The 284,230-nt window shown below is 42.2% G+C and overlaps 8 protein-coding genes, 2 long non-coding RNA genes and 1 pseudogene across 18 annotated transcripts in view; 3 read left to right on the top strand and 8 right to left on the bottom strand.

Moving 5' to 3' along the window:
• Positions 1-3,004: 3,004 nt before the first annotated feature.
• LOC124008751 (TBC1 domain family member 8B-like) lies at positions 3,005-23,429 on the bottom strand. Of its 3 annotated transcripts, none has more exons than XM_046320282.1 (21): positions 22,463-22,738; positions 19,112-19,222; positions 18,291-18,409; positions 17,658-17,883; positions 17,264-17,504; positions 16,907-17,114; positions 16,640-16,807; positions 16,354-16,515; positions 15,079-15,229; positions 14,706-14,920; positions 14,499-14,616; positions 14,072-14,357; positions 13,761-13,893; positions 13,575-13,673; positions 13,413-13,481; positions 13,003-13,243; positions 12,769-12,834; positions 10,797-10,889; positions 6,031-6,078; positions 5,829-5,926; positions 3,005-5,672 (listed from the first exon to the last, which is right to left on the bottom strand). In XM_046320282.1, the coding sequence occupies exons 1-21, from the start codon at positions 22,587-22,589 to the stop codon at positions 5,238-5,240; spliced, it is 3,414 nt and encodes a 1,137-aa protein (XP_046176238.1). In that variant the 5' UTR covers positions 22,590-22,738; the 3' UTR covers positions 3,005-5,237. The 3 variants fall into 3 exon arrangements, with proteins under 3 accessions (XP_046176238.1, XP_046176246.1, XP_046176253.1); XM_046320290.1 differs by lacking the exon at positions 22,463-22,738 and adding an exon at positions 23,263-23,429 and having other exon boundaries at positions 3,006-5,672; positions 19,112-19,225; XM_046320297.1 differs by lacking the exon at positions 10,797-10,889 and having other exon boundaries at positions 3,006-5,672.
• A 19,252-nt stretch (positions 23,430-42,681) lies between these two features.
• Positions 42,682-58,210, bottom strand: LOC124008743 (E3 ubiquitin-protein ligase RNF128-like). The gene is made up of 7 exons (XM_046320270.1): positions 57,634-58,210; positions 55,259-55,506; positions 49,870-49,941; positions 44,507-44,589; positions 44,265-44,361; positions 43,828-44,002; positions 42,682-43,297 (listed from the first exon to the last, which is right to left on the bottom strand). The coding sequence occupies exons 1-7, from the start codon at positions 58,064-58,066 to the stop codon at positions 43,185-43,187; spliced, it is 1,221 nt and encodes a 406-aa protein (XP_046176226.1). The 5' UTR covers positions 58,067-58,210; the 3' UTR covers positions 42,682-43,184.
• A 4,762-nt stretch (positions 58,211-62,972) lies between these two features.
• radx (RPA1 related single stranded DNA binding protein) lies at positions 62,973-72,695 on the bottom strand. 2 transcript variants are annotated; one of them, XM_046320245.1, is made up of 15 exons: positions 71,562-72,695; positions 71,333-71,475; positions 70,981-71,173; positions 70,712-70,820; positions 70,474-70,574; positions 70,250-70,369; positions 70,041-70,136; positions 69,095-69,262; positions 67,340-67,482; positions 67,001-67,143; positions 66,698-66,745; positions 66,461-66,588; positions 65,974-66,255; positions 64,120-64,302; positions 62,973-63,291 (listed from the first exon to the last, which is right to left on the bottom strand). In XM_046320245.1, exons 1-15 carry the CDS (start codon positions 72,178-72,180, stop codon positions 63,155-63,157), a joined length of 2,613 nt encoding a protein of 870 aa, XP_046176201.1. In that variant the 5' UTR covers positions 72,181-72,695; the 3' UTR covers positions 62,973-63,154. The 2 variants fall into 2 exon arrangements, with proteins under 2 accessions (XP_046176201.1, XP_046176209.1); XM_046320253.1 differs by having other exon boundaries at positions 67,001-67,140.
• LOC124008737 lies at positions 72,020-75,035 on the top strand. The gene is made up of 3 exons (XR_006834150.1): positions 72,020-72,208; positions 73,200-73,275; positions 74,171-75,035. It is a non-coding gene; the product is annotated as an uncharacterized LOC124008737 (long non-coding RNA).
• A 6,704-nt stretch (positions 75,036-81,739) lies between these two features.
• On the bottom strand, positions 81,740-160,572 carry LOC124008702 (neuronal PAS domain-containing protein 2-like). Of its 4 annotated transcripts, none has more exons than XM_046320219.1 (21): positions 160,456-160,572; positions 115,253-115,438; positions 110,788-110,844; positions 109,856-110,010; positions 109,275-109,366; positions 109,017-109,106; positions 105,821-105,941; positions 98,761-98,874; positions 97,673-97,791; positions 96,522-96,604; positions 95,017-95,123; positions 94,550-94,697; positions 94,203-94,287; positions 93,760-93,889; positions 93,431-93,540; positions 91,147-91,344; positions 90,785-91,003; positions 90,431-90,624; positions 89,825-89,917; positions 85,569-85,779; positions 81,740-85,448 (listed from the first exon to the last, which is right to left on the bottom strand). In XM_046320219.1, exons 2-21 carry the CDS (start codon positions 115,306-115,308, stop codon positions 85,230-85,232), a joined length of 2,601 nt encoding a protein of 866 aa, XP_046176175.1. In that variant the 5' UTR covers positions 115,309-115,438; positions 160,456-160,572; the 3' UTR covers positions 81,740-85,229. The 4 variants fall into 4 exon arrangements, with proteins under 4 accessions (XP_046176175.1, XP_046176168.1, XP_046176190.1 ...); XM_046320212.1 differs by lacking the exon at positions 160,456-160,572 and adding an exon at positions 159,904-160,153; XM_046320234.1 differs by lacking the exon at positions 160,456-160,572 and adding an exon at positions 159,904-160,153 and having other exon boundaries at positions 93,431-93,537.
• A 41,701-nt stretch (positions 160,573-202,273) lies between these two features.
• On the bottom strand, positions 202,274-208,277 carry LOC123990619 (annotated as a pseudogene).
• Positions 208,278-216,370: 8,093 nt separating this feature from the next.
• LOC123994160 (non-POU domain-containing octamer-binding protein-like) lies at positions 216,371-220,664 on the top strand. 2 transcript variants are annotated; one of them, XM_046296691.1, is made up of 10 exons: positions 216,371-216,521; positions 217,200-217,326; positions 217,418-217,611; positions 217,913-218,214; positions 218,323-218,418; positions 218,579-218,775; positions 219,016-219,203; positions 219,574-219,604; positions 219,969-220,069; positions 220,272-220,664. In XM_046296691.1, the coding sequence occupies exons 2-10, from the start codon at positions 217,200-217,202 to the stop codon at positions 220,374-220,376; spliced, it is 1,341 nt and encodes a 446-aa protein (XP_046152647.1). In that variant the 5' UTR covers positions 216,371-216,521; the 3' UTR covers positions 220,377-220,664. The 2 variants fall into 2 exon arrangements, with proteins under 2 accessions (XP_046152647.1, XP_046152640.1); XM_046296684.1 differs by having other exon boundaries at positions 220,269-220,664.
• Positions 220,665-229,480: 8,816 nt separating this feature from the next.
• Positions 229,481-256,000, top strand: LOC124008686 (glycine receptor subunit alpha-4-like). The gene is made up of 10 exons (XM_046320190.1): positions 229,481-229,738; positions 230,657-230,784; positions 231,685-231,752; positions 231,846-232,069; positions 232,282-232,364; positions 232,564-232,701; positions 233,186-233,400; positions 234,114-234,272; positions 251,208-251,318; positions 252,713-256,000. The coding sequence occupies exons 1-10, from the start codon at positions 229,680-229,682 to the stop codon at positions 252,980-252,982; spliced, it is 1,455 nt and encodes a 484-aa protein (XP_046176146.1). The 5' UTR covers positions 229,481-229,679; the 3' UTR covers positions 252,983-256,000.
• LOC124008693 (60S ribosomal protein L36a) lies at positions 254,546-256,279 on the bottom strand. The gene is made up of 5 exons (XM_046320201.1): positions 256,155-256,279; positions 255,706-255,811; positions 255,124-255,191; positions 254,821-254,943; positions 254,546-254,615 (listed from the first exon to the last, which is right to left on the bottom strand). The coding sequence occupies exons 1-5, from the start codon at positions 256,155-256,157 to the stop codon at positions 254,595-254,597; spliced, it is 321 nt and encodes a 106-aa protein (XP_046176157.1). The 5' UTR covers positions 256,158-256,279; the 3' UTR covers positions 254,546-254,594.
• Positions 256,280-263,990: 7,711 nt separating this feature from the next.
• On the bottom strand, positions 263,991-266,644 carry LOC123994150 (dystrophin-related protein 2-like). The gene is made up of 2 exons (XM_046296672.1): positions 266,245-266,644; positions 263,991-264,905 (listed from the first exon to the last, which is right to left on the bottom strand). The coding sequence occupies exons 1-2, from the start codon at positions 266,560-266,562 to the stop codon at positions 264,789-264,791; spliced, it is 435 nt and encodes a 144-aa protein (XP_046152628.1). The 5' UTR covers positions 266,563-266,644; the 3' UTR covers positions 263,991-264,788.
• A 4,501-nt stretch (positions 266,645-271,145) lies between these two features.
• The window catches only part of LOC124008679, a 15,635-nt gene continuing 2,550 nt past the window's right edge, over positions 271,146-284,230 (bottom strand). For both annotated transcript variants that reach the window (XR_006834130.1, XR_006834131.1), the window contains exons 3-4: positions 282,896-283,063; positions 271,146-272,725 (exon numbers count right to left, since the gene is read on the bottom strand). This is a non-coding gene — a long non-coding RNA (uncharacterized LOC124008679). The remainder of the gene's footprint in view (positions 272,726-282,895; positions 283,064-284,230) is intronic.

The raw sequence follows: 284,230 nt of genomic DNA, 5'->3' as shown, positions 1-284,230 counted from the left end.
AATAAGTTACATGTAAACTTGATCCAGACATTTCCAACAACTTTCCTATTCCAACTTTAGGTATTTTTAAACGTAAATAATCAATCAAATTTAAGAGGGATAAAAATCAAACTGGAGCGAGCTTTCAGGTCACGCGCCCCAACCACAACAGTACACTTCACTCTACCCTTGTTCTGAACAGCCCTACTTCTTCATTTCTCAAAGGAAAAACATCAACCAATTTCTAAAGACTGTTGACATCCAGTGGAAACGATAGGAACTGCAAGCAAGTGCCTTAGAAATCTAGATTCCCATAGAAATCCCATTGAAAAGAGAGTGACCTCAAAAAACATTCCTGGATGGTTTGTCCTCGGGGTTTTGCCTGCCAAATAAGTTCTGTTATACTCACAGACATAATTTTAACCGTTTTAGAAACTTTACCAATTATATGCATATCCTAGCTTCTGGGCCTGAGTAGCAGGCAGTTTACTTTGGGAACACTTTTCATCCTGATGTGAAAATAGTGCCCCCTAGCCTTAAGAAGTTTTAAACAGGCAGTCCAATTCTGATATTTTTTAGCACTGATAAAGATCTGACGTGATCGGTCAAAACACAAATTAGTGGGGGAAAAATCTGAATTGGGCTGCCTGTGTAGATGCAGGCTACCCAATGAAGCAAAACATATAAATGAGGTCTATACCTCATTTAAAGGCCCAGTGCAGTCAAAATGTTGTTTTTCTTGTTTTTGTGTGTCATATTGTACAACAGCTGATGAAACGAATGCTGTAAAAGTGATTGAAAACAATTTACGCTTCACATAGGTGGAGTTTCAGCTTGCTTGGTGACATCACCAGGAGGTAAATAAGTTAATAGACCAATAACAAAGGAAGTTCCAAACCTCACTGGCAATTAAAGCTAGTTTCCCTACTCAGACCACTCCCAGACAGTCCTAGCATAATTCTTGCTTTTGTTTCTTTTGTTTCTTTTAGACCATTTTATTGGAAAACTATTACAGTAAGGTACTTAATTGTTACCCAGAAATTACTTGACATTGCTATAAAACAGCTGCATTTGGGCCTTTAAAGCCCTTTTGGCTACTTGGTCTACAATTTAATTCCCTCCCACACCTGAATGGGCTGGGACCCAACGGAAGTCATAGAGATGGAAAGAGGTCTAATCTTTGTATCCTTGCAATTATGGCATCTGCGATTGCATGGGCAGGACATTTGACGATATCTTCATAGTAGTCCTTTCTTCTTTTGTGTTTGAAAAGTGTAAGGCTTATATAGAGTACCACAGTCATAATAACTATAAAACCTAGAGGTCAAACAAAGGAGATTTTAGAAACACTTAAAATAATGATTTATTTATCAATAGATTTGCCTGCATTTACCCCCAAAGTTAAATACATGCTAATTAGCTGCTAATGTGGCAATCACAAAAAACTGCAAATACAATTATCTGGACAAGACTGACGAATCGAGGCAAAGATAAGAATCTCTGGATTAACTATCTAATGTTAGCTAAATGTAATAATGAATAAATAGGCTACATTTCTTTAAATGGACAATTCTGTGAACTGTCTGTGCAAGTTTTAAATTGACACAATACCTGTTTAGCAAAAGTGTCAGCTAGAGATGACGTGGAGGAGCTTGTAGGGATTTGTAGTTTTGCATGATGTCTACGTTGATGCTAATTAGCATTTTCAAATCTGAGAGTAAATAGAGCCAAATATTAGTCACCTTGTCCAAGAGAGATTTACATGGTTAACAAAATGTCAGCCTACACGAAACACAGCCCTTATTTTAAGTGTTTCTAAAATCCCCTATGGGAAAAATGAATGGTGGAATAACAACTGGAACCATATCCCTGTTTTGAGTCCTGAACCAAATCTTGTCATTTATATATTGTGGACACTAGATGGCGATAAAGCCATTTACAAACCATAGATCCCAATTTGAAGAAGACAACACTGCTCTCTGATCATTGGTTGTTGCTCCCAACCAATAGGAATCCCCACCCAGTTGACTACTTTAAAATGGGGGAAGCCCTCAATGGCAACTGCTAAAACAGATTATATCCTATTTGATTATACATATCTACAGCAGAAATGCACTGCCACACCCAGTCTTGCAATTCTCCATAATAGACCTGATGCCTCCAATAGTAGATCACTACTATTAGTTACCAGAGGATAAACTACACAGTACAGACAAAGAATCTGAGCATAATACAATTCTAATAGGTTAAGCTTCCACCACCCACTGAAGAGCAATTTCCATTGCCAACAGTTCAAATGAGTATGCAGACAGGCCATCTGTTAAGTCTTCTACAGTATTTCTGCACATCAAGTTCAGGAACATAATCTCCTGCTCCCGTGTGTCCACTATCAGGATCCTTGGAACCATCTGTAAAACCCAGTTCAACCAGTTCACCTATATCACTGATTTCTGACCAAACATTTTCCAATCAGGTTAAATCAACAACAGGGGTGGCGAGTAACCCCAGAGGGACATCCCCAAGCTACAGCTTTCTCAGAAAATGTGCACCCAAGGGGGGCACCAAGACCGAGTTTGGGAAACTCTGCTCGATAGGGATACATGTTAGGACAAGGGTGTCAGACTCATTCCACAGAGGCCCTAGTGTCTGCAGGTTTTCACTCCTCCCTTATTAAAAAAACTTAAACCTGCAGACAGGAGGCCCTTCATGGAATGAGTTTGACACCTCATGCTATATGTAAGCATAGCCTACTACAGGGGTAGGCATTTTATGTTTTTTATTTAACTAACCTGGGAGACCAGTTGTTGAATTTATTGAACTGATCAATTAGCTCAGTTGGTCAAGTGTAGTGCCTAGTTGGAACAAAATCCTATGGAACTCCAGGGTTCAAATCCATCCTGGTTGTTCTGTTCATTCACTTGGCCTATTTGCAAAACAACTCATTCATTCAAAGAAACATATTTGATGTCTAAGACAGACAAACTGAGATTTTTTTATTATAACTTTATTTCATTTCAAGACGTTTGACATTCACATAGTGTCACTTGTGGTAGGCACAGGCAGATCATAAACGACAACATTTCAACAGATAAATCTTCCTCCAGAACCCCCCCCCCACAAAAACAGGCAGTACACAGACTGTAGACAGTCACCATATAAATGTGTTTAAATGAGAGTACTGTAATTAAGACCATTAATTGGAAACAATGCCATTACATTTACAAGTTATCTTAAGTCGGCCTAAATACATTTGTGCTACGAGTCATCTTAAAGCGTAAACAGCTTAAAGGTGAAATAAAAGGTCACATATAGATTCACTGGTAATAAGTACACCATTATCCTATGTATTGCATTAAGTAGATAAAAATCTGACTACAGATGTCTACTGCATAACTGATAAAGCCCATAGACAATGTCTCTTTATTTCTAAATGAGAGTGTAGTCTACAACAATCTATCATGAGAACTGTGACATTTCAAATGGCAATTTCCCTGCAAATATTTAAGACTTTCATTTAGTTGACTTGTTCACAGGTGAATTTAACTTCCCACTCAAGAGTCACTACTAAAGCAATGTAGAGTAAACTGCTCATTTTAAACAGTAACACTTGCTCTCCCATGAACATGCTCATTACTAGATTGATATTTTTTAACTGCAAAGTAGCTACATATCGACCATATTTTATGATATTGTGCTGTCAAGTAATGCTTTAAAGTGACAAATATTTATATTAACTTTAGCATCTATTATAACAAGGAATATCATTTTAGAGGACTATAATATAACTGCAAGGTTTGATTTTACACACAGATGGCACTGAGGAAAAACGCTCAAATACAGAAAATACAAACCATGTAAAAGTTGCTCAGCTGTCCTTTACCTGACTCATTTTGAAAATAAATATGTTTATCTGCTCATGTAAAATAGAAATTGAAGCAGGTTTTTTCCCAATCAATATCTGACTAAAATCCTGCATTTTACAGTCCACCACATCAAACCTAGAAATAAAGTAACACATTCAGAGCCAACTGTGTTGCATTTGGAATAATTAGTTATTGTCATAATTTATCCATGCCCATGCATCCTTTCATGCTTAACAGCATTTCAAAAAAGTCTAACAATTTATAAAGGATTGTGTAACAGGATATACACTACCAGTTACGCACGTGAAAATGTTTTCTGCAGTCTCACAAATATAATCAAACATAATAATTTCCTGTTACAAAACATTATAAATATAACATTTACTCTGACAAATATTTAGTAATCCCTTTGCAACTCAATTAAATTGACAATATCAAACAAGATAATATAAATCATAAGACAGTTATGTATATTCTTCTGTATATCAAATTATATATACATGAACTTAATTTCCTTTAAAGACTCAGACATTAGTTAGAAACTAAATATTGCACAATGTCCTCATTTGTGGTTGCCTCAACAACAACTATACAATTAGTTTTTAGTTTGTGTCCTGAAAGTGATTTGACTTGGCAATGACAGCATGCTCTTGTTCCCTCATTCATGATATTTCAGCAAAACAAATGGATATTTGAAGGCAAAAAAGTAAGATGTCATAAAAAAAACTGAAATGTAGAATTCCAACTATTCAGCACTCTCTTGGGCCTTTAGTAAGTAGTGGTCCCATTGTTTTCAAAAGCCCCCCCTTCCATAAAATGACCAGAAATAAATTGGCCACATCCCTTCATTACAAAGTAAACCTAGAGATACAATAACAGTGGTGCCTCTTTCATCTCTCCATTCTAGGTTCCATTCATTGCATAATTATGGATGAGCAAAGTTAGGGTCTCATATACAATTATTCATCCCATCTACATGCACCGGTATCAAGCAATGATTGACTTCCATTGTTGGCTTCAAGTGACTACCCTGGAGGGTGCTCCCTATATATTCCACACAGGTCAGCTGATCACTCTCACCCCAATTTGAAAGGCTGGTGTTTCTGAAAATTAGCTGAGAGATTTATGGCTGCATGAGAAAAACCACTCTGGCACTTAGAGGCAAGATGCTTGAGCAGGTTCGCTGGTGTGCAGATGACAGGACAAACTATGAATCTACAAGATACAACTGGAATTTATACAAGTATATTTCTACGTTTGGTTACAGTGAACAGGGTTGGCTTAGGATCCTTTCCTGTTACCTGACCAGGTGGATAAATAACAGTAGAAAATAGAGAGGATAGTGAACAGAGACTTAATGGCTTTGATAAGAGGGTTAAACCCACAGTGGATCCTTCACTTGTTTGTCTTGGCTTTCAACTGAGCACACTTGGCATGGTCCAGCCGGGCTTGAATGTCTACAGGCCTCTCAAAGAAGCGCACAAGGACAGGCTCGTTGAGCAGGGATGCCAGGATCTGCTCAAAAGCGAATGACCACTCAACCTCCTGTGGGATGGAGCCTGCCTCCTGAGTGATGGGAGTGCTAGGGGTGTCAGAGCTGCTCTCAGGAGTGCTGGAAGCCTCCCAGTCAGGTAGAGCCCCCTCTAGGGCAGCCAGGATGGGGCTAGTGCTGGACTTCTGGGGACTGGTGGGCTCCTGGAGCCTGCGCCCTACTTCTTCCATTCTCAGCAGAAGACTGGTGACTCGAGCCACAGCACGGTACAGAGACTCTTCCTCTGGGTCACTATGGAACAGGTTGTAGAGTGTTTTGGAAAACTGGATAAACTGAGCCTGACAAACAAAAAATTAAAGAGATTGATTAAATGAAGACTTTTGCATAAAGGAATGGCATGTGTATTCAATTGTTCAAAGTTGACCTGTTCAAAAGATAACTATATCATAGTCACCAGATTGACTTCATGTTAACCTAGATAGTGGTGTATTCACCTGGTTTATTCTGGGTAAATCCTTAATGCTCTCCTCTTTCTTTAGTATCTCATCTTGCCATTGTTTCAGGTAGGCCTGCAGATCAACTTTCCCTCTGCCTGTGGGAGTGAACAGAAAGCGCAATGTGTTTTCTGACAATCTGTTCAAATGAGCAACATTGTGAAGCTTGGTAAAATAGAAAGAGACATGCCAATTAAAATACCTCTTTCAGGGCTTTTTCTGATCACGCCATCTTCTGGAAGGTCAGACACTACATAGTAAGAATGGAATACATTCACATCAAAGGAAGTCATACAGTAACTGTACATTTTGCCATTCTAAACCATAACCAGTGAGCAAAATACCATATATACAGTTGAAGTCGGAAGTTTACAGACACCTTAGCCGAATACATTTAAACTCAGTTTTTCACAATTCCTGACATTTCATCCTAGTAAAAATTCCCTGTCTTAGGTCAGTTAGGATCACCACTTTATTTTAAGAATGTGAAATGTCAGAACAATAATAGAGATTTATTTCAGCTTCAATTTCTTTCAGGGTCAGAAGTTTACATGCACTCAATTAGTATTTGGTAGCATTGCCTTTAAATGGTTTAACTTGGGGGCCTGCCGGGTGGCGCAGTGGTCTAGGGCACTGCATCGTAGTGCTAGCTGTGCCACCAGAGACTCTGGGATCGCGCAGCCGGCCGTGACCAGGAGGTCTGTGGGGCAACGCACAATTGGCTTAGCGTCGTCCAGGTTTGGCTGGTAGGGATATCCTTGTCTCATCGCGCATTATCGACTCCTGTGGCGGGCCGGGCGCAGTGCATGCTAACCAGGTCGCCAGGTGCACGGTGTTTCCTCCGACACATTGGTGCGGCTGGCTTCCGGGTTGGATGCGCGCTGTGTTTAGAAGCAATGCGGCCTGGTTGGGTTCTGTATCGGAGGACAAATGACTTTCAACCGTAGTCTCTCCCGAGCCCATACGGGAGTTGTAGCGATGAGACAAGATAGTAGCTACTAACAATTGGATACCATGAAATTTTTAAAAAAAAGAAAAAAAGAAAAACACTTAGATTGGAGTCATTAAAACTTGTTTATGTAAACTTCCGACTTCAACTGTAAACCTTTGGTACGTTTTGCTGCCGACTAACCAACCTCATTAACCAGTCAACAAACGGTAAAGTGTTTTCGAAACGTGACCAACAGAAAATAATATGCATACATACAAGGAATGGTCATTTTTCATTAAGAGCTTAATGAAAACATGCAGCAATAGCAAGCCTATGTCTTACAGTCAAAAGGATATAGGCTATTATTAAACGTGCAACTGGTGTAATGAATAAGCTAATAAAACATGCAAAACGCAATTAGCGACAAAACACTGTTCTAAACAGCGCACTTAATCCATATGTCACAGAGATGGAAATCTCAGTTAAACGTAGAAATGGGGGAATCTAATAACTACGATGGGTTGCTAATATGACTAGGATTGTGACTTTGGCTTCTGGACAACAAAATATGAATACTAATAGAACAAATGCTGGTTAATGGCATTAGGAAGTATTTCTTAAAGAATTGCCTCCACATTTCTATGGTTGGATTTTGGATAAGGCTGCTGTGAAGCAAGGTAAGACATTCCTCATTATTTTTATTAAAGTAAAACTTTAATGTTTCAAACAATTATAATGCCCCAAGCTCACATTGTAAAGTTCAGGGTGACACGTTGCTAGCCTGCCTACCGTTGACTATAGCCTATGCACTCGAATGGCGAATAGGAGGCACGCTTTAATTAGGAGTTGAGATTGAGAAATAAAAATTGTAGCTTTTTAATTGTGGCTTTTTTTTAACACCCCTATTTATGCCCAATTTCGTCATATCCAATTACGATCTTGTCTCATCGCTGCAACTCCCCAACGGGCTCAGGAGAGGAAAAGGTCAAATCATGTGTCCTCTGAAACATGACCCGCCAAACCACACTCCTTAACACCCGCAACAATGTGTCGGAGGAAACACCTTTCAACTGTGGCGCCCAACCCACCCCAAGTGTTCCCAATGAGCCGTGTAAAGCCCCCCCGGCCAAACCATCCACTAAACCCGGACGACGCTGGGCCAATTGTGCACCGCCCTATGGGATGTAGTTTTAAAAATGTTATTTCACCTTTATTTAACTAGGTAGGCCAGTTGAGAACAAGTTCTCATTTACAACTGTGACCTGGCCAAGATAAAGCAAAGCATTTTGAAGAAAACAACAGAGTTACACATGGGATAAACAAATTTACAGTCAATAAATAACAATAGAAAAATCTGTATACAGTGTGTGCAAAATGTTATAAGGAGGCAAGGCAATAAATAGGCCAAAAATGGCAAAGTAATTACAATTGAGCAATTTACACTGGAGTGATGGATAGTGCAGATGAGGATGTGCAAGTAGAAATACTGATGTGCAAAAGAGCAGAAAAACTAAAAATATGGCAATGAGGTAGGTAGTTGGTTGGATGGGTTATTTACAGAAGGGCTGTGTACAGCTGCAGCGATTGTCAGGCTGCTCTGACACCTGATGCTTAAAGTTATTGAGGGAGATATAAGTCTCCAACTGATTTTTGCAATTTGTTCCAGTCATTGGCCGCAGAGAACTGGAAGGCTTTGGGGATGACCAGTGAAATATGCATGCTACGGGTGAGTGTTGCTATGGTGACCAGTGAGCTGAGATAAGGTGGAGCTTTATCTAGCAAAGACTTCATCCTTGAGAGCATTTTCCAAACGCCTGAAGGTACCACGTTCATCTGTATAAACAATAGTACGCAAGTATAAAGAACGTGAGACCACGTATCCCTCATACTGCCCATGAAGGAGACCCGTTTTGTCTCATAGAGAAGAAAGTACTTTGGTGCGAAAAGTGCAAATCAATCCCAGAACAACAGCAAAGGACCTTGTGAAGATGCTGGAGGAAACATGTACTAAAGTATCTATATCCACAGTAAATCCACATATCCACAGAGTCCTATATCGACATAACTTGAATGGCTGCTCAGCAAGGAAGAAGCCACTGCTCCAAAACCTCCATAAAAAAGCCAGACTACGATTTGCAACTGCAAATATCGTACTTTTTGGAGAAATGTCCTCTGGTCTGATGAAAGAAAAATAGAACTGCTTGGCCATAATGAACATCGTTATGTTTGGAGGAAAAAGAGGGAAGCTTGCAAGGCGAACAACACCTTCCCAACCGTGAAGCACGGGGGTGGCAGCATCATGTTGTGGGGGTGCTTTGCTGCTGGAAGGACTGCTGCACTTCACAAAATAAATGGCATCATGAGAAGGAAAGTTATGTGGATATATTGAAGCAACATCAAGACATCAGTCAGGAAGTTAAAGCTTGGTCGCAAATGTGTCTTCGAAATGGACAATGACCCCAAGCATACTTCCAAAGTTGTGGCAAAATGACTTAAGGACAACAAAGTCAAGGTATTGGAGTGGACATCACAAAGCTCTGACTTCAATCCTATTGAAAATTCGTGGGCAGTACTGAAAAAGCGTGAGCAAGCAAGGAGGCCTACAAACCTGACTCAGTTACACCATATCAGTCAGCAGGAATGGGCCAAAATTCACCAACTTATTGTGGGAAGCTTGTGGAAGGCTGCCTGAAATGTTTGACCCAAAAATTTAAAGGCAATGCTACCAAATACTAATTGAGTGTATGTAAACTTCTGACCCACTGGGAATGTGATGAAAGAAATAAAAGCTGAAATAAATCTCTACTATTATTCTGACATTTTACATTCTTAAAATAAAGTGGTGATCCTAACTGACCTAAAACAGGGAATTTGTACTAGGATTAAATGTCAGGAATTCTGAAAAACTGAGTTTAAATGTATTTGGCTAAGGTGTATGTAAACTTCCGACTTCAACTGTAGGTCTGTAACAGTTTGGGTCTAGAGTGTCTCTCCCTTTGAAGAGGGGGATGACTGCGGCCGCTCTCCAATCCTTAGGAATCTCAGACGATACGAAAGAGGTTGAACAGACGAGTAATAGGGGTTGCAAAAATGGCGGCGGATCATTTTAGGAAGAGAGGGTCCAGATTGTCTAGCCTAGCTGATTTGTAGGGATCCAGATTTTGCAGCTCTTTCAGAACATCAGCTGTCTGGAATTGGGTGAAGGAGAATGAGGGGAGGGCTTGGCCCAGTTGCTGCGGGGGGTGCAAAGCTGTTGGTTGGGGTAGCCAGGTGGAATGCATGGCCAGCCGTAGAGAAATGCCTATTGAAATGGTCGATTATCGTGGATTTATCAGTGGTGACAGTGTTTCCTAGTCTCAGTGCAGTGGGCAGCGGTACTCTTATTCTCCATTAACTTTTGGAATAAGTGCCACAGGATGCAAATTTCTGTTTGAAAGATCTAGCCTTTGCTTTCCTAACTGACTGTGTACTTGTTCCTGACTACCATGGAAAGTTGCATATCGATGCTAGTGATCCATATAGCACATTGGGGAGCTATGAAACAACAGAAGACCATTCATTTTCAATGAAGGAAGCAAAGTGGGCAATGTGAGCATAGAGTGTGAACAGGTCAGGACCAAAGTTGGGAAATGGTCACTATAGTTTCCAGCCCCTACTGGATTGGCTATTGAAACCAAGCACTAGCTCACCTGCTTGTTAGCACCAACATGAGTGCGAAGCAAGCTTGGCTATCCGAATTTCGCATTAAAAAGGATCTTGGCCGTAAGATAAATTGGTGTTAGCCGTCATGTAATTCCACTAAATTATGCAAATAAACCTGTAGACCGATAAGCATCACCGGTCAAATGTATTTTCGGCAGCTAACCAATTTAGTTAACATCCCTAGATGGTAGTAAAACAAATTGTACACAACAAAAGACCCACATTTAAGACATTGTTAAAAGACAGACAGATGAGCATCTACCAAAGAGAAAAGCACAGAGAGGACTAGAGTGAAATGGTTATAGCATAGAAAGAAAAGAGCAAAGCAAGCTGACCAGTCAATCGACTCAAGTGGGATATGTCGTCAGTCATTGGAATAAAGTGAGGCAGTCTTTGGGCCTTTGAGTGGAAAGGACTCCCTGTGAAAGCTGGAAGAAGACATTGTCTGTGAGAGCATGTAACATTACTGTAGGGACAGATGTAAGGAACAGTTAACAAAGAGATTAGTTGGTGAGTAGAAGAGTGGCACAAAACATACAGTACAGTTGAAATTAGAAAGGCACAGTCTGCAAGAAAATTGCATTGGGATTTGTTTCTTATTATACAGTGCTTTCAGAAATATTCACACCCCTTGACATTTTCCAAAATGTATTGTGTTACAGTCTGAATTTAAAATGGATTAAATTTAGATTTTTGGTCACTGGCCTACCCCATAATGTCAGTGGAATTATGTTTTTAGAAATGTTTACAAATTAATAAAAAAATGAAAAGCTGAAATGTCTTGAGTAAGTATTCAACCCCTTTGATGCTGCAAGCCTAAATAAGTTCAGGAGTAAAAATGTGCTCTGTGTGAAACAAGTGTTTAACATGATTTGAATGTTTACTTCATCTCTGTACACCACACAAAAAAATGTGTAAGGTCCCTCTGTCGAGCAGTGAATTTCAACCACAAAAACCAGGGAGGTTTTCCAATGCGTTGCAAAGAAGGGCACCTATTGGTAGACGGGTGAGAATTAATCAGAGATGCAGGGGGTTGCATCTCTCTGATTCTGCATCTCTCGACATCATCGGCCCCCGGGGAGCAGTTGTTGTTGGGGGTTAACTGCCTTGCTCAAGGGCGGAACGACAGATTTTTCCACCTTGCTGGCTCTGGGTTTCGAACCAGTAACCATTTTTTAATTACTTTCCGAAACACTCTTAACCGCTAGACCACCAGGCTACCTACAAATATACAGGCGTCCTTCTTCCTAGCTCGGTTGCCAGAGAGGAAGGAAACCGCTCAGGGATTTCACCATGAGGCCAATGGTGACTTTAAAACAGTTTAATGGCTGTAATAGGAGAAAACTGAGGATGGATCAACAACATTGTAGTTACTCCAGAATACTACCCTAATTGACAGAGTGAAAAGGAGGAAGACTGTACAGAATATAAATATTTCAAAACATGCATTCTGTTTGCAATTAGGGATTAAAGTAAAACTGCAAAAAATGTGGAATAGCAATTAACTTTTTGTTCTGAATAGTGTTGTTTGGGGCAATACAATACTTTACTGAGTACCATATTTTCAAGCATAGTGGTGGCTGCATCATGTTATGGGAATGCTTGTAATTGTTAAGGACTGGGGAGTTTATCAGGATAAAAAAGGAATGGAATGGAGCTACGCACAGGCAAAATCCTAGAGGAAAAGCTGGTTCAGTCTGTTTTCCACCAGACACTGGGAGATGAATTTACCTTTCAGCAGAACAATAATCTAAAACACAAGGCCAAATCTACACTGCAGTTGCTTACCAAGAAGACATTGAATGTTCCTGAGTAATTTTTTTTTTAATCTACTTGAAAATCTATGACAAGACCTGAAAATTGTCTAGCAATGATCAACAACCAATTTGACAGAGCTTGACATTTTCAAAATAATAAATGGACAATTGTTGCAGAATCCAGGTGTGGAAAGCACTTAGAGACTTACCCAGAAAGACTAACAGCTGTAATCGCTGCAAAAGGTGCTTCTATTGACTCAGGGGTGTGAATAATTATGAAAATGAGTTTGTCATTTATTTTCAATAAATGCGCAAAAAAGTTCTCAAAACATGTTTTCACCGTCATTATGAGTTGTATGTCGATGGGTGAGAAAAAACATATACGGAATACATTTTGAATTCAGGCTGTACCGATAAAATGTGGAATAAGTAACAGGGTATGAATACTTTGTGAAGGCACTTAAGAAGGAATACAGAACAAAAGTATCAGACAGAATGACAAGTGGTTAATAGAGAAGGTGCTGATGAAGTTATAGGTGATCTTACTTACCTGGTGGCTGATGAAGCTTGAACAGGAATGTCAGTTTGTTGGTGAAAGTGCCGCTGTACAAAATATCTGTAGTAAGAACAAAATAGGGAAGGGGTAAATTAGCATGAAAGGTTTCATGAGGTTGACGCTGGATTAGATGTGACATACAGTTCCCTCAGATAATGTTAGAAGCAGAGGGTAGGAACAGCGTTCATAGACTTGTAGCTATGCATCAGCGGGCTGGTGTAACCTTACCCAAGGCACTGCAGAACTCTTTGAAGTTGACGAGGCCATCCTGGTTCTCATCCAGCAGGCGGAAGGCCCAGAGGAAGAGGGTGTCCTTGCCGCTGCAGAGGGACCAGGGCTCCAGGAGGGAGAAGAGCAGGCTGAACTGATGGAAGCCCAGCTGGTATTGATCCAGATAGGCCAGGCTGGGGTCGTGGTGCAGCAGCACTGGGCTGTTCATTGTCCAATAGCAGCTGAGGAAATGTTGCCTCTGGAAACACATTGAATATTTCAATCTCCAGCGGTTAACTTTGTCTATTTTCAACATATTTACATTTTTCATGTCAACTCTGTGTCTATGAGAAGGAATATTAATGCATGTAGGTATGCAGTAGTATATTATTACTATTTGAAAAGAGTGATTGAGATATTGCACCCACCTTGAACAATACATAAAGTTCATCAAGCTGGGAAGCACTGAACTTTACTTCTTGTGACACTACCCGCAGCTGGGGAAAAAGTACATCTCAAATAATCCTACATCAAATTGTAGTAAACAATGCCAAAAAGATGCTATGGAAGTTTGTGGATGAGCAACTCACCACATTTTGCTTGGTTGTATCCTCTAACGTTTGGATAACATATAGTTTGTTTCTTTTCCGCATGCTCTCTACTTCCTCTGATTTCATGTCTCCATATTTCTGTCAGCAAATTTAAAAAGTCTAATCAATTACAAGCCTGACATTGAGACATGGAGTGAGTCCTAGCAACTCTAACTGTTACAGTACCTCATAGGCTTCTTTGATGAGATCACTGACATCCACCTTGGAGATGGATGATGCTTTGTCATTGTTCCCTACAGAGTTTTGCTGCACTGTTTGTGGAAGAGGACTGTCCTTATTGGTCACATTATCAAAAAACCTGCCAGGGCAAACAGAGCAGCAGTTAAGTAACATGAATTAAATGGACATTCCTATAGAATTACCTCCTTGTTTTGGAATTTATGTTACTTCACAACCCAACCATAACCTAATACGGTACTTTGAAATAACCAATTCAGTTGACCTTCAGACTCCGCCCTCTCTGTGTTGACACTCACTTGTTGAGGATGGTGACCGCCTCAGCGTCGTCATGGGAGCTGATCAGGCCCTCCATGTTGTAGTCGAGCACAGCCAGGCCCAGCTGCAGGATGGCTTTGATGCCGTCGTAGAAGAAGCAGTCGACCACGTTGACCGCGCTCTCTATTGGCAGGACGCTGATAAACAGGGTGAGGAACCAGGACAGGGACACAGAGGAGAAGAAGGTCAGGTCTGTCATGTGCTCCGTCAGCTGGGTGAGGTGCATTCGGATCAGTTCCTCAAACACCGCCTGGTCCACCAGTGCACCTGAGGAAACACAAGTTTGTAAACAGGATTTTTAGCAGTTAAGGGGGAAAGTATAATTCAGTATCAAACACACATACAGTACAAATATCTAATGTCATGCTACAACTGAAAATGATATTGTTGTTCAGCTGCGTCACTCACCGATGATCCTGCGGTTAAAGTAGTCAGGCAGCATCCTCTCACAGACGGCCACCAGCAGCCAGAAAGCCTCCTCCTCTTTTGCATAGAGCAAAAGGACTGACGTCAGGATGTTCATGGCCTTCACAAGAGAAAAAGCACGAGCAATATCAAGGTGCCCATTAGCTTTTTAAAATAAAAAATGTGTTATAGGGGTTTCTAGCTTGGTACCTGGCAATAGCCGATTTTGGGGTTCCTGTAGGCGTAAGCGGTGAGGACTCTGCGCAGGGCAGAGATGCCTGTGTCGCTCTGGAAGGCAGGGTGCTCTGGTAGGGAGCGGTGCAGGTCTCTCTCTATCTCGTCAGTGGCCAGGGTGCTGGTCCCCAGAGACTGATCCACCAGCTCAGTGTAGTACCCCGGGTTAGTGGCCATGTCGTTGACTGCACCTATAGTACAAAAGCAAAACACCCCAGTCCATATTTAACTAAACACATCCAGCGTCCTACAGCCATCTACGGCATTGAAAAGAGACACCACAATTTAACATGCCAGTAAAGGAAACATACATGCCATTTAACAGTTAATGAGCCATATCAAACAGAACCTGAGAAAAGCATCCAGAGCTCTCCCCTTAAGGCCTCAGGGATGCCACGCACAATCAGGTCTCGTGTCTTCTTGGTACAGAACATACTGGTGCCACGGCCATATTCTGAGAAGTGGATGTTCCATGACTGCTCCTTCATCTTCTCCTTCAGCTGTCAGGCACAGAGATGAAACAGGAGAATAAGAAATGAGCCGTCAAGGCTGGGACACCTCTACAGTACAGGGCGAGCACCTTTCAAAAAAACCTCCACCCTATTATCATTCTCACACTGGAAAAAAAACTGTTCTCCTAGAGAAACTATCGTGAACAAAAATATAAAAACGCAAGATGCAACATTTTCAAAGATTTCACTGAGTTAGTTTATATAAGGAAATCAGTAAATTGAAATACATTCAATAGGCCCTAATCTATGGATTTGACATGATGGGGAATACAGATATGCATCTGTTGGTGACAGATGCCTTAAAAAAAAGGAAGGCGTGGATCAGAAAACCAGTCACTATCTGGTGTGACCACCATTTGCATCATGCAGCGCGACACATCTCTTCAATGGCTGTGTGAAGACAATGGGCCTCAGGATCTCGTCACGGTATCTCTGTGCATACAAATTGCCATTGATAAAATGCAAGTGTGTTAATTGTCCGTAGTTTATGCCTGCCCATACCATAACCCCAATGCCATGATGGGGCAATCTATTCACAATTATGCCATCAGCAAAACACTCCCCCACACGACGCCATACACGTGGTCTGTGGTCGTGAGGCCAGTTGGATAGTGACAAATTCTCTAAAACGACGTTGGAGGCGGCTTATGGTAGAGAAATTAACATTCAATTTTCTGGCAACAGCTCTGGTGGACATTCCTGCAATCAGCATGCCAATTGCAAGCTCCCTTAAAACACGAAACATCTGTGGCATTGTGTTGTGTGACACAAATGTACACTTTAGAGTGACTTTTTATTGTTCCCAGCACAAGGTACATCTGTGTAATGATCATGCTGTTTAATCAGCTTCTTGATATGCCACACCTGTCAGGTGGATGGATTATTTTGTCAAAGGAGAAATGCTCACTAACAGGGATGTAAACAAATGTGTGCACATTTGAGAGAAATACGTTTTTTGTGTGTATGGAAAATGTAGGGGACCTTTTATTTCAGCTCATGAAATACAGGAGCAACACTTTACATGTTGCGCTTTTTATTTTAGTGAAATGTTTATATTTCTTCACACTATGAGCAAAATTAATATTTTAGAGAAAAAGACCACTTATATCCACCATTTTGGGGTCCAGATTTTCGGTGTCCTGGGGATGGAACACGGTCATGAGGGCCTCAGTGCTGACAGCCTTGCTGCTATCCTTCTGTCCAACCATCAAAGCCACCTCCTCTGGGTTGTCCTCAAAGTGATTGATGAGGTTTTGGCACTCCCCTCTGATGACCTGCAAGGCACAGTGAACACACAATTCTGTTTGTTTTCAACAGCAGCAATTATAGCCTGGCAGATAAGGAGGTGAATTAGAGACAGTTGGAAGGTGGATGGCAAAGGTCAAAACAGTAAGTTACCTCAGTTGATGCAGAGTGCTGAGGACTGGCCGTCATCCCACACCTCCTGCGGATTGCATTGGCGAGGCGCTCAAAGTCTCGGACCTCAGAGAACCGTAGAGCCCTCTTACCCCGCACACACACACTCAAAGCCCTGCTGCTACGGTCCGGCTTCTCCACACCAATCACCTGTAAGGATAGGAGTTGGTTTCAACAACACTGGACAAACCACTGAGCAACAGAACAACTGTGATCAGTAATTAGTTATGTTTCATGGAAGCGTCTTGCCTCTCTCATGGGGATGATGACGTGGCACTGGCTGCCATCCTGGCTGGCGAAACACAGGTAGCTCTCGGAAAGACAGATCTTCCCCAGCGTGTTGAAGTGGCTGAAGGGCACCCACAGGAAGCTCTCATACACCTCCAGCAGGTTCTCCTCTTTAGGCAGCCTGAAGAAGGCCCGGAACTGCTCGTTCCTAGCATGCGTTTCTAAGCCTCTGGAAGAGAGGAAAGTGACTGAGAAGAGCATGGAAGAACTAAACAGAATTATGACTATTGTCTCAGTTCACCATGGTGCCCTGATGTAACTGTCAAATAGGAGTTATGTGGAAGAGCGCAGGGACAGTACATCAGTACAGTACAGTACCTCTTGGTGATCTGCAGAGGGTCTGAGAGGGAGGGCTCTTCCTGGAAAGTCTCCTTATCAAACAGGCGTTTGATGGAGTAGTCAGCCAACTGCTCCATGATCAGAAACGTCTCATTGAGATGAAGGAACATGGAGAAGAAGTGGTCCTCCCCATTGGCCAACACATGGATGCTCTCCGTCAGGATGACATTGGACGTTTTCTCCAGCCTCCAGATCTCATTCCAGGAGATAACCAGCTTCACTGAAAAGGAAACAGATTATTTTCAATGAGTAACTCACTGCCATTCTGTCATGACATGGAATGATAATAATATTGTATCCAAATACAATGGATAAGTGACAATTTAGTGACAGTTAGCCAACAGTGAGGGGTTGCTCAGGTCTTTGGTCTCACCCTCAGAGCCCAGCAGGTAGGAGTAGAAGGACAGGAAGTTGGTGCTGAGGTAGAGCCAGCCCTGGCAGGGCACGCGACCCCTCCAGTAGCTGCAGGAGTAGTAGGTGACCAGCTTCTCCTTCTGAGGGAGGTCAAACCATTTCTCAAACCTTAGCAGAGCCTCACGGAACTTCTCAGGGTCATCCTCCTGCACGCATGACACCTTTCCTTCCTCAGCAATCAGACCCTTTATAGAAAGAAGAGGTCAACATCCCTCTAATGGCCACTGAGATAGCTAATATAATTGAGCAGTCTAAACAAGTCCATCTCCATTCTGTAATATGTATCAAGACATATAGATTAGCATAATATGGTTTGTTAAATAATATTGTTATTAAACCTACTATCCTTTGCTTAGCTTTCAACAAACAGTCAAATGTTTCCATATCATAAAGCAGTAGTGAAATAACAATCACCACCAACTATTTTCAAAGAGTAAGCACTTGCCACTTATCATCAGTAGGCTTCACTACATGAATAAATCATTAAGTCTGGAGGAGGCCTCCATCTCCTGTGAGAGTGGCAGAGATCAACAATAGTATTGTTGATGTCTGTGTCTAACCACATGTTTAATAAGCTTTCGTGATTACTTACTCTGATCTTGCCCTGCACAAAGCTGGTGATGTCATCGCTGGAGTCAAACACAGACAGGGTTCTCATGATGTTCTTCTCCAGCCACTCCCAGTGTTGGCTGATCTCCTCCTTGGTGCCACCTAACCACAGGGAAAACAGTCACAAATGAAAGGAAACTGTTGACACTATCCATGACTAAGCCATCAATTTAGTTACAAAATGGGAAATGTGTCTAGACTAAAATATAATCCTAAAGGTTATTACATGATTGTAGCCTGTTATTACAAAACTAAAGCCTATATATTTCATTGGTCGCGTACACATATTTTGCAGATATTATCGCGGGTGTAGCGAAATGCTTATCTTCCTAACTCCAACAGTGCAGTAATACCTAGCCATACAAAACATGCAAATCCCAAAAGGAAAAAGAAAGGAATTAAGAGATACAGACATAATAGAACGAGCAATGTCAGAGTCTGGAATATAAATATGTTTATGACGGTGTGTATAGATATTATGGACAGTATATGAACAAAAATGGTGTGTACAGCAGTAGTTCTATAGGATGAGCCTAGACTAGAATACAGTACATACATATGAAGTGGGTAAAACACTTCATGTGTGTTGTCAACTCTGACTGAAGAGTATAGTTGAGAAAGTAATATAATAAAATAATATATGCCATTTAGCAGACGCTTTTATCCAAAGCGACTTACAGTCATGTGTGCATAGATTCTACGTATGGGTGGTCCCGGGAATCGAACCCACTACCCTGGCGTTACAAGCGCCATGCTCTACCAACTGAGCTACAGAAGGACCACAAAGTGTAGAGAGACTCTCACCACACGCTATTGACCAGTAGACCTGGGAGTCCGGTGTCTGGTGTAGAATGCGAAACGGTGCAACTTTAGACGTAGAGTCCAGCATCGTATCCAGAGTTCCAACCAGGAGACCTGTCCCAAAAATATGTAGCAATCATTTCCATTAACAGTCAGACATTTTAACAGGCATTATAAGACATTTCAAAATCATGAGGTAATTTCATGTCTATTGATTTACAGTATCTAGCAAACAAAACAGCCCATTCACCTGGGTTGGATCAGCATGACATTATAATGTAACATGGAACAGTCAAAACTCAATGGATATTGTGCTGCTTATCATCACATTCAAGTGTCCTGCCTGTCGGTGGCTCAAACCAACAGTGTTGGTTCATAAATTATGGCCTTCATAAATTATTAACAAGGTCAGAGCTATACTGCTATCCCAGACTGCATCAGCAGCATCTATGGCTGCTGTGCTTGGGGATCATGACACAGCTGTAAAGTGGTCTTAACCTCAAACCCAGGCTAATTGCTAACAAGAGCCGGCTGGTGGATGAGACTACAGTGGCCTACACTACAGTTGTGAACTGATTACAGACTTTGTTTTGCCCCATACTGTAAATCATCCATCATAAAAGTTTAGCAGACACTTTTTTTTTAACCTTTATTTAACTAGGCAAGTCAGTTAAGAACAAATTCTTATTTTCAATGACGGCCTAGGAACAGTGGGTTAACTGCCTGTTCAGGGGCAGAACGACAGATTTGTACCTTGTCAGCTCGGGGGTTTGAACTTGCAACCTTCCGGTTACTAGTCCAACGCTCTCACCACTAGGCTACACTGCCGCCCCTCTGACAGAACTTGTGCATCTGCAGTCTGCAAGGGCCTAATTAGGAGCAGGCATCACTGGATAATAGCCTGCCCTCTGCCCTGAGGCCATTTAAGATTTAAATCTGGATACTTCAGGATAAAAAGTTAAAGTTGCAGGGGGCTTCCGAGAAGGCGTTGAACAGGAGGAGAGCAGCCATTGGTGGACCTCCATCCATTATTAGCCCAGTCAGAGAATATATCTATTGTGCCCCAAAAATTGTGTTCTCAGTGTCCATCGAATTGACAAATACATGTACCATGACAATAAGTAGGCTATAACCACTGGAACACCATTGGCTTCAACAGAATAGAAGGCCACCATTGCTATTTTTAGCATTAGAGATGAGAGAAAATGTCAAAGTTAGCTATGCTGTTTCAGTCAAGTGGATAACTGTGATCAACAGCTGAGAATTGGCTTATTGGAGCCTGTGAGTGACCATGTGCAAGACAACCTACTATTATTGGGAAACTGACAGCTGACATTCATTCATTGACTGCAATTGAGCAAACAAGGTACCCTACTCACTCTTGGTGTAATGTATACAATGAATGACTCCTGACTTGCACGGTGAAGGAGGATCAATTTGTAATCAAATAGGGCAGTATTGAACTCAAAGATCAACAAACATTATTTTTTATAATGTAGAATATGATCATTCCACTTCAAATGCAGGGAATTAGTAGACCAGACTGACACTATAGAAAGGATGAGCATTGACCTGGCTCTACTCATGCTTGAGTAGATACAGTACATTCTCATACAGACGTGCACATCAGTATAGCCCATTGCTCCACTCATAAACTAAAGCAAATGTCAGCAACCCAATATTTGACACACTACCATGTCATAGCGTGTGTTCAAACAACATTGGGGTAATCATCAGTCCAAACCATTGCAACAAAAAGGAGAGTTTCTATTGGACAAATTCAGGTAAGTCCCTTCCTGTTTCGTTACGTTTAAGAAACTTTTGCAACAGATTTGGCGTAATGAATCATTTGTTGAAGCTCAGTCAGTGTTAACAAAATAACCAATCTGCATCGTAGGTAAGCTACTGTAAACTGTTACATTGTAGATACACTACAAGACCAAAGGTATATGGACATCTGCTCTCCAAAATCATGGACATTAATAATGGAGTTCGCCACCCCCCCCCTTGCTGCTATAACAGCCTCCACTCTTCTGGGAAGGTTTTCAACAAGATGTTGGAACATTGCTGCGGGGACTTAATTCCATTCAGCCACAAGAGCATTTAGTGAGGTCGGGCACTGATGTTGGGTGATTAGGCCTGGCTCGCAGTCAGCATTCCAATTCATCCCAAAGGTGTTCAATGGGGTTGAGGTCAGGGCTCTGTGCAGGTCAGTCAAGTTCTTTCACACCGATCTCGACAAACCATTTCTGTATGGACCTCGCTTTATGCACGAGGGCATTGTCATGCTGAAACAGGAAAGGGCTTTCCCCAAACTGTCACAAAGTTGGAAACACAGTATCGTCTAGAATGTCATTGTATGCTGTAGCATTAAGATCGATTCACTGAAACTAAGGGGCCTAGCCCAAAACATGAAAAACAGCCCCAGACCATTATTCCTCCTCCACCAAACTTTACAGTTGGCACGATGCATTCGGGCAGGTAGGGTTCTCCAGGCATCCGCCAAACCCAGATTTGTCCGCCGGACTGCCAGATGGTGAAGTGTGATTCATCACTCCAGAGAACATGTTTCCACTGCTTCAGAGTCCAATGATGGCAAGCTTTACACCACTCCAGCCACACTTGGCATTGTGCATGGTGATCTTAGGCTTCTGTGCGGCTGCTCTTCCATGGAAACCCATTTCATGAAGCACCCAACGAACAGTTATTGTGTTGACGTTGCTTCCAGAGGCAGTTTGGAATTCAGTAGTGAATGTTGCAATCAAGGACAGTTGATTTTTACATGCGATGCGAGTCAGCAGTCCCATTCTGTAGCCTGTAACACTTCACAGCTGAGCAGTTGCAGCTCCTAGATGTTTCCACTTCACAAGAACAGCCCTTAAAGTTGACCGGGGCAGCTCTTAGCAGGGGTGAAATTTGGCACATTGACTTGCTGGAAAGATGGCATCCTATGACAGTGCTACATTGAAAGTCACTGAGTTATTCAGCAAAGGCCATTCCACTGCAAATGTTTGTCTATTGAGAATACATGGCTGTGTGTTCGACTTTATACACCTGTCAGCAATGGGTGTGCCTGAAATAGCCGAATCCACTAATTTGAAGGGTTGTCCACATACTTTATATTGTGTACCTGTTGCAATCAAAGCTAACATGTGAAGTTCAGGCTCAGGCTGTCAATTTGTCACGCGCATCTAGAGAACTGTCTGCCTCCCTCCCCTATACATGTCATAATCTGGAGGACATTAGAAAATATAACGGAAATATGAGCTCTCGTTTGATGGCGTGAGCACTTCGCTAGACGGTCATAGCGGTACCACTGGGTTTTACCAGAACAGCAAAGAACAGAACGCATACCTGTCAAACCGCCTCCTCCTTCTCCATATCCTCGCCTCCTTTGTAATACGAAATAATCGTTGCCTTTTTCCGTCACCCATAACTTGAATGCATTTTTCAGCAATATCTCTTCAGGTTTAAGCCACATATTTCAATTCACATATGTTTATTGCTTCCAGAGGCAGTTTCAATTACCATATATTTATTGAATCCAATGTGCATGTCAAGATGTTCATTTCTATTGCAACCGACATCCATGGACATTTATCTGTTTGTGTCAGCACTGAGCAGACCCTTTCCCACGTCGACAAAAACCTTGCTTAAGTCAACAATACAAGGGCTTTTGGGGATTGTAGTTTATTGACATGAGTGGCTGCATGCTGCAGAACGAGCTAGCTTGATACTGTAGACTTGCTTTCCCATAGTCCTTCTCGGTCGAAAAGTATCAAAGCAGTGTTAAAAATACTGTAACATAACTTGAGCGTCAAGCGCAATGACGTATCCTTTAATATGTATTCTGTCTATAGTCAAGTGCCGCTGATATAATTGACTGACACATTTGCTCAGTATACAGTCTGTACAATGAATAATATGACTTCTAATAATAATGTCCCTCATTGGGGAGGGGACTGTGGATCTGTCTACGTCCGTCCGTACGTCACACGCGATATCAGACAGCACTGGACCGATTTTGACGAAACTTGGGTGAATGAAGCGTCTTGCGGTCATTTACAAAATAACAGTGACTGACCAGATGGTGGCGCTATAACAAGATATTGAACATGCAAACGTTGAAAGGTCACGCCCCTTACCCACCTGAAAAGTCATGAAATTCGGTAGCCAACATAAGTCCCTCTCCTCAGTCCTCACAAGGAATACATTTGGCTCAGGGACCGACAAAGGTCCGCCATTATGAGTTTTTCGCCATTTTGAATTCATGAAACAGTTCAAACGAAACTAAAGATATGTATAACTAACCCAAGATAGACCAGAGCCTGTCGTTTCCAACGTAGTCAAATAATCATAGTGGGCAGAACAAGCAAGGAGGTGGGCAGAGCCAAGCAGGAGCTACTGAGATCCTATTGGCGCGTTCTAACATTTATTTGCATATTTTCGTTAGGGAACGCCTACTCTGAGAAGTGCGCGTGTGCAATAACTAAATTCAACCGTGCGCTCCTAAATAACACAATAAAAAATAATAATAAACATTGGCAAAGGGTAAAGTCCGCTATGTTTGTTACAGATTCTAGTTTGGGAAACAGAAAACTTTGTTCTGACAAAATGTTTAATCGATGAGAAAATATGCAGAATTTCGGCAAAAATCAATCTCGCTCCATTTTCTCCCACTTGCCAGGCACTGGGCTTGCTCTCATCACCATATTTGGTAGTGAGTGGAAACGCCAACCTTCACATTTTATACATCTGGTGAAATATCCGATTCATTGTTCGATCTGTGACGCTCTTCTTCTGTCACCGAATAGAGAGAAATAGTAATAGCGTATTTTGGAGGCACTAACTCCGCCATGGTTCGTTCGTTGGACAAAGCCTATGAGGAGATTTAATGGTGTTTTTGTAAGGTTTTAGTATAAACGCCGAAAATAAGGTCTGTGGTAATCACATGGTTTAAAAGAATCTTCATCAACTGTCACTTTTTGTGAAATAATTTATTATTTTATTTTTATTTTTTATTTAACCTTTATATAACTAGGCAAGTCAGTTATGAACAAATTCTTATTGACAATGACGGCCTACCAAAAGGCAAAAAGCCCTGCGGGGACAGAGGCTGGGATTAAAAATACATTAAATACAAATATAGGACAAAACCCACATCATGACAAGCTCGTCATCAAGCTCGAGACCCTGGGTCTCGACCCCGCCCTGTGCAACTGGGTACTGGACTTCCTGACGGGCCGCCCCCAGGTGGTGAGGGTAGGCAACAACATCTCCTCCCCGCTGATCCTCAACACGGGGGCCCCGCAAGGGTGCATTCTGAGCCCTCTCCTGTACTCCCTGTTCACCCACGACTGCGTGGCCACGCACGCCTCCAACTCAATCATCAAGTTTGCGGACGACACAACAGTGGTAGGCTTGATTACCAACAACGACGAGACTGCCTACAGGGAGGAGGTGAGGGCCCTCGGAGTGTGGTGTCAGGAAAATAACCTCACACTCGACGTCAACAAAACTAAGGAGATGATTGTGTACTTCAGGAAACAGCAGAGGGAACACCCCCCATCCACATCGATGGAACAGTAGTGGAGAGGGTAGCAAGTTTTAAGTTCCTCGGCATACACATCACAGACAAACTGAATTGGTCCACTCACACTGACAGCGTCGTGAAGAAGGTGCAGCAGCGCCTCTTCAACCTCAGGAGGCTGAAGAAATTCGGCTTGTCACCAAAATCACTCACAAACTTCTACAGATGCACAATCGAGAGCATCCTGGCGGGCTGTATCACCGCCTGGTACGGCAACTGCTCCGCCCTCAACCATAAGGCTCTCCAGAGGGTAGTGAGGTCTGCACAACGCATCACCGGGGGCAAACTACCTGCCCTCCAGGACACCTACACCACCCGTTGTTACAGGAAGGCCATAAAGATCATCAAGGACATCAACCACCCGAACCACTGCCTGTTCACCCCGCTATCATCCAGAAGGCGAGGTCAGTACAGGTGCATCAAAGCTGGGACCGAGAGACTGAAAAACAGCTTCTATCTCAAGGCCATCAGACTGTTAAACAGCCACCACTAACATTGAGTGGCTGCTGCCAACACACTGTCATTGACACTGACCCAACTCCAGCCACTTTAATAATGGGAATTGATGGGAAATGATGTAAATATATCACTAGCCACTTTAAACAATGATACCTTATATAATGTTACTTACCCTACATTATTCATCTCATATGCATACGTATATACTGTACTCTACATCATCGACTCCATCCTTATGTAATACATGTATCACTAGCCACTTTAACTATGCCACTTTGTTTACTTTGTCTACATACTCATCTCATATGTATATACTGTACTTGATACCATCTACTGTATGCTGCTCTGTACCATCACTCATTCATATATCCTTATGTACACATTCTTTATCCCCTTGCACTGTGTATAAGACAGTAGTTTTGGAATTGTTAGTTAGATTACTTGTTGGTTATCACTGCATTGTCGGAACTAGAAGCACAAGCATTTCGCAACACTCACATTAACATCTGCTAACCATGTGTATGTGACAAATACAATTTGATTTGATTTGATTTGATTTGAGAGAAAGGTCATGTTCACTGGCTGCTATATTATCTCACAGAACTAAACGTATAAAATCACCTACGCCTGGGTCAGAACTTATTTTCAGTGTTTATTCCAAAACCTTATTCTTTCCCCATAGGGATGGCTGAAAGAACCAAATCGAGTGAATTTATTTCCAGGTTCTCAGACTACAATCTGGCAAGCTCTATATAGAGATCAATAGTAATGTTGTCTTTTTGTAGGTGTACAGGACGTCACCTGCTTGCTTAGCAAGTACCACTTGTTTTTTATAATCACCTTTATTTAACCAGGTAGGCAAATTGAGAACAAGTTCTCATTTACAATTGCGACCTGGCCAAGATAAAGCAAAGCAGTTCGACACATACAACAACAGAGTTAGACATGGAGTAAAACAAACATACAGTCAATAATACAGTAGAAGCAAGTCTATATTCAATGTGAGCAAATGAGGTGAGATAAGGGAGGTAAAAGCAAAAAAGAAAGCCATGGTGGCAAAGTAAATACAATATAGCAAGTAAAACACTCGAAAGGTAGATTTGCAGTGGAAGAATGTGCAAAGTAGAAATAAAAATAATGGGGTGCAAAGGAGCTAAATAAATAAATAAAATAAATACAGTAGGGAAGGAGGTAGTTGATTGGGCTAAATTATAGGTGGGCTATGTACAGGTGCAGTAATCTGTGAGCTGCTCTGACAGCTGGTGCTTAAAGCTAGTGAAGGAGATAAGTGTTTCCAGTTTCAGAGATTTTTGTAGTTCGTTCCAGTCATTGGCAGCAGAGAACTGGAAGGAGAAGAATAAATAATTTGTTTTGGGGGTGACCAGAAAGATATACCTGCTGGAGCGCGTGCTACAGGTGGGTGATGCTATGGTGACCAGCGAGCTGAGATAAGGCGGGACTTTACCAAGCAGGGTCTTGTAGATGACATGGAGCCAGTGGGTTTGGCGACGAGTATGAAGCGAGGGCCAGCCAACGATAGCGTACAGGTCGCAATGGTGGGTAGTATGTGGGGCTTTGGTGACAAAACGGATGGCACTGTGATAGACTGCATCCAATTTGTTGAGTAGGGTATTGGAGGCTATTTTGTAAATGACATCACCGAAGTCGAGGATTGGTAGGATGGTCAGTTCTACAAGGGTATGTTTGGCAGCATGAGTGAAGGATGCTTTGTTGCGAAATAGGAAGCCAATTCTAGATTTAACTTTGGATTGGAGATGTTTGATGTGGGTCTGGAAGGAGAGTTTACAGTCTAACCAGACATCTAGGTATTTGTAGTTGCCCACGTATTCTAAGTCAGAGCCGTCCAGAGTAGTGATGTTGGACAGGCGGGCAGGTGCAGGCAGCGATCGGTTCAAGAGCATGCTTTTAGTTTTACTTGTATTTAAGAGCAATTGGAGGCCACGGAAGGAGAGTTGTATGGCATTGAAGCTTGCCTGGAGGGTTGTTAACACAGTGTCCAAATATGCGCCAGAAGTATACAGAATGGTGTCGTCTGCGTAGGTGGATCAGAGACTCACCAGCAGCAAGAACGACATCATTGATGTATACAGAGAAGAGAGTCGGTCCAAGAATTGAACCCTGTTGCACCCCCATAGAGACTGCCATAGGTCCGGACAGTAGACCCTGGGATTTGACACATTGAATTCTATCAGAGAAGTAGTTGGTGAACCAGGCGAGGCAATCATTTGAGAAACCAAGGCTGTCGAGTCTGCCAATGAGGATGTGGTGATTGAGTCGAAAGCCTTGGCCAGATCAATGAATATGTAATGTTTCTTATCGATGGCGGTTAAGATATCGTTTAGGACCTTGAGCGTTCCTGAGGTGCACCCATGACCAGCTCTGAAACCAGATTGCATAGCAGAGAGGGTATGGTGGTATTCGAAATGGTCGGTAATCTGTTTGTTGACTTGGCTTTCGAAGACCTTAGAAAGGCAGGGTAGGATATATATACGTCTGTAGCAGTTTGGGTCAAGAGTGTCCCCCCTTTGAAGAGGGGGATGACTGCAGCTGCTTTCCAATCTTTGGTTGGTTAGAGCCTGTAAGTAAGCATTTCACTATAAGGTCTACACCAGTTGCATTCGGTGCACGTGACAAATTTCTCCAATTCGTCCCATACCTGGCGCGAACTCTGGACCTCTGCCGCACAAACACACAATACCGCCCTCCTAAATCGTTTAGCCGTTTGAGCCACGTCAAAATCTAGCTAATGAAGCGAAGCAAGTGGGACACTTCAGGCTGAGGAGTAAGTGTCATACAACCCATGTGCTATATTCACCCCTCATATTTACTCAACATCAACCCCAGCGTTGAGCTCTACACAACTGTAGATCTGGGTCACGGCACCACAATAAAGGACATCACGTTGCTTGCTTAGCGAGTACCATGTCTTCCCAATTTGGACCATAGCTGGTGCGAACTCAGGACCATGTGACCGCCCTCCTCAAGCGTATTAGCTGATGCACCACTTTAAAAGCTTGCTAGTGAGGTTTTTTGTGAATTTTGAAGCATTTATGTAAAAAAACAAATCACAAAGCACATACCTCTTTTGGCTACAATATCTCTTTTGCCAATTGGCCTGGACCCTTTACTGCTAACACGGAGCCCCACCAATCCATCACGACTGGTCTGCCGACGTAACCGTCCAAGGTGGTTTCAACAGGCTCTTTCATTGCGACGTCACCAGATGCCCATCTGTTTAGCCCTGGCACGCTAGCTGTCTTAATCGGCGTGTCTCCAGCTCTCCTAGCGTAGCAGCGACTATTGCATTGGCTCCCTGACTCATCTAGTGCTACTCATTGGACCCTATGATCACTCGGCTACATATGCCTCTCCCTAATGTCAATATGCCTTGTCTATTGCTGTTTTGGTTTAGGTATTGTCTTATTTCACTGTACAGCCCATAGCCCTGCCAAATATGCCTTAGATAGCCCTTTTGTTCCACCCCCCACACGTGGTGACGTCACCTGGCTTAACTGGTGCCTCGAGAGACGAAACCTCTCTCATCGTCACTCAATGCCGAAGTTTACCTCCACTGTACTCAAATCCTACCATATGCTTGTCTGTACGTTATACCTTGAATCTATTCTTCCGCGCCCAGAAATCTGCTCCTTTTACTCTCTGTTCCAAATGCACTACACAACCAGTTCTTATAGCCTTTAGCCATACCCTTATCCTACTCCTCCTCTGGTGATGTAGAGGTTAACACAGGCCCTGCAGCCCCCAGCATCACTCCCATTCCCCAGAATCTCATTTGTTGACTTCTGTAACCGGAAAGACTTGGTTTCATGCATGTTAACATTAGAAGCCTTCTCAAAGTTTCATTCACTGCTTTAGCACACTCCACCAACCCTGATGTCCAAGCCATGTCTGAATCCTGGCTTAGGAAGGCCACCAAAAATCCTGAAATCTCCATCCCTAACTGTAACATCGTTCCGACAAGATATAACTGCCAAAGGGGGCGTAGTTGCAATCTACTGCAGAGATAGCCTGCAGAGTTCAGGTCATACTATCCAGGTCTGCACCCAAACAATTCAAGCTTCTACTTTTAAAAATCCACCTTTCCAGAAACAAGTCTCTCATCGTTGCCACTTGTTATAGACCCCCTTCAGCCCCCAGCTGTGCCATGGATGCTATATGTGAATTGATTGACCCCATCTATATTCAGACTTCGTACTGTTAGGTGACCTAAACTGGGATATGCTTAACACCGCGGCCGTCCTACGATCTAAGCTAGATGCCCTCAATCTCACACGAATGATTAAAGGAACCTACCAGGTACAACCCTAAATCTTTAACCATGGGCACCCTCTTAGATATCATCCTGACCAACTTGCCCTCTAAATACACCTCTGCTGTCGTCAACCAGGATCTCAGTGATCACTGCATTATTGCCTGCGTGTGTGATGGGTCCGCTGTCAAACGACCACCCCTCATCACTGTCAAACGTTCCCTAAAACACTTCAGCGAGCAGGCCTTTCTAATCAACCTGGCCCAGGTATCCAGGGAGGATATTGACTTGATCCCATCACTAGAGGATGCCTGGTTGCTCTTTAAAAGTGCTTTCCTCACCATCTTATATAAGCATGCCCCTTTCAAAAAATGCAGATCTAGAACAGATATACAGTGAGGGGAAAAAGTATTTGATCCCCTGCTGATTTTATACGTTTGCCCACTGACAAAGAAATTAGCAGTCTATAATTTTAATGGTAAGTTTATTTGAACAGTGAAAGACAGAATAAACAAAGAAAATCCAGAAAAACATGTCAAAAATGTTAGAAATTGATTTGTATTTTAATGAGGAAATAAGTATTTGACCCCCATCAATCAGAAAGATTTCTGGCTCCCAGATGCCTTTTATACAGGTAACGAGCTGAGATTAGGGGCACACTCTTAAAGGGAGTGCTCCTAATCTCAGTTTGTTACCTGTGTCATGATGTTGCCCTCTTTGGGTATAGCAAGCCCCGTCCCCCTCTCCCTGTCTCCCTGTTACGGATACAGTTATCCTGTGTGTGTGTGTATCCTGTGTGTGTGTTTCTTTTCTCTCCTTCTCCCCTCACAGGTGATAATCATCACTCCCCAATCAGTCAACAATCAATCATCAATCAGAAGACACACCTCCTCCTATTTCCTGACCTATCACAGTTCCTTCCCCATGGTTTAAAAACCCCATCATTTGTTTGTTCTAGAGCTCAGCTCAATCTCTCTGTAAATGCCATGTCTGTAGGTCTCTGTGTTTCACTCTCGCTTTGTGTCTTAACCTCTCTTTTGTTTAAAGCACCTCCATAGCACTTTGTCATCACCTGTGAGTATTGTTTTTGGTTATGGTGTTTGTTTGTTTGCTGGTGGGAAAAGGGGAAACCAAGACAAGTCGCCCATGGGCATACACTACCCGTAGGTGAACTTTGTTAAATACACTAGGTAGAACTGGGCGGACCACCCACTGTATTTTTGGTTAGTTAGTTAGCTGTTAAAGTAGGCTAGTCTAGCTTAGGGGTGTGTTTTTGTATATTTATTGTTTCTTTCCTTGGGTCCAGCTCAGCCCCTTTTCCTGCTCCCCCCATTACCGTGTGTTTATAAATAAACCTAGAGTTTGACGGTAGATTTCTGTTGTTGTGGTTATTTCGTGCACACTTTTACTTTGTCACAATAAGAATTTGCATGAGTTATGTTACGGGTCTCATTACCACCCCCCCTAGACTGTCGGGCCAAAGGGGATTCGTAACATAAGTGGGGGCTCGTCCGGGATGCTGTCATAACTGACACCCATGCCGCTCATGTAGATTGTTGTAGTGGTATAGTTCAGTGTTGAGCGTCATAGCTGAAGTAGCATTAGTGTTTGCTATTTTCTTTGGCACTTGTGAAGTAGTGTAAAATGACTACTTTTGATTTGAAATCCTTTTTGGATAACCCTTCGTGGGAGGTTTTTGACAAATGTCGTAGAGTTGATTTAATGACCTTGGCTGACCATTATTCAGTATTGATTCCGCAGAGTTTAGTTAAGGCGGAGGTTAAACAGCTAGTGTTAAATATATTGTTGGAAGAGCAGGTGCTTGTGTTACCCCTGCCTGAGTCTACTACCCCTGTAGGGGATGTTGCTGCTCCTGTAAGCCCATTGGTGTCTGATAATGAGGGCGAGGCTAAAACACCAGCCACATTGTCCCGTTTTGATCCACTCTCCCCACTGTCAAATGGTGATGCCAGGAGGGATGTCCGTTTAGCACAGTTCCAACTGGAGGTGGAAGAGAGAGCCCAAATTAGGCAAGAGACTCTCCAGTTGGAGATGTGTAAAATAGAGGCAGAAAAAGAACGAGAACAACGGCATTTGGAGATGTGTAAAATTGAGGCAGACAGAGAACAAAGGCAGTTGGAGTTCAAAATGCGCCAGATGGAACTGGAGGCAGAGACAGCGAGGCTAGCCTCCGGTCCTACTGTGCCTGTTTGTGAGCCGTCCTCACCTGCTGTGTCAAACACGTTTGACATTAGTAGGCAGATTGCCTTAGTACCTTTGTTCAGAGAGTCAGAGGTTGACTCCTATTTTTGTGTATTTGAGCGTATAGCCGTAGCATTGAAATGGCCTGAAGAGGTATGGTGCCTATTACTTCAGTGTAAATTAACTGGTAAAGCCCAAGAGGTTTTGTCAGCGCTACCTCTGGAGGACAGTTTGAATTATGAAGTGGTCAAAGCTACTGTTCTTCGTGCCTATGAGCTTGTGCCTGAGGCATACCGACAGAGATTTAGGTCTCATAGAAAGTCTTCTAGTAAGACTTATGTGGAATTTGCTAGAGACAAGGGAAATCTGTTTGATAAATGGCATGCTGCTAGTAAGGTAACTGATTTCAACTCTCTCCGGGAGTTAATCTTGTTGGAAAGGTTTAAAAATTGCTTACCCGAAAGCATTGTAGTTTACCTAAATGAACAGAAAGTATCCTGTCTGGCAGAAGCGTCTGTGTTGGCAGACGAGTTTGTGTTGACGCACAAGAGTGTGTTTTCGGCTCAAACCGAGAGTAGAGCCACTGAGTTTCCTACCTTTAGCCCTAGTCGGCCAGCAGTAGTATATCAAGCACGCCAGAAGAATGAGCATCCCTGTTTCTATTGTCATAAAGTAGGACATATGATTAATGATTGCTTCCTGCTTAAACGTAAACAAGGGATGCCTCTTCGTGCCAAGCCACCAACAGGTGTTGCTCTAATTCGTACGGTTAAGAGGTCGGCAACAAAACAGGTGCCTCAGGGTAACTGTAGTTTGAAAGTCTCAGTCCCCGACCGCCGTTATGAACCATTCATTTTCGAGGGGTTTGTGTCCCTAACGAATGACGAAGCGTCTCAACGACCGGTTAAAATCCTTAGAGATACTGGTGCGGCGCAGTCGTTTATATTGTCGGATGTGTTGCTCTTATCTGACGATACATACTGTGGTTCCAGTGTGTTAGTGCAGGGTATTGAAATGGGTTTTGTCCCAGTGCCATTGCACTTTGTGAAAGTACGCTCTGAGTTAATCAGTGGAATATTCAGAGTGGGGGTACGCCCTATGTTGCCAGTGAAAGGTGTGACCTTTATAATGGGTAACGATATTGCCGGAGGAAAGGTAGTACCCGTATTGGATAAAAGTGACCACTCTCTCTCGAATGAGCTGGCACAGAGTTATCCACATGTGTTCCCCGCTTGTGCTGTCACTCGTGCACAGGCACTACAAGAGGGTGACGTGATAGATTTGTCGAACACTGTTCTGTTCAAAGAGGTTGATCAAGAGGATGGATTGTGTGATACCTCTGAGAAGCTGATCACCTCTGACAAACAGCCCAGGAAAGAATCAAAGAACGTTGAACTTATTGCTGATGCAATACAGTTACCAGTCACTCGTGAGCAGCTGATTGCTAACCAAAAGCTTGACAACAAGCTTGCTAAATGTTTTTCTAGTGTTGTCTCATTGGAAGATGTGAAAAAGAAGAACGTGGCTTACTTCATTGATGGTAATCTCCTCATGTGTAAATGGAAATCCCATGTTGACGCGGATGGAGATTGGAATGCTGTTTACCAAATAGTGATTCCTACAGCCTTTCGACAAAATGTGTTATCCCTTGCTCATGATCACCAGTGGTCTGGTCATTTAGGAATCACAAAAACTTATGATCGGATCCTTCGACATTTCTTTTGGCCGGGTTTAAAACAAGATGTGGCTCAGTTCTGTCGGACATGCCACACCTGTCAGATAACAGGAAAACCAAATCAGGTTATTCCTCCCGCTCCTCTTTGTCCCATACCTGTCATAGGTGAACCATTCGAGCATGTGGTGGTTGATTGTGTCGGACCGTTACCGAAGACAAAATCGGGTAACCAGTTTTTGTTAACGATAATGTGTATGGCTACAAGATACCCCGAGGCCATTCCTCTGAGAAGGATTACAGCCCCGGTAGTGAGTAAAGCCTTAATAAAATTCTTCACGACATTCGGGTTACCTAGGGTGGTACAAAGCGATCAAGGAACCAATTTCCTATCCAAGCTCTTCAGGCAGGTGTTAAAATCCTTGTCAATTACGCACCGTGTGTCAAGCGCCTATCACCCAGAGTCTCAGGGTGCACTTGAAAGATGGCATCAGACACTGAAGTCTATGCTACGTAAATATTGTTTGGAATCTGAGAAAGATTGGGATGAGGGAGTTCCTCTAGTTTTGTTTGCTGCTCGTGAAACTGTGCAGGAGTCCCTAGGTTTCAGCCCGGCTGAACTGGTGTTTGGTCACACAGTGAGAGGACCAATGAAAGTCCTTAAAGAACAGTTCTTGTCCCAAGAGTTGTGTACCAGAGATGAGAATGTGTTGGACTACGTTAGTCACTTTCGTGAGCGCCTACACCAAGCTTGTGCTCTCGCAAAGGAAGCTCTGTCTTCCTCACAGAGGAGCATGAAAAGACACTATGATAAAGAGGCTGTTTCTCGTCCACTACAGCCAGGTGACCAAGTACTGGTGTTATTACCTGTTCCAGGATCTTCACTGTCAGCTCGTTTCTCGGGTCCTTATTTAATTGAAACGAAAATAAGTGAAACTGACTATGTGCTTCAAACTCCTGATAGACAACGCCAATCTCGTGTGTGTCACATTAACATGTTGAAAGCTTACCACACCCGACCCAGCACACAGTTAGAGAGTTCAAAAACAGAGGAAGGTACTGCTGTCTCCTCTGCTACTACTGCTATGATAGTGGACTGTCATATTGATGATGTTGATGGCTTGGAGTTGCGCAATACTCAGCAGCAGTGTGTTAGATTGCCCAACTCAGAAATGCTGCTGTCTATCCAATCCAGTCTGGTTCATTTAACGGATGGACAGGCCAATGATATTGTGAGGCTACTACACAGTTTTCCATGTCTCTTTAATGACGTTCCTACTCGCACAAATGTGTTGGAACATGACATTAATGTTGGAAATGCTACACCTATCAAGCAACACCCATATCGTATCAACGCTTCCAAGAGGAAGATAATGAGGGATGAGGTGAGATATTTGTTGGAGAATGACCTGGCTAAGCCAAGTTCAAGCCCTTGGAGTTCTCCTTGCATTTTGGTTTCTAAACCTGATGGTACGTCCAGGTTATGTACGGATTATCGAAAGGTAAATTCTGTCACAATGCCAGATTCGTTCCCGTTACCCCGACTGGACGACTGTATCGACACTATTGGTGCTGCTAAGTATGTAACCAAGTTAGACCTTTTAAAAGGTTACTGGCAGGTTCCGTTAACTTCACGTGCTTCTGAGATTTCTGCCTTTGTGAGCCCAGACAACTTCCTACAGTACTCAGTCATGGCCTTTGGGATGCGAAATGCACCAGCCACTTTCCAACGACTGGTTAACTCCGTATTAGCTGGCGTTCCTAATTGTAGTGCATACCTTGATGATCTAGTGATTTATTCGTCTGAGTGGTCAGATCATGTTGACTCGCTAAGGGTAGTATGTGAACGGTTGGCAGCTGCTTCTCTAACCCTGAACTTGGCAAAGTGCGAGTTTGGGAAGGCTACTGTTACCTATCTCGGTAAAGAGGTTGGCCATGGACAGGTGCGCCCTGTTGGTGCCAAGGTCTTGGCTATAACTGCATTCCCTGCACCTACCACCAGGCGAGAGCTACGCCGCTTTCTAGGGATGGTTGGCTACTACCGTAGCTTCTGTAAAAATTTATCTGCGGTAGTTGCTCCATTGACCGATTTGCTTAGTCCGGCTAGATCATTTGTGTGGTCCGCTGATTGTAAGAGAGCTTTTGAATCAGCGAAAGCACTCTTATGTAGTACACCTGTACTTGCTGCTCCAGATTTTGAACAACCGTTCAAACTCGAGGTAGATGCTAGTACCAGAAGTGCTGGTGCTGTTCTACTGCAGCAGGACAAGAGTGGAGTGGATCATCCCGTTTGTTATTTTTCACGTAAATTTAATAAATGTCAAACAAACTATGCGACAATAGAACAAGAAGCTCTTGCTTTGTTGTTGGCTCTGCAATACTTTTACATTTTACATTTAAGTCATTTTTTGAAGTATATATTGGTTCCAGTGCCCTACCCGTGATTGTATATACTGACCGTAACCCCTTAGTTTTTCTCCACCGAATGTACAACCAGAACCAGCGCCTTATGCGTTGGGCGCTGATTGTACAAAATTATAATTTGGAGATCCGCCACAAAAAGGGTTCTGATAATGTGTTGGCAGATGCTTTGTCTCGTGTGTGAAAATGATTTCTGTATGTTTTGCAAGGTTGTTGCTTTGTTGTGAGTATTCACTGAAATACTGTAGTCGCAACCCCTAGGGTTGCTCTTTTAAGGGTGGGAGTGTTACGGATACAGTTATCCTGTGTGTATCCTGTGTGTGTGTTTCTTTTCTCTCCTTCTCCCCTCACAGGTGATAATCATCACTCCCCAATCAGTCAACAATCAATCAGAAGACACACCTCCTCCTATTTCCTGACCTATCACAGTTCCTTCCCCATGGTTTAAAAACCCCATCATTTGTTTGTTCTAGAGCTCAGCTCAGCTCAATCTCTCTGTAAATGCCATGTCTGTAGGTCTGTGTTTCACTCTCGCTTTGTGTCTTAACCTCTCTTTTGTTTAAAGCACCTCCATAGCACTTTGTCATCACCTGTGAGTATTGTTTTTGGTTATGGTGTTTGTTTGTTTGCTGGTGGGAAAAGGGGAAACCAAGACAAGTCGCCCATGGGCATACACTACCCGTAGGTGAACTTTGTTAAATACACTAGGTAGAACTGGGCGGACCATCCACTGTATTTTTGGTTAGTTAGTTAGCTGTTAAAGTAGGCTAGTCTAGCTTAGGGGTGTGTTTTTGTATATTTATTGTTTCTTTCCTTGGGTCCAGCTCAGCCCCTTTTCCTGCTCCCCCCATTACCGTGTGTTTATAAATAAACCTAGAGTTTGACGGTAGATTTGTTGTTGTGGTTATTTCGTGCACACTTTTACTTTGTCACAATAAGAATTTGCATGAGTTATGTTACGGGTCTCATTACCATCCCCCCTAGACTGTCGGGCCAAAAGGGATTCGTAACACTCCCCCTTTCCTCCTTCAACTAGGCTGCTGTGGTCAGAGAGACGTCGTAAATTCCTGAGGATCTCCTCATGGACACACAGTATAGAGTAAATTTTCGTAGAGAACAAAGGAATTTCTTCCACCTCACAGAACTTGAGGTACGAACAAATTTCATGTTCCCGGAGAAAGTATAAAAGATTGAAGAATCCAGCTACGAACTGGTCCATTTGTTACAACTTGGGGAAGCTCATGGGAGACGGTGTGGCCACATGATCATAACGCTGTTTATATAATAGCCTCAGATATGAGGTTTACATCTAATTGTTGTATAAGATGAATGAGTGAATATGATACTGTTTGTAAAATTGTGTAATATGATTTTGGACTGTTTAATGAAGGAAAATACAATTCCCTTTTGATTTGAACTAAAATCAGAGGACCGCCCCTGAGCCCAGTTAGGGTCAGGCATCCAGGGACAGCCCCTTTTCTGCAATTCCAAATAAAACCCAACTTTGAGAAATTATCACCAGACCATGTTTTTCTCCATTAGGAGAGGACGAAGGTTGTAGACCATTGCTGAATCTTTTAACCATAACACATGGTTAAACTCTTAGACTATCAATACCGACAGAATAAGAACAAGTCTTTGATATGAATTACTAGTCTGCAGCTAGGAATTCGGTATCATTGAACGCGAAGAACGACAACCGCCGAAACATCCATTCTACAACATGAATGAATGTCGCTCTGAACTATCCCCTCTAACTAAGAGAGAGAGAGCGAACAACTTTCCAGCAGAAACAAACTTTTCAACAAAGATCCCGACACCACACTGAGCTTAAATATATATATTGATTGTTATTGTTCCCGAATGAGTGAGCGCTCATGTGCAAAGGATTAGCATTTCAATTGTTATAATTATTAACTTTGGTGTCTCATCTCAGTTGACCCCCACTTCCCCTTTTGTATAACAAGCCGCAATCCCGATTTCCTAGTTAATTACAGTCACATGATTAATCAGTTGATCGTGTAATACTAATTACAGAGAATCTTTGATAAAAACTATAAGTCTTCAACTAAATGACAGTAAAGACACGACACCTGTATAAAAGACACCTGTCCACAGAAGCAATTAATCAATCAGATTACAAACTCTCCACCATGGGCAAGACCAAAAGCTCTCCAAGGATGTCAGGGACAAGATTGTAGACCTACACAAGGCTAGAATGGGCTACAAGGCCCAAACATATTTGTGAGAAGGTGACAACAGTTGGTGCGATTATTCGCAAATGGAAGAAACACAAAAGAACTGTTTCTCCCTCGGCCTGGGGCTCCATGCAAGATCTCACCTCGTGGAGTTGTCATGATCATGAGACCAGTGAGGAATCAGCCCAGAACTAGACTGGAGGATCTTGTCAATGATCAAGGCAGCTGGGACCATAGTCACCAAGAAAACAATTGGTAACACACTACGCCGTGAAGGACTGATATCCTGCAACACCTGCAAGGTCCCCCTGCTCAAGGAAGCACATATACATGCCCTTCTGAAGTTTGCCAATGAACATCTGAATGATTCAGAGGACAACTGGGTGAAAGTGTTGTGGTCAGATGAGACCAAAATGGAGCTCTTTGGCATCAACTCAACGTGCCATGTTTGGAGGAGGAGGAATGCTGCCTATGACCCCAAGAACACCATCAAACATGGAGGTGGAAACATTAGGCTTTGGGGGTGTTTTTCTGCTAAGTGGACAGGACAACTTCATGCAACAAAGGGACGATGGACGGGGCCACGTACCGTCAAATCTTGGGTGAGAACCTCCTTCACTCAGCCAGGGCATTGAAAATGGGTCGTGGATGGGTATTCCAGCATGACAATGATCCAAAACACACAGCCAAGGCAACAAAGGAGTGGCTCAAGAAGAAGCACATTAACGGTCTATTTGCAATATTTCTCACCAACTGAGATGAGCATGGCCTCATGATTGAAACTCAGAAAATGCTTTTAATCCATATACACACACAAAATGAACAAATGATCAAAAAGCAATATTTTAATATGAAAATATATTTGCAATATTCTAAAAGTATTTTATGAATATATATAGCAGTTATCAAATTTCCCACATGCAGTGCCTTCAGAAAGTATTCACACCCATTTACTTTTTCCACTTTTGTTAAAGCCTAAATTAAATTCAAATTATGTCACTGGCAGCAACACAATACCCCATAATGTCAAATTAGAAATATGTATAATTATTATTATTATTTTTTAAATACTGCCTCCCGGGTGGCGCAGTGGTTACTGCAGCGCCAGCTGTGCCATCAGAGTCCCTGGGTTCGCGCCCAGGCTCTGTCGTAACCGGCCGCGACCAGGAGGTCCGACGCACAATTGGCCTAGCGTCGTCCGGGTTAGGGAGGGCTTGGTCGGTAGGGATTCCTTGTCTCATCGCGCACCAGCGTCTCCTGTGGCGGGCCGGGCGCAGTGCGTGCTAGCCAAGGTTGACACAGTGTTTCCTCCGACACATTGGTGTGGCTGGCTTCCGGGTTGGATACTCGCTGTGTTAAGAAGCAGTGCGGCTTGGTTGGGTTGTGTATCGGCGGACGCATGACTTTCAACCTTTGTCTCTCCCGAGCCGTACGGGAGTTGTAGCGATGAGACAAGATAGTAGCTACTACAACAATTGGATACCATGAAATTGGGGAGAAAAAGGGGTAAAAATTCAACAACAAAAAATAAAATACAACTAAATATGAAAAGCTGAAATGTTAGCTGAAGTTAATGAGTAAACATGTGCTTAAGGCACATAATAAGTTGCATGTACCATGCGCAATAAGTGTTTAGGTATTAATAAAAAATAATAATGTTAATCTCTACCTGTACACCACACATACAATTAAAGATAGTGCTCAACATTTTAAAGAATGTGGAAATATTGTACAATCCAGGTGTGCAACACAGACTTATCCAGAAAGACTCACAGCTGTAATCACTGCCAAAGTTGATTGTACTGACTCAGGGGTGTTTCTGTTTCTGATATTTCTGTTTCATTTTCAATAAATGTGCAAACATTTCTAAAAACATGATTTCACTTTGTCATCATGGGGTATTGTGTGTAGATCGATGAGAAAAAAATCTAATGTCAAATCTAATAGAATTTAGGCTGTAACAAAAAACATGTGGAATGAGTCAAGGAGTATGAAGGCACCGTAACTAAGTAAAATAAAATATAATATAGAATACCCTTTTTGTCCTTTATATAAAAAAAAAAAACCATAATATACATTTACTCTGGAAAGGCTGAACAAGGTTAAGACGAGTGAACAAAAAAAACAGATACACATATTGAAAGTGTAATGAATTCATTAATGTAAAGTGCATGCACAATCTACTTAAAAATACAGTGAAATCATAGCATTTCCCTATCAAAGTAGGATGGCATGGAATTATATCTTGCACCGGTGAATCATTTTAAAGCACACACCCACAAAGCACAGGTAGTTACTCAAACACATTTGAAAAGATTTACATGAAGCCTGGGGGTTCAAAGAGATGCTCTTACTGCCATACTGTGAAGGACTATTTCCAAGTTTAAAAATACCATTCCTAACATATGCGCACTAGGCCCGAGCTTGTTTTGAAACAGTCAGAGATCACCAAGCGCAACATAGCTTCAGCGTGTAAATTAGCTAGAAAAATGTGTCGGCATCGAGTAATTGTCTCTGGCCCCCTCCCAGTTAGGGGGAGTGATGAGCTCTACAGCAGTCTCACAACTCAATCGCTGGTTGAAAACTGTTTTCTGCCCCTCCCAAAAGATAGAATTTGTAGATATTTGGCCCTCTTTCTGGGACTCACCCACAAACAGCACCAAGCCTGACCTACTGTGGAGTGACGGACTCCATCCTAGCTGGAGGGGTGCTCTCATCTTATCAACCAACATAGACAGGGCTCTAACTCCTCTAGCTCCACAATGAAATAGGGTGCACGCCAGGCAGCAGGCGGTTAGCCAGCCTGCCAGCATAGTAGAGTCTGCCACTAGCACAGTCAGTGTAGCCAGCTCAGCTATACCCATTGAGACCGTGTCTGTGCCACCGCCACTAAACATGGCGGTGTTCGCCTTAGCAATCTCACTAGGATAAAGACCTCCATTCCTGTCATTATTGAAAGAGATCATGATACCTCACATCTTAAAACAGGGCTACTTAAATGTTAGATCCCTTACTTCAAAGGCAATTATAGTCAATGTACTAATCATAATCTTGATGTGATTGGACTGACTGAAACATGGCTTAAGCCTGATGAATTTACTGTGTTAAATGAGGCCTCACCTCCTGGCTACACTAGTGACCATATCCCATGTGCATCCCGCAAAGGCGGAGGTGTTGCTAACATTTACGATAGCAAATTTCAAATTACAACAACAAAAAAATTACATTTTCATCTTTTTAGCTTCTAGTCATGAAATCTATGCAGCCTAATCAATCACTTTTTATAGCTACTGTTTACAGGCCTCATGGGCCATATACAGCATTCCTCACTGAGTTCCCTGAATTCCTATCGGACCTTGTAGTCATAGCAGATAATATTCTAATCTTTGGTGACTTTAATATTCACATGGAAAAGTCCACAGATCCACTCCAAAAGGCTTTCGGAGCCATCATCGACTCATTGGGTTTTGTCCAACATGTCTCTGGACCTACTCACTGTCACAGTCATACTCTGGACCTAGTTTTGTCCCATGGAATAAATGTTGTGGATCTTAATGTTTTTCCTCATAATCCTGGACTATCGGACCACCATTTTATTACATTTGCAACAAATAATCTGCTCAGACCCCAACCAAGGAACATCAAAAGTCATGCTATAAATTCACAGACAACACAAAGATTCGTTGATGTCCTTCCAGACTCCCCCTGTCTACCCAAGGACGCCAGAGGACAAAAATCAGTTAACCACCGAACTGAGGAACTCAATTTAACCTTGCGCAATACCCTAGACGCAGTTGCACCCCTAAAAACTAAAATCATTTCTCATAAGAAACTAGCTCCTTGGTACACAGAAAATACCCGAGCTCTGAAGCAAGCTTCCAGAAAATTGGAACGGAAATGGCTCCACACCAAACTGGAAGTCTTCCGACTAGCTTGGAAAGACAGTACCGTGCAGTATCAAAGAGCCCTTACTATTTTTCCAACTTAATTGAGGAAAATAAGAACAATCCGAAATTCCTTTTTGATACTGTCGCAAAGCTATCTAAAAAGCAGCATTCCCCAAGAGAGGATGGCTTTCACTTCAGCAGTAATAAATTCATGAAATTCTTTGAGGAAAAGTTCATGATTATTAGAAAGCAAATGACGGACTCCTCTTTAAATCTGCGTATTCCTTCAAAAGCTCAGTTGTCCTAAGTCTGAACAACTCTGCCAGGACCTAGGATCAAGAGAGACACTCAAGTGTTTTAGTACTATATCTCTTAACACAATGATGAAAATAATCATGGCCTCTAAACCTTCAAGCTGCATACTGGACCCTATTCCAACTAAACTACTGAAAGAGCTGCTCGCTGTGCTTGGCCCTCCTATGTTGAACATAATAAACAGCTCTCTATCCACCGGATGTGTACCAAACTCACTAAAAGTGGCAGTAATAAAGCCTCTCTTGAAAAAGCCAAACCTTGACCCAGAAAATCTGAAAAACTATCAGCCTATATCGAAACTTCCATTCCTCTCAGAAATTTTAGAAAAGGCTGTTGCGCAGCAACTCACTGCCTTCCTGAAGACAAACAATGTATACGAAATGCTTCAGGCTGGTGTTAGACCCCATCGTAGCACTGAGACTGCACTTGTGAAGGTGGTAAATGACCTTTTAATGGCATCAGACCGAGGCTTTGCATCTGTCCTTAGTGCTGCTTTTGATACCATCGATCACCACATTCTTTTGGAGATTGGAAACCCAAATTGGTCTACATGGACAAGTTCTGGCCTGGTTTAGATCTTATCTGTCAGAAAGACATCAGTTTGTCTCTGTGAATGGTTTGTCCTCTGCCAAATCAACTGTAAATTTTGGTGTTCCTCAAGGTTCCGTATTGAGTATGTTAAAAAGCTGTGGGTGTTAAATTCTTGAAACCATTTAAAATCATTAACTGATGAAGTGATACATTGACTGATGTAATTAAGCCTCAAAAAAACAATCAAATCATATTATAAAAAATACAATTAAATCAGAATGAAACTGGACAGTACCATTTCCAAACTCAGACAAGTGCATCGAAGGATTGCCTCACCAATTTCATGTAAATTGATATGCATATATCGGTCAAGCCCTCTTTCCCTATGAATAATATCAGACCCACATTCCTGGTTTCCCCTTGCTTCATGACCACAGGAAACATCTTCGAATGTAATTGATTGTGGCCCAAGTCCCATTAGCCAAGGTCTAGTGCTTAGAGTGAGCATCCCATTCATGTCAGGGGTTCCCGTTGGTTTCGTGAGTTGCCCTCAAAGGCGAGGTTGTCATAATGGGGCTGGAAGATGTCCACCTGGATTGATCCTGGGCCAGGATGTTGCCCCAATGCTGAAACACGAACATGATTACCAGTCAGTCAAGCCCCACATGTGCTGCTAGAAAACTGTACAAAAAAAAATTGGTCAATAATTACTTTGGCACAATCACTCATACAGATGTCAATGGATAGACAAGCTAAAGAGAGATGGAAAGGAAGCCCTTTAATCCCAGACAGTAAGAACAATGCTGATTGTTTGATCAGGAAGACTTTGTAGTGGAGTTGTTTATATCTACTTGAAGCAATCAAACTAAGTAAACAAAAATACAATCAGAAAAGTTAAACTGGAATATCTAACCACTATAATTCAAATATGGGTGGCAAAGTTCACATGATGTCTTGAGCAAGGGCTTCAGCACATATTATCAAGCTAACGTGAAAGCCAGCATCTCCCAAAGAACCCACAGATGTACCACTACCAACGGAACTAAAATACTCCCCCTTATCTCTATAGACATTTCTAATGATGTGAAAAAGCTATCAAAAACAATTATTGTGAAGTTAAAAGACTAAAAGACTCAAAGTAAAGGGTGTGTCTTACTCTCATACACGTGGGTCTCATCTGCTGGGCTGCTGTGCTCCTCTGTGCATTGTACAGAAGCATAGCCTGCAGAGGCTGTCTCACTGCGGGTGTCCTCTGGGACTAGAACCCTGGGGTAGGACGTCATGTCTGGATGCATGGTCAACTGATGACTGGGCTGGTCCTCTTCCGGCTGCTGCTCAGGGTGATTAAGTTGGATTGATGAATATCATCACTTTCATTAAAAAAAAGCAATTTCAGGTCTCACTACGGGTGTTTCAACTTGCAACCCTTGAAAACAGAAATCTAGCATGTGTGCCTATTCTTCTTAAACAATAATCACTAGCAGTGCAAATAGTATTTTCAATCTAAAACAGTCTTTAATCAAGAATTTCAGTGAATGACAGGCAAAGGTTATTTCAAAGTACTAGGTCATGATGCAAGGTATAGTTGCCTACCTCTACTCCCAAGGCCTTGAGTATGTCACATTTACACATGGGGCAGGTCCTGTGCTCCATTAGCCAGGGCTCAATGCAGGTCTTGTGGAAGAAATGACTGGAAAGTTAAACCAAAATAAACACATAAGAACAATGATGACAATCACAAAATGAAGGTAATTGGAATAGCAGACCGGGTAGGGCTACTCTACTCCATTTGTCAATATTAAACCAGGTAAAAGCCACTGCAGTTCAGTACATACTTGCAGGTGAGAATGGTCAGCACGTCGCCAGACTTGTAAGCGTCAATGCATACTGCACAGGTGTCAGCGTCAGGCCCAGTCTCCTGAAAGACAGGTTTAAAAATAGATTGTAGTGGCACTGAGCATACATTGGGGGTGTGAACGTTTAAAAGTAGCGTTGCACGGTATACCAGTACCATAGTACCAAAACGTCATGATACCAACATTTTAGAATACCATAGTACAGTTTCATATGACTCTACCGACATTTTCATCTCTACCGATCTAAAGAACCTGCTGGTACCTGTTATAAAATGTTTAGTCAGTTTTGTTTATAAATTCATTTGAATTGAAGCAACAGCTACTAGTCTCTTGTATGCACAGGTACAATATCCACTTAACTTTCATGTGCATATCACTTGTGGCAGTTGTAATCAGCGCTGCATGGTCAATCTGCATCTGCATTGGCAGTGCAGCATTTACAGTGATACGACCTCTGCAGAAGTCAGGGAATTCATACTTTTTGCGCTTCACGGAGCAGTGTGGAGCTGTTGTGAAGAAGTAGTCAAGGAAGTGAGTTTCTGTTTATACTTGACCGCCCGCCCCCACCTACCAATCACGTCAATGCGAGTCCTCTACATTTTTACAAAAGCTGGGCGGGGCACGGCGATGTGGTACGGACCTCAATTTGGCCTCTGTATGCCTCCGGAGGCTTCGTATTTGCGTCACACCGTCCATACAGCGCCTCGACCACATTTTCGGATTAAGCATATATTTACTTTCATTCACCTGTTTCTCTCTGTCCCCTCTTCACGAGCATCTATCTACACACACTTTTTTCAGGACGCTATCTTTCAAAGAATTTGTTAAATCCTAATAACTAAACAGATCTTCATTGTAAAGGGTTTAAACACTGTTTCTCATTCTTGTTCAATGAACCATGGGTAGCCTAGTGGTTAGAGTGTTGGACTAGTTACCGGAAGGTTGCAAGTTCAAACCCCCGAGCTGATGTGGGAGCGAGATGTACATATAGGGAGAAACATAATACTGTACCACAAGAGAAAGATACACTTAGAGTGCATTTGCCATTCTGATAAAATGCCTTGTCTATTATATAGGACAGGAAGCCAAATTAAGGCCATAAGAGCATAGGACAGCTGGACATACCAAGGTCAGAGGGACATACAAAGGAGGGGGTCAGCCAAATGACCAACTGATAGACTATAGACATAGGGCATATATTTTTAGGACATGAAGAGAAGAGACAGTCTACTAGCCCTAATAAGGACAGACATACCAACGACCACACCAAGCTGAACATAAGGGGCCCATAGGATAAGATGGGCATGTATGATTTTTGGGACATGAAGAGGTCCTGTCACCATTATAAATTGACTGAAAACCATTATAACTTGACTGAAAGCAGATATGGGCGTTATTGGGCGTGAACACGCAGGAAGCACAGATTGGGATATAATGGTGGCAGATGGACTGAGGGAGGTAACTTCATTTGCATGTGGAATGGACTCATATGTTGTATGTGTATAAATCAGAGCCAGTGCTCTGGAAAAGTGTGTTCCGCGGACCATCTAGGCTTCTGATACGTTTGTATTAAAAGCCTATATTGAATTCACAAGTTCTTGTGTTATATTTTGTAATGTCATAAGGTGAATGCACCAATTTGTAAGTCGCTCTGGATAAGAGCGTCTGCTAAATGACTTAAATGTAAAGATCCTCCACGACACTGACCAGGTACAAGTCGTTCTGCCCCTGAACAGGCAGTTAACCCACAGTTCCTAGGACGTCATTGAAAAGAAGAATGACTTAAAAAACAATTACTGAACATGCACCTGTGGAACGGTCGTTAAGACACTAACAACTTACAGACGGTAGGCGATAAACGTCACCGTTTTGAAAACTTAATAGAAAGGCCTCTAGTGTCCTGACTCTGAAAAACACCAAAAGAAAGATGCCTAGGGTCCCAGCTCTTCTGTGTGAACATGCCTTTGATGAGGCATGAGGACTGCAGATGTGGCCAGGGCAATAAATTGCAATGTCCGTACTGTGAGACGCCTAAGACAGCGCTACAGGGATACGAGATGGACTGCTGATTGTCCTCGCAGTGGCAGACCACGTATAACACCACCTGCACAGAATCGGTACATCTGAACATCACACCTGCGGGACAGTTATAGGATGGCAACAACAACTGCCCAAGTCAAACCAGGAAAGCACAATCCCTCCATCAGCGCTCAGACTGTCCGCAATAGGCTGAGAGAGTCTGGACTGAGGGCTTGTAGGCCTGTTGTAAGGCAGGTCCTCAACAGACATCACCGGCAACAACGTCGCCTATGGGCACAAACCCACAGTCGCTGGACCAGACAGGATTGGCAAAAAGTGCTCTTCACTAATGAGTCGCAGTTTTTTGTCTCACTAGGGGTGATGGTCGGATTCGTGTTTATCGTCAGAGGAATGAGCGTTACACCGAGGTCTGTACTCTGGAGAGGGACCGATTTGGAGGCAGAGGGTCCGTCATGGTCTGGGGCGGTATGTCACGGCATCATCGGACTGAGCTTGTTGTCATTGCAGGCAATCACAACGCTTTGCGTTACAGGGAAGATATCCTTCTCCCTCATGTGGTAACCTTCCTGCAGGCTCATCCTGACATGACCCTCCAGCATGACAATGCCACCAGCCATACTGCTTGTTATGTGCATGATTTCCTGCAAGACCAGAATGTCTGTGTTCTGCCATAGCCAGCGAAGAGCCCGGATCTCAATCCCACAGCAAGGACTGGCAAAACTGGTGCAGTCCATGAGGAGGAGATGCACTGCAGTACTTAATGCAGCAGGTGACCACACCAGATACTGACTTACTTTTAACCGCCCCTCTTTGTTCAGGGACACATTATTCCATTTCTGTTAGTCACATGTCTGTGGAACTTTTTCAGTTTGTGTCTCAGTTGTTGAATCTTTTTATGGTCATACAAATATTTATAATAAATAAATAAACTTACGTTAAGTTTGCTGAAAATAAACACAGTTGACAGTGAGGATGTTTATTTTTGTGCTGAGTTTATAAACTCAATGTAAACTGATGTATATTCCTTCCTCCCATTCATCCAGCCAAATCACAGGTAGGCTTTGCAAATATGAGCAAAATCAGCCATTATATGCAGTATTCTATTATACAGTGAACAGTATGAAGTTTAATTCAATGTGTTGTATTATGTAGAAGTGTAAATTTCAGAGACAAGTCTTTGGAGAATGCATAGAAAACGTGAACAATTGTCTGGGGGAGGGGCCAACAGGATGCTAGGCCACAAATGTTTCCACACTGTGGTATCACGATACTACTCGGTATCATGATATCATTTGGCCTGGTATCATATAATTTGTAAAATGTTGACAAACCTAGTTTAAACAAAATTGGGATGTTAACGTTAAGAAAAAACATTTTTCCACTGTCTATCAGAGTACGCATCTGTTTGCCCAGTTCCCTCCCGTATTACATAGAGAGTGAGTCATGCACAAAACCAGTCATGGTAGACAAATTTGGAATATTCCCACATGCCGGGTTGTGACAAAAACTCACTCATTCTTATGTTTAATAAATGTATTGTATAGTGTGTGTGTGTGTGTGTGTGTGGCAGGCTTACAACAAGGGCAAAAAACAACATTTGAGAGTGCGCTGACACTGATGCTAGCTGGTATGCAGCTGGAAGTTGAATGTTTGAAGGGGTACAGGACTATAAAATCACTGGTTTAGACTATACAATTACTTCATTTTACTATACTCATTATGTAGTATGGGTATTCGAACACCGCTTTGGTCTTCCTTTTCTGCACTTGACCATATTACCGGACTGTAATCAAGAAGGGACTAGATCAGAGCCTGTACAACTTGTAAAATTCGTGTTAAACTTATTTTTTTATGAAAAACAGACATATCCCTCCCCATCTTCACAACAACCTTGTCAATATACAGTTGAAGTCGGAAGTTTACATACACCTGAGCTAAATATATTTAAACGCCGTTTTTCACAATTCCTGACATTTAGTTCTAGTAAAAATTCCCTGCTTTAGGTCAGTTAGGATCACCACTTTATTTTAAGAATGTGAAATGGCAGAATAATAGGAGAGAGAATTACTTATTTCAGCTTTTATTTATTTCATGACATTCCCAGTGGCTCAGAAGTTCACACACTCAATTAGTACTTGGTAGCATTGCTTTTAAATTGTTTAACTTGGGTCAAACGTTTTAGGTAGCCTTCCACAAGCTTCCCACAATAAGTTGGGTGAATTTTGGCCCATTCCTCCTGACAGAGCTGGTGTAACTGAGTCAGGTTTGTAGGCCTCCTTGCTCACTCACGCTTTTTCAGTTCTGCCAACAAATTTTCAATAGGATTGAGGTCAGGGCTTTGTGATGTCCACTCCAATACCTTGACTTTGTTGTCCTTAAGCCATTTTGCCACAACTTTGGAAGTATGCTTGGGGTCATTGTCCATTTGGCAAACCCATTTATGACCAAGCTTTAACCTCCTGACTGAGGTCTTGAGATGTTGCTTCAATATAGCCACAATTTCCCTGCCTCATGATGCCATTTATTTTGTGAAGTGCACCAGTCCTTCCAGCAGCAAAGCACCCCCACAACATGATGCTGCCACACCCGTGCTTCACGGTTGGGACAGTGTTGTTTGGCTTGCAAGCTTCCCCCTTTTTCCTCCTAACATAACGATGGTCATTATGGCCAAACAGTTCTATTTTAGTTTCATCAGACCAGAGGATATTTCTCCAAAAAGTAAAATTTTTGTCCCCATATGCAGTTGCAAACCGTAGTCTGGCTTTTTTTAAATGGTGGTTTTGGAGCAGTGGCTTTTTCCTTGCTGGGCAGCCTTTCCGGTTATGTCAATTAAGGACTCGTTTTACTGTGGATATAGATACTTTGTACCCGTTTCTTCCATCTTCACAAGGTCCTTTGCTGTTGTTCTGGGATTGATTTGCACTTTAAGCACCTTCCCACCCTCAACACAGGGGGGGTGGGAAGGAGTGGAAAATATGGTTTCTAGGTGGCAGGGTCAGATGGAAAAATGTTGGATGGGTGGGGTTGGGGGAGTAGGCTCACATTTTTATTATTTTCTTTGACATACTAAATGTTCTGTAATCAATACTTTGTTTATTTATATACCTTTAAAATGTTTCTTTTGGAGAGGCAGCCCAGAGGTTAATACTACTTAAATATGAAATTATAGTCAAAGAATCATAAATCACAGTAAAACTTGTATATGCCATGTGTTCCCAGTTTGAAACATCCATATTTGCATATGATCCTGAAAGTCATGCATAATAACCATAAACACATCTGGACTTTACTTGAACGGTTACCTTATCTCCCCGTTTCACGGTCCGGACTTGCAGCTGACCAATGGCTTTCTTGGCCTCTGCCTTCAGCCGTTTCTGTTGGAGTAGAGAGAAGAACGTGTTCAGTGTTTAAATTACATTAGGTGTCTTCAACCTACCTTCGGTTTCCCCTGAAAACCGGATGTGGGGACCCTGCTCAGCAGTTTATTTTATGCCTGCTACATTAGGTTAAGCAACAGACGAATAATATATATTTTTTTAAATCACAATTTAAAATGTCTACAATGCAACACCAATACAGCCAACATTTTGCGCCAACAATTAATTGTTAATTTCCTGTAATGTGACCATACATGAGTGAGGAGTGAGCAGGAGAACGGTAAGCGATGGTCACGTTAGAGACCTTTTATTCCGTTTGAACATGGGTGATCTGTGAGAGCGTTTATTATAGCAGTCCTACTGTGTGTCATTAAGACTCTTCTCTAAAACCATGTATGATGTAACATTACATCAGCTTGTATATAGGACAGAAACACATCAGATTTACATACATCAGGGGCTTATAAGTATTAGGCATAATCCTGAGGGACAGAGAGACCAGCTCAATTCTATATAATTTGGGATATACCACATACACAACAAGACAAAATGGCAACAAGACAAAATAATGTGCACAAAGGCACATAGGAAGAATCAACGTTATGAAAGCGATTTAGGATACATAGTATGAGGGATCACAGGGACACATTAGCATTGGGGATTCTCTGGAAAATATCAGAGATATTTTCTGTGATATATACACTGAACGTCAGTGGCGAAAGGGCCAATGGTACACTGGAGAAGTGTGCTCTTCACGGATGAATCCCGATTTCAACTGTACCGGGCAGATGTCAGACAGTGTGGGTGAGCAGGTTGCTGATGTCAACGTTGTGAACAGAGTGCCCCATTGTGGTGGTGGGGTTATGGTATAGGCATGCATAAGCTATGGACAACGAACACAATTGCATCTTATCAATAGCAATTTGAATGCACATAGATACCGTGATGAGATCCTGAATGCCCATTGTCGTCCACTCATCCACTGCCATCACCTCATGTTTCAGCATGCTAATTTTTATTTTATTTTTTATATATTTTTTTTACCTTTATTTTACTAGGCAAGTCAGTTAAGAACAAATTATCATTTTCAATGACTGCCTAGGAACAGTGGGTTAACTGCCTGTTCAGGGGCAGAACGACAGATTTTGTACCTCGTCAGCTCTGAGATTTGAACTTGCAACCTTTCGGTTACTAGTCCAATGCTCTAACCACTAGGCTACCCTGCCATGTCTCAGACACAATTCCTGGAACCTGAAAATGTCCCAGTTCTTTAAGGCCTGCATAATTACCAGACATGTCACGTTTTGAGTATGTTTGGGATGCTCTGGGTTGACGTGTACGACAGCGTAATCCAGTTCCCACCAATTCCACAGCTATTGGAGAGTGGGATAACATTCCACAGGCCACAATCAACAGCCTGATCAACTCTATGTGAAAGAGATTTGTCACGCTGCATACGGGTCACACCAGATACTGACTGGTTTTCTAATCCACACGCCTAGTTTAAAAAAACAAACATTTTTAAAAGGTATCTGTGACCAACAGATGCATATCTGTATTGCCAGTCATGTGAAATCAAAAGATTTAATTTATTTAACTAGGCAAGTGAGTTAAGAACAAATTCCTATTTAGAAAAAAAAAGGCAAAAGGCCTCCTGCAGGGATGGGGGCTGGGTTAAAAAAACAAATAGAAAAATAGGACAACACTACATAGAGACCTAAGACAACAATTAGGGCATAACAAAATTTAAAATGTTCTTCATAATCCTGAAAAGAGTAGATACAGTGAATACTGTTACATGTTCACTTGTAGATTTGAGAGGCATGTTGCTGTCATTCTAGCTCACAGGGCGAGCATGGAGCTTGTGTTTTGCATATGATTACAGCCTGAACAATGGTGCCCTCTGAGCGTAAGATCCGAGCTCAGTGGGTGAAGTCAGATCTGCTCTAACTTCTCAGCTACCCACTTCTCTGTATCAGACTACTTACCCAGTCTCCCTGCAGAAAGCCTCAGAGAATCAGCCACATTTGAACAGAGGCTGCCTTAGACCACCGGGTGTTTTTGGAGGAAAAAGTGGGTTACTGTTAATAAAGTTAGAGTATGCAAGACCATTTGAAATCAGTCAGTCTTCAAGGTCACCCCCTATATGCAGGAGTAAAAAACAGTGAGAGCATTACTGTAAACTTGCAAATCATGGGCCTGTCCATGTGAATGGTTTTAACTGGCATAACAGAACAAATCCAATCAATCAGATGAAATCCTGTTTGCGCAGCAGAAGTTTTTACAGAAACTCTCCAGAGTGGAGCTAAGCATTCTGCCTATAGTAAACACTTCACCATATAGGCCTGACAGTTCAGGGCAATTCCAAGGTAACAGCATTACACCTTTCAAACTGTATGCTAAACAAAAACCAGCCAAGCTTCCCCCAAAAATGTACCAAGAAACATAAAATAATGTATCTTACGTCTCTGAGGAATATTACAGCGTTTTCCTTCATTTTGCAGAAGGCCGAATGCATCTCACCAGTGAAAGCATCCGAGCAAGCGAAACAGAGCACCTCTTTCTCAGTGTCTACCTGATGCTGTCTGGACAAAAAGAATGACCTTGTTGCCAACCATAGCATTCAATGCAAGGGAAATCAGCAATCATTTTGCCTCCATTGATAACATATAAAAAATAAAGTCAATCAGCGTTGCGCTACATTGAGTGAACTGTGAATGGACGGGCCCCAGTGTTGAGATGTTTCCTACCCTCACCACCTGGGGGGAGGCCCGTCAGAAACCAGGACCCAGTTGCACAGGGCGGGGTCGAGAACTAGGGTCTCGAGCTTAATGACGAGTTGGGGGTACTATGGTGTTAAATGCTGAGCGGTAATCGATGAACAGCATTCTTACATAGGTATTCCTCTAGTCCAGATGGGTTAGAGCAGCGTGCATTGTGGTTGCGATTGCTTCGTCTGTGGACCTATTGGGGCGGTAAGCAAATTGGAGTGGGTCTAAGGTGTCAGGTAGGGGGGAGGTGATAAGATCCTTAACTAGTCTCTCAAAGCACTTCATGAGGACGGAAGTGAGTGCTGCGGGGCGATACTCGTTTAGCTCGGTTAGCTTCTTGGGAACAGGAACAAGGGCGGCCCTCTTGAAGCATGTGGGAACAGCAGACTGGGATAGGGATTGATTAAATAGGTCTGTAAACACACACATCTACGGAGCCTGACCAGAAGACCGCTCCGTCTGCGACTCTTTGTTTTGGGTCGCCTACTGAGATCCGATACATTGTCCTGGGTGGTGGTCCAAACAGAGGATGCGCTTCGAGAAACTCGTAATGTTGGTAAGTTGACGTTGCTCTTATATCCAATAGTTCCTCCCGGCTGTATGTGATGAGACTTAAGATTTCCTGGGGTAACAGTGTAAGAAATAATACATAAATAACACTTGTACTCAAGACAAACTTAATTTCTTTGCCACATCTTTCAGTTTTACTTTAGTGGGTGCGTGCTACACCACTGCTTATAACTAAGAAATTTTAAGATGTGTCAAATATATCCAGCTTAGGTCTCTTTTTTTTAAAAATGGTATTGAAAATTCTGCCCTCATGTTGTGCTGCTGCCATGTTGCTACCATGCTATGTTGTCATGTGTTGCTGCCATGTTGCTACCATGCTATGTTGTCATGTGTTGCTGCCATGCCATCATCTTTGGTCTCACTTTATGTAGTGTTGTGTTTTCTTGTCGTGATGTGTTTTGTCCTATATTTTTATTTAATGTATTCATATTTTTAATCCCGGCAGGAGGACTTTTGGTAGGCCATCATTGTAAATAAGAATTTGTTCTTAACTGACATACCTAGTTAAATAAAGGTTCAATTTAAAAAATATAAAATAATAACCCGGTACACCCCCCAAGCATCATGAAACCTGGTGTCGGTCACCAAATTAAAATTCTGGTATTGACACAACATAATATTACAGTGAGGTCCAAAAGCATTGGGACAGTTACACATTTTTTGTTGTCGTTTTCGCTCCAGCACTTATTATATACGTTTATTATATAATGACTGAAGTTAAAGTACAGACTGTCAGCTTTAATTTGAGTGTATTTTCAACACAGTTTAGAAATTACAGCACATTTTTGACATAGTCCCATTTTAGGGGACCAAAAGTATTGGGAGAAATTAACTTGTGTATTAAAGTAGTAAAAAGTTAAGTATTTGGTCCCATATTCCTAGCAGGCAATTACTACATTAAGCATGTGACTGTACAAACTTGAATGCATTTGCTGTTTGTTTTGGTTGCGTTTCAGATTTTGTGCCCAATAGAAATGAATGGTAAGTAACGTAGTGTCATTTTGGAGTCACTTGTAATTGTAAATAAGAATATAATGTTTCAGACTCGTACATTAATGTGGATGATACCATGATTACGGATAGTCCTGAAATAATTGTGAATAATGATAAGGGAGAAAGTTAGCCACACAAATATCCTACCCCCAAGACATGCTACCCTCTCACCATTACAATAACGGGAGAGGTTAGCAGTTTTTTTTTTTTTTGGGGGGGGGGGGGGGTATGGTATTCATGCCTCTAACGCATTTAAAATCCAAAGTGCTGAAGTAAAGAGCCAAAACAACAAAAAATGTGTCACTGAGCCAACTCTGAGTTCACTGAGTATGTTTAGAGTAGAAAAGAAAAACACTTCCAGTGGAATTTCCCCAGTCATATTGTTCTACTGATCAAAGGAGATATAGGTGCAGCATTCTATTTCAGCATAAACCACTGATTGGTGTCACTGTCAAACAAGTAATTCTGTATTTACTAGCAGTCTTAGGACAAGTCTGTTGAATCTGACTGTTCAGGTTTAGACATTAAAACATACGGTAACCTCATGGTCAGTCGACTTCCCTGTTTAACCATCACAAAACCAACTATGTTTCCCTGTCTCCTAGAGGCAATTCAATAGAGATGAACATGACTGGTGAAAACAATCATGGGAATGCAGTAGTTTACTTGGGTAGGAGCTCAACGGCGCTGAAACCAGGAACCTCAAATTGTCTACTGCTCGTGTTCCTGCACTTATTACAGAATAGAAGTCGCTCTGGATAAGAGCGTCTGCTAAATGACTTAAATGTAATGTAAATGTATAGGCTTAAAACTACTGCAGTTCCTGCACCTAAATATAAACAGTACCTGCACACAAAATGAGTACCACACCTATTTCAGTACAAGTCAAGCATTGTGGGAATGTGTAAAACTGGTTTGTCCAGTTCTGGTTTACAGAGGGTAAATAATTGTCATCATTGTTTCACATACTGGAGTCTGACCTGTTGAAGGTTTTGTAGACGAACGACGTTGAGGCGGCGGGCCGAGTAGAAGATGAAGTAGCAAACAGTTACTGCTGTTATCATGAAGAAGGAGATGGAGACGAAGAAGACCGAGTAGTGGCTCATCCAGACACCATGCTGCTTGACCACCTCAATGGTCATCGAGACTGGAATCCCTTGCCTGATCAGCTCAACAATTTCCATGCCCCGTCTGTGACTAATCATGATGGCAACCATATCTCCTGTTCCTGTAACCAGATGGGAAACAAAGTATGAGGAAACATAAATACAGGCTGGGCCTTAAATATGCTATCAGTTGCTCAAAGAAATTCCAGTATCAAGGCCTAATGTGTCAGTCTATTACAAATATTTAACAAACAATGTAAGAACATGGTGTTCTTTAATGTGAAAACATACCTACTGCAAAGTAGAACAATAGAAGGATCCATTACATGGTAGTGACGGGGGATAATATAAATATAGTTACATATCAGGACATTTTTTTTTTTACGATATATCGCAGCATTTCAACAATGTTGCAATATTATTTGTGCCAGTTGGCTGTACCGGCACCAAAACTCAGGAATTTTTCCATCACAGATGGTTCTGCATCATTTTAAATAGGGAGCCAATTTGTTTTCAGCACTTTTATTTCCATGATGGATCAAAACTAGTTCTCTCATGCTCCCCCTGCAGCAAACATATGGTGGGCAATATGTTTGGAACGTTGAATCGCAATACATATCAGCACTTAATATTGTGATATTGTATCGGGAGGTCCCCGATACTTCAAATCAGAAATCAAATCAAATGTTATTAGTTGCATACACGTTTAGCAGATGTAGCTGAAAACCTGTGTTCCTAGCTCTAACAGTGCAATAAAATATAAAAGAATGGCATTAAGAAATATATAAATATTCCCAGCCCTATTACATGGACTCATATCTCCCTCACTAACTTTAAGCATCCGCTGTCAGAGCAGCTTACCGATTATTGCACCTGTACACAGCCATAGCCCACCCAACTACCTCATCCCCATGTTATTTATTTTGGTCCTTTGCACCCCAGTATCTCTACTTGCACATCTATCACTCCAGTGTTAATGCTAAATTATAATTATTTCACCACTATGGCCTATTTATTGCCTTACGTCCCTACATTTGCACACACTCTATACATATTTTTCTATTGTGTTATTGACTGTACATTTGCTTATACCATGTGTAACTCAGTTTTTTTTGTCACAGTGCTTTATCTTGGCCAGGTCGCAGTTGTAAATGAGAACTTGTTCTCAACTGGCTTACCTGGTCAAATAAAGGTGAAATATATATATTTTTAAAAACATGAGACTCATGTCAACACAAATATTTCCTAAATTAGCTAATGGAGTCAGGGCATAGCTCAATGACTTAATATTACAAGGCTTATCTTTTCATTTTAAACTAGCTTCATTATGCCTTCACATGGAATGGACAATCTGAGGCAATTACTATAGTTTTTCAGCAAGTCAATGTCACTTAAGTGTCTAAACTCCATAAAGAATGGAAGAACAGGCAGAATGGAAGGCTATGCCACACAAGACATGTGTACGTAGGCCTACAGTGGGGTTTTACAGAATTAGAGCTGAGCAGAGGGAACAGGTTTTGCAAATACTTCCCAGATGTTGGCCTACATTATGTATACTCAACAATTCAGAGAACATTAGAATTGAACAATTATAGACGATGGTTTTCAAATTAACTTATCTTGACCATTCGGCTATGAGAGCTTTTTCATACAATAATATAGTAGGCTACTGGGGTGATTTAAGTGCACAGGGTAGCATAAATGAAAGAGAAGGGTGCAATTGCGGCACAAAATTCTGGGCGTTCCACTTAGGACAGGTCGGAGGCGGGGGTTACAGTTGGCAGTGTTATTAATGCACAATAACATTGGATGCCAGCTGCGGATAAACACCACAAAAGGGGCGGGGCGATAACAGTAGCTAGCTAGCCGTACACAGTAGACAGTGACCTTCACCAGTGTGTGTTCGCTTAGCCAGCTAGTTTAAGGAGGACTCCGCTACACAGCAAGCGGGGGCGACGCAGTGATCAAGCAAGCCAACTAGCAAGCTAGCACACGGTGTCGTTAACTATCAAGCTAGCTAGTACACGTTAGATCCTAACATCCTCTCTGCTGTGCTAGCGTAAGGTGGGGACGATCGCCCCACCTGTTTAGGACAGTGACATAATACTTTTATTTCACTTTAGCCCATCATTCAAAAAGGCGGGGTGTTCTCACAGGAACGCCCCGAATTGCGGGCTGCAGTTACACACTATTGAAATTGAGAATAACTGCGCACATCTTGCTGTAAATTGCAAACTACATAACGTTACCTGGGTGCGACATTTGGATGACTGTATTGTTTGTACCAAGACCATTGAAAATTACAGCAGCAACAGCTCCTTTACTGGCTGCAACATTGATCTTCTGTGTAAAAGTACATTCGTAGCCGCGTTGAATTATGGCGATCCACCCCTTTGACCCACTAGGCACATCATAAAAAGTATCACTTTCGCAACTGTAAATCGGATCAGGTAAATAAACGTCCCCCATCACCGTAACTTTAGGAGAATCTTGTCCATATAGCGTTGGTCCGCTTTCCCCTTGTCGCGATATGGTTTCGTTGTTTGCAGGATCAATAAACGACACGTTCAGGTAGGCTGTGTAGTAAGTCGCTACTGCAAAATGTAAACTCGACACCTGAAGACTTAAAGCCACAAACAGCCATGAAAATAGATACCGTTTAGCTAAAGGTTCCATAATCATTTTTTTACGGCGTGGGTTACTAGTGCCGTTCCGCGTTGAACAGTCGATAAAAGGTATGGGACTAAAAACAAAACGAAGAAAAGTTTCAGCTCGTCAAACGTCATTAGGATATTAAGCGGCGGGCTGACAGGTGAACTAGTTCTAGATTCCTCCCTTCGTGACGTCAATGAGGTCAAATTGAAAGTAGTACGCTCCCATTTCATTCTTAAAGGAGAAGCACACGTTTAACCAAACCTCAAGGATTCGTTTTTTTTTTACATGGCGACATAATACAAACAAATTAAACAGAGCCACATCACAATAACGTTTACAATGCAATGCTTGCTGTTGGGTTACAAACCTATGTTCCTGAAAGGACTAATTGATTGTCATGTGCCTACAATAAACAGTGCAACAATGTTGCTAAGGCCCAATCAATCATTCAAATTGTATTTGTCACATGCTTCATCAACAACAGGTGTAGACTAACGAAATAATAGAAAAATAATAACATGAGGAATAAAGACACAATGAGTAACAATATACACTGGGTACCAGATGTGCAGGGGGTAATTGAGGTAGAGAAGGCCTGAACTCTGGGGTAGACAAACGTAAATCCAGAACACTCAAACTAGTATGGTATGTATTCATTTGTGGATGTCCATTATCCATTTTGTATAATATTTTACACATTTTTGCTCAATGTATATGTTAGGAATTCCAATTTGTTGTGGCTAACATTAGCTGGGGTTAATGTTAGGAGTTGGTAAATAGTTAAGGTTAGCTAAAATGGTAAGTTGTTGCTAAGTAGATAAAAGTATTTAGTCGTTTCTAATTAGATAATATGCTAAAGTTGTCAAACACGCAGCCTTTATTAAGTTGCTAGACGTTCGTCCTAGATGTATAGAAGCCCACGTACTGAACGATGAAATGCAACCATAACTCATCCCCAGGCTTGTCTTCTGATTTAGAAAAAAAAGTGAACACTTGGTCAATTGATGTACAAATTAATTTTCATTCATCTTGCTCTCATGTACAGTATGTCATTCCTTAATCAATATAGACATACTGTATCATAAAATCAAGTGCCAGAAAACCCCATTGCCTATTTCAGATACAAATGTGGCCAACATACAGTATAACTTACTAAAGTTAGCAGAATCATACCTAGCACAGGAGGCTGCTGAGGGGAGAACGGCTCATAATAATGGCTCGAATGGAATGATATTAAACACATGGAAACCATGTTTGTTTAATACCATTTCATGAATTCCGTTCCAACCATTATGAAGCGTCCGTCCTCCCCACTTAAGATACCACCGGCCACCTGTATTACCTAGCCTACACACACAGTATTAAAGACCCAGTACAGTCACACTGAACAAACACAGAAATGCAACATGTAAAGTGTTGTTCTCGTGTTTCATGAGATGAAGTAAAAGTTCCCAGGAATTTACCATGAGCAGAAAAAAAATTCTCTAAAATCAAATCAGGTCAAATTTGATTGTTCACATACACATGTTTAGCAGCTATTATTGAAGGTGTAGCGAAATACTTGTTTCTCGCTCCAACAGTAATATCTAACAAGTTCACAACAATACACACAAATCTAAGGAATGTAATTAAGAATATATAAATATGGGTGAGTATAGACTAACAGCAGAATAGAATACAGTATATACAAACAATGAGCAATGCAAAATATGTAAACATTAAAGTGACTAGTGTTCCAGTTATTAAAGTGGATTGAGTCATATATATATATATACACACACACACACACACACACACACACACACACACACACACACACACACACACACACACACACACACACACACACACACACCAGCAGCCTCTGATGGCAGTTTAACAGTCTGATGGTCTTGAGATTGAAAAACAGCTGTCTCAGCTTTGATGCCCCAATACTGACCTTGTCTTCTGGATGATAGCGGGGTGAACAGGGAGTGGCTTGGGTGGTTGTTGTCCTTGATCTTTTTGGCCTTCCTGGTACATCGTGTGCTGTAGGTGTCCTGGAGGGCAGGTCGTGATGGGTATGCCAAGGAACATGAAGCTTTCCAACTTCTCCACTGCAGTCCTTTCGATGTGGATAGGGGGGTGCTACCTCTGCTGTTTCCTAAAGTCCACAATCTCCTCCTTCGTTATGTTGACATTGAGTGAGAGGTTATTTTCTAGGTACCACACTCCCAGAGCTCTCACCCTTGTGTTGAGGATCAGCGAAGCGGAGGTGTTGTTTTCAACCTTCACCACCTGGGGGGCGGCTCGTCAGGAAGTCCAGAAACCAGTTGCACATGCATGTGTCAGTGTTACTTGCCTCGAAGTGAGCATAGAAGTAATTTAGCTCGTCTGGTAGGTTCGTGTCACTGGGCAGTTTGTGGCTGTGCCCTTTTGTAGTCTACTAGTTTGCAAGCCCTGCCACATAATAATAATAATATCTGATTAGCAACAGAGCCGGTGTAGTACGATTCAATCTCAGTCCTGTATTGACGCTTTGCCTGTTTGATGGTTTGTCGCAGGGCATAGCAAGATTTCTTATAGGCTTCCAGGTTAGTCCCGCATCTTGAAAGGGGCAGCTTTACCCTTTAGCTCAGTGTGGATGTTGCCTGTAATCCATTGCTTCTGGTTGGGGTATACAGTGGGGCAAAAAAGTATTTAGTCAGCCACCAATTATGCAAGTTCTCCCACTTAAAAAGACAAGGCCTGTAATTTATCATAGATACACTTCAACTATGACAGACAATATGAGAAAAAAAATCCAGAAAATCACATTGTAAGATTTAATGAATTTATTTGCAAATTATGGTGGAAAATAAGTATTTGGTCACCTACAAACAAGCAATATTTCTGGCTCTCACAGACCTGTAACTTCTTTAAGAGGCTCCTCTGTCCTCCACTCGTTACCTGTATTAATGGCACCTGTTTGAACTTATCAGTATAAAAGACACCTGTCCACAACCTTAAACAGTCACACTCCAAACTCCACTATGGCCAAGACCAAAGAGCTGTCAAAGGACACCAGAAACAAAATTGTAGACCTGCACCAGGCTGGGAAGACTCAATCTGCAATAGGTAAGCAGCTTGGTTTGAAGAAATCAACTGTGGGAGCAATTATTAGGAAATGGAAGACATACAAGACCACTGATAATCTACCTCGATCTGGGGCTCCACGCTAGAGCTCACCCCGTGGGGTCAAATTGATCACAAAACGGTGAGCAAAAATCCCAGAACCACACGGGGGGACCTAGTGAATGACCTGCAGAGAGCTGGGACCAAAGTAACAAAGCCTACCATCAGTAACACACTACGCCGCCAGGGACTCAAAATCCTGCAGTGCCAGACGTGTCCCCCTAATTTAGTACATGACCAGGCCCGTCTGAAGTTTGCTAGAGAGCATTTGGATGATCCAGAAGAATATTGGGAGAATGTCATATGGTCAGATGAAACCAAAATATAACTTTTTGGTAAAAACTCAACTCGTCGTGTTTGGAGGACAAAGAATGCTGAGTTGCATCCAAAGAACACCATACCTACTGTGAAGCATGGGGGTGGAAACATCATGCATTGGGGCTGTTTTTCTGCAAAGGGACCAGGACGACTGATCCGTATAAAGGAAAGAATGAATGGGGCAATGTATTGTGAGATTGAGTGAATACCTCCTATCAGCAAGGGCATTGAAGATTAAACGTGGCTGGGTCTTTCAGCATGACAATGATCCCAAACACACCACCCGGGCAACGAAGGAGTGGCTTCGTAAGAAGCATTTCAAGGTCCTGGAGTGGCCTAGCCAGTCTCCAGATTTCAACCCCATAGAAAATCTTTGGAGTTGAAAGTCAGTGTTGCCTAGCAACAGCCCCAAAATATCACTGCTCTAGAGGAGATCTGCATGGAAGAATGGGCCAAAATACCAGCAACAGTGTGTGAAAACCTTGTGAAGACTTACAGAAAACATTTGACCTCTCATTGCCAACAAAGTATTATTGACCAAATACTTATTTTCCACCATAATTTGCAAATAAATGCATTAAAAATCATGTGATTTTTCTGGATTTTTTTTTCTCTCAGTGTGTGTCATAGTTGAAGTGTACCTATGATAAATTACAGGCCTCATCTTTAAGTGGGAGAACTTGCACAATTGGTGGCTGACTAAATACTTTTGCCCCACTATGTACGGTCACTGTGGGGATGACATCATCGATAGTAGAGTCAAGCCCTGTCTTCCTGATCGTCGTCTGCCTGGGGCATTGTATTGTAAGCAGTAAACTGACACCTGCCTTCTATGTAACCTAAACCAAGTATACATCAGTCATCTCTCGCTTATCTTAGTGGACCTTGCTCACTAGCTTTGCATTTGTTTAGTCCAAGTTTACCTGTGAATGAGAGTCTGGAAAAATAATACAGCATATTGTTGATTTGACACATGATTTTGTTTGATATTGCAGTGTTGTAATCCAACACATCTTGATCTGTCTTCATTAGTTTCAGCCAGTGTGTAAGAGGAAATGTTCTAGCAGGATTTAAAATGAGCTGTGTCAACAAACACATGAAACGTCAACACTACTGCTGCCATAACAGTGCACAAGATAATACATCACACTAGGCTTGAAACACCAAAGTTCAAGCAAAATAATTTAGGAAATTCCTTCGTTTTCAGCATCACAAGTTGGAAAGTTCAGCCTAATGTGAAACCAGTTTAGTAACCACACTATAGCTCAAACGTTTAAACTATATCCTGTTTCAGGATGTTTAACAGAACTAAACTATTTTACCTTCTGCTTAGTTCCATGTACTTTTTTCCCCAGAGCCCATGTAGCTTGTCTTTATGCTATGGCATAAATAAACATTAAGCATGTGAATTTGGAAGACGATTTGACAAATATTGAAGTAAAAAAAAGTTCATGAATCCTCATTTAAAATGTGATTATTTTATTTGTTGTTGAAATTGTTTTTTTCAAAATACTCAAACCCCCATTTAAAAAAATATCTACAAAAATATTTCCAGTATTTAACAATAAAATGTGTCTGGCTAATCATGTTAAAAGAACACATTCATTTCAGATTTGTTAGACAACACATACTGTGGTCCAATATCTATACCAAAGCAATATCAGTCATTCTATACACCTTGGTGATGATAACCTCCACTTTCTCTCCTCCCAGATGACAGAGGTCAAGGATACACACAAGATGGGTGTCTTTCAGCTCCTCAGCAGTTGCTAAAATCTCATCTGAAAGATAAATTAAGAAAAACCAGCATACACAAATTAACTTCGGAATATTTAAAATTGTTGGAAACATTATGTATGCAAACCTCCTATAAACAGGGTCTACATTCTACACTGAGTATACAAACCATTAACTTAAAAGTTATTGATGTCACTTGTTAAATCCACTTCAAATTAGTGTCGATGAAGGGGAGACAAGTTTAAGGGATTTGGGCCTTGACAATTGAGACATGATTGTGTATGTGTGCCATTCAGAGGGTGAATCGGCAAGACAAAAGATTTAAGTGCCTTTGAACGGAGGTATGGTAGTAGCCGTCGAACTGCTGTTTGGTTTTTCATGCTCAACAGTTTCCTGTATGTATCAAGAATGGGCCACCACCCAAAGGACATCCAGCCAACTGGACACATTGGAGACAACCTAGACCAGCAACTCAATACTAGGAAGAAGTTCCTAATGTTTGAGTATACTCAGTATGTAATTAATAAATGTCTAATATTATAAATTGACAAGCTACCATATCAATTGTTTGATTTGACCCTGTACCATGTAATCAATAATCAGTCTAGCCTAAAATGGACAGCGCATTTGATTTGCCATAACTGCTTTCTTAAGTGGACTCAAGTTTTAGAGTTGAAAGCCCCATTTGGAGGTCAACATTAGGAAATATGATATTGTAAATATGCATGTGAGCAGGTCAAGAACCACAAATAGCACTCTCCTTAAATAGCCTGGAGTTTTACCTTAGCTAAACACACTGCCCCATGACTTGCTCTCAGGGGTGCGTTTAACCTTTACCCTCCCCACCTGTCCCACTCTACCTGGTGTGTTACCTGGTTCAGGGAGAGCAACCTCACTCTGGCTCAGGGGGTCTGCGAGAGGGCAGATGAAGCCTGCAGACAGGCAGGACAGAAGTGTGTTGTCATGGGGGTCTTGTGTTAGACCTACGGACCTGGGGTCCCCAGCTGACATCACGGGAACAAAGGCAGCATCGATGGCCATCTGCTGGTTTATACCTGCCAGAGAGAGAGACATGTTAGTGTGTCCCATCGCTGCAACTCCCGTACGGACTCGGGAAAGGCAAAGGTTGAGAGCCATGAGTCCTCTGAAACACTGCCAAGCCGCATTGCTTCTTGACGCACTGCTCGCTTAACCCGGAAGCCAGCCACACCAATGTGTCAGAGGAAACACCGTATATCTGGCGCCAGCAGTCAGCTTGCAGGCACCCAGCCCACAAGGAGTCGCTAGAGGGCGATGGGACAAGGAAATCCCAGCCAGCCAAACCCTCCCCTATCCTAGACGACGTTGGGCCAATTGTGCGCCGCCTCATGGGTCTCCCGGTCACGGCAGGCATTAACACAGCCTGGGATCGAACCCAGGCTGTAGAGACGCCTCAAGCACTGCGATGCAGTGCCTTAAACTGCTACGCCCCGAAATTATAGAAGTTAAATAAAACCACTAAGGATGTATAAAAATATTATTATTATTTTTTTAAATCAGGGGTGAAAGCGGAGTGATTTTAAAAAAAAAACCGGTACAGGACCTCATGTGCACAAATAGTTTTGATGAGTCTAATAGTAAAGACATGTCACCTGTTACCTTTTTAACAGTGGTGGAAAAAGTACCCCAATTGTCATACTTGAGTAAATATACCTTAATAGAAAGTGACTCAAGTCACCCAGTAAAATACTTCTTGAGTTAAAGGTCAAAGTATTTGGTTTTAAATATACTTAAATATCAAAAGTCAGAGTACAAATTATTTCAAATTCCTTAAGTAAACCAGATGGAGCCATATTATTGCTTTAAATTTTTTTTAGATAACCAGGGTCACAGCTCAACACTGACATAATTTACAAATGAAGCCTGTGTGTTTAGTGAGTCCGCCAGATCAGGGGCAGTAGGGATGTTGTCTTTAAGTGTATGACTTGGACCCTTTCATAGCCTACTAAGCATTAAATGTAACGAGTACTTTTGGGTGTCAGGGAAAATGCATGGAGTAAAAAGTTAATTGTTTTAGTTAGGAATGTAGTAAAGTAAAAGTTGTAAAACATAAATAGTAAAGTACAGATACAGCAAAAAACAACTTAAGTACTTTTACATCACTGCCTTTTAATGGGCCATGAACACAACCAGGCATGACGTTTTTATCTGATTGTCCAACAAATCACATCTACATACATTGGTCCACTAAAATAATTCCAGCATCAAACTGTACTGTGCACCTGACATTTGATGAATGGAAAGAGATGTCTATTAAAACACCCCAAAAATGACGACATTCGGCAATTGTCATTGGAGACACTTGCAGCCTGAATTGATTGAGTCTACTCACTGGTGTCCGCTTGCATCACATTCCCAGCAAATCATCTCTGCCTTGCAAAAATGTTGTTTACCTCAAACTACACCGCATTTTGGAGTTATACCACCAGGTTACGTCCATTCACTGATTTCTCATGAGGCTTACAGGCGCCAACAATAAATTATGGTACAATAGCTTAAAGTTTTCATCTTTGATTTAATTATTGTGATAGGCTCATGTTTTACCAGTACGCCATACCGGCACTATTTATTTTGCCGGTACTCTGTACCGGACTGGCTTACCTTCACCCCTGAGAACAATAAATCACAGATTAACTCCAATCAAATTAAAAATTACAAACAAATGATTTACATGAGCTCTACATTACCTAATATTGTGATTTTATAGTATCCTTTGCAGGTTACTGGTGAGAGGGTGTCTGTGGTTTGCTCTGGAGTCCACCTAGCAGCATGTAGGTTACTTTGCTGCAGCAGAAGAGTCTTGTCATCAAATCTGAATCTCTGAGAAAGGCTCTCTGAGTACACACCACCAGGATGTAAATATTCTAACACTTCTTGTCTCTGCTTTGGCCACGAGCTGCTTTCCCACGATGTCCTATCACAGTCTGCAACTGCTCTCTCTCCAGTAGCGCCTTCACTCTGTGGAATATCTTAGAAACAAAATAATATAGGCCTATCAATGTCATTAGCCTTGGAACATCCCACACAAATGATGCGATGGCAAGTAGTTTCCAACAGCATAGTTAATCTGTCTAGCCCCCACACTTCACTAGCCATGCATAACCCAGAGAGGAATACAAGTTACGCCACATAGATAAGTGGTGAGATTATGTTAATGTGGCAAAACACTCATACCTGGTGGACCTAGTTGTCCACGGGCTCTAGTTTGGTCAGTTCTTTTTTCTAGTGAACTAACTTCCTCGGTTTCAGAATCACTCTCCTCTTCACCTAGCTCCTCTTCTGTAAAGCCATGGCCAGCCTCTCTGTGAACAGACAAAGCTCTCACCATAACCTGAGCTACTGGGTGGGTCCCTGATGGGCATAGAAATTATTACAGTGACCTGGGATGGTTGACGATAGTTGATTCATTACCTTTTCTCTTGCATCCTGGCACGAGTAATGTAGCATCGCTTCATCACTCTAAAAGACAACAAAACAATTCTAAAACATTCAAGTAAGAAAATATGCTAATCTAATTTCCAATGCCATAGTAAAGGAGAGTTATAAATACAATTTTGAATGTCTAATAGCCTACCCTTGTTTAGTATGGCTACCCTAAAACAAGTGGACTGTGGTCCAGATTCGGACCCAGAACGGAGTCAACAGACCGCAGGTCCCGATGAGATTATAATAATTTAATCTGCAATGTCTCTCTGCTCCACTTGGATTACTCACCTCTTGGCTTGTTTTCTTTTCAGTCTGCTGGGTGAGCTCTGCACACTAGAGGGCGCTGCTTCCCTGTTTATCAGCGTCTGAGTCACTTCTACAGTCCTCTGATCACTGGGTGGGTCAGATTCAGCCACAGACTGAACCATCTGCTGGAGAGAACCAGGCATTACATTATAAACTTGCCTTACCAATGACAATACCTATAAAGTTCTGTACATGCAACTGATGTTTTTTTGTCTTGCAATTCATCCTGCTAATTTTTCTTGTAAAACAACAACACATTTACTTTAGAAAAAGACTTAAGTGTGTTGATCACATGAAGTCTGTTATATCTATGAAGCCTACCTGGTCTGACAGAGTCTCCTCTGGCAATGTCACATAGTACACAGCCATGATCTGTCCTTGGATTGCCAGACGCTTGTGCTCACGATAATGCAGACCCTCCATCTCACTCTTCAAGTCATTTGCAGCAACTAGAGGAACTTGAGCTGAGAAATACAGTGTATTCGGAAAGTACCCCTTCACTTTTCACATTTTGTTACGTTACAGCCTTGTTCTAAAAATGATTAAATAAGAACATTTCCTCAATCTACGCACAATACCCCATAATAAAAAAGCAAAAAACAAGTTTTGGCAAATGTATTACAAATAAAAAACAAACACCTTATTAAACATAAGTATTAAGACCCTTGGCTATAAGACTATAAATTGAGCTCAGGTGCATTGTTTCTACAACATCCTTGATGTTTCTACAACTTGATTGGAGTCCACCTCTGGTAAATTCAATTGATTGGACATGATTTGGAAAGGTACACACCCGTCTATATAAAAAGGTCCCGCAGTTGACAGTGCATGTCAGGGCAAAAACCAAGCCATGAGGTCGAAGGAATTGTCCATATAGCTTCGAGACAAGATTATGTTGAGGGACAGATCTGGGGAATGGTACCAACATAAATTCTCAGCATTGAAGGTCTCCAACAACACAGTGGCCTTCATTATTAAATGGAAGAAGTTTGGAACCACCAAGACTCTTCCTAGGAGCTGGATGCCCAGACAAACTGAGCAATCGGGGGAGAAGGGCCTTCGTCAGGGAAGTAACAAAGAACTCGATGGTCACTAACAGAGCTCCAGAGTTCCTCTGGAGATGGGGGAACATTCCAGAAGGACAACCATCTCTACAGCACTCCACCAATCAGGCCTTCATGGTAGACTGGCAAAACAGAAGCCACTCCTCAGTAAAAAGGCACATGACCGCCATCTTGGAGTTTTGCCAAAAAGCACATAAAGGACTCTGACCATAAGAAACAAGAATCTCTGTTCTGATGAAACCAAGATTTAACTCTTTGGCCTGAATGCCAAGCATCACATCTGGAGGAAACCTGGCACCATCCTTACGGTGAAGCATGGTGGTGGCAGCATCATGCTGTGGGGATGTTTTTCAGCAGCAGGGACTTGGAGACTTGTCAGGATCGAGGGAAAGATGAACGGAGCAAAGAATAGAGATCCTTGATGAAAACCTGCACCAGATCACTCAGAACCTCAGACTGGAGCGAAAGTTCACCTTCCAACAGGACAACGACCCTAAGCACACAGCTAAGACAACGCAGGAGTGGCTTTGGGAAAAGTCGAATGTCCTTGAGTGGCCCAGCTTGAGCCCGGACCCAATCAAACATCTCTGAGAGACCTGAAAAAAGCTGTACAGCAACACTCCCCATCCAACCTGACAGAACTTGAGAGGATCTGCAGAGAAGAATGGGAGAAACTCCCCAAAACAGACATGCCAAGCTTGTAGCGGCATGCCCAAGAAGACTCCAGGCTGCAATCGGTGCTTCAACAAAGTACTGAGTAAAGGGTCTGTATACTTATGTAAATATATTATAGATGTTTAATACATTTGCAAAAAAAATCTATTTTAGAATAAGTCTAACGTAACAAAAATGTCAAAATTCATGAGGCTGAACACTTCCAAATGCACTATAATTATGAAAACAATTTAAAATGGTGATGTCTGCTGTAGTTAAACAAGCATACAAACAAAACAGTGGTGCATATTACAGACGGATGTCGATCTTTCCTTCTTGAAAAAGGTTCACCTCTTACCTGAGCCATCTGCCACAGACTGTGTGAAAATAATAGGGGCGTGAGGGAAGCAGTAATGGCCACCAACAGTAGTCTTCTTCAGCATGACACTGTCCTTCAGAGTCTTGGTCCATTGGATGAAGCTCTTCACCTTGGGGTCTGACACGTAGGGCTGGCCCTTGTGATACCCTGATGGAAAACTACATCTGATCGAGTATAACAACTACATACTAGATCTTAACATAAAGTTGCAGTGAATTTCCCCATATGTTCCTTTTTAAATAGAGCGGTTTTACTGTTGATCTTTTCTGTTTCACATTTGTTTGATAAGCAGTTGTATGAAAATTGGGTACTTTTTCCACTTGAGTAAAAGATACCCCGTAAAAGAAAATTGACTCAAGCAAAAGTCACCCAGTAAAATACTACTTAAGTAAATTTGGTATTTGGTTTTAAATATACTTAAATATCAAAAGAAAGTATAAATAATTTAAAATGTCTTAAGCAAACCAGACTCATATATTTTTTTAATTTACAGATAGCCACGGTCACAGTTCAACACTCAGACATAATTTATAAACTAAGCATTTGTGTTTAATGAGTCATTAGGAATGATCCAGGATGTACTCTCGATAAGTGTGTGAATTAGACAATTTTCCTGTCCTGCTAAGCATTCAAAATGTTACAAGTACTTTTGGATGTCAAGTAGTACTTAAGTTAAAAACTTAAGTACTTTACACCACTGTATATAAGGGACAATTCTTGTGTGTTTATTATATATTGTATTACCTTGTCTGCTATTTTATTAGTATGTTTTACTTTTATCTACATGTCTTCCTCAACAGTACAGAATACATGTAGATGAATAAAAGTAAGCATTTCACTGTACTGTTGTCACATCCACTATATTTTGTGCGTGACAAACTTTAATTTGATCTTTTGTTTCTTTGCCAATGACTGCATCACTTACCTGTAGTGAATATCTGTGTCTCACAGCTGCTGGTGAGGTAAGGCAGTGAGTCTTGCCCTTGACACTTCCTCATCTGAGTGCAGACCAGGTATGTCACTGCATTGGGAAGAGGGGAGGGTGCAGAGCAGGGAGAAAAGAAGTACAATTGAGAGAATTCTGTTGCAGTTTATCTATGCAATTGTTGGTATTATACTAACTGTCATATTTACTTGGGTATAGCCCATTGAATATTTCTGGTTGTGAAGAAGCAAAAATCTCCAAAATGAAAGGAATATTGGATGTTCCATCCACTGCATGGACCCAGCGGTAAGTCCAGTATTTTTCTGGGCCTGCAAAAAAATGAATAAATTATGGGCATGTGTGTTACACTTTCACATGGAATTACCTAGGTGAGAAATAAGTGAGTAGTGCAAGTGTAATGAGCAACTCTTACCTGTGTTCCCCTTACTCTTTATTCTCTCCACCCGACTCACAAAAGTTACCAAGCCAATGACATCACATGCAGAATTGCTGGCCAAGCTGTCCAGTTCTGATCTAGAAGAAAAACATTTATAAGTAGTTCAGGCAGATGATAAAGACTGCCTAGTAATCTTGGGAAATGTTACCCAGGGAAAGGCCTTTGTTTTTACATCGAATCTAATTTCAACTGCATAATGTGGTTGTGAATTTACCTAATGGCAAACTGGTAGGAAACCTCAGGCAAGCCCCATTGAGGTGGCACACTCTTGGCTGGAACCACAGTAAGGACTGCAGTGGGATTACGTGGATTCAGACAAATTTCTGCAAGGCAGGCAAAGTCAAAATTCATACTAAAATTAAGTTCCACAAAAATAAAATCAGACAGAATGTTCTCTCAAAATGACTACTCAAGAGTGCTGCCTGGCAACATACTGGTAATGTTGATTTACTAAGTTGTGAATGACTTGGTTCAGTTCAATACCTACTGAGTGAAAGCTCTTCATTCTGTGGTTGTCTATGTGAGGTCGTGACCTGTTCTGATAGCTCTGCTTGAGGGTGTAGTTTTGGAGATAGAGCACAGTTCCAACATTCAGTCTCTGGTACCATTCTGGGCACAGCTCATTCCACAGGACAAGGGACATGGTGCCACTCTGGTCTGCAACCTCAAAGTAGGCCTGGAGAATAGAGAGATAAACAAAATCCTGATGAAACGTCATTCAGAATACTGACACATTCAAAGAGACATTAATTATAGTGTCAGGGTTCAGTAGAGAAGAGATGGTGTATTGGTCAATGGTATGGCACAGATACTTGATTATATGTTTATGCCTCACCTGGTACGGGTAATAGATCTTGAGGTCAGGTTTTCCATAATACCGAAGTCTGGATTTATGAATCACCCTCACTATCAGGGGGAGAGGTCGAAACATGCATCCGAGTGACGACTCTAGATCACACAGGAGGGTCATCTTTGACACTGTTGAAGACAAAATATCTTAACACGATTTCTATTGGAGATTGTGGTTTCTCACAAAAGTCAGCAACTTAAATTCACATCTTTACCATCCAGCACCACCTCTGATGGGGGGACATCTGGAACCCATAGTCTGCCTTCAGGATCCTCGTTATTCCAAAGAGACAGGTAATGTTTGCGGCACACCTGTAGAGGTGAATCACTTTGCAATGCCACAATGTTCCCAAAGCCATCCTTTGAAATCATGGGGAGGGAATCCAAGTCCTTAATCTTGCGCAACACATTAGACTCCTTTGAACCACGTTCAATCTTCTCGATCTTCTCGATGCAAACACAACCCTGACCCAATCTTCTCTCATTGAAAACAAAGGAGCACTGGGTGATGTTGATATCAATTCCACTACGAATAATGTTTTTGTGGATCAGATGATTTAAACTACAGTCAAGAATGCACTTGGCCTGCCAGACTCCATCAGTCACTATGATGTCATAGCTGTAGCTGTCAGGAGGATGTTGTCCAACATTTTGTTGTTCTGTCAAATATCTCTGAAGTTCAATGACAGCTACAGCATCCGTTTTATCAATTTTAAGTGTACGTGTTTTTGCAGCAAAGAACTGTTCCAAAGTAGAATGTAAGAAAGAATTCAGATTATTTTCAGTCAATGGATCGGAACAAGCCGATATGTTCTGAACTTCTTCGGGCATCATTAATGCGCAACAGCACTGGGGGAAATGGGTTTGTTTACAACTACCTACCTAGTATGCCTTGGCTAACGATGTAGTTAGCTAGCTAACTTTAGCTCTATAAACAAAGATTGTTAACAGCCGTTTGCTGACTAGCTGACCACGCAAACAAGCGTTGACCATCAACCTAGTGCTTGCTCTATCGGTCTTGCCACATCCAATAATATAGCTAGCTTTTTCTTGCAAAAAAAAAAACCGCCAGTAGCTAACTTTAGATATTTAGCTAACTAACGCGTTAGCATGCTAATGACGTTGCCGATAAACAAGAATGAACAGTCTCCGTTTTATGACTAGCTAGCTAGTTTTGTACTTACAAAAGACGATAAAATCACGATACATTTTTTGGAAACATTGTAGCTAGCTAGTTACAGCATCATAGAGAGTTCCGCTTTTGCTTCGGCGGCAGTGGATTTGAATTTTGGAAGCGGTTATTTGACACATCAACGCGGTGCTGGCATGCCCCACTGACGCACACAGTACAGTGCTTTGCATATCACTTATATTATGAAGGAGAAAATCAGCTTCAATTGCAAATTAACCCATTCATCATGTCCATAACGTAAATGTATTATTTATTTTGGTACACTTGTTCTCTGAGTTTACTGATGGACAAATCTGAATACTTTTTATAAATCAGTTTGTCTACAATGTGAGTTTTTTATATTGTACAATATTGATCAAAAATAAACTCAAAATGTAACCATTTCAAAGATGTTACTGAGTTACAGTTCATGTAAGGAAATCAGTAAATTTATGTAAATTAATTTGGCCCTAATCTATAGATTTCACATGATTGGGAATATATGCATCTGCTGGTCACAGATACCTTAAAAAAAGTAGGGACCTGGATCAGAAAACCAGTCATTATCTGGTGTGATCACCACCAATTGCCTCAGGCAGCGCAATACATCTCATATGCATAGAGTTGATCTCGCTGTTGACTGTGAAATGTTGTCCCACTCCTCTTCAATGGCTGTGCGAAGTTGCTGGATATTGGCAGAAACTGGAACACATGTCGATACAGAGCACCCCAAATGTGCTCAATGGGTGACATGTCTGGTGAGTATGCAGGCCATGGAAGAACTGGGACATTTTCAGCTTCTAGGAATTGGGCACAGATCCTTGCGACATGAAGCAGTGCATTATCATGCTGAAACATGAGGTGATGGCGGCGGATGAATGGCGTGACAATAGGGCTCATGAGTTTGTTTACATGGTTTCTCTGTGGTTTCAAATTGACATCAATAAAAATCCATTATGTTCGATAGTACTGCCACATTCTCTAAAATGACGTTGGAGGCGATTTATGGTAGACAAATTAATATTAAATTATCTGGCAACAGCCCTAGTGGACATTCCTGCAGTCAGCATGCCAATTATCACATTCCTTAAAAACTTAACATCTGTGGCATTGTGTTGTGTAACTAAACTGCACATTTTAGAGTGTCTATTTATTGTCCCCCAGCACAAGGTGCACCTATGTAATGACCATGCTGTTTAATTAGTTTATTTATATGTCACACCTGTCAGGTGGATGGATTATCTTGGCAAAGGAGAAATGCTCACTAAAAGGGATGTAAACAAATTTGTGCATAACATTTGAGAGAAATAAGCTTATTGTGCGTATGGAACATTTTACATGTTGCATTTAGTGTTCAGTGTATATTTTGTATTTGGACACATGGGGTTACTGTTTTTTTTTACACATTTCATGAATCAAGTCATGTTAAGTAAATCTTAAAACTGTCAGATAATAATTTTTAGTAAACAGATTGTCCGGACCGATATACAGTACCAGTCAAAAGTGTGGACACCAACTCATTCAAGGGGCTTTCTTTATTTTTTACTATTTTCTACATTGTAGAGTAATAGTAAAGATATCAAAATTATAAATAACACATATGAAATCATGTAATAGTAAAAAATGTGTTAAACAAATCCAAATACATTTTAGATTCTTCAAAGAAGCCACGCTTTGCCTTGATGACAGCTTTACAAATGCAATGCAAGTCAATGGAGATTGGAGAGCGAGTATGGAGGTAAAATAGTGACTTAATTATACAAGCATGTAACTTCTTTTGAGAATAAATGCAACAACACTTGCAAGTGCATAACGCAATGTGTGAATAAACACAATATTTGCAAACATAAATTGATTTGTTAATAAATTCAATAAGATTTGCAAGCATGCAACTACATTTCAGAATGACACTCATTTACAAGCTAGTTAAAGTTAGCAAGCTGTGATATCTGCTCATTTTGGCTAACTAGCTAAGCCAACCAACTACACACCAAATATACACAGAGCAAATAATGATTTTATAAGCTAATGTTAGTCTCAACCAAATGACAAGTACATAGCTAGACCTATTGCTCTGATACACAATGTAAGAACCACTTACGTAAGAACCACTTAGATACAGGCTAGCCAGAAGGCTCTAATACTAGCTAGCTAACCAGTCATGTCTGACATCCTAATTGGGTTTTTTGATTGAATGTTTTGTTTGTGGGAACTGTAGAATTGTTATTTTTTTACCATTTAGATTCTATAGGTTACCCACAGGTTGTGGCGATTTAGCATGTAAATCTTGGTGGGGCAAAATAATATATACTGTATGTTTTTTGATGCATGCCAGCAAAGCTACTACACAACACAAGACTAAACAATACATTCATTGCACTATAATGATGACTAATGGTGCCAACAACTGTTAGGGCTTACATAAAGCTGTCCCAACACCAGTCCCAACACCTTACCACTGCTTACCTGGCTATCAGTGGAGCCTTGTCTGGCATCGAAACAGTTCATTCAGCCTCATTTACTGCCTTTAAAAAAACAGCTGATATGGCTGACTTGCTGAAACAAATGTGGTTTCTACTGACAATTGAGATGTACAAACTATAGCATAAGGGGACGACGAGCGGATAAGAGGCAATCCGTAATTTCGATTAAGACATTAATGACGGATGGACGGATGTAGTCAATATAACTATTTGTTCAGCACTTTTTTTTGTCTCAGCCTCCAGTATTTATGCTGCAGTAGTTTGTGTCGGGGAGCTAGGGTCAGTTTGTTATATCTGGAGTACTTCTCCTGTCCTATTCTGTGTCCTGTGTGAATCTAAGTGTGCGTTCTCTAATTCTCTCCTTTTTTCTTTCTCTCTCTCGGAGGACCTGAGCCCTAGGACCATGCCCCAGGACTACCTGACATGATGACTCCTTGCTGTCCCCAGTCCACCTGGCCATGCTGCTGCTCCAGTTTCAACTGACCTGAGCCCTAGGACCATGCCCCAGGACTACCTGACATGATGACTCCTTGCTGTCCCCAGTCCACCTGGCCATGCTGCTGCTCCAGTTTCAACTGTTCTGCCTTACTATTATTCGACCATGCTGGTCATTTGTGAACATTTGAACATCTTGGCCATGTTCCGTTATAATCTCCACCCGGCACAGCCAGAAGAGGACGGGACTCCCCACATATGCTCTCTCTAATTCTCTCTTTCTTTCTCTCTCTCGGAGGACCTGAGCCCTAGGACTGTGCCGCAGGACTACCTGACATGATGACTCCTTGCTGTCCCCGGTCCACCTGACTGTGCTGCTGCTCCAGTTTCAACTGTTCTGCCTTGTTATTATTCGACCATGCTGGTCATTTATGAACATTTGAACATCTTGGCCATGTTCTGTTATAATCTCCACCCGGCACAGCCAGAAGAGGACTGGCCACCCCACATAGCCTGGTTCCTCTCTAGGTTTCTTCCTAGGTTTTGGCCTTTCTAGGGAGTTTTTCCTAGCCAACGTGCTTCTACACCTGCATTGCTTGCTGTTTGGAGTTTTAGGCTGGGTTTCTGTGCAGCACTTTGAGATATCAGCTGATGTACAAAGGGCTAAATAAATAAATTTGATTTGATTTTGATTTGATTTTGAAATGTACATCGACAGAATTCAGAACAGTATTCTTACAGTATTCCCCTTGTACACCAAGTCATAACCGTAGGATAAATTGTGGGGGCATAAATGTAGACAATGAAAGCTCTTACAATATTACATGATTACATTTCTCTAAAACAGGGTATACGCAACATGTGCACCACCAAGTCAAAACAGTAGGCAAAATTAAGAGGGGGGTAAAGGATCAAATTATTAGCGTGAGGCACTACTAACAGCTTACTACACAGCATACACTTAATATTACTTTCTTAGCTACAGTATACATATCTCCCTGGCACATATCATTTATGCAGCAGCATACAATACATTTTTGGACTCATCTTGTTGTGCTGTGCTCACTTGAACAGGATGGTGGTGTGGCGGTCCTTCGTGGGCAAAATCTGTCTTCAACGTCTGGCATTCTCTAGATTTCTGGTGCTTTCAGGACAACTGGGAACTCTGAAAAAAACAAGGCCAAATCATGATGACGTCAGTGACCTTCAGGTCGGTGCTCTAGAAAAAGATGCCCGAGATCCCGACTTGCAATTCAGAGTTGGATGACCATTCAAAATGTATTTTCTCAGCCAGAGCTCGATTTTCAAGTTCCCAGTTGTCTTGAAGTTGCAGAAGTCAGATTTCCTAGTTCTGAGTTTCCAGTTGTTTTGAAAGCACCAGAAATCTAGAGAATGCCAGACTTTGAAGACAAATTTTGCCCACGAAGGACCGCCGCACAACCACGGCAAGGGTCATGCTGGATTGACAGCATGGCCAATGTTAAATGTTTATCCTTTTAAGCTTGAAAAATAAACCCTTAAATCCAGACTTGGTACCACACACCTACTCCACTGTATAGCAGGTTAGTGATTGCTTTGCAATGCTTTCAGATAGCCACTGTTTCCTTCCAAACCACACATTGTTGAATTTGCAATTTCCAACTTGTTGTATCATGTTTATGTCCAATGGCCGATGAGCAACGATACGTTTTTATCTCTAATTCCTCTTCATTTTCTTCTCTTCATATGTATGACAAGGATAAAAAAGCATTTGCCCGTAGATAGCTTGCTAGCTAACATTTTGAAAGTATGATGTTGACATGATCAGTCCAATCAAAGCTGTAGATATAACGTGATTTTACATAATTTTATCTGTGGCCAATTACATTGAGCCAAATTTGATGGGCACTTCTATTGTATGGGCACTATATGGCAGCACCCAATGGTGTTGAATTTTCAACCTCTACCCTTAGATTTGGCGGTAACGTAGTGTCCCCACGAGTGACAGAACACTGAGCCAATCACGGTGCAACTGGAGAACATTATCCAATCACAGCGCAACTAGAGAACATTACCAACCCCTACACTCTGTATTTTCCACGGGCTGCCCCACCACCACAGACTGCCCATCCACCACAGAAAGCATTGAGCTGGACTGAAACACCTGCATTTTGGACATGCCTTACTCAAGAAAGCAAGAAAGAGACCAAGTTTGTATGCAGCTTTATTAACTCAATGATTTTATTTATTGTTTTACATTGTTTTCAAACTGATGTGACAGGTATTAATGTCAAAATAACGTGAAAAACATGCATACCTGTTTTTAGCTAAATGACGGTTTGCCACTGCCCACAGGTTAGCTGTTTGTTCACCCACGGCAATTGCTAATAACCCATCCGGCTATATGTGGTAAAGTGAAAATCTGAGGCCAGCACCCAACCCTAACCGTAAATACAGAAAACGCGCTATAGGATACAGTCAAAGATTTTTTGATACAGGGTGTAGGATTTTTTTTTGCTGCCTGGTTTCGATACAGTGGGGCAAAAATATATTTAGTCAGCCAGCAATTGTGCAAGTTCTCCCACATAAAAAGATGAGGCCTGTAATTGTCATCATAGGTACACTTCAACTATGACAGGCAAAATGAGGGGGAAAAAATCCAGAAAATCACATTGTAGGAATTTTAATGAATTTATTTGCAAATTGTGATGGAAAATAAGTATTTGGTCAAAAACAAAAGTTTATCTCAATACTTTGTTATATACCCTTTGTTGGCAATGACAGAGGTCAAACGTTTTCTGTAAGTCCTCACAAGGTTTTCACACACTGTTGCTGGTATTCTGGCCCATTCCTCCATGCAGATCTCCTCTAGAGCAGTGAGGTTTTGGGGCTGTTGCTGGGCAACACGGACTTTCAACTCCCTCCAAAGATTTTCTATGGGGTTGAGAAATGGAGACTGGCTCGGCCACTTCAGGACCTTGAAATGCTTCTTACGAAGCCACTCCTTCGTTGCCCGGGCGGTGTGTTTGGGATCATTGTCATGCTGAAAGACCCAGCCACGTTTCATCTGCAATGCCCTTGCTGATTGAAGGAGGTTTTCACTCAAAATCTCACGATACATGGCCCCATTCCTTCTTTCCTTTACACGGATCAGTCGTCCTGGTCCTTTTGCAGAAAAACAGCACCAAAGCATGATGTTTCCACCCCCATGTTTCACAGTAGGTATGGTGTTCTTTGGATACAAGTCAGCATTCTTTGTCCTCCAAACACGACGAGTTGAGTTTTTACCACAAAGTTACATTTTGGTTTCATCTGATCATATGACATTCTCCCAATCTTCTGGATCATCCAAATGCTCGCTAGCAAACTTCAGACGGGCCTGGACATGTACTGGCTTAAGCAGGGGGACACGTCTGGCACTGCAGGATTTGAGTCCCTGGCGGTGTAGTGTGTTACTGATGGTAGGCTTTGTTACTTTGGTCCCAGCTCTCTGCAGGTCATTCACTAGGTCCCCCCCGTGTGGTTCTGGGATTTTTGCTCACTGTTCATTGTGATCATTTTGACCACACGGGGTGAGATCTTGCGTGGAGCCCCAGATCGAGGTAGATTACCAGTGGTCTTGTATGTCTTCCATTTCCTAATAATTGCTCCCACAGTTGATTTCTTCAAACCAAGCTGCTTACCTATTGCAGATTCAGTCTTCCCAGCCTGGTGCAGGTCTACAATTTTGTTTCTGGTGTCCTTTGACAGCTCTTTGGTCTTGGCCATAGTGGAGTTTGGAGTGTGACTGTTTGAGGTTGTGGACAGGTGTCTTTTATACTGATAACAAGTTCAAACAGGTGCCATTAATACAGGTAACGAGTGGAGGACAGAGGAGCCTCTTAAAGAAGTTACAGGTCTATGAGAGCCAGAAATCTTGCTTGTTTGTAGATGACCAAATACTTATTTTCCACCATAATTTGCAAATAAATTCATTAAAATTCCTACAATGTGATTTTCTGGATTTCTTTTCTCATTTTGTCTGTCATAGTTGAAGTGTACCTATGATGAAAATTACAGGCCTCTCTCGTCTTTTTAAGTGGGAGACCTTGCACAATTGGTGGCTGACTAAATCATTTTTTGCCCCACTGTGTCACACCCTGACCATAGTTTGCTTTGTATGTTTCTATGTTTTGTTTGGTCAGGGTGTGATCTGAGTGGGCATTATGGGTTTGGATGTCTAGTTTGTCTGTTTCTGTGTTTGGTCTGATATGGTTCTCAATCAGAGGCAGGTGTTAGTTATTGTCTCTGATTGGGAGCCATATTTAGGTAGCCTTGTCATTGTGGGTGATTGTCTATGTTAGTTGCTTGTGTCAGCACAGTTCTCATTATAGCGTCACGGTCGTTATTAGTTTATTGTCTTGTATAGTTTGTGTTCAGTGCTTTCTTTAATTAAAACATCATCATGAACACATACCACGCTGCGTTTTGGTCCGCTCCTTACGACGATCGTGACACTATGTTTCTGCTTATAATTTTCATTTTGGTAGGTTATTTGTTAGTCAACTTGTCTATTATTAATACATGTAGCTTGTCTTTTGGCATTTTATGAGGCCCTAGAAGATAAATAAACCCATGCTCAGCAGAATAATGTGTCCTAATAGATGGATAGAACGAATGCGAACGAATAGTTGACATCAAGTTTTCTCTCATCTTTCGCAGAGCAAAGATGTTTAGGGACTGGGGAGAAAATACAATAACAAGAAAGGTCTATATTTTCTGTGCAAAATGTCCAAATGACATCAGTTTTTACTGGTTGTAAGGAAAAGAAAGCTGTGAAAACGAGCCAACTGGTTTCTGATAAGATTTCAGTTCGGCTTCGATGCATATTTTATGTGGTTGAAATACTATCTATCAGCTGTTATGATGAAGACAGTACCTTTACAGATGGTATCTAACTGAGCATTACAATTCTCTTCTCTCAAGATGCATAAAGAAATAAGTCATATTTCTCCACTCTCCACCTGTTCCCAAGTCCAAATTTCTCCTTAATTTGGTGTATAATTTTACTTGAAAAAAATGCATAATTCTGCAGGAGTTATTATTAAGGCTATGTGAGAGGTTCTAGACCTACAGTCAGTGTCCAGATTTCACTATTCATGTAACCCATCTAAACAGTAGGCTACAGTTCCCCTGACATGCCATAGGCCTATTTGAAGTCCCTGTCGAATGTGTATAGTGCCTCACAATCATCACACATAATACAGCCTGCTAATCATCCTCTTTTACCACTTCGTCAAATCTTTTCAAAACATTACTTTTCTGGCCCTCCCTTCTCTTTTTCACCTCTCGTTTCGCAGCTTTTGTTTATTGAATTAAACTTCGACAATGTGCTTTTAGCCTTCGTGGATTGACGTTACATTTTTCTGCCCATTCCCAAAAGCATTATTTGGCGATTGACGCATACAGTTAATCCCTAAAGTTTAGGTTTATGCACTAATACCAGATAGATTGAAATTATGAAAGAAAAGCCTCAATATACTGTAGCCTGTATAAATTGCACAATAATTATAAATGTATGGATATTTAAAAATATTGTTTCTCTTTATTCAACTCGCCGGCCACCCACCCGAATTTCAGCCACATAATATTTAATGACCCTAACCCGCCTGCCCCGCAGATATAACAGCAGGGAATGCAGGTTATGAGTCAACCCGCGCATCACTAACCCGCGCACATTCGTCCACTCACAAAATAATTCCAGCATCCAAACCACAACTGTGCACTATGCACCTGCAATTTGATGAATGGCATTCTGCGATTTTCATTAGGCCTACACTTGTAGCCTGAATTGATGAGTCCACTTTTGTCCACACGCGCCTCGGGTCTCGGCCACTCATTTCCACCTTGTCCATGCGCGTCTCGGTCTCACATTTCCGCCTTGGCAAAATTGGTCTCCTCGAACCGCAAGGTAAATTGGAGCGTATGGCACCGGGTTTAAAGTCAATTCGCTAATTTTCATGTGATCGACATGCAGAAATGTTAAATAATGGTGTAATAGTCAATAGTTTTGTTTGACATTTTGTGTTAATTATGATATGCTCACGTTGGTACGGCATACCTCCACTATTTCATACTTCTAGTGTCAATCTTAAAATGTCAATGTGGCCTGTGTATTTTGATATTGACATGAATGGGTTAATGAAAACACGCAGAATAAAGTGCCCCAAATGTATTTTATATCATTATTATATATATATATTTATTTTTAAAGCATGTTATCCAGATTGATGTGGAAATATTCAATATCACTACACAAAATTAATATCCAAGCGGTTTCAGAATGTAAACTTTTTAAATTCATTTATTTTAAAACAATATTAATATGTTACAATTTTATTTTTGATGGTATATACAGAGAGAAAAACAAGCCATACAATATCAACTGTGCAACACCAACTTGCTGAATTGAAGAAAATAAAAAACTCAGCTCCCCAATAAGACACTTTAATAATGTGTTACAAAATACTTCTGTTTGTTTTACTTTAAAATCATGTAACATACATACATACATATTCAATCTATTTGACATCTTATAAAATAACTATATAATCTAAACATTTTTTTGTACATTCTATAATACAATATTTTCAATTAGTTTTCTGCAATGAAATGGCTGTTATGTACAGTACCAGGTTCTTTTTTTGTTTGTGTCTTACTTCTTCCTGGCACATTTTATACAGTATTCATTCATGGACTCTCCACCCCATATACTGCAAGGATGCGCAGTCACGTCTAAAAGGTCAGAAATGTAAAAATGAAGGTCACAAAAAGAATGACACTTGATGAAGAATCAATGAACATAAAACTACAGTCAAACGGTAAAACACAGAGTGCGTATTCTACTGCTGGGGAGACAGATTCAACAGAATCAAAGAGAGAAACAGTACCATTTGATCTAGTGTAGCAATCACAATTAACAAACAAATACCAAATAAACATGAACTTTTGTATAAACTGAAGCAATACACAGCAAATACACAATGGCTATCAGTATGACCTCTGTGGGAAATCATCTGTGGGACTGGGTTAATGGAAAAACTGCCTGTGGGTGCAAATAGGGGCAACTAAAGCAAATTCTTTACACAAGATGGAGGATAAACTACAGTTAGCTAGAGAGCACACTGGACAATTTTGAGAACATGGTTTACTATTATTCTATGAGCTTGATAATTAAACATACATTACATGTTCCTTCAACCAGCTTCAAAAGGCAGTTTACTATATGATTGGGAATTGCGCACATTGAACCAACAACTGAGTTATTTTCTGAATGATAAGGTTGAGTGGAGACCAACCTGGGGACATATTTTGCTGACTATCAACAAACAGGATTTAAAAAGAATTGGGTATGTTAACAGGACCGTTTCTAAACAAATCTGCATCTAGGTCTTGAATAGAGTCACCGTTGTGTCTTTAGAGTAATAACAAACTGACACAGTAAAACTATGTTGAAACAATGTGTTCCTCATATCGCTTAAAACAATGTTTATGTTGGGCTGACCCCAGCAAGAGGCCAACAAGTTTTTACTGAATCTAATATGGCCCCCTTTCCTGATGCCAGCATCACTCTGAGAAAAGTTGACCTGAGTCTTTAGTGTAGATTAAGCCATTCTAACAAAGTCTTCAGCAGATACAAGCTGTACCTCAGTAAAGATACTGCTGATATTCATGGTTGAAGGAATGTTAAAGATATTTCCATTGAATTCACATAGTACATTAGTTTATAGTTATCAACTATATCTCTTTTTTTTCTCTTTTTTTACATGAGTACATAGTTGCCTAGAAGCATAATTTCAACAGCATAAATAATTTATTCTAAATTAAAACGACACATACTATAAGAATTCTAGAACTTTGTTTGATCTCTTCAACCAAGATGAACAGCACCAGTCTTCGTGAGAGTGACTGGAACCGATGAAGTGATAGCGACTCAATGTCCACAGCAGAGACTGGTAGGATTGTCATAAACGTTGTACAATTTAAGATTCTTATCACTCCACAATGCATTTCAACCTTCACTTCATGTGAAATGGCACATTTAGTTTTGATTCAATATGTTGTTCCATTTTGTTATGGCTAGTGAGTGTAAAGGGAAATTGAGGCATACATTTCCCTCTTTGTTTGACAGGATATAAGTGTTTCACAGTAGGACTTTCCCATTCAAATATTACAATATCTAATGGGGGTAGGGCAACTCAAGTCAGATACCTACTGTTGTAGTTATTTGGGGAAAACGTATGGAACTTGAAGAAAAAAAAGTAAATAGGAAATACGTAGTATTATTTTAAGTGGTCAGTTTGATTGTCATTTACATTAGCAGGCCATTTGTCTCTGGTTAGTATTTTCTTCATACACAGTATTCCTAAAATCACCAGTGTATGGACATAATTACTCATTCATGGATAAATACACTTCTAGTCTCTATAGTCCAAAAATCAACAACATTCTGCTGAATTGCAAAGATGACCAAATATAGACAATTCAACTGTAACCAACAACTTATGAAAAGTACAAATTGTTAATGTAATACTGAGAATATTTGTTTCCACAAATAACCTGAGAAAAGAATTACGTTATGAAAGTATACATAATCAATGTAAGACAACTACAATATATTAGTGATGTCTTCCTAATCATTGCAGCATCTGTTACACTTGATACAAAACAATGAGTTCTTAGGTGATTTGGGCAACAAACTACTGTTACTGTGCTGTTAGTAGCTGTTAATGCATTAAGACCTTATTGACTTATCTTTCAATGCCTGATTAAAAACGCACCCAGTAGAACAGCTTAAATTTGTTTAGAAATGTATGATAAACAAACAAACATGCTATGGTAGTCTACTAATTAGGTTTGCTCTTTCCATTAAGGTGTGGATAAAGAATATGAAGCTTGATTTCTATGAATTATTGAATGCAAATGTTGCCGTAACTAATTGGTACTATTGTTCGCTTTTAGAAAAAAATCATGTCTAAATATTTGATTCTATAATGAAAATAATAGTAATTGTATGAGGACATTTGTTGCTGTGTCAGTCATGCAAAATATTTTTTCCCCAAACATGGACTAATAGTGTTGAGTGGTGAATATACTTCAGTGTTTAATAATGATATCAACTATGTCTGGGAGTGGCTGATTGAATGTTTGATGAAAAGACGACACGTCCAACATCAAAATGAACCCCTTCCTTTATGTTTCCTTGAAACTACTGTTTCGTAATAGTCTTCCTATGTCAAAACAAATATATGTATGTACAGCAAAACCATAACCTACAGACAAGTGTTTTTCATGTGAAATGAAGATGCAACTTTGAAGGAGTAAATGCTCACTGCATGTGTTTACTCTCTGGAAACAAGAGGACAGATGGTATGACCACAGTGCAGTCAGTGCACAACAAGGCTCACCTAACAACCTCTCTTTTTGTTGAAAACACATCTGCATGAAAACACACAGCAGCACGGTTTTCCTGTTGATTACTTTGATAGTTTTTTTTCCATCCAGCAGTGTCATGATGAAATATGACAAGTAAGCATGGCCTCCAGTAGCACAGTGGAGTGGGACAGAGATGTTGCTGCAGCGAATATTATCATTTTCACGTTTTGTTTTTGCTGTGTAAAAAAACCACAAAGGCTTCTTTAACAGTGAAGAACACAGCACAGCATGGGACCAAATATGCCTCGCTGTGTCTTCTATGCATCCCATAGAATTCTGCCACCAAACCTGTAACAATACGTTTCAGAAGATATCTCACCACTCTGTTTGTGTCTTCGGTGCTACTGAGTGAGCATATTTCGGAAGTCTGAAAGGCTGCCAGGCTGGTTTTGGGAATGGTGGTGTTGCCGCTGTTGCTGCTGTTGTTGCGGTTGTTGTTGCGGTTGTTGTTGTTGCTGCGGTTGTTGTTGAATATAACTGACAGTACCTTGCTGTGGGACATTAGTAGTGTGGAAAAAAGCCTGAGTGGTTCCACTGTGTAAGAGTCCTTGGGGCTGCATCTATCAACAGAAAGGGATCAGGGCATAAGTGAGGCGATACTAGTTCTACAGAGTGAGCCAAACCCCTCCAGCCCAAGGCCTGCTATCACACTACTGCAAGTAGTAGGACTACTACTGTACCTGAAAGAACTGCTGGGGCTGCTGCAGCTGCAGAGAGTGCTGGCAGGCCTGCTGCTGAGCATGGTAGGTGGGCTGGGCCTGGTGCGTGATAAAGCTGTTGTGAGGGATCATGATAGAGGACGTGAAGACGGGAGAGGGGACCAGGACAGCGTTGCAGTTCACATGCTGCATGGGAAACGACGGGGTCATCATCTGCTGCTCCAGGGTGTATCTGGGAAGGGATGGGTGCAATCAATAGGTCAAATATGTTTACTATGTTGATAGTTACAGAATGTGTGTGCCATTCAGAGGGCTCTATTTTCGGCTGGTGTTACCGGCGGTGTTAGTGTCAAACCCACGTTATTTAGAAACATAAAAAAACAATGTTTTTTTCCCATTTTGTTTTATTTGATTAAAAACCAAGCATAGCCTCCCTCCTCTTAATTAAGTATTTTTCCCCCCTGCCAATGCAGTTGCGAAAAAGTCAAGACTGTCGATAAACGGTTTGGATCCTGAGACCGCTTTGAATTACATGTTAATCACCAAAGCTTTATTTAAAAAAAAGTATGTTTGACAGTCGCCAAACAGTGAGCTGACATTCCATTTTTATCTATGTATTATAGGGAGACCCACGTTATTTTAGCCATGCAGGTGCAGTTTTGGACACGAATAAAACCCCCTCCGTGATGTAAGCTACGTGTCCATGCCCATCATGAAATGAGCAATGAGAACATCTGTACCGGTGAACCTATTTAGAAGCTATTTTCCTGTGACAATTGCTTGTTTTGCATTTCATATTTTCAAAACCAAAGCCTCCCTTACTCTAGGCTCACTATAATGACTCCCTTACCCTAGGCTCACTATCCGCTACAAGACCATGGTGCTTGCCTACGGAGCTGTGAGGGGAACGGCACCTCAGTACCTCCAGGCTCTGATCAGGCCCTACACCCAAACAAGGGCACTGCGTTCATCCACCTCTGGCCTGCTCGCCTCCCTATCACTGAGGAAGTACAGTTCCCGCTCAGCCCAGTCAAAACTGTTCGCTGCTCTGGCCCCCCAATGGTGGAACAAACTCCCCCACGACGCCAGGACAGCGGAGTCAATCACCACCTTCAGGAGACACCTGAAACCCCACCTCTTTAAGGAATACCTAGGATAGGATAAGTAATCCTTCTCACCCCCCCCTTTAAGATTTAGATGCACTATTGTAAAGTGACTGTTCTACTGGATGTCATAAGGAGAATGCACCAATTTGTAAGTCGCTCTGGATAAGAGCGTCTGCTAAATGACTTAAATGTAAATGTAAATAATGACTCCCTTACCCTAGGCTCACTATAATGACTCCCTTACCCTAGGCTCACTATAATGACTCCCTTACCCTAGGCCCACTATAATGACTCCCTTACCCTAGGCCCACTATAATGACTCCCTTACCCTAGGCCCACTATAATGACTCCCTTACTCTAGGAACACTATAATGACTCCCTTACCCTAGGCCCACTATAATGACTCCCTTACCCTAGGCCCACTATAATGACTCCCTTACCCTAGGCCCACTATAATGACTCCCTTACCCTAGGCCCACTATAATGACTCCCTTACCCTAGGCCCACTATAATGACTCCCTTACCCTAGGCCCACTATAATGACTCCCTTACTCTAGGAACACTATAATGACTCCCTTACCCTAGGCCCAATATAATGACTCCCTTACCCTAGGCCCACTATAATGACTCCCTTACCCTAGGCCCACTATAATGACTCCCTTACCCCATGCCCACTATAATGACTCCCTTACCCTAGGCCCACTATAATGACTCCCTTACCCTAGGCCCACTATAATGACTCCCTTACTCTAGGAACACTATAATGACTCCCTTACCCTAGGCCCACTATAATGACTCCCTTACTCTAGGCCCACTATAATGACTCCCTTACCCTAGGCCCACTATAATGACTCCGTTACCCTAGGCCCACTACAATGACTCCCTTACCCTAGGCTCACTATAATGACTCCCTTACCCTATATTTAGCAAAGATAGGTCTACATTTTGTTATTTCATTTCTGTGAGACATTTAACAAAATATAATGAACTAACATTGGAATTGGAGTTGATTCAATGTATAAAATACCATAAATACACAACTTAAAGGAACCACATACTTTGCCATGGAGCACATTCTGATTGGCCAGTGAGGGGCCAAGCCTCGACACACCCACAACTTGTTTATTCATCAAAACCCAGCCCTTTCACACCAAAGCCAGCAAGTGAGCCGATATTTGTAATATTAAAAATAGCTAAAATAATTCTGCCACACCCCTGAAACTATAACGCATGTGCTTAGATTTACCACTGCGTTAGGTTTCTTAAAATAGAGCCCAGAGGGTGAATGGGCTAGACAAAATATTTAAGTGTCTTTGAACGAGGTATGGTAGTAAGTGCCAGGCACACCGGTTTGAGTGTGTCAAGAACTGCAACACTGCCGGGTTTATCACGCTCAACAGTTTCCCGTGTGTGTCAAGAATGGTCCACCACCCAAAGTACATCCAGACAACTGTGTGAAGCATTGGAGTCAACATGGGCCAGCATCCCTATGGAACTCTTTTGACCCCTTGTAGAGTCCATGCCCTGACGAATTGAGGCTGTTCTGAGGACAAAAGGGGGTGCAACGCTATATTAGGAAGGTGTTCCTAATGTTTTGTACACTCAGTGTATGTAGATCAGTAGTGCTAAAATGTTGGTATGGTGTGATTCTTTGCAACTAAGGGTATATCATGTGTTTTAAGTACATTCAGTTCAGTTCAAGGATAAATGCATTCATTGTTCCCATATTTCACTACATATACAGTACCAGTCAAAAGTTTGGACACACCTACTCATTCAAGGGTTTTTCTTTATTTTTACTGTTGGATCACATTGTAGAATAATAGTGAAGACATCAGAACTATGAAATAACACATATGGAATCATGTAGTATCCCAAAAAAGTGTTAAACAAATCAAAATATGTTTTACATTCTTCAAATTAGCCATCATTTGCCTTGATGACAGCTTTGCAGACTCTTGGTATTCTCTCAACCTGTTTCACCTGTAATGCTTTTCCAGCAGTCTTGAAGGAGTTCCCACATATGCTTAGCACTTGTTGGCTGCTTTTCCTTCACTCTGTGGTCCAACTCATCCCAAACCATCTCAATTGGGTTGGGTTGAGGTTGGGTGATTGTGGAGGCCAGGTCATCTGATGCAGCACTCCATCACTCTCCTTCTTGGTCAAATAGCCCTTACACAGCCTGGAGGTGTGTTGGGTCATTGTCCTGTTGAAAACAAATGGGATGGGATGGCGTATTGCTGCAGAATGCTGTGGTAGGCATGCTGGTTAAGTGTGCCTTGAATTCTAAATAAATCACAGACAGTGTCACCAGCAAAGCACCCCCACACCATCACACCTCCTCCTTCAGAGTGGGAACCACACATGCAGAGATCATCCGTTCACCTACTCTGTGTCTCACAAAGACACGGCGGTTGGAACCAAAAATCTCCAATTTGGATTAATCAGACCAAAGGACAGATTTCCACCGGTCTAATGCCCATTGCTCGTGTTTCTTGGTCCAAGCAAGTCTCTTCTTATTATTGGTGTAGTAGTTAGTAGTTGTTATTTGCAGCAAAATCGACCATGAAGGTCTGATTCACGCAGTCTCCTCTGAACAGTTGATGTTGAGATGTGTCTGTTACATGAACTCTGAAGCATTTTTTTGGGGCTGCAATATCTGAGGCTGGTACCTCTGATGAACTTATCCACTGCAGCAGAGGTAACTCTGGGACTTCCTTTATTGTGGTGGTCATCATGAGAGCCAGTTTCATCATAGCACATGATGGGGTTTGCGACTGCACTTAAAAAAACTGAAAGTTCTTGAAATATTCCAGATTGACTGACCTTCATGTCTTAAAGTAATGGGCTTGTTTCTCTTTGCTTATTTGAGTTGTTCTTGACAAAATATGGACTTGGTATTTTCCCAACTAGGGCTGTCTTCTGTAAACCACCCCAATCTTGTCACAACACAAGTGATTGGTTCAAACGCATTAACACTTTTTTGGTTACTACATGATTCCATATGTGTTATTTCATAGTTTTGATGTCTTCACTATTATTCTGCAATGTAGGAAATACTCATTTGAATGAGTAGGTGTGTCCAAACCTTTGACTGGTATTGTACGTCAAATAACCAACAGCATAAAGAGTCAACATAATGATTACACACACACTCAAACACACACTTACTTGGTTTGCTGGATGGCTGTGTTGCACTGGGAAGCCTGGGAGCTAACACGGCTATCAGGTACGAGTGTCTGCACTGGCTGGTTGAGCAGCATGCTGCCAGAAAGAACAGTCTGTGTCATTCTCAAAGCTAATACTACAACCTTTCTAAAAAATACATTTAAAAAAGCCGCCTGGGCCATGGGGACAGACTGCACAAGCTGTTATTTTCCACCCGTGATATATTTCTCAATTTTCCAAACAAAGTGTGAGTACAATGGATAGGACAAAAGGTTTTGTGACTCAATGAGACTATTACCTCTCCAATGTAACCCTAAACTTTCTCTTCAAGGTTAGCGTAAGCACGTGTAAAGCAGGTATTCTTTCATTCGGAATTCATAAAATGTAGATATGATTTCAACTTCAACTCATAAATCTTTGTTTTGATAAAATACAGCTTCCCATGTCAATTGTTTCCCAAAATGTACTGAGTTACAAGTTTCTTCAATTTAGACCAAATTAAAGGCTGAATTACACTGACCATGAAGAACAGACTTTCGACAACATGTTCTTGAAAATAATTCTGCAACAAGAAATCAGACTGAGTGGTTTACTGTCTGTAGGGCTCACCGTAGCTGTCTCTCTTGGCTAAACTCAGAGTCTGAGTGTCTTTGGTTTACGTCCTGCAGTGCCTGTGTGGTTGTCTGCTGAGAGAACATCATGGGGTTGCTGTAGAAGGGCATGGTCAAGTTGGCATGGGTCTGCACCGGGAGACTGACTGCCTGCATCTGCCCGCCTGCACTCCTTATCAACCTCTGCTGCACCTAAAGCAACAACAACAACACTGAAACTACCACCAGGTTGACTACAGTCATGCAAACCTCACTTCCTTGTACATTTTGACAGAATATCACCCTGCTTACTCTATACAAAGTAAACGTTGAAAGCTTTTGGGATAAGAGTACGGAGGGAGAACTGGGGTACCTGAGGGGAGGGTGTGCTGTGCTCTGTGAGGAGAGAGTGAGGGGACGAGCCGTGGGCTCCATGAAGAGGCTGTTTGGAGTGGCTCGAAGCCTGCCTGATCACCCCAGACTGGGCCTGCTCCTGCTGCTGGGCTGGCCTCCCTGGACCCTGATGCTGAGGCTGTTGCTGCTGCTGTTGGACCTGGCCAAAGTCACTGTGGACCGGCTGCTGTAACAACATCTACAGTGCGCACAAATACGCACACACACGCACGCACACACACAAGAGGGAGGGATTAGCTACTGTATCCCACTGTACAACAATTAGCTTAGGTTTTGGGATCGTTTTAGGCAGGGCGTCTGACTAGCGGTAAGCATGGTTACCTGGAGGTTAGCCAGCTGCAGCTTCTCCTTGATGTCATGCAGCTCCTGTTGCTGAGTCTTGATGTCCATCTGCAGGATGCGTGTCCTCTCCTCCAGCTGCTCCTTGAGCTGGTGCATGACACCTAGCTGAGGCTCAGGAGGCTGCTGCTGGTACATGGACTGTTGCTGCTGCTGTGGCTTCTGTTGTTGTTGCTGCAACTGGAAGAATAGGATACACAGCCATCATGATAAAGGCAGTTCATATCACAGTACCATGTATGGGTCATGCTCTGGCACAAGCCTTCACAGCTGCACAGCTGCTCACACACATTTTCAGAAATACAGTCGTTCAGAAATACAGCACTCAATAACTTGAGGACCACAGAAATCACCCTCCCAATCATTACAGCTTGATTAGCACTTCCAGCTCTTCTTGTTTCCATATCATGTAGATGTTGGAGATGGTTTTAATGGGCCTCATCTCAGATGAGTTGAAGTGATCATCTTGAGACAATTTTAACATACGTGAGAATAGTAGTTTTGCATCTACACTGAACAAAAATATGAAAGCAACATGTAAAGTGTTGGTCCCATGTTCCATGAGCTGAAATAAAAGATACCAGAAATTTTCCATATGTACAAAAAGCTGATTTCTCTCAAATATTGTGCACATATTTGTTTACGTCTCTGTTAGTGAGCATTTCTCCTTTGCCAAGATAATCCATCCACCTGAGGTGTTGCATATCAAGAAACTGATTAAACAGCATGATCATTACACAGGTGCACCTTGTACTGGGGACAATACAATTCCTCTCTGAAATGTGCAGTTTTGTCACGCAACACAATGCCACAGATGTCTCAAGTTTTGATGGAGTGTGCAACTGGCATACTGACTATAGGAAGACCACCTGAGCTGTTGCCAGACAACTGAATGTTCATTTCTCTACCATAAGCCGCCTCCAATGTCATTTTAGAGAATTTGGCAGTACGTCCAACCAGCCTCACAACTGCAGACCACTTGTAACCGCGCCAGCCCAGGACTTCCACATCCAGCTTCTTCACCCACAGGATCGACTGCGACCAGACACCCGGACAGCTGATGAAACTGTGGGTTTGCACAACCAAATACCTTCTGCACAAAATATCAGAAACCGTCTCAGGCAAGCTCATCTGCGTACTCGTCGTCCTCACCAGAGTCATGACCTGACTGCAGTTCGGCGTCGTAACCGACTTCAGTGGGCAAATGCCCACCATCGATGGCCACTGGCACGCTGGAGAAGTGTGCTCTTCACAAATGAATCCCGGCAGCGTGTAAGGCATCGTGTGGGCGAGTGGTTTGTTGATGACAACGTTGTCAACAGAGTACCCCATGGTGGCGATGGGGTTATGGTATTGGCAGGCATAAGCTACGGAACAACGAACCCAATTGCATTTTATCGATGGCATTTTGAATGTACAGAGATACCGTGATGAGATCTTGAGGCCCATTGTCGTGTCATTAATCCGCCACCATCACCTCATGTTTCAGCATGATAATGCTGAAATGGCCCCATGTGGCAAGGATCTTCATACAATGCCTGGAAGCTGAAAATGTCCCAGTTCTTCCATGGCCTGCATACTCACTAGACTTGTCACCCATTGAGCATGTTTGGGATGCTCCTGATCGGTGTGTATGACAGTGTATTCCAGTTCCCACCAATATCCAGCAACTTCGAAGAGGAGTGGGACAATATTCCACAGGCCACAATCAACAGCCTAATCAACTTTATGCGAAGGAGATGTCACGCTGCAAATGGTGGTCACACCAGATACTGACTGGTTTTCTGGTCCAAGCCACTACCTTTTTTCAAGGTATCTGTGACCAACAGATGCATATCTTTATTCCCAGTCATTAGAAATCCATAGATTAAGGCCTGATGAATTCATTTCAATTGACTGATTTCTTAGTATTAATTGTAACTGAGTTGTCTTTGAAAATGTTGCATGTTGCATTTATATTTTTGGTTCAGTGTAGAATTTAAACATTTATATATACATCTAAATTATGATCATCCTAAATGGTGTTGGTGTGGTCTAAAATCAAGTGGGTGTGGAAGCATTTCACGCAATTGAACGAGCAAGTAAACCAACAAACAAGAACAAGCTGTCATAATACTGTGAGACTACAAGACAAACAGTGAGCAGGCAGGCAGGTGACAGACAGGAAAACTCAACACCAACCATTGTGGAGTGCTGGCTGCAGGTAGGAGAAAGGGGGAGGCTTAGTTGGGGAAGGAGGTTAAAAGAGTTTAGCCCCAAAGTCTACCTTTGCACTACTGGGTGCGAGTCTGGACAAATTCTTCTCTGTCCCAGCGATGGATGCAGACTGCCGTGATGGTGTGCAAGCATCTGTGTACCGCAAAGATGAGTTGGCTGCTGGGAAAAATGTATCAATAGGTACTGTAAAAGGTTATGCATACTTCATAATTAACCATCTAAATTCAAAATAGTATACATTAAGTAAGTGTGTGGTGGTGCAGAGTTTGGAATAGGGTGAGAGTGGTGTTGTATGGTACAGGGTTCAAGTCGGAATGGACTGATCCAGTTTGGGGGTGTTTGGGTTAGCTGGACAAAGAGAGCAGCAGGGGGACTGACATGCCGTGTCGGACAGGGCCGTGTGGGAGGACTTCCGGGAGCTGTGGGAGGACACTGAGCGTGCCCCACTCATCCTGTCCAGTCCGGAGGGGTCCAGATTGGGACAGATGTCCAGGTACACCTCCTGAGCCTGAAACACACAGGATAGAGGAGCATTAAGTACTGACAGCACCAAAAACAAGATTTGGAACACACATCTGCTTTTACCCTGAATTCACAGCCTGACACTGGATAGCGGCGTATTTGCATGGCAATTCACCATCCCATTCAGTTCTGAACACTGACATTGGAGTGGGAAGTAAAGCACTGCTGTACATGATTACTACAACTGGAACTCGACTTGGTAAAATGGCTACGCATTATGAAACTTGAATACTGTATGTTATTGTAACATTCTTCACGATTCATTATTTATATTTGATCGTAGAATCTCTTCTTCATACCTTCATGGGTGACGAAGTGGCCATGTCAGGGGACGTCTCCTCCAAGCCAAACTCTCTCCTCCTCTCCGCTCGCACCTCCGCATAACTACAAGTCCGCGAAAGAGTGCAATAGAAAGAAAGATCAAATGATCTGCCCATAAGTCAAGCTTTCCCATTATGTTCATCCTAAATGTACAATATCAAATGACAGACAGATACCACAGACCCCTAATGCAGTAGATAAGGTTCAATAGCTCTACACTCGACCGATCTCGAACTACAGGGAGGCGATAACTTTCTCCCCCTCAGGGGGCGTTAGAGTATACAATACCAAACATGACAGAGAGTGACAGAGGAATTAGGTTTACCTGACGACTGTGTGAGTGCACACTATGAACTCTGGCTTGGAGTTCCACTGGTGGTATGTAATGTAGTAGTGTGTCTGGAGCCAGATCCACTGCTGACCCTTGCTTAGAAACCGATAGTAGCAGGATTTACCCTTCCCAAACTGCATTACTGTGAAGACAACACAAGACAGAGGGATATTTTCAGCAGTCAGGCATATACAAACCACTACACCACACTGCCCTAGTTCACAGTGTAGTGTGATGTTTGCATCATCCTAAAATATCAGGGCAGGGGTGAAAAACTCTAAGCAGCCTCATAGTTCCAGGCTTTTTATGCACATTGGTGAAGCAGAAATAGAAATGTAACTACAGCAGGATGACCTATTTCTGTGAAATGGCTGCCTGGATCCTGTGGTAGTGAGGGAGAGCGAGATAGGGTAGGAGAAGGGGGGGGGTGAAAGAGAGAGAACGTGGAGAGAGTTGCTTACATTGCTTATGACACCGCGCTATAAGCTCCAAGTCATCCACATGATAGTAATCGTAACCAGAAGTCCCAAGAACCTCAAAGGGCAAGTACCCGATGATTGGTGAAGCTCTGAAGAGAGAGAATAATCAAGATATTAAACAACTATGTTTTATGACAACAATAGACTGGTTAAACTGGGACAATAACTAGAGTATTTATTTTGTCGGAATTGACCATTTTATACCCTGAAGAGAATAACTTGATTGATAATTCCATAACTACCCTGACAAGTACATTGAAAAATTCATAAACATTATGATTAAATAAACCTAACAAGTCTGTATTGTCTCAAGCACACAGGGTAATAGAATCTCATCTTATGCATACTGATATGACACGTTGACAGAATATCAACTCTCTAAATTGGTTAGGGCTGAGCGAGTGGGACGTTTCTCATGCCTCAAAAATGCATAAACATGGCAATGTTGTATAATCACAGCTATGATTATGACTTGATTTTGGCTCACTTGATGCATTTCATTCATCAATGCTCAGTTAAATCCATTTAGCCTAGGCCTCCATAAACCAAATTCAGAATGGCATGCAGGTCACATTATGGAGGCAGCCATTCATGTAACCCAGCACAGTAGATGTCCAATTATAGCTCAGCAGAGGACACAACGTACAATTTCCTCCCCTGGTTTTACCCAATAATATATAAACCCTGGATTGCTGATGCTATGTATTGGCCAATGAGAGGCTTTGAAGCCACCGGTTGGCCATATTGGCACTCCCCAGAAGAAGCAGACGTCCATAGGAATGAATGGAATCCTACAGTATTTCAATTAAATGTTTCAGAGACAAAATTACATGTATTTAAGTATTTTTGTTGTTGTAGTGGGGACATTAACATTAGTACTTGCAAAAAATTATACTTTAAGGAAAATGTTTTTATATATTTATTCATTTTCTATTTTATGTTCAGCTCACATAATGTAATTTAAATGTGTAATTAATGTGTCTGTAGTAGAATAAACATGAAAAAACATAAATGATAGAACGTAGCAGTCTGGGCTGTTTCTTGGTGTTGCAGACTAATCTTGGGGCTCCCCTGTCACTATCCAGGGCATAGCAGCAGGTTTAAATGCCTTACTGGGTGAGGAAACTAGCACAATCAGTCAGTCACGCTACTAGCAGCAGCAGCAGTCTGCTGATCACTGAGCCTGATCATCCAAAGCCAATCAGATGGCACGTAACCAAGGGACACACAGCGTGGCATATGACACACGAGTTAACAGAGTTTACAAACAACAATATCATGTTAATGCCAACATAGGGGAAAGGAGAGAAGAGCAGTTGTCCTCTTAAATCTATGTGTTCCTGTAGTGTTAAAGATGTGCAGCCCAGAGGATGTCAGTAGATGGGCATCGATGATAGTGTAGCTTTCCATCAGGCTATGAAACGTATCAAATTAAAGACGGATAACAGATGGAAGACAAGATGTACATGTTTCTCAGCTCCTCTTACCTGTGATCTAAGAACAGGAACTTCCATTCAAGGCTGTGTCTGGATGTGAATTCATCACAGGGACCTTCCACATTACACAAATCCTGGTCAAAGAAACAAACATATGAATTTAAGACCAGTCCTTAAATCCTATAAAAACATATTCTACCTTGGAATTATAAAAAGTTATATCTGCGAAAACTCTAGATTTGATTTATTGAGCATCAAAGCATCAGAACTGTTTTGCAGTGACGAATTCCCCATGAAGTCCCTCACCTTAAAGGTAAGAGTACAGAGTATCAAAATCCTGGAACATTTGTAAATGTGTTTTATTAGGGGTGGGGTTTGCAATTGTAACATTGTTTTTCTCAAAAGTGGATCTGGGTTGAGTAAAAATGTTATTTCACAGAAAAGTAAAGTAATTCATAAATGAAGAGAATACACTTCTTTCAAACCACATTATCAAGTACATTCATTCATGTTCATCATATATTTGTTAAAGCAATAGTTTACTAAAATGACAAATAACTAGGAACATTGCTGAAGCTTACATCTGTATCAGTAAACTTAAATAATTGTCTGGTCTCTGATGCCCATAGTAAGCAAACTACTTGCTAGTTATCCATGAAATGTGCAAAGTTTATATTTTTTGGTGAAATACTCGTTCTATGGGAAGTTTTTGTATTGATATATAGAATGATATCAGACAAAACAACAACGCCTCTCCAATGGGCCTTAAACATGTTCCAAGGTACCTATATTTATTTATGTTAGCCAGAGCCATTCTTCTGCAAAACTGGTTACAAAAGAGGGCCATGGCATGAAATATCAAGGACTTGGAAGTCAAGGACTTGGAATTATAAGGTTCTTTCTTCAAAATGTATAGTTCTGACATATGGAGTATTATTCAAGTCCCAGATCTCAGAACTGTTTTGTGATGTCTTACTCTTTCATGACTAAATAAGTACATGACTTTACATGCATATAATATGAAGATTAACAATGCAAAAACCTCTAAAACAGGCCTTACAAGGACATTCAAAATGTACTATTTTCTGCTCCCTCTTCCAACACCTTTCCACGGTTCTTTACACGTAATATCCACAGACATAGACCATCTGTATGTTCTCAAATAGAATCAGCAAAGATTTAGAAAAAGAATGTGATCTTACCTTTAAAAATTGCGGAGTGACTAATCGTACAGTGGCAACAAGGCAGACCTGCTCTTCCAACGATGACGGCAGGGCTCTTGGTAATGTCAAATCAAACCCGTTACAAGAAGATGTAGGCACTGTGAGTCAGAAACAACAGAAACAACAGTCACTCTAAATATCTCACCAGAGGACGGATGTAGGATTAGCAAATATGAATGAACAACTAATACATTAGGTGTATTACAACAGCATATTATAGACACCGAGTGACAACCATCAACCCCACACAGGCATATCTGTTACAAGAGGATGTAGGCGCTGTGTGTTTCCATGCCACATCAGTGTGTGCTGTTTTTTTTTGTCCTTGCCCCTTTAATCACACACTAATTGGAGAAAGGAAAATCAGCAGGACTGTGGCCCCTGAGGACTGGAGTAGTGATCATCCAGCTAAGAGTCGAGGGTAATGGCAAATCAGACTAAAAAAATCTATGATTGGCTGTGTGGGGTTATTCTACGAGTGCCAAATATCTTTACATAATCTTTCCATCTCAACACACACTCTGGTGACTTTACTATGGCATTATGCTATTCAAATGACTGGAAGTCCCGCACTTTAAAGAGTATGGAAATACCCAACAATACGGAGTGTCATTTCAGAAGATAGGGAAACATTTCCTCATACGTCTAATTTTCCAGTCAATTAGCCTGATATTTGAATAGTGATCCACAATGAGATATGCAGTTCTGAAACGGTTTAAAAACCTGTTTGATTGTCTGCCTGCTTTATGTCTTGAGTAAGTTTTCATGACATAATCATGGCACCAATCTTCATTCCAAACTTAATAGAATGCAGAGGTTGGCCTTATTAATATAACTACATAGTTAAGTGTCTTCTTATCCGTCTGTAGCTCAGTCAGTAGCTAAAGATGAAATGGCACATAAAATACAGATGATAATCAATAGTTCTGGCTGCTGACAGGGAAAGTCACTTCTGTTGTTTTGCGAATATGTCAAGGAGACGAAGATTTGGGAACTAAAACATTGCAAAGTGTTACACAACATTCCAATGTCAAGTGAGCTGGAGGTAGAAAATCAGAAACACTCACCATTGTTATGAAACTTCAAATCTCCGACAAATTTAACATACTCATATGTAGGCGGTTCTTTTGGGTGGCTGTTTCCTCTGGCTAAATGACAGCAGAACTCAATGTGGGTCTTACCTGGAAAAAAGAGCAGATGGGAGTTAGCTGGAGTGTCTTCAACAAAACATAATGCTCGTCGTAAAGAAAAATAAATTGAGTTTTTTTTTTTTACTGCCAAAGCAAATAACCCATTACCAGGTTATATTTTACATCTTCTATAGGCTCTTCCTTTCTTCCTTTCTTATATATATATATATATATATAGTGTAAGTATGTGGACATCCCTTCAAATGAGTGGATTCGACTATTTCAGCCACACCCGTTGCTGACAGGTGTATAAAATCGAGCACATAGCCATGCAATCTCCATAGACAAACATTGGAAGTAGAATGGCCTTACTGAAGATCTCAGTGACTTTCAACATGGCACCGTCATAGGACACCACCTTTCCAACAAGCCAGTTTTTCAGATTTCTGCTCTGCTAGAGCTGCCCCGGTCAACTGTAAGTGCTGTTATTGTGAAGTGGAAACATCAAGGAGCAACAACGGCTCAGCCACTAAGTGGTAAGCCACACAAGCTCACAGAATGGGACCGCTGAGTGCTGAAGCGCATAAAAATCGTCTGTCCTCGGTTGCAACACTCACTTCCGCGTTCCAAACTGCCTCTGGAAGCAACGTCAGCCCAATAACTGTTTGTCGGGAGCTTCATTAAATGGATTTCCATGGCTGCGCTGCCACACACAAGCCTAAGATCACCATGTGCAATGCCAAGCGTGGGCTGGACTGGTGTAAAGCTCGCAACTAATGGACTCTGGAGCAGTGGACATGTGTTTTCTGGAGTGATGAATCACGCTTCACGATCTGGTGGACGAATCTGGGTTTGGCAGATAATAGCAAAACACTACCTGCCCAATGCATAGTGCCAACTGTAAAGTTTGGTGGAGGAGGAATAATGATCTGGGGCTGTTTTTCATGGTTCGGGTGAAGGGAAATCTTAATGCTACAGCATACAATGACATTCTAGACGATTATGTGCTTCTAACTTTGTTTGGGGAAGGGCCTTTCCTGTTACAGCATGACAATTCCCCTGCGCACAAAGCGAGGTCCATACAGAAATGGTTTGTCGAGATCGGTGTGGAAGAACTTGACTGGCCTGCACAGAGCTCTGACCTCAACCCCATCGAAAACCTTTGGGATGAATTGGAATGTGAGCCAGGCCTAATCACCCAACATCAATGCCCAACCTCAATAATGCCCCTGTTGACTGAACGGAAGCAAGTCCCCATAGCAATGTTCCAACATCTAGAGGAAAGCCTTCCCAGAAGAGTGGAGGTTGTTATAGCAGCAAAGGTGGAACCAACTCTATATTAATGCCCCTGAATTTGGAATGAGATGTTCGACAAGCAGGTGTCCACATACTTTTTGTCATATAGTCTTCATAGAGCAACATGATAAACTCTGTTTTGAAATAGTTTCATATTTTATGTGAGTGCAATGGATGAATCTCTGACAGAGCCAGTGAATCTCAGGGAAAAGAATGATAACGATAATTTTTGCCATTACAACTGCTGCTCCTCACAACCACTGTTAGCTCAGACATTTTGGCCTTTCTCTCATGGCTGGAAATCACACAGCTCCCGGTGAATGGCATTCAACCCAACGTAGTGTGCTTCAGTTGTCATAGGACGGCTCAGCAGTGTTGTTCCTACAGCTGAGGTTTTACTTGGCAGGGGAACGAGACCAGCGGGGGAGAGGACGAGAGGGAGTATGTATGTCACTGTGCCATCAACACACTCTTACAAACTGAGCACTGATGATGTTCCAAATAGTCTGACATGACTGTGACACATGGTCACAGTCATGTCATTTTCTACCGAGTGCATGGCTCCTCTTTTTTTCTAGCGAGTGCATGGCTCCTCTTTCTTTCTAGCGAGTGCATGGCTCCTCTTTCTTTCTAGCGAGTGCATGGCTCCTCTTTCTTTCTAGCGAGTGCATGGCTCCTCTTTCTTTCTAGCGAGTGCATTTGGCTTTTCTAGCGAGTGCATGGCTCCTCTTTCTTTCTAGCGAGTGCATGGCTCCTCTTTCTTTCTAGCGAGTGCATGGCTCCTCTTTCTTTCTAGCGAGTGCATGGCTCCTCTTTCTTTCTAGCGAGTGCATGGCTCCTCTTTCTTTCTAGCGAGTGCATGGCTCCTCTTTTTTTCTCACGAGTGCATGGCTCCTCTTTTTTTCTAGCGAGTGCATGGCTCCTCTTTTTTTCTAGCGAGTGCATGGCTCCTCTTTTTTTCTCGTGAGTGCATGGCTCCTCTTTTTTTCTAGCGAGTGCATGGCTCCTCTTTTTTTCTAGCGAGTGCATGGCTCCTCTTTTTTCTAGTGGGTGCATGGCTCCTCTTTTTTTCTAGCGAGTGCATGGCTCCACTTTCTTTCTAGCGAGTGCATGGCTCCTCTTTTTTTCTAGCGAGTGCATGGCTTCACTTTCTTTCTAGCGAGTGCATGGCTCCTCTTTCTTTCTAGCGAGTGCATGGCTCCTCTTTAAATGGGTTACGTTGGGTCAAGAGAATGCCTCCACTGACTTGTCAAAGCACTAGCTCAGATGTACTGAACACACCGAGGAGACTCACTGTATACCATTTTTATTAAGCCTCCAAACCCAATGTGTTGCTGTTAGACTGGAAATAAAGCATGGCCCTGTGCCATTCTAACAGAGAGAGAAAGAGAGATCTGTGTAGAATGATACATTTGGGATTTAAAGTGCAGAAAAAAAACATTCCCTATCAAACCAAGACTGATATCATCCCTCCATTGTTACATATATACGTGGATTCAAAGAGAAGTAAAATGCTTCCTCTGTGGAACTGTAAGCTCCAACTCAAGTAACGGAGTTCACTTATCCAAGAGTAGTTAGAAGTACCCGATGTAATGTATGTATTAGTGATGATCCCTCAACTCAGAGCAACACACATTACCATAGCAATTGTCAACAGAATGATAGCAGCACATTAATCAAAAGAAAATTGCAGACTTCCTAAGCATTCCGTGTGCTAAACATGAGAAGCAGTGTTGTTTTTTGTTTATATATATATATATATATATATATTGTATCCAAATGGTAGTTACAGTCTTGTCTCATCTCTGCAACTCCCGTACGGACTCGGGAGAGGTGAAGGTCGAGAGCCGTGCGTCCATCGAAACACAACCCAACCAAGTCGCACTGCTTCTTGACACAAGGCCCACTTAACCCGGAAGCCAGCCGCACCAATGTGTCAGAGGAAACACTGTACAACCCTATACCATAGACACCCACCTGAATGACCCAGATACTACGGAGAAGTCCCTATCTGTTTTATGGGCCTGCTGTAAGCAGCCTGTATGCAGCCAAAATGCGGTCAGAGACCTTCTAGAGCAGCACCGCCCCCTCAAGATTCTGAGCCTGCCTGACAGGGTTGGTCCTGCAAAGCCAAAGCCCCCTGTAGGGAGAGCATAATATACAAGGAAATTCTCAAAGCTGCTAAGGAGAACCTTGACGACCTTGTACCTAGACGGTGGGGATTCCGTTGGGGTGCCCCCACCCAGGCAGTGGCAGTGCTGGCAACACTAGCTGCAGTAACCCATGAGGAGGGGGTCACACTCTGACATTCAGAGAGGGGGCATATTATTGTAGCCCTGGTGGTACAAAATCAAAGTTCTGACTGCACAGAGATTCTTGGGAATATGGTCAATACGGGGGACCATGTTGGGGGTGTTTCAGGGGAAGGGGGTATATCTGACCTCCATCATCTAGGATGTGACAATGGTTAATCAAATCTCCACATTTCTGCCCCTTTTTATTTTTTGAGCAGCTTTGCCTGCCTTCTCATACAGCTGCAACTGTATACGCACTCCTAAATCAAGACCTTTCTTGAGTTGGGCTCTGGGAGGGTGCAACTGTTGAGAATCTGAGTCTATGGTTGTTGTGGGGAAAGGGGTTGAGTGTGGATGAGTGTGTATGAGTGTGTGGGTGTGTGGGTGTCCCACAACTGTTGCGAGGGAGTAAAAGATGTTAGGGACAATATAGGATGATTTCCAATAATTGTTTGCTAATATAATAATTGTTTGCTTGCCAATGTAATTTTGGTAATGGCGAGACTGGTGAGGGGTAAAAATCCTTTGCATAAATTACCTACATTACTACAAATATTAATAGCTAATTATGGAAAATAAGGATAAAAAAATGTATATTTATATTTAAAAAAAAAATATATACAGTTGAAGTCGGAAGTTTACATACACCTTAAAAAATGTCCTGTCTTAGGTCAGTTAGGATCACTACTTTATTTTAAGAATGTGAAATGTCAGAATAATAGTAGAGAGTGATTTATTTCAGCTTTAATTTCTTTCATCACATTCCCATTCCCAGTGGGTCAGAAGTTTACATACACTGAATTAGTATTTGGTAGCATTGCCTTTGAAATTATTTCACTTAGATCAAACGTTTCGGGTAGCCTTCCATAAAATTCCCACAATAAGTTGGGTGAATTTTGGCCCATTCCTCCTGACAGAGCTGGTGTAACTGAGTCAGGTTTGTAGGCCTCCTTGCTCGCACACACTTTTTCAGTTCTGCCCACAAATGTTCTATGGGATTGAGGTCAGAGCTTTGTGATGGCCTTGACTTTGTTGCCATTTTGTCACTACTTTGGAAGTATGCTTGGGGTGATTGTTCGTTTGGAAGACCCATTTGCAACCAAGCTTTAACTTCCTGACTGATCGGCAGTGTATCAAATACTTGTTCTCCCCACTGTATGTATGTATGTATGTATGTATGTATGTATGTATGTATGTATGTATGTATGTATGTATGTATGTATGTATGTATGTATGTATGTATGTATGTATGTATGTATGTATGTATGTATGTATGTACGTATGTACGTATGTACGTATGTATGTATGTATGTATGTATATTTACCCCAAAAATATATGGGGGATTGGAACTGACGCAGACAATTACATTGATGGAAGCAACAATCCATCCACAATATTGAAGCTGATCCACCCCCCCCCACCCCAGAAAATAAAAAATTAAAAAAATTAAAACACCATACACCAGGCGACCTGTCAGCGTGCACTGCGCCCTGCCCGCCACAGGAGTCGCTAGTGCACGATGAAACTCAGACATCCCTGCCGGCCAAACCCTCCCCAAACCTGGATGATGCTGAGCCAATTGGGCACCGCCCCACGGGTTTCCTGGTCGCAGCCAGCTGCGACAGAGCCTGGACTCTAATCCAGAATCACTAGTGGCACAGCTAGCACTGCGATGCAGTGCCTTAGACCACTGCGCCACTCGGTAGGCCTGAAGCAGTGTTGTTTTACATGAAAGAAAGGAGATGAAAGACAAATACAGGAATTGCCTATTGTGAATGAGGCTAGGAGGAGATGATGATTATTCCAGACACAGTATCGTACAGGAATACAGTTATGCTTTGTATTCCTGTAGTTCTAAACATAGACCTAGACGATTCCACACCGGTCTCTTTCTCAGAAGAGCACAATTGTAGCGTGGGATTGAGGTCAGTCTCTAGAGCCCTAGATACAGGTAGCACTGCTGTGGATTACTGACGCTACCATAACAGTGATTAAAACTCCTATCCACGCTGCTAGGCCAACTACTATTTTTAGCTAAAGGACTCATCATAGGACCAAACTGTCCAGCAATCCAATAAACGGCAACCTGCTCTATTTTCTAGGGCTCCATCACACCAATATAGTTTTATAGCCGAGCGTACTTAGCACATCTGAACAGAGTGCTGGCCGTAATTTGCTATACCAAGTGCGCACCGATGTTACATGTAGAATCACGTGAAAATATTGGCAGTCAGACGTCTATAGCAGGTGGTCCCTAAAACACGCGTGCTGAATGATCGGCAGAAGAACAGAACAGTACAGTATGAACTCCTAAAGCACAGTGGCAATAGTCATGGAAATACAATAGAACTGGATGGATGCCTACAGGAGAGATTTAACACCGTGTTAAACAGAATTTCCCCCACTGCTGGAATAAAATCGCTGCTTGTTTTGGAGGTTTTGGTGTGTGACTGCTCGGCCACTGCATGCTTTGATGTAGAATTCATGACATGGGGATATCATCCATGAAATAAGTGATATCCAACTTGAATAATTGTTCTGTAACACAGTGCCAATAAGAAAAACAAAATAGAACAAATGTTTATTCAGCTACCCTAGTTAAGACCTGTGGATGAACAACAACATAATTATGTTTTAAATGTTTGTTAAATGTCACCCAGGCCTTCCGGGTGGCGCAGTGGTTAAGGGCGCTGGACTGCAGCGCCAACTGTGTCACCAGAGACTCTGGGTTTGTGCCCAGGCTCTGTCGTAACCGGCCGCGACCGGGAGGTCCGTGGGGCGATGCACAATTGGCATAGCGTCGTCCGGGTTCGGTTGGGGTTGGCCGGTAGGGATATCCTTGTCTCATCGCGCACCAGCGACTCCTGTGACGGGCCGGGCACAGTGCACACTAACCACGGTTGCCAGGTGCACGGTGTTTCCTCCGACACATTGGTGCGGCTGGCTTCCGGGTTGGATGCACGCTGTGTTAATAAGCAGTGCTGCTTGGTTGGGTTGTGTATTGGAGGACGCATGACTTTCAACCTTTGTCTCTCCCGAGCCTGTACGGGAGTTGTAGCGATGAGACAAGATAGTAGCTACTAAAACAATTGGATACCACGAAATTGGGGAGAAAACAGGGTAAAAAAATAAAAACATTTGCCCATACTATTTATGTAAAAGCTAATTAATATGGTGATGGGATCTCTGATTAGACATCACAGATGACTTCTCATCACCACCAGTCCAAGACACTCTGAGACAGGCAAGAACATTGTAAACTTCTCATCAAACAACACTATTGTAAAATACACAGCCATCTCCTAAGCTGAGCATTCCTGGTGGTGCCAGGGCTGGAGATGGACCCAGTACTGATGGACTGAGAAGGGTGGTACTGAGAGAGTGAAAAGGAGGAATAAATACTCACTGTCCAGGATGTCAGCAGAGATGGGGTCAGTCATCAGCATGTGGGATGATAGCAGCTTATAGACCTCCCCATGCTCACGCTCATGGAGGAAGTTCAAGATATTTTGGTCCACCATATCTGACTGATACAAAAGGATAAAAGGTCAGTTTCTATGGTCATGATTGTCCATGAACATGTCATATATCATAGTCATATTATAAGTTATGGCATTACATTTCATACTGTAGTGTCAGTCTCCAAATTGTAATAAAGCATACATTGATTTGAATGAGTGTATTGAGAGCATAAGTACAGTACCAGTCAAAAGTTTGGACACACCTACTCATTACAGGGTTTTCTTCATTTTTACTATTTTCTACATTGTAGAATAATAGTGAAGACATCAAACTATGAAATAGCACATATGTAATTATGTAGTAACCAAAAAAGATTATTCAAAGTAGCCACCCTTTGCCTTGATGACAGCTTTGCACACTCTTGGCATTATCACAACCAGCTTCACCTAGAATGCTTTTCCAACAGTCTTGAAAAAGTTCCCATATATGCTGAGCACTTGTTAGCTGCTTCTCCTTCACTCTGCAGCCCAACTCATCCCAAACCATCTCAATTGGGTTGAGGTCGAGTAATTGTGGAGGCCAGCACTCCATCACTCTCCTTCTTGGTCAAATAGCCCTTACACAGCCTGGAGGTGTGTTGGGTCATTGTCCAGTTGAAAAACAAATGATATTGAGACTAATTCGCAAACCAGATGGGATGGCGTATAGCTGCAGAATGCTGTGGTAGCCATGCTGGTTAACCTCTCTAGGGTAGGGGGCAGCATTTGGAATTTTGGATGAAAAGCATGCCCAAATTCAACGGCCTGCTACTCTGGCTCAGAAGATATGATATGCATTTGGATTTGGATAGAAAACACTCTAAAGTTTCAAAAACTGTTAAAATAGTGTCTGTGAGTATAACAGAACTAATTTAGCAGGCGAAAACCTGAGAAAGATCCATTCGGGAAGTAGTTTTTTGGGGTTTTGTAGTTTTCTATTCAATGCCATTACAGTATCCATTGACTTATAGGACACCATTTTCAGTTTCTATGCCTTCCACTAGATGTCAACAGTCTTTAGAAATTGTTTCAGGCTTGTAATCTTATAAATGAGGGAGTAAGACCAGTCTGAACGAGTGGACCCTAACGTGTCGCAGAGCTTTTTCAGGTGCATGTGCATTTCTTGTTTACCTTTTATATTGACAACGTTATTGTCCGGTTGAAATATTATAGATAATTTAGGCTAAAAAAACAACCTGAGGATTGAGTATAAACTTTATTTGTTTCTATGAACTTTACAGATACAATTAGGATTTTTTTGTCTGATTGTTTTGAGTTTGAGCCGGTGGATTACTGAAGAAAACGTGCTAACAAAACGGAGGGTTTTGGATATAAAGAGACTTCATCGAACAAAAGGAACATTTATTGAATAAATGAATGTCTTCTGATTGCCACCATATGAAGATCATCAAAGGTAAGGGATTAATTTTATCTCTATTCCTGAGTTTTGTAACGCTTTTGCTTGGCTGGTTACTGTTTGTAATAATTTGTCGGCTAGGTATGTTCTGGGCTAGGTATGCTTTCACCGAAAAGCATTTTATAAATATGACACTGTGTTTGGTTTAACAAGAACTTAATCTTTAAACCTATGTAAAATATGTTTTGTTTTCTGAATTTTTATAATGAGCATTTCTGTAATTGAATTTGGCGCTCTGCAACCTCACTGGATGTTGGCCAGATGGGACGCTAGCGTCCCACGTACTCTAGAGAGGTTAAGTGTGCCTTGAATTCTAAATAAATCACTGACAGTGTCACCAGCAAAGCACCCCCACACCATCACACTTCCTCCTCCATGCTTCATGGTGGGAACAACATATGCGGACATCATCCGTTCACCTACTCTGCGTCTCACAAAGACATGGCGGTTGGAACCAAAAATCTCATATTTGGACTCATCATACCAAAGGACAGATTTACACCGGTCTAATGTCCATTGCTCAATTTTCTTGGCCCAAGCAGTTCAACCATGAAGGCCTGATTCACGCAGTCTCCTCTGAACAGTTGTTGAGATGTGTCTGTTACTTGAACTGTGAAGCATTTATTTGGGCTGCAATCTGAGGCTGGTAACTTTAATGAACTTATCCTCTGCAGCAGAGGTAACTCTGGGTCTTCCTTTCCTGTGGCGGTCCTCATGAGAGCCAGTTTCATCATAGCACTTGATGGTTTTTGCGAATGCAACAAAGTTCATGAAATGTTCCCGGATTGACTGACCTTCACGTCTTAAAGTAATGATGGACTGTTGTTTCTCTTTGCTTATTTGAGCTGTTCTTGCCATAATGTGGACTTGGTCTTTTACCAAATCTTCTGTATACGCACCCCCACGTAACCTAGAGAGGTTAAGTGTGCCTTGAAATCAACTGATTGGCTCAAACGCATTAAGGAAAGAAATTCCAAAAATTAACAAGGTACACATGTCACGCCCTGGCCTTAGTTATCTTTGTTTTCCTTATTATTTTGGTTAGGCCAGGGTCTGATATTGGTGATGGTTTTTGTCTCATCTAGGGTGTTTGTACTGTCTAGGGTTTTTTGTAGATTTATGGGTTTGTGTTCATATAAGTCTATGGTTGCCTAGATTGGTTCTCAATCAGAGACAGGTGTTTATCGTTGTCTCTGATTGGGAACCATATTTAGGCAGCCATGTTCTTTGGGTATTTTGTGGGTGATTGTTTCCTGTGTCAGTGTTTGTGCCACACGGGACTGTTTCGGGTTTTCACGTTTCTTGTTTTGTAGTTGTGTTCATGTTTGAGTTTTCCTATTAAAACCATAGACACTTACCATGCCACATATTGGTCCGATCCTTGTTTCACCTCTTCAGAGGTGACAACACATTTGAATTGAAATGCATTCCAGGTGACTACCTCATGAAGCTGGTTGAGAGAATGCCAAGAGTGTGCAAACAAGGCAAACATGATTCCATACTACATGATTCCATATGTGTTATTTCATAGTTTTGATGTCTTCATCAAAATTCAAGAAAAACCCTGGAATGTTGTGTGTCCAAACTTTTGAATGGTACTGTATATACATTAATAATACATTAATATTGAGTTAAAAATAATAAAACATGTAATTCTGAGCTAGATCAGCGTGGCTCTCACTTACCGGTAAATGGCCAATGAGTGAAGACACACTGTCGGACACATATATAATGTTTCCATCTGTAGTTAGTGCTATGAGGAAACCGTCTAAAGCCTATGGAAGGAAACAAAGTCATTATTATTATGTCGGCTACTATAATTATTGTGTGTTATATTTCTTTCAGAGGTACATCATGGGTACTGTTGGTGCTGGCCTACAGAGGTTCATCAGGATGTTATTTCATATCAGAGGAGGTAAACGTGGAGCTGAGCTGATTTTTACCTCCAGCATCAACTGGGTGAACTCCTCATTACTGAGGAACGAAGGCTTCCAGTCCTGCCGGATCTCACATGACTCTGTCTGTGCTGTGATTTCTGAAACAGAGGAGGCAGAGGAAGGCCAGGAAGAGGGGTTAGATATATCTGTTAGCACTACACATCCACATCCAGGCACCATCGCTGCCAAATAGGTTAGTAGTGGAAGGATCCTGATGAATACCGGAGACACATAACAGAAAAGGAAAAGAGGTTAAGAAATATCCCAGATCAGAAATGTTTATCTCAGAAACACTGACATCTGTGACCTTGATTCTGACAGAAGACAGAGTTGAGGTTATGTCGGTCTGAGCCAAGCTTGTAAGGAAAGTGGAGTAGTCCTCTCTTTTCTCTCTGTCCTGTCCAACAAGTACTAGACAGCTAATGTCCTCCACCCTCATAGTTCCTTCTCTCCACACCCTTTTTGTGAGCAGTGATGTTCTGCATGTAGGGCAGGACGCACGTGCCACGCGCACACACACGACAGGTCAGCAGGAGGCCAACACCAATGTGATGACTGACGCAGCCGACTACGTTACACATTCCTACCTTTCTGTTTCTGCAGGAAGTCGATAGTTCTCTGCAGTATGGTAGACTTGTCCATCTTGCGTGGATGGCCTTGGCCCTGCAGCATGGTGCACAGCTCCTTGATGAGCACATTGAATTGGTCTCTTCTTTTCTTTTCTGATTTGTTCCGAGATGCCCTTGAATAGAACAGATTATAAATGTACAGGATTACATTTCTGACCATATACACTTCGGGAACTTTGACCATCTATATGCTTTATAAAGAAGTGCATTTGAAGTGGAAATTGCGAGCTCAACGATTCTAACAACAGCTTCGTATTTATGAAACACACACTCCTGAGTGACAGCTGCTTATCAATAACCACCATTGCAATTCACTCATTCCTCTGCCACAATAAAACAGCTTGCAGGATGGAAATCCCTTCTGATAGCACAAGCAAACATTTATGAAGATTCATCTGATATGGACCTGTGATGGAAAAAACTATGACATCAATAGCATCGCAAACACAAAATCTACCATTAACACAAACGTTCAGACATTTTCTCTTACTTGAGGTTTTTGCTGCCATTCTCCCCAGACTCAAATACATCTGCACCCCCTGACTAATGATTTGAAAGTCCATTTTCAGCTAGACTTGTGTGCATCATTACTGGAAAGCAAAAATGTCTTGACCCTGTTAGATAGATGGAGGGGGCCCTCTCCTCAACACATTCCTATGACATTTTTTAAAGCTGTCTAGTCACAGAAACCAACAGAAACATTTGTCTTAGTGCTGAAAAGTGATTTTGAGAGATGAAAATGTGAAGAGTCTTGACATCTGCAAAGCAGACACCTTCACAGATGTAATGCCAAAGTAGGGCCACTTGTCTCTGTCTGCCTCATCTTGCGTCCTCACACTCAAAAGTCTCTTGCTCGGAGACACACACGTGAACACACACACGTGGAATACCTTTTTGCCCTGTCTTTATCATCTTCGTCCATCAAATCGTCCACACAGCTGCTGGTGCTAGAGGGAAAAGGGAGAGACGAGTTGGAATGCCGTTTCTCTGAATATTCACCTATAAGATTATTATGCCCCTTCTCCTCTACAACATTATGAATAGAGATAGATAGACACCATTGGAGTGGAAACCATTCTTAATAATGACTTAATCTATATCTTATACATAAACAGGGTCTCTCCTATGGTCCTAAAGAAACTGATTTGTGCCAAGATGTTTTCTAGGGTGTTTGGGTTCACATAGTACAGTAGTCAACCAAGTATATGAAGAGTTTCATTCCAAAACGCTATATATCCATTTTCAGAAATGTTGGTAAATGAGCTTTTATTGCTTAAAGAAATGATGGAAGAGACTGGTGTGTCTTTCACTATCTAATCATGGCATGGGGTTGTTCAATGACAGGCATGTATTTGTTTATGTACCGATGTACGCTGGACGTCAGGAAGCACGTTCAGAGAGTGAATACATGAAGGAACAAAACAAGGAACACGAACAGCGCACCGACATAGAACAGGAACAATGACAACTGGGGAAGAAACCAAAGGGAGGGACATATAAAGGGCAGGTAATCAAGGAGGTGACGGGAGTCCAGGTGATTGTCATTATGCGCCTAACGCTGGTAACAGGTGTGCGCCGTAACGAGCAGCCTGGTGACCTAGAGGCCGGAGAGGAAGCACAAGTGACAGTTTCAAATCTATCACTTTGATGGTTTCAGAGAGACAAATAATCATGTTTTCTTTTCAAAATGCCATATAAAATCGGCCTCAATCTCAGATAAATAATTAGTACTGCTAGGTTTTACACAGACAAATGTAACAAATAACTACATTTTAATTAAGAACTGTTCAAATGATACACAAAAACAATTTAAATATTTTTTTCAATACAGTAATATGAGATCTTTACATTTGACATTTTAGTCATTTAGCAGATGCTCTTATCCAGAGCGACGTGTATTTATCTCAAATCAAGTACATTTGTATTTGTCACACGCTTCGTAAACAACAGGTGTGAACTTACAGTGAAATGTTTACTTACAGAACCTTCCCAACAATGCAAAGAACAATAATAGAGAAATAATAAAAGTAATAATAGATACGCAATGAGTAATGATAACTTGGCTATATACACGGGGTACCAGTACCGAAACTATGTGCAGAGGTATGAAGTAATTGAGGAAGATATGTACATGTAACTAGGAATAAAGTAACAGATATTAAACAGTAACAAATCCAATTTTATTTGTCACATACACATGGTTAGCAGATGTTAATGCGAGTGTAGCGAAATGCTTGTGCTTCTAGTTCCGACAATGAAGTAAAAACCAACGAGTAATCTAACCTAACAATTTCACAACAGCTACCTTATACTCACAAGTGTAAAGGGATGAAGAATATGTACATAAAGATATATGAATGAGTGATGGTACAGGTCGGCATAGGCAAGATGCAGTAGATGGTATCGAGTACAGTATATACATATGAGATAAGTAATGTAGGGTATGTAAGCATTATATTAAGTGGTATTGTTTAAAGTGGCTAGTGATACATTTTTTACATGTATGACAGCAGCCACTGGCTGTATAACAGTCTGATGGCCTTGAGATAGAAGCTGTTTTTCAGTCTCTCAGTCCCTGCTTTGATGCACCTGTACTGATTTCACCTTCTGGATGATAGCGGCGTGAACAGGCAGTGGCTCGGGTGGTTGATGTCCTTGATGATCTTTATGGTCTTCCTGTGACATCGGGTGGTGTAGGTGTCCTGGAGGGAAGGTAGTTTGCCCCCGGTGATGCGTTGTGCAGACCTCACTACCCTCTGGAGAGCTTTACGATTGTGGGCAGAGCAGTTGCCGTACCAGGCGGTGATACAGCCCGACAGGATGCTCTCGGTTGTGCATCTATAAAAGTTTGTGAGTGTTTTGGTGACAAGCCAAATTTCTTCAGCCTCCTGAAGTTGAAGAGACGCTGCTGCACCTTCTTCAACACTCTGTCTGTGTGGGTGGACCAATTCAGTTTGTCCGTGATATGTACGCAGAGGAACTTAAAACTTTTTACCTTCTCCACTACTGTCCTGTCGATGTGGGTAGGGGGGTGCCCCCTCTGCTGTTTCCTGAAGTCCACGATTATCTCCTTTGTTTTGTTGATGTTGAGTGTGAGGTTATTTTCCTGACACCACACTCCGAGGTCCCTCACCTCCTCCCTGTAGGCCGTCTCATCATTGTTGGGAATCAAGCCTACCACTGTAGTGTCGTCACATAGTTATTCCTCTTGTTCAGATGGGTTAGTGCAGTGTGGTTGCGTCATCTGTGGACCTATTGGGGCGGTAAGCAAATTGGAGTGGGTCTAGGGTGTCAGGTAAGGTGGAGGTGATATGGTCCTTGACTAGACTCTCAAAGCACTTCATGATGACGGAAGTGATTGCTACGGGGCGGTAGTCATTTAGCTCAGTTACCTTAGCTTTCAGCAGCGTATGTGATGAGTCAAAAAAGTGAGTTGTAGTCAATGAACAGCATTCTCACATAGGTGTTCCTTTTGTCCAGATCGGAAAGGGCAGTGTGGAGTGCAATATAGATTGCGTCATCTGTGGATCTGTTGGGACAGTATGTGAATTGGAGTAGATCCAGGGTGCCTTTCAAATCAAAGTTTATTTGTCACGTGCGCCGAATACAACAGGTGTACAGTGAAATGCTTACTTACAAGCCCTGGCGGGACACAATACAAATAGTCCGGGTAGCCATTTGATTAACTGTTCAGGAGTTTTATGGCTTGAGGGTAAAAGCTGTTGAGAAGCCTTTTGGTCCTTGGCGCTCTGGTACTGCTTGCCATGCGGTAGCAGAGAGAACAGTCTATGACTGGGGTGGCTGGGGTATTTGACAATTTTTAGGGCCTTCCTCTGACACCGCCTGGTGTAGAGGTCCTCGATGGTAGGTAGCTTAGACCCAGTGATGTACTGGGTCGTACACACTACCCTCTGTAGTGCCTTGCAGTCGGAGGCCGAGCAGTTGCCATACCAGGCAGTGATGCAACCAGTCAGGATGCTCGCGATGTTGCAGCTGTCAAACATTTTGAGGATCTGAGGACCCATGCCAAATCTTTTCAGTCTCCTGAGGGGAATAGGTTTTGTCGTGCTCTCTTCACAACTGTCTTGTTGTGTTTGGACCATTCTAGTTTGTTGGTGATGTGGACACCAAGGAACTTGAAGCTCTCAACCTGCTCCACTACAGCCCCGTGAATGAGAATGGGGGCATGCTCGGTCCTCCTTTTCCTGTAGTCCACAATCATCTCCTTTGTCTTGACTACGTTGAGGGATAGGTTGTTATTATAGATGTGAGTGCTACGGGGTGACAGTCATTTAAACAGGTTATTCTTGGGCACAGGGACTATGGTAGTCTGATTTAAACATGTAGGTATTACAGACTGGGTCAGGGAGAGGTTGAAAATGTCAGTGAAGACACTTGCCATCTGTTCGGCGCATATTCTGAGATAGCTAAGTGAGACAACACCATATCACAGTCAAATATACAAGATACAAACATTGCATTTCAGCACAACAATGGATATATAGCTTTTTGCAACAACAAAAAACTAAACATTTTCTGTCACACCCTGATCAGTTTCACCTGTCCTCGTTATTGTCTCCACCCCCTCCAGGTGTTGCTTGTTTTCCCCAGTGTATTCATCCCTGTGTTTCCGGTCTCTCTGTGCCAGTTCGTCTTGTATGTCCAAGGCTACCAGCGTTTTTTCCCGTTTTCCTGCTTTGCCTTTTCTCCTTTTTCTAGTCCTCCCGGTTTTGACCCTTGCCTGTTCTGGACTCTGTACCTGCCTGCCTGACCATTCTGCCTGCCTTGACCACAAGCTTGTCTGCCATCTCCTGGACTCTGACCTGATTTTGACCTTTTGCCTGTCCATGACCATTCTCTTGCCTATTCCCTTTGGATTTATTAAACATCTTAAACTCCAACCATCTGCCTCCCATGTCTGCATTTGGGTCTCGCCTAGTGTCATGATATTTTCGTACACATCTATTAATACAAATCTGAGAACAGTAATATGTCACACACACACACACACACACACACACACACACACACACACACACACACACACACACACACACACACACACACACACACACACACACACACACACACACACACACACACACACACACACACACACACACACACACACACACACACACACACACACACACACACACACACACACACACACAAATGTACCCATAAGAAATAACCACTGATGAAAAAACACAAATGTAAAAGATTGGTGGATATAGCATTTTGGAAATAAACTTCATATATTGTTAGTAACCAAGTAATATTTCTCTATACAAACACATGTATTTATAAGTGACAGGAAACACAAGAAAAAATAAAAGTAGCCTAGATACTTACTCCCATTCCCTCCTGCTGGACGGACATAGGGACCCAAAGTCGGAAAGGTTGTCCATTCTCACTCCCTCTCCCAGCCAGGCCCTATCTGCAGTCTGATGTATCCCATCTGCGCCCCAGGAAAAAGCTAATGATCACCTGCTGCTGCTGCCCACCTCCTCCTGGAGTCCACCACAGAAACACCAAAACCTGTGAAGGACAATAAGAAAGTGGGCTTGAGTAAAGGGGGAAAAATCTAGGCCTATTACATCCGATAATCCTTTAATTACTGTAACTTGATTCATCTGCAGTTTCATTCAAGTGTCATAACTGTAATACACACAGCGACAGTGTTGCCCCGCAGTATTCTCTTATTCACACTTAAGCACATCCCAAAAGGTACTTGAAAGTGATCATATTTCCAATTCTATTCTGACCAAGTGTACGTTTTAAAATTATTCTTGTGAAAAACAATGCATACAGAATTATCATGTTCACTGTAAAATACAATAGGCTATTATTTATCAACCCAGAGCATATCTCAGAGAATATAATCTCAGTGAGTGAACATTACCAGAAGAAACATCATTATTCATTGTGATTTATGAGCCATGATTTTCCACAGGTGGGCTGGAAATATATTTCTAAAAGTTTGGACACAGCTACTCATTCAAGGGTTTTTTCTTTATTTTAAATATTTTCTGCATTCTATAATAATAGTGAAGAGATCAAAACTATGAAATAACACATAAGGAATCATATACTAACCAAATCAGTGTTAAACAAATCAAAATATATTTTAGATTCTTCAAAGTAGCCACCATTTGCCTTGTTGACAGCTTTGCACACTCTTGGCATTCTCTCAACCAGCTTCACCTGGAATGCTTTTCCAACAGTCTTGAAGGAGTTCCCACATATGCTGAGCACTTGGCTGCTTCTCCTTCACTCTGCAGTTCAACTCATCCCAAACCATCTCAATTGGGTTGAGGTCGGGTGATTGTGGAGGCCAGGTCATCTGATGCACTCCATCACTCTCCTTCTTGGTCAAATAGCCCTTACACAGCCTGGAGGTGTGTTGGGTTATTGTCCAGTTGAAAAACAAATGATAGTGAGACTAAGCGCAAACCACATGGGATGGCATATCGCTGCAAAACGCAGTGGTATCCATGCTGGTTAAGTGTGCCTTGAATTCTGAAAATAATCTGATTTATTTAATCTTTTACCCAGATGTAATAACAAAAACAACAGTACAAGATGTTGTAAACTTACGACTTAGACCTCAAACACTTGATGTATACCCTTTACAAAGACAGAAAGTGGCTACAGATGGAGAGCGAACTACAAAATCACAAGAATATATTTTAAAATCGGAAGATGATAGGATGGGTGTCCCTTTGAGAACTACGCTACTTCTCCTTCAATTGGACAAAAACATTGACCAAGTCCAGTAGAGTAGATTGGACCCGTTGGGCACAAACGTCAATTAAGCATCTATTCCACATTGGTTCAACGAAATTTCATTGAAATGACATGGAAACAATGTTGAATCAACCAGTGTGTGCCCAGTGGGGAGCTTCTTCCATCGAAGAGGACTTCCTTTACTTTCATATACAAGGAAATAAAACATTGAACAACCATTGCATTTTGGTGGTCTACTGTACATGGGGTATGGTGAATTTCTACCTGGAAACTCTTTGAGTGAGAATATAACACCACAACCAGAATGCATTGAGTTCAGTGAGACAAGGTTTACAGCTGTCAAGTGGAGTGACACATGTGCCCTGAGGGGCACGGATCTTAAATTGTCTGCCAGAACTTGATGGCAGAGGAGAGGAATACACATCCAAGTTTATGTTCATGACCGTCGCCTGCACTAACATACACCACCTCAGGCAGGTACGCAGCAAGATTACTTTTCTCACTAACTCTGGCAAGAAACGATTGACGTGTCAGACTTCATCTTCTTAGAACTCGTCTGTACACATGCTGAACAACCTCACAATGACAAAAATCTGTTCTATTGCAAAAGGTAGAAAACCTCTTATCTTGATCTTTGGGTGATTTTGATTAAAGTATTTAATTAAAAAACAAACTGAGGGCCTCCCGGGTGGCGCAGTGGTTAAGTGCTGTGCCACCAGAGACTCTGGGTTCGCGTCCAGGCTCTGTCGCAACCAGCCGCGACCGGGAGGTTTGTGGGGCGACGCACAATTGGCCTAGCGTCGTCCGTGTTAGGGAGGGGTTGGCAGGTAGGGATTTCCTTGTCTCATTGCGCACCAGCGACTCCTGTGGCAGGCCGAGCACAGTGCGCGCTAACCAAGGTTGCCAGATGCATGGTGTTTCCTCCGACACATTGGTGCGGCTGGCTTCCGGGTTGGATGCTCGCTGTGTTAAGAAGTAGTGCGGCTTGGTTGGGTTGTGGATGCATGACTTTCGACCTTCGTCTCTCCCGAGCCCATACGGGAGTTGTAGCAATGAGACAAGATAGTAGCTACTAACAATTGGATACCATGAAATTGGGGGAAAAAAGGGGGTAAAATTCAACAACAAAAAACAACACAAAAAAACGAAACAAACTGAAAAGCCATGCAATAGCATAACCACACTGCCAATGGTTCACACACACACACACACACACACACACACACACACACACACACACACACACACACACACACACACACACACACACACACACACACACACACACACACACACACACACACACACACACACACACACACACACACACACACACACACACTCAATGGAATTCAGAAAGTCATTATTTTTATTGAAGCATCCATCTTTAATCTTAGAATCGTTCAATTATGAAACCTGTCAATATATATCACTGCTGAGAATGGTTTGGAGGGAGCTACTGGTTACAGCTCTCAACTCTTTCATAACCAAAGTGACTTATTTAGGTGTTCATCAAGGATGTAATTCCATGAGATTATCACCTTTGCATCATGTCAAGGAACAATTGGTTGTTTGCTTGAGGTGAGAGGTAGCCAATGACGGCATAAGGATATTCAATCTAGGCTGAAGTTTCAGTAAAACATACGGTGAAAAAAAGGGAAAGAGAATGTGAGAATAAACACATATGACATGACATGTTTCAGGCTGATGATATCATTTAAGGGGGGTGATTTGATTGTATTTGACAATGATGTAATTGATGTGACGTTTGTGATATGTAATGTCAGTGTTGTACGTAATGTCACGACAGCAGGTAGCCAAACGGTTAGAATGCTGGGCCAGTAACAGAAAGGTCGCTGGTTTTAAATACCCGAGCAGACAAGGTTAAAATTCTGTCGATGTACCATTGAGCAATGCACTTAACCCTAATTTGCTTCAGGGGCCATGTACTACTATGGCTAACCCTGTAAAATAACACATTTCACTGCACCTATCTGGTGTATGTGACATTAAAACTTTAACAAATATTTTTAAATATATTTTTAAATATTATACTAATATTATACTAATATTATACTAAATGGTCTAATTTGTATAGACAGGTTAGCTGATCATCAAAACCGACGCGTGCACAACTATACGGCAAAACAGATGGGGCCGGCTTAGATTGTTGACAACATGTAAACTACAGTGCAATCGTAAAGTATTCAGACCTCTTCTCCTTTTCTCCAGAGTGGGAAGGCACTGCATCTCAGTGCTAGAGGCGTCTCTGTAGCACTCCACCAATCAGGCCTTTATGGTAGAGTGGCCAGACGGAAGCCACTCCTCAAGTAAAAGACGCATGACAGCCTATTTGGAGTTTGCCAAGAGAAACCTAAAGGACTCTCAGACCATGAGAAACAAGATTCTCTGGTCTGATGAAACCAAGATTGAATTATTTGGCCTGAATGCCAAGCGTCACATCTGGAGGAAACCTGGCACCATCCCTACAGTGAAGCATGGTGGCGGCAGCATCTTGCTATGGGGATGTTTTTCAACGATAGGGACTGTGAGACAAGTCAGAATCAAGGGAAAGATGAATGGAGCAAAGTACAGAGAGATCTTTGATGAAAACCTGCTCCAGAGAGCTCAGGACCTCAGACAGGGTCGAAGGTTCACCTTTCAACAGGACAACGACCCTAAGCACACAGACAAGAAAACGCAGGAGTGGCTTCGGAACAAGTCTTGAATGTCCCCTTGAGTGACCCAGTCAGAGCCCTGGCTTGAACATCTCTGGAGAGACCTGAAAATAGCTGTGCAGCGACGCTCCCCATCCAACCTGACAAAGCTCGAGAGGATCTGCAGAGAAGAATGGGAGAAACTCCCATTCTTTTATTGTCACGAGTGGCGCGCGGCGGTCGTCGTCACCGGCCTATTAGCTGCTACTGATTGTCTTTCCTCCCCCTCCTTGTATGTTTATTGGTAGCACCTGTTTATGTATGATTAGTTTGTCTTTATTAGACAGCCGGCCCGCCTGGTTGTTGTGCGGGATTATTTCAGTGTAACCTTCGGCTCTGTTGTAGAGGTACGTGTTAGTGCCTGGTCGTGATTTTTCCGTTGTACATTTTCATTCCCTGTGTTTGGGGCCGTTACTATTGTGAGCACCCTGTGGTGCGTTGGTGCTATTAAAGACGCACAGCATTGCACTCTCTGTCTCCTGCGTTTGACTCCACACCAACGACACCCGGTGTCATGTTTGTCATTTATTATCATGTCTTGTCCCTGTGCTCCCCATTCTATTCGTTTCCCTCTGCTGGTCTTATTAGGTTCTTTCCCTCTTTCTATCCCTCTCTCTCCCCCTCCCTCTCTCACTCTCTCGCTCTCTCTTCTCTCTATCGTTCCGTTCCTGCTCCCAGCTGTTCCTATTCCCCTAATCATCATTTAGTCTTCCCACACCTGTTCCCGATCCTTTCCCCTGATTAGAGTCCCTATTTCTTCCTTTGTGTTCCGTTCCTGTCCTGTCGGTTCCTTGTTTAGAATTCACCGTGCTGTGATTGTGTATCGCCCTGTCCTGTCGTGTTTTTTGCCTTCATCAGATGCTGCGTGTGAGCAGGTGTCTCCGTCAGCTACGGCCTGCGCCTAAAGCGACCTGCAGTCTGTGGCCGCTTCTCCTGTTATTCCCTCTACAGACTAGAGGATTTCTGTTATTCCCTGTTTGGACATTTCCTGTTAAGGATTCAGGATTTGTCGTTTTCTGTTTGGACTTGAATAAACTCTGTTTCTGTTAAGTCGCTTTTGGGTCCTCTTTCACCTGCATGACAGAAGGAACCGACCAAGGAATGGACCCAGCGACTTCAGACGCTCGTTACACTGCCGTCAAGATCCAAGGAGCCATGCTCGGCAGACACGAGCAGGAATTGTCTGCTGCTCGCCATGCCGTGGAGAACCTGGCCGCTCAGGTTTCCGACCTCTCTGGACAGTTCCAGAGTCTACGTCTCGTGCCACCTGTTACTTCCTGGCCTGCCGAGCCTCCAGAACCTAGGGTTAATAACCCACCTTGCTACTCCGGGCAGCCCACTGAGTGCCGCTCCTTTCTCACGCAGTGTGAGATTGTGTTCTCTCTCCAACCCAACACATACTCTAGAGAGAGAGCTCGGGTTGCTTACGTCATTTCACTCCTTACTGGCCGGGCTCGAGAATGGGGCACAGCTATCTGGGAGGCAAGGGCTGATTGCTCTAACAAGTTCCAGAACTTTAAAGAGGAGATGATTCGGGTTTTTGACCGTTCAGTTTTTGGTAGGGAGGCTTCTAGGGCCCTGGCTTCCTTATGCCAAGGTGAACGGTCCATAACGGATTATTCTATTGAGTTTCGCACTCTTGCTGCCTCTAGTGAGTGGAACGAGCCGGCGCTGCTCGCTCGTTTTCTGGAGGGACTCCACGCAGTGGTTAAGGATGAGATTCTCTCCCGGGAGGTTCCTTCAGATGTGGACTCTTTGATTGCTCTCGCCATCCGCATAGAACGACGGGTAGATCTTCGTCACCGGGCTCGTGGAAGAGAGCTCGCATCAACGGTGTTTCCCTGCTCCGCATCGCAACCATCTCCCTCCTCTGGCTTTGAGACTGAGCCCATGCAGCTGGGAGGGATTCGCATCTCGACTAAGGAGAGGGAACGGAGGATCACCAACCGCCTGTGCCTCTATTGCGGAGTTGCTGGACATTTTGTTAATTCATGTCCAGTAAGAGGCCAGAGCCCATCAGTAAGCGGAGGGCTACTGGTGAGCGCTACTACTCAGGTCTCTTCATCTAGATCTTGTACTACTATGTCGGTCCATCTACGCTGGACCGGTTCGGGTGCTACATGCAGTGCCTTGATTGACTCTGGGGCTGAGGGTTGTTTCATGGACGAAGCATGGGTTCGGAAACATAACATTCCTTTCAGACCGTTAGACAAGCCTACGCCCATGTTTGCCTTAGATGGTAGTCATCTTCCCAGTATCAAATTTGAGACACTACCTTTAACTCTCACAGTATCTGGTAACCACAGTGAGACTATTTCTTTTTTGATTTTCCGTTCACCGTTTACACCTGTTGTTTTGGGTCATCCCTGGCTAGTATGTCATAATCCTTCTATTAATTGGTCTAGTAATTCTATCCTATCCTGGAACGTTTCTTGTCATGTGAAGTGTTTAATGTCTGCCATCCCTCCCGTTTCTTCTGTCCCTACTTCTCAGGAGGAACCTGGCGATTTGACAGGAGTGCCGGAGGAATATCATGATCTGCGCACGGTCTTCAGCCAACTCCCTTCCTCCTCACCGGTCGTATGATTGTAGTATTGATCTCCTTCCGGGGACCACTCCTCCTCGAGGTAGACTATACTCTCTGTCGGCTCCCGAACGTAAGGCTCTCGAGGATTATTTGTCTGTGTCTCTTGACGCCGGTACCATAGTGCCTTCTTCTTCTCCGGCCGGGCGGGGTTCTTTTTGTTAAGAAGAAGGACGGTACTCTGCGCCCCTGCGTGGATTATCGAGGGCTGAATGACATAACGGTTAAGAATCGTTATCCGCTTCCCCTTATGTCATCAGCCTTCGAGATTCTGCAGGGAGCCAGGTGCTTTACTAAGTTGGACCTTCGTAACGCTTACCATCTCGTGCGCATCAGAGAGGGGGACGAGTGGAAAACGGCGTTTAACACTCCGTTAGGGCATTTTGAGTACCGGGTTCTGCCGTTCGGTCTCGCCAATGCGCCAGCTGTTTTCAGGCATTAGTTAATGATGTTCTGAGAGACATGCTGAACATCTTTGTTTTTGTCTATCTTGACGATATCCTGATTTTTTTCTCCGTCACTCGAGATTCATGTTCAGCACGTTCGACGTGTTCTACAGCGCCTTTTAGAGAATTGTCTCTACGTAAAGGCTGAGAAGTGCTCTTTTCATGTCTCCTCCGTTACTTTTCTCGGTTCCGTTATTTCCGCTGAAGGCATTCAGATGGATTCCGCTAAGGTCAAGCTGTCAGTGATTGGCCCGTTCCAAGGTCACGTGTCGAGTTGCAGCGCTTTTAGGTTTCGCTAATTTCTATCGGCGTTTCATTCGTAATTTCGGTCAAGTTGCTGTCCCTCTCACAGCTCTTACTTCTGTCAAGACGTGTTTTAAGTGGTCCGGTTCCGCCCAGGGAGCTTTTGATCTTCTAAAAGAACGTTTTACGTCCGCTCCTATCCTCGTTACTCCTGACGTCACTAGACAATTCATTGTCGAGGTTGACGCTTCAGAGGTAGGCGTGGGAGCCATTCTATCCCAGCGCTTCCAGTCTGACGATAAGGTTCATCCTTGCGCTTATTTTTCTCATCGCCTGTCGCCATCTGAGCGCAACTATGATGTGGGTAACCGTGAACTGCTCGCCATCCGCTTAGCCCTAGGCGAATGGCAACAGTGGTTGGAGGGCGACCGTTCCTTTTGTCGTTTGGACAGACCATAAGAACCTTGAGTACATCCGTTCTGCCAAACGACTTAATGCCCGTCAAGCTCGTTGGGCGTTGTTTTTCGCTCGTTTCGAGTTTGTGATTTCTTACCGTCCGGGTAGCAAGAACACCAAGCCTGATGCCTTATCCCGTCTGTTTAGTTCTTCTGTGGCTTCTACTGATCCCGAGGGGATTCTTCCTTATGGGCGTGTTGTCGGGTTAACAGTCTGGGGAATTGAAAGACAGGTTAAGCAAGCACTCACGCACACTGCGTCGCCGCGCGCTTGTCCTAGTAACCTCCTTTTCGTTCCTGTTTCCACTCGTCTGGCTGTTCTTCAGTGGGCTCACTCTGCCAAGTTAGCTGGTCATCCCGGTGTTCGAGGCACTCTTGCGTCTATTCGCCAGCGCTTTTGGTGGCCGACTCAGGAGCGTGACACGCGCCGTTTCGTGGCTGCTTGTTCGGACTGCGCGCAGACTAAGTCGGGTAACTCTCCTCCTGCCGGTCGTCTCAGACCGCTCCCCATTCCTTCTCGACCATGGTCTCACATCGCCTTAGACTTCATTACCGGTCTGCCTTTGTCTGCGGGGAAGACTGTGAGAGCCGCCAATAAACGCAGGATTAAGAGTCCAAGGTATTGTTGCGGCCAGAGAGTGTGGCTTTCCACTCGCAACCTTCCTCTTACGACAGCTTCTCGTAAGTTGACTCCGCGGTTCATTGGTCCGTTCCGTGTCTCCCAGGTCGTCAATCCTGTCGCTGTGCGACTGCTTCTTCCGCGACATCTTCGTCGCGTCCATCCTGTCTTCCATGTCTCCTGTGTTAAGCCCTTTCTTCGCACCCCCGTTCGTCTTCCCTCCCCCCTCCCGTCCTTGTCGAGAGCGCACCTATTTACAAGGTACATAAGATCATGGACATGCGTTCTCGGGGACGGGGTCACCAATACTTAGTGGATTGGGAGGGTTACGGTCCTGAGGAGAGGAGTTGGGTTCCGTCTCGGGACGTGCTGGACCGTTCACTCATCGATGATTTCCTCCGTTGCCGCCAGGATTCCTCCTCGAGTGCGCCAGGAGGCGCTCGGTGAGTGGGGGTACTGTCATGTTTGTCATTTATTATCATGTCTTGTCCCTGTGCTCCCCATTCTATTCGTTTCCCTCTGCTGGTCTTATTAGGTTCTTTCCCTCTTTCTATCCCTCTCTCTCCCCCTCCCTCTCTCACTCTCTCGCTCTCTCTTCTCTCTATCGTTCCGTTCCTGCTCCCAGCTGTTCCTATTCCCCTAATCATCATTTAGTCTTCCCACACCTGTTCCCGATCCTTTCCCCTGATTAGAGTCCCTATTTCTTCCTTTGTGTTCCGTTCCTGTCCTGTCGGTTCCTTGTTTAGAATTCACCGTGCTGTGATTGTGTATCGCCCTGTCCTGTCGTGTTTTTTGCCTTCATCAGATGCTGCGTGTGAGCAGGTGTCTCCGTCAGCTACGGCCTGCGCCTACCCGAAGCGACCTGCAGTCTGTGGCCGCTTCTCCTGTTATTCCCCTCTACAGACTAGAGGATTTCTGTTATTCCCTGTTTGGACATTTCCTGTTAAGGATTCAGGATTTGTCGTTTTCTGTTTGGACTTGAATAAACTCTGTTTCTGTTAAGTCGCTTTTGGGTCCTCTTTCACCTGCATGACACCCGGAGCATTACATTTATAATCATTGTATTTAACCTTTATTTTGACAGGTAGTCATGCTGAGACCAAGTTCTCTTTCACAGATGAGCCCTGTGTCCACATCAATACACACATCAACACACACAAATATTCAAATCAATACATGAAAAGCAAAACACAATCATAGAAAACAAACACATTCGTCAGTAAAATAGGTCCTCAATCAGCCTGTTGAATTGCCCTAGAGGCACCAATTCATCACATTTTCGAGAGCCTTGAAGATTATTCCACAATTAAGGGGCAAAAACACTAAAAGCAGATTTACCTAACTCAGTGGATATTGAAGAGATCTAAAGTCCCAAAAGCACTATGTTCTAATCAAGGTAAACATGGGTTTAAAATGATTTATCTCAAAAAAAGACAACTCATTCCCTTGCAAGGACACACTATACTTGTAAATCTATACCAGTGAGCTGAATTGTGCCTTTTAAGAAAATGATTAACTACGTTGGGAAATACACACAGGACATATAACACTTCTCTATGAAAATAGACATAGAAAGCATCGAAATTAACATTATATAATAGCTAGCCTAGTTTATTTGTATGTTGACATCTTGGCTTTAAAAGCAGAAGCCAACCGATATATCCATCCAAAATGGAAGCAACTGCCAACCTATAGCCTACTGATTTGATTTGATTGATTTGATTTGATATACTGTACGTTTGAATTAATACAAGACTAGAGTGACACAAAACGCAAAGGACATTACAATCTTACATACCTTGAAAACTGGACTTTAGATCCATACTTTACTTTTGAAGGTACTCCTTTTCCAACAGCCTACTGTGTCAATCACTGAGCCAACTATCCTAAGCTTGACTCACCACAAGCACATCGCAAACAGATCATAGTGTATACAGACGCTGCCTAAGTATTATTCAAACTACAATTTGAGTAACATCCCTATTCGGAAACATAGATTCCAGGAGTAATCGTTTTCAGGTCTATGCTCGGTCTGTTTTCCTCTACCACTCAACATCCTCCGTTGACAGTCCCTTGTAAACAGGACTGAGCCGCTGTGAACAGGGAAAGTAGGTCAGTCGGTAGCTCAATACTTAACTAATGACACCATTAGCAACCGGCTGTGCAACACACAACTAAGAGTATATAGTGAGAAAATAGTTTGGATAATAGGCTGTATACACTTGTACACCATTCTGGGACAGATTATTCTGAATTTGAACGTTTGTAATTCATTTGAGTGCAGAGTTTCTTCCAGGTGAATTGAAACATTGTAACTGACAGAGGGTAGAGCAGGACATGTAGAAACTCGGATATGTTCCAGGTTTGCTGTCAGTGAGTTTGCTCCCAATTACTACATTGTAATAATGTTGCCAATGATGTATATGATCGAGGCCTTATTGTCACCTGTATCATGTAGCCTATAACCTCCTGTGTATGGTTGGCAATTCATGGCAGGTTGACAAATATTGAAATGAGAATTAAATGAATTTTATACTGAAAATTGCTGAGTTCATAATAAATGACATTTGACCAGTCTTTTCTAATGCCCTGGCCTGGAGCCTAACAAATAATACTGAACACTGTAATTATGAAAAATATTCAGTACAGTAGGCCAACATACAAGCAGAAATCATTTCCAAAAAATGTCAGCCTATTCTAAGAAAATATCTGGTACTGTGGTTGCCCGATGCTACCAATAAGATCTCATTCACTAGAACTCTAAGTCACATGTCTATAAAGGCTACGCTTTACAAATAATGTTAGTACAATTTAGAGAATATTTCTGTCTGTTCAGAGAAGTCTATTCAGAGTCTAATAATTTAATGAAACATAATTAAACCTAACTGAACAAAAGTGTTTACGCTACTCATCATCTCATTGTAAGAAGTACTGCATCTTCCCAATTTGTGATATCAAATTAGGACCTACCAGGGTAGCAGAACAATCAGGGAACAGTTAAGCAAAAGGGAATATTGGACAGGTCCTGCAGACAGAGTAATAAAATATACACAACCTAGTTATGGGAAATAATAAAATAGCACAAGATCTGATATGCTGTAACAACAACACATAAACCCACATCTACAGTGCACACATGGCGACACACAGATTCAGATTCGACATACTCTTCTGTATTATTACAAAAAAATATTCAGTAAGTCACATGAATACCCGTTGGATGATATAAAATTAAGTATTTGTTCTTGACTGACTTGCCTTAAATAAAGCCCCCCCCCAAAAAAATACAACATTTCCCTGCACCAGCAGCCTTGCAGGATCACCTCCGCTACACTGTTAATATTGATACATCAATAAATGTGTTTTGAACTGGATCTCATCTACTTACAAAAAAATGTTACTGAATGCTTTCTGAATACCAAACTCAAGCTACTGTACACATACACAATAAAAACACGCCTTGCTTCTTTGTTTTGTGTATCGCACACATATCGCACACATAGACACCTGTTACTCTGATACATCTTCAATAATTATAATAATGAGGGACAGATTTTGTCACGTTCGTTAAAAGGATCGGACCAAGGTGCAGCGTAAGTAGAGTTCCACATGTTTTTAATAAAACCGAAAATCAGCAAAACAAAACAAACAAGCACACACGAAACGTGAAGCTATATGTATAGTGCAGACTGGCAACTAAACATAGAACAAGAACCCACAAACACCAAAGGGAAATGGCTACCTAAATATGATCCCCAATCAGAGACAACGATAAACAGCTGCCTCTGATTGGGAACCATATCAGGCCACCATAGACATACCAATCACCTAGACCTACAAAAACTCTAGACATTTTAAATTGACAACTTACAAATTTGTGTTTCTTTCTGCAGTCCAGGTGACATTTAGTCCACTATCTACAGCTTTAGACAACCTCCTCATGAAAAGGAAAGCAGATGAATGAGGAGGCTTCCCAAGCAATAAGAGCCATAACTACTTATCTGGCTGCAATAAAACCTTATTACTTTGTTTACCTGAGAAATGTAACATCATGACACGTTTCAACTTTAAACTTGTCAGTTTCTTAACTAATTACAGCCATAAGCTTCCTGTACCAGAATGATGCTAAAGCCTCAGAGGTGGAAATGTGTTCTTTCCACACAGACTTTAGCTGCAAGACCTGTCTTCGAACTCGAACTGGATACAAAACGTGACTGTTTCCTTTTGAGACCTTTGGAAATATAAGCTGGATAATACAAGGCTTGGTTTTTAATGGCAGCAATAGTCAAACTGATACAGAAATAAACACAGATTCAATGGAAGAAGTATGCACACTCAGAAACAAACCTGGGATGCCTCTATTCTATAATCTCTCGTAGACAGATTCTCATGTAAAAATGAAACAGTGAGAATCTGTCAAGGCTCACGTAGAATTATGTGAAATGAGCAGCAGTAGTTCCTGTTTTGGGGTTTTTGTTGTTGATTATTTGGACAAATTTTTATTTTATTTAACCAGGCAAGTTAGTTAAGAACAAATTCTTATTTTCAATGACAGCCTAGGCACAGTGGGTTAACTGCCTGTTCTTGGGCAAAATGACAGATTTTGAACCTTGTCAGCTCAGGGGTTTGAACTTGCAACCTTTCGGTTTCTAGTCCAACGCTCTAACCACTAGGCTACCCTGCCTCCCCGAATCAGGATTGGACGAAGGCGGTACTTAAACTGGTGCGGTGATTTTCAAGCCTGTGTGTGGATGATGAACAATTTCCACTAGATTCCACAGCCACAAAGTTAAAATTGTCTGTATCATAAAACAAAAATGTGCTTATTGGCCATGAGAAACACGTGTGAAATTAGCGGAAGGGAGGAGTTTGGCCGAGAGTTTTGTTTGTGAGTGATGAGACTTCGCCTCCTTCCTTTGTACAAAGCTAATCACAATTGTTAATGGAATTAACCCCAGAAGTAAAAGGGTAAATGACAAACTTTCACAAGATAATTGTACTTCTGGGTAACCGAGATGATCTATACTGTAACCATTGCCATGAATTATGGGAACCTGTCCACCCCCCCCCCCCCCATGCAGTAGACACTATAATCTCTCCTATTACCTGTTTTCTTCTATTTCACTGTATTTTATTAACCTTAGCCAGTTGCAGTAGTAATATTGTAAAAAAACAGTAATAATCCTTCATCTCGTAATGACAAAATGCAAGTGGATTCAGAGATTCTGGCAGGTTTTAGATACCTGATTTCCCTTCAACAGTCTTTCAGTCAGAGACACACCAACCCCCAAGCTATTTGTCTACACTACTGTCACGACTTCCGCCGAAGTCGGCTCCTCTCCTTGTTCATTCGGCGATCGACGTCACCGGCTTTCTAGCCATCGCCGCTCCATTTTTCATATATCCATTTGTCTTGTCTTGTTCCATACACACCTGGTTTTCATTTCCCCAATCAATCTACTTGTATTTAACCCTCTGTTTCCCATCATGTTTTGTGTGTAATTGTTTCATGTTATTGTGGTGTTTTATTACACGCTTTACTTTTGTTATGTTCTGTGTTTTGAGCACATTTGATTTATGTAGTGCTCTCATTTTTGGAACTAAAATAAAAGTGTGCCTGTTTACATCACTCTACTCTCCTGCACCTGACTTGGCCTCTAATACACCTGTTGAAAACTACCATTCAAAAGTTTGGGGTCACTTAGAAATGTCCTTGTTTTTGAAAGAAAAGCAAAAATGTTTGTCCATTAAAATAACATAAAATTGATCAGAAATACAGGGTAGACATTGTTAATGTTGTAAATGACTATTGGTAGCTGGAAATGGCAGATTTTTTATGGAATATCTACATAGGCGTACAGAGGCCCATTATCAGCAACCATCACTCCTGTGTTCCAATGGCACGTTGTGTTAGCTAATCCAAGTTCATAATTTTAAAAGGTTAATTGATCATTAGAAACTCCTTTTGCAATCATGTTAGCACAGCTGAAAACTCTTGTGCTGATTAAAGAAGCAATAAATCTGTCCTTCTTTAGACTAGTTGAGTATCTGGAGCATCAGTATTTGTCTGCTGAAACTCGTCAGTCTATTCTTGTTCTGAGAAATGAAGGCTATTCCATGTGAGAAATTGCACAGAACAGCGCAAACTGTTGTGCCCCAGTGCACAACTGAGCAAGAGGACAAGTACATTACAGTGTCTAGTTTGAGAAACAGATGCCTCACAAGTCCTCAACTGGTAGCTTCATTAAATAGTACCCACAAAACACCAGTCTCAACGTCAACAGTGAAGAGGTGACTCCGGGATGTTGGCCTTCTAGGCAGAGTTCCTATGTCCAGTCTCTGTGTTCTTTTGCCCATCTTAATCTTTATTTTTATTGGCCAGTCTGAGATAAGGCTTTTTCTTTACAACTCTGCCTAGAAGGCCAGCATCCCGGAGTCGCTTCTTCACTGTTGATGTTGAGACTGGTGTTTTGCAGGTACTATTTAATAAAGCTGCCAGTTGAGGACTCTAATGATCAATTAGCCTTTTAAAAGGATGAACTTGGATTAGCTAACATAACATGCCATTGGAACACAGTAGTGATGGTTGCTGATACATGTTTTTGCATTTCTTTCAAAAACATGGACATTGTTGGTTAAGGGCTTATAAGTAAGCATGGTCAAATAACTCAAGAATATGCACACAGAAACTATAGGCCAAAAATAATGGCACTGATTGGCTTATAGGTGGCACTGTTATAAGCAGTCTCACTTAAACCCTCATATCCGTTGCCCCGTTTGACCTAGAGGCTTGAAACGTTGTATGTAGGTGTCTTTCATCATGCTGAACAAATTGGTCTCAAGGACCTATAAAGTCCATCAGGATAGACTTCCCTCCGTCTTGACAAACCTTTGAAAAACCTTTTAAAAAGTCAAAATAACACGGGATGTAAACCCATGGTACATTGCTTAATTAAGATTGAGAAAAATTCAATAAACCCACTCCACAACTTGATACATTTTAGGGTCAAGTAAAAAGTTTGGACACGCCTACTCATTTGGACACGCCTACTCACGCCTACTCATTCCAGGGTTTTTCTTTATTTGATGAAGACATCAAAACTATGAATTAACACATATGGAATCATGTAGTAACCAAAAGAATATTGAATATATATTTATATTTGATATTCTTGAAATTAGCCACCCTTTGCCTTGATGACAGCTTTGCACACTCTTGGCATTCTCTCACCCAGATTCAAGAGGAATGCTTTTCCAACAGTGTTGAAGGAGTTCCCACATATGCTGAGCGCTTGTTGGCTGCTTTTCCTTCACTCTGTGGTCCAACTCATCCCAAACCATCTCAATTGGGTTGAGGTCGGGTGATTGTGGAGGCCAGGTCATCTGATGCAGCACTGCATCACTCTCTTTCTTGGTCAAATAGAGATTAGCCAGCCTGGATAATGTTTATTAATTATTAAATTATTAAAAATACTCATATAACATTCCACCCATAAGGCCACTAGAGGGCGATTTGGTCATTTGACTGTAGGAAAGGCCTACGCACTGTAATTTTGAATCAGAATTATTCAAATAAATGTATCATAGTTTTGATTGAAATAAGGTTATCTGATTAAAAAAAGTTCCCTCATGCTTGTCAAAAAGGTACCCTTATTGCACAGAGTGAACTGATTACAGGATGATGATGCTGTATCACACTGGAAGAACAGTTCCTATGCCAGCGGTCAACAAGTCGGAGGCATATATGATTCATAAAGATCTCCCACATTTTACTGCATTATTCACTATCCGCCTACGTAGAGATTAGTTCCTCTCTGTTATGTAGGTCAGGCGATTGGATAATGGGATGACACTCACTGTTCATAAACAGTGTCCTTCTACATAATAAATAGATGGGCTGCAGCGTATGTCACTTTGTACCTAAACCCCAACTGATGCCCTCAGATCTTAGAAAAAAAGAGAATAGTATTTTAACACTGCTAAAAATGTGATGTTTAGCCACACTGCCTCTAGCAGGCATCTGTGATGCTGGTGTCTGTGATGTCATCACAGTCGTCATCTGAAGCACTGACTGTCATTAATCAAGCTGGGATATTTCTGTTCTCTGTGTTCCCATGGAAACACTGTGTGGCGGAAATGCATTTGGTCCTGTCTTTTCCATCAGCCAACGCAGTCCTGTCCCTCAACTCACCGAATCAAAGCAGTCCTACCATAGGTCCAAATATAACTGGAAGGTAGTCTTAGAATGGCTCTGTTTCCGCAAGACTGAGGACTGGCTTCCTAAAGCCTGATGAAATACAAAAATACACTTTTCAAGTGCAGCATCCACATTAATGTTGGCAAAACTAAGAGTACATTTTTGATAAATATTTGATGGAATTAATGTTCACGATATTGCCACAATATACTCTAGGTTTCATTTACAGCCCATGTCCCATCTGACAAAAGGTCATAATGACTTACTAAGATGGACTGTGTAAACAATGTTCCCAAAAGGAGACACCCTTGGAAGCCCTGAAGCAGCAGAAATCATGTGAGTGGAGAGGAGCTGACCAGTCTGAAAATCACAAATCTACCTCAGAATGAATTTCATGCCACGCATGCATAGTGTCGAGTCTTTGGCTATGCCGGATTAAGTGATATGACATGCTATTCTATAAAATAATTTCTCCGTAATTAATATTAACTGATTGACCTAATCATGTAAATGTAATTAACTAGAGAGTCGGGGCACCACAAAATAATATTTATAGAGCTGTTATCTTCCGAATAAACTCTTAAAGACCTAGTAATATTTTACATCAATAGCAGACAATATTAATCGTCACCTTAATTCAGTCTCATCTGAGAGTTGTAAATTCTTGGATATCTTCACGGACCCTGGCTAACAAGTTGAATCATCAATACAAAATTGGGTTTAATTATTTATTTACTAAATACCTAACTAACCACACAGAATTACACATACACATAATTAATCATGAATTGATTACAAATGACGTCATAAAGGACAACGTCCCTAGCGGGCGGAACAGATATGACAGCTGGTTACACAAAAGAAAAGGGTCTGGGTTTGAGTGAAAGAGCGGGAAGACTGAGTAACAAAGGAAGAAGCTGTGCTATCGTAAATACAGTATCTTATGCATTCTAAATTACCGCCCATTTGGAAAAGGAAAATGCAATAAGTATTTACTCTGAGCTGCGCTTCAGTAGGTTGGTGGTAGATGGAAGGCCGTGTTGCCAAACCGAGTCCTTTGTCCATTGAAGAATGTCTCTGGTGGTCAATTGGATACGTTGTAGTAACGTCGTTGTGTGATAGACGGTATACTCTGTCTGTTTCTTCCTAACCCTGATTTTGCAGCTGCTGTTGCTAACTCAATGGCTAGGTGGTATCACTTCTGTAGTGAATAAGAGTTCAAAGTTCATACCATTCGCAGCCAAAGCTCACGCTGATGTTGGCTTCGTTCTGTAGTTATTATCTGAACCATTCTTACATCGGACCATCGTCCTCACATCCTCGGAACAGGAGGTTACATTGTCGTCAAGGCTTTATATAGTGGAGCGAGAAGGGTGTGTCTGAAAAGTTTTATAACCCATGATTCTTCACAGGGGCGGGCCACTGATTGAGCCGAGCCCTAACCTTATATAAACCCAATTCTCACATTTTAGAAGCTAAAATCACATTTCATCCCATAACAAATAATTTCATTTTCAAACATTTAAATTGAACAACAATTCCATGTGAATCTGATAACTCTGATGTGTAGACTTTCCACTGTAGAGTTTATGTCATCTTATCATTGATGAGAATGTCTCAGATGACAACTGAACTGACATCATATTCATTAAGTACCACCGCATATGTTCAATTGGTCGGATTACCAGAATATAGTTCATTTCCCCACACCTTCTGATCCCAGAATCTCTATGTTAACCAAGGGGTTTGCAAATGTAACATCAATAGGGTAGAGAGAGGAAAAGGAAAAGGGGGGGGGGGGTATTTATGACTGTCATAAACCTACCCCCAGGCCAACGTCATGACAATGGACTGAGTGAGTTCTGGCGTACATTCACATATTCCTTGTCGAGATAAGACAAGGATATCTTATCTTATCATGATGGGTGTCATTCAGCTTAACTAAATGGAATTGGATACTTTGCTTAGGCATAAATTACACATGACATGTATTTGAAACTAATGGACCTTACATTAAATGTACAAGCAGCCTACAAAAGCACGCAATAAATGTATTTGTCATCTTGAAAATTATGAGTGACATGAATGTAGTTGTTGACCTTGAAATGAACCATTATTAGGTGGCAGAAAATCTACATCCAAAAGGTGATTATTTGTATTTATTAAAGGCAGCAGCTACACTTCCTGAGGTCCAGCAAAATTAAGGCCATTCATACAATTTTAAAAACCTTACAATACATTCACAGATTTCACTACACACTGTGTGCCTTCAGGCCCCTACTCCACCATTACCACATTCAGTGCCTTGGGAAAGTATTCAGACCCCTTGACTTTTTCCACATTTTGTTAGGTTACAGCCGTACTCTAAAATTGCTTAAATTGTTTTTTTTTTAAATCATCAATCTACACACAATACCTTATAATGACAAAGCAAAAACAGGATTTTATATTTAAAAACAAAAAACATTAACATAAGTATTCAGAACCTTTACTCAGTACTTTGTAAAGCACCTTTGGCAGAGATTACAGCCTTCTTGGGTATGACGCTATAAGCTTGGCACACCTGTATTTGGGGAGTTTCTCTCATTCTTCTCTGCAGATCCTCTCAAGCTCTGTCAGGTGGATGGGGAGCGTCACTGCACTGCTATTTTCAGGTCTCTCCAGAGATGTTCGATAAGGTTCAAGTCCGGGCTCTGGCTGGGCCACTCAAGGACATTCAGAGACCTGTCCTGAAGCAACTCCTGCGTTGTCTTAGCTGTGTGCTTAGGGTCGTTGTCCTTTTGGAAGAAGAACCTTTGTCCCAGTTTGAGGTCCTGAGCTCTCTAGAACAGGTTTTCATCAAGGATTTCTCTGTACTTTGTTCTGTTCATCTTACACTAGTGTCTCCCACTCCTTGCCACTGAAAACATCCCCACAGCATGATGCTGCCACCACCATGCTTCGCCATAGAGATGGTGCCAGATTTCCTCAAGAAGTGATGCTTGGCATTCAGGCCAAAGAGTTCAATCTTGGTTTCATCAGACCAGAGAATCTTGTTTCTCATGGTCTGAGAGTCTTTAGGTGACTTTTGGCAAACTTCAAGCGGGCTGTCATGTGCATTATACTGTGGAGTGACTTCTGTCTGGCCAGTCTAGCATAAAGGCCTGACTGGAGGAGTGCTGCAGAGATGGTTGCCCCTCTGCAAGGTTCTCCCATCTACACAGAGAAACTCTAGAGCTCTGTCAGACTGACCATCAGGTTCTTGGTCACCTCCCTGACCAAGGCCCTTCTCCCCCGATTGCTCAGTTTGGTCGAGCAGCCAGCTCTAGGAAGAGTCTTGGTAGTTCCAAACTTCTTTCATTTAAGAATGATGGCGGCCACTGTGTTCTTGGGGACCTTCAATGCTGCAGACATTTTTTGGTACCCTTCCGCAGATCTGTAGCTTGTCTCTGAGCTCTACGGACAATTCCTACAACCTCATGGCTTGGTTTTTTCTCTGGAATGCACTGTCAACTGTGGGACCTTATATAGACAGGTGTATGCCTTTCCAAATCAAGTCCAATCAATTGAATTTACCACAGGTGGACTCCAATCAAGTTGTAGAAACATCTCAAGGATGATCAATGGAAACAGAATGCACCTGAGCTCAATTTCGAGTCTGATAGCAAAGGGTATAAATTCTTGTGTAAATAAGGTGTTTGTTTTTTTATTCTAAAAACCTGTTTTCGCTTTGTCGTTATGGGGTATCGTGTGTAAATTGCTGAGGAATTGGTTTATTTAATCGATTTTACAATAAGTAAAATGTGGAAAAAGTCAAGGGGTCTGAATACTTTCCGAAGGCACTGTATCTACAGTACAAAATCCATGTGTACGTGTGTGTGTATCGTGCGTCTGTTATCGCATGTGTGTATGCGTGTGTCTGTGCCTATGTTTGTGTTGCTTCACAGTCCCCTCTGTTCCATAAGGTGTATTTTTATCTGTTCTTTATCAAATTTTACTGCTTACATCAGTTACTTGATGTTCCATGTAGTCATGGCCTTGGGGACTGTGAAGAGACCTTTTGTGGGGTGTGCATGGGTTTCCTAGCTGTGCGCCAGTAGTTCAAAACAGACAGCTCAGTGCATTTAACAGGTCAATACCTCTAATTAATACAAGTAGTGATGAAGTCAATCTCTCCTCCACTTTGAGCCAGGAGAGATTGACATGCATATTATTAATATCACCTTTCTGTGTACATCCAAGGACCAGCCATAATGCCCTGTTCTGAGCCACTTGCAATTTTCCTAAGTCCCTTTTTGTGGCACCTGACCACATAACTGAACAGTAGTGCAGGTGCAACAAAACTAGACCCTGTAAGGCCTGCCTTAGTGCTGTTAAGAAGGTAGAGCAACGCTTTATTATGGACGGACTTCTCATCTTTGCTACGATTGTATCAATATGTTTTGACAATAACAGTTTACAATCCAGGGTTACTCCAAGCAGTTTAGTCACCTCAGCTTGCTCAATTTCCACATTAGTTATTATAAGATTTAGTAAAGGGTTAAGTGAATAATTTGTCCCAAATACAATGCTTTTAGTTTAAAAAATATTTAGGACAAACTTATTCCACTCTGAAACCCACTCTGAAACTAACTGCAGCTCTTTGTTAAGTGTTCCAGTCATTTCCGTTGCTGTAGTAGCTTACATGTACATTGTTGAGTCATCCACATATAGTTGAAGTGGGAAGTTTACATACACTTAGGTTGGAGTCATTGAAACTTGTTTTTCAACCACTCCACACATTTCTTGTTAACAAACTATAGTTTTGGCAAGTTGGTTAGGACATCTACTTTGTTCATGACACAAGTCATTTTTCCAACAATTGTTTACTGACAGATTATTCACTTATAATTTACTGTATCACAATACCAGTGGGTCAGAAGTTTGCATACACTAAGTTGACTATGCATTTAAACAGCTTGGAAAAATCCAGAAAATGATGTCATGGCTAACCTGAAAGGCTGCTCAGCAAGGAAGAAGCCACTGCTCCAAAACTACAATAAAAAGGCCAGACTATGGTTTGCAACTGCACATGGGAACAAAGATTGTACTTTTTGGAGAAATGTCCTTTGAACTGTTTGGCATTAATGACCAACGTTATGTTTGGAGGCAAAAGGGGGAGGGCTTGCAAGCCAAAGAACACCATCCCAACCGTGAAGTACGGGGGTGACAGCATCATGTTGTGAGGGTGCTATGCTGCAGGAGGAACTGGTGCACTTCACAAAATATATGGCATCCTGAGGCAGGAAAATTATGTGGATATATTGAAGCAACATCTCAAGACATCAGTCAGGAAGTTAAAGCTTGGTCGCAAATGGGTCTTCCAAATGGACAATGACCCCAAGCATACTTCCAAAGTTGTGGCAAAATTACTTAAGGACAACAAAGTCAAGGTATTGATTGGAGTGGCCATAACAAAGCCCTGACCTCAATCCTAAAGAAAGTTTGTGGGCAGAACTGAAAAAGCGTGTGCGAACAAGGAGGCCTACAAACCTGACTCAGTTACACCAGCTCTGTCAGGAGGAATGTGCCAAAATTCACCCAACTTATTGTGGGAAGCTTGTGGAAGGCTACCCGAAACGTTTGACCCAAGTTAAACAATTTAAAGGCAATGCTACCAAATACTAATTGAGCGTATGTAAACTTCTGAACCACTGGGAATGTGATGAAAGAAATAAAAGCTGAAATCAAGACCTTTCACATTCTAAAAATAAAGTGGCGTGTCACGCCCTGACCATAGAGAGCCCTCAGTTCTCTATGGTGTAATTAAAGATGTGGAACTCAATTCATGCTGCGCCTTGATCCCGTTCTTACGACACACGTGACAGAATATCCCACCAACAAAGGACCAAGCAGCGTGAAAATGAGGTAAGGAAGTTTTGGACTTGGGAGGACATGAGAGGACACGAGACCCTTCCTTGGCGGGAGTCGCCAAGGAGCATGGAAGGACACCGGGGGCTATGGCAACTGAAACCCCAAGATGTTTTTTTTGGGGGGGGGGGACGTGGAGCTGGCGGTCAAGCAGCGGAGAGTGCCAGAGCCTGTTTGGGAGTCGGAGGAGGAATTTGATGAAAGATTCCGGAGAGAGGTGGTAGCGATGACAATGCTGCCGTACAGGCGTGCTGAAGAGCGTGACACCAGTCCGGTGCCATCTGCACCGGTTTCACGCATCTGGCCTCAAATGCGCCTTCCCAGTCCGGTACGTCCTGTGTGAGCTTACCGCACTCGCCCTGAAGTGCGTGTCACCAGTCCGTTGCCACCTGTGCCGGATCCACGTATCAGACCTCCAGTGCATCTCCCCAGTCCGGTACGTCCTGTGCCCACTCCCCGCACTCTCCCTGAAGTGCGTGTCACCAGTCCAGTACCACCTGTGCCAGCTCCACGCACTAGGCCTCTAGTGCGCCTCCTCAGTCCGGTACGTCCTGTGCCTGCTCCTCGCACTTGCCCTAAAGTGCGTGTAACCAGTCCGGTACCACCTGTACAGGCTCCACGCACTAGGCCTCCAGTGCGAATTCACAGTCCAGCGCTTCCGGCAACGGTTCCCGGTCCGGAGCTTCCGGCGACGGTCCGGAACCTCCGGGCGACGGTCCGGAACCTCCCGGCGACGGTCCACGGTCCGGAACCTCCCGGTGACGGTCCACGGTCCGGAACCTCCCGGCGACAGTCCGGAACCTCCCGCCGATGGTCCACGGTCCGGAACCTCCCGGCGACGGTCCACGGTCCGGAGCTTCCAGGCAAGGTGTCCAGTCCTGTTTCAGAGCGGAGTCCTGTTTCAAAGTCTTCCTCTGCACCGATGTCCAGGCACGGTTCACAGTCCAGAGCTTCCGGCGACGGTCCACGGTCCGGAACCTCCCGGCGACGGTCCGGAACCTCCCGCCGATGGTCCACGGTCCGGAACCTCCCGGCGACGGTCCACGGTCCGGAGCTTCCAGGCAAGGTGTCCAGTCCTGTTTCAGAGCGGAGTCCTGTTTCAAAGTCTTCCTCTGCACCGATGTCCAGGCACAGTTCACAGTCCAGAGCTTCCGGCGACGGTTCCCGGTCCGGAACCTCCCGGAGACGGTTCCCGGTCCGGAACCTCCAGCGATAGTCAACAGTCTGGAACCTTCAGTGACGGTCCATGGTCCGGTACCTCCAGCGACGGTCCACGGTTCGGAACCTCCAGCGACGGTCCACGGTCCGGAACCTACAGCGATGGTCGACGGTCTGGAACCTACAGCGAAGGTCCACGGTCCGTAACCTCCCGGCGACGGTCCACGGTTCGGAACCTCCCGGCGACGGTCCGGAACCTCCCGGCGACGGTCAGCGGTCCGGAACCTCCCGGCGACGGTCCACGGTCCGGAACCTCCCTGCGACGGTCCACGGTCTGGAGCTTCCAGGTAAGGTGTCCAGTCCTGTTTCAGGGCGGAAGTCTTCCTTTGCACCGATGTCCAGGCACGGTTCACTGTCCAGAGCTTCCGGCGACGGTTCCCGGTCCGGAACCTCCCGGAGACGGTCCGGAACCTCCAGCGATAGTCAATGGTCCGGAACCTTCAGTGACGGTCCACGGTTCGGAACCTCCAGCGACGGTCCACGGTCCAGAACCTCCAGCGACGATCCACGGTCCGAAACCTCCAGCGACGGTCCACAGTCCGGAACCTACAGCGATGGTCAAAGGTCTGGAACCTACAGCGATGGTCAACGGTCTGGAGCTTCCAGGCAAGGCGTCTAGTCCTGGTCCAGAGCCGGAAGTCTTCCTCTGCGCCGGTGCCCAGTCTAGGCACAGTGTCCAGTCCCGTTCCAAGGCCGGATTATCTTTATTATATCGCAGTGGTGCAAAGGCATACCACAAGTTTTTCTAGCATTAGACTATGATCGGTAATGTCAAAAGCCGCACTGAAGTCTAACAAAACAGCCCCCACATCTTTTTATCATCAGTTTCTCTCAGCCAATCAGTCATTTGTGTAAGTGCTGTGCTTGTTGAGTGTCCTTCCCTATAACCATGCTGAAAGTTTGTTGTCAATTTGTTCACTGTAAAGTAGCATTGTATCTGGTCAAACAATTATTTCCAAAAGTTTACCAAACATTGATAACAGGCTGGTTACTATATTGTGATATGGTTATTATATTGTGATCACTACATCCGATGGATCTGGACACTGCTTTCAAACTAATTTCTGCAGCATTAGTAAAGATGTGATTAATGCATGTTGATGATTTCATTCCTGTGCTCTTTGTAACTATCCTGGTAGGTTGACTGATAACCTGAACCAGGTTGCAGGCACTTGTTACAGTTTGAAGCTTTTTCTTGAATGGGCAGCTTGATGAAAGCCAGTCAATATTTAAAATCACCTAGAAAATATACATCTGTTGATATCACATTACATTATCAAGCATTTCACACATGTTATCCAGCTACTAACGGTTTACACTTGGTGGTGTCATGCATAGGTGTAATAGGTGGCAGGGAAGTCAGGCGCAGGAGAGTCAAATGGAGTGTAAAATGGAGTCTTTTAATAAAGTCCACGGAGTGTGCTCCATAACACTAAACGTACATAAACAAACAAACATGGGTACGAGGACCCGACGCTCACCTATACAACAAACACACTACACTGACAATAAAACAATCTCTGACAAAGACAGAGGGGAAACAGATGGTTAAATAGACAACAGGTAATGAATGGGATAGACAACAGGTGTGTGGGAAGACAAGACAAAACCAATGGAAAATGAAAAAAGGATCAATGATGACGTCGAACGCCGAGCCCCGCCCGAACAAGGAGAGGCAATGACTTCGGCAGAAGTCGTGACAGGTGGTCTATAGCAGCTTCCCACCAGAATGAGCTTTAGGTGAAGCAGATGAACCTGTAGCCATATTACGTCAACAGTATTTAACATGAATTCCTCTTTAATCATTACAGGAATATGGTTCTGAATATAAACAACAACACCTCCACCATTGGAATTTCTATATTTTCTGTAAATGTTATAACCTTGTATTGCTACCACCGTATCATCAAAGCTATTATCTAAGTGAGTTTCAGAGATAGTCAGAATATGATTGTCATCTGTTACTAGCAAATTATTGATTTCATTAAACTTGTTTCTTAAGCTACATATGTTAATGTGGGCTATTTTTGAGCACTTTTCTTCCGGTATGCTTATTTGTTTTCATTGCTTTACTGGGATGCTTAGAAGAAGTAGATATGCTCATGTTATTTAAATTAGTGCAGGGTGAGCTGCACACAGTCGACTTCCTAAGGCACACCGCCTCAGTGCTAACAGTATAAATCTGGTTCATAGGCACATGATTATACAATAGTTGTAGGGTCAGCAGAGGCATTCAGGGCAGTTAGATGGATATACATTAGGTAACTTACATTGTGTCTACCATTGCCCCTGGTGTAATGTACATTTTCTGAAGCATTATGACAACTCTGTGTCACAATGGTAGGGATTAGATGAGCTGGGCTTGGGTCATTGATAAGTCATTGTCTCAACGCAGCCTTATAATGCTGTGAAAGGATCCAGGAATCCAAATTATTTGGGTGGATTCCATCCTCCTTATAAAACATGTTTTGTTTCCAAAAGATATTGAAATTGTCAACAAAAGTTACACCCATTGAGCTACAATAATCCCGTAGTAAATTGTGAAGAGAATGAAACCTGCTAAAGCGTTCAATGCCACGATTCAGAGAGGGCACAGGGCCAGATATGATGGTTCTTTTGTTAGTGTCCAGCAGAAAGTCAAACAGCTCTTTAAAATGCAGTTTCAACTGTTCAGCGCTGCCCTTCATAATGCCATTAAAACCCACATGGACTACGATAGAATCGATTTAAATGTCCTGACGTAGTACATTCGGGAGCAGCTTAGTAATGTAATTTACTCAAGGTCTGAAATAGGACATTGTTATTCATAAATAATCTATTGGTAGCAGCAAAGCCATACATTGAGTGTACGAAACAATAGGAACACCTGCTCTTTCATTGACAGACTGACCAGGTGAATCCAGGTGAAAGCTATGATCCCTTATTGATGTCACTTGTTAAATCCACTTCAAATCAGTGTAGATGAAGGGGAAGAGACAGGTTAAATAATGATTTTTTAGTCTTGAGACAACTGAGACATGGATTGTGTATGTGTGCCATTCAGAGTGTGAATTGTGTATGTGTGCCATTCAGAGTGTGAATTGTGTATGTGTGCCATTCGGAGTGTGATTTGTGTATGTGTGCCATTCAGAGTGTGAATTGTGTATGTGTGCCATTCAGAGTGTGAATTGTGTATGTGTACCATTCGGAGTGTGATTTGTGTATGTGTGCCATTCAGAGTGTGAATGGTCAAGACAAAAGATTTAAGTGCCTTTAAACGGGTTTTGGTAGTAGGCGCCAGGTGCGCCGGTTTGAGTGTGTCAAGAACTGTAACACTGGTGGGTTTTTCACACTCAACAGTTCTCCGTGTGTATCAAGAATGGTCTACCACCCAAAGGACATCCAGCCAACTTGACACAACAGTGGGAAGCATTTGAGTCAACATGGGCCAGCATCCCTGTGGAACGCTTTCGCCACCTTGTAGAGTTCTTACCCCAACGAATTGAGGCTGTTCTGATGGCAAAAAGGGTGCAACTCAACATTAGGAAGGTGTTCCTAATGTTTTTTACACTCCGTGTAGACCCCATGCTCAACTGCTCAGAACTCGGTCGGGCTTCGACCTCTGGTCTCATATAAAACAGAAAACGTGGCAAAATTGTAGAATTGCAGAAAATGAGCTTTAAACGTTTTTTTATGATCCCCTGATGCAGATAAAAGTGGTTTTAAAAAAAGTTAAATTAAGTGAGCTCTTTGAACTACTTTCTGAGAGTGGACCTACTGTTTTCTGTATATGAACTAACTGTTTTCATGCACCATCTAAGAAACGTTCTAACCACAAAGCTGGTGCCTTGAGTTTTCACCAAGAAGTCACCATTTCTTTTACTATTCTGATTCAATCAATTAAGACATGTTCAGATTCAACAATTATTCAGAAAGCTCGGTTTCCCTGAATAATACATCCCCTGAACAAATCTTAATGTATTAATGAATGCCCGGTACATCAATTCATCAAATGGTTTCATTAAGAAATGTGCCTAAAGCAAATGTCTGTACAACTTTAATAAATGATCAGTTCATCTTGATTCTTAAACTACCAGGGGCAATTCATTTCAACAATTATATGGAAATGACTGTGTAAACTCCTATTAATAATACTCAACGTAGAAACATAACAGTATTATGAATGTAGTTTGGTAAAATAAATTGTATTAACTTTGAAATGTTTCAAATAGTCCACTATTACACTACATAGATTTCTAACATTCATTATCGTTTAACAAACTTCTCAAGCATACACCACAAAATAAGAAAGAAATTATCAGTCCTATCATTGAACAGGCCTCTTATTGCATCCTGCTCAGGAGCAAAAGACATGATCTTTGATATTATGACAATTATCTAAAGTGGTGTGTGAGCCGATATGTCGGGTCACAATTCTAGGGCATGGGTGGAAGGGCCATGCAGCTCACTATTTGTGCACACAAGCTCTGAGAGGAGGCTAGATGGCGCCAACAGACATGGTCGCCTCGCTTCGAGTCGTTAGGAACCTACGCACTATTTAGTTTTTTTATGTATTATTTCTTACATTGTTACTGCAGGAAATCTTAAGTCTTATTATATACAACCGGGATGGACTATTGGATATAAGAGCAACGTCAACTTACCAACATTATGACCAGGAATACGACTTTCCCGAAGCGACCCAAAACAACGGCCATCTAAGAAACATTTTAACTACAAAGGGGCAGACGGAGCGGCCTCCTGGTCAACTCCGTAGATGTGCACATGTCCACCGTTCCTGAGTATACTACTCGCCAATGTCCAATTTGAGCAAGGGTTGCCTAACAGAGAGATGTCAGAGATTGTAACATTCTCTTTTTCACGGAAAAATGGCACTCTCGGGAAATGTTGTCGGGAATCGGTTCTGCCACCTGGCTTCTCCATGCATCGTGCCGACAGAGATAAACACCTTTCTGGGAAGAGGAAGGGTGGGGGTGTATGCTTCATGATTAATGACTCATGGTGTAATCATAACAACATACAGGAACTCAAGTCCTTCTGCTCACCAGACCTATAATTCCTTACAATCAAATGCCGGCCATATTACATCCCAAGAGAATTCTCATCAGTTATTATCACAGCTTTGTATATTCCCCTTCAAGCAGACACCAAGATGGCCCTCAAGGAATTTCATTGGACTCTATGTAAACTGGAAACTATATATCCTGAGGCTGCATTTATTGTAGCTGGGGATTTTAACAAAGCAAAATTGAGAACAAGGCTACCTAAATTCTATCAGCATATTGATTGAACTACGCGAGGGGATAAAACACTCGATCACTGCTACTCTAACTTCCGTGATGCATACAAAGCCTTCCCCCGCCCTCCCTTCAGCAAATCCGACCATGACGCCTTCTTGCTCCTACCGTCTTTTAGGCAGAAACTCAAACAAAAACTGAACGCGTGAACCACAGCATTTAACCATGGAAAGAGGTCTGGGAATATGTCTGAACATAAATAGTGTAGTTATTCCCTCCGCAAGGCAATCAAACAAGCGAAATGCCGGTACAAGGACAAAGTGGAGTCGCAATTCAACGGTTCTGTTACGAGATGTATGTGGCAGGGTCTACAGGAAATCATGGACTACAAAAAGAAAACCAGTCATGTCATGGACACTGACGTCACGCTTCCAAACAAACTAAACACCTTCTTTGCCCGCTTTGAGGATAATACAGTGCCACTGTCGCAGCCCGCTAACAAGGACTGCACCCCCCCTCTCCTTCTCTATGGCCGACTTGAATAAAACATTTAAACGTGTTAACCCTTGCAAGGCTGCTGGCCCAGATGGCATCCCTACCCGCGTCCTCGGAGCAAGAGCAGACCAGCTGACTGGTGTGTTTACTGACTTATTCAATTGCTCCTATCCCAGTCTGCTGTCCCCACATGCTTCAAGATGGCCATCATTGTTCCTGTGCCCAAGAAGTCAAAGATAACTGAACTAAATGACTACCACCCACTCACTTCAGTCATCATGAAGTGCTTTGAGAGACTAGTCAAGGATCATATCACCTCCACCTTACCGGCCACCCTAGACCCACTTCAGTTTGCATACCGCCCCAACAATCTCCATCACACTGCACACTGCCCTATTCCATCTGGACAAGAGGGATACCTATGTAAGAATGCTGTTCATTGACTACAGCATTCAACACCATAGCACCCTCCAAGCTCATCATCAAGCTGGAGGCCCTGGGTCTGAACCCCAACCTGTGCAATTAGGTCCTGGACTTTCTGATGGGCCCCCCCCCCAGGTGGTGAAGGTAGGAAACAACATCTCCACTTTGCTCACCCTCAACACTGGGGCCCCACAAGGGTGCGTGCTCAGCCCTCTCCTGTACTCCCTGTTTACCCACAGCTGTGTGGCCATGCACACCTCCAACTCAATCATCAAGTTTGCAGACAACACAACAGTAGTGGGCTTGATTACCAACAACAACGAGACAGCCTATAGGGAAGAGATGAGGGCACTCGGAGTGTGGTGTCACGAAAATAACCTCTCACTCAACATCAACAAAAGAAAGGAGATGATCGTGGTCTTCAGGAAACAGCAGAGGGAGCACCCCCCTATCCACATTGAAGGGACATCAGTGGAGAAGGTGGAAAGTTAAGTTCCTTGGCGTACACATCACAGACAAACTGAAATGGTCCACCCACACAGACAGTGTGGTGAAGAAGGCGCAATAGCGCCTCTTAAACCTCAGGAGGCTGACGAAATATGGCTTGTCACCCAAAGCCCTGAAAAACTTTTACAGATGCACAATCGAGAGCATCCTGTCGTGCTGTATCACAGCCTGGTATGGCAACCGCACCGTCCTCAACCGCAAGGCTATCCAGATGGTAGTGAGGTCTACACAACGCATCACCGGAGGAAAACTACCTGCCCTCCATGACACAGACAGCACCCGATGTCACAGGAAGGCCAAAAAGATCATCAAGGACAACAATCAACAGCTTCGACCTCAAGGCCATCAGACTGCTAAACAGCAGTCACTAACTCAGAGAGGCTGCTGCCTACATTGAGACCCAATCACTGGCCACTTTAATAAATGGATCACTGATCACTTTAAACAATATCACTGTCAATAATGCCACTTTAATAATGATGTTTACATATCTTACATTACTCATATCATATGTATACACTGTATTATATACCATCTATTGCACCTTGCTTATGCCGCTCGGCCATCTCTCATCATATATTTATATGTACATATTCTCATTCACCCCTTTAGATTTGTGTGTATTAGGTAACTGTTGGGAAATTGTTAGATTACTTGTTAGATATTACTGCACTGTCGGGAACTAGAAGCACAAGCATTTTCCTACACTCTGCTAAACATGTGTATGTGACCAATAACATTTGATTTGAAATCTTTAATTGAATTCCTTGCTGCAGAAAGGCCTTGATTATGCTACAATACCTTGAAGAGACACCTTAGGCTGACAAAGTATCATCATCATTGTCACCATCAGTATAATAAAACTAAATACATTTCAGATCTAAAGGTGAAGCTGATGAAGCTCTAAGTGGAGCATACTGGAATGGCTTTGAAAAGCAGAACAAACTATCCATGGAAAATATGATCCAATGTATCATTCCTGTCAATTGCTACCTAATTGTCTTCATTGTGTAAGAGTTTACTGCACTTCCTGATTTGGCCTCGTTTTAGATTTAAAATCAAATCAAATACATTTTTATTGGTCACGTGCGGAATACAACAGGTGTAGACTTTACAGTGAAATGCTTACTTACAAGCCCATTCCCAACAGTACAGAGTTAAAAAGACAAATATTTGCTACATAATACAGGAAATAGTAACACAGTAAAAACAATAACGAAGCTATACACAAGTAGTACCAGTACTGAGTCAATGTTTTTTTATTTATTTTTTATTTCACCTTTATTTAACCAGGTAGGCTAGTTGAGAACAAGTTCTCATTTGCAAATGCGACCTGGCCAAGATAAAGCATAGCAGTGTGAACAGACAACACAGAGTTACACATGGAGTAAACAATTAACAAGTCAATTACACAGTAGAAAAAAAGGGGAGTCTATATACAATGTGTGCAAAAGGCATGAGGAGGTAGGCGAATAATTACAATATTGTAGATTAACACTGGAGTGATAAATGATCAGAAGATCATGTACAGGTAGAGATATTGGTGTGCAAAAGAGCAGAAAAGTAAATAAATAAAAACTGTGGGGATGAGGTAGGTGAAAATGGGTGGGCTATTTACCAATAGATTATGTACAGCTGCAGCGATCGGTTAGCTGCTCAGATAGCTGATGTTTGAAGTTGGTGAGGGAGATAAAAGTCTCCAACTTCAGCGATTTTTGCAATTCGTTCCAGTCACAGGCAGCAGAGTACTGGAACGAAAGGCAGCCAAATTAGGTGTTGGCTTTAGGGATGATCAGTGAGATACACCTGCTGGAGCGCGTGCTACGGATGGGTGTTGCCATCGTGACCAGTGAACTGAGATAAGGCGGAGCTTTACCTAGCATGGCCTTGTAGATGACCTGGAGCCAGTGGGTCTGGCGACGAATATGTAGCGAGGGCCAGCCGACTAGAGCATACAAGTCGCAGTGGTGGGTAGTATAAGGTGCTTTAGTGACAAAACGGATGGCACTGTGATAAACTGCATCCAGTTTGCTGAGTAGAGTGTTGGAAGCAATTTTGTAGATGACATCGCCGAAGTCGAGGATCGGTAGGATAGTCAGTTTTACTAGGGTAAGCTTGGCAGCGTGAGTGAAGGAGGCTTTGTTGCGGAATAGAAAGCCGACTCTTGATTTGATTTTCAATTGGAGATGTTTGATATGGGTCTGGAAGGAGAGTTTGCAGTCTAGCCAGACACCTAGGTACTTATAGGTGTCCACATATTCAAGGTCGGAACCATCCAGGGTGGTGATGCTAGTCGGGCATGCGGGTGCAGGCAGCGATCGGTTGAAAAGCATGCATTTGGTTTTACTAGCGTTTAAGAGCACTTGGAGGCCACGGAAAGAGTGTTGTATGGCATTGAAGCTCGTTTGGAGGTTAGATAGCACAGTGTCCAAGGAAGGACCAGAAGTATACAGAATGGTGTCGTCTGCGTAGAGGTGGATCAGGGAATCGCCCGCAGCAAGAGCAACATCATTGATATATACAGAGAAAAGAGTCGTCCCGAGAATTGAACCCTGTGGCACCCCCATAGAGACTGCCAGAGGACCGGACAGCATGCCCTCCGATTTGACACACTGAACTCTGTCTGCAAAGTAATTGGTGAACCAGGCAAGGCAGTCATCCGAAAAACCGAGGCAGGGTACGAGGTAGTTGAGGTCATTGAGATAATACAGTCTTTACATGTGGGTAGGGGTAAAAGTGACTTGTCAACCAGGATATATAATAAACAGAGTAGCAGCAGCAGCGTGTGTAAAGTGTGTGTGGCGTCAATATGCATGTGTGTGTGTGTTTTGTGTGTGTGAGCATATGTAGTGCGTGTATGTGTGTGTGTGTGTCAGTGTAGTATGTGTGAGGATGTGGGTAGTCTAGTGAGTGTGCACAGAGCCAGTGTAAGAAAGTCAGTGCAAAACTATTAAGATAAATTAATAAATAATAAAGGTGGTCAATGTAAATTGTCTGAGTAGCAATTTGATTACCTGTTCAGCAGTCTTATGGCTTGGGGGTAGAAGCTATTCTGTGAGGTAGCAGAGAGAACAGTCTATGACTTGGGTGGCTGGAGTTGCTGACAGTTTATAGGGCCTTCCTCTGACATCGCCACTTCCTCTGGTTGATTAAGAAATGCTAGTGGCCCTGACTGAATTCAAACGTGACATGGTTTCAGGGTTGTGGTTTGTTGTTGGTGTCATGTGTGTTCGCAGGTAGGGAGAGTTAGACAAATTATTTAGCCAGTTAGCTTCAGCCGGCTGGTGTGCGACCATGGCAAAGTTGGTTTGACTTTGGGTAGCCTTACTCTAGGTATAGTTCGGAACCCTCCATAAATTACACAATGTAAATGGGACAATATTTTAATGTTGCACATCTTTTAGTTGTCTCATTAAATGCTTTCAGTATTTGTTTATGAATTTCTAGTCATTGAAGTTTTTAGTCATTGAAATTCAGAGCTATTGACCTTTTTAACATAGTGTCTTATGTACATTGTGTAATTTACTTATGGTCCCCAAATAGCCACATAGGGATATCGGATGTCAAACCAAATTATGCTCCAAATTGATGGTTACTTCGGTGCTGTCAGATGTAGGCAGGATTCAAATAAACCCAAACCACAGAAAACTGTTATGGTACCCTTCATTCCGTTACATACTTTATCACCAAAATTATCCTAACTACAAATCCTACACTGTATAGTAAATTCTGATACTAGAATAAATGTTTCTGACATAGGACATTGTCAAAACAAGAAGTTGCTTTTAAGGAGCAGTCTCTCTTTAACACAGCTCCTTATACTAGGGCTGACCCCATTTCCTCGACTGGTCAATTGTTTAGTAGATAGGCTGTTGGTTAGTCGACAAAGATTTTTTGTTGTTGACACCTGTCAGACACCTGTCTGATATACACCTGTCTAAGTTGACTAATCCATTGCGGAAGCCACGGGGATGGCACACCAGTTTCACCAGTAGTACATTTACCATTAATTACCATCATTTCTCATCTACAATGTTTGTTTGGTTAAGGTAATTTCTATTAAAGCATTCGATATAGTATTATTAGTCTTACCGTCGTCAATCTTGAGGATTGGACACGTTGTTTGCAGAGTGCACAACCTAGGCTACACTTGTGAGAATTTTGGGGGGTTTATTTAATTCCATGTATGTGTAGTCAATTTATTTATTGTCTTTAGTTTGGAGCGCTTCTGTCAATCTTGAGTAAGGACACTCACCTGGCTACGCATAGAAGTAGGCCTAGGCTACTTGGCCTGTGAGCAAATGTAAGCTTATAAATGTGCCCATTTGGGGATCTGATACTATTTCTGATTGTCTTAACTCACCATCACTGTGGAGCTTCTCAATGTAATGTTTTCTTCGCCTCAAACAAAGTCAGTTTTTACATCCATAGAGAATGACAATAGCTCCACAATGTAGCCTTTTTGAAAAATCTTTCCAGCTCTCTCCCTTTCGATAACCACAACATGAAAGGGGGAAAAAAATGTAATGCTCTGATTTGGTGGAAAAGTCATAAAAAAAGACCTACCTGATTACTTCTTATCCCTTGAGCAAATAGCCTACAGCTGTGTTTGTCTGTCTGGAAACTGGCTAGACCAAGATAATAGTTGATACATTGTTTCAAGTTCCTTACAGCAGACAGTCCATGCAGAGCCAATGTGATTTATAGGATATTTGTTTTTATCAGGATATTTAGCGGACATATTTTTTTTGGGGGGGGGGTGCTTTATGTAGGCTATTTTTACATATTGGCAATGGCAAGAAAATTACTTTTAGATTTGTAGCATTTTCATTTAGATAGAATTTTGATTAACCACATAAGATTGATTTAGAGATATGAAGACTATTATAAATTAAACTCTTCCATGAAAATTTGTAAATGAAAATTCTAACTGGCACGCAGATCAGTAGAAATGGTACGATAACATCTAGGTCATTCACACAAGGGCTGGGGCTGCTCATATTTTGAAACTAAACGGTCTTCCTCTGAGAGCACCACTGTAGCCACATCAAATCCTTGACTGTGACCTTTTGCCTTGGGTGACTCAGATAAAGCCAGGATTATTACAACCAGCCATAAGAATAGACCCCCTACAAGGCATCCCTGTCTGGCACACGGTTGGGGATTAAAATAGACCCAGATTGAAGTATGTTCACCTCTCAGTTAACTAGACTCATTATGTGAGAGGTCTATTCTATGATACCGTGAACCAGCTGCACTGATCACCATCTGTCTGGGGATTCCAGGTCATCTAGGCCAGTGGTTCCCAACTGTGGGGCTTGGGATCGGGGGGGCAACTTGCAATATTCTTGAAAGTTGTAATAGTAGAATGCAAGGTGCAATTTCAAAATTGGTAGTGAATTATCAGTTTTATCAGTTTTCCACTTGTCATGTCAGTCATTGCATACCTAAGAGAGCTATTTATAACTTGTCAGAAATGTCCAGATCAACTAGCCCATGTGAGCTTGTAACGGCGTTCATCTGTTGAATGAAGAGAGTAGGACCGAAATGCAGCGTGTAGGTTACTCATGCCTTTAATGAATGAAAACGCGGTACATGAAAATAACTGAATCTAAATAAAAAACAACAGAACGGAACGTGAAACTAATTACAGCCTATCTGGTGACTACTACACAGAGACAGGTACAAACACCCACAAAATACAAAGCGAAACTGAGGCTGCCTAAATACGGTTCCCAATTGGAGACAATGATAAGCACCTGACTCTAATTGAGAATCGCCTCAGGCAGCCAAGCCTATACCACACCCCTAATCAGCCGCGATCCCAAATAATACAAACCCCAATACGAATACAACATATAAACCCATATCACACCCTGGCCTACCCAAACATATAACAAAAACACAAAATACAATGACCAAGGCGTGACAGAGCTAATGTTTTTTAGCGCATAGATTTTGTAGTAATGTTTGAATGGTAGAAATGAACACTGCAGGGGAAAAACCCTTGGAAATGTTATCTTAGTAAATGTTTCACATGCAGTAAATACGCATGCCTTTGGGAATAAGTATGCGTGCCTTTTCTGCTAACTAATATCAATGGATCCACTGAAGCTACATGACACACAACACATGCATATCATTTGAACAACTGGAAGAAAGGAACATAAAAGGAAAAAGCAATTTAGTGTCTTTAATCATGCCCCTAGTAGGTCTCTGCCTGTAGCTAGTAAGTACAAAGACAGTGTGCTGTGGCCCAGAGATGAGCGACATCAGCAGAGAGGCTAATGACGTCTGTACTGGCAGTTGTATAATCCGAGCTGAACATTTTGTCTGTCACAGTTAGAAGGTTAAAGAGGGTGACATGAATACCAGACATACTCTCAAGAGTCATGTGCAACATAGTTCCACTGGGCATATGAAGCCACCACCAAGTACACCAAGGAATACTACAGTACTACTACAGCACACAGGATCACCAGGATTCTGTGCCTAATGACATACTGAACCACAAGCTACCTGACATATTTAGGTTATCATGTCAGGCCTTTCTACCTCTAGATTTGCATATCTGTATTTCCAACATAGGTTGAATCTGTTAAATTAATATGGGTTATCTGATAACAGAAATGCCAATTTTTTGCTTATATGACAAGCACTAAGCTGTACTAGGCAGGTAGCCTAGCAGTTAAGAGTGTTGGGATAGTAACCGAAAGTTTGCTGGTTCGAGTCCCCAAGCCACCTAGGTGAATAATCTGTTGATGTGCCCTTGAGCAAGGTACATAACCGTAATTGTTGCTGTGAGTTGTTCTAAATTACTCAAATGTCAAATGTAATCCATAGCATGATCCAATTGTGCCGTGTCATGCCTGTCAGGCCTATTCAACTGGGGTTATTGGCAGAACTTGATCTCATCTTTGTTATACTTCATTTTCAAAAAATGACCGATAGGAATGATAAATAAATCATGTAATTCCAGATGTGTTAACACTGACCTAATTATTTAACTGATCAATAGTTGTATCCTCAACCTATCCCAGCAGAGGACACCAAAATCACTAGAATATAATTTGTACGACTGGTTACGAGTCAGTCATAATCTAATCCTGTTGGCAGATGCATTACACTTGACTGTCACTTCATTACAGTAGTTAAGTGTTAATTACTGCTCTTACATCCATTCCAATTATGTTCCAAAAGAAGGGCTTAGGGATCCCCTTCAAAAAATTAATGAGATAAATATCCTCTTTGCTATAACAACGACTTCCCAGGAAACAAGTATTTGATCACTGTATTATCAGTCACTGCCTGAGGACATAAGAGACAGGAAAATAACCATCAAATGCATGATGTTGGTGATGGGAGGCATTATTATGTTGATATTTAATGTGGCACAGTGCAGCTGACACTCATGTGACATGACATTTTTGGTGTCCCAAAAAACATGGCACAAACACAAGGTGACACAACACAACGGAAGAAGGGGCCAGCAAATAGATGCTTGCTGTATAACAGTTGTGCACTGCCAGGGTGACTGCCTTTATTATTTTTATATCAGTTACTAGAGATTTAAATGTAGCCCAAATCACTAACCATTGACTTCTACTGGCCTGTGAAACCAGGCTAACCCTGGCTCCATCTTATCTTCCAAACCCCCTGTTCCCATACAAACTGACAGACAGTTGAGGATAGATAACAGGCACCTCCAAATCAAACCATCGCATCTTTGGAGTTCGATCCTTTTCTTCGGATTGCCTCTCAGACTGGGATTTCTCCCTGACCTGTCCATGACATAAAGAGTCAGGGCACAGTCTTTGTCTAACCTGTGTCTTTCTGATTGAATCAAGTCTGAATCCATTCTGAATCATTCTCTGAATGTGTTTCATAACCTTACACTTGGAGATCTGCTACTTCTCTGCAAAGCAGTAGAGGTTTGATTAGATTCTGTCCTTGCTGCCGAGTAGAATGCACTGCCTAATCAGAGCCACTGATGTAGGTCACAGTAAGATGGTTTAGATATCTGGCGCCTAGCTGCTGAACCTTAAGTAGAGACCTTGTGACCCAAAACGCAGAGGTCAGAGTCTGAGTCAGTGAATAGAATATTGGCATACAGAACGAGAGACAGAGAGCTTTATATTCACATGCAGTAGGCTACATCCTCACTGATTTCTCAGAATGCACCTTGACAGAGGAGTTCAACTGTGTTTCACAGTGCTAACAGGTCAATTCACAAAATGAACATTTTCTTTGATATAAAACTGCCTTTAAAAAGAAAAACTACAGCACACTGGTAAGCTTGTTGTTTCTCTTTAACAAAAACACCTAATAACACAATAGCAGTTGAACAAAAAAACTTTTGCGATACAGACACTCTCAGTTTCATTGAGAGTACATAAAGAAGCATTCTCAGGTAAATCATGGAAATAGAAAATGGTGCGGTGTGATCCTCGCTGCTCAAGGCTAAACTCATCTCCAGACCCCTAAAAAATAAACCTGTAGTCATGTTTCATCTATATTGTGTGCAGTTGAAATGAATCAACATGAGTTGAACCTTCAAGGAAGCTTTGAGGAGAGCCGACTGTCTTTCTTAAAGGGACAGAACACAAGCAAAGATGCCTTTCCTATTGCATGGACCTGCTCCATTTGTGGATGGCCAGTCACATAATGCAGCTCCAGCAATATTCTGACTAGTGTTCAGTCTAAGCTTGCAGGACATGGCCCAGTAACCTACTTTCCCTCCAGCAGGCTCTGTAACATCAGAGGCGTACATGTCATCAGTTACCTAACATTCACAGAGCAGGGTAAATCCATTTGAATTCAATCACTATTTGACAGCTTCCTTTTAATTTGAACAAAACTTTCCATACATGTTTGCCCATGGAAGAAGTGGTCAGTAAGGGACTTTTTTACCTGAATGCCAAAACATTCAGGAGATAAAGGTGCTCAGAGTTGACACATTTGAATACCCTACCATACCATGAGACATCTATGTCTTCATCACAGGAACAGGTAAACGGTTCAGTTTGATATAATTTAAAAGCTTACCAATAGGGTTGTTAAACTATTTGTTAATTTCTTGAAAAAAATGTATTTTAGATAATTGACCATGTCAATGATAATTGACCATGTTTATTTTCTTTAAAATAAATGATCAAATAGCTTGACAACCCTGTTTGTACGTTTCTAAATGACATCAACCATATATATTTTCCAGTGATGAAGACATGGTTGTCTCACGGTATGGTGGGGTATGCAAAATATATCTACTTTGAGGACCTTCATCTCTTGAATGTTTTAGCATTCAGGTCCAAAAAGTCACTTTCTGAGCACTCTACAATGGGCATGTATGTATGGGGTGCTGTAAAGTGACTGTTCCACTGGATGTCATAAGGTGAATGCACCAATTTGTAAGTCGCTCTGGATAAGAGCGTCTGCTAAATGACTTAAATGTAAATGTAATGTCAAAAATTGGCATTTTTTCAGGCAAAGAGATGTGAAAACCCTCTACATCATAAGGAGGGGTCAGAGACCCCACTTCCTATCTGAACGCACTTCCAATAAAATAAAAGGATGTCAATGAGGTATGTGAAAGCAAAATTTATAGCATCACCACAGAACTTGCTGCATCTACTTTAGCTATAAACTGAAGTGAAGGCTTGTTGTTTATTTTCAACCTTTATAACCAGGGCTTGAACTGACCCTCTATACTACTGCCATGACACAGCTTTGCTAGGAAGACCTCATAGTTGAGCCAAACAGTCAGAGTGAAAGGGCAGTGGTATCCATAAAAATAAAGGAATTGGATGGAAAGAGCATGAAATACAGAGAGAAACAGATACCGGTAGATAGAAATGTGCAGATGAGTGAGGAAAAGGAGATGGGAGCCAGTTGAGGGCAGACAGCATATCTCTTGCGTTAAAAGTCTAGCTCAAGCAGATTGGTTCAGTAAAACACTCTTACCTCACCACCATTACTTCAACTCACCTCAGTGTGGCTTCCACAAGCCTGACCACATGGAACCACCCACATCACAGACCGGATTAACATGAGTAAAACATAGGCTAACAATCAATTTTCCGTCAAAACATTTTTTGCCGCTGAGCAAATGTCTGGTCTGCAGAGCACAAACTTGAACGTTGTGACAATTCTGTGCAACTTCTGGCACGTTTACTGTGAATACTGAGGCTCTATCTGCTTTAAGTTACAGTACAGTTATAACAGTGGCCAAGTAGGCTGCTGTGGCTATTTGATCATAATGTAGGCCTATCAGAGTGGTCTACCATCAAAAACAATGGAGAAAATGCACCCCATAACATTTTAACATTGAAATACAGTGCCTTGCGAAAGTATTCGGCCCCCTTGAACTTTGCGACCTTTTGCCACATTTCAGGCTTCAAACATAAAGATATAAAACTGTATCTTTTTGTGAAGAATCAACAACAAGTGGGACACAATCATGAAGTGGAATGACATTTATTGGATATTTCGAACTTTTTTAACAAATCAAAAACTGAACAATTGGGCGTGCAAAATTATTCAGCCCCTTTACTTTCAGTGCAGCAAACTCTCTCCAGAAGTTCAGTGAGGATCTCTGAATGATCCAATGTTGACCTAAATGACTAATGATGATAAATACAATCCACCTGTATGTAATCAAGTCTCCGTATAAATGCACCTGCACTGTGATAGTCTCAGAGGTCCGTTAAAAGCGCAGAGAGCATCATGAAGAACAAGGAACACACCAGGCAGGTCCGAGATACTGTTGTGAAGAAGTTTAAAGCCGGATTTGGATACAAAAAGATTTCCCAAGCTTTAAACATCCCAAGGAGCACTGTGCAAGTGATAATATTGAAATGGAAGGAGTATCAGACCACTGCAAATCTACCAAGACCTGGCCGTCCCTATAAACTTTCAGCTCATACAAGGAGAAGACTGATCAGAGATGCAGCCAAGAGGCCCATGATCACTCTGGATGAACTGCAGAGATCTACAGCTGAGGTGGGAGACTCTGTCCATAGGACAACAATCAGTCGTATATTGCACAAATCTGGCCTTTATGTAAGAGTGGCAAGAAGAAAGCCATTTCTTAAAGATATCCATAAAAAGTGTTGTTTAAAGTTTGCCACAAGCCACCTGGGAGACACACCAAACATGTGGAAGAAGGTGCTCTGGTCAGATGAAACCAAAATTGAACTTTTGGCAACAATGCAAAACGTTATGTTTGGCATTAAAGCAACACAGCTCATAACCCTGAACACACCATCCCCACTGTCAAACATGGTGGTGGCAGCATCATGGTTTGGGCCTGCTTTTCTTCAGCAGGGACAGGGAAGATGGTTAAAATTGATGGGAAGATGGATGGAGCCAAATATAGGACCTTTCTGGAAGAAAACCTGATGGAGTCTGCAAAAGACCTGAGACTGGGACGGAGATTTGTCTTCCAACAAGACAATGATCCAAAAAATAAAGCAATATCTACAATGGAATGTTTCAAAAATAAACATATCCAGGTGTTAGAATGGCCAAGTCAAAGTCCAGACCTGAATCCAATCGAGAATCTGTGGAAAGAACTGAAAACTGCTGTTCACAAAAGCTCTCCATCCAACCTCACTGAGCTCGAGCTGTTTTGCAAGGAGGAATGGGAAAAAACTTCAGTCTCTCGATGTGCAAAACTGATAAGAGACATACCCCAAGCGACTTACAGCTGTAATCGCAGCAAAAGGTGGCGCTACAAAGTATTAACTTAAGGGGGCTGAATAATATTGCACGCCCAATTGTTCAGTTTTTGATTTGTTAAAAAAGTTTGAAATATCCAATAAATGTCGTTCCACTTCATGATTGTGTCCCACTTGTTGTTGATTCTTCACAAAAAAATACAGTTTTATATTTTTATGTTTGAAGCCTGAAATGTGGCAAAAGGTCGCAAAGTTCAAGGGGGCCGAATACTTTCGCAAGGCACTGTAGTTGTTTATCATTCAGCCTACAGTAGCAGCCAATGTGTGGTGTTAAATGTAGGCCTACATTCTGTGAAATTTTGGAAAGAATATGCAGGGTTTGACATTAACCTGTTTACCCACTTGTCCTTCAGACAAGAAGTTGACTGAAAATGTGTTGTTTGATGCAAGAAAACACTTTACAAAATAAAGTTAATTATTATTCCCATACCATTATTACAGAGAATCAGACAAATTATGCTACCCTCTGCCTATTGGCTACTTAGCTTAGTCAAGCCTGTCTCAAAATACAACACCGCCCCTTATAAGACAGAAAGAATTATCTTTACCTGACTCACGTTTTTAAGAACGGCTAAAAATGTACACGCTTTGTGCTCTTGTAGGAAACAAACACTCCCGCATTGCTGACTAGAAATTAGCTATAACTGGTTAATAGCTCACTTACTAGCAAAGAATATGAACAAATGTGCACACGTGTCTACATGCAATGCACATCTACTCGTGACCACTCATGCTGTAAACACAGTCCAGTTCAAACTAAATGGCACAGATCCAGATATGGCAATAGTCTATTTGCATAAAGAGATACTGAAGCTCTGATTGGTTTTGCCACACTGGTCTGTAGAGTACGTTCTGAGTTGTGCCTGTCACTGCAGTGGAATTTTACTCCGGTGTGTTCTGTCTACTGTACAAGAAAATCTCTTGCATTGTTAGTTTTGCATACTAAGTCTTGCATAGTTTGTTTTGTTTCGGTATGTTGCAGTGAAAGTGGCTAATATTGGCAATTCCCCCAGTGGAGGGAAACGTTGATAACGTTAACTAAAGGGGAAAACTAGAAAGTTGAAGTTCAATCTTCTGCTTCTCTGTGTGGCCTGATATTTATTCTGTGCGGCAGTCCTGTACCAGCGAGCAGCTTAGAGGCAACATAATCAAGGGAAATGGAAACTTGAATATGTAATGACTTTAAAATAATGGTTCACATCATTGCAGTGTGTTGCAGTAATGAAACGATGACAACAAATCTTTTGCAATCAACAATTTAATGTGGTTTGACTGAAGGACTACTATCCATATCTAGACTGAATTAGGCCAATGTTTCAAATGGTTTGAATATTAATTTTTTGAAGGAAGGGCATGATGCATGTCTTTGATTGACTCATAAGAAGACTCCCATATACTAGTCACAAAAATACATTTTACTAGTTTTATTTTACAAACAATGACTGAAATGATCTGAAGAACATATTTTTGTCTGATGTACTGTTACCTCTGCTTTGTATTGTGTGACACTGTCTGTCCTATGTAGGCCTATGTGACTGTAACTGTACCTCCTGCTGAGTTGATTGTGTAGTATAACCTGTACAAAATAACATCCTCAGGGGATAATAAAGTATTATATCATATTCTGCTCTGCTCTATTGTAGCCTACTTTAATTTTTCTTATAGCAAAATGTAGAACATAGTTTCCTAAGGTTGCCTTATTTGAACTATTTCAGATAGTCTGATATTCAAGAAATTGAGGAGAGGCCCAATTATCATCATCAATCATACCACGCAATCAAAGCCCTACATAAGGTCGAACAGCTTTCGTTGCTGCGCAGCAAGGGTTAGATAGTTTTCCTTTTAATAAATAAATCTGGGGCATGACGTCACTGCAATCGGCTCATGCTTCTTCTTGAGTCATGAGTTACATAAGAGCATATTTCTATTTTAGTGATTAACCTACATAACTTTGATTTGTGTTAGGCCTGCTCTGCTGACTGTGTGCTCACTGTCATCCTTTCAGAATAAAGGAACTTGATATAGGACCAAAACTATAATTCCCTGGACCATGGTCTGTCTCAGATAACATAGGATAGCACATACTGTATTTCAAAGTAGGCTACAGGCTATTCAACAATCAACACCTCTAAAACGTGCAGTCTTTTATCATTCCTAAATATTGGATGAAAAAAATATATAATATATACATCACTTGGTCTAGTAGCCTGTCATGTTAGGTAATCTTATAGTAATAACGAAATCACCTGGAAGTTCCTTTCGGACAAATGCACGAATATAAAACCATTATAGGCTCAAGAGAGAAACATAAAACAATAGGCAGGCCTAGGCTACTAAACATGTATACGCAACATACCGGTTGACTATTATTCACGGACATATCAGTGGAACTTCAACGTTCGATTATGCGTAGCCAGATGTCACTCACTCCACTAAATGTAGGTTACGCTTGAACTTGCTGTAAGTGACGAAAAGTCATGCATGAACTTACCTCATGTAAAGCAGTAACGAGGGGACGATTCCAATATGAAAGGCGCATCCGTGAAATACAAAACGGCTTTTACACTGCTCTTCCTACCATGCAATAGTGTTATGTAACTGGCACAATTTCTGTGGGCAAGACATCGAAGTGTTCTCTGTGCTGGTTTTCATTTTCCAACCCACACACACCTCACAATTTACATCATCAGCCTTCGTCGCACCTTAAAAGGAGATAAAGGGTGTGACTAAATCAAGCGCGTTGTATCCGGATTCGCCACAGTTGGGGGGGAGGCACCCAGCACCGCAAGTAATATTCCGTTTCAATGAGGGAGGAGCGACGTTCTCAAATCGAATATTAGCCTAATCATGTTGTCAATAAAGCAGCATGGCGCATCGTCCAAAAATATACATCTATTTTCCATCAAATATATTTTCAAATGTTCAAACTAGTTTTCATTGGGAAGGCAGATAACGCGTTTTTATCAAAAGCAATAACTTTAGCGTGTGAAAACACAGAATTGTACATTACACCACGTGCATAATCTAGCCTAGGCTACCTCACCTGTGAGCCGATATCGCTGTGAGTTTTGAGGGGGTTACCTGGCTGGTTCCAAAACGAATGTAATCACTTTTCACCCGAACAAACTCCTCCAACCTGGGTAACCCGGGCCAGATAATCGAATCCCCTCATTGCCATAGAAACGTAGCCCCCTAATGTCATCGCGTAAAATTATGGACGACATTGGCCGTATTCGAGAGGCTCAAACACGAAATGTATCATGGGTAAATTGTGACTGACTGATCTACAATGGGTAATTATTTTTTTATTTACGATTCAAGATGATTTGTAGATCAGTCAGTCGGCTGTTGCCTGCCGTGGTTTTGATGCTCTCGAAAACGGCCATACACTATATATTTGTTCACGTGCTAATCGAACTAGGAAACTCGGATATTAACGATTTGCTAATTTATTGAACACGGCGCGTTCAATAAACGTTAGTAAATCGGGAATGTCCGAGTTTCCTCGTTCCGATTAGCAATTAATTCGTACTAGGCTATCAACCGAGGTAATCTGCTGCTGCAGTTTCCAATTTATGCAACATGCATCATGTGCACGGCCTTTTTGCTCGTATGAAGTGTGTTCAGCTACTTATTTGGTTACACAACAACCATTAATTAATCAAATGAAGGGGTACTACTACTTGCTTCCATCACTGAATGGACTGTGATATTGCATCACTACCCTGACAGACGTAGCTTTTTATGTCAATAACTATTAAGCCTTACCATTGGCATATGGCACAAATAGCCTACGATGCTAGAGTTTAAAGTAGACCACTATAGTTGGATTAAACAGGTGGGCTGAAACTGGGTCATCCTGGACTTTTTACGGTCTTTATACAGGACAGATAAAAGGCCACACAGTATCAAACCTAACTCGGTGCAATTGATTATTGAAAATACGTATGACTTTTGTATTTAGAATGATTGAGAAATGCTATGAGACTTTCACATTATCTAAATCACTGAAATATTAAAATGTCTAATATCCACATGACATCATGATTTCAAAATGTACATTCACATGTAGAAAACAAATGAACAGCTGAATTTCAAAATCTAATCAAATGTTATTTGTCATGTGCCAAATATAACAGGCCCTTAACCAACAGTGCTTTACATTAAGAAAAAAAGTGTTAGGTAAAAAATAGAAGTAAAATTAACAAATAATTAAACAGCAGCAGTAAAATAACAACAACGAGGCTATATACAGGGTGTACCGGTACAGAGTCAATGTGTGGCGGCACCGGTTAGTCGAGGTAATATGTATACGTAGGTAGAGCTAAAGTGACAATGAATAGATAATAAACAGAGAGTAGCAGCAGTGTAAAAGAGGGGTCTGGGTAGCCATTTGATCAGCTGTCTTATGGCTTGGGGGTAGAAGCTGGTAAGAAGCCTTTATGACCTAGACTTGGTGCTCCGGTACCGCTTGCCGTGCGGTAGCAGAGAGAACAGTCTATGACGAGGGTGGCTGGAGTCTTTGATAATTTTAAGGGCCTTCCTTTGACACCACCTGGTGTAGAGGTCCTGGATGGCAAGAAGATTGGACCCAGTGATATACTGGGCCGTAAGCACTACCCTCTGTAGTGCCTTGCGGTCGGAGGCCGAACAGTTGCCATACCAGGCAGTGATGCAACCAGTCAGGATGCTCTCAATGGTACAGCTGTAGAACCTTTTGAGGATCTGAGGACCCATGCCAAATCTTTTCAGTCTCCTGAGGGGGATTAAGCTTTGTTGTGCCCTCTTTACGACTGTCTTACTGTGTTTGGACCATTAAAGCTTGTTGGTGATGTGGACACCAAGGAACTTGAAGCTCTGAATGAACAGGACAGGAGGGGAATGAGCACTCACCCCTGAGGGGCCCCGTGTTGCATGTCGGATGTGTTGTTACCCTTACCACCTGGGGACAGCTCGTCAGCAAGATCAGGATCCAGTTGCAGAGGGAGGCGTTTAGTCCCATGGTCCTTAGCTTAGTGATGAGCTTTGAGGGCACTATGGTGATTAACACTGAGCTGTAGTCAATGAATAGCATTCTCAGATAGGTGTTCCTTTTGTCCAGGTGGGAAAGGGCAGTGTTGAGTGTTGGATCTATTGGGGCAGTATGCAAATCGGAGCGGGTCTAGGGTTTCTGGGATAATGGTGTTGATGTGAGCCATAACCAGCCTTTCAAAGCACTTCATGGCTACAGACGTGAGTGCTACGGGTCGGTAGTCATTTAGGCAGGTTACCTTAGTGTTCTTGGGCACAGGGACAATGGTGATCTGCTTGAAACATGTTGGTATTAAAGGCTCAAATCAAATCAAATCAAATCAAATTTTATTTGTCACATACACATGGTTAGCAGATGTTAATGCGAGTGTAGCGAAATGCTTGTGCTTCTAGTTCCGACAATGCAGTGATAACCAACAAGTAATCTAACTAACAATTCCAAAAAAAACTACTGTCTTATACACAGTGTAAGGGGATAAGGAACATGTACATAAGGATATATGAATGAGTGATGGTACAGAGCAGCATACAGTAGATGGTATCGAGTACAGTATATACATATGAGATGAGTGTGTAGACAAAGTAAACAAAGTGGCATAGTTAAAGTGGCTAGTGATACATGTGTTACATAAGGATGCAGTCGATGTTGTAGAGTACAGTATATACATATGCATATGAGATGAATAATGTAGGGTAAGTAACATTATATAAGGTAGCATTGTTTAAAGTGGCTAGTGATATATTTACATCATTTCCATCAATTCCCATTATTAAAATGGCTGGAGTTGGGTCAGTGTCAATGACAGTGTGTTGGCAGCAGCCACTCAATGTTAGTGGTGGCTATTTAACAGTCTGATGGCCTTGAGATAGAAGCTGTTTTTCAGTCTCTCGGTCCCAGCTTTGATGCACCTGTACTGACCTCGCCTTCTGGATGATAGCGGGGTGAACAGGCAGTGGTTCGGGTGGTTGATGTCCTTGATGATCTTTATGGCCTTCCTGTAACAACGGGTGGTGTAGGTGTCCTGGAGGGCAGGTAGTTTGCCCCCGGTGATGCGTTGTGCAGTCCTCACTACCCTCTGGAGTGCCTTACGGTTGAGGGCGGAGCAGTTGCCGTACCAGGCGGTGATACAGCCCGCCAGGATGCTCTCGATTGTGCATCTGTAGAAGTTTGTGAGTGCTTTTGGTGACAAGCCGAATTTTTTCAGCCTCCTGAGGTTGAATAGGCGCTGCTGCGCCTTCTTCACGACGCTGTCAGTGTGAGTGGACCAATTCAGTTTGTCTGTGATGTGTATGCCGAGGAACTTAAAACTAGCTACCCTCTCCACTACTGTTCCATCGATGTGGATAGGGGGGTGTTCCCTCTGCTGTTTCCTGAAGTCCACAATCATCTCCTTAGTTTTGTTGACGTTGAGTGTGAGGTTATTTTCCTGACACCACACTCCAAGGGCCCTCACCTCCTCCCTGTAGGCCGTCTCGTCGTTGTTGGTAATCAAGCCTACCACTGTTGTGTCGTCCGCAAACTTGATGATTGAGTTGGAGGCGTGCGTGGCCACGCAGTCGTGGGTGAACAGGGAGTACAGGAGAGGGCTCAGAACGCACCCTTGTGGGGCCCCCGTGTTGAGGATCAGCGGGGAGGAGATGTTGTTGCCTACCCTCACCACCTGGGGGCGGCCCGTCAGGAAGTCCAGTACCCAGTTGCACAGGGCGGGTCGAGACCCAGGGTCTCGAGCTTGATGACGAGCTTGGAGGGTACTATGGTGTTGAATGCCGAGCTGTAGTCGATGAACAGCATTCTCACATAGGTATTCCTCTTGTCCAGGTGGGTTAGGGCAGTGTGCAGTGTGGTTGAGATTGCATCGTCTGTGGACCTATTTGGGCGGTAAGCAAATTGGAGTGGGTCTAGGGTGTCAGGTAGGGTGGAGGTGATATGGTCCTTGACTAGTCTCTCAAAGCACTTCATGATGACAGAAGTGAGTGCTACAGGGCGGTAGTCGTTTAGCTCAGTTACCTTAGCTTTCTTGGGAACAGGAACAATGGTGGCCCTCTTGAAGCATGTGGGAACAGCAGACTGGTATAGGGATTGATTGAATATGTCCGTAAACACACCGGCCAGCTGGTCTGCGCATGCTCGGAGGGCGCGGCTGGGGATGCCGTCTGGGCCTGCAGCCTTGCGAGGGTTAACACGTTTAAATGTCTTAATCACCTCGGCTGCAGTGAAGGAGAGACTGCATGTTTCCGTTGCAGGCCGTGTCAGTGGCACTGTATTGTCCTCAAAGCGGGCAAAAAAGTTATTTAGTCTGCCTGGGAGCAAGACATCCTGGTCCGTGACTGGGCTGGATTTCATCTTGTAGTCCGTGATTGACTGTAGACCCTGCCACATGCCTCTCGTGTCTGAGCCATTGAATTGAGATTCCACTTTGTCTCTGTACTGACGCTTAGCTTGTTTGATAGCCTTACGGAGGGAATAGCTGCACTGTTTGTATTCAGTCATGTTGCCAGACACCTTGCCCTGATTAAAAGCAGTGGTTCGCGCTTTCAGTTTCACGCGAATGCTGCCATCAATCCACGGTTTCTGGTTAGGGAATGTTTTTATCGTTGCTATGGGAACGACATCTTCGACGCACGTTCTAATGAACTCGCACACCGAATCAGCGTATTCGTCAATATTCCCATCTGACGCAATACGAAACATGTCCCAGTCCACGTGATGGAAGCAGTCTTGGAGTGTAGAGTCAGCTTGTTCTGACCAGCGTTGGACAGACCTCAGCGTGGGAGCCTCTTGTTTTAATTTCTGTCTGTAGGCAGGGATCAGCAAAATGGAGTCGTGGTCAGCTTTTCCGAAAGGGGGCGGGGCAGGGCCTTATATGCGTCGCGGAAGTTAGAGTAACAATGATCCAAGGTTTTACCACCCCTGGTTGCGCAATCGATATGCTGATAAAATTTAGGGAGTCTTGTTTTCAGATTGGCTTTGTTAAAATCCCCAGCTACAATGAATGCAGCCTCCGGATAAATGTTTTCCAGTTTGCAAAGAGTTAAATAAAGTTCGTTCAGAGCCATCGATGTGTCTGCTTGGGGGATATATACGGCTGTGATTATAATCGAAGAGAATTCTCTTGGAAGATAATGCGGTCTACATTTGATTGTGAGGAATTCTAAATCAGGTGAACAGAAGGATTTGAGTTCCTGTATGTTTTCTTCATCACACCATGTCCCGTTAGTCATGAGGCATACGCCCCTCCACTCTTCTTACCAGAGAGATGTTTGTTTCTGTCGGCGCGATGCGTGGAGAAACCCGTTGGCTGCACCGCCCTGGATAGCGTTTTCCCAGTAAGCCATGTCTCCGTAAAGCAGAGAACGTTGCAGTCTCTGATGTCCTCTGGAATGCCACCCTTGCTCGGATTTCATCAACCTTGTTGTCGAGAGACTGGACATTGGCAAGAAGAATACTGGGAAGTGGTGCGCGATGTGCCCTTTTCCGGAGTCTGACCAGAACACCGCCGCGTTTCCCTCTTTTTCGGAGTCGTTTCCTTGGGTCGCTGCATGCGATCCATTCCGTTGTCCTGTTTGTAAGGCAGAACACAGGATCCCGCGTCGCGGAAAACATATTCTTGGTCGTACTGATGGTGAGTTGACGCTGATCTTATATTCAGTAGTTCTTCTCGACTGTATGTAATGAAACCTAAGATGACCTGGGGTACTAATGTAAGAAATAACACGTAAAAAAACAAAAAACTGCATAGTTTCCTAGGGAACGCGAAGCGAGGCGGCCATCTCAGTCGGCGCCGGAAGTTGTGGATGAAAATGTCAGTGAAGACATTTGCCAGTTGGTCAGCACATGCTCGGAGTACACGTCCTGGTAATCCGTCTGGCCCTGCGGCCTTGGGAATGTTGACCTGTTCAAAGGTCTTACTCACATCGGCTACGGAGAGCGTGATCACACAGTCATCCGGAACAGCTGATGCTCTCATGCATGCTTCAGTGTTACTTGACTCGAAGCGAGCATAGAAGTAATTTAGCTCGTCTGGTAGGATCGTGTCACTGGGCAGCTCGCGGCTGTGCTTCCCTTTGTAGGCTGTAATAGTTTGGAAGCCCTGTCACATCCACTGAGCGTCAGAACTGGTGTAGTACGATTCAATCTAAGTCCTGTATTGACGCTTTGCCTTTTTGATGGGTCGTCTGAGGGCATACCAGGATTTCTTATAAGTTTCCGGGTTAGAGTCCAGCTCCTTTTTAAGAGGCAGCTCTACCCTTTAGCTCAGTGCGGCTGTTGCCTGTAATCCATGGCTTCTGGTTGGGGTATGTACGTACAGTCACTGTGGGGACCACGTCATCGATGCATTTATTGATGAAGCCAGTGACTGATGTGGTGTACTCCTCAATGCCATCGGAAGAATCCCGGAATATATTCCAGTCTGTGCTAGCAAAACAAAACAGTCATGTAGCTTAGCATCTGCTTCATCTGAGCACTTCCTTATTGACCGAGTCACTGGTGCTTCCTGCTTTCATATAATTATGGTCAGATTTGCAAAATGGAGGGTGAGGGAGAGCTTTATACGTGTCTCTGTGTGTGGAGTAAAGGTGGTCTAGAGTTTTTTCCTGTTTGCTTATGGACGTATACAGCTCATTGAGTGCGGTCTTAGTGCCAGCATCGGTTTGTGGTGGTATATAGACAGCTACAAAAAATACAGATGAAAAATCTCTTGGTAAATAGTGTGGTCTACAGCTTATCATGAGATACTCTACCTCAGGCGAGCAAAACCTTGAGACTTCCTTAGATTTCGTGCACCAGCTGTTGTTTACAAATATACATAGACCGTCACCCCTTGTCTTACCAGAGGCCCCTGTTCTATCCTGCCCGAAAAAGCTTAAAACCCGACAGCTATATGTTATTCATGTCATCGTTCATCGACTCAGTGGAACATAAGATATTACAGTTTTTAATGTCCCGTTGGTAGGATACACATTATCATAGTTTGTCTATTTTATTATCGATTGATTGTACGTTGGCTAATAGGACTGATGGTAAAGGTAGATTGCCCTCTTGGCGACAGATCCTAACAAGGCACCTGGACCTTCGTCCGCGATACCTCCATCTCCTCCTCCTACGAATGACGGGGATGAGGGCCTTGTCGGGCGTCTGAAGTAAATTATTCCCGTCTGACTCGTTGAAGAAAAAGTATTCATCCAGTATGGGTAAGTAATCGCTGTTCTGATATCTAGAAGCTCCTTCCAGTCATAAGACACAGTGGCAGAAACATTATGTATAAAATTAGTTACAAATAACGCAAAAAAAATACACAATAGCACAACTGGTTACGCGATCGTAAAACAGCAGCCATCTCCTAAGGCACCATTCTTTACAATACCAAATATGGTATTGAGAGGTAGCCCAGTGGCCGGCAGTGGGAGAAGATGGAATGAGATCGATTTTGGCCGACATTCTGCACATTTTCTCATCGATGAAACATTTGATCTCAATACAGTTTTCTGTTCCCAAGAGTAGAATCTCTTATGAACAGAGTGGATTACGTTTTGTAAACTTTACACTTTGCCAAAGTTTCCAAAAATGACATTGCTTAGAAGGAGTGCAAAGGCAAATTGAGTTATTGCACATGCACACTTCACGGAGAAGGCGTTCCCCAACAGAAATATGCAAATGTCTGCTAGAACACCCCAATAGGATCTCGCTAGATCGTGCTTGGCTCTGCCCATCTCCTTGCTTGTTCTTCCCACAATGACTCATTTGTTCCCATTTGAAATGACAAGGTGTGGTCTATCTTGGTTTAGTTACAAAGAATCTTTGGTGCCACGGTCCTGCCCTCTACTTCATTATCATTTTCTTCCTTAGGGAGAAGGCAAACACGCTGTCGCTCCTCAACACGACTTGAACAACTGCTTAACTGTGACTTGTTCAGTGTAGGATATGAGCTTCTCGTCATGAGGACTGAGCACACTTACCTAAAGGAACGTTTTCTTCTCAGTCTCCAGTCGAAACTAGCGCTACAGCTAGCCTTCGCCTCTCCAGCCCAGTTAGCTGCTTCGTGCTGCTTTGTTCCCACCACGGTAGACGAGACAGAGGAGTCTTTTAAAATGTGGTTATCCCATGCTGCAAGTCAAAGCTAATCTAGCTAGCTCACTAAAGACTTAGCAATAGCTAGGCTATATGGCCCACTAGGTGAATGATAGTTAGCAAATGCCGGGACTACCTACACAGCTAATATCGGCCAGTACATGCTTAGAGCTCTTCCTCTAGCTCTTTCTACCGGCTCTTGGTAGCATTCTTAGCTACTACAGCCAAGCGTTAGCACACTCGGCTACTGTCCGGGGCTGTCCTCGGATGGGGCCACAGTGTCTCCTGACCCCTCCTGTCTCAGCCTCCAGTATTTATGCTGCAGTAGTTTATGTGTCGGGGGGCTAGGGTCAGTTTGTTATATCTGGAGTACTTCTCCTGTCCTATTCGTTGTCCTGTGTGAATCTAAGTGTGCGTTCCCTAATTCTCTCATTCTCTCTTTCTTTCTCTCTCTCGGAGGACCTGAGCCCTAGGACTATGCCCCAAGACTACCTGACATGATGACTCCCCTTGCTGTCCCCAGTCCACCTGGCCGTGCTGCTGCTCCAGTTTCAACTGTTCTGTCTTATTATTATTCGACCATGCTGGTCATTTATGAACATTTGAACATCTTGGCCATGTTCTGTTATAATCTCCACCCGGCACAGCCAGAAGAGGACTGGCCACCCCACATATGCTGTCTCTAATTCTCTCTTTCTTTCTCTCTCTCGGAGGACCTGAGCCCCAGGACTACCTGACATGATGACTCCTTGCTGTCCCCAGTCCACCTGGCCGTGCTGCTGCTCCAGTTTCAACTGTTCTGCCTTATTATTATTCGACCATGCTGGTCATTTATGAACATTTTAATATCTTGGCCATGTTCTGTTATAATCTCCACCCGGCACAGCCAGAAGAGGACTGGCCACCCCACATAGCCTGGTTCCTCTCTAGGTTTCTTCCTGGGTTTTGGCATTTCTAGGGAGTTTTTCCTAGCCACTGTGCTTCTACACCTGCATTGCTTGCTGTTTGGGGTTTTAGGCTGGGTTTCTGTACAGCACTTTGAGATATCAACTGATGTACGAAGGGCTATATAAATCAATTTGATTTGATTTGATTTGATTCGGCTGCTACTAGCTAGACACGCTGTACTTTCAAGCTTCCAGAAGCACTTGCATAACCTGGCTCACAAAACCACCAGAGTTATGTCTACTTCCTTCCCTGATCTGGGGGCCAGGCACTCAAGCCATCTGCCCTTGTGGCTCTTGCATCTCGGAGAAGGACCTGCATCCTGTCTGTTTTGCCTGCTTGGGGCATGAACATGCTCAGGTGGCTCTCAACTTACTAGAGTCCTGTATGTACTGCAGGGCACTATCAAAGTCTAGCTGGAGAAGGAGGCTTAAAAAGACAGCTCCTGCTCCGGCTTCCGAGCCACCCACTGAGGAAAAGCACAAGCGTTTGACCCAACCCATCTGGGGCGAGATCATGGACAACCTTGACTCTCTCCCTTCACTTTCTGATGACATAGTCTCAGGGGAGGGGGAGGCAGGGGATTATGAGGCTGAGTACAATAGCAGTCTCACTTGCATTTGCATACACAGGAATGGAGCGAGTGGTGGGAGCCTCTCAGGCATTCACAGCGGACCTGTGTGAGGAGTATCTTTCTCCCTTTAGGGAATTCTGCTTCTGCACATCTGTAGGCGGGCCGCGGCCAAGCTCAACATTGAGTGGTCAAATGATCCGGCTAGCCAGGCTAACAATAGGGTAGCCTATGACGGAAGGAGATTCTCTTCACAGATGGTGCCCACCAAACAGCTCGTTCCGGTGGTCCAAGCCTGCCTCAGGGAGGCAAATTGGGCCTGGAGCAAGCCATTTTCCACTAGACTAGCCCCTGAAGGCTCCCCTAACCTGGACATGCAGGGCATGGATACATGCCTATACATGCCTCCTGTATGACCCTATGATCTGTGAACCTTATGGTGTAAAATCCCAAAGTCTAACAAGCACAAGATGGCACGTGCAAGCAAGATGACAGGCCAGCGTGGTGTGCTGAAATTAAACTTTAGAGTTTATGAGTGTGACTTTGAACTACATTTCCTCACACAGTAAATTAATTAGAGAGCAGAGATTTTTGTTCGCCTGAAGAAATACTTACTAGACTCAGAACTCAGAAATTACTGCACTCTCACAAATACGCCGCTTCCCCACACTGGTGTCTTTTCTCCAGCCCACATCAATTTTCCACTTTGCTCTCCAAAATCCCTTTAGCTCTCGCAAATGCTTACTATAATTTTATAACAGGGGGACATTCGAGCCAAGGAACATAGCCTGTAGCTGTCTACTGAAGTCTACTGAAACGCAATTGGTCAGGTTTTTGGACCAATCACGGCTTGACTGTTCTCTAACTAGATTTATTTTACCTTGGAAATGAAAGGTGTTCGGTGAAAGCTGATATGGCTGACAAAAATTAAGAAGTAAGTTCGATAGTTTTTCAGTGGAAAAAACAGAATAACCAACTATGATTTTAAGATGTTGAAATTGAAGTAGACAGTTATTTGGTTCTCTGTTATCAAAACAGGCCATTGATGAGCTCCAAGATGGCGTAGCAGTCGGACGTGTGTTTTGTCTTGTCCCGTCCTGTCTGGTGTAAATATAGTTTTCCTCGTTTTTTTTTCTGTTTATATTTCGTACATATTTTAATCTCACTTTCCAACTATAGGCTGAATATACTCTCCTGCAACCTGCATCACCCAATGTGGTACGGATCTGCTTTTTCTGTACTTTAGAACCGGAACCCCCATCAGAAGCTAGCCAGCTAACGGTCTTCAAAGCTAACTAGGACACCAGCGCGACATCAACCCAGAGCATATCAGACTGCTTTTTCTCTACCACATCTCCGGATTCCTGCCGCAAGCTCTGAACCTTTACACCGGATCATCGCAACTAGCTAGCTGCAATCCGAGTGGCTACTCCTGGCTAACGTCTCTGTCCCAAAGCAAGCACCAGTTAGCCTTGAGCTAGCCTCGAGCTAAGCCCATCTCCCGACTAGCCGAAGAGGTCCAACAATACCTCTTTTGCCAATTGGCCTGGACCCTTTACTGCCGACACGGAGCCCTGCCGATCCATCACGACTGGTCCGCCGACATAATCGTCCGAGGTGGTTTCAACAGGCTTTTCCGTTGCGACATCGCCAAAGATCCATCTGCTGGCCAAGGCCCGCGAGCTTTCTGAAACGCTGTGTCTCCAGCGTACTAGAGCACCTGTAGCATACTCCTGGGCTACAATTACCCGGGCCCACGACCGGTCTGTCAATGTCACCGCATGAAGAGGAATAAACAGACTTCACCCCATCGCGACGTCCCCCAAAGGTTAACTCTCTAGCCCTCGCTATCTCCCTGCTTGCTAATTCGGCCTGCTAATGGCTAGCTTGTCTAGCTCCGGTCCGCTACCTTGTCTAGCCCGGGCCTACGAACTGTTAGCTTGTTAGCACAGGCCTGCTAACCGTCTGAATCACCGCGTCCCAAACACTCTCTGAACCCATGTACTTTCCATCTCTTTTTTATTTTTATTTTGTTTATACCTTCCGGAAACCTGCCTCACCCACTGTAATAAGGAATCACTATTACTTTTAATTTTAATTTTATTTTTATGACTCACTCAAGAACCTCCAGACGCTAACCAGCTAACTAGCTACAAGCTATTCAGTCATTGTTCGTTTTTTTAAAACCTGTATAACACTCGCCAGTCCAGCTTCCCTGCCCATCCACCGTTGCCCCCTGGACACTGATCTCCTGGCTACATAGCTGACGCACGCTGGACTGTCCATTAATCACGGTACTCCACTCTGCTTGTTTGTTTTATCTGTCGGCCCAGTTGCCTAGTCAACGCCATTTTACCTGCTGTTTGTTGTGCTAGCTGATTAGCCTCGCCTACTGTTTTTAGCTAGCATTCCCAATTCAACACCTGTGATTACTGTATGCCTCGCTGTATGTCTCTCCCAAATGTCAATATGCCTTGTATACTGTTGTTCAGGTTAGTTATCATTGTTTTAGTTCACAATGGAGCCCCTAGATCCACTCTGCTTACCCCTGTTACCTCCTTTGTCCCACCTCCCACACATGCGGTGACCTCACCCATTACAACCAGCATGTCCAGAGATACAACCTCTCTCATCATCACCCAGTGCCTGGGCTTACCTCCGCTGTACCTGCACCCCACCATACCCCTGTCTGCGCATTATGCCCTGAATATATTCTACCATGCCCAGAAACCTGCTCCTCTTATCCTCTGCCCCCAATGCTCTAGGCGACCAGTTTTGATAGCCTTTAGCCGCACCCTCATACTACTCCTTCTCTGTTCCGCGAGTGATGTGGAGGTAAACCCAGGCCCTGCATGTCCCCAGGTACCCTCATTTGTTGACTTCTGTGATCAAAAAAGCCTTGGTTTTATGCATGTCAACATCAGAAGCCTCCTCCCTAAGTTTGTTTTACTCACTGCTTTAGCACACTCTGCTAACCCTGATGTCCTTGCCGTGTCTGAATCCTGGCTCAGGAAGGCCACCAAAATTCAGAGATTTCCATACCCAACTATAACATCTTCCGTCAAGATAGAACTGCCAAAGGGGGCGGAGTCGCAGTCTACTGCAGAGATAGCCTGCAAAGTAATGTCATACTTTCCAGGTCCATACCCAAACAGTTTGAACTACTAATTTTGAAAATTACTCTCTCCAGAAATAAGTCTCTCACTGTTGCCGCCTGCTACCGACCACCCTCAGCTCCCAGCTGTGCCCTGGACACCATTTGTGAATTGATCGCCCCCCATCTAGCTTCAGAGTTTGTTCTGTTAGGTGACCTAAACTGGGATATGCTTAACACCCCGGCAGTCCTACAATCTAAGCTAGATGCCCTCAATCTCACTCAAATAATCAAGGAACCCACCAGGTACAACCCTAACTCTGTAAACAAGGGCACCCTCATAGACGTCATCCTGACCAACTGGCCCTCCAAATACACCTCCGCTGTCTTCAACCAGGATCTCAGCGATCACTGCCTCATTGCCTGTATCCGCCACAGAGCCGCAGTCAAACGACCACCCCTCATCACTGTCAAACGCTCCCTAAAACACTTCTGTGAGCAGGCCTTTCTAATCGACCTGGCCCAGGTATCCTGGAAGGACATTGACCTCATCCCGTCAGTTGAGGATGCCTGGTCATTCTTTAAAAGTAACTTCCTCACCATTTTAGATAAGCATGCTCCGTTCAAAAAATGCAGAACCAAGAACAGATACAGCCCTTGGTTCATTCCAGACCTGACTGCCCTCGACCAGCACAAAAACATCCTGTGGCGGACTGCAATAGCATCAAATAGCCCCCGTGATATGCAACTGTTCAGGGAAGTCAGGAACCAATACACGCAGTCAGTCAGGAAAGCTAAGGCCAGCTTCTTCAGGCAGAAGTTTGCATCCTGTAGCTCCAACTCCAAAAAGTTCTGGGACACTGTGAAGTCCATGGAGAACAAGAGCACCTCCTCCCAGCTGCCCACTGCACTGAGGCTAGGTAACACGGTCTCCACCGATAAATCCATGATTATCGAAAACTTCAATAAGCACTTCTCAACGGCTGGCCATGCCTTCCGCCTGGCTACTCCAACCTCGGCCAACAGCTCCGCCCCCCCCGCAGCTCCTCGCCCAAGCCTCTCCAGGTTCTCCTTTACCCAAATCCAGATAGCAGATGTTCTGAAAGAGCTGCAAAACCTGGACCCGTACAAATCAGCTGGGCTTGACAATCTGGACCCTCTATTTCTGAAACTATCTGCCGCCATTGTCGCAACCCCTATTACCAGCCTGTTCAACCTCTCATATCGTCTGAGATCCCCAAGGATTGGAAAGCTGCCGCAGTCATCCCCCTCTTCAAAGGGGGAGACATCCTGGACCCAAACTGTTATAGACCTATATCCATCCTGCCCTGCCTATATAAGGTCTTCGAAAGCCAAGTCAACAAACAGGTCACTGACCATCTCGAATCCCACCGTACCTTCTCCGCTGTGCAATCTGGTTTCCAAACCGGTCACGGGTGCACCTCCGCCACACTCAAGGTACTAAACGATATCATAACCGCCATCGATAAAAGACAGTACTGTGCAGCCGTCTTCATCGACATCGCCAAGGCTTTCGACTCTGTCAATCACCATATTCTTATTGGCAGACTCAATAGCCTCGGTTTTTCGGATGACTGCCTTGCCTGGTTCACCAATTACTTTGCAGACAGAGTTCAGTGTGTCAAATCGGAGGGCATGCTGTCCGGTCCTCTGGCAGTCTCTATGGGGGTGCCACAGGGTTCAATTCTCGGGCCGACTCTTTTCTCTGTATATATCAATGATATTGCTCTTGCTGCGGGCGATTCCCTGATCCACCTCTACGCAGACGACACCATAAAGGCGGCCTTTATTTAATCAGGTAGGCTAGTTGAGAAGAAGTTCTCACTTACAACTGCGACCTGGCCAAGATAACGCATAGCAGTGTGAACAGACAACAACACAGTTACACATGGAGTAAACAATTAACAAGTCAATAACACAGTAGAAAGAAAAGAGTCTATATACATTGTGTGCAAAAGGCATGAGGAGGTAGGCGAATAATTACAATTCTGCAGATTAACACTGCAGTGATAAATGATCAGATGGTCATGTACAGGTAGAGATACTGGTGTGCAAAAGAGCAGAAAAGTAAATAAATATAAACAGTATGGGGATGAGGTAGGTAAATTGGGTGGGCTATTTACAGATGGGCTGGTACAGGTGCAATAATCAGTAAGCTATTTTGTACATTACGTCGCTGAATTCAAGGATCGGTAGCATAGTCAGTTTTACGAGGGTATGTTTGGCAGCATGAGTGAAGGGTGCTTTGTTGCAGAATAGGAAGCTGATTCTAGATTTAATTTTGGATTGGAGATGCTTAATGCGAGCATGGAAGGAGAGTTTACAGTCTAACCAGACACCTAGGTTTTTGTAGTGGTCCACATATTCTAAGTCAGAACCGTCCAGAGTAGTGATGCTGGTCGGGCGGGTAAAAATCAGTTGAAGGGCATGCATTTAGTTTTACTAGCATTTGGAGGCCACAGAAGTAGTGTTGTATGGCATTGAAGCTCATCTGGAGGTTTGTGAACACAGTGTCCAAAGAAGAGCCAGAAGTATGCAGTGCAGCAATATCTAACAATTTCACAACATATACCCAATACACACAAATGTAAGTAAAGGAATATAATTTAGAATATGTACATACAGTGCCTTGTGAAAGTATTCGGCCTCCTTGAACTTTGCGACCTTTTGCCACATTTCAGGCTTCAAACATAAAGATATAAAACTGTATTTTTTGGTGAAGAATCAACAACAAGTGGGACACAATCATGAAGTGGAACGACATTTATTGGATATTTCAAACTTTTTTAACAAATCAAAAACTGAAAAATTGGGCGTGTAAAATTATTCAGCCCCTTTACTTTCAGTTCAGCAAACTCTCTCCAGAAGTTCAGTGAGGATCTCTGAATGATCCAATGTTGACCTAAATGACTAATGATGATAAATACAATCCACCTGTGTGTAATCAAGTCTCCGTATAAATGCACCTGCACTGTGATAGTCTCAGAGGTCCGTTAAAAGCGCAGAGAGCATCACGAAGAACAAGGAACACACCAGGCAGGTCCGAGATACTGTTGTGAAGAAGTTTAAAGCCGGATTTGGATACAAAAATATTTCCCAAGCTTTAAACATCTCAAGGAGCACTGTGCAAGTGATAGTATTGAAATGGAAGGAGTATCAGACCACTGCAAATCTACCAAGACCTGGCCGTCCCTCTAAACTTTCAGCTCATACAAGGAGAAGACTGATCAGAGATGCAGCCAAGAGGCCCATGATCACTCTGGATGAACTGCAGAGATCTACAGCTGAGGTGGGAGACTCTGTCCATAGGACAACAATCAGTCGTATATTGCACAAATCTGGCCTTTATGGAAGTGGCAAGAAGAAAGCCATTTCTTAAAGATATCCATAAAAAGTGTAATTTAAAGTTTGCCACAAGCCACCTGGGAGACACACTAAACATGTGAAAGAAGGTGCTCTGGTCAGATGAAACCAAAATCGAACTTTTTGGCAACAATGCAAAATGTTATGTTTGGCGTAAAAGCAACACAGCTCATCACCCTGAACACACCATCCCCACTGTCAAACATGATGGTGGCAGCATCATGGTTTGGGCCTGCTTTTCTTCAGCAGGGACAGGGAAGATGGTTAAAATTGATGGGAAGATGGATGGAGCCAAATACAGGACCATTCTGGAAGAAAGCCTGATGGAGTCTGCAAAAGACCTGAGACTGGGACGGAGATTTGTCTTCCAACAAGACAATGATCCAAAACATAAAGCAAAATCTACAATGGAATGGTTCAAAAAGAAACATATCCAGGTGTTAGAATGGCCAAGTCAAAGTCCAGACCTGAATCCAATCGAGAACCTGTGGAAAGAACTGAAAACTGCTGTTCACAAAAGCTCTCCATCCAACCTCACTGAGCTCGAGCTGTTTTGCAAAGAGGAATGGGAAAAAATTTCAGTCTCTCGATGTGCAAAGCTGATAGAAACATACCCCAAGCGACTTACAGCTGTAATCGCAGCAAAAGGGGGCGCTACAAAGTATTAACTTAAGGGGGCTGAATAATTTTGCACGCCCAATTTTTCAGTTTTTGATTTGTTAAAAAAGTTTGAAATATCCAATAAATGTCGTTCCACTTCATGATTGTGTCCCACTTGTTGTTGATTCTTCACCAGAAAATACAGTTTTATATCTTTATGTTTGAAGCCTGAAATGTGGCAAAAGGTCGCAAAGTTCAAGGGGGCCGAATACTTTCGCAAGGCACTGTATATGGACAAGCAATGTCAGAGCAGCATAGACTAAGATACAGTAGGATAGTATAGAATACAAGGAGGCCTACAAACCTGACTCAGTTACATCAGCTCTGTTGGGAGGAATGGACCAAAATTAATCCGACTTATTGTGGGAAACTTGTGGAAGGCTACCCAAAACGTTTGACCCAAGTTAATCACTTTAAAGGCAATGCTAGCAAATAATAATTGTGTATGTAAACTTCTGACCCACTGAGAATGTGATGAAAGATCTAAAAGCTGAAATAAATCATTCTCTCTACTATTATTCTGACATTTCACAATCTTAAAATAAAGTGGTGATCTTAACTGACCTAAAACAGGGACTTTTTACTCAGATTAAATGTCAAGAATTCTTAAAAACAAAGTTTAAATGTATTTGGCTGTGTATGTAAACCGTCGACCTCAACTGTATGTAAACATTATTAAAGTGACTAGTGTTCCATTTATTAAAGTGGCCAGTGATTTCAAGTATATGTATATAGGCAGCAGCCTCTATGTGCTAGTGGTGACTATTTAACAGTCTGATGGCCTTGAAATGCTAACCTACAAAGCATTACATGGGCTTGGTCCTACCCATCTTTCCGATTTGGTCCTGCCATACATACCAAAAGTACGCTACGGTCACAAGACGCAGGCCTCCTTACTGTCCCTAGAATTTCTAAGCAAACTGGAGGCAGTGCTTTCTCCTATAGCGCTCTATTTTTATGGAATGGTCTGCTTACCCATGTGAGAGACGCAGACTCGGTCTCAACTGTCACAGGCCGGCTCATAGCCTGTGGCAAAAATGAGGGGACGTGAACAACAGGTTTAGGCCAATTTAAAAATGTTCTTTATTGTAAACAAACCTATTAACTTTAAACTAAGAAAAATAAATGAGGTGTGGAAGTATAATAATGTAAGGTATATGTAAAGTGCATGGATGCGTGAATCTGTGTGTGTGAATGACTGGGTGAAAACTATGAAAAACTACAAAAAAACAAACAGGTTCATACCTGGAGGAGCGGAGAGAGAGAGAGGTGATTAGTGACAGTTTAAATACTCTGATCCCAGGTGACTCCAATCACTAACGACCCTCCTCTGCCTGCAGGAGGAACCGCCCCTGCAATGCAGAGGAGGAGCCGTGACACAACCTTTAAGTATTTATTGAAAACTCATCTCTTCAGTAGGTCCTATGATTGAGTGTAGTCTGGCCCAGGAGTGTGAAGGTGAAGGGAAAGGCACTGGAGCAAGGAACCACCCTTGCTGTCTCTGCCTGACCGGTTCCCCTCTTTCCACTGGGATTCTCTTCCTCTAACCCTATTACAGGTGCTGAGTCACTGGCTTACTGGTGCTCTCCCATGCTGTCCCAAGGAGGGGTGCGTAACTTGAGTGGGTTGAGTCACTGACGTGATCTTCCTGTCTGGGTTGACGCCCCCTTGAGTTGTGCCGTGGCGGAGATCTTCTGGGCTATACTCGGCCTTGTCTCAGGATGGTAAGTTGGTGGTTGAAGATATCCCTCTAGTGGTGTGGGGGCTGTGCTTTGGCAAAGTGGGTGGGGTTATATCCTGCCTGTTTGGCCTGTCCGGGGGTATCATCAGATGCGGCCACAGTGTCTCCCGACCCCTCCTGTCTCAGCCTCCAGTATTTATGCTGCAGTAGTTTATGTGTTGGGGGGCTAGGGTCAGTCTGTTATATCTGGAGTATTTCTCCTGTCTTATCCTGTGTCCTGTGTGAATTTAAGTATGTTCTCTCTAATTCTCTCTCTCTTTCTTTCTTTCTTTCTTTCTTTCTTTATTTCTCTCCCTCTCTCGGAGGAACTGAGCCCTAGGACCATGCCTCAGGACTACCTGGCCTGATGACTCCTTGCTGTCCCCAGTCCACCTATCCGTGCTGTTGCTCCAGTTTCAACTGTTCTGCCTGCGGCTATGGAACCCTGACCTGTTCACCGGATGTGCTACCTGTCCCAGACCTGCTGTTTTCAACTCTCTCGAGACAGCAGGAGCGGTAGAGATACTCTGAATGATCGGCTATGAAAAGCCAACTGACATTTACTCCTGAGGTGCTGACCTGTTGCACCCAGCGACAACCACTGTGATTATTATTATTTGACCCTGCTGTTCATCTATGAACATTTGAACATCTTGGCCATGTTCTGTTATAATCTCCACCCGGCACAGCCAGAAGAGGACTGGCCACCCCTCATTGCCTGGTTCCTCTCTAGGTTTCTTCCTAGGTTCTTGCCTTTCTAGGGAGTTTTTCCTAGCCACCATGCTTCTACACATGCATTGCTTGCTGTTTGGGGTTTTAGGCTGGGTTTCTGTACAGCACTTTGTGACATCAGCTGATGTAAGAAGGGCTTTATAAATACATTTGATTGATTGATTTGGTTGAGATAGAAGCTATTTTTCAGTCTCTCGGTCCCAGCTTTGATGCACCTGTACTGACCTCACCTACTGGATGATATCGGAGTGAACATGCAGTGGCTCGGTTGGTTGTTGTGCTTAATGATCTTTGGGCCTTTCTGTGACATCAGGTGCTGTCAGTGTCCTGGAGGGCAGGTAGTTTGCCCCCGGTGATGCGTTGGGCGCACCACCCTCTGGAGAGCCCTGCGGTTGCGGGCAGTGCTGTTGCCGTACCAGGCGGTGATACAGCTTGAGACTCGCCCTCAGCTCTTTGTATACCGCATCCTGCCATCTGATGTTAAAAAGGTGGTGCCTGAATCTGAAGAGCCTGTCCTGGAAATGACTGACAAGTTTGACCTCAGTCATCGTCACCTCCTTCTTCACTGTAATGTTGGTCCTCTGTTCTTCATCTTTGGAGGTCGCAACTGACCATTAGGTCAGGTCAATTTCATTGTTTGATGGGAGTTTCACCAGGGTGTGAGTGGTATGTTGGCACTCTTTACACTCACCATACGCACATGTTTAAGACTTGGTGTTGCACACAGTGACATCTGCCATCTCCTCAAGATTTTTTGAGGATAAAAGCCCACGGCTATAAAGGCTGTTAGCCATGAATTGGAGATTCTCGTGGGATTTAAATTGGTACCTCTCGCGGTCAGCTTCTGTGGGTGCTTTTTACTCTGTTACATTTGACCACATCAACTGTTACATATTTAGTTAAAGATTTATATTATTCTATATTATGTTGACAGCCGATTCCATTGGCCGAGTCCTACTCTGCCAGTCCAGCCGATACACCAGGTAAGTAGAGAACTAAAAATCTATGGAGACAGGGTGAACCTTATTGACGCTATGTGTAAGGTGTTTGCCTTTTTAAGCCAGCGACCTGGGTTTGCTTCCCTGCCCCGCCGTTCGCTACATTGGTGTCAGTAATGGAATTCCGCTTCCTTCATGTTCTGTTCCCCTGGATAGCTTTCGTGCTATACTTATTTACAGACGCCTAGCTTTCCCACCATTGTTGTATTATATAGGCGCTGGAGCAATAAAACGAGGAAAGCCTCCCTCTAGTAGGGTGCCCTATGGAGGGGCAGCGCTGCTCATGCTTGATCTCCAAGCCTATGGTCCCGTTCCGGGCCTTGTAGGTCTTGCTGGGATTTCGTGTTGCAGCTTTTCAGCTGCAGTTAGACGTACACTTTGCTTTCCTGTGACAAGCCATCTGCCATAGCCTTTACATCCGCAGAGCGAACGGGTGCGCCACGACACTATCATTCTGCTATTGCCGGCAGCTTGCCAGGGTTTCTTCCGTAACGAGATCGAACCCTACCTTTTGCCTGGTACCGGTGGGACGCTTTTCCATCCAGACGATACTGGTCTCTACTCACGACCCCCGTTTTCCCCCTAGGAAAAGGGCACCTCCCAACTTGGGGATCCATTTGTGCTTTTTACACGTCTGTTTGGATAGAGTTGGATTGACAGGAGAGCTGCCTCTCCCTGTCTCCTGGGCACCTTCAGGCCCACTCAATGGCACTGTTTGAGGCATCTATGTTCAGAGATTTGTTAAGCTCTACATTACCCCTCATTCATTATGAGGTTTCCACCGAATGGACGTCTTGTGCCTGTTCGGCGCATACATCCCCTAGTTTGGGGCCTCTTAGGTATGATTCTGTCAAGACTACCTAGCTTCAGAGAGTATATGAGCACTACGGAAGTTGGCTTCATCCCCATAGTGAGAGACCAAAACTAGTAAGAGAACTTAAGAGAACTTGTAAGAGAACTTAAGGTTACTTGCTTACCACCAATTCTCTGATAATATGAATGAGGTCTCTCACCGAATTTCCCTTCACACTTGTAAGGAAGAAAACCTATGGTTGATAATGAAGTAGTGGGCGGGACAGTGGCGCCTTATAAGGAGTGGGGTTCCCGACTATTCACCATGCTTCCTGTCTGTATCCAACAGATGTTGTATGATTGGAGATACTCTGCCCCGAAGGCGTGTCCCCCATAGTGAGCGACCTCACTCATTATCAGAGAACTGGGGTTATGCAAGTAACCTTAGGTTATGGTGTGGAATGTTTATTTCCTTAATATGTCACTGCTCGTCATTTGTCTTGGTCAGACAATTTACAGTAAGCTCTACTGAAACCTTTAAAAATGTGGTATATTCCTTAAAAGATTCAAAGGAGTCCTTGCTGTTACACATATTCACTCCAAAACAGCTCTGACCTGAAGTGAATTGATTTGAAATTCTGATAATGGCACAACCTTTATGGAAATCACTGCTCTTTGGTGAATCACCCTTGGTTACATTGCACAATAACCTTACAGGATATTAGTTCCATGTGTGTCCATGGCGACATGGTGACTTCGTTCTATTTCAGAAGAGGAGAGAAAGAGATTCCTCCCAGCCATTACTTAACCCTGGTGGTCTTCTCTGGCTGTATTGTGACTGGTCACCTCTAGATTAGGTCACATACAGAACATTCTATGCTTATGAATTGGGAACATTTATTTTGGGGGTTATTACTAGATAATGTAGTGGTCTAAAATGCAGCAAAGTGGTGAACCTTTATAATTAAAGCCAGTGTAGAAAGATACTGCTGTGCTGGCTTTAATTATAAAGGATCACTACTAATTGACCGTAGAACCATCGAATAGTAATCAAATGTACATCTTCATAGTGTAATGATTAGAGGCTTGCTGCATGAAGTATGCGCTGATCCCTGTATGCTTGAAAATACATTGGGTGAAAAGGCGGGTAGAAATGCCAAATGAAGTCGTACCGGCAGACACCTTTCAGCAGATCCATTTTTCATTACACACTTCAAATATCAGCTATCAGTTATACCATAAAATATAATGTATAACATACAACAAAAAACACAATATATATATGCCTGCACTTAGACATGTATTAGAGGTTGTCATAGTATACTACAGTAGCATAAATTATGCATTATTAACAATGCACACCACTGGAGTCCTCATGGTACATATTTTTCATCAATTAGTTGACCAGGATTCATGTAGCAATAAAAAGTTAATTAAATAAACTGTGTTCTACAACTCCCATCTAGCGTACAGACCTGAGGAAATGCCATCATGGTGAGTCAGAGAAGGGAGAATAAAGAAAAACAAACACACTTAGACATCCACATGCCCGCACACTAGTGATGGGCATTCCGGCTCTTTTCAGTGAGCTGGCTCATTCGGCTCAGCTTACTAAAAAGAGCCGGCTCTTTTGGCTCCCAAAGGGCTCTTGAAAAAAAAGTTTTGTATTTTTTCAAGTCAAAAGTTTGCTGTGATTGGTGTGGAAATAATTCTAATCAAATTATTAAATGAAATCATACTCTATTTTAGTCCAAATGGCGTAGCAGTTTAGATGTTTTTGTCTTCGTCTTGTCCCCTTTATATATCTTTTTTCCCCTTCGTATATATTTTTTTATATTTTAACCTCTGTTTGTTTCAACATGCTCTCCTGCAAACCGCCTCACGCAATGTGGTATGGATGTGCTATTTTCTATACTTTAGAACCGGAACCCCCAACAGGAGCTAGCCAGATAACTACCTACTAGCTAATAGTCAGTTAGCCACGGCTAGCGATTATCAGCTAACCTTAGTCTGGTCAACTCCTGCCAGTCTGCACAGCGCGTTTCAACCCAGAGCTTACCAGACTGCTCTTTCTCCATCTCCGGTTTTCACCTGGATCATCGCAGCTAGCTAACTGCTATCCGAGTGGCTACCCCCCTGGCTAACATCTCTGTCCCGATATGCTCTAGACTAGCTGTCTAGAGCATATCGGACTGCTAGCTGAAGAGGACCATCAGCCAATTTCTTGGGCTACAATACCTATTTTACCAATTGGCCTAGACCCTTTAACTGCCTACACGGAGCTCTGCCAATCCAACATGACTGGTCTGCCAACGTAACCGTCCGAGGGAGCTACAACAGACTTTCTTCCGTCACAACGTCCCCCCTAAGGCCCTTCTGCTAGCCTGCTAGCCCCGGCCCACTAGCTATCTGAATCGCCGTGTCTCCAGCTTGCCTAGCCTCCCACTGGTCCCTATGATCACTCGGCTATGCATGCCTCTCCCTAATGTCAATATGTCTTGTCCATTGCTGTTTTGGTTAGTGATTATTGTCTTATTTCACTGTAGAGACTCCAGCCCTGCTCAATATGCCTTAGCTAGCCCGTTTGTTTCACCTCCCACACATGCGGTGACCTCACCTGGTCTAAATGATGTCTCTAGAGACAAAACCTCTCTCATCGTCAAGCAATGCCTAGGTTTACCTCCACTGTATTCACATCTATTATTCCACGCCCAGAAACCTGTTCCTTTTACTCTCTATTCAGAAAGCACTAGACGACCAGTCCTTATAGCCTTTAGCCGTACCCTTATCCTACTCCTCCTCTGGTGATGTAGAGATTAATCCAGGCCCTGCAGCGCCTAGATCCACTCCCATTCCCCAGGTGCTCTCATTTGTTGATTTTTGTAACTGTAAAAGCCTTGGTTTCATGCATGTTAACATTAGAAGAATCCTCTCTAAGTTTGTTTTACTCACTACTCTAGCAAACTCTTCCAACCCGGATGTCCTAGCTGTGTCTGAATCCTGGCTTTGGAAGGCCACCAAAAATCCTGAAATTTCCATCCCTAACTATAACACTTTCTGACTAGATAGAACTGCCAAAGGTGGCGGAGTTGCAATCTACTGCAGAGATAGCCTGCGGAGTTCTGTCATACTATCCAGGTCTGTCCCCAAACAATTCGAGCTTCTACTTCTAAAAATCCACCTTTCCAGAAACAAGTCTCTCACCGTTGCCGCTTGTTATAGACCACCTTCTGCCCCTAGCTGTGCCCTGGACACCATATGTGAATTGATTGACCCCCATTTATCTTTTGAGCTCATACTGTTAGGTGACCTAAACTGGGACATGCTTAACCTCTCTGTGCACAGAACCCATTAGCGGGATGAAATTCAACAACATACGGTGATCGCTACATAAATAGTCATATTAAACATTCATGAAAATACAAGTGTCTCACATGTTTCGAAAGCCTAGAATCTTGCTAATCCAACTGCGTTGTCAGATTTAAAAGAAGATTTACTGCAAAAGAATACGATGCGATTATCTGAGGATAGAGCCCCATAAAAACAACTATTTCAACCAGCACAGGCGTAACAAAATCACAAACTGCAATAAAATAAATTGTTTACCTTTGACGATCTTCGTCTGTTTGCAATCCCAATGCTCATTGTTACACAATGAATGGTCTTTTGTTTAATAAATCAATTTTTATAGCGTAACACGAAACATTTTGTGAACCGCTTGTGTCGTGAATTCCGTCTCATTCCATTTTCGACGACACATTCGCTGTAAATACACACACGAAACGTGACTTTTCTAATCATGTTTGGTTTCATTGCAATCAACTGGTTTGTTTGTAACACAACCAAACCTGATGGGTCATTTCGCGGGACGTATTGACTGAAAAAAAAACAATTTGAAGACAACAAGTAATGACATCATTGGGCACCAATGATATATGACCGCTGTTTCTTTGATTGACTGTATTTTAACCCAATGACCACTGATCGTCTGGAAATCTAGCTGGGTAGATAACCAATGAGCTGAGGTAAACGGCAATATGTAATGTTTATGTGTTGGAAGACCAACCAATGGGGTAAACTCTGACGTAAAGAGGGTCATTCACCAAACCGTCCCTCTAAATAAACCTCTGCTGTCTTCAACCGGGATCTCAGTGATCACTGCCTGCGTTCGTAATGGGTCTGCGGTCAAACGACCACCCCTCATCACTGTCAAATGCTCCCTAAAATCCTTCAGCAAGCAGGCCTTTCTAATCGACCTGGCCTGGTTAATCCTGGAAGGATATTGACCTCATTCCATCAGTAGAGGATGCCTGGTTATTCTTTAAAAGTGCTTTCCTCACCATCTTAAATAAGCATGCCACATTCAAAAAAATGTAGAACCAGAAACAGATATAGCCCTTGGTTCACTCCAGTCCTGACTACCCTTGACAAGCACAAAAACATCCTGCGGCATACTGCATTAGCGTTAAATAGCCCCCGCGATATGCAACTTTTCAGGGAAGTTAGGAACCAATACACAGGCAGTTAGGAGAGCAAAGGCTAGCTTTTTCAAACAGAAACTTGCATACTGTAGCACAAACTCCAAAACGTTCTGGGACACGGTAAAGTCCATGAAGAATAAGAGCACCTCCTCCCAGCTGCCCACTGCACTGAGGCTAGGAAACACTGTCACCACCGATAAATTCACGATAATTGAGAATTTCAATAAGCATTTTTCTACAGCTGGCCATGCTTTCCACCTGGCTACCCCTTCCCCGGTCAACAGCCCTGCACCCCCCACAGCAATTTGCCCAAACATCACCCATTTCTCCTTCACCCACATCCAGATAGCTGATGTTCTGAAAGAGATGCAAAATCTGGACCCCTACAAATCAGCTGGGTTAGACAATCTGGACCCTCTCTTTCAAAAATGATCCCCCGTAATTGTTGCAACCCGTATTACTAGCCTGTTCAACATCTCTTTCATCTGAGATCCCCAAAGATTGGAAAGGTGCTGTGGTCATCCCCCTCTTCAAAGGGGGAGACACTCTAGACCCAAACTGTTACAAACCTATATTTATCCTACCCTGGCTCTAAGGTCTTTGAAAGCCAAGTTAACAAACAGATCACCGATCATTTGGTATCCCACCGTACCTTCTGCGCTATGCAATCTGGTTTCCGAGCTGGTCATGGGTACACCTCAGCCACACTCAAGGTCCTAAACGATATCATAACCGCCATCGATAAAAGACAATACTGTGCAGACGTATTCATCGACCTGGCCAAGGCTTTCGACTCAACAGCCTTGGTTTCTCAAACGACTGCCTCGCCTGGTTCACCAGACAGAGTTCAGTATGTCAAATCGGAGGGACTGTTGTCCGGACCTCTGGCAGTCTCTATGGGGGTGCCACAGAGTTCAATTCCGGGCCGACTCTTTTCTCTGTATACATCAAAGAGGTCGCTCTTGCTAGGGGTGAATCTCTGATCCACCTCTACGCAGACAACACCATTCTGTATACTTCTGGCCCTTCTTTGGACACTGTGTTAACTAACCTCCAGACAAGCTTCAATGCCATACAACTCTCCTTCCGTGGCCTCCAACTGCTCTTAAATGCAAGTAAAACGAAATGCATGCTCTTCAACCGATCGCGGCCCGCACCCGCCCGCCCGTCCAGCATCGCTACTCTGGACGGTTCTGACTTAGAATATGTGGACAATTACAAATACCTAGGTGTCTGGTTAGACTATAAACTCTCCTTCTGGACTCACATTAAGCATCTCCAATCCAAAATTAAATCTAAAATCTGCTTCCTATTTCGCAACAATGCATCCTTCACTCATGCTGCCAAACACCCTCGTAAACCTGACTATGCTACCCATCCTTGACTTCGATGCAATTTATAAAATAGCCTTCAACACTCTACTCAACAAATTGGATACAGTCTATCACTGTGCCATCCGTTTTGTCACCAAAGCCCCATATACCCACCACTGCGACCTGTATGCTCTCGTTGGCTGGCCCTCACTTCATATTCGTCGCCAAACCCACTGGCTCCGGGTCATCTAAAAGTCTTTGCTAGGTAAAGCTCCGCCTTATCTCAGCTCACTGGTCACCATAGCAGCACCCTCCCCTGGCAAGCGCTCCAGCAGGTATATTTCACTGGTCACCCCCAAAGCCAATTCCTCATTTTCCGCATTTCCTTCCAGTTCTCTGCTGCCAATGACTGGAAAGAACTGCAAAAATCACTGAAGCTGGAGACTTTTAGCCCATACAACTACCCCATCACCATACTGTATTTATTTATTTATTTTGCTCCTTTGCACCCCAGTATCTCTACTTGCACATTCATCCTCTGCACATCTATCACTCCAGTGTTTAATTGCTTTATCGTAATTCCTGCATAACTTCATTAGGATGAACACGTGGACCAGGAGGGGATCTGCAGCTCGCCGCTGTGTGCCAGAGGGAAAGTCTGCTGCTCTGCAGGATGTTTCAAGGATGGGATCCAACAAATGCACATCCTCCTAAAAGAAGCAATCCGTGTGAGGGAGATTGTCAGCTCCTACTTCTTCGAAGAGGGTTCTGTTCCCTGGCAACACCATAGACTACACTATGCACAACCAAAGGCTCTTTTAAGAGCCTTTCACATTGCAATAAGATTATTCTTCCATTTACTTAGCTATGTCAACTGCAGTTATTCAATTCCCATATTCTCTCCCTTTGATTTCCACTTCTCAGGTGAGGTTGCTGTTTAGGTAAGGGATGTCTGTACAAAAACAAAACAAGCTCTTTTAAGTAGAGATCGACTGATTATGATTTATCAACGCCGATACGGATTATTGGAGGACCAAAAAAAGCTGCTACCGATTAATATATATATATATATATTTGTAATAATCACAATTACAACAATACTTAATGAACAATTAACACTTTTATTTGAACTTAATATAATACATAATTAAAATCTATTTAGTCTCAAATAAACAATGAAACATGTTCAATTTGGTTTAAATAATGCAAAAAGTGTTGGGAGAAGTGTTGGAGAATAAAGTAAAAGTGCAATATGAGCCATGTAAAAAAAGCTAACGTTTAAGTTCCTTGCTCAGAACATGAGAACATATGAAAGCTGATGGTTCAATATTCCCAGTTAAGAGGTTTAGGTTGTAGTTATTGTAGGAATTATGACACGTATTTCATATACCTTTGACTATTGGATGTTCTTATAGGCACTTTAGTATTGCCAGCCTAATCTCGGGAGTTGATATGCTTGAAGTCATAAACAGTGCTGTGCCTCAAGCATTGCTAAGAGCTGCTGGCAAACACAGTAAAGTGCTGTTTGAATGAATGCTTAGGAGCCTGCTGCTGCCTACCACAGATCAGTTAGACGCTCTATCAAATCATAGACTTAATTATAATATAATAAACACAGAAATATGAGCCTTTGGTCATTAATTTGGTCAAATCTTGAAACTATCATTTTGAAAACAAAACGTTTATTATTTCATTGAAATACGGAACTGTTCCGTATTTTATCGAACGGGTGTCAACCTTAAGTCTAAATATTGCTGTTACATTGCACAACCTTCAATGTTATGTCATAATTATGTAAAATTCTGGCAAATTAGTTCACAATGAGCCAGGCAGCCCAAACTGTTGCATATACTCTGACCCTGCTTGCACTGAACTTAAGAGAAGTGACACAATTTCCCTAGTTAATATTGCCTGCTAACATGAATTTCTTTTAACTAAATATGCAGGTTAAAAATATATACTTCTGTGTATTGATTTTAAGAAAGGCATTGATGTCATGGTTATGTACATTTGTGCTTTCTTTGCGAATGCGCTTTTGTTAAATCATCACCCGTTTGCGAAGTTGAAGTAGGCTTGATTCGGTGATAAATTAACAGGCACTGCATTGATTATATGCAACGCAGGACAAGCTAGTCAACCTAGTAATATCGTCAACCATGTGTAGTTAACTAGTGATTGTGAAGATTGATTGTTTTTTTATAAGTTTAATGCTAGCTAGCAACTTACCGTGGCTCCTTGCAGCCACAAATTACCTTTGACGCTGCACTCTGCATTATTATGATGACTAACAATGTTAGAATAAGAAATTTTCTAAAAGGCTTACATGCAGATATGTTTTGATGTGAGAGAGGATGCCATCCCCCAGTAACATCATCGCCACCTCACCGCTCTAAGGATAACCTTCAGGCTGACTAGAGACACTATTATGTCATTGTGATGAACAGAGAATATTTGGGTAGCACTGTGATTCATAAATGATATGCTGCCTTCCCTGCTCCTATGTTCTTACCTCTTTCCCTTTGTCTTTTCCACCTCTTTCTTCCTCTGTTTTTATACTGCACAACAGATGTGCATTGAAGTACAGATTTAACTTGTTTTTATATTACAATTATATTTATAATGCATGTATTTATAACACTTGGATAATTCACTTCTTTCAATAAAGCGTTTCATTCTCTACTGTTGAAATGATGTCTCATTTGATGAAATACTACACCTATCCCGTGTTTATCACATCAATGCAGATGAAGGGCATTAGATATTGAGATTAACCGGTTTTAGGCTATTTACATGATGCATAGGAAGTGTAGTGTACTGTTTTTAAAAGTTATATTTCTGTATATATGAATTACAAATCAGCCTAGTTAAATCCTTTTTCTAGTCTATTAGTTACAATGTATAACCATTGATGTCCCAGGACCAAGATTGGTAAACACTGTTGAAGTGTATAATTGTAATACATGCATGCAGACACAGCATCATTCAAAGACTGGAATTTGATACTCCTGGTATTGGATATGACTAAAATAATCTCAGACAATCATACCTGAACTGCACCTTTATTTGCCAAGGTAGAATACACGATCAGGTGGTCCTGTAGCTCAGTTGGTAGAGCATGGTGCTTGTAACGCCAGGGTAGTGGGTTCGATCCCCGGGACCACCCATACGTAGAATGTATGCACACATGACTGTAAGTCGCTTTGGATAAAAGCGTCTGCTAAATGGCATATATTATTATTATTATTATTATTATATATTAATATATTAAAATGTACAGGTTACAATGTGGGGATGGATCTCATGCATGGTAATAACTACATGTATATACGACTTGCATCCTTGGCACAAAGTTCTATTATACTCAATCCATAGGCTTCATTAAATGTCATTCAGACTGTTTTCAAGTTGATACAACTGGCTACGATAGCTGAGGTTCATAGCTAGGTTCTGAACTAATATGTATACCAAACATTTGGGTCCATACACAGATCGGCTAGATAGCTAGCTACACATCCCTAGGCATACAGGTACAGTTGAAGTCGGAAGTTTACATACACCTTAGCCAACTACATTTAAACTCAGTTTTTCACAATTACTGACATTTAATCCTAGTGCCCGTTTTAGGTCAGTTAGGATCACCACTTCATTTTAAGTATGTGAAATGTCAGAATAATAGTAGAGAGAATGATTTCAGCTTTTATTTCTTTCATCACATTCCCAGTGGGTCAGAAGTCTACATACACTCAATTAGTATTTGGTAGCATTGCCTTTAAATTGTTCAACTTGGGTCAAACGTTTCAGGTAGCCTTCCACAAGCTTCCCATAATAAGTTGGGTGAATTTTGGCCCATTCCTCCTGACAGAGCTGAAGTAGCTGAGTCAGGTTTGTAAGCCTCCTTGCTCGTACACGCTTTTTCAGTTCTGCACACACATTTTCTATAGGATTGAGGTCAGGGTTTTGTGATGGCCACTCCAATACATTGACTTTGTTGTCCTTAAACCATTTTGCCACAATTTCCTGACTGATGTCTTGAGATGTTGCTTCAATATATCCACATAATTTTCCTGTCTCATAATGCCATCTATTTTGTGAAGTGCACCAGTCCCTCCTGCAGCAAAGCACCCCCACAACATGATGCTGCCACCCCCGTGCTTCATGGTTGGGATGGTGTTCTTCGGCTTGCAAACTCCAAGCTGTTTAAAGGTACAGTCAACTTAAGTGTATGTACACTTCTGACCCACTGGAATTGTGATACAGTGAATTATAAGTGAAATAATCTGTCTGTAAACAATTGTTGGAAAAATTAATAGTGTCATGCACAAAGTAGATGTCCTAATCGTCTTGCCAAAACTATAGTTTGTTAACAAGAATTTTGTGGAGTGGTTGAAAAACGACTTTTAATGACTCCAAACTATGCGTGTATGTAAACTTCTGACTTCAACTGTATAAGTAACAAATAAAAATATTTCCAGTATAATTTATTCATATGGGCAAATAGATTCCATGGTAAAAGAGTGATGCTGAGACTCAGATTTTTCACTTTAAAAATGCCAAACTAAAACCAATGATTAAAAAGTTAAACAAACCATACAACTGCTATGCACAAGGACTACTTTTAAAGGTCCAATGCAGACATTTTTATCTCAATATCAAATAATTTCTGGATAACAATGAAGTACCTTACTGTTATTAAAATAAAATAAAAATGAAAATGGTAAAAAAAAAAAGAAGCTTCTTAGCAAAGACACATTTCTCAAGTAAGAATCTTGCTAGGGATGTCTGGGAGTGGTCTGAGTCTGGAGGGGAAAACTCAAAACTAGCATTTATTGGCAGAGAGGTTTGGAACCATTTCTTATTGGTCTATTAACTAATTTACTACCTAGTGATGTCACCTAGTGATGTCACCTAGTGATGTCAACAGCTCGTACACTAAAATGGCATTATCATAATTTCAACAATTTCAAAGTATTATTCTAATCTTATAGTGTGGAACCATTATCACAATTTCCACAGAGGATTAAACAGAAACACATTTGCTTGACAAACAGTGCAGATGCAAAGTTTGGTAACAGAATGACAGCACAAACTTCATGAATAGTCATTCTGTTACCAAACATTGCTTCTGCACTGTTTGTCAAGTAAATGTGTGTTTGTAAAAAAAAAAAAAAATCTGTGGAAATGAAGTAGTAGTATGCATAAAGTATCTATAAATATATCCTCAGGAAAGTATAAATAAATCCACTTTTCAAAGTACTCATAGTGCATTCAGATTTTTTTAATTGAAAAAAAAGGCAAGCCAGTTAAGAACAAATTCTTATTTACAATGACGACCTAGGAACAGTGGGTGCCTTGTTCAACATATTTTTACACTGTCAGCTCGGGGATTCGACTAGCAACCTTCAGGTTACTAGTCCAACGCCCTAACCACTAGGCTACCTGCCGCACCAAATGACCTAAATCACGTGAACAATATGAAAATGCATGCATACTTCCTGAGCTTGTACACGTGTTGACATGGTTCTGCACATGCTTAAGGTGATAGCAATGTAAATGTACTACGAGAGCATTGAAAAGTTAATTCGATTATTCTTTCCTGTGGATACATTGTCTCACATTACTACCTGCGAAAGGATAAACTGCACAGACAACCGGTGAAATAAGTTAAACTATAATTTGAATGTGAGAGGAAGTGATTGTGAGAGGAAATGTTCCAAACAAATAAATATATGGCATTAACCTCAGACTGCACCATTTCAATCTGATTGTCAGGCACCCCATATGCATAACCCCAGGCATTATTCATTTGTGTTAGCTCGTTAGATGGATAACCCGGGCAAGAAAGCAACTAGCTAGCTTTATTTATTTTCTGGTGATGATTTTGTAGGTGCTTAAATACTATGCCCATGCTGAGGTACAGTAGCTAACACTATTGCATGTAACTACTTATGCAAGTAAACAAGCTATTATTGAATAAATGTAATTCACAATCTGGGTTAGCAATGCAAACTATGCTATTTAACTAGCTAAAACATTTCATTCCCAGTCTTCCAGTTAGCTAAATAGCTAGTTAGCTACAGTAGTATCTGTGTCGCAACCCTTACGCTTCGATCACACTGAGTGTTTTTGCATTCTGGTCCACCAGAATTACATTCATTTCCCATGTAACGCTGTGGTCAACTTATTGCATTGCAGAGGCAGTTGCAGTGCATTCGGTGTGGTGCATACCTTGGATTCATCGAACGTATGCATCAAACTGTTTGCTTAAACGGTTAAAGCTCCATCACACCGACAGAATCCTTGCGCCAAGTAGTACGCACCATCATCTGGAAATTTATGCAACAAAAGTTCAACATTCACCTTCTGCTAACGTTACCATTTATGTCAAGCCGCATACGTTTGCCTATCCGTATCAAGTTACCCTCTGATATCTGGAACAGGACCTGGCCATTGTTTATTATAGTTATCCATTTTTGGCTTAACTAAATTCCACAAGCAATACTTTTGAATAAAATATTACAATGTCGATGACTCTTGCAGTGTGGCAATGTAAACATACGGGACTTCCGGGTTAAATCACATGACAATGACGTAGATAATTTAAAGGAGCAGGGTGTGTACTATTTGCCAAACCAGAAAGGAACAGGTTGGTTGATTAGCAAAACCGACTCGTGCGGTAGAGTTCCTCGGCAATAACAAAAATTAATGCGTGATTTCTTGAGTTATCCTAGAGTAATTCTGACTATTTTGAGTAAGTGGCTACTGCATCTCAAAATGGACAAGCTGTACTATTGACGTGTTATTATCGTTCTTCTTCTTTTTCCGCCGAGGTTTATTGGCAGACTCATAAGGTGTACTGCCGCCACCTACTGTACAGTTTATTTTTATGAACAAATCATAGCAATTACCAAAAATAAAATACAAATAATAAACACAAACTAAATTCACCCTACTACCCTGAATTTCAAACAAAAAACTACTATTCAGATCCCTACACAGGCTCAGGAAACTGGGAGGGAGAACCCTGTAACATTTTGGCTGTAAAGTCCTGGAGATCCAATAATCTATTTGCTGCCTTCACAATGATGTCTAGCTTCTTTGATTTTTGATTAGTTTGAGTAGTTAAATGTATCACCTGTGCTATAGACGCAACAAAGTCCACCTTCTTCACTATTAGTCAGGATCCCTCTCCTGCATGGCATTCATTGCAGAGTGTGAGACATCCACTACTATCTCCTCTCTACTCACTCCTTCAGGTATTTTCACTGCCTCCTTATAGGAGACATGCTGAATCGCCCTGAGCGTAGGTACTGAGACCTCCTTCATCCGTACAGGGCACTCCGGGAACTCGGGAATGTGATTCCCATCATAATTACAACAACATGCTTCATCTGACTCTTCAACTACTACATATTTATTCATTCAACAAACACTTGCCACATGTCCAAACCTTTTACAATTATAACACTGCAACAGCATCTGTACATACGGTCTCATCGCATATCTCACATATCCAAGTTTTACATAAGTTGGGAGAATCACTTCACCCAAAAACTTTCAAAAGCGATATGCTTTGCTCCTTCCTTCTGTCTATCATTCGATTCAATCAACATGCATCTACCACTACTGGAATGTTCTCCCTAAACCACACAGCCTCTATGTCCAACAAAACACCAGAGATGACACCTTTAACCGGTGCCCTACTCTGAAAATCATAACTTTCCAAATCATACGTCGACATCTTGTTGAGCCACAGAGTTTTTGCCTTTTGTGCTTTTGACACACGAAATCAGCATCATACCGCTCCTGGTCACTCAAACCGATTCCACTTTCCCCAATTCATATTTTTTATTTGTTTTGTCTTGTTTTTCAAGAGAATGTAATTTAAGGGAGTATGTGAGCACACTCGTTTGGTTCGGCTTGCCGAGTTCCGCGAGGTGCCAGCCGAACTGAAGCATGCTGACGCCTTTAGACTGTTGGCAACATGTACACTAATATTTAGTCTCCAAATGTTTATTGAAAATATAAATACATTTTCACAATGAGCACTTGTCTCTCAAATACTGCACATTGTTACTGTTGTTGTTCAGGTTTATACCTGTTGCCACCAGCAGCATGCGTGGTAGAAGCGTGAGCACAGCGGTTTGTGTCTCAACTCTAACACTAGAGGAAGATGCCTGTGACAACTTTAACAGTTTCCTCTTGTCTCTCTTTAATATATTCTGTTTAACAGGTACAGTATGTAGTGTACCAATCACATTATCTATAGGAAATGTTATAGTCGAAATTGTTATCCGAGTGATACTTACCTTTTTATGTGGAAATTGAACATTTTAAATGTATAAATTGATCGAGTGAAAACGACCCTTACAAAAAATGATTGTAGTTTTGAAACTGCTGTAAAAGTGCAGCAACTGCAGTCGACTGGTATTTTGGACACAGTAATTGCAGAATAACTGCACTCTAACTGTAGTTATCACTGCATTGTCGGAACTAGAAGCACAAGCATTTCGCTACACTCGCATTAACATCTGCTAACCATGTGTATGTGACAAATAAAATTTGATTTGATTTGATTTATTTGATTTGATTTAGTTGAATTGCATAATTACTGCAGTAAAATAATAATAATTGGAATGCAGTATTTGCCACATACTGCATTTGTACTGGACTCAGACTGCAATCTTTTTTCAAAGCGATCTCAGAGATGAATGGGTTAAGCTAGGCTAGTTAATAGAATAATACTAGACAAAATGGCGCCTGCTAATATTTGAGTTTGAACGTTTGGTTTATATCTCCTCTAATATAATATTGTGGTTTCTTTTCTACTTCATTTATACCTTTGTTCATTTTTATTAAAACAGTGCATGTTTATTAAGTTTTATCTGAGGTTATGATAAATACTGCAATGGTATATTTTGAAATTCAAGTCAATGTATTAGTAGGACTATTTTAAATACAGAGGCTGTATTATATTGCTGCACTTACAGTACTTTATAAGGCCTCATGAGTTTCTAAAGGAAAAACAAGTTGAATGTATTTCATTGTGATTTCTCATGTGAATTTGTTTAAGAATATTGGAAAAGTAATTTGTACACATGACCTTTTTGAACTTGAACTAGTTAAGAAAACATGATTGAGTGCTTTATCAAACGAAAAGTGAATCAACACTAGATGAATAGGCTTGTTACAACTTTAGCAGTTTCCTCCTGTCTCCTTTTATTTCTTCTGTTTAACAGAAACATTATCTGCATTTTAGTCCCCACCACATGGGACCTGTGACATCAGTCAAAACACCTCAAAACAAGACATGGTTTCAATAACAAGATACAACAAGCTGAAACGAGCCACCTATGATTCCCCACATGGCGGCTTCTTGGCATTGTTGATAGCCATCTGACCTTTCAGAATCATAACAACACATGTCTTCCGGCCACATTGCACATACATTATTTTTGTGAAGTTGTCAGCCAACCAGTCTATAGAAACCAAGGGTTGACCAAGTCAATGTCGCCTGGGTACCAGTCAGTCTGATTAGCTATTCCAGTTCAATTAAGAGAACAGAGATAGACTGGCACACAGGTTAAAGTCAATAGTGTTGACATGGCATATTTGTTTTATTTGTGCTGTGCCAATCAGTGTTCTTTTAACCATGTCTATGTTTCTAAAATAGGATCATTTAATTCACCCAACATTGTTGTCCTATCAAATAATGATAACTTTGTTTCTGACTATCTCTAGCCTACAGATGCACTCACATGATGACCTGATGCTTGAAAAGTCACAGTAATAATGTACAGTAGTAACAAACATGGTGCCTCTGGATTTAGAAACTCTCTGGTAAAGGTCTTCACGGGTCCAACTGAACCTGATATACTGAGCGGGTCTGGGTCCAAAATTCTAACTTGTCCTTTGGGTCCTGGTTGGGTACTGTTTGATTGCCATCAAAGCTCATCACGAAGCTCATCACAATGCTAAGGACCCTGGGACTAATCACCTCCCTCTGCAACTGGATCTTGGACTTCCTGACGGGCCACCCCCAGGTGGTAAGGGTAGGCAACAACACGTCTGCCACACTGATCCTCAACACTGGGGCCCCTCAGGTGTGTGCACTTAGTGCCCTCCTGTACTCCCTGTTCACACACCACTGTGTGGCCAAACATGACTCCAACATCATCATTAAGTTTGCTGACGACAATAGTGGTAGGCCTGATCACAGACAATGATGAGACAGCCTATTGGGAGGAGGTCAGAGAACTGGCAGTGTGGTGCCAGGACAACAACCTCTCCCTCAATGTGGGCAAGACAAAGGAGCTAATCGTGGACTACAGGAAAATGCGGGCTGAACAGGCCCCCATTATCATCAACCGGGCTGTAATGGAGCGGATCGAGAGTTTCAAGTTCATTGGTGTCCACATCACCAATTAACTATCATGGTCCAAACACACCAAGATAGTCGTGAAGAGAGCACAACAGAACTTTTTCCCCCGCATGGCTCCCCAGATCCTCAAAAAGTTATACAGCTGCACCATCGAGAGCATCCTGACCGGTTGCATCACCGCCTGGTATGGCAACTGCTCAGCATCTGATAGTAAGGCGCTATAGAGGGTAGTGCATATGGCCCAGTACATCACTGGGGCCAAGCTTCCTGCAATCCAGGACCTATATAATAGGGTGTGTCCGAGGAAAGCCCATAAAATTGTCAGAGACTCCAGTCACCTAAGTCATAGACTGTTTTCTCTGCTACCACACGGCAAGTGGTGCCAGAGCACCAAGAGTAGGATCAAAAGGCTCCTTTACAGCATCTACCCCCAAGCCATTAGACTGCTGAACAATTGAATGGCCACCAGACTATTACATTTGCCCCCCCCCATTTGTTTTGTACATTGCTGCTACTCACTGTTTATTATCTATGCATAGTCACTTCATCGATACCTACATGTATAAATTACCTCAACTAACCTGTACCCCTGCACACTGACTCGGTATCGGTACCCCATGTATATAACCTCGTTATTGTTGTGTTATTGTGTTATTTTTTAAATTATGTTTTACTTAATTTATTTGGTCAATATTTTCTTAACTCTTCTTGAACTGCACTGTTGGTTAAGGGCTTGTAAGTAAGCATTTCACGATAAGGTCTACACGTGTATTCGGTGCATGTGAAAAATTGAGTTTTATTTGATTTTAGATAAGTTCAAATAAAACATGACAGGTCAGAACTTTCAGCTGGGACTGATGAGAGACAATATCACTGATGAGGTCAACTGTTTCAATCTCATTACCTGTATGACGCAGCAGTGTCTTGCTTTAAACTATTTTGGCACTTGTTTTGCTTCATATACAGTTGAAGTCGGAGGTTTACATACACCTTAACCAAGTACATTTAAACTCAGTTCTTCACAATTCTTGACATTTGATCCTTAGAAACAATTCCCTGTATTAGGTCAGTTAGGATCACCACTTTATTTTTAGAATGTGAAATGTCAGAATAATAGTAGAGAGAATGATGTATTTCAGCTCTTATTTCTTTCATCACATTCCCAGTGGGTCAGAAGTTTACATACACTCAATTAGTATTCGGTAGCATAGCCTTTAAATTGTTTAACTTGGGTCAAACATTTTGGGTAGCCTTCCACAAGCTTCCCACAATAAGTTGGGGGAATGAGCTGGTGTAACTTAGTCAGGTTTGTAGGCCTCCTTGCTCGCGCACGCTTTTTCAGTTCTGCCCACAAATTTTCTATGGGATTGAGATCAGGGTTTTTTGATGGTCACTCCAATACTTTGACTTTCTTGTCCTTAGCCATTTTTCCACAACTTTGGAAGTATGCTTGGTGTCTGCTTGGGGTCATGATGCCATTTATTCTGTGAAGTGCACCAGTCCCTTCCGCAACAAAGCACCCCCACAACATGATGCTGCTACCCCCATGCTTCACGGTTGGGAAGGTTGTTCCTCGGCTTGCAAGCCACGCCCCTTTTCCTCCAAACATAACGATGGTAATTATGGCCAAACAGTTCTATTTTTGTTTCATCAGACCAGAGGATATTTTTCCAAAAAGTACGATCTTTGTCCCCATGTGCAGTTGCAAACCGTAGTCTGGATTTTTTTATGGCTGTTTTGGAGCAGTGGTTTCTTCCTTGCTGAGCAGCCTTTCAGGCTATGTCAAGATAGGACTCGCTTTACTGTGGATATAGATACTTTTGTACCTGTTTCCTGCAGCATCTTCACAAGGTCATTTGCTGTTGTTCTGGGATTGATTTGCACTTTTTGCACCAAAGTACGTTCATCTCTTGGAGACAGAACGTGTCTCCTTCCTGAGCGGTATGATGGCTGCGTTGTCCTATGGTGTTTATACTTGCGTACTATTGTTTGTACAGATGAACGTGGTACCGTTAGGCGTTTTGAACTTGCTCCCAAGGATGAACCAGACTTGTGGTCTACAATTATTTTTCTGAGGTCTTGGCTGATTTCTTTTGATTTTCCCATGATGTCAAGCAAAGAGGCACTGAGTTTGAAGGTAGGCCTTGAAATACATCCACAGGTACACCTCCATTTGACTCAAAGCTTCTGAAGCCATGACATCATTCTCTGGAATTTTCCAAGCTTTTTAAAGGCACAGTCAACTTAGTTTATGTAAACTTCCGACCCACTGGAACAGTGAATAAGTGAAATTATCTATCTGTAAACCTTTAAAGAGGAGATGATAAGGGTTTTTGACGCTCAGTTTTTGGGGAAGCTTCCTGGTCAAAAAAAGACTTGTGTCATGCACAAAGTAGATGTCCAAACCGACTTGCCAAAATTATAGTTTGTTAACAATACATTTGTGGAGTGGTTGAAAAACAAGTTTTTATGACTCCAAACTAATGTATGTAAACTTCTGACTTCAACTGTATATGCTCTATGAAGTAATCTCTGTACAACTTATAAAGGACAACTTCTTTAAATATCTAATGTAGCAGAATTTTACAATACAAACTTCTCTGTAGGCTAAAAAATAATATGACACAAAGCATGATGTACTGGTTACGCCAAAAAAAACTGTTGAACACTTTGAACAAATTTGATCAAAAACATGTTATAACCTATGAAAGCATGGCATTTATCTTGTGCCCTTTCATATTATTTTAAAGGAAGAAGTGAACAGTAATTAGCTATTCTCCTTCACCCTTGCCTGTTTGCTGTTTGACCCTATGTGTGATGGTTTCAGTGGCCATTTTAGCATGTCAATCATGATGGGGGGAAAATAAATAAAGTGGGATGCATTCCAGAAAAGCCACAAAACAACACAAAACAATACATTAATTGCACTATAACGATGACAAACGGTACCCACAAACTGTTAGGGCCTACATAAAGGTTTCCTAACAGCAGTGCCAGCATCTTACCACTGCTACACCTGGCTATCAGCAGAGTGTTGTCTGGCAGTGAAACAGTTCAGCCTCATTTTCTGCTTTAAAAAAAACTTGGTTCACTTGCTTCTAATGACAATTGAGATGTACAAACTATGGCATAAGGGGATGACAAGCGGATAAGAGGCAATCCGTAATTTTGATGAAGACATTCATGAGCAAGCTAGGGCGAACGTAACGTTAGTCAATATAACTATTTGTTTAGCACTTTTGAAATGTACAGCGACAGAATTCAGAGCATGGGCCGTTCTTACACCAAGTCAGAACCGTATGATAAATAAAGGAACCGTAGGATGCATACAGTATAAGCAGACAACGAAAGCTCTTACAATATTCGATGATTACATTTCTCTAAAACAGGTTATAGGCTACACGTGCACCACTAAGTCAGAACAGTAGGTGAAATTAAGAGGGGTAAATATACCAAATTATTAGGGTGAAACACATGGGCCACTAACATCTTATTTCACAACACACACTTATTATTACTTTCTGAGCTACAGTATACATATCTCCCTGGCATATTGCATAATTCATGCAGCAGCATATAATACATTTTTGGACTCACCTTGTTGTGTTGTGATCACTTGAACAGGAGGTGGCACGGCGGGTCTTCGTGGGCAAATCTTGCCAACAAAGTCTTGCATTCTCTGGATTTATGGTGCTTTCAAAACAACTGGAGGACGGATTTATAATTCCGAGTTGGTTGACCATTCAAAACGTATTTTCTCAGGTCAGAGCTCATTTATTCCCGACTTCTTAGTTGTCTTGAAACTCACTTAAGTCAAGTTAACAGTTGTTTTGAGCATGGCACAAATCATGTTGAATGTTTATCATTTTAAACTTGGAAAAGAGCCCCTTAATACCAGATTTGGGACCACACAGCCACTGTCACTGATTTCTTCCAAACCACCTGTTGAATTTGCGATATACTTGTTGTGTAATGTTGTGTAATGGCCAATGATCACCGAAACATTTTATCTATAATTTCTCTTCATTATTTAACTTCATATGACAAGGATTAAAAAGGATTTGCCAGTATATTGTCGACTTGATTGATGATGATGACTGCTAGCTAAGATTGTGAAAGTATGATGCTGACATGATCAGTCCAATCAAAGCTACTGTACATACAGTATAATGTGATTTGATGTAATTTTATCTGTGGCCAATGACCTTGACTGTTTTTGGATGAGCACTTCTAATGTAACACCTAAAGGGCTAGAATTTAAGGTCTCCTCTTCCACTTGGCAGTGACGTAAAGTCACCCCCGAGTGACAGAACACTGAGCCAATCACAGCGCAACGCTCCATATTTTCTGTTGGCTTGCCCCACACAGAAAGCACTGAGCTAGGCTGAAACACCTGCATTTTGGAGCTGCCTTACTCAAGAAACCAAAAAAAGAGACCATGTTTGTATGCGGCTTTAATAACTCAATGATATATATTATTTTTTACCTTGTTTGTAAATAGATATGAGACATGTATTAATGCTAAAATAACATGCAAAACAGGCCATCTTTGCTAAAAATGTGGGTCTGAATGACGGCTCGCCACTGGATAGTTTATTTGTTATTTTAAATCCCTCAGTCCAACACCTGTAGCCTTACATAAAAATAGTTTGAGGGGTACACAGCATTAAGAGGAAGTGTATGTTTTCCTTACTAAAAGTTCTGATTGAGTAACCCGTAGATGACAGCATTGAGACAGGTGTTGAAATAGGCCATAAAGTACCTGGAGACAAAGAGCCAATCTGAGATTTTTGCTGCCACCATTCCGTTCCAGAGTTAATGGCCAGAGCCAGGCCAATAATGTTTAGTGGTCCCCAGCCCATCAAACATTAGGAACAACACAAACATGGTCAAGAAATGACTTTAGTTTCTGCTTGTCATCTGGTTTCACCCTGTTTCACCTGGATGATAAACACCCAGATCCTCAGGTAGCAGTAACAGACCACCGAGAGGGGCACCAGGAAGTGGATCAGCACCAGAACTGGTCTAGTAGGAGCTGACAGTCTGGGTGAAGGTGCAGGAGTAGAGGCGTGGGTCATACTGCAGAGAACCCACTAAGAAGTTGAGCACTGTGGCCATGGCAGTGAGCAGCCAAGTGAGGCCCAGGTAACAGCAGATGTTCCTGGTGCACAACATGGGGTCATAGTGCAGGCTGTGGCAGATGTACCGGTTGATGGAAATGGCCAAGATGTTAAAGGCGGAGCCAATGATACTGAGGCCTATGATGAAGCCACTGAGCTGGCAGTGCATGTCCCCAACGATCCAGTCATTGTGGAAGATGGACAGGAGAGCCAGGGGGTAGGGGTACACTACCACCCCATCTTCCACCGACATGCTCACCAAATATGTTTCCTACAAGAGACAAAACAATCATTTTAATGGTCCAACTTAGTGAATATAAACATTCATCCGTATTAAATATATGTATGCACTGGAACAGTGCATACTAATACCATGGCCAGACAGTTACTGCGTAATATTTAGAGACACTTGTTGTATTCAGCGCATGTGACAAATACATTTGACTTGAGACACAGTCGTCTGGTTTCACAAGACTAGGTGCATACTAATATAGTAGTATTTGTTCAGGTAAACTTGAGCAGCAAATCAATAACTTAATCTTAAAAATGTCTAATCCAATGGGACAAAATGTACTGAGCCAATTGAAGCAAAATAATTTCCTGCTGTGGACTCTATGTCCTCAGTTTGATTTATGGAGCATGATTCCTCCTGACAGGAGTAGCGTCTGTATCTCTGTCACCCTCCGATGACCAATGTCCAGCCAGAGAAACACACACTTCTCAATAATAGAATTGTCTTGACTTGATAATCTTATCCACTTTGCCCTTGATTTTATGTAGGTGCTATTCACCTTCTTCATGTAATCATCATCCAATTTGGATTGTAGATCAGTGTATTTTTGTCGTCGACAGACAAATCTGACTTGTTACAAAGACTGGCGAACAAAAATATAAATGCAATAATTTAAAAGATTTTACTAGGGCTGTCCCAGACCAAAAAACATATTGGTCGACCAAAAGTAGTCTGGTCTTTCGACCAATCGACTGGTTGTAGTTTTAAAACGTGTATTTTTCCAAACATACACACACCCTATGTGTTTTAATAAAATCAACTATATGTAGGCGACTGAGCTTGTCTGATGCTTTAAGCACGCTGTCATTAAATAATTAAGACACACACAAATGACTCGAGGGAGCCAGAAATCAAGATAGCCTAACCAGAAGAAGAAAAAACAAACCTCCTCCTCCAGCTGCTGCTGGGCTTTGCAGATTCTCCTGTTACGCTCCCGAAGTTGCTGGTAATAGGCTATACCAGGGGTCGGCAACCTTTTCCATTTGGAGTGCCAATTTATCTTACCATTTCTACCAATCTGCATGCCAGTTATGATTTTCATATGCACATTTTCGTAATAAAGTCTTATCTCAGTCATGTGATTAATAAAAACGTGATCTATGAAAATTATACAAATATAGATCTAAAAGTAATTTATATTGTCATTGCCAACTATGTAAAAAATAGTCTACAAAAATAGCCAACATATAAAAACATTGCAGCCTGCAGATAAAAAATATCCTAATAAAATTAAATCACATTTGCTATTCATGGCCTGTCTGCAAGGAACTTGAAACATTGTATCAACAATCAACTTGGTCTAGCCAAAGCTTGCATATTCTGGACCCTGAGAGTTTCCTGCACCAGTGAGCTCAGGACAGACACAGCTGTAAGCTATTTGCACAAGGGATAAGAAGTAAATCGGATAGGCCAATTTTCTGAAGATTCCACTGGATCAGAGCATGATATTTCTTTCCCTTTCACTCTGAATGGTTATCGACAGGGAGAGAGCTGGGAAGATGTCATTCTCAACGGATGTAAAAACATTTACTTGTTTACTTGCTGTTTGAGGTGAAGAAAAAATTACTTTGAGAAGCTTCACAGCTCATTACTGATGGTGAGTTAAGACAATCAGAAATACCATCAGATCCACAAATGGGCACATTTATAAGCCTACATTTGTGCACAGGCCAGGTAGCCTAGGTCTATTTCTATGCGTAGTCAGGTGCCGTCCTTACTCAACATTGACATGGGCACTCCAAACAAAACACAATTAATAAATATATACAACTCATAAATGGAATGAAATAAAACAAAACTTTTTTTCTCACAAGTGTAGCCTAGATTGTGCACTGCAAACAACGTGTCCACTCCGACAGTGAGAACTGTAAAAGACTGTAATAACAATATATTGAATGCATTAACAGAAATTACGGTAACAATTTTCCTCATGCAGCGCGACACATCTCCTTAGCATAGTGTTGATCAGGCTGTTGATTGTGGCCTATGGAATGTTGTCCCACTCCTCTTCAATGGCTGTGCGAAGTTGCTGGATATTAGCAGGAACTAGAACACGTGGTCATACTCATCTATCCAGAGCATCCCAAACATGCTCAACGGGTGAATTTTTTAAAATGCATTTGGCAATGTTCAATTAATCCGTACAAAATGTACAAACAAAAGCATTCACTGTCAAAGTTTATACATGTAGGACCTTCTTATATACATTGCATTCGGGAAGTATTCAGACCCCTTGACTTTTTCCACATTTTGTTACATTACAGCCTTATTCTAAAATGCATTCAATTGTTTTTTTTTACCCTTATCAATCTACACACAATATCCCATAATGATTAAGCAAAAACAGGTTTTTAGACATTTTTACATAAGTATTCAGACCCTTTACTCAGTACTTTGTTTAAGCACATTTGGCAGCAATTACAGACTTGAGTCTTCTTGGGTATGACGCTAAAAGCTTGGCACACCTGTATTTGGGGAGTTTCTCCCATTATTCTCTACAGATCCTCTCAAGCCTGTCAGGTTGGATGGTGAATGTCACTGCACAGCTATTTTCAGGTCTCTCAAGAGATGTTCAATCAGGTTTAAGTCCGGGCTCTGACTGGACCACTCAAGGACATTCAGAGACTTGTCTCGAAGCCACCCCTGCGTTGTCTTGGCTGTGTGCTTAGGGTCATTGTCCTGTTGGAAGGTAAACCTTCGTCCCAGTCTGAGGTCCTGAGCACTCGGAAGCAGGTTTTCATCAAGGATCTCTTAGTACTTTGCTCCGTTCATCTTTGCCTCGATCCTGAGTCTCTCAGTCCCTGCCACTGAAAAACATCCCAACAGCGCGATGCTGCCACCACCATGCTTCACCGTAGGGACGGTGCCAGGGTTTCCTCCAGACATGACGCTTGGCATTCACACCGAAGTGTTCAATGTGGGTTTCATCAGACCAGAGAATCTTGTTTCTCATGGTCTGAGAGTCCTTTAGGTGCCTTAAGGCAAACTCTAATTGAGCTGTGATGTGCCTTTTACTGAGGAGTGGCTTCTGTCTGGCCACTCTCCCATGAAGGCCTGATTGGTGGAGTGCTGCAGAGCTGGTTGTCCTTCTGGAAGATTCTTCCATCTCCACAGAGGAACGCTTGAGCTCTGTAAGAGTAACCGTCTGATTCTTGGTCACCTCCCCCGATTGCTTAGTTTGGCCTGGTGGCCAGCTCTAGGAAAGTCATTGTGGTTCCAAAATTCTTCCATTTAAGAATGATGGAGGCCACTGTAGTCTTGGGGACATACAATGCTGCTGACATTTTTTGGTACCCTTCCATAGATCTGTGAATTGACACAATCCTGTCTCGGAGCTATACGAACAATTTCTCTGACCTGATGGCTTGGTTTTTGCTCTGACGTGCACTGTCAACTTTGGGACCTTATGTGGACAGGCGTGTTCTTTTCCCAATAATGTCCAATCAATTGAATCTACCACAGGTGGACTCCAATCAAGTTGTAGAACCATCTCAAGGATGAACAATCAAAACAGGATGCTTCTGCTCAATTTCGAGTCTCATAGCAAAGGATCTGAATAGTTATGTAAATAAAGTATCTGTGTATTTGTAATACATTTACAAAAATATCTAAACCTGTTTTCACTCTGTCATTTTACGGTATTGTGTGTAGATTGATAAGGAAAATGTTTTATTGAATCCATTTTAGAATAAGGCTGTAACGTAACAAAATGTGGACAAGTAAATGGGTCTGAAAACTTTCAGAATGCACTGTAGGCTATGCGCAGCACTTCGTTTAATTTCAACGACTCAGTTCTTGTTTTCTTGATCAAACCTCGAGCAATACCTGTCAAACTCAGACATTTCTCTCAAAACATCGATATGTCGATTCACACGGGACTAGTATTATCAGAGGATTTCCATTTAAACCATCTAAACAGTAGGCTACAGTTCCCTTGACATGCCATAGGCCTATTTGAAGTCCCCGTCTTGTGACTGTCGAATTTGTATAGTGCCTCACAATCATCACACATAACATAGCCTGCTATCATCCTCTTTTACAACTTCACCAAATCTTTTCCAAACGTTACTTTTCTGGCCGTTCTCTTTATTTTCAACTCTCATTTCACAGCTTCTGTCTTATTGACTTAAACTTAGACAATGTCCTTTTTTGCCTCCGTTCCCAAAAGCATTGTTTTGCAATTGGCTGTGTAGGATATTTGGGGCCGACACAGCCCTAAAGTTAAGGCTGAAGCACTAATACCACATAGCCTAAAATAAAATAAAATAAACTCAATGTAGCCTATATAAATTGCACAATAATTATACATTTATGGATTTAAGTTTTATGTTTCTCCTTATTTCAACCCACAGCCACAAAATATTTAATGACCCTAAACCCAACCGCCCCAGGTCAACCCGTGCATCACTACCCCAGACACCAGACTTTGATGAGCTATAACTCAGTTCTAGAATGTTGTCTTTGAGGGAGAATGAGCCTAAAAATCTGTTGACATTCAGAACGGACTTTGTTTAGACATCCAGCCTGTATTGTAGTTTCATGACCAGACACAAATCTTGAAAGGAACAGAATTGATTGTTTCAGGGTGATACAGTACATGCATTCAGTCTTGATTTATATGATCCTTCCCACTATATGACTGATAGTATGTCAAGTGATAAAATCCTAAATGATCAATTAAAGGTTTATGGAAAAACTGCACTTGTCCTCATGTGAAAATGACAGTTTATTAAATATTCTACAGCTGTAATGTCATCAACCAAATCAAACTATTTATATAGCACATATTATACAACAAATGCATTTCAAGGTGTTCAAAGTCATGCATTGAAAGGCATGTGGCACTTAACATCTTTCCTCTCGGCAGGTCTCTATAGGTGACCAGGGATCACAGTCATTGGATGAGGTGTTTTCTGTAAAGTGTGGCACAGATAATGAAGAGGAGGGCATCAAGGCATTCAAAATGACTACAGGGAGGGATGTGCAGGAGTCAGAGCTTTGGGTCCTGGGTGCTTCACTGGATGGTCTGGTGGGCACCACAGCTGTGGTGGACGTCAAGTGTCTCTACGGTGCAAGGGACCTTACCACTGAGGAGGCAGTGAAGTCGAAGGATTTCTAGATCCAGGAGGTAGGGTCTTACACCCTCCATGAAGACCATCCTTACTGGCATTAGGTCCAAGGGCAGCTCCACATCAATGGAAGGGACACTTGCTTCTTCGTTGTGTGGACCACCAAAGCCTCCATCACCACCCCCATCCAGCATGACGACCTCTGGCAGACTCATTTTGCTGGATTAGAGGAGTTTTTCAAGGACCACATGCTCCCAAAGCTGTCATTGCATCAGTGAACATCTAAATATCTTATAAATATTTCTTTCACGCAGTTTTTGTTCTTACTTTGAGGTTTTATTCCAATCAGTTTTTTGGGCAGGCTCCGGATCAGAGTTCTCGTCGCGCCTCCTGTCAGGACCTGTTTCAGGGAAGCCAATGGTTCAAACTTCCACAAAGTTCATACACACACTAGGTTCCCAGAATAGGTTATATTATACAAGTTTTGCTCAAAAGCAGCCAGCTAAAGTAATGTAGTTAACGTAAGTTAAATCGCAAAGGCTGGTCTGAGTGCATCTGCTCACAGATTCATTCAGTAGTACAACACAACTCACATGGCATTTTATCATGGGCACAGTTGGAATTTATATCCATGATGTTTCAATTATGTCTTTCCCCCATCACTTCCAACAGATCTCCTTGCTGAGGGTGGCATTTGTCATGCACTACTTTCTCTTGGGGTGAGCCTGATGTTCCGCATGTCACGAGTCATGTCTAAACCACGAGGAAAAGGGGATATAAAGTCCATTTTGATGCATCTACAAATTCAATGTTTTACACAATATTGTATCATTTGATGAGTTTGTGTTTTGTATGGGAAAACATTGAGGCCACAAGCACTTTGTGAGCTAGCAAGCCAACTTTAGCTCACTATCTAACCAAGGTGTCTGACCAGCAAGCTCACTAGGCGATATTTAGCTAGCTAGCTAGTTAACTCGGGCCTCCCGAGTGGCACAGCGATCTAAGGCACTACAGTCCCGGGTTCGATCCCAGGCTGTGTCACAGCCGGCCGTAACACAGCCGGCCGTAACCGGAAGACCCATGAAGCAGCACACAATTGGCCCAGCGTCGTCCGGGTTAGGGGAGGGTTTGGCCGGGCCTGGGATTTCCTTGTCCCATTGCACTATAGCGACTCCTTGTGGTGGGCCGGGTGCCTGCAAGCTGACTTCAGTCACCAACTGGAAGGTGTTTCCTCCGACACATTGGTACGGCCGGCTTCTGGGTTAAGCGAGCAGTGTGTCAAGAAGCAGTGCGGCTTGGCAGGGTCGTGTTTCGGAGGATGCATGGCTCTCGATATTAACCTCTCCCAAGTCCCTAGGGGAGTTGCAGCGATAGGACAAGACTATACTTACCAATTGGATATCACAAAATTGGGGAGAAAAAGGGGCAAAAGTACAAAAAATTAAAAATAAACAGCTCATGTAGTCAGACGTTTCTAATTGGTGACATGTTAGCTAACCAATTATCCTTGCCATGGTGCCGTCGTAACGTTAGCTAGCAAATCTGACTACACAAATGGGGCATTCTGGTAATTCTAGTAACTAAAAAATGCTAAAGGTAGCTAGCTAGGTCATTTAGAAAATGCAAACAAGCATGCACACAAGAAATACGCAATATCAAACAAAAAAGGTTATAATATTTACTTGCTAGGTTACTGCACGGAGAAATGTGCCTTAAGGCATGATGTCAAAGCTTGCGACAAGATGTGTAGTTCTGTATGATAGCCACATTAGCAGCTAATTAGCGTTTCATTTCTGGGGGTAATTGCAGGCGACTGTATTGATAAAAGTGACCTTGTCCAAGAGAGCTTTGCATGGTTATCAAAACATCATGCCAGGGTAAGCCTACACGGAACACATCCCTAATTTAAGTGATTCCTATGGGAAAAATGAATGGTCGAAAAAAGATTGAAACCATTTCCGGGAGGTGCCCAGATGGTGGCTTGAACAGACGTTTTTTTTTTACTGAGCTCCGTACCAAACTTCAGAAAGATTTACAGTCATTACTATTTTTATGTGTTCAAGATATAAGACCTTTCCTGTGACTGGAATAATAATTGGATAATTTATTTCGGCATGTAAAGGAAAAGTCATGACAAAAAAAGAAAGGAAGTAGTTATCCATTCTATTGCTAATCAGCAAGAGAAAAACGTGCTTATAGACAACTTCTGTAACTACGCTTGGCCTATGGATAATATCATGCTTTCGAATGCTGTTGAAGATGACAAATTCCCCTCTTTACCGGTTACTCCGTGCAAACCTCCACACTCGAAAAAAACAACATGAACTCTGACATCGTGGCTACTTTCTCATTACTCATCAACTCCAGGCCTGATGCCATTGAGAATATGGTAGGCGCGAACACCATGGTTATCGAAGGCTTGAAAAAGACTGTGAAGTTTGCATGTGGTGAAATCAAGGATGTGAAAATGACAGTGGCAAAAGTTTTAAAAAGTGTGGAAAAGAAGAACAAGAATAACAATGTCTACCATAGACGTCTCACTGATCTGGAACAATACACAAGAAGATGGAACCTGAGACTACGGCTTGCCAGAGGTGGAGAATAAAGATGTGCGAGGAGAGGCTATCCGCATCTGCCAAGAAGTTTTGCCTGCAGAGAAGAACAAAGTTGGTGATACCATCGACGTTGTGCATCGCCTCGGCAAGAAGCAACAGCAAAACGATTCAAGACCAAGGGGTATCATCATCCTCTTCACTGCCAGATTCTACAGGGATGATGTCTGGAAAGCTGCTAAGAAGAACGCCTTCCTTCCAAGCCATGGTCTGCATTTCACCGAGCATCTCAGCCCGGAGGACATAGAAAGAAGTTTTGACAAAAGATCAAGAAAGCACAAAATGAGGGAAAGGCTGCTTACTTCGTCGGAGGATGAGGCTTCATCAACGGTTCAGAAATCCATATTCCTCCCTAAAATCTCACCAGAAGGAACAGGTTGATGGTTTCAACCATGGTATTCTCATTTTCCATTGTTGTTTACCTAACAAGCATCAGGTGACTATTTTTCAGGAATACTCAGGTACTTCAATTTATTAGTTTGTTCTTGTATGACCAGAAGACCTATTATGTTTACAAACTTACGAAGAAGATTGAAAGCTGTATTTATTTATTATGTATACAGTAACTAAGATACTGTTTTAAATGGCATACCGGTCTGTTCTGACTTTAAACGGTTCTTGTTCAATTTAGTTATTAATACTTATTTCCAAAAAAAGGTCTTAGGAACGTGTATATGTAAAATATTTTTTATTCAATTATTTTATGATCAGTTTTCATATGCACTTAAAATAGTATGTACCCGTTTATTTAAATTATTATTTTGTATTTTATTTCTCAGAATAGTTCCTGATTACACTAAAGAGGGTTTTTAGTCTCTAGTTTTTTTTTGTTTTTAGTCTCTCTTTCTACAAGATCCCTTGGTTTGGTCTTGAACATAATTTTCAGTTGAGTTGAATTTCAAAGCCAGATAACGTCTAGCTATAGAATAAGCTATTTTCACTTTCAATTGACATAAATGGTGCAGATCTCGGTTCCTTATCGTTTACGTTCACTGCTCCTACGTCTTTGACTCATCCTACTACAGTTTATACTTTTCTATAATCTTTGTTGTTTTGTCTTTATCTATAGTTATTTTCTAAACAATTTCGAACAGATTTTTGCTTTTTTCAAGAGTCTCACTCAATTTCGGCTGATGCCAACTTCTGGAGGTCACAGTGGGGCAACGATATTTGGCTTTCCCATGGATCTGAACGCTCCGCTGGTGTCACTACAATGAAAAATACCTTTGGTGGTAATATTCTACACTCGGAATGTGACCCCTTTGGTCACTATATTTGTCTTGTGATCAGTTACAATGACATTACGCTCATTACTGTAAACTTCTACGGGTACAACACCAAACATGAGAATGATGAGTTGCTTGAATCTATAGAGAAACATATACTTCATTGGTTATCTAAATTTCCCAATTCATTATTATTGATAGGAGGGGACTTTAACATTACTATAGATAATTCAACTGATAGATGGCCCCCAGGTAGGCCAACCAATCAGAATTTGGGTTTAATACTTTTTATGGAAAAGTTTGATCTTACTGATATATGGAGAGAGGTTTCCGGCCGACAGATCATTCACTTGGTTCCAGACAATCCAGAATAGATTTTTGTATTTTTGTATATGTATTGATAGTGAGTGTGTTACTACAAATATTTGTACTACTCCCCTCACAGACCATAGGGTCATTTACATTGATATCAAAATATTTACCCCTGATACTAACCTGGGTAGAGCAGGAAGAAAAGAGGAGGAAAAGGTGATCATTAAGATAACTTCCCTTTCTCAGAGGTCCCTCAGAGGTCCAGAATTCATCCTATTTATTTAGACTTGAGAAATGTCACTCTAAAAATAACACTATCCATAAGTTAAACATTGATGGTGTTATTACAGACGACCAAAAAATAATCGCAAAATACTGTAGCAATTTTTACAGAAAATTGTATAGCTCTACGTACTGTCAGGAATCCACAGATATGTTTTTTAACTCACTGAATAATGTTCACTCTATCAGTGATATAGAATCTAAACAGTGTGATGAACTCATCAAAGTTGAAGAGATTATAGAGTCAGTCAAACATCTGAAGAACAATAAATCACCAGGTGTTGATGGAATTACATCAAAATTTTACAAATTATTTTCTGAACAAGTAGCTCCCTTCCTATTTGAAGTCTTTTTTAAAGAGTATTAAAAACAATGTTCTCCCTCCTACAATGAGTCAGGGTGTAATGGTTTTCGTCCTCCTCTTCTGCGGAGGAGTAGGAAGGATCGGACCAATGCACAGCGTGGTAAGTGTCCATAATATAATTTTAATGAAAGATAACTGAACACAGAAAACAAAAGAATAAGAGAATAAATGGAAACCGACACAGTCCAGTATGGAGCAAACACTGATACGGAAAATAATCACCCACAACCAAAATGGGGAAAACAGGCTACCTAAGTATGATTCTCAATCAGAGACAACGATCGACAGCTGCCTCTGATTGAGAACCATACCAGGCCAAACACAGAAATACAACATAGAAAAAAGAACATAGACTACCCACCCCAACTCACACCCTGACCAAACTAACACAAAGACATAAAAAAGGAACTAAGGTCAGAGCGTGACAGTAATCCCCCGCGGTGGCGGCTCTGGCACGGGACGTGGACCCACTCCACCATAGTCTTGGCCCACTTAAGTGGCGCCTTTGGAGCGGCAACCCTCGCCGCCGACCTCGTACTGGGAACCCTAACAGCGGGCCCCGAATAGACGGGAGACTCCGGCAGCACCGTAGTGAAGGGCGACTTCAGCAGCGCCGTAGTGAAGACTCCGGCAGCTCCTGACTGATGGGCAGCTCCGGCAGCTCCTGACTGACGGGCGGCTCCGGCAGCTCCTGACAGACGGACGGCTCCGGTATCTCAGGACAGACGGGTGGCTCCGGAAGCTCAGGACAGACGAGCGGCTCTGGCAGCTCCGGACTGACGGGCGGCTCTGGCCTGGAGATTGAACCTGGAAGGAGGAGACGGAGAGACAGCCTGGTGCGTGGGGCCCTTAGGCTCAATGCCCACATTCGCCCGGCACGAGCGGAGCGCAGGCATAGGACGTACTGCACCCTCCCAGCGCCCAGGGGTTAATAACACTGATACCTAAGCCTAAAAGATATGTGCTGCTCATCGATAACTGGCATCTAATTTGTCTTCTTAATAATGACTATAAGATATTAGCCTTACTACTTGCAAAAATAATTAAAGAAGTCCTGGATGCAATCATTGATGAAACACAGTCTGGCTTCATGAGGAACAGACATATTTCTTTGACACAGTAGAGCATCAGTTTCTCTTCCACTCCCTTGAGAGACTTGGCTTTGGGGATTTTTTCTGTACGGCTATTAAGACATTCTATGCAAATGGTAACAGCTCTATCAAATAGAAATATGGCACCTCACCTAGATTTGAGTTAAAGAGAGGAATGAGGCAAGGTTGTACTATCTCTCCGTACCTGTTTTTATTTATCACCCAACTTCTTGCAAATACTTTAAATAATAGTCCTGTACAAGGTATTTCCATAGCTGGTAAAGAAATGATTATAAACCAGCTGGCTGATGATACTACACTTTTTCTGAAAGACGTTAACCAAATTCCCATATTGATCAATGTGATACAATCCTTTTCCAAAGCGTCTGGTCTGTATCTTAACATTACAGTAATAAATGTGAACTCATAGCTGTCAAAGATTGTGTGAAACCTTCATATTATTGTATTCCAGTAAAAGTAGAACTTACATATTTAGGCATAACCATTACAAAGGATCAAAAGTCTAGAGGCTAACTAAATTTTAACCCTCTTATTAAAACCCCCCAGAAGAAGCTAAATCAATGGCTACAGAGGGACTTATCTTTAAAAGGTAGAGTCCTAATAACCAAGGCTGAAGGCATCTCTAGACTAACATATGGCGCTCTATCTTTATATCTTGACAGTAAAATAAGAAGGAGATAGACCAGATGCTTTTCAACTTTCTGTGGAGAAACCATACCCATTACATTAGGAAAACTGTTGTAATGAACACTGAATTTTCTGGACTTTACTACTTTAAATAATACTTTTAAGATCAATTGGATAAAACAATTCCTAAGAAGACCCACTTCTATCTGGAATTTTATTCCTCATCATGTCTTCTCTACTTTTGGTGGCCTTAACTTCATGTTGTTTTGCAATTATAATATTCCAGTGAAACCTTCTGCTTTTCATCGGCAGGTTTTCTTATCATGGTCCTTAATTTATAAACACAATTTTTCTCCACACAGATATTTGATAGGAATAATCTGAATATATTGTATAAAAAATCCTTCTTTGTTTTTAGAATATTGGTTCCAAAATAATATCCTATTGGTGAGCCAACTGGTAAATGCAGAGGGTCTTTTAATCAGTTATAAGGAATTCTTATCACTTTACAAGGTCTCTAAAGATTTTGCAATTCGTTTAGATGCCATTCCCTCAGGTGTTGCTCTGTTATTCAGGAACTTGTCAAGACCTGACCCTCAGAGCCTACCTTTTTTTGACCCGGTCGACTCATCAGTAGGAAAGATTTGTTTTTCTTTTGGTCCATTCAACAACAGCGATGCGATCCTTGTTTCAGCAGGATGTTGTATCCATGCCTTATTGGAATGGATTTATTGAAAATATATGTTGGGGAAAAGTTTGGATGTTGCCACACACATACCTACTTGTTAACAAAATTAAGGAAGTTTCCTTTAAAGTTATTAATAAATATTATCCTGCCAACCACTATATGAAGAAGTTTAATTAAGGACCACCCAGAAACAGTGTTGCATCTTTTTTGGCATTGTGGCATTCATGTAAGAAAACTGTGGCAAGACATCAGTAGATTTATAATTGAACACATTTATGAAGACTTTACACTATTGTGGAGAGATGTACTGCTTGGATTCTTTACATATGTTAGACATAAGCTGAAGCAATTTTATGTAATTCATTTCATTATTCTTTTGGCCAAATTTCATATACACAAATGTAAATTTACAAACTGAAAACCACATTTTCTTACCCTACAAAAATAAATTGAAGTTTATTTTAAGACGGTTAAATGCTCTACTAACAAAATAGCTGTCGAATTGTAAGTATATGTATGTCCCTTAAAGTCCTTGTGTAATGTCACGTGATGTCATATTGTCATATTGTACACCCTAGCTCGATTGTCCATTGTTTGTAATCTATGTATGCTTGTGTTCTCTCATGTGCTTTATGTATTGATATGTTGTTTAAAAAAAAATTAAGAAAGAAAAAATGATTGAAAACATTTCCCTGTTTGACTTACCACTCATACTGTGGTACTATGGAGCAAAGCAGGAAGTGTATCCATCAAAATGTGTTGTGATTTGTTGATTCAACGCAATTGACGTTGCAAAAAGTACATTAAATTGCATGATCCACATCAGTTAACATTATCCGAAGGAATATTCTACATTACATGGAAATTATTGCATCATAATACCAGGCAGCCATTGCGAGTGTACCCAAGAGTTTACCAGTCAAATAGCCAGGGTCAGAGGTTCCAAAACAGTTCAATTAATCGAATTTCAATAGTCATTCTTTCAGATTTCTGACAAAATCAAGGAATGGTCCAAATAGAATATGTACCAATTAGATTGTTAGATTTACTATTCTCTAGATAATTGAATTCTTCCAATCACTGCATGTCTACACTACATCCGCCTTCTCCCAGTCAGCCAATCTGCTTCCTCAAGTGGAATCAATAGGTTGTTTGTGAAATCCATTATATGCTCTTTGTAAAGAGCGATTTCCCCTTCTACGTGTGTTGGAACCCCCAAACATTTATTTTGTGAAGGTATGAAAACGTATTAGTTGAATATGCAACATGTTTGCTTTCATCTGAGAAGTTGCTTATATTAGCTAACTTGCAATATGTTACATACATTTGCTAGGAACAAAACGGTTGTGCTAGTTAGCTATGTTAGCTTAGTGGTGAGGAGGTTAGCTTAGGTAAGTAGCGAAATTACTAGCCAGCTTCACATACGTAGCTAACAGTTAACTAACCTGTTTTAATTCGTTAGCTAACTAACAGATTGTTGAACAATCGATATTGGTTTGCTAGCTGCCACTGCCCGTCTTGAACTAGTTCGCTAGCTATGCTAGCTAGCAAACAAAGACGGTGGCTTTCACATTTTGATTGCGTTACTCTACAGTAACTAACGTTGGCTAGCTTGTTGATTTCGCTACTGTATATTACATTTAGTTACCTAGCCAATGGTAATTCTCAACGCCACTCGTTACCATATACGATTAGCTTGTTAAACGTTAGCTAAAATGTGTTTTAGACTGAAAGTATCTGTTATAGCTAACGTTATAACGAAACACGTTGCTAGCCAGCTTAACGTTAGCTTTAGCCTTCCTCTGGCTTTGACATCTCGTGTATCCTCATGCATAATTTTTTTTGCCCGATGGTGTTAATTAATTATTTTTTTAAAAATGTAGTGACTCTGTTAATGACTGTCCTTTTAATTAGATGCAAGGAAACCAGGGCCCACGTGGAGAACAGCAGTATCATGGCCCATCTAGACACCAGTTTGAAAACCAGAATAATCCTGGAGTCAACAGTAATGGACAGCATGCAGATGAGCAGGAGAGCCCAAGTAAGTTAGGTTTCATTGACTCCTGAGCCCTGTATTGGAAATAAATTAAATCATCCAGTATTAGATGATTATAATATTTTCTTCTCTTTAGATGCAGGGATAACCATAGATCTACAAAACTTCAGGAAACCTGGAGAGAAGACTTACACTCAGCGCAGCCGTCTGTTTGTGGGAAATTTACCAACTGGTGTTACAGAGGCAGAGGTGGAGAAGTTGTTTTCCAAGTATGGCAAGGCAGCTGAGATTTTCATCAACAAGGACCGGGGGTTTGGATTCATTAGACTGGTAAGTAGTTAGTGTAGCGGATGACCGAGTGCATCACTACTGCCTTCCTGAGATGTGTACCGTCACCCTCGATTCAGAATTGCCTTAGCTTTCTGGGTCAGTTGTATTGACAGTGCCTCTTGAGTTTTTGTTACAGTGGGGAGGGTCGTAGGTTTGCACTCTGGTTTGGGCTTAATTTCCACTCTGTCACAGTAGCATGTTCAAGGGATAGAAGTTATATTCCTCAATCTTAAATGAATGGGAAAGCATTCACGTGTGACTACTTTCTACATGTTCTTATTTTGTACTTTTCTACCAACAGGAGACAAAAACAGTGGCTGAGATTGCTAAAGCCGAGCTTGATGACACTTCATTCAGAGGCAGACAGTTGCGCGTGCGATTTGCAACACATGGTGCTGCCCTAACTGTGAGGAATTTGCCACAGTTCATTTCCAATGAGCTCCTGGAAGAGGCTTTCTCTGTCTTTGGCCAGATTGAAAGGGCCATAGTCATAGTAGATGATAGAGGGAGACCCACAGGAAAAGGGATTGTGGAATACACAGCCAAGCCTGCAGCAAGGAAGGCTCTGGATAGGTGTGCAGATGGGGCCTTTCTATTGACTGCGTAAGTATCAGGCTGTAAATAAAATGAAAACATGTGATGTTTCAAATGCATTTTGTTGTAATGTTTTCAAAATGGGAGAGGTAATGCTGATTGTTTTACGCTTTTCAGATTCCCCAGGCCAGTGACAGTTGAGCCAATGGAGCAGTTTGATGAGGATGAGGGACTGCCAGAGAGGATTGTAAACAAAAACCAAGTGTTTCACAAGTGCGTAATCATAGTTTTTGGGTTTTGGCATACTTTCTCCAAATACATTGGTCAGAACTGTGCATAGAACAATCTTGCACCATGCTGCTGAAAAGAGGTACAATCCATGACAAAGTGTTGCATATTGATCTGGTTTTCTTGTGTAAAATCTCTCTGCCAGGGAGCGGGAGCAGCCACCGAGATTTGCTCAGCCAGGGACATTTGAGTATGAGTATGCCATGCGCTGGAAGGCCCTGATGGAGATGGAGAAGCAACAGTATGAGCAGGTGGACAGGAACATCAAGGAGGCTCATGAGAAGCTGGAGCAAGAGATGGAGGCAGCTAGACATGAGCACCAGGTTATCTTGATGAGACAAGGTATGTATGGTCTGGGTCCACTCTACAGACACCTTATCAGTCCAAGGTTAAGGACACTAATAAACACAAAACAGGGTGTCTTATGGAGAAATGTATGTATTTCTTGAAGTGTCCTACCACAGATGTAGCCCAGATGTCAATGTCATACACCACTTAAATCCAATCCTGTTGGTAATTGATTCATATGATGTAGGTCTTTTGACTAGGTTACTAACAAATGGGGTGTTAATCTCATTACAGACCTGCTGAGGCGTCAAGAGGAGCTGAGGAGAATGGAGGAGCTCCATAACCAGGAGATGCAGAAGAGGAAGCAGATGGAGCTGCGTCATGAAGAGGAACGTCGCAGGAGGGAGGAGGAGATGAGGATGCACAGTGAGGAGATGATGAGGCGGCAGCAGGAGGGCTTCAAGGGGAACTTCCCTGGAAATGTGAGTCATCGCTATTTGAGACTGGTTTAAAAAATATATATATATATATTTTAAACCAATCTCTATATATATATATCATTATTCCTCTATACTCAAATGGAAGTTGCCTAAATGTTTCTATACACCTTTGCAATTGTGTTTGTGGTAAAGCAATTGGAAAAATGACCGTAATTCACTAAAACAATATTTTGGTTGCTTATTCTAAGCTGTCTATTGCTTCTACACCTGCATTGCTTGCTGTTTGGGGTTTTAGGCTGGGTTTCTGTACAGCACTTTGAGATATCAGCTGATGTACGAAGGGCTATATAAATACATTTGATTTGATTTGATTAATCTATCTGATTAAAGAATGCATTATAATTTTTCTTAGCGGGAGCAGGAGATGCGGATGCACATGCAAGGTAAGGTTTACATTAGCTTTCAGATCTTCACTGAGCTGTCAAGGGTGATGGTCACCATGTTATCTAGTATATACAGTGGGGTCTGGAATTATTGGATCCCTTGATACGTCTTAGATCCCTCCCAATGTGTTATTTTGAACTTTATCTTTTTTAGAATTAAAAAAAAGTACTTCTTGCAACCTTTTTTGCTGAGCAATTGAATTAGGATAAAATATATTTTGTATTTTATTTTTAGCATACAATATAGCTCAGGATTATTTTTATATATATTTTTTCTAGTCTTAATCAAGGGATCCAATCATTCCTGACCCCACTGTATTGTATTGGTTTGCTGATGTGCTGTCTGTTTTTTGGTTTGGTGTAGGTCAAGGAATTAACAGAAACTCGATGGGTGCTGGTGAAGGAAACCCCAGCGTGCCCATCCCTGGAGCTGCCAACATACCAGCTGAGAACCCCCCTTTAATGGTAATGTTAGACATTTTAGAATAACAAACAATATATTTACAAACCAAGATCAACACATTTATTGTGCCAACAGGGATAGGGTAACCAAATATGTATTTGATCATTTCACCTCTTTGTTAATCTTGTAAATCTCTTGTAAATAAGACTCTTTCATTTGTCATTATCACTCATCTTGCATGTCTTTTCTGTTTTCTCCCAGCAGGTGGCAGGGAACAACAACATGCCCGTAGGAGGCCAGCCTGTGTTCCCAAGAGTCCCTGGCCAAGGCCCTGCGGACTTTGGTGCCAACAAGCGTCGCAGATTCTAAAATGGTCAATTACATTTTTTAAACTTTTGAAACTGTACTATATTTAAAAATGCATACATGGTATGTTATGTACTGTGAAAATTGCATGGAAAATATTCAGAATGTTTTTGTTTTAAAATAGCATCACAAGTTGGCATTTTCGTATTTCAGATGAATACTGATTCTGTATAGACTTTTTTTATTTTATTCCTCAAAGCAATGTTTTATATAGCAATAGTAAATGTGTCACTCATTCTCTCTCAATAAGCCTTTCTGGACAGTTTTAAATAAAATCGTAATTCCTTGGTACTTTTTCATGTGTTTTATTTGTGAGTTAACCGTGTTAGAATGTAATCCTTTCCTTCAAAAGGCTGGTTCAGCGAAGGAGTCAGGAGTATTTTGGTCTGTAATAAAGCCATTTTGTGGGGGAAAACTCATTCGTATTTGTTGTTTGTAAGTCGCTCTGGATAAGAGCGTCTGCTAAATGACTTAAATGTAAATGTAAATGTATGGCACAATGTATTGCTTAAACAACTAATATAAGGACAGGACATGAGATGGGAGTAGAAATTAACAGGAAGAACATTCCAAGCATTTCAATGTGGGTAAGCGGGGGGGGTTATAGGTGCACTAAAGGGACAAAACTAGAATATCGATTCACAACAGTATTGGCTGGGCCTGGCTCCTCAATGGGTGGGCCTACCCATAGCTGCGCCCCTGCCCGATCATGTCAAATCCTGATTTCCTTCGATGAACTGTAACTCGGTAAGATATTTGAAATTGTTGCATGTTGCATTCATATTTATGTTCAGTATACTTCAAAACACTGCTACGCTTCTCAGTGAAAATGAGATGGAATAAAAATAGTATAAAGATATATTTGTCTTATAAAATAACATTGTTCCTCTTGTCTAATATACTGTACAAACTGGTGTACAGTAAAATAGGGCTTTTAACTCTGGCCATTTAAACATTGAACTCAAGTGTTTGTCCAACAAACATCAACTGTTTTTTTTGCCAGTCTACCACAGGAGGTTGGTGGCACCTTAATTTGGGAGGACGGGCTCGTGATAATGGCTGGAGCAGAATTAGTGGAACGGTATCAAATACATGGTTTCCATGAGTTTGATGCCGTTCCAGCCATTATTATGAGCCATTCTCCACTCATCAGTCTACAACTTACCACATTGACAACCTGCTCTTACCATTTATTTGCAGATCAAAACAATAGCGTAAATGTTTTGACATTTTTCAGGTCTGTTTAGATTTCTCTTTAATAGTTGGCCATTAAGCGAAACAATGCGAGCTTTGAGGTATTCTGTATTTCCAGAGGCAGCAAGAATGTGACGTGACGACATCAGGCCTGGACCCAGAGCATGCTGTTTTTAGTGCAGACCTTCATTTCGCCATGAGACAGTCCATAGATCTCAGGAGTTGCTGGTTAGCTTGATGTGTAGTTTTATAAGAATGTATGTTTCAACTCCAAAGTTACCATCCAGGATCTCAGAAAGGTCTTTGAAGTAGGGATGTATCCTGATTCAAGCTTGGACCACACTGGTGTATCTTTAGAGAAAATTGAACAAATGGTACAAGTAAGACACTTCAAGGACAACAAGACTAGCTCACCAAGTGTCACTTCAAAAGCACCAGGGGATAATACTAGGATCTCTAAGATGCTGCTGAATTAAAATGTCAGCTTGCAGGAAAATATCTGAAAGAGATTGTATAAATAGATGAAAGGGGGATATAAACTCAATCACTTTTAACCCAAAACCTATAGCCTACATTTCAATTTGCGTATTTGGCGGTGGAATGAAAGGCTACCTTATTCTGTCCATTTCAAGTGCAGGAAATAGGTTTTGACCACCACCAATCAAAGACATTTTGATGTAGTAGATCAAATGTCCAACGTACCTAAAGGGAAAGCGGTAGAACATGCAACTGACGTGAAGTTTAGCCTTACGAAAGTATTCATACCCATTGACTTAATCCACATTTTGGTGTTACAGCCTAAATTCAAAATGGATTCAATAGATTCTTTCTCAACCATATCAAATCAGATTTTATTTGTCACATGTGCCGAATACAACAGGTGTAGACCTTACAGTGAAATGCTTACAAGCCTTTAACCAACAATCCAGTTTTAAGAAAAATAAGTGTTAAGTAAAAAATAGAAATTAAAAGTAACAAATAATTTAACAGCAGCTGAAAATAACAATAGCAAGGCTATATACCAGTTAGTCGAGGTAATTGAGGGAATATGTATATTACCATTAAAAGTTTGGGGTCACTTAGAAATGTCTTTGTTTTGGAGCTAAAATCAATTTTTTGTCCATTAAAATAATATCAGAATTTATCAGAAATACAGTGTAGACATTGTTAATGTTGTAAATGACTATTGTAGCCTGAAACAGTACATTTTTTAAAATGGAATATCTACATAGGCATACAGAGGCCCATTATCAGCAACATCACTCCTGTGTTTCAATGGCACGTTGTGTTAGCTAATCCAAGTTTATAATTTTAAAAGGCTAATTTATCGTTAGAAAACCCTTTTGCAATTATGTTAGCACAGCTGAAAACTCTTGTGCTGATTAAAGAAGCAATAAAACGGGCCTTCTTTAGACTAGTTGAGTATCTGGAGCATCAGCATTTGTGGGTTCGATTACAGGTTCAAAATGGCCAGAAACAAAGATCTTTCTATTGAAACTCATCAGTCTATTCTTGTTCTGGGAAATGAAGGCTATTCCATGCGAGAAATTGTGAAGAAACTGAAGATCTTGTACAACGCTGTGTACTAGTCCCTTCACAGAACAGCGCAAACTGGCTCAAACCAGAATAGAAAGAGGAGTGGGAGACCCCGGTGTACAACTGAGCAAGAGGACAAGTACATTAGAGTGTCTAGTTTGAGAAACAGACGCCTCACAAGTCTTCAACTGGCAGTTACATTAAATAGTACCCGCAAAACACCAGTCTCAACGTCAACAGTGGAGAGGCGACTCCGGAATGCTGGCATTCTAGGCAGAGTTGCAAAGAAAACACCATATCTCAGACTGGTCAATAAAAATAAAAGATTAGGATGGGTAAAATAACACAGACACTGGACAGAGGAGCTCTGCCTAGAAGGCCAACATCCCGGAGTCGCCTCTTCACAAAAAAAATGAGCTTTTCTTTCAAATACAAGGACATTTCATAGTGACCCCAAACTTTTGAACAGTAGTGGACATGTAGGTAGCGTTAAAGTAACTATGCATATATATAGATATTAAACAGAGAGTAGCAGCAGTGTAAAAAATGGGTCTGGGTAGCCCTTTGATCAGCTGTTCAGGAGTCTTATGGCTTGGGGATAGAAGCTGTTAAGAAGCCTTTTGGACCTAGACACGGTGCTCCGGCACCGCTTGAAGTGCGGTAGCAGAGAGAATAGTCTATGACTAGGGTGGCTGTAGTCTGACAATTTTTAGGGGCTTTCTTTGACACCGCCTGGTATAGAGGTCCTGGATGGCAGGAAGCTTGGCTCCAGTGATGTCCTGGGCCATACGCATTACCCTCTGTAGTGCCTTGTGGTTGGAGCCCGAGCAGTTGCCATACCAGGCAGTGATGGAACCAGTCAAGATGCTCTCGATGGTGCAGCTGTAGAACCTTTTGAGGATCTGAGGAACCATGCCAAATCTTTTCAGTCTCCTGAGGGGAATAGGCTTTTTTTGCCCTCTTCATGACTGTCTTAGTGTGTGTGAACCATGTTAGTTTGTTAGTGATGTGGACACCAAAGAACTTGAAGCTCTCAACCTGCTCTCCTACAGCCCCATCAATGAGAATGGAGGCGTGCTTGGTCTTCCTTTTCCTGTAGTCCACAATCATCTCCTTTGTCTTGATCAGGTTGTTGTCCTGGCACCACACGGCCAGGTCACTGACCTCCTCCCTATAGACTGTCTCATCGTTGTCGGTGATCAGACCTACCATTGTTGTGTCATCAGCAAACTTGATGATGGTGTTGGAGTCATGCTTGGCCATGCAGTCTTGAGTGAACAGGGAGTACAATAGGAGGATCTGCAAGGCGGATGTGTTGTTACCTACCCTTACCACCTCCGGTCGGCCCGTCAGGAAGTACATGATCCAGAGGGAGGGGTTTAGTCCCAGGGTCCTTAGCTTAGTGATGAGCTTTGAGGTCACTATGGTGTTGAACACTGAGCTGTGGTCAATGAATAGCATTCTCACATAGGTGTTCCTTTTGTCCAGGAAGAAAAGGGCAGTATTGAGTGCAATAGAGATTGCATCATCTGTGGCTCTGTTGGGGCAGTAGGCACATTGGAGTGGGTCTAGGGTTTCTGTGATAATGGTGTTGGTGTGAGCCATGACTAGCCTTTCAAAGCACTTCATGGCTACAGATGTGAGTGCTACGGGTCAGTAGTCATTTAGGCAGGTTACCTTAGTGTTCTTGGGCACAGGGACTATGTTGGTCTGCTTGAAACATGTTGGTATTACAGACTCAGTCAGGGACAGGTTGAAAATGTCAGTGAAGACACTTGCCAGTTGGTCAGCGCATGCTCGGAGTCTGTCTAGACCTGCGGCCTTCTGAATGTTGACCTGTTTAAAGGTCTTACTCACATCGGCTACGGACAGCGTGATCATACAGTCGTCTGGAACAGCTGATGCTCTCATGCACATTTCAGTGTTAGTTGCCTCGAAGCGAGCATAGAAGTAATATGCTGTAGCTTGTCTGGTAGGCTTGTGTCACTGGGCAGCTCACAGCTGTGCTTGCCTTTGTAGTTTGTAGTTAGTAGTTATAATTGTTTTGCAAACCCTGCCACATCAGACCAGGTCGGAGCAGGTGTAATACAATTCAATCTTAGTCCTGTATTGACGCTTTGCCTGTTTGATGGTTCGTCGGAGGGCATAGCGGGATTTCTTATAAGCTTCCGGGTTACAGTCCTGTTCCTTATAAGCGTCAGCTCTACCCTTTAGCTCAGTGTGGATGTTGCCTGCAATCCATGGCTTCACAGTGACCGTACGTACATACGTCATTGCACTTATTGATGAAGCCAGTAACTGATGTGGTGTACTCCTCAATGCCATTGGAAGAATCCCGCAACATATTCCAGTCTGTGCTAGCAAAACAGTCCTCTAGCTTAGCATCTGTTTCTACTGGTGCTTTCTGCTTTCGTTTTTCACTTGTAAGCAAGAATCAGGAGGACAGAATAATGGTCAGATTTGCCAAATAGAGGGCGGGGGAGAGCTTTGTACGCATCTCTGTGTGTGGAGTAAAGGTGGTTTAGTTTTTTCCCCCTCTGGATGCACATTTAACATGTGGTAGAAATGAGGTTAAACAAATGTAAGTTTCCCTGCATTAAAGTCCCCTGCCACTAGGAGCACCTCCTCTGGATGAGCGTTTTACTGTTTGTTTATGGCCTTATACAGCTCATTGAGTGCGGTCTTAGTGCCAGCATTGGTTTGTGGTGGTAAATAGATAGCTACTTAGAATATAGATGAAAACTCTCTTGGTAAATAGTACAGTTTATCATGAGATACTCTACCTAAGGCGAGCTAAACCTCGAGACTTCCTTAGATATCGTGCACCAGCTGTTGTTTACATATATGCAAAGACCCCGCCCCGTGTCTTACCCGAGGCTGCTTTTTCTATCCTGCCGATAGATTGTATAACCCGCCAGCTGCATGTTCTTAATGTCGTCATTCAGCCACGACTCAGTGAAACATAAGATATTACAGTTTTTAATGTCCCATTGGTAGGATATACGTGCTTTGAATTCGTCCCATTTGTTTTCCAGCGATTGAACTTTAGCTAGCAGGACGGACGGCAAAGGCAGATTAGTCACTTGTCGCCTGATCATCACAAGGCACCCTGACCCATTTCCGCAAAATCTCAATTTCCTTCTCCAGTGAAGGACGGGGATCTGGACCTGGTCAGGTTTCAGTTGAATATCGCTCCCGTCCGACTCATTGAAGAAAAACGATTTGTCTAATCTGAGGTGAGAAATCGCCGTTCTGATGTCCAGAAGCTCTTTTTGGTCATAAGAGACGGTAGCAGCAACATTATGTACCAAACAAGTTACGAACAATGCAAAAAACAAAAACAAAAAATAGTATGGTTGGTTAAGAGCCGATAAGAGATGATCCCATGGCACTAATCATAAGTGTAGGGGTGTTAACCCGAGTGTCCTGGCTAAATTCCAAATCTGACCCTCATACCATTATGGCCACCTAATCATCCCCAGCTTCCAATTGGCTCATTCATCCCCACCCTCTCCTCTGTAACTATTACCCAGGTCGTTGCAGTAAATGAGAATGCGTTCTCAGTCAACTTACCTGGTAAAATAAGGGTTAAATAAATAAATAAAACATTTAAATAATAAAACAAGCATGAAATTCAAATTTAAAAAATGTCCGCTGTCGTTTTACAAGACATAAACCTCAGTAACAATGAAACATTTTATTTTGGAGGTATTTTGTATTCAAGTGTCAAGCCTCGAAATCAGACACAAACAAATACAGGTGGCTCATAACTATGCATGCCTTTTCATTATTTTGTGTGAATTTGCACAAGCTAAAAAACAATGCAGTGTGTTATGGGATACCACTTAGCTCTGTGGTACCTCTGTGTACTTTACAAATCAAGAATACATATTTAATATCCCCCCAAAACAATTGATTTGAAGACATAGACTGAGCGTCTTTCCTCTGATTGCTGTAATAACTGGAATCCGTTCAGGGAGAGACTGAGGAAATGACCAGTAGCCCTGTAGCCTCTTCCACCCGTGCACCCCCTCCAATACCAAGGACGACTACGGGAAAGGAGTGAACTTCGAGACAAAGTGGTGGTCGGCATTATCCTGTGAAACGTGTTCAACAGAATGCCCGTCGCAAGGAAAGTGAGAACCGTCACAAATGTCGGAGGATAAATATTTTCTCTGTTCTAACACTTAGTGTCACCAAAGTGAAGATCAAAACAGAGTTAAATATAGACTGATTTGCTTTGCATTCTTGTCTTTGCAGATCATTAAAGATGGAGAGGAACATGCCGATCTGAATGAAGTGGCTAAGCTCTTCAACATTCACGATGACTGAGTCTTCTCTCCTCTGGGGAGGCTGAGCCTATGCAGGGAGATGTACGCTGTCACTACTCATGAAGGCTTTGAACTTTCACAGTCATCGCCAGGCTTTGGCAGACCCTAATATGATGATGCATTTGAAGAGAAAAGGGAGACTCTCTGACACATCTACTCTGTACATCTACATTTCATGTCGCTGGAATATTTTCATATTTTGGTAATTTATATCACATGCATGTGTTTTTTAAATTTTCTATTCAAGATAGTGAATAGTAATATTCACCCTGTCTAATCAATCTATAGTCTAAATGTTGCATTTTGTGATCAAGGTGAAATTGTTCATCCCGGGAATTACGTGTACAAAGTACTAACAATATACTGGTACGTGGAGGTTATTTTTCAGTGTGATCAGAGCAGTTCATTATGTTAAAGGCTGCAATAAAAAATATTTTGAATTATCCCACCATTTGCATTATTATGTCCAAAGATATGACCTCTCAGTTAGGGGAACTGGTTCTGATATGGAATGTTAGCACTATAGTCTAGCACTTTGATACATGTTTTCTTGGAAATGTACTTTATTAAGACATCACGGTTTCGCATCGTTGAAATGTTGGTAATTAAATTACACAAGCTCAAATTTGGAATCTATTATGCCAGGGTTACCCATGTTGAAACAAAGTTTAGTTAATCAAAAGAGCCATTCGCAAATTTCAACCATCACTACTAACCTGCCTGCACTGCTCCTACAGACTGTTCCTGGCTTGGTAAAAGTGCCATGGCTCTCCTTGGAGTGGCTGGGAACAGGCAGTCCTGCTCAGAGAGTACCTGACCTGTGCGGGTTATAGCACACAGAACCACTCACTGGAAAAGTAGGTCGGCAGTATGCTCTGCAGAATACGTTATGATCTTAAAGAAGGCTGCCACTATGGGACTGGAAATGGTTTTACATGCAGAAAATTTACTTCATGATTGTAATGATTTTTCCCCATCCGCTGACACTTTGGCTCTTAAAGACCTTCTTGTGGGAAGGTGGGAAAGGTCTTACAGATGTGAGGGAAAGGTCTTATGACAACATGTGCAGATAACATCCCTGTTGCTAAGGTAGTCGTAGGCATAATTACTATTTTTTTTAACTGTGTGAAATGTATTGCCGCCTCATGTCTGACTTTTACTATAAATCTGAGTTACATTTTAGTAGACGCTCTTATCCAGAGAGACGTACAATTAATGCATTAATCTTAGGGTACTGTAGCTAGGTGAGACAACTACACAATCATATCATGTACATTGTCCCTCAAAGTATTTATCAGCAAAGTTTGTACTTGTGGTAAAAGGGAAGTGCCTTTATTTTTAATATATATATATATATATTTTTATTTTATTTTTTTGGGGGGGGTTACTACATAGGTGTTGTAATTTATCTAGGTGTTCAAAGATACTGAAGTGATTAACCTGTGAACAGAAAATGTAACCCTTCGAGGGAGAGTTTAATTAACTAGTTGAGACAACTAACATTTTTCATAAGAAATAAATATGCAAAATATCTTCCCCATTTGCCCTTTTTTATTTGACTTCTTGAAAGTAATTTCCTTTAACTTTGTACCCTTGATTATTGCATTTGACTGCCTTGAGTGCCCCTCTTCTCATGCTAGACTTCAAAATCCTTTTTACCAATTAGTATTTATTTACTAAATAATTATTGAAATTAATTACTATTTTAATAATGAAAGTATCCATACATATATATTTGGGGAATGCATGTCCATGTTCTCTGTTATGAATGTGTTTTTATTTGTGGGTGGGGGGGGGGTGATTTATTCCACATGAAATGCCATCATAAGAGTGTGGATCCAAACTGTGCTCAAAGTCTAAAGCCATCATTAGATGAAATCTCAAGGTATTTTGGGCCCAAAAAGTGCACTGAAAAGAGAGTCTAAAATGCTGCTGTCTCTTTAAATATTCCTGACGTAATTCCTGCAGCATGCATGTGGCCATGAAAAAGAGATAAAGCTTGTGTTCTTCCACACAAACTCTCATATAGCAAAACTTCCCCAGACCTTGAGTTATAGACAAGCATCATCTTGGATGTTACACCTGCAGAGAGCGTGAGGGTCAGAGGGCTCCATAAGGATTTGTCTGGGTAGCGGAGCAATACCATGGTTCTCTGCATAGGTTCATAGACTCTTCACTGAGTTATATGCCTCTGAATACTTAATAAAATTGTCCTTTATTTTATGTGTATTGCTGTAAGCAGAGAATGCTTTCACTAGTCCCATGGATGGTATGGGTCTCGTCTGTCTGCTTTCTACAAGGCAGGTAAGACACATCTAATTATTGTCTTGACCTTAGGCTTACTAAGCCTTTAGGTACTTATTATTGTTTTATTATAGCCTATGCCTCTGGCTGTTTTGAGTCAAATTGGGTAGGAGACTAAAAAAAACGAAATATGTTGTTTCAGTGTACATTTATAATGTGTAATAAAATGAAGAAATATAGATCAGCTACTTTTGAAGTGAGAGAAGTTGTTGAACCATAGGGAATTTACAATGTTTTGCCAATTAAATGAAAATCAGGCTAATTACATACAGAGAAATATAGTTATTTGAAAGGTTCATGTTATTTAAATGTGCCTAAGGAACACATGTAACATATATATTTTATTGAGGTGACGAGCTCAGCATGTTTTACATTGCATTTTGTAAAAGGAATGACCAATAACTAGGATTTGTAAACCGCTGAGAGACGGAAAGAGACGACTTGGAATGTTGGGAAAGACACGGTGGAGAGGAGGATGTTGGTGGATGTTGGATGTTGGAGGATGTTGTCCATTGGATGAGATATACAACCGTCTACATAGAGGGAGGGGCAAGCTACATGACCTGCGTGTTTCTAATTTCAATATAATATATAACCGATCACTCCCACTGAACTACCATCCTTTTAATTGTAATTTTATGAATATTACAATTGTATTACCAAAAACAACTTTACTTTAGTGCATGTGGTTCATCACAACAAGATTGCAAATACAAAAGAGCATATCTTATTTCTTTATGTTTTCTGAGAAATATTTGAGCAGAAAATCCCTTGAGATACAGAGGGTAACTCCTCACCTTCACCTGTATGACTCAAATCCCTTTATCATGGCCATCATCTGAAGCAGTAGTTGCCCATCAGTTCCAGATAATAGCACTCCTGCTTTTCCTCTCACGGTTTCCTCCTCCCCTCTGGCAGGCCTGGGTCCTGTAAGGAGATTAAGCTACCTAGCAGGGTAGGGAAGGCCCCTTCCCCATCTGACTTTCTGGATAAACTTATGGGAAGGACATCTGGGTATGACGCCCGCATTAGACCCAACTTCAAAGGTATATTGCAATACATAGTACAGTAGATTACACAGTACAGTAATACACATTACCGTATAGTACACCCTAAACAGGTGGGTATAGTACAGTAGTTTTACAGAATAGATCTAAGACACAATGTGACATAAATCAGAAAGATTTCCACTTTTTATTTATTGTGGTACTTGAACCCAGAATAACTCAAGAGTGTTTGTTTTTGGTTAGAAGTGTCATTTTGAATGCATGTTCACCCACAGGCCTAGTTTATTTTGTTTCTTCACAGCCAGCGAAGCCAGCAGATTCCCTCTGACATACTTCCTCTTCATTTCTCAGGGGTCACATCTCGTCATATATATTTCATGCTTGCTCCACATCACTGAAATATGCCAGTACATGCCTTGCAGGGTAACTCCCTGCTGATGTCTATAAATACACTAATGTAACTCAAGTAGAATTAATAAATTATACCCTCTTATGAAATTATATTATGAAAAATGTAGGATGTCAGTAGTTGAGAGATGCAATATACTGATGGGAGTGTATTGGAAATGACAACACCATTTTATTCTGTCTGTTTGTGATAACTCAATCTAATATAAGACAACTTGCCACAATATGAATGTAAGCTGTTATTCCATTATGCAATGGTAGACAATACAATCCTCATGTCATTGCAATTTAGATACTGTAGACCTGAAAATGTTTTCTGATCAGTTTGTGTTTACCACAGATGCTGCATCTTTTCAGTGAGATAATAAACATGTATGAATGAACATGTATAAGTAATGCATTTTACTGTACATCTGAAGCTAAGAACACTGCCTGTTTCAGAAAGCAGCATAAAATGAAACATGGAATTTATATTTATATTACAGATATATTACATATGAATGGCTGAGTTTCTTATGGACGATTTTTCAGGTCCTCCTGTGAATGTCACCATTAACCTCTTCATCAACAGCTTTGGATCCATCACAGAAACCACAATGGTGAGGGTCTTTTCACTATCGTCATCCACCTTTTATCCAAACAGTGGCTGTTCGCTCCATTTAATAGTCTCTTTTATACAATAACTACCATAGGATTATCGTCTCAATGTGTTTCTACGTCAACAATGGAATGACCCGCGACTGGCCTATAAGGAATACCCTGATGACTCTCTGGACCTGGATCCTTCCATGTTGGACTCCATCTGGAAACCTGACCTTTTCTTTGCCAATGAAAAGGGGGCAAACTTTCACGAAGTCACCACAGACAACAAACTGCTGCGGATATTCCAAGATGGGAATGTCCTCTACAGTATCAGGTGACCGGTGTCTCTAAAACAGTAGTGTCTCCTCATAATGATAGATAATAATACAATGTTATAACGTGATCAGTAACAATAATTAGCAAAAGTTCACATCTTTGACTTTATACACTCAATTTGAAGCCACGGGTAATGTTGGATTGTACAAAGCTCCCCATACCTGTCTTTGATTCATCTTCTCACTATGTGCGTCTGGTTCTGTGAGCCAGGTTAACTCTGATCCTGTCCTGCCCCATGGATCTGATGAATTTCCCCATGGACATTCAGACGTGCTCTATGCAGCTGGAAAGCTGTGAGTTTTCTTTTCCCTCTTTTTATCTATTCTTTGCACTTGGCTAGTTTCACTCCCTGATGCCTCTTTTTCCCCATTCTCTACACTTGACTAGACCGGCTTTTTCTGTTGACAACTTTATAAATAAACTCTCTCTGTCACCGGCTATACCATGAATAAAAGAAACCCATGTTTTCCCTTCTTCTCCACTGTGCTCTAGTTGGCTACACCATGAATGACCTGTGTTTCCAGTGGCTGGACATTGGTCCTGTCCAGGTGGCTGATGACCTGATGCTTCCTCAGTTTGTGTTGAAGGAGGAGAAAGACTTGGGCTACTGCACCAAGCACTACAACACAGGTAGATTCTGGACTCCCAATGGTATGCTAATGCCACACTTTGCTTAAAACCTCTACAGGATCGGTGTCCCCGCGCAGGACGTTTGAGCTAACGTAGGCTAATGTGATTAGCATGAGGTTGTAAGTAACAAGAACATTTCCAAGGACAGACATACATTTTGGCCTTTCACTTGCATTTCAAAGATGGGGGGTGTCTAATGTGTTATATTCTCCTACATTAATTTCACATTTCCACAAACGTCAAAGTGTTTGCTTTCAAATGGTATCAAGAGAATGCATATCCTTGCTTTAGGTCCTGAGCTACAGGCAGTTAGATATGGGTATATCATTTTAGGCAAAACATTTTTTTTAAAGGGTCCAATCCTTATGACAGTGTCACAGGTCGCAGTTGTAAATGAGAACTTGTTCTCAACTGGCCTACCTCGTTAAATAAAGGTGAAATATATATTTTTTTAATGTAATCTAACCATCTGGCCTGCTGGCAGGTAAATTTGCCTGCATTGAAGTAAAGTTCCACCTGGAGAGACAGATGGGCTACTACCTGATCCAGATGTACATCCCCAGCCTGCTAACCGTTATCCTCTCCTGGGTCTCCTTCTGGATCAACATGGATGCCGCCCCAGCTAGAGTGGGCCTTGGTATCACCACAGTGCTCACCATGACAACCCAAAGCTCTGGGTCCAGGGCATCCCTGCCTAAGGTCAGAGAGAAGTGATATTGTATTCTGCTCAGGTGTTTTGTCTGGACAACCAACATATAGTCAATAAACATTTATTTTAAAATATGTTTTAACTCAGAAGCTACCAGTTCTATATGTAATTCCCAATCCACACATTATGTATTTAATTTTTTACCCCTTTTTCGTGGTATCCAAATGGTAGTTACAGTCTTGTCTCATCGCTGCAACTTCCGTACAGACTCGGGAGAGGCGAAGGTCGAGAGCCGTGCGTCCTCCGAAACAAAACCCAACCAAGCCGCACTGCTTCTTGACACAAAGCCCACTCAACCCGGAAGCCAGCCACACCAATGTGTCGGAGGAAACACTGTGCACCTGGCGACCATGTCAGCGTGCACTGTGCCCAGCCCGCTACAGGAGTCACTAGAGCTCGATGGAACAAAGACATCCCTGCCGGGCCAAACCCTCCCCTAACCGGGATAACACTGGGCCAATTGTGCACCGCCCCATGGGTCTCCTGATCGCGGCCGGCTGTGACAGAGCCTGGACTCGAACCCAGGATCTCTAGTGGCACCGCTAGCGATGCAATGCCTTAGGCCACTGAGCCTCTCGGGAGGCCCCCACATTATTTCAGTGGTGGGAACGTTCCTATACTAAGAGCACCATCACCGTGTTGTTTACCTGCATGTTAAAGTTGTGATTCTAACCATTATTCATTTATTTTGTGGGTTGTGTAGGTGTCTTATGTGAAGGCCATTGATATCTGGATGGCTGTGTGTCTTCTTTTTGTGTTCGCTGCACTGCTGGAGTATGCAGCAGTAAACTTTGTTTCACGGCAGCACAAAGAGTTCTTCAGACTGAGGAAAAGGATCAAAGAACACCAGCGGCAGAGAACTGTGAGTACACTACAATGATGTATATAAACATTGCATTGCTGATGCTATCATTTGGCCATTGAGAGGCTTTGACGCCACTGGGTAGCCATATTTGCACTCCCCAGTAAAAGCAATCCTCCATAGGAATGAATGGAATTGTGCAGTATTTCAATTAAATGTTTCAAGGACAAAAAAGTATTTAAATGTTGTAGAGTGTCAGTAAGGTTAGTTATACAAAAAAGTATGCATTTAGGTGTCTGTAATGGAATACATTTGGCAAAAACAAATGTAGACATTAATAAATGCATTTCTATAGCTTCCAAGATGTTTTTTTTTACAACAATGGGGGAGTGCCAAGGTAGCGGCATGATGGCTTCAACTCAGTGCTCCCCTATCCGTCATCTAGTGTATAAATCATTGGTACAAGCCCCTGTGCAGCCCACCCCCTCAGGCTGCTGTCGCCTGCTATTCCATCTAAGCCCAGTTATGCAGCAGCTACACAGTTCAGCTGGCTGTCGTATCTCATGCTGGGAGATCCACAGATCCACTGGCCTGTGCTAAATCCAAGTCCTTTTCTTGCTTCTTCTGTCAATATGTGCTCTGTACAACAGCTTCGCTTGCCGTTTCCCTTTGCATCTCAAAATAATGAGACAAATATGAAAGTAAACAAGTAACGCAAAAGAGAATGATCTAAAACATTTTTTTGTCAGGAATTATTTAACTGAATTGTGGTAGTAGTTTGTGTGTAGCTCCAGAGCGAGCCTGCCCACAATATTATGACAATTCTGGTAACACTTCATTTTAAGTAGTCCTTATTATAGTGTAAAAGTTACATTGTAACAAGTATTGTAATTAATTGTAATAATTCATAGTTACACTGTAATAACAACATGTGGTAATTGCAGTCTGTAATTACAGGGGTGTAACAACGAATGCTCATTACAAACCTTAAAGTTTCTGATAGCATCCAAACGCACCATATTTCAGCCTGCACAAACCATGTGATAATTGTAAGCCAATTGAAAACCAACCACCTCATTGACAACATGAGGGACAACAAGTGCTCATTGTGCAAATGTTTTAATGTTTTTAATAAACATTGGAAATGAAATATAGTTTACATGTCAATAATCTAAGCCAACCTCGTATGTTTTGCCCCATAGTTACCCGGTCTTAAAATGTCTAGCCCAATGACTACTCAAAATGCCCTGAAAGCTAGCCTAAATGTTTTTTTTTTCACAGCAAGAGGGAAGTTGCCACATTTAGCCAATAAACCCTTTTTCAATAACGTTATCGAGTGAAATAAGAAGGGATATCGACTTAACTTCTAACAACCTAAGAAGGTTTTCCATCAAAATAATAATTATTGTAAGCTATAATGTGACTAATAAAGGAATTTGAATATGTTGCAAGAGAAAATATCATTTGCCCTTATTAAACTTCAAAAAACAAATATTAGGCTATTTTCTAGCCATTGTGCCCTTATTATGTGCCAGATGTTATGACTACAAACCGCTATAAATGGCCTATTTGCACGATTGACCTGTCATTTCCACAGGCATAGGCTAGGCCTACTGACCAAAATCTGGGTTTATGATTGTAATTTAACTTTGCTATGGTTTGGTTAGCTAGATGCAGGTAGCCTATAACGCCTGATAATGCCTGATAGGCCTACATCTCATGTCAGATAGCCTACATTAGCCTAGGCAAGATGCTTAGTTCAAATTGACAGACTAATTTATTCAACATGAATAGCAAGGAGATTGACGTAAGAAGTGCTTCCATTGCCCAATAGCCTGCTGGAATGGGGTCATCATTTCAATCACTTAATTATATAATATGAACTGACTAGGCCTATGCTTGTCAACAACAGCCAGTGTTTTCTTTACCCGTAGCCTAATCTGACTAACTGTTACCTTCAATCGAATGCATTCTATTAAAAATAATATTAAAAATTGCGATAGAACTGTAACCATGATCACAATTAAATAACTTTCAATTTAATTTACTAAACATTGGCATTAATAATTGCATAATAACACAAGTCTCCAACAACAATAAACTGAAGTTATAAAATAGCCTATTTATTAAATCCAGCGGTGTAAAGTACTTAAGTAATAGTAATACTTAAGTAGTTTTTTGCAGACTATCTGTACTTTACTATTTATATTTTTGACAACTTTTACTTTTACTTTTTTAGGAATGAAGTGAAGTATGTACTTTTTACTCCATCCATTTTCACTGACACCCAAAAGTACTCGTTACATTTTAAATGCTTAGCAGGACAGGAAATTTGTCAAAATCCTGCGCTTATCAATAGAACATCCTTGGTCATCCCTACAGCCTCTGATCTGGTGGACTCACTAAACACACATGCTTCGTTTGTAAATTATGTCTGAGTGACGGCAATAGCCCGTGACTATCCATAAATAAATAAAAACAAGAAAATGGTGCCGTCTGGTTTACTTAATTTAATATAAAGAATTTGAAATGATTTATACTTTTACTTTTGATACTTAAGTATATTTTAGCAATTACGTTTACTTTTAATAATGAAGTATATTTAAAACCAAATACTTTTAGATTTTTACTCAGGTAGTATTTTACTGGGTGAATTTCACGGGTACGTTTTCCACCACTGATTAAATCCATTTGACAGCTCCAGGTGTCACGCCCTGATCTGTTTCACCTTTTCCTGTGATTGACTCCACCCTCTCCAGGTGTCGCTTATTTTCCCCAGTGTATTTATCCCTGGAAAAAGGCTTGGAAATAGGTGTCTCCATAATGACAATCTATATAGCCCACCTACAACTGGTAAAACAACATACACATATGCTGCTCTGTGTCCTCTCACTCATGTGGCTCAGCTGCCTGCTTTCAGTGCTCATTCTCAATGCCCCCCCCCACCACCACTCACTCAATTTCATTCAATTCAAAGGGCTTTATTGGCATGGGAAACATGTGTTTACATTGCCAAAGCAAGTAAAATAGGTAATAAACAAAAGTGAAATAAACAAAAAATGTACAGTAAACATATCACTCACAAGTTTCAAAGGAATAGAGATATTTGAAATGTCTTATTATGGCTATGTACAGTGTTGTAACAAGGGAAAATAAATGAACATAAATATTGGTTGTATTTACATTGGTGTTTGTTCTTCACTGGTTCCTCTTTCTTGTGGCAACAGGTCACAAATCTTGCTGTGATGGCACACTGTGGTATTTCACCTGATATATATGGGAGTTTGTCAAAATGTGATTAATTTTTTTATTCTTTGTGGGTCTGTGTAATCTGAGGGGAAATATGTGTCTCTAATTTGGTCATACATTTGGCAGGAGGTTAGTACAGCTCAGTTTCCACCTCATTTTGTAGACAGAGTGCACATAGCCGGTCTTCTCTTCAGAGACAGGTTTGCCTACTGTCGGCCTCTCTCAATAGCAAAGACATGCTCACTGAGTCTGTACATAGTCAAAGCTTTCCTTAATATTGGGTTAGTCACAGTGGTCAGGTATTCTGCCACTGTGTACTCTCTGTTCAGGGCCAAATAGCATTCTAGTTTGCTCTGTTTTTTTTGTTAATTCTTTCCAATGTGTCAAGTAATAATCTTTGTTTCTCATGATTTGGTTAGGTCTAATTCTGTTGCTGTCCTGGAGCTCTGTGGGGTCTGTTTGTGTTTGTGAACAGAGCCCCAGGACTAGCTTGCTTAGGGGACTCTTATTTAGGTTAATCTCTCTGTAAGTGATGGCTTTGTTATGGAAGGTTTGGGAATCGTTTCCTTTTAGGTGGTTGTAGACTCTAACCGCTTCTATTTTCTGGATGTAGCGGAGTTTCGTTCTAATTCTGCTCTGCATGCATTATTTGGTGCTGTATACGCAGGTGTTTGTACCATTTTGTGAATTCTTGGTTGGTGAGCGGACCCCAGACCTCACAACCACAAAGGGCAATGGGTTCTACAACTGATTGAGATATCATAATTGGGATGTCAAATTTGATGTTCCTTTTGATTGCGTAGAAGGCCCTTCTTGCCTTTTCTCTTAAATCATTCACAGCTTTGTGGAAGTTACCTGTGGTGGTGATGTTTAGTTATAGTTTGTTGTGTGCTCTAGGGCAATGGTGTCTAGATGGAATTTGTATTTGTCGTCCTGGCAACTGGACCTTTTTTGGAGATTAACTGTCAGGGCTCAGGTCTGACAAACTGTGCAGAAGATCGAAGTGCTGCTGTAGGCCCTTCTTGGTAGGGAACAGTAGCACCAGATCATCAGCAAACAGTAGACATTTTACTTCAGATTCTAGTTGGGTGAGGCTGGGTGATAATCAAATCTTATTGGTCACATACACATGGTTAGCAGATGTTAATGTGAGTGTAGTGAAATGCTTGTGCTTATAGTTCTGACATTGCAGTAATATCTAACATCTAACAAGTTATCTAACAATTCCACACCAACTACCTAATACACATAAGAATATGTACATGTAAATATATGGATGACCGAGCGGCATAGGCAAGATGCAATAGATAGTATGAAATACAGTGTATTCATATGAGATGAGTAATGTAAGATATGTAAACATTATTAAAGTGGCATTAATTTAAGTAACTAGTGATCCATTAATTAAAGTGAGTCTGTTTGTAGGCAGCAGCCTCTCTGTGTTAGTAATGGCTGATTAACGGTCTGACGGCCTTGAGATAGAAGCTGTTTGTCAGTCTCTCGGTCCCAGCTTTGATGCACCTGATGCACTGACCTCACCTTCTGGATGGTAGCGGGGGGAATAGGCAATGGCTCGGGTGGTTGTTGTCCTTGATGATCTTTTTGGCCTTCCTGTGACATCAGGTGCTGTAGGTGTCATGGAGTGCAGGTAGTTTTCCCCCGATGATGTGTTGGGCAGAGCGCACCACCCTCTGGAGAGCCTTGCGGTTGAGGCGGTGATACAGCCCAACAGGATGCTCTCAATTGTGTAAAACTTTGTGAGGGTTATAGGTGACTGTTGCGCCTTTTTCACCACACTGTCTGTGTGGGTGGACCATTTCAGTTTGTCTGTGATGTGTACACCGAGGAACTTAACTTTCAACCTTCACTCCTGTCCCGTCTATGTGGATATGGGGGTGCTCCTGTTTCCTGAAGTCCACGATCATCTCCTTTGTTTTGTTGACGTTGAGTGAGAGGTTGTTTTCCTGACACCATGCTCCAAGTGCCCTCACCTCCTCCCTGTAGGCCGTCTCGTTGCTGTTGCTAATCAAGTCCACCTCTGTTGTGTCGTCTGCAAACTTGATGATTGAGTTGGAGGAGATGAGATGGATGGAGGTGATGGAGGTGATATGATCCTTGACTAGTCTCTCAAAGCACTTCATGATGACAGAAGTATGCAGCATACTGTTCTAGTGCCCTTTCCAATTTGTTGATATATATATGTGTTAAAGAGGGTGTGGCTCAAGCTGCATCTCTGTCTCACCCTACAACCCTATGGAAATAAATGTTTTTTTCTGTTGCCAATTTTAACTGTACACTTGTTGTTTGTGTACATGGATTTTATAATGTATGTTTTTCCCCCAACACCACTTTCCATCCATTTGTATAGCAGGCCCTCGTGAGAAATTGAGTCAAAAGCTTTTTGAAATCAACAAAGCATGAGAAGACTTTGCCTTTGTTTTGGTTCGTTTGTTTGTCAATTAGGGTGTGCAGGGTGAATACGTGGTCTGTTGTACAATAATTTGGTAAAAAGCCAATTTGACATTTACTCAGTACATTGTTTTCACTGAGGAAAGGTGCAAGTCTGCTGTTACTGATAATGCAGATAGTGATCTGATAGGGGTGTCAGTGGGCTGACTGTGAACACTATGAGAGACTCTGGGTTGATGTCAGTGACAAAGTAATCTACAGTATTATTGCCAAGGGTTGAGCTGTAGGTGTACCTACCATTGTGGTCCCCTCGAAGCCTATCATTGACTATGTATAGACCCAAGATGTCCCTGGTGGACGGAACAGATATGACAGCTGGCTACACAAAGAGAGGGGGGTTAGGTTGGAGTGAAAGAGCGGGAAGACTGAGTAACAAAGAGGGAAGCTAAGCTATCGTAAATACAGTATCTTATGCATTCTAAATTATCACCCATTTGGAAAAGGAAAATGGAATAAATATTTACTCTGAGCTGCGCTTCGATCAGTTGGTCGTAGATGGAAGGCCGGGTTGTCCAGCATAGATCTCTGGTCCTCTGAAGACTGTCTAGTGGTGAACTGGAGCGTGGTAGAATTGATACTCTGTCCATCCTCTCCTAGCCCACGTTTAGCGGGCTGAGGGGGTAGCACTTCTTTAGTGAATAAGAGTTCAAAGTTTATACCAAGTCGCCATACTTTAAGCTCATGCTATATTCTGGCTGGTATAGTCAAAATTCATCCTTCCGGCGTGTAGGTCGTCACCTTCACATTGAAATTTGATGCCAATTTCTTAAGGTTCTTGCTGAGGTTGGCTTAGTTCTGTATGTGGTCTTTGTCCTTTCAACATGGGTAATGTAAGTCCTCACGTCCTTGGAACAGGAAGTTACATTTTCGTCAAGGGGCTTATATAGGATTGGGAGAGAGGGCCGTGTTTCATAGTTTACAACCACTCTCTGTTCACATGGGCGGGGCCACTAAGTTGGCAGAGTTTACACTATGACAAACCGTTCTCTTATTACGAAGCTAAATTACATTGAATCTTTTCACAAATAGTTTCATATTTAAACATTTAAATTGCACAACAATTCCATGTGAATCTGATAACTATAATGTGTAGACTTTGAGAATGAACCTGCAAGTAATCATTTCGTTGGACCATGTGTATCCTGTACATACGATTAATACAACTTTTCTACAATGATATGTGATCATGCAGATACAGGGAGACCAATAAAATGGTGAACATCTATAAAAAAATGACAAGTATTGATGTCTCCCTACTGTTCTGGTTTTGAGGCTTGGGAATTTGGGCTGCAGTTCATCTGTCTAATCCCTTGTAGGGAGTAATATTACAATGGTGTGTTAATTTAATATTATTCGTTTGAAATGCATGCATACAATTAAAGTGGACATTGCCAGTGTTTGTTTTGTATCCAATGCATTTAGCTTACATTAGGATGAAATAGTTTAGGCCTTCCATACTCATCTGGCAGAACGGATTCGGACACAGAACGGGGTCAATACGGACCACAGATTGACACACCCCCAAAATATTTTTTTATTTTATTATTTATTTTACTCGGTTGGGCTTCGACCCCTGGTATACTATAAACACACACAAGACATGGAAAAATGCATATAATTGCAGGAAATGAACTTTAAAACAGCCAAAAAAATCTGCCCCGTGCTAAATGCCAACAAGAGGGGTGTGAACATTTTGAGGTCGCATGGGTTGCGAGGTGGGGGTTTGTTACTACGCCGATAAATTACATTATCCATCCGTACCTTTTCCACCTAGGAAATGTGTGTGACTGGACCTCAAATAGTACTTTAGTAGCCCTGGTCTAGGCCTTCTAATCTAGTTGTATTGCATCATGTCGCCTCAGTGCATAAGGTGAATATAAAACCAAGCTAATCGTGAACATCAGCATCATTTAATAATATGCATGGGTGTTATAGTTGTATGAATTTATCACAATGCAAACCTGCTCATTGGAAATAAAACACCAGTGGTCCTAATGCAATGTAATTTTAGCTTCACAGCGAAACCCCACTATCCTGACTATTTATCATTTTTAAACAGTAAGCAAAATTATTTATTTTACAATTATTTATTTTTTGCTTCTGCCTCTGTACAATGTATGAATGTACAATGTAGACCACACTATCAACCAAAAGAGATCTCATCTATATTATTCGTAGCAGTCTTTTTACTACCACAAACCGATGCTGGCACTAAGGCTACACTCAACCAGCTGTAAAAGGCCATAAGCAAACAAGAAAATGCTGGTCTGGGGACTTTAATGCAGGCAAACTTCAATCTGTTTTACCTCATCTCTACCAGCATGTCACATGTGCAACCAGAGGAAAAAAACTAGACCACCTTTCCCCCACACACAGAGTGTCACGACTTCCGCCGAAGTTGGTTCCTCTCCTTGTTCGGGCGGCATTTCGGCGGTCGATGTCACCGGTCTTTTAGCCATCGCCGATCCACCTTTAATTTTCCATTTGTCTTGTCTTGTTTTCCCACACATCTGGTTTACATTTACCTCATTGCTTGTCATGTATTTAATCCTCTGTTCTCCCCATGTCTGTGTGTGGAATTGTTTATTGTTTCGTGTATGCACACGTTAGACTGGTTGCGCTGGGTTTTGTCAACCCGTATTGTGTTTAGTGTTCTTTGTGCCGTGTGTTTTATTCGCCTAAATAAAAGGCTCGGGAATTTTATAGACAGATCATTCGCCCATAGTTTAGGGATCCCCATTGTTCCAGTGGCTATTGCCCTTCCCAGTTCACGCCTTAGACAGTCAACCATTAGGGTCAGGGTTGATTAGGGAGGCCACCGCTCCTCTGGGCATGGTGACGCAGGGGGGTCACACAGAGAGAATCAGTCTCTTCCTCATTGACTCTCCTGCGTTTCCCTTGGCGCTAGACCTACCCTGGTTAGCTTGTCATGACCCCACTGTTTCATGGCAGCGGAAGGCTCTCATGGAGTGGTCGCGAGAGTGCACGGGGAGGTGTTTAGGGGTTTCCGTAGGTGCACATTCCACCCGAATATGCCGATTTGGCTCTCGCCTTCTCCAAAAAGAAGGTGACTCAATTACCACCCTATAGATGGGGGGATTGTGCTATAAATCTCCTGGTAGACGCCGCACTTCCCAGGAGTCATGTGTGAGACGAGTGGAAGACGGCGTTTAGTACGACCTCAGGGCATTATGAGTACCTCGTCATGCCGTACGGGTTGATGAATGCTCCATCAGTCTTCCATCTCTTTAGTGGGTCATATGATTGAGTGTAGTCTGGCCCAGGAGTGGGAAGGTGAACGGAAAGGCTGGAGCAAAGAACCGCCCTTGCTGTCTCTGCCTGGCCGGTTCCCCTCTTTCCACTGGGATTCTCTGCCTCTAACCCTATTACAGGGGCTGAGTCACTGGCTTACTGGGGCTCTCTCATGCCGTCCCTGGGAGGGGTGCGTCACCTGAGTGGGTTGAGTCACTGATGTGGTCATCCTGTCTGGGTTGGCGCCCCCTGTCTGGGTTGGTGGTTGAAGATATCCCTCTAGTGGTGTGGGGGCTGTGCTTTGGCAAAGTGGGTGGGGTTATATCCTTCCTGTTTGGCCTTGTCTGGGGGTGTCCTTGGATGGGGCCACAGTGTCTCCTGACCCCTCCTGTGTGTGTCAGGGAGCTAGAGTCAGTTTGTAATATCTGGAGTACTTCTCCTGTCCTATTCGGTGTCCTGTGTGAATTTAAGTGTGCTCTCTCTAATTCTCTCTTTCTTTCTCTCTCTCGGAGGACCTGAGCCCTAGGACCATGCCTCAGGACTACCTGACATGATGACTCCTTGCTGTCCCCAGTCCACCTGGCCGTGCTGCTGCTCCAGTTTCAACTGTTCTGCCTTATTATTATTGGACCATGCTGGTCATTTATGAACATTTGAACATCTTGGCCATGTTCTGTTATATTCTCCACCCGGCACAGCCAGAAGAGGACTGGCCACCCCACATAGCCTGGTTCCTCTCTAGGTTTCTTCCTAGGTTTTGGCCTTTCTGGTGCGTTTTTCCTAGCCACCGTGCTTCTACACCTGCATTGCTTGCTTAGCGTTTTAGGCTGGGTTTCTGTACAGCACTTTGAGATATCAGCTGATTTATGAAAGGGCTATATAAATTAATTTAATTTGATACTCCCGGCCTCCTGCCTGGAAGTGGCGGTAGTGTGGGAGCTGGACGTGGACATTGAGCAGGCGCTACGTGCAGAGCCCACTCCCCTCCAGTGTCCCGCTGGGTCTCTGTACATTCCGTCTGCAGTCCGTGACCGGCTGATCTATTGGGCCCACACGTCACCCTCCTCTGGTCATCCAAGTATCGGTCGGACAGTGTACTGTCTGAGTGTGAAGTACTGGTGGCCCACTTTGGCTAAGGACGTGAGAGTTTATGTTTCCTCCTGCTCGGTGTGCGCCCAGTGTAAGACTCCTAGGCACCTGCCCAGAGGTAAGTTACACCCCTTACCCGTTCCACAACGGCCTTGGTCGCACCTGACGGTGGATTTCCTTACGGATCTTCCTCCCTCACAGGGTAACACCACAAACCTGGTTGTTGTGGACCGTTTTTCTAAGTCCTGCCATCTCCTCCCTCTGCACGGTCACCCTACGGCCCTACAAACTGTGGAGGCCTTGTTTAAGCACGGGGTGCCTGAGGACATAGTGTCTGATCAGGGTCCCCAGTTCATGTCGAGGGTCTGGAGGGCGTTCATGGAACGTCTGGGGGTCTCGATCAGCCTTACCTCGGGTTTTCACCCCGAGAGTAACGGGCAGGTGGAGAGAGTTAACCAGGATGTGGGTAGGTTTCTGAGGTATTATTGCCAGGACCGGCCAGGCAAGTGGGCAGCGTTCATGCCCTGGGCAGAGATGGCCCAGAACTCGTTCCCCCATTCCTCCACTAACCTCTCCACCTTCCAGTGTGTACTGGGGTATCAGTTCTGGCTCCTTGGCATCAGAGTGAGACCGAGGCTCCTGTGGTGGACGACTGGTTCCGGTGTGCGGAGGAGACATGGGATGCCGCTCATGTTCACCTTGAGCATGCCGTGCTGCGACAGAAAGTCAGCGCAGACCGTCACCGCAGTGAGGTCCCAGTGTTCGCACCGGGGGACCGGGTCTGGCTCTCGACCCGAAACCTGCCCTGCCGAAAGCTGGGTCCGCCGTTTGTGGGGCCATTTAAAGTCCTGAGGAGACTGAACGAGGTGAGTTACAGGTTACAGCTTCCCCCCGATTACCGTATTAACCCCTCGTTCCATGTGTCTCTCCTCAGGCCGGTGGTGGCTGGCTCCAGGAGTCTGAGGTGCGGGAGGTTCCTCCGCCCCCCCTGGACATCGAGGGGGCCCCGGCGTACTCTGTTCGCTCTATACTGGATTCGAGACGCCGGGTGAGGGGCCTTCAGTACCTCGTGGACTGGGAGGGGTACGGTCCGGAGGAGAGATGCTGGGTTCCGGTGGAGGACGTGTTGGACCCTTCAATGCTGTGGGACTTCCACCGCCTCCGTCCAGATCACCCTGCGTCTCACCCTTTCGGGTCATCCCCGAGGCCGGTGTCAGCGCGCTGCTGGAGCCAAGCATTAAGAGGGGTGGGGGGGTACTGTCACGAATTTCGCCGAAGTCGGTTCCTCTCCTTGTTCGGGAGGCGTTCGGCGGTCGGCGTCACCGGTCTTCTAGCCATTGCCGATCGACCTTTCATTTTTTATTTGATTTGTCTTGTTTTCCCACACACCTGGTTTACATTTCCCTCATTACTTGTCATGTATTTAACCCTCTGTTCCCCCCATGTCTGTGTGTGAAATTGTTTATTGTTTTGTGTATGCGCACGTTAGACTGGTTGCGCTGGGTTATGTCGACCCGTATTGTGTTTAGTGTTCTTTGTGCTGTGTGTTTTGTGTTTTGTTCGCCTAAATAAAAGGCTCCGTTTGCTACCCAAATTCTGCTCTCGTGCACCAAACTCCCTTACAGCCAGTTACGCATACCTAACACAGAGATGCATACAAAGCTCTCCCCCGCCCTCCATTTGGCAAATCTGACCATAATTATATTCTACTGATTCCTGCCTACAAGCAAAAACTAAAGCAGGTAGTACCAGTGACTCACTCAATACGGAAGTGGTCAGATGACGCGTATGCCACGCTACAGGACTGTTTTTCTAGCACAGACTGGAATGTGTTCCATGATTCATCAAATGGCATTGAGTAGTATACAACCTCAGTCATCGGCTTCATCAATAAGTGCATTGACGACGTTGTCCCCACAGTGACCGTACATACATATCCCAACCAGAAGCCATGGATTCCAGGCAAAATCCGCATCAAGCTAAAGGCTAGAGCTGCCGCTTTCAAGGAGTGGGACGCTAATCCGGACACATATAAGAAATCCCGGTATGCCCTCAGAGTAACCATCAAACAAGCAAAGCGTCAATACAGGATTAAGATTGAATCCTACTACACCGTCTCTGACGCTCGCCGGATGTGGCAGGGCTTAAACTATTACGGACTACAAAGGGAAACCCAGCCACGAGCTGCCTAGTGATGCGAGCCTACCAGATGAGCTAAATGCCTTTTATGCTCGCTGAGAGACAAGCAACACTGAAGCATGCACGAGAGCACCAGCTGTTATGGACGACTGTGAGATAACGCTCTTGGTAGCCTATGTGAGCAAGACGTTTAAACAGGTCAACAATCACAAAGCCGTGGGGTCAGATCGATTACCAGGACGTGTACTCAAAGCATGCACAGACCAACTGGCAAGTGTCTTCACTGACATTTTCAACCTCTCCTTGACCGAGTCTAATACCTACATGTTTAGACTCATCAGTGTGGTAATAAGGCGTAGGCAACAACACATCTGCTACGCTGATCCTCAACACTGGGGCCCCACAGGGGTGTGTGCTTAGTCCCCTCCTGTACTTCCTGTTCACCCACGTGATGATGCATGACTCCAACACCATCATTAAGTTTGCTGACGACACAACTGTGGTAGGACTGATCACAGACAACGATGAGACAGCTTATAATGAGGAGGTCAGAGACCTGGCAGTGTGGTGCCAGGACAACAACCTCTCCCTCAAATTGAGCAAGACAAATGAGCTGATCGTGGACTACAGGAAAAGGCGGGCCGAACAGGCCCCAATTAACATTGACGGAGCTGTAGTGGAGCGGGTCGAGAGTTAGGGGATCAGGGTCCAAACACACCAAGACAGTCGTGAAGAAGGCACGACAAAACATTTTCCCCCTCAGGAGACTGAAAAGGTTTGGCATGGGTCCCCAGATCCTCAAAAAGTTATACCACTGCACCATCGAGAGCATCGTGACCGGTTGCATCACCGCCTGGTACGACAACTGCTCGGCATCTGACCGTTGCTACTGCGTCCGGCCCAGTACATCACTGAGGCCAAGCTTCCTGCCATCCAGGACCTATATACTAGGCGGTGTCAGAGGAAGGCCCAAAAAATTGTCAGACTCCAGTCACAGAAGTCACGAACTGTTTTCTCTGCTACCGCACGACAAGCGGTACCGGAGAGCCAAGTCTGGGACCAAAAAGCTCCATAACAGCTTCTACCCCCTAGCCATAAGACTGCTGAACAATTAATAAAATGGCCACCAGATTATTTACATTGACCCCCCACCCCCCTCCATTTGTTTTGTACATTGCTGCTACTTGCTGTTTATTATCTATGCATAGTCACTTCACCGCTACCTACATGTACAAATTACCTCGACTAACCTGTACCCCCGCACATTGACCCGGTACCCCCTGTATATAGCCTCGTTATTATTTTGTTGTTACTTTTTATTATTTTTTGCTTTAGTTTATTTGGTAAATATTTTCTTAACTCTTTCCTGAACTGCACTTTTGGTTAAGGGCTTGTATAAGTAAGCATTTCACGGTAAGGTCTATTCGGCGCATGTGACTAATAAAGTTTGATTTGATTTGAAAGATTACCTGTCATACGTCCACAATAATGTAGCAGCAGAAAAAAAATGATGTAGCAGCAGACCAAACAACATTAAAAAATAACTATGCGACCCCTAACATGTTTATATAGACATTTGTTGCAGTTTTAGTATGTTTCTCTAACTCTTTACCTGTTAAAAAAAAAAAGTTATATTAGCAGTACTTGAACTAGCTAGCTATTTTCTCAACTGTTGATCTGGTGACCAAGATGTCACATGACCCTGCATCTTCTTGTTATAGATTGTAAAGGAAAGTTTAAAACACATTTTTGGGTAATCACAAACTAGCTAGCTATATACAAAATGATGTGCACTCACCACACACACACTTTATCTCCTCCAGTAGTTTGACTATCTGATATGGCCTTACCGAATATCAAAATCCTGCAGGATTCGTTCTGGAATTGGTCCTTCAGGAATTGCCATTGAATGTTTTTAATTTTATTGAACCTTTATTTAACTAGGAAAGTCAGTTAAGAACAAATTCTTATCTTACAATGACAGCCTACCCCAGCCAAACCCTCTCCTAACCCGGACGAAGCTGGGCCAATTGTGCGCCACCCTCCCCGAACCAGGATGACCCTAGGCCAATTGTGCGCCGCCATAAACCCTGCAGGAATATCAAAATCCTGCAGGATTCACCCTTGTGGTATTTTGGACGCAATAATTGCAGAATAACTGCAGTTATACTGCACCGTAACTGCAGTTACACTGTAAAAGTACTGCAGTAAAAAGAACTTTACGCAGTATTTGCAACATACTGCAGTTATACTGCACTCTGACTGTAATATTTTTTTTCTAAGGGTGGTTTGCCAGGATTCGTGCTGGGATTTATTTGGTCCTGCAGGAATTGCCATATCCTACAGGTTTTGGTCCTGCAGGATTCTTGCAGGAATTGTCATGTTTGTGCAGAATTTTCAACATTTCTGCAGGACAAGTCATACCACTGCAGGATTTTGTCAATTCTACAGGATTCCTGCAGGACACCTGCACAATTCCTTCACAAAAGTTTTTTAAAAATGTAAGGGTATTTTGCAATAAAGCTGACTGAAGTAGAAACTCTTTGGTAGGTATTTTCACTTGGTAATAAGTAATTATATAGAAATTGCTCATAGGTACAGAACTATCAACAACCATGTAATCATTACAGATATGTAGTCTGTGGTCTATTAGTGTGTTTATTTTCTGACAACTAGATTGTCAGAATGAGTAACGCACTTTGTAGGTACACAATTATTACAAGTACTCATCAAGATACTAGCTAAATCCTGTGTAACACCTAGTAATGACATTGTACTTATGCAGATATTGCATGTACTCTGTAGTGTACTTGTGTTTATTTTCTCACGTTGATGGGGTTTCCAGAAGCTTTAAAATGAGGGTCAGGATGGGTAACGTACAATATAAGTACACATTAATTACAATTACTCCCCAACATACTCTAAATTTTAACTACCTAAATCCTGTGTAGCACCTAGTAATTGCATTGGACTTACAGATATTACATGCATTCTGGTGTACTAGTGTGCTTATCCTCCCACTTGGATGGTGCTTCCGGAAGCCTTAAAATGAGGACCAGGTTGTCAGGATGGGTAATGTACTATGTAAGTTCACCTCAAAATACACTTCATTCTAAACAGCTAAATCCTGTATCACACCTAGAAGTTACATTGTACTTATGGATTTATCATCTCACTTGGATGGCAAGGAGGTTCAGGTTGTCATAATGGGTAATGTACACAAGTTGTATTAAAATATACAGTTGAAGTCGGAGGTTTACATTAACCTTAGCCAAATACATTTAAACTCAGTTTTCACAATTCCTGACATTTAATCCTAGTAAAATTCCCTGTCTTAGGTCAGTTAGGATCACCAATATATCTTATGAATGTGAAATATCAGAATAATAGTAGAGAATTATTTATTTCAGCTTTTATTTCTTTCATCACATGACCCAATGGGTCAGAAGTTTACATACACTCAATTAGTATTTGCTAGCATTGCCTTTAAATGGTTGAACTTGGGTCAAACGTATCGCGTAGCCTTCCACAAGCTTCCCACAATGATTTGGGTGAATTCCCAACTTATTCCCAACTCACTCCTTCTGACAGAGCTGGTGTAACTGAGTCAGGTTTGTAGGCCTACTTGCTCGCACACGCTTTTTCAGTTCTGCCCACAAATATCTGTAAGATTGAGGTCAGGGCTTTGTGATGGCCACTCCAATACATTGACTTTGTTGTCCTTAAGCCATTTTGCCACAACTTTGGAAGTATGCTTGGGGTCATTGTCCATTTGGAAGACCCATTTGCGACCAAGCTTTAACTGATGTCTTGAGATATTGCTTCAACATATCCACATCATTTTCCTTCCTCATGATGCCATCTATTTTGTGAAGTGCACCAGTCCCTCCTGCAGCAAAGCACCCCCACAACATGATGCTGCCACCCCCGAGCTTCACGGTTGGGATGGTGTTCTTCGGCTTGCAAGCCTCCCCCTTTTTCCTCCAAACATAACAATGGTCATTATGGCCAAACTGTTCTATTTTTGTTTCATCAGACCAGAGGACATTTCTCCAAGAAGTACGATCTTTGTCCCCAAGTGCAGTTGAAAACCGTAGTCTGGCTTTTTATGGAGGTTTTGGAGCAGTGGTCTTTCAGGTTATGATGATGTAGGACTCGTTTTACTGTGGATATACATACTTTTGTACCTGTTTCCTCCAGCATCTTTGGAAATTTGTGGAGTGGTTGAAAAACTAGTTTTAATGACTCCAACCTAAGTATATGTAAACTTCCAACTTCAACTGTAAATAAATAATCTGAGATGACACCCGTATGGTAGACCCTAGTCAGTAAGGTGAACCTATGTCTGATCTGTAATTGTACATTTAACCAGGTCAACCCAGATGGTACTTTTTTGTGGCAAGTGCTAGCAAAAATATTGAAGAGTGCACATTCACGGGTAGGTAATTGGAGCCTATTGAGCCTCCAATCTTTAATCTCAGACACCCAGTGCACAAGAGATTATAGTCCTTGTGACAGTTATCACTAAATCCGATGGAGCAGGGAAGAAACTAAACACTAAATAGGCGAATTTAGTAGAAACTTGCCGATTTGTAACAAGCATGGTAACAAGCATTTGTTGTTACACCTCTGTAATTACAGACCACAAATACCACCAGTTACATGTTATTACAACTTTATTAAATGTACATTTGAAAAATGAATGTAAATCAGTAATGTGTCATTGCATGTTGTTTAGATTGAATCACAGTATTCATGTATGCCTGCTAGACCTCCATGTTGCTCTGGGTTTATTAGCAGAGAAGTGGAAGTGGGGAGAGCAGCCAAGTGAAAGGTAACAACTTGCCAGGCAACAACTCCTCCCAGGGGACCCTGCCTGGCCCTCAGCAATGCAGCGTCTGTGCCAGGGTAAAAACTCCTACATTTCTCATGCTGACTGGAGTTTAGTTTAATGGGGTATTCCACTGTTTGTTCACTTAGAAAAACAAAATGGTAGTGCCTTCAGAAAGTATTGACACCCGTTGACTTTTTCCACATTGTGTTACAGCCTGAGGTTAAATTGAGATTGTGTCACTGATCTACACACAATACCCCATAATATCAAAGTGGAATTGTTAAGAAATGTTTACAAATTAATAAATGAAAAGCTGAAATGTCTTGAGTCAATAAGTATTCAACCCTTTCGGCTAGCTTAAATAAATTCAGGAGTACAAATGTGCTTAAGTCACAAGTTGCATGGGCTCAATGACTACCCCATCTCTGTACCCCACAAAAACACTTATCTGTAAGGTCCTGCAGTCAAGCAATGCATTTCAAGCACAGAGTCAACCACAAAGACCAGGGAGGTTTTTCAATGGTTCGCAAAAAGAGCACCTTTTGGGAGATGGGTAAAGAAAAAAGCAGACATTGAATATCCCTTTGAGCATGGTGAAGTTATTAATTACACTTTGGATGCTGTTATCAATACACCCAGTCACTACAAAGATACAGGTGCCCTTCCTTCAGGGATTTAATCATAAGGCCAATGGTGATTTTAACAGTTTAATGGCTGTGATAGATAACTGAGGATGGGTCAACAACATTGTAGTTACTCCACAATACTAACATAAATAGAGTGAAAAGAAAGCCTGTACAGTATAAAAATATTCCAGGACAAGCATCCTGTTTGCGATAAGGCACTAAAGTAAAACTGAAAATGTATTTTTTGTCCTGAATAACAAGAATTGTGTATGGGGCAAATCCAACAACACTGAGTAACACTCATTTCAAACATGGTGGTGGCTGCATTATGTTACGGGTATACTTTTCTTTAGCAAGGACTAGGGAGTTATTTTAAAACAAATAAATGGAATAGAGAAGCACAGGAAAAATCATTGAATGTTGACTGGTTCTGACTAGCCTAGTTTATAAAGTTTAGGTTTGAAAATCTATGGCAAGAAATAAGTGGCTGTCTAGCAATGATCAACAACTAACTTGAAAAATTGTACAATCCCAATGAGCAAAGCCCTTAGACTTACCTAGAGAAACTCACAGCTGTATTCGCTGCCACAAGTTATTCTAACGTGTATTGACTCAGTGAGGTTGAATATTTATCTAAGACATTTTATTTTCCATTAAATAAAAATCTTCCAATTTCAGAGGATTGTGTTGACAAATGTTTTTTTTCTATCACACTTTAATTGTGGAAAAAGTTAAGGGGTGTGAATACTTTCTGAAGGCACTGTAGATCTCACTTAGTGTTGAGGTTGTCTGTTTAACCTCGTGAAATGTATTTATCACAAAATCCTTTTGTTCTTTCTTAGGAGCAGGAGCTGGTGGAGCAGAGCCAAGCCTATTTTCTCCATAGTTATGGAGTAGCAGGCGATGCACCACCAGAGATGGACGCCCCGATCTTTCAGGCCTTACCTCATGGGTTCCCACTGTATGACATCCGCAGGCAGTTTGTAGATCGGGCAAAAAGAATCGACACCATATCTAGGGCTGTGTTCCCTCTGAGTTTTCTCTGCTTCAATGTTTTCTATTGGCTCACCTACAAAGTGCTGCGGAATGAAGCCATCCGAGCTACTCTGTGACAAACCAACACGAGGACTGAATTACAGCACTAAAAACCAATACGGAGTTGAACCTAGTCTTCCACAGAACACTTTTACAGACAATGTCAAATCCATTCATTGTGCCAATGGAAAAATAATTGACTGCATGTCCTGTTCCATTCATTTTTTCACCGAAGTTAGCAAACCTGATGTAGTCCAAGTGTCATCCTTAAGGGGGCAATCTGCAGTTTCCACCACGCCACTGATTTGGTAAACAACCATGGGATTAGGCTGGAGAGATATAACCACTCAAACCGCTATGGATGCAGTTAATGACCCTCCATGATAAACTTAAGAATGTTTTAGGCTAGTGCTTTAAGAATCAAATGAGTATATCTAAATTAAGTCCAAAAATATGTGCCAAACGCATATTGCCCCTTTAACTTTCTATTTTTTACAATTCCAATGGAATGCACTAATTAGCACAAATATTGTAGTCCTTGTACTATGGATACTTTTGTCACTCATGGAGCAAACGCAAGCCCAGATATTGAGGCAGGACTGCATGGAAATGTTGGATTCCCCCCCTCCCCGGAATTGTATTTTGTACTCGTTTCTGCCACATTACAGTATTGGCAAATTGTTAATAAATCCCTACAAATGATTTCTACCTAATATGGAATACTATGTAATGGGACAGTACTATTGGTACATGAATCAACAGAAGTGAATGCTGGACATTTTGAATTGTCTAGTTAGGCGATGTTCTTCGTTAATTGTCTTTCTTTTCTTTATGCATCTCGTCTTGGATGTTTTTTTCCCAATGTCAATGGCTAGTGTGAAAATGAATAATTTGTTTAAATATAAAACCATGGCTGTTGTCACCACTACAAATTCATGCAGATGTCTCAATGTTTTAAGCTTGCTTCCATTGAGGAAGTATTTATTTATAAGTCAGTGAATGAAAACATACATAAGAGGGGAATGAAAGTTCAGGATGAAGCGTACATCTTCCCGAGTCAATGTAAAATCCACAACTACTCCATTAGAAAAACTGAATAATACATAGTCACTATCTAGTTTGTTTTCCATCAGAGGTATTTAACAACTAAACATTCTGCCCCCAAGCAAGATGACTATGTAGCATTTGCTTCGGGCGAAGGTATCATCCCCAAGCTTCACTAGACCCATGTAATGCTGCAATGTATCTTTTTGGGCGACCTGACCAAATTTCACAGAAATGCGAGTTATAGATCAGTCACTCTCATTGAAAACAGGTCTAAGAAGCAGTAGATCAGTTTTATGTGTGCCATTTCTATGCTTCCCGAAGTTTCATTTTTCTATACCAGCTTCAAACTGCTGAAAATACAATATTTTAGGTTATGGAAAACATATTTCAGTTAGGGTACAATGATTCATCAAAATGAAATTAGGCAAAACTTTTCAAATTTGAGCAACCAGGAAATGGTGCTCAATTTCTGCATATTGCACCTTTAATGTGTAACTACATGTGCCAGACAACTCAAGATCCCTTCTGATTGGTTCCAATGTTTCAACGCATAAAGGTTTATTAACTTACAGTAAATACAGTACAAGTTCAGGAACAGTTAGAATACATATTTTATTGACATGTGACCCAAGAAAAGGGAGCTCAAAACTGGATGACCTGGCCCTGAAAGAGTGAGAAAAAAAGACATACGAAATTGGTATTTCAGATTGTTGCAAAGAAATTCAAATCACCACCCATTAACTCAATCTCATTAACACCACTGTCTGCCTACTGCCTTATTTCCAAACAATGCTCTGGTTTGCCATTAGGTTTCGAGTAGAAGCCAAGTTTGCTGGCTCTCAAAACTGGGGAGAACCAGTATGCTCACCTTTCTCTTCTTGTCTCCTCCCAGTTCAAAGTGTTTGCATCTCTTGATGGGCACCATTCTCTTTTGCCGACAGTTGGGCTCCACACACTCCAGCCTCAACACGATCTTCTTTGTAGTTTTAGCCTGCAGGAGAAATCACAAGGGTTTGAGCAAGTAACATAAAAAGATGGAAATTATGTGTGCTGACTAATAGACTGAGTATTGACATGGAGACTAAACCCGAAGACAGTGGCAATTTGCAAACAAACATGTCCTATCTGTAGGAGGGGAAGACTAGGTGAATTTGTAAATCTTCTTCCATACCTTCTTCCTGAAAATAGGCTTGGTCTGGCCACCATAGCCAGATTGCTTTCTGTCATATCTCCTTTTGCCTGAAAGACAGTTACCCGATAAATGCATGCCAAGGTAGATACCACACATAATACATGTGAATGTTCAAGCAGGCAAGGGAAGTAACTTTAGACCAAAGATTTATTCTAACTAAACCAAGATAGACCACAGCCTGTCGTTTCCAATGGGAACAAATTAGTCATATCATGCAAGGAAGGCAGACCCAAGCACGAGCTAGCGAGATCCTACTGGCACTTACTAGCATGTATCTGCATATATCCGTTAGGGACTGCCTACCCTGTGAGGTGCATGTGCAATAACTCAATTTACCTTAGCACTTCTATACTACACTTTTTCTTTTTTTGGCAAAAGGTAAAGTCCACTAAATGTAGTCGACTCTGTTCATAACAGATTATAGTTGTGGGAACAAGACAACTACTCAAGTCAAATGTTTCATGGATGAGAATTTTCAGAATGTCAGCCAAATTACATTTATACATCCGGTGAAATATCGGTCTCATTGTTTTATTTGTGGTTAGACTATAGCAAACTTACCCTGAGCATACAGAGAATCCTTCCCCTTCTTGTACTGGGTAACTTTGTGAGTTTGATGTTTCTTACATTTCTTACAATAAGTCCTGCGGGTCTTCGGTACGTTTACCTAGATAAATTATACAAAAATAAGTAAATGACTGTACCAAAGATACTATAGTTAAGGCTTCTCTCCGATTTAACATGTGCCCCGTTGCGTTCTAACAATTTCAGTAACGTTAGCTAGTTGCCAAGTAGCTTAACCACATTGCATTGTAAGTGTTTGCTTAGCTAACGTTCGCTAGCCCAATTCCTGTTAATACGCTCTAGGGCCACAACCAACTGGCTCGTATGAAACAGTAGGGAGAACAATAGTTGCAACACATTATCTCCTGCATACAATATTTACTAGCTTAAATACATATTTTAAATAGTTGTGGGTTACAATTTAGCAATTGGTAGCGAAAACGTACCATGACTGCACACTCTTGATGCAGGAGGTCAAAGGAAGAAAAATAAGTCAGGAGACCGCATGTAGATGAAACCGGAAATACGTGAGTGAGCTGGACAGAAGAGATCTGTGCAATACAATAGTGCCGTCTTGTGGATTAAATCCGCGTAGCAGAAGAGAAAATAATTTAATGGAAATTACTGGCACAGAGTTTCTAAATCCATACTTAAACCATCTTTGTTACAGGCAAGTCATTTGTATGGCTGTTCCCAGTCCACAGATGTAAGAATGAAGAAATGACTACATTGTGACAATGGAATCTGACTTTCATTTACTGAAACCATTACTGAGAGACTAGAATATGTAATATTGACATGGATAACTACATGTAGAAATGTACTATTGTGGAAAATAATTATGTTAGAAACATTGAATTATGAATGTATTGTTCTGTGTATGTTTGATGTGACATTAATGGAATATTCTCCTAAAGGATGAATCAACATGTACAGAATGGTTACATGGGGGAGGGTCATGCTTTTTCAATTTCAAGGGGAGGGTTTAGTATTTACTAAATCTAGTCCAGGGGGGGTCATGTAACTTCAATATGTCTCAGTGTTTTAGAATTAGTTGCTTATTAGGCTATATATCGATGTGTGCCTGACGCCGCCCCTCATCTCTGATTCTCTGCTGGATGTGCAATATCAAGTGCGCCTAAAGGCTATTAATATAATAATAATAATAATAATAATATATGCCATTTAGCAGACGCTTTTATCCAAAGCGACTTACAGTCATGTGTGCATACATTCTACGTATGGGTGGTCCCGGGGATCGAACACACTATTAGTGTGGTCTCAATCAAATGATCCATAGCCTATAAGCTATAGGCTACAAAGTGCATGCTTGGAGAAGCACAGAGCAAGGTTATGTTTCTAAAATAGCTGCTGCGATGGTGTAAATACAACTAGGCTGCATTACACACTGCAATGGATATTCTCCATGTAACCCTTATTATAAATAACGTTCACTCCCTAACTCTCAGAAAACTAGACACATGAATGTTCTTGCAACGTCCCATAATACACCCCTCCCCTAAACTAATGGACAACAATACGTAGGCTTCCACTTCCACCATATACATACTACATACATTTCATGGATAGTATATTTTACGTTAGTTATCTTGTTTGTTTTTAGTCCCAGCCTTCAGCTACCCTCAACCCCTCCCATCTATTTCTGAAGAACATCCAGTTTTGAATTCTAGCTGCCATATATTTTTCCACTGTGCTGTGATGTTTCACAAAAGTTCTGAACCTTTCTATTCTCATAGTTTTTACAGATTGCAAATGAAAGATAAACACCTTTGCTAAGATTATTATTATATTATTGATCAATTTACTATGACTTCATATCACCCAGCAGTGCTATTTGCAGAGTTAGCTTTAAGTAAATGTACAAATGTTTCTGCCATTTCTGAACCTGTGACTGAAAACAAGCTACATATATAGTGATCTAATGATTCTCTCTTCACAGCAAAATCTGAAGAGATGAGATGGATGTATCCCCCATATATATATATAAAATTATATTAGTTGCAAAAATGTTGTATGATAATTTACATTTAGAAACTGTGTTTTAATCCAGCGTCGTTTTGTGTATCAGTTCATAGACCACGTGTCATGGAATCAGTACATTGAAAATCTCCCAATTATTTTGCAACCTGTATGGCGCAGCTGTCAATTTTTGGTCCGTATACTTTTTTATTTATTCCAATATATACAATGCCTTCAGAAAGTATTCGGACCCCTTGACTTTTTCAAATTTTGTTACGTTACAGCCTTATTCTAAAATTATTTAAATTGTTTTTGTTCCCTCATCAATCTACACACATTACCCCATAATGACAAAGCAAAAACAGGTTTTTAGACATTTTCGCAAATTTTAATAAAATAAAAAGCTGAAATATCACATTTACATAAGTAAGTATTCAGACCCTTTACGCAGTACTTTGTTTAAGCACCTTTGGCAGCGATTACAGCCTTGATTCTTATTGGGTATGATGCTGCACAGCTATTTTCAGGTCTCTCCAGAGATGTTCGATCGGGTTCAAGTCCGGGCTCTGGCTGGGCCACTCAAGGACATTCAGAGACTTGTCACGAAGCCACTCCTGAGTTGTCTTGGCTATGTTCTTAGGGTCGTTGTCCTGTTGGAAGGTGAACCTTCGCACCAGTCTGAGCTCCTGAGCTCTCTGGAGCAGGTTTTCATCAAGGATCACTCTGTACTTTGCTCCGTTCATCTTTCCCTCGATCCTGACTAGTCTCCCAGTCCCTTCCCCTGAACATAATCCCCATAGCACGATGCCGCCACCACCGTGCTTCGCCGTAGGTTTCATCTGTGCCGCAGAGATGATTGTCTTTCTGGAAAGTTCTCCCATCTCGACAGAGGCACTCTAGAACTATGTCAGAGTGACCATCGGGTTCTTGGTCACCTCCCTGACCAAGGCCCGTCTCCCCCGATTGCTTAGCTCAGGAGAGACCTGAAAATAGCTGTGCAGCAAAACACCCCATCCAACCTAACGGAGCTTGAGAGGATCTGCAGAAAATAATGGGAGAAAGTACAGGTGTGCTAAGCTTGTAGCGTCATTCCCAAGAAGACCCAAGGCTATAATCGCTGCCAAAGGTGCTTCAACAAAAAAATACTATATTATACTGTGGTATAAATATTGTAGTATTCACTGTAGTATTTACTGTAGTACTTATAGTTGACTATAGTATGAATACTGTAGTAATATAACAATGTAGTATAAAGTATAGTAATTAATGTAGTGTTTTTGCAGATTCTAGTATAATGTATTTAGTGTAATGTTTTTGCAGATTGTAGTATACTGTAGTATTTATGTGTTGTTTTTGCAGACTGTAGTATACTGTAGTATTTACTGTAGAGTTTTTGCAGATATTACTGTAGTATTTATAGTGTACTGAAGAAATACTAAAAGAGCAAATGTTGTCCTTCTGCTCTTTTCTGCAACCCGTAGGGAACACAATACACAATACTTGGCATGTTATATCCCCTTTCAGGGATATAACATTAGAATTGTATAGCTAATATGCTATATGTTTGTAGAGCGACTGAGGTGAATTAACCTACAGCAGCCAAGGTGATAATTGCTGGGGTCATTTTTGCTTGTTTTTGCTGTTCTCCAAATAGCATTTTAACATTTTTTTATTTTATAGAAATGCATAAAATGAGCTTCAACTTTCAGAAAATGTCATGGGAGCCCCCTTCTGGACCTCACTAAAACTCAAACCCTGGTTACAGCCCTGAGAGGTGAAATGTGGAATAATGGAAGGAATGAATCCAAGCCTCACGCTTATCACCGGTGGAAAGCGGGGCTTCCAGCGAGGTGCGGATTTCATTGGCCTTGTCTGGCGTGATTGTAGATGCTTCAACAGAAGTCACGAGAGAGCGACTCCCCATAGTATGTTGTACAAAAGTTGACTGAAAGGGAACTCACAGTTCTCTCTCTAACAGGCTGACCACACCGCTCGCGTCGCATGTGTTGCAAAATAAAATGTAGAAATCTATGTTATTCAATTATTGCACCCACACTGCTTGTGCTCTCCAACGAGCGCCTGCATTGCCAAGGGCTAAAATAGAAATTAGTTATATTTCTCACACAGATCGCACTGCAAGTCCTGCCTCTCCCATCTCATTAGTTTATAGAAGCAGGTACCCAGGTGCCATCTCTTCATTGGTTATACCCACGTAGGTGACTGAAAGACAAACGAGGTCAGTGGCAGTAATGCACCTAATTTATTAAAATTGCCAATCGCAATATAAAGTCGAGAGAAGAAAAACCCTAGAAGGAAGAGAGATGACTAGAAATGATTCAGTTGACCGTTTTATGTGTGGATTAATTGGCGGATTAGAGGACCTTGTGCATTTCAGGTAAAATAACAACTCAATGTTTATATCCCAGGACAAATTAGCTAGCAACAGCAAGCTAGCTAAATAGGACAAATTAGCTAGCAAGTGTAAGCTAACTAGCTAAATTGCCATAAATGTTTAATGCTTTTCGACCTGTCCCCAAATGAATATAATTGGTTGAGTTTGTTTTGATATTTTAACCTGCGTGTCATGATCACGTTGTGTGGGGGGACAAAATAAATGTATGTACGATGGCGCACGCGCGCAGCCGGTTTGGGTTCCGTGTAAGGGAAAGACGTTCTTCAGTTGCTCTATGGCCTGTTGAAGGTGATGGAGCTGGAGCAGGGTGATCCAGCCTAAGGCCCGTCCTGCTTACACATTGGGAAAACAAAGGCATGAGGGCTCCCTTTTAGACAGTCCCCTAATGCCTTTTGACAGTTAATCCTCATATCAAACGAGCGTACTGTTACCTGGGGGTTCAGTGTTGCTGGCTCCTGTGCTTAGCTGTCTCCCCAGCTGGTCTCTTTGTAACACTGATGATGGGGTTCCAGTCAATACACTGTCCTTGAAATCCTCTCTCTCTAAACATATACCAATATCATGAGGAAATAAAAGGATGCAACTTCATGTTGATAGGACTGCATTCAAGGCATCCCCCGTCTGCTAACCTCTGACTGGGACTCCCTGTTGTAGAATCTCCCTTAGCCGGTGGAGCTGACTCTAGCTCCTTGTTGGGGTACTCCAGGATCTGCATGCAGGTTTCCAGCCTGCCCTGATGGTACCTCAGGTTCCTGGCCTCAGCCAGCAAGGCCTGGTTCTGGTAGTCCTACTGCTCCACGGAGCCCTCCCTCAGATGTGGTCAGGCCTGGCCACAGCATGCCTCCACTCTAGATGTCAGTACTCCCCCTGCAGTACCTTGGGGGGAATTACACTTTTGTGACCCAAGGTACTTTGTGTTTTATGTCTACAACTGTGCTCTGATATGATGGCAGATCTAAGGTAAACACTGCCTGAAGAACACTCTTGTAGAACTCGAAACGCGTTGTAGTTGTGCGTACTGATATAAACTATAGGCTGATTGGCTCCTAATGTATGTATATATTATCTGTAAATAGTTAACTAAAGTGTTCTGCATCGTACTGGCCACCTACTTGTTTTCTTTCTTAGATCTGAGGTAAACCCATTATGATTAGATACTCTGGGCCCGGTTTTTCAAAAGTTATCTGGATTTCACCTATTGAATAGGATTAAATGCATAAAAATAGAATGTTTAGAACGGGAGTTCCCATTAAAGTCAATGGTTTGTCTGTTCTAATCATTATGTTTCTATGCATTTAATCCTATCCGATAGGCAAAATCCAGATAGATAACCATTGAAAAACTGGGCCCTGATGCCAGAAATATTTTTATTTGGGTGTGATTGGACTGACTTTGGTACTCATAAAATGAACAGGACATGAGGGTTCGTGACCTCTCACCTGTTTTCATTCTACAGCATGGCCAGTGTTTTCTGCAGCTCATCCTCGGTCACAGCCTGTATAACCCAGGTAATGATCACAGGATGCCAGGGAGTCCTGCTCCAGGCGGTCAAGATACTGATCCTCAACCAGAATCCTCAACCAGAACAGAGGGAAGGACAGAATGAACCATGCGGACGTGAGGAAACCTGAGTGAAGCTAATCTAATGATTTCTAACAGTCTCATCTTGTTGTATCGTAAGAGCTTTATATGATAAACTCACAGGCTCTCAGTGAAGAAGGAGCAGTTCTCCATCTCAACGAGTCTTGAACAGAAGCAGAGAGTAAAAACAGTTCACTGTAAAATTAAATGTGTCATGGGAGGGAATTCCAAGAAGTTCAAATCCAGCAGTCTTAACATTACAAAAGGGAAACCATAGCCGTTGTTGCTAAGTCAGGTTTATGTGCTTTTCTTTGTCAGAATTACACTACTGTGCCTTCTTCACTCATTGCTTACATTTTATAAACATGATCTGGCAGAGAACGAGGACACACCAGACCAAATGTTTTAATATGATTAAACCCAAACAAAGGAGTCACGCCACTCCACCATACTCGTTAGTGGCATCATGTTCATCTGTGTGGAGAAGATCATTTCAGAGAAAAGGCACATTGTGGGCAGTGCTGCTGAGGGCAGAATATAATGACATATAAAGACTGCATGCATGTATAATGGACAAATTAAAATGAAGGAGTTAGCCTACTACAGATTACTTAAATGTCAGGGGGAAAAGTTAAGAAACTGACAGGCTATCCTTTGCATGCAAGTAGTGTTCACTATGCAAAGTCTGCTGATGTCAACCCAGCTGTTCAAAGTATAGTCTGCAGGAGTCATTGCCTGATAAAAACTGGGTTATGAAGTTCTGCGGACCCTGCTGACCTTCAGCGTGCTCTCCTGTGCTGTCTGGTAGGGCTGGCCCACTTCTCTGAGCCTTATTCACAGATGTGTTACAACTAAATCAATACCCCTGGGGTGAAGCCTACTCAACTAGTGGGCATCAGCAGGCAGGTGATGCTATAGAATTATTTATTGACTCATACCTACAGGTATAGTGCTCAATTCTGGAGTGTGTGTCAGAGGGGAAGCCTTGGGGACGAGCTGGACCTAACTGAAGCACAGAGATGTCTATCAAAATAAGGAGTGTCAATTTGTGCTGACAGTCTCCAGATGTTCCATCACATAAGACCTCCCAGGCTTTAGGACTAATAATCCTCACTCCTTGCCCCCAAGACAGGCTGTACATTTGAACTTGTTCTTCAGTGTTTTGGCAAAATCACATCCTCTCCCCTGAAGTGGTTTGTTCTGAGATCAGAAAATAACATATGGATTAATAAATTGATTTTTTTCTCTCTCATTTTGTCTGTCATAGTTGAAGTGTACCTATGATGAAATTTACAGGCCTCTCTCTTCTGGAGAACTTGCACAATTGGTGGCTGACTAAATACTTTTTTGCCCCACTGTATATGGGAATGTCTGCTCAATCCAAATTGATGGAGGAGACAAGTGGAAAAGGGAGAAGGTAGGGCACTTGTTTGCCTGCCATATATTAAAGATGCAAATTGGCTGTAAGGATTTGGCACAAATAGAAAAATATAAGAGTTTAGTTTGAGGACAAAAATGTTGACAGCAGCACCATACAGGTTTCAAAATAAATGGGAAGAGATTTGACATACCGATTACATGGTTTATGAACTGGTACAAAAACAACACGATGTTTTTCAATTTAAATTATTATATCCGCAGTACAACAATCTCAGCTCTGTAGATTTTGCTGCGAATAGACAGAATCCCTAGATTAATTTTACATTTAAATTGAACTAGGCAAGTCAATTAAGAGCAAATTATTATGTACAATGACGGCCTACACCGGCCAAACCCGGACGACGCTGGGCCAATTGTGCGCTGCCCTATGGGACTCCCAATCATGACCTGTTGTGATACAGCCTGGAATCAAACCAAGGAGTCTGTAGTGACGCCTCAAGCACTGAGATGCAGTGCCGTAGACCACTACGCCACCCGGGATCCCATTTATTCTGGTTTTAAAAAATCACTTAAAATTAACCTTACAAATAGCAGTGTTGGGCGATTTAGAAAGCCATAGTCAGTCAAATAATACTTGCAGAAAAGGTTTTCATCTTTAGCTCACAATCTGTGGATACTAAAGCACACACATCCCTGAGTCGCTCGTCTTTTCAGTTTGCTGCAGCTACCGACTGGAATGAGCTGCAACAAACACTCAAACTGGACAGTTTTATCTTAATCTCTTCATTCAAAGACTCAATCATGGACACTATTACTGACAGTTGTGGCTGCTTTGCGTGATGTATTGTTGTTTCTACCTTCTTGTCCTTTATGCTGTTGTCTGTACCCAATAATGTTTATACCATGTTTTGTGTTGCTGCCATGCTATGCTGTTGTCTTAGGTCTCTCTTTATGTAGTGTTGTGTTGTCTCTCTTGTCGTGATGTGTGTTTTGTCCTATATACATTTTATTTTTAATCCCTGTCCCCGCAAGAGGCCTTTTGCCCTTTGGTAGGCCGTCATTGTAAATAAAAATGCCTTCTTAACCGACTTGCCTAGTTAAATAAATGTTAAATAAAAATAACAAATATACGATTAGAAAGGTTCAATGTTTGTAAAATATCACAATTAAAAAATATATGACACATGGAAACCAAATGAGGGAGGTTTATGGTGATAGCTGGGATGGGCTGAGAGTGACATAAGAAATACTGATGGCATAATGAAATTAGTCTTATGGGTTTATCAGAGTCCAAAATGTGGATGCGTACGCACAGCAGTGTTCTCCAACATTGGACCGTTGTCATTCATACTTTTCAAATTCTCAGCACAGCTCAAGCAATTTCACCAACTGTCAACACATTCAAATGAATAGAGGACACGTACGTACCGGAGACGCGTTGGCTAGGAAATGTGTGGATGTACATCCCCCACTTTGGTGGTCTCAGATGGGACATGAGACAATCGTATCTCAGCTTCTGTGGACTATGATTTATGCTTTTTACTGGGGTGTACTGTAGTACTCAATGATGGGGTAAATTAAAGCCTTGCCCTTGGTAGTATGCCAGGACAGGAAGCAGCTTTGACATTCCCTATATGGTTGAAATAGCATTCACCTGTTGAGGCCCTGTGGCTCACCTAAAGCTCTTGATGGGAAACTGTTTCCAGGTGGAGCACTTGGCCTGGTGTTAGGCGTTCTCTGCCTGGACCACTCGCTGCAGCACAGACAGCCACACCACGGACTGGAGCTCCAGGCTCATCCACTCCAGGAAGTGGGACAGCTGGATGGAGGTTTTCCCAGGAGCCTATAGCCACATGGTGGGGAAGAGAGGAGAGGAGGACCATGAGACCACCAAAGATCCAGAGGCAGGGCATATGCTCTCTGGAAGCCTGGGGACAGTAGTTCCCTTCAGAGACTGACTTAGTAGAGCTGTAGTAAATTACTCTAGTCTCAGTCCTTTATTTCCAGAAATAAGTCATGAAATTGATGATGAGAAATGTTAAAGAAAGTTCTCATGAGTCACTAATGTTCATTACTGGACACAATTCTCATTAAAAGGGTTTGAAAGTCACTCCATGTTTAATTTCTTAAGGGTCTACATGAGAGAAATGACATAATTAAGTTGCTATTCCCGTTTGGGTTCCAGTGGTGTGCTCTAATCCAGCTGTGGAGCCTGATAAAGCCTGTCTACTATAGTAGCATCCCAATTCTCCTGGAGTAAGAGACTGCTGGGTATCTTTCATGAGTACATAACAGAGAACAAATCACATATTTACTATACAAAGACATGCAAAACGTGTGTGCATGAACAAATACACAACGTACACATAAGTGCCAGACAGCACAAGGTCAGAGACAGGGCCTGAGGTGATTAGCCCTTTCGGATAACACAGTCCATTACATTTTTTATTTATTTAATCTTTATTTACCTAGGCAAGTCAGTTAAGAACAAATTCTTATTTTCAATGACGGCCTAGGAACAGTGGGTTAACTGCCTGTTCAGGGGCAAAACGACAGTTTGGCACCTTGTCAGCTTGGGGATTTGAACTTGCAACCTTTCGGTTACTAGTCCAACGCTCTCACCACTAGGCTACCCTGCCACCCCTTCAAACAATTTAGTGTACACTAATCTCAGACACGTCAAGATGAGACTGAGGCAGCAGACATATGACTGACTCATCTATAAGAGTCTATCAGAAACAAGGCATTGATGTCTCACCGTATTCATCATGAATGTTTGACATAAGGTTTGAGTTAACATAACTGTCATCATAAATTAGATGCTCAGTTTAATAGGACTCAGTGTTTAGGCATCTGCATCTCTCTACCATGGTCTCAGAGCTACTCTCAAAGATGTATAAATAGCCTCAAATCCTCTCTTGACATTAGTCTGCTGCTCACATAATGGATTAAAGTACACCTTACCAGTGCATAAAGAATGTTCACATTCCATTTTGAAAATCAATAACATCACATATCAAGATTGGAGATAATCAAATGAGAGTTTTTAACACAGATTGGATTTTATTTCTACACTTCTTGTAATATTGTACTAAAACAGCGACTAACATGGGGAAAACCTTGGGCTGTACTTAACAGTAATAGCTAAATGCTTATTTTGACCAACGTAAATCCTAGCTCACCATGCGAAAGCAGCTGGCCACGCTGGGCTCCACGTTGCTCCCTCTGAAGGCAGCCACCTCTCCTAGCTGCCGTGGGACCTGGATGAGCTCCTGGAGCAGGGCACTGTGGTGTTGCTGGTCAGCACATCCACCAGGACCAGACACCTGCCAGAACATCCTCCCCTTAGACAGGAAATAGGACACAGACAAGGATGAGCATAAATGGCAAAATACAACTACAAAGTACCCTAAAGACCAAAGTATTGTATTTAATTCAAATATATGTATTTTAAAATACGAAAATACATTTGCAAGTAGCCGGACAAACATCAACAACATTCTCAAAAACGTCTTACTTGCTTTGACTGTGATATGTTGTTGTTTATCTACATTAGTTGAATGCAAATCAAATCAAATTTTATTTGTCACATACACATGGTTAGCAGATGTTAATGCGAGTGTAGCGAAATGCTCAATGTTAGTGGTGGCTGTTTAACAGTCTGATGGCCTTGAGATAGAAGCTGTTTTTCAGTCTCTCTGGGACCGCTTTGATGCACCTGTACTGACCTAGTCTTCTGGATGATAGCGGGGTGAACAGTCAGTGGCTCGAGTGGTTGTTGTCCTTGATGATCTTTATGGCCTTCCTGTGACATCGGGTGGTGTAGGTGTCCTGGAGGGCAGGTAGTTTGCCCCCGGTGATACGTTGTGCAGACCTCACTACCCTCTGGAGAGCCTTACGTTTGTGGGTGGAGCAGTGTCCGTACCAGGCGGTGATACAGCCCGACAGGATGCTCTCGATTGTGCATCTGTAGAAGTTTGTGAATGCTCTTGGTGACAAACCAAATTTATTCAGCCTCCTGAGGTTGAAGAGGCGCTGCAGACGTCACTACCCTCTGGAGAGCCTTACGGTTGTGGGTGGAGCAGTGTCCGTACCAGGCGGTGATACAGCCCGACAGGATGCTCTCGATTGTGCATCTGTAGAAGTTTGTGAGTGCTCTTGGTGACAAACCAAATTTATTCAGCCTCCTGAGGTTGAAGAGGCGCTGCTGCGCCTTCTTCACCACGCTGTCTGTGTGGGTGGACCAATTCAGTTTGTCCGTGATGTGTATGCCGAGGAACTTTAAACTTACTACTGTCCTGTCGATGTGGATAAGGGGGGGGGGGGGGTGCTGTTTCCTGAAGTCCACAATCATCTCTTTGTTTTGTTGATGTTGAGTGTGAGGTTATTTTCCTGACACCACACTCCGAGTGCCCTCACGTCGGCTGCAGTGAAGGAGAGCCCGCAGGTTTTGGTAGCGCACCGTCGGTGGCACTGTATCGTCCTCAAAGCGAGCAAAAAAGTGATTTAGTCTGTCTGGGAGCAAGACATCTGGGAGCACTGTCACTCTGGATAAGAGCATCTGCTAAATGACAAATGTAAATGTGTATGTGAAAATTAACAACTGCAAAGCACACTGGGTATTGTCATTGACCTTGTTTTGGGGCGGAGCTCATCAGAGCAATACTCCGCATGTTTTGCAATTGTTCATTTTTACATATCCATTTAGCAGATGCTCTTATCACACCATAGTGCCATCAGACTTTTAATACCAATGCAGGATGAAAGGAAGCCACTGTAAGTGGTGCGGCTGCAGGGAAGTCAGGAGCAGGAGAGCAGAACTGGGTAATAACCAGAGCAGTTTAATATGCAAAACCAACGGCACCCAGAACAACAAAATATGGGTACAAAAATAACCCGTCGCGAACCAGTCAGAGTGCACAAGCACTTTACAACAAACAATTTTACACACAGACATGGGGGGTACAGAGGGTTAAATACACGACAAGTAATGAGGGAATGTAAACCATGTGTGGGAAAACAAAACAAAACAAATGGAAAATGAAAGGTGGATAGTCGATGGCTAGAAGACCGGTGACGTCGACTGCCGAACGCTGGCAGAATAAGGAGAGGAACCGACTTCGGCAAAAGTCGTGACAGCCACAAAATTGTGAACCGTTATAACGAAATGGTTTTGAAAATGATTTTGTATTTTGAAAATACTAAAGTACAGCTTTCGAAAGTATCTTGTTACAAAATACAATGGAGTGTAGTTCAAATCCAATTTGATTAGTCACATGCGCGGAATACAACCTTACAGTGAAATGCTTACTTACGAGCCCCTAACCAACAGTGCAGTTTTAAAAAATACAGATAAGAATAAGAGATAAAAGAAACAAGTAATTAAAGAGGAGCAGTAAAAATAATTGAATTAAACCATGTGTGGGAAAACAAAACAAAACAAATGGAAAATTTAGTCCATGGCAGAATATCCACGAAATGGTTTTTGAAAATGATTTTGTATTTTTGAAAATATTTAGCAGATGCTTAACGGGCCCTCAGAGATAAAACAAGTAATTAAAGAGGAGCAGTAAAAATAACAATATATACAGGGGGGTGCCGGTAAAGAGTCAGCCCAGTGTAATGCAATATACAAAATACTCAGAAGTAGGAGAGGCAGGTAGCCTAGCGGTTAAGAGCATTGGGACAGTAACTGAAAGGTTGCTGGTTTGAATCCCTGAGGGATTAGGTGAAAAATCTGTTGATGTGTCCTTGAGCAAGGCACTTAATCCTAATTGCTACTAAGTCGCTCTGGATAAGAGCGTCTGCTAAATTACACATCTCAAGGCATGTTGTACACGTCGCAGCTTCATGTATTGTTCGATAGGCAGAGAACCTGGTGTTGTTCAGATCAGCTGGGGAAATATGGACATGTTTAGATCAGCACCATATAATGTCCTCACTTCAGCTGCATCCAGATTTTTTGCAGTGACAAAGAGCTAATTTCTGTCTCTTCATCTTAGACACTGTATATCACACATTATTGTTATACTGTAATAATCCAATCATACCAAGTGCCTAGTAGAGCACTTTCATATTGAGGATGATCCCGATAAGTGGTCTGGGTTTGATGGCTTACTTAATGTACAGTCGTGGCCAAAGGTTTTGAGAATGACACAAATATTAATTTTCACAAAGTTTGCTGCTTCAGTGTCTTTAGATATTTGTGTCAGATGTTACTATGGAAAACTGAAGTATAATTACAAGCATTTCATAAGTGTCAAAGGCTTTTATTTACAATTACATGAAGCTGATGCAACGAGTCAATATTTGCAGTGTTGACCCTTCTTTTTCAAGACCTCTGCAATCCGCCCTGGCATGCTGTCAATTAACTTCTGGGCCACATCCTGACTGATGGCAGCCCATTCTTGCATAATCAATGCTTGGAGTTTGTCAGAAATTGTGGGATTTTGTTTGTCCACCCGCCTCTTGAGGATTGACCACAAGTTCACAATGGGATTAAGGTCTGGGGAGTTTCCTAGCAATGGACCCAAAATACCAATGTTTTGTTCCCCGAGCCACTTAGTTATCACTTTTGCCTTATGGCAAGGTGCTCCGTCATGCTGGAAAAAGGCATTGTTCGTCACCAAACTGTTCCTGGATGGTTGGGAGAAGTTGCTCTCGGAGGTTGTGTTGGTACAATTCTTTATTCATGGCTGTATTCTTGGGCAAATTTGTGAGTGAGCCCACTCCCTTGGCTGAGAAGCAACCCCACACATGAATGGTCTCAGGATACTTTACTGTTGTCATGATACAGGACTGATGGTAGCGTTCACCTTGTCTTTTCCGGACAAGCTTTTTTCCGGATGCCCCAAATATTCGGAAAGGGGATTCATCAGAGAAAACGACTTTACCCCAGTCCTCAGCAGTCCAATCCCTGTACCTTTTGCAGAATATCAGTCTGTCCCTGATGTTTTTCCTGGAGAGAAGTGGCTTCCATGCTGCCCTTCTTGACACCAGGCCATCCTCCAAAAGTCTTTGCCTCACTGTGCGTGCAGATGCACTCACACCTGCCTGCTGCCATTCCTGAGCAAGCTCTGTACTGGTGGTGCCCCGATCCCGCAGCTGAATCAACTTTAGGAGACAGTCCAGGTGCTTGCTGGACTTTCTTGGGCGCTCTGAAGCATTCATTACAACAATTGAACCGCTCTCCTTGAAGTTCTTGATGATCTGATAAATGGTTGATTTAGGTGCAATCTTACTGGCAGCAATATCCTTGCCTGTGAAGCCCTTTTTGTGCAAAGCAATGATGACAGCACGTGTTTCCTTGCAGTTAACCATGGTTGACAGAGGAAGAACAATGATTCCAAGCACCACCCTCCTTCTGAAGCTTCCAGTCTGTTATTCAAACTCAATCAGCATGACAGAGTGATCTCCAGCCTTGTCAACACTCACACCGGAGTTAACGAGAGAAACACTGACATGATGTCAGCTGGTCCTTTTGTGGCAGGGCTGAAATGCAGTAGAAATGTTTTTGGGGGATTCAGTTAATGCATGGCAAAGAGAGACTTTGCAATTAATTGCAATTCATCTGATAACTCTTCATAACATTCTGGAGTGTATGCAAATAGCCATCATACAAACTGAGGCAGCAGATTTAAAGTAATATTGGTGTCATTCTCAAATTGGCCACGACTGTAGTATGGCACTTTGTTGGGAAATATGGCACATTCCCATGGAAATAAAACAAACAGCATTGTAAATCAAGCAAGCACAGCTATGTAGCATGGCAGATTTAACCAAGAGATCAATGCTTTGCACAATGCATGGCACTGCGTTCATCCACCTCTGGCCTGCTCGCCTCCCTACCACTGAGGAAGTACAGCTCCCGCTCAGCCCAGTCAAAACTGTTCGCTGCCCTGGCCCCCCAATGGTGGAACAAACTCCCTCACGACGCCAGGACAGCGGAGTCAATCACCACCTTCCGGAGACACCTGAAACCCCACCTCTTTAAGGAATACCTAGGATAGGTTAAGTAATCCCTCTCACCCCACCCCCCCTAAGTTTTAGATGCACTATTGTTAAGTGACTGTCCCACTGGATGTCATAAGGTGAATGCACCAATTTGTAAGTCGCTCTGGATAAGAGCGTCTGCTAAATGACTTAAATGTAATGTAAATGTAAATCAATGCTGGGACCTGGGCCCAAGGTGCCTGTGGACCTCCAGTAACTGCCTCAGCCTCTCCTCAGTGGACTCCTGCAACGGGGAAACACAAAACATTGCAGCACACACATCTTTAAGATTGGCAGGATATTAGCTTTAATGCTACAACAACAAAACATCTCTCTGCTACATGACAAACTCTGTAGAATTGCAGAGGCAATGTTCTTACCCTGGGCCCGAGACTTGGTTCGTCCGGCCATGCACTGCCGAAGTCATAGTAAAACTCCTTGTATGCTATTTTTAATCTCACCTGTTGTGTTCTGATTATGAGGGGTCCCTGAGGAATTTGCTATCACAAAACAGGTCCCCGGCCCCAAAAGTTGAGAACCCCTGCATTAAAGGAACTATTTCTAAGATGCTTCCCCCTTGTTTACTTGCCTAGTTAAATAAAGGTTATATAAAAAATAAAACATTGTTGAAGCTGAACGAATTGCAACAACACTTATGCTGAATCTAAACAACTCTTCCCCCTCCAGGATTTACTCCCCATCCCCTCCCCACTTTTGAGCCTCTTAGTTTCGGTTTTGTCCACCAGCTTCAAACAATATTTAGATGGTACAATGATTCTCTACACAGCATTTCTCTCAGACATTTTTTGCTTGTTTTGTCACAAACTTAAATTAGGTGAACAATGCAGAATTTAGCAAACAGGTAATGGCAGGGCAATTTCTGTGTTTTTAGTTTCAGTTTTATACACCAGCTTCTAACAGCTGAAAGTACGCTATTTTTCATTATTGAAAATATATTTCACAGCAATTTAGATGGTACAATGATTCTCTACACAGCATTTCTCTCAGACATTTTTTGCTTGTTTTGTCACAAACTGAAATTAGGCGAACATGATAGAATTTTAGCAACCATGTAATGGCAGTGTAATTTCTACCATTGATGATTGTGCTTAACCACACCTCTGATTGACGCTGATGGAAGAGAGGAAGGGTGCAGCCTTCCAATTTGACAACCAGAGACAGACCATCTTTTGTTGACCAATAGGAAGGCTGAACAATCTTAATGCAATTTTGTGTGGGCCAACCTGGACTCAACCTGGGCCAATATTGTAAATGTAAATCTGTGACACTTAAATTAGTATGATATGTTACGAATTCCAATTTGTTTTGGCTAACGTTAGCTAGTTGGCTAGGCTAGGGGTTATGGGTTAAAGTTAAGGTTTGGGATTAAGGTTAGGGGAAGGGTTAGTTAACATGCGAAGTAGTTATTAAAAAGTAGTAAATTGTTGCAAAGTTGCTAATAAGATAAATTCCTGAAGTTTTCCGTGATGAGATTCGAACACGCAACCTTTGGGTTGCTAGACGTTCGCGTTGTATCCCCACCCATCCGTGTACACTGCATGCGTTTGTGGCGCTGGACACTGCGTGACATCACTCTCTCCCACATGTCTGCAGCCACTGCAGCCTGCCTCGACACCCAGCGACCGGTACTCTGCTGCTGAGGACTCATATCTACAGAGAGGAAAGGCAGAGGAAAAGGAGGGGCAGATCTCACTGCAGAGTCAATGACAATGGATCTAGCTAATTATGTTATTAGCATTTTCTTCCCAACCAGGAACACATAACTCATTCCCAGTGGTGTGTATTCATGGATGCCAAGGGAAGCAAAGCTTCTCCAAAAAAACTGACCAAGAAAAATAAAATGAAACATATAACATAATTAATCAAGAGGCTGAATGTATCTCACTAGAGAAAGCATTCGAGTGAGCAAAACAGCACCCCTCTGTCTCTGCATGTGATGCGGTCTGGTCAAAAAGAATATGACTTTGTTGCCACCCATAGCATTAAACGTAAGGGAAGCCAGCGAGCATTTGGCCTCCCTTGATAAACAAAGTATATATTGTGACCCTTGCCTGAGAGGAAGGAAGTTCAATATTTAGCTAGATGTAGAAGGCTAATGTTAACTGGCTAACGTTCCCATGAAATTAAGTTATGCTAGCAAGCTAACATTTTAGTCTTGGACAATAAAAAACAAGAGTCATAGACCGTTTACTGTATGACAGAGTCATAGACCGTTACTGCAACATGAAAGAGAAGAGGATTAGCTTTTCTCTACAAGTAGGGTAAATGTTTTTTAAAAAACAAGAGTCATAGACACACTGTATGACAGACACACACACACAACATGAAACACACACACACACACACACACACACACACACACACACACACACACACACACACACACACACACACACACACACACACACACACACACACACACACACACACACACACACACACACACACACACACACACACACACACACAGAAATCAGAACCATGGACAGCCACATCATATTTAGCTTAAGTTGATTTTGGACTAAATATTTTTTGTATATTTTAGTTATCACTGTATTAGACTAAGCATGGGTGATTTGATTATGTAAAATGTTGATTTTGAAATGTTGCTGGAATAGTGAAGGCAGCTCCTGTTTTCTTTGCAACTTGAGGTAACTCTCCATGGTTCTAAATCAACAGTTGTTTAGTAGTCCGAAAATGTCAGAAACATTAACTGGCTTGACCATGCTGTAGGTCATGTAACTGTTTGTTACATACAATATGCTTTGTGGACTTCACTGGACAGAGGTTGCTCTCCAGTTTTCTGATGAAGCAAAGATGTGGTTGAATTTTTTCTGCCAGTGTCTTCTTACTGTCTCGGCCTTGGGCCGACACAGTATATCACAGCCACAAGGCATATGACTTAACGGGCTATAGAGCAAACAATGCAATTATCACAACATGTAATATGACTTTTTTTACCGACGTGGCTTCACCAGTGATTTTACCCACGCACCAGTACTGCTAATTTCTTGACTTAACGATCTGATAATTGGTTTTGCCATATCCTGCCGACTTTCTTTGCAGTCTTCTGATCCCATAGTGGCACATTGTGAGAGGAAGGCCTGAGCAGACTCCAACAATGAGTAAATAAAAGGTGACTTCCCAACAAAAACCTACGGATGAGATCAACAAAACAGACATCCGTTCCATGATCTTTGTATCGCTCTGGTTGAAGTGCTGCACATAACAGCATAACAAGACTTGATGTTAACAAAACCAGAAAACTGAAGTATACATAATATATCTTGTTTGGTTCTACCTTGTAACTGAATTAGATAAGACATTTGTGGACTGGCAAATCAAATCAGGAGCAAACAAGAGAAGAAATAGTCACAAACTCCAGACTGAAGCTGTGTTGCTTTCCAATGACAATATCCAGACTACATCATTTTTATTTCACCGTTATTTAACTAGGCAAGACAATTAAGAACAAACTTTCATTTACAATGACGGCCTAACCCGGCCAAACCCAGACGAAGCTGGGCCAATTGTGTGCCGCCCTATGGTACTCCCAATCACGGCCGGTTGTGATACAGCCTGGAATCGAACCAGGGTCTGTAGTGACGCCTCTAGCACTGAGATGCAGTGCCTTAGACGACTGCACCACTCGGGAGCCGATAATGTGGATTAAGGTACTCTCTGTCTCTATTTATAATTTCATTTGGATTACATTTTATATGTTGCATGCGTTGGGAGTTTGTGATTCTGTACAACCAGCAGACTGTAGAGATGATTTGGGCATATAAAGATCATCTATAGAAAACATTCTTGCCAACCACCTCATAAACAATGTATAAGAGCTTTACAAGGCAATTTTAATGTTTGATTTATATACAGCACTGAGTGTACAAACATTAGGAACACCTGCTCTTTCCATGATTATTATTATTTGACCATGCTGGTCCTTTATGAACATTTGAACATCTTGGCCATGTTCTGTTATAATCTCCACCCGGGACAGCCAGAAGAGGACTGGCCACCCCACATAGCCTGGTTCCTCTCTAGGATTCTTCCTAGGTTTGGGCCTTTCTAGGGAGTTTTTCCGAGCCACCGTGCTTCTACACCTGCATTGCTTGTTGCTTGCTGTTTGGGGTTTTCGGCTGGGTTTCTGTACAGCACTTTGAGATATCAACTGATGTACGAAGGGCTATATAAGTACTTTTGATCATAACATAAAGAGAGACCTAAGACAACAACATAGCAAGGCAGCAACACATAACAACACAGCATGGTAATAGCACAAAACAAGGTACAAACATTATTGGGCACAGACAACAGCACAAAGGGCAAGCAGGTAGTGGCAACAAAACATCACACAAATCAGCCACAATGGTCAGTAATAGTGTCCATGATTGAGTCTTTGAATGAAGAGATTGAGATAAAACTGTCCAGTTTGAGTGTTTGTTGCAGCTTGTTGCAGTCGTTAGCTGCAGCGAACTGAAAAGAGGAGCGACCTAGGGATGTGTGTGCTTTGGGGGACCTTTAACAGATTGTGACTGGCAGAATGGGTGTTGTATGTGGAGGATGAGGGATGCAGTAGATACCTCAGGTTGGGTGGGTGATGCCTAATAGGGTTTTATAAATAAGCATCAACCAGTGGGTCTTGCGACAGGTATACAGAGATGACCCGTTTATAGATGACTATGGAGTGCAGTGATGTGTCCTATAAGGACCACTGGTAGAAATTCTGATGGCCGAATGTTTTTTTAAATTCATTTTTAATTTCCCCTTTATGTAAACAGGTAGGCCAGTTGAGAACAAGTTCTCATTTACAACTGTGAACTGGCCAAGATAAAGCAAAGCGACACAAACAACACAGAGTTACACATGGAATAAACAAACGTACAGTCAATAACACAATAGAAAATAATATATACAGTGTGTGCAAATGAAGTAAGATTAGGGAGGTAAGGCAATAAATAGGCCATAGTTGCAAAATAATTACAATATAGAAATTAAACACTGGAGTGATAGATGTGCAGAAGATGAATGTGTAGAGTAGAGATATTGGGGTGCAAAGGAGCAGAAAAAATAAATAACAATATGGGGATGAGGTAGTTGGGTGGGCTATTTACAGATGGGCTATGTACAGGTACAATGATCTGTAAGATGCTCTGACAGATGATGCTTAAAGTTAGTGAGGGAGATATGAGTCTCCAACTTTAGTGATTTTTGCAATTCGTTCCAGTCATTGGCAGCAGAGAACTGGAGGAAATGCAGCCAAATGAGGAATTGGTTTTGAGGGTGACCAGTGAAATATACCTGCGTGCTGCGGGTGGGTGCTGCTATGGAGACCAGTGAGCTGAGATAGGGTGGGGCTTTACCTATCAAAGACTTATAGATGACCTGGAGCCAGTGGGTTTGGTGAAGAATATGAAGCGAGGGCCAGCCAACGAGAGCATACAGGTTGCAGTGGTGGGTAGTATATGGGGCTTTGGTGACAAAACAGATGGCACTGTGATAGACTGCATCCAATTTTCTGAGTAGAGTGATGGAGGCTTTTTGTAAATGACATCGCCGAAGTCAAGGATCAGTAGGACAGTCAGTTTTACGAGGGTATGTTTGGCAGCATGAGTGAAGGATGCTTTGTTGCGAAATAGGAAGCCAATTCTAGATTTAATTTTGGATTGGAGATGCTTAATGCGAGTCTGGAAGGAGAGTTTACAGCCTAGCCAGAGACCTAGGTATTTGTAGTTGTCTACATATTCTAAGTCAGAACCGACCAGAGGAGTGATGCTAGAGGGTACAGGCAGCAATCGGTTGAAGAGCATGCATTCAGTTTTACTTGCATTTAAGAGCAGTTGGAGGGCACGGAAGGGGAGTTGTATGGCATTAAAGCTCGTCTGGAGGTTTGTTAACACAGTGTCCAAAGAAGGGCCAGAAGTATACAGAATGGTATCGTCTGCGTAGAAGTGGATCAGATAATCACCAGCAGCAAGAGCGACATCATTGATGTATACAGAGAAAAGAGTCGGCCCGAGAATTGAACTCTGTGGCAGCCCCATAGATACTGCCAGAGGTCCGGAAAACAGACCCTCCGATTTGACACACTGAACTCTATCAGAGAAGTAGTTGGTGAACCAGGTGAGGCAGTAATTTGAGAAACCAAGGCTGTTGAGTCCGCCGATAAGAATGCTGTGATTGACAGAGTCAAACGCCTTGGCCAGATCGATGAAGACAGATGCACAGTATTGTCTTTTATCAATGACGGTTATGATATCGTTTAAGACCTTGAGCGTGGCTGAGGTGCACCCATGACCAGCTCGGAAACCAGATTTCATAGCGGAGAAGGTACGGTGGGATTCAAAATGGTTGGTGATCTGTTTGTTAACTTGGCTTTCGAAGACCTTAGAAAAGGCAGGGTAGGGTAGATATAGGTTTATAACAGTTTGGGTCTAGAGTGTCTCCCCCTTTGAAGAGGGGGATGACCGCGGCAGCTATCCAATCTTTGGGGATCTCAAACTATATGAAAGAGAGGTTGAACAGGCTAGTAATAGGGGTTGCAACAATTGTGGCGAATAATTTTAGAAAGAGAGGGCCCAGATTGTCTAGCCCAGCTGATTTGCAGGGGTGCAGATTTTGCAGCTCTTTCAGAACATCAGCTATCTGGATTTGGGTGAAGGAGAAATGGGGAGGCTTGGGCAAGTTGCTGCAGGGGTTGCAGAGCTCTTGACCGGGTTAGGGGTAGCCAGGTGGAAAGCATGGCCAGCCGTAGAAAAATGCTTATTGAAATTCTCGATTGTCGTAGATTTATCAGTGTATCAGTGTTTCCCAGCCTCCGTGCAGAGGGCAGCTGGGAGGGCAGTCAGGTCTGGAGTGAACCAAGGGCTTTATCTGTTCTTCATTTTTTTAAATTGAATGGGCCATGCTTATTTAAGATGATGAGGAAAGCACTTTTAGGGAATAACCAGGCATCCTCTATTGACGGAATGAGGTAAATATCCTTCCAGGATGCCCGGGCCAGATCAATTAGAAAGGCCTGCTCGCTGAAGTGTTTTAGGAAGCGTTTGACAGTGATGAGGGGTGGTCGATTGACAGAGGACCAGGGTTTTTTTTTTAGAGGGCAGGATGGTCAGGATGATATCTATGAGGGTGCCTGTGTTTACGGATTTAGGGTTGTACCTGGTAGGGTCCATGATAACTTGTGTGAGATTGAGAACATCTAGCTTAGAATGTAGGACGGCTGGGGTGTTAAGCACATCCCAGTTTAGGTCACCTAACAGTACAAACTCTGAAGATAAATGCGGGGCAATTAATTCACATATGGTGTCCAGCGGGGACTGAGGGGGGGTCTATAACAAGCGGCAACAGGGAGAGACTTATTTCTGGAAAGGTGGATTTAAAAAAAGTAGAAGCTCGAACTGTTTGGGCACAGAGCTGGATAGCATGACAGAACTCTGCAGGCGGTCTCTGCAGTAGATTGCAACTCCACGCCCTTTGGCAGTTATATCGTGGCGGAAAATGTTGTAGTTGGGGATGGAAATTTCAAAAACTTTTGGTGGCCTTCCAAAGCTAGGATTCAGACACGGCTAGGACATCAGGGTTAGCGGAGTGTGCTAAAGCAGTGAAAAAAATAATTTAGGGAGGAGGCTTCTGATGTTAACATGCATGAAACCAAGGCTTTTACGGATACAGAAGCCAACAAATGATAGCCCCCAGTTCCACTCCTATTCCCCAGGCGCTACAGGACCTGCGTTAACCTCTTCATCACCAGAGGAACAAAGGAGGAGTAGGATAAGGGTATGGCTAAAGGCTATAAAAACTAGTTGTCTAGTACACTGGGGACAGAGAATAAGAGGAGCAGGTTTCTGGGCGTGGTAGAATAGATTCAAGGCATAATGTACAGACAAGGGTATGGTAGGAGGTGAGTACAGTGGAGGTAAACCTATGTGTTGGGTGACGATGAGAGAGGTTTCGTCTCTGGAGGAATCAGTTAACCTAGGTGAAGTCTCTGCATGTGTGTGGGGTGGGATGAAAGAGCTATCTAAGGCATTTTAAGCGAGACTGAGGGCTCTACAGTGAAGTAAAACAATAAAAACAAAAACTAGCCAAGACAGCAGTAGACAAGGCATATTGACATTATAGACAGACCTATAATGCAATCACAGGTGTTGATCAGGAGAGCTAAGACAACAACGGGTAAATGGTGATGAATGGGCAGAGCGGGTCAGTTAGTTACATACAGGACCTGAGTTCGAGGCAGGGGCCGACAGGTAAACAAAAAGAGGTACCGTGTTATTGAAACAGTCCAGGGGGCAACAGCTGCGTAGCCGAGTGATAATAGGGTCAAAAGAGCAGCAATAGGTGAATCGGGGTGCTGTTCGGTGACTACTATGCTAGGCGAGCAGGGGACACAGCATTCAGAAAAGCTAGCGGGTCGGGGCTAGTAGATGGTTCTTTGCGAGATCGTAACAGAATAGCCTGTTGAGACCACATCGGGCGATCACGTCGGCAGTCCAGTCGTGATGGATCGGCGGGGCTCTGTGTCGACAATAATGGTAAAGAACATCTAGCCGGTCAAGAGCACCCTTACCTGCCGATCTATAAATTACTTCTCCGTAATTTAGCATGGGTAGGATGGTCATCTGAAATCAGGGTTAGTTTGGCAGCTGGGGTGAAAGAGGAGCGATTACGATAGAAGAAACCAAGTCTAGATTTAACTCTAGCCTGCAGCTTAGATATGTGCTGAGAGAAGGACAGTGTACCGTCTAGCAAATACTTGTATGATGAGATAAATTAATGATGTACTGTAGCAAATGCTGTAGTCTCATTGATGACAGAGATTCTCCAATCCTACACTGTGTGGATAGGAAATACAAACACTAATCTTGTATTTTTAAATACAGTATTTTTCTAAAAAAATCATGTGAAAAGTTTGAATCTGTGAAATCATTACGTGTGCGTGTGTGTGTGGGGGGGTTAATGGATGTGTTTGAAATGTACTGTAATTACTTCCTCCTCACACCAGACAAAAGATGCCCTAGTGACCCATGACCTGACCTCAGCCTCCAGAGCCAATCAATACCCTGACAGAGGCCACCTCTGAGCCAAGCAGTCTGAAAGATGGAACCCTCAAATGGCTCAATCCAACATGGTCATGACAAGTAACACTCTTCCAGAGCATGTTTCCCTCTGTGTTATCTATGATTGAGCAACATCTACTTTGTCAGTTCAACATCAGCAATCAAAATGCTAAATACAGCCTGTCTAAGTGCTGTGAGAGTCAGTGGGGGTCCCTTCATGGTTCATGTGCCAATTAAAGCCTCCGAGATAAGCTGTGTGTTAGCGCTAATGTCTCCGCTCTCCATAGAATTCTGCCTGGTTCAATGAGTTCCATCCTCCTCGGTAGGGACAAAAACAACACAGCACAAACAAAGTAGCAATTTACCAAAACTGTAAACCATAAACAAACAGGAAAATATGGAATTGAAAAACAGGGCCACAGTAACAGGTACAGAATGTCTGGGGCTAAATTAACAGATAGCAGATGATAAGTCCCATGATAAACACATCTAGAAGGGCACATCACAGCACATTTGCTAAAGACAACACACCCCATTTAAGGATACTGTGGGACTAAGTATCTATTATGTGATGTTAGCATCACACAAAGGCATCCTTCAAACTCTCCGGGTTGAGCTTGACTTCTACTGGCATCACAGTAAAAATCAAGATGGGTTCTTCTGTATTGAAGCTGAAAGCTAATGCCTGGGGAAACGCATGGTTGCATCTCTCTTCTTCTGCTTGACTAGCTTACCTTATGTATTCATTAACCCAGAAACATCAGTCTTCGCATCAGCGTACACAAGGCACACACATGAACAGGCGCAAACAAGCAAGCACACACACAGACAAGTACACACACACACTACACAAATACGCATGCTCTTTGTGGACTCTTATAGACCAAGCTCAGTTGGTAGAGCATGGCGCTTGTAACGCCAGGGTAGTGGGTTCGATCCCCGGGACCACCCATACGTAGAATGTATGCACACATGACTGTAAGTCGCTTTGGATAAAAGCGTCTGCTAAATGGCATATATTATTATTATATTATAAGACCCAACTCATATACATAATATTATACAAACACATTCATGCACAATATTTTACATTACATACAGTGGGGCAAAAAAGTATTTAGTCAGCCACCAAATGTGCAAGTTCTCCCACTTAAAAAGATGAGACCTGTAATTTTCATCATCATCACTTCAACTATGACAGACAAAATGAGGGAAAAAAAATCCATAAAATCACATTGTAGGATTTGTAATTAATTCATTTGCAAATTATGGTGGAAAATAAGTACTTGGTCAATATATACCCTTTGTTGGCAATGACAGAGGTCAAACGTTTTCTGTAAGTCTTCACAAGGTTTTCACACACTGTTGCTGGTATTTTGGCCCATTCCTCCATGTAGATCTCCTCTAGAGCAGTGATGTTTTGGGGCTGTTGCTGGGAAACACGGACTTTCAACTCCCTCCAAAGATTTTCTATGGGGTTGAGATCTGGAGACTGGCTAGGCCACTCCAGGACCTTGAAATGCTTCTTACGAAGCCACTCCTTCGTTGCCCGGACGGTGTGTTTGGGATCATTGTTATGCTGAAAGACCCAGCCACGTTTCATCTTCAATGCCCTTGCTGATGGTAGGCTTTGTTACTTTGGTCCCAGCTCTCTGCAGGTCATTCACTAGGTCCCCACGTGTGGTCCTGGGATTTTTTGCTCACCGTTCTTGTGATCATTTTGACCCCACGGGGTGAGATCTTGCGTGGAGCCCCAGATCGAGGGAGATTATCAGTGGTCTTGCATGTCTTCCATTTCCTAATAATTGCTCCCACAGTGGATTTCTTCAAACCAAGCTGCTTACCTATTGCAGATTCAGTCTTCCCAGCCTGGTCTACAATTTTGTTTCTGGTGTCCTTTGACAGCTCTTTGGTCTTGGCCATAGTGGAGTTTGGAGTGTGACTGTTTAAGGTTGTGGACAGGTGTTATACTGATAATAAGTTCAAACAGGTGCCATTAATACAGGTAACAAGTGGAGGACTCTTAAAGAAGTTACAGGTCTGTGAGAGCCAGAAATCTTGCTTGTTTGTAGGTGACCAAATACTTATTTTCCACCATAATTTGCAAATAAATTCATTAAAAATCCTACAATGTGATTTTCTGGATTTTTTCTCTCTCATGTTGTCTGTCATAGTTGAAGTGTACCTATGATGAAAATTACAGGCCTCTCTCTTCTTTTTAAGTGAGAGAACTTGCACAATTGGTGGCTGACTAAATATTTTTTGCCCCACTGTATATTAATATGTGCATACATTACATACAGTTCATAGTAAGTATGTATGGTCTCTGCAGACCCAAGGCCAACAATAACATTTCAGACAGGGCCCGTCAATAGAGATAAATCCCTTCTGCTCAGTGCTATACACTTCTCTCTCCAAGCATTAGGAATAATGCGTTATACACAAATCTAATACATCAGACTGTGATACCGCTGTCTGAGGCAATGCTGTACTTTTGTCTGGAAAATGTTCTCTCACGAGATCTACAAGCCAGAATGTTGAATAAATGTCTTCTAATAAAATAAATAAATAAATAAAATACTTTCCTGTTGATATTTCGTCTAAAATGTTCAACAGCAGAAGAACAAAATTAGCAGACAACAGGTAGAGTAAATTAAAATGATGTTTATTCAACATTTTGACTTGTAAAGGGACTGTATACCAGAGACGAGTAAGGAGACTTCCACACTCAAACCTTCCATTTGCACGGTCCTACCTGGTTTTGTTGGATTCTGTTGGACTTCCCTACACCAGGAACACATCTAAGAGTCTACAAACTGCCTTCCCTGCTGGTTGGCTGGTATTCTGCCGGACTGGTCCCCAGCACCTCCAGGGCGTGGCTGTAGGTCACACGGACACTGTGGCATGGAGAGGCGTGCCCGAGCTAGAGGAGACAAGCAGGGACACATGACAGTATAGTCAGATGGCCATTAAAATACAGATAACAAATATAGACACATATGAGTGAATCTTAAAGTGATTTCTTCCTGCAAACCATATACTGTATCTGTTCTGACCTTTAAGAATGGTTGTGATACCCACTAAGCCACTGTACACACTGCAGTAAGATTTGTTATTATTTTATTTAACTAAGCAAGTCAGTTAAGAACAAATTCTTATTTACATGACGGCCTACCCTGGGCAAACCCTAACCTGGACGACGCTGGTCCAATTGTGCACCGCCCTATGGGATTCCCAATCACGGCCGGTTGTGATACAGCCTGGAATCAAACCAGGGTCTGTAGTGACTCCTACAGCACTGAGATGCAGTGCCTTAGACCGCTGCCCCACTCAGGAGCCCCGAAAGATGTGCCACTGCAAATAAGGAAACCATTCTATGAAACTTGGCATTACTGCAAACTGGGTAAGGGGGGATACCTAGTCAGTTGTACAACTGAATGCCTTCAAATGTGTCTTCCGCATTTAACCCAACCCCTCTGAATCAGAGAGGTGCGGGGGTCTGCCTTAATAGACATCCTGGGGAACAGTGGTTAACTGCCTTGCTCAGGGTCAGAATGACCCTGTTAGGGTCGGGGATTCGATCCAGCAACCTTTCAGTTCCTGATCCAACGCTCTAACAACTAGGCTACCTGCCACCGGGTATCATGCTCTCCAGCACTACTACCATAAGGCATGTATTATGGTAGTAGTATAGTAGTGCTGTTTGAGAGAGGGTTACCCTCTAACAATATTAAAAACATAATTTTGATAACAATTGAGAACCTTGCCTATGGTTGCGAAATGAGTGATGTTTCCAAAGGAATATGGGGATTAGCTAGTGCAGGAAGAGCTCTGTTGCCTGACAAGAAGCAAGTCTGTCTCACACTGTCTGCTCCTTGATACGTGATCTGATACAAGCTGTTTAGATGCCATTTCCGGCTTAGGACCAGAACTTTTGAATGAGTGAAATGCCCTTAATTAAGAATGAACATTAAAAAATATACGTTTGAAAGGGTTTTGTCAACAGTTTCCACAATGATAGTGGTACACACACACACACACACCACACACACACACACACACACACACACACACACACACACACACACAC

The sequence above is a fragment of the Oncorhynchus gorbuscha genome, linkage group LG02 (genome assembly GCF_021184085.1).
Source record: "Oncorhynchus gorbuscha isolate QuinsamMale2020 ecotype Even-year linkage group LG02, OgorEven_v1.0, whole genome shotgun sequence".
Lineage (NCBI taxonomy): Eukaryota > Metazoa > Chordata > Actinopteri > Salmoniformes > Salmonidae > Oncorhynchus > Oncorhynchus gorbuscha.
This window is presented reverse-complemented; position numbering and strand designations above follow the sequence as displayed.

What these genes read in the sequence shown, in the direction of transcription:
- LOC124008743 (XM_046320270.1), bottom strand. Translation starts at nt 58,066, where the DNA reads ATGATTATGGAACCTTTAGCTAAACGGTATCTATTTTCATGGCTGTTT. An exon ending in CCGTGAAACGGGGAGATAAG is followed by an intron (nt 44,590 to 49,869) that starts GTAACCGTTCAA and finishes CCTGTCTTTCAG; the next exon opens with GAGACTGGGCCTGACGCTGA. An exon ending in TGAGACCCACGTGTATGAGA is followed by an intron (nt 43,298 to 43,827) that starts GTAAGACACACC and finishes TTCGTGTTTCAG; the next exon opens with CATTGGGGCAACATCCTGGC.
- LOC124008686 (XM_046320190.1), top strand. Translation starts at nt 229,680, where the DNA reads ATGCTTTCACTAGTCCCATGGATGGTATGGGTCTCGTCTGTCTGCTTT. An exon ending in CTCTATGCAGCTGGAAAGCT is followed by an intron (nt 232,365 to 232,563) that starts GTGAGTTTTCTT and finishes ACTGTGCTCTAG; the next exon opens with TTGGCTACACCATGAATGAC. An exon ending in AACACCAGCGGCAGAGAACT is followed by an intron (nt 234,273 to 251,207) that starts GTGAGTACACTA and finishes TGGGTTTATTAG; the next exon opens with CAGAGAAGTGGAAGTGGGGA.
- LOC124008751 (XM_046320282.1), bottom strand. Translation starts at nt 22,589, where the DNA reads ATGTGGCTTAAACCTGAAGAGATATTGCTGAAAAATGCATTCAAGTTA. An exon ending in AGCACTCTGCATCAACTGAG is followed by an intron (nt 16,516 to 16,639) that starts GTAACTTACTGT and finishes TGTGCCTTGCAG; the next exon opens with GTCATCAGAGGGGAGTGCCA. An exon ending in GCGGTCACCATCCTCAACAA is followed by an intron (nt 13,894 to 14,071) that starts GTGAGTGTCAAC and finishes TTGCCCTGGCAG; the next exon opens with GTTTTTTGATAATGTGACCA.
- LOC124008702 (XM_046320219.1), bottom strand. Translation starts at nt 115,308, where the DNA reads ATGGACAACCTTTCCGACTTTGGGTCCCTATGTCCGTCCAGCAGGAGG. An exon ending in CACTCATTGGCCATTTACCG is followed by an intron (nt 105,942 to 109,016) that starts GTAAGTGAGAGC and finishes CTTTTGTATCAG; the next exon opens with TCAGATATGGTGGACCAAAA. An exon ending in TCACTCCGCAATTTTTAAAG is followed by an intron (nt 96,605 to 97,672) that starts GTAAGATCACAT and finishes TTCTTTGACCAG; the next exon opens with GATTTGTGTAATGTGGAAGG.
- LOC124008693 (XM_046320201.1), bottom strand. An exon ending in AGCCTATTTTCAGGAAGAAG is followed by an intron (nt 254,944 to 255,123) that starts GTATGGAAGAAG and finishes TTTCTCCTGCAG; the next exon opens with GCTAAAACTACAAAGAAGAT. An exon ending in GAGGAGACAAGAAGAGAAAG is followed by an intron (nt 254,616 to 254,820) that starts GTGAGCATACTG and finishes TCACTCTTTCAG; the next exon opens with GGCCAGGTCATCCAGTTTTG.
- LOC123994150 (XM_046296672.1), bottom strand. Translation starts at nt 266,562, where the DNA reads ATGTTGTTGATGTTTGTCCGGCTACTTGCAAATGTATTTTCGTATTTT. An exon ending in TGGCCAGCTGCTTTCGCATG is followed by an intron (nt 264,906 to 266,244) that starts GTGAGCTAGGAT and finishes ATGTGGCTATAG; the next exon opens with GCTCCTGGGAAAACCTCCAT.
- radx (XM_046320245.1), bottom strand. Translation starts at nt 72,180, where the DNA reads ATGATGCCCGAAGAAGTTCAGAACATATCGGCTTGTTCCGATCCATTG. An exon ending in ATCAGAGGTGGTGCTGGATG is followed by an intron (nt 71,476 to 71,561) that starts GTAAAGATGTGA and finishes TGTCTTCAACAG; the next exon opens with TGTCAAAGATGACCCTCCTG. An exon ending in GAAGAGCTTTCACTCAGTAG is followed by an intron (nt 70,821 to 70,980) that starts GTATTGAACTGA and finishes CCTGCCTTGCAG; the next exon opens with AAATTTGTCTGAATCCACGT.
- LOC123994160 (XM_046296684.1), top strand. Translation starts at nt 217,200, where the DNA reads ATGCAAGGAAACCAGGGCCCACGTGGAGAACAGCAGTATCATGGCCCA. An exon ending in AGATGAGCAGGAGAGCCCAA is followed by an intron (nt 217,327 to 217,417) that starts GTAAGTTAGGTT and finishes TCTTCTCTTTAG; the next exon opens with ATGCAGGGATAACCATAGAT. An exon ending in GATGCGGATGCACATGCAAG is followed by an intron (nt 219,605 to 219,968) that starts GTAAGGTTTACA and finishes GGTTTGGTGTAG; the next exon opens with GTCAAGGAATTAACAGAAAC.